This window comes from Ranitomeya variabilis, chromosome 4, assembly GCF_051348905.1.
Source record: "Ranitomeya variabilis isolate aRanVar5 chromosome 4, aRanVar5.hap1, whole genome shotgun sequence".
Lineage (NCBI taxonomy): Eukaryota > Metazoa > Chordata > Amphibia > Anura > Dendrobatidae > Ranitomeya > Ranitomeya variabilis.
Window position 1 is genome coordinate 290,136,953 of NC_135235.1, and position 288,358 is coordinate 290,425,310.

Here is a 288,358-nt window from a genome sequence, read left to right on the forward strand (position 1 = left end):
CCAAAGAAGAGCTGCTCTTTTTAGAGGGTCTCACTGGTGTGGGTAACTGAAGGAGATCCTGTGCTGGGGACCCCCTCTATTACATTCATATTCCCTGGGGGCGTCTAAAGCAGACAACCCCTTTCCCTGCTAGAACCTCCAAATTTCACCAAGGTCGGCACATTACGTGGGGTGGTCAAGCTCAACGTCCTCAGACGCATCAGTAATGGCGCTGATCGTGGCAGCGCAATATTCTTTTATGGAATCTTCTTTATGACATGTTTATGACCTCATAACAGTTTTCATGGATACTACAGGGGCTATTACCTCATTCATTATGAAGTCACCTGTTCTGAAATATTAACCCTTTCGCTACTGGCAATTCACTTCAATACAGAGGCAATTTTACTGCACTTTTTACCAAGCAGGTGCCTTATCATTATTGCGTCTTAGACAGCCTAAAGAAATAGAGGATAGAGATCATAAGTGAATGTTTGTTTTAAAGTGATATGAACTTTTTGAGGTTCTAAGATTCAGCTATAACTAGAACTTTATGCAAAAAAATAATATGGAATATATTTGTAAAATAATAAAATAGGAACTTACATTTCTAGAAATTTCCTAAAATACATCTATTTAAGGTACTGGCTATGCTATAAATGTGTGGGGCAGGCAGGGCCAGGATAAGGTATTTTGTTGCCCTATGCAGATGAAGCCGATAGTGGTCGGCGCTCATAACAAGTGAGAATTTCTGCTACACACAGGCGATCTGATCATCGCCATCGCCTGCGTGTAGCAGAGGCAATCAGAAGATCACAGCTTCTAGTCTCCCAGTGTTTTTAAAAATATTAAAAAAATATATAACAGTTCAAATCACCCCCCCATTCGCCCCATTCAAAATAAAACAATTTTAAAAAAACAACACATGGTATCGCTGCGTTCAGAATTGCCCGATCTATCAAGATATAAAAATAATTAATCTGATCGGTAAACGCGCAGTGAAAACAAAAGAAAAACCAACAGAATTATATTTTTTGGGTCGCCGCAACATTGCATTAAAATGCAATAACGGGCTATCAAAAGATCATATCTGCACCAAAACGGTATAATTAAAAACGTCAGCTCGGCATGCAAAAAAATAAGCCCTCACCCAACCTCACATCCCGAAAAATGGAGTCTTGGAAAATTACACAATTTTTTTTTGTTTAAAAAAACAAACACAAAACTTATTTTTCACCACTTAAATAAAAAAGAACCTAGACATCTTTGGTGTCTATGTACTCATAATGACCTGGAGAATCACAGTGGCAGGTCAGTTTAAGCAATTAGTGAACCTAGCAAAAAAGTCAAACAAAAAACGAGTGTGGGATTGCACTTTTTTTGCAATTTCACTGCACTTGGAATTTTTTTCCCATTTTTAGGTACACGACATGGTAAAACCAATGGTGTTGTTCAAAAGTACAGCTCGTCCCGCAAAAAATAAGCCATCACATGGCCATATTGACAGAAAAGTAAAAAAGTTATGGCTGTGGGAAGAAGGGGAGCGAAAAACAGAAATTAAAAACGAAAGAGGGCAAGGTGTCTAAGGGGTTAAATTATATAGTCACCGCTGCTTCTTCTCCTGTGTTCTGGAGGACTCCCTAGAACTCAAACTCATGTCTCCAGGCTGTTGCTCTACCAATGAGACAAAGTTTATAAGGATACACAGGAGAATTTGGTAATCTTGACCTCTATTGCAGGCACTGAACCCAAACAAAATATACATATCCATATAGATACATTGGATATATAACAATGTATTTCTATGGTCCCTGTATACTGAGATGAAGAAAAATATTTTTTTTGTTCCTATAAAAGTAGTAAAAATAATAATGAGCAATTATATTAGAACCCACAATCTCAACATTTTAGGCAGGAGCCTAAGCTACAGAGTCACAAGCTTTGGCTGGTGATGTCACTCGGAGGCAGATTACATAGAGATACATTGTACACAGAAAAGAATTTTTATGTATTTGCATTCTAGATGGAGAATACGATTTTTTCATCCTATAAAATTGCTAAAAAATAATAATGAAAAACACTTGATAATGAAACAAATATTGTCATGTTTATTATTTAAAAAGAAAACACATTAAAAATCACAAATCAACAAATAATATGGGCGTACTTGGTGTCCCTGTAATTGTAATGATGCGCGCAACACAGCGATCAGATTAATTACAAGGATCAGTAAATGACGTAAAAAGAAATTGCGCTACTGATATTTTTTTCTCTTTTAAACCCATAAAAGTTGTAATAAAACTGTAAGGCCGGCGTCACACTCAGCGTAAGACAATACGGTCCGTTTTTTATGGCCGTAAAAAACGGCCGTAATACGGAGAAATGTTCCCAAAATAGTGGTTCGTATGTCATCCGTGTGTGGCAGGGTGTGTCAGCGTATTTTGCGCATGGCATTCTCCGTATGTAATCCGTATGGCATCCGTACTGCGATATTTTCTCGCAGGCTTGCAAAACCGACATCTAATGGATTTATGTGCTCAAATGTTCGTTAAAACATATACAGTATATATATATATATATATATATATATATATATGTAATTGAGACACATATATATATATATATATATATATATATATATATATTCTGTATTTATATTTAATTCAGCGCGATATATGTGAAAAGCCGGTAATTCAATTACCAGCTTTTCATTTCTCCTTCCCAAACCCGACAGGATATGAGACATGGTTTACATACAGTAAACCATCTCATATCCCCTTTTTTTTGCATATTCCACACTACTAATGTTAGTAGTGTGTATGTGCAAAATTTCGGCGCTGTAGCTGCTAAAATAAAGGGTTAAATGGCGGAAAAAATTGGCGTGGGCTCCCGCGCAATTTTCTCCGCCAGAGTGGTAAAGCCAGTGACTGAGGGCAGATATTAATAGCCAGGAGAGGGTTCATGGTTATTGCCCCCCCCTGGCTACAAACATCTGCCCCCAGCCACCCCAGAAAAGGCACATCTGTAAGATGCGCCTATTCTGGCACTTGGCCACTCTCTTCCCACTCCCGTGTAGCGGTGGGATATGGGTAATGAAGGGTTAATGCCACCTTGCTATTGTAAGGTGACATTAAGCCAGATTAATAATGGAGAGGCGTCAATTCTGACACATATCCATTATTAATCCAATTGTATGAAAGGGTTAAAAAACACACACATTATTAAAAAGTATTTTAATGAAATAAACACACAGGTTGTTTTAATATTTTATTGCTCTCTCAATCCACCTGAAGACCCTCGCTTGGCAAAATAATAAACCAACAATATACATACCTTCTGATGAACTGTCATGTCCCACGAAGTAAATCCAGCTGAAGGGGTTAAATCATTTTACAGCCAGGAGCTGTGCTAAATCACTCACTCGTGCCTGTAAACCCCGGGTGCTGAAAGGAAAGCTGGGTGATCTGTACTTACATTGAGTCGCGGTGAGGCACCCTCTGCTGGATGAACTCATATGAACTCGAGCGTGGGAACTTTTCCAAGGCTCCAGTTCATGAGGACATCCAGCAGAGGGCGCCTCACCGCAACTCAAGGTAACTACAGATCACCCAGCTTTCCTTTCAGTACCGGGGTTTACAGGCACGAGCGAGTGCATTAGCACAGCTCCTGGCTGTAAAATGATTTAACCCCTTCAGATGGATTTACTTTGTGGGACGTGACAGATCATCGGAAGGTATGTATATTGTTGGTTTATTAGTTTTCAGAGCGAGGGTCTTCAGGTGGATTGAGAGAGCAATAAAATATTAAAACAACCTGTGTGTTTATTTCATTAAAATACTTTTTAATAATGTGTGTGTGTTATTTTAACCCTTTCATACAATTGGATTAATAATGGATAGGTGTCAGAATTGACGCCTCCCCATTATTAATCTGGATTAATGTCACCTTACAATAGCAAGGTGGCATTAACCCTTCATTACCCCATATCCCACCGCTACACGGGAGTGGGAAGAGAGTGGCCAAGTGGCAGAATAGGCGCATCTTCCAGATGTGCCTTTTCTGGGGTGGCTGGGGGCAGATGTTTGTAGCCAGGGGGGGCCAATAACCATGGACCCTCTCCTGGCTATTAATATCTGCCCTCAGTCACTGGCTTTACCACTCTGGTGGAGAAAATTGCGCGGGAGCCCACGCCAATTTTTTCTGCCATTTAACCCTTTATTTTAGCAGCTACAGCACCCAAATTTTGCACATACACACTACTAACATTAGTAGTGTGGAATACGCAAAAAAAAAGGGATATGAGATGGTTTACTGTATGTAAACCATGTCTCATATCATGTCGGGTTTGTGAAGGAGAAATGAAAAGCCGGCAACTGAATTACCGGCTTTTCACTAACACCGCTGCATATTTCTCACAAGTCACACTGCTGGTCCGTGTGGAATCCGTATTTTTCTCGCCCCCATAGACTTTCATTGGCGATTTTTTTTGCGCAATACGGTGACAAACGCAGCATGCTGCGATTTTCTACGGCCGTACAAGACCGTATATTACGGATGCGTAATATACGGCAGATATGAGCTGGGCCATAGAGATTCATTGGGCCGTGTGTAATGCGTATTTTACGGACGTATTTTATGCGCTCTTACGTCCGTAAAACTCGCTAGTGTGACGGCGGCCCAATGCTGAGGCCGTGTTCACACGTAGTGTAAATGCTATGTTTTTTTTCTGCAGGTGTCCACACAATGCAGTAACAATCTTCTCAGGTTACTTTGTGTTTTCTGCCTTTCTTTTATGCGTTTTCCCCCTTATTTGATGCAATTTTGGGGAAGATATGAAACAGAGGTTTTATCTTTTTTTTAATAGTACAGAAAAGCTTTTATTCAGTGTTTAAAAATGGAAGTGGTTTTTTTCATGCTTTCTTTTTTTACAAGAAGCCTATAGAGAAAAAATGCACCAAAATTGCAGCGTTCAGCAGGATTTTTTAGACCACAGAGAACGGAGATTTAATGGAATCACATCCACTTTGCTTGGAAATTTACACTCTATTCACATGTAGGGTAAATGCTGCGTATCTTCTGCTGCTTTTTTTGCGCAAAAATTCTGCTGGCCAATGTCCAATTAACTGTCCAAGCAAAGTGGATGTGATTTCATGAGAACTGCGCCCCCTTGTGGTGTGAAGACACAGCTGAACTGTGCGGTTTTGGTGCTTAAAACGCATGATAAAAAAAAACACTTGTAAAAAAAATTGCAGATACTTGATTAAGCGTTTCTGTACTATAAAAAAATACATTAAAAACGCAGCTTCACGTCTGCACCAGAAACGCATCAAATAAAGGGGAGAAGATTTTTATTGTGTATTTTGGTGCGGAATCTGCAGAAAACAAATCACACAGTATATCTGCAATGTGTGAACACGGCCTTACAGATACCAGAAACAGGATGTCGTATAGTGAAGCTACATAAGGATCAAAAAGTTCTGGCGGCTGCGACTGTGAATGAAGGAATAAAAAATAATTCACAGGTTCCAACTAGAGAGGAGCAAGACGCACAGATGACGTTGCACCAGTCCTGGTAATCAAAATCTGCGCCGGGGACACTGAAAGGTTAGAGATTCATGGCCTCCCGCCCAGCCAGCAAGTACCACTGTCCTGGACACTGGACTGGAGATCCGTGAATCCATTCGCTCATCTCTACCGCCAACTGTCCCGGATACAGCAGACAGTCCCTCTGCTGAGCCACTGTCAGTCAGTGCCAGGGACGCGGTTGTAGCTGCCACTGTATACTCAGAGCAGTGACTGAGTCCTCACTGGCTCCGCCCCTGTGGCTGCACGCCAAACTATGCCAGAAGGATTAAAGTTAATTTCCTGCCAGCAGCAGGGCTCTAAGTGCCGGGGTTGGGCATCTTTAGAACACTATGGGTATGTGCACGCGTTGCTTATTTGGCCCTACGGATCCGCAGCAGTTTTCCCTGACTTTACAGTACCATTTAAACCTGTGGAAAACAAAATCCGCAGTGCACATGCTGCGGAAAATTCCGCACGGAAACGCTAACTTTTATTTTCCGCAGCATGTCAATTCTTTGTGCGGATTTACACCTGCTCCTCAATAGGAATCCGCAGGTGTAAAACTGCAGGTGAAATCTGCACAAAAACTGCACTAAATCCGCGGGGCATTTTACCTGCGGATTTTGCAGAATCCGCTCGGAAAAATCCGCAATGGAATCCGCAACGTGTGCACATACCCTAAGCTGTCATAGAAAAAAAACCTGATAGCACTAGGAGTGTCACACAGATGTAAATGTATCCTCAACCTTGGATTATTAGCTGCTGCCTGTTGTGAATTCTGTTGTGGGTTCTGCTCTTGGGCTCCCTCCGGTGGTTATAAGTGGTAGTGCTGCTGTTTGTCCTTCACAGCAGTCATCAGGTGCTTCCACTTTGGACGGGGCTATTTAGTCTGGCTTCACCCTTTAGTGAGTGCCAGTTGTCCATTGTTTTTCTGGAGGATTCACATCTCTGCTTGGTTTCTCCTGCTGGATTGTCCAAATCATCAAAGATAAGTCCTGGCTTTGTTTTTGCAGTCCACATGCGGTGGACTTTATAGTTCAGTGAATTGCTATGTTTTTTCTTGTCCAGCTTTGTCTGTGTAAGGATTTATTCAGCCAAGTTGGAAGCTCTGGAGTCGCAGAGTTATCCCCCATGCCTTTAGTTAGGTGTGGAGATTTTTGTATTCTCTGTGGTGGATTTTTGTAGTATTTTAATACTGACCGCACAGTACTCTGTCCTGTCTTTTCTTTCTAGGTAGCGTGGCCTCCTTTGCTAAATTCTGTTTTCAGTCTGTGTTTGTAATTTCCCTCTCCTCTCACAGTCAATATTTGTGGGGGGCTGTCTTTCCTTTGGGGATTTTCTCTGAGGCAAGATAGTTTTCCTGTTTCTTTCTTTAGGGGTAATTAGTCCTCCGGCTGTGACGAGGTGTCGAGGGAGTGACAGGAACATCCCACGGCTACTTATAGTTGCGGTGTTAAGTTCAGGGTCTGCAGTCAGTATAGAGGCCACCTACTCCAGAGCTCGTCCATGCTGCTCCTAGGCCACCAGATCATAACAGCTGCCCACCTTTGACCTGATTAGTTTTATGATTTTGTCTATGATTACGTCCTTGACTATCCTCCTGACTATGAATTTTGTCGTTGCCTTAGTCCCTCTAGTTCTGACCCTCCCTGCTATACAAATACTCTGCTGCCAACTCGATCCACCGGCCAGGAGCTACTCTGTGGATGTAATTTTTGGACCTATGCAGTGGAGACTGGATCCCTGCACAGGGTGGAAAGAGTGATCCCCAAAGCTTTTTCTGGGACCTTATAAGAGGCTTGACTAGCTCAAAGACTGTCCGTGGAAGCTCTCTTAAAGGGTTGCCAGCTATACCCCATAGTAGATATGGTGTGGCGTGGTTTGATGGTCGTGTTGTGCACACTCTTCTTTCCGTGCACATGTGCTATTTTTTTCAAGTGCTCGTTAGTACCCTAGTAAATTTTCCCATGTCTGCTCATGGATCATTTTCTTAACCGCAAGAAGGTGTTTGTTCATTTTAAGTAGAAGGCAAATATACGTCAAAGAACTGAACATAGATCATTTTGCAACTTGAAGAAAACAGAGCTCTTAAACTGCTGCAAAATTACAGTAAGTGGAAATTTCTTAAGTTCGTAAAGATGGATAAAATGATAGATAGTCCATACCTAATAATTGCGCCATTTAAGAATAATTCGTTTTCTGAACGTAATCTATATTAACCCCTTCCCGACCTGTGACACAGCGTATGCGTCATGAAAGTCGGTGCCAATCCGACCTGTGACGCAGCATATGCTGTGTCACAGAATGATCGCGTCCCTGCAGATCGGGTGAAAGGGTTAACTCCAATTTCACCCGACCTGCAGGGACAGGGGGAGTGGTACTACAGCCCCCCCCCCCCCGTGGCTACGATCACTCTGATTTGGCTGTTGAAAGTGAAACAGCCAATCAGAGCAATCTGTAATATTTCACCTATGAAAATTGGTGAAATATTACAATCCAGCCATGGCCGATGCTGCAATAGCATCGGCCATGGCTGGAGACCCCGATCTGGCCCCCCCACGACTGACGGCGGCGATCTGCAGCCGCCGTCATTGTTCCCTACCCCTCCGTCCTGTCCTAAGCACCTTCCTCTCCCCTCTGCCCCTCCGCCCCTCCACCCCTCCCCCGTCCTCCACTCCCCCATCCTCCCCTCCGCCCCCCCCCCCGCTGTCCGATCGCACCCCCCCATACTTACCTAGTCCCAGTGTCCCTCCCGGTGTCCTCGGTCTTTTCGCATGGGCGCCGCCAATTTGGAAAATGGCGGGCGCATGCACAGTGCGCCCGCCGAATCTGCCGGCCGGCAGAATCGTTCCCTGTACATTTTGATCGCTGTGAATCTTGATAGGTTCTATCACAGCGATCAAAATAAAAAAATAGTAAATAACCCCCCCTTTATCACCCCCATAGGTAGGGACAATAATAAAATACAGAAAATATATTTATTTTTGTTTTTCCATTAGGGTTAGGGGTAGGGTTAGGGGTAGGGTTAGGGTTGCACTTAGGGTTAGGGTTGCACTTAGGGATAGGGTTGCACTTAGGGATAGGGTTGCTCTTAGGGTTAGGATTGCACTTAGGGCTAGGGTTGCACTTAGGGCTAGGGCTAGAATTAGGGTTAGGGTTAGAATTAGGGTTAGGGTTGCAATTAGGGTTAGGGTTACAATTAGGGTTAGGGTTGCACTTAGTGTTAGGGTTGCACTTAGTGTTAGGGTTGCACTTAGGGTTAGGGTTGCACTTAGGGTTAGGGTTGCTCTTAGGGTTAGGATTGCACTTAGGGCTAGGGTTGCACTTAGGGCTAGGGCTAGAATTAGGGTTAGGGTTAGAATTAGGGTTAGGGTTGCAATTAGGGTTAGGGTTACAATTAGGGTTAGGGTTACAATTAGGGTTAGGGTTAGAATTAGGGCTAGGGTTGGAATTAGGGTTAGAATTAGGCTATGTGCACACGGTACGGATTTGGCTGCGGTTCCGCAGCGGATTGGTCGCTGCGGATTCGTAGCAGTTTTCCATCACGTTTACAGTACCACGTAAACCTATGGAAAACCAAATCCGCTGTGCCCATGGTGCGGAAAATACAGCACGGAAACGCTGCATTGTATTTTCTGCAGCATGTCAATTCTTTGTGCGGATTCCGCAGCGTTTTACACCTGCTCCATAATAGGAATCCGCATGTGAAATCCACACAAAAAACACTGGAAATCCGCGGTAAATCCGCAGGTAAAGCGCAGTTCATTTTACCTGCAGAATTTTCAAAAACGGTGCGGAAAAATCCGCACACAAATGCGCAACGTGGGCACATAGCCTTAGGGTTAGGGTTGGAATTAGAGTTAGGGTTGGAATTAAGGTTAAGACTAGGGTTAGGGGTGTGTTGCGGTTAGGGTTGGGATTAGGGTTAGGGGTGTGTTGGGGTTAGTTTTGGAGTTAGAATTGAGGGGTTTCCACTGTTTAGGCACATCAGGGGGTCTCCAAACGCGACATGGCGCCACCATTGATTCCAGCCAATCTTGCGTTGAAAAAGTCAAATGGTGCTCTCTCCTTTCCGAGCCCCGACGTGTGCCCAAACAGTGGTTTGCCCCCACATATGGTGTACCAGCGTACTCAGAACAAACTGGACAACAACTTTTGTGGTCAAATTTCTCCTGTAACCCTTGGGAAAATAAAAAATTGCGGGCTAAAAAATTATTTTTGAGGAAAATATGATTTTTTATTTTCACGGCTCTGCATTATAAACTTCTGTGAAGCACTTGGGGGTTCAAAGTGCTCACCACACATCTAGATAAGTTCCTTTGGGGGTCTGTTATGATCTGGTGGCCTAAGAGCAGCATGGGACGTACTCTGGAGAAGGTGGTACCTGTACTGACCGCAGACCCTGAACCTAACACCGCAACTAGAAGTAGCCGTGGAATGTACCTAGCGCTCCCTAGACATCTCGACACAGCCGGAGGACTAATTACCCCTAGAGATAGAAAAGGGAAAACTATCTTGCCTCAGAGAAAATCCCCAAAGAACAGGCAGCCCCCCACAAATATTGACTGTGAGAGGAGAGGGAAAAAACATACACAGACTGAAATGAGAATTTAGCAAAGGAGGCCACTTCTAGCTAAATAGAAAGGAAGGACAGAGTACTATGCGGTCAGTATTAAAAACTAGAAAATATCCACCACAGAAAATACAAAAACTCCACAGCTAACTAAAGATATGGAGGGTATATCTGCATCTCCAGAGATACCAGCTTGGCTAAAAAAATCCTAATACAGACCAAGCTGGACAAGACAAAACATAGAAAGGAACTGAACAATAAGACCACAATATGTGGACAGCAAATCAAGGCCAGACTTATCTTTGTTGAAAAGAACTGCAAAGCAGAAGGAACCAGGCAGGGATGTGAATCCTCCAGGAACAATGGACAACTGGCACTGACTAAAGGGTGAAGCAAGACTAAATAGCCCTGTCCAAATTGCTAAAGGTGAAAACACCTGATAAATGCTGTGATTCAGAGACAGCAGCGCTACCACTTACAACCACCGGAGGGAGCCCAAGAAAAGAATTCACAACAGTACTCCCCCCTTGAGGAGGGGTCACCGAACCCTCACCAGAGCCCCCAGGCCGATCCGGACGAGCCAAATGAAAGGCACGAACCAAATCATCAGCATGAACATCAGAGGCAACAACCCAAGAATTATCCTCCTGGCCATAACCCTTCCATTTGACAAGATACTGAAGCCTCCGCCTCGAAAAACGAGAATCCAAAATCTTCTCAACCACATACTCCAACTCCCCATCAATCAACACCGGGGCAGGAGGATCAACAGAGGGAACAATGGGCACCACATATTTCCGCAACAAAGATCTATGAAAAACATTATGGATGGAAAAAGAGGCTGGAAGGGCCAAGCGAAAAGACACTGGATTGATAATCTCAGAAATCCTATAAGGGCCAATAAACCGAGGCTTAAACTTAGGGGAAGAAACCTTCATAGGGACATGACGGGAAGACAACCAGACCAAATCCCCAACCCGAAGCCGGGAACCAACACAGCGACGACGGTTAGCAAAACGCTGAGCCCCCTCCTGAGACAACACCAAATTGTCAACAACATGAGCCCAAATTTGCTGCAACCTGTCAACCACAGAGTCCACCCCAGGACAATCAGAAGGCTCAACCTGCCCTGAAGAAAAACGAGGATGAAAACCAGAGTTACAAAAGAAGGGTGAAACCAAGGTAGCAGAACTAGCCCGATTATTAAGGGCAAACTCGGCCAATGGCAAGAAAGCCACCCAATCATCCTGATCAGCAGACACAAAGCATCTCAAATAAGTTTCCAAAGTCTGATTAGTTCGCTCGGTTTGGCCATTTGTCTGAGGATGAAATGCGGAAGAAAAAGACAAATCAATGCCCAGCCTAGCACAAAAGGCCCGCCAAAACCTAGAAACAAACTGGGAACCTCTATCGGACACAATGTTCTCCGGAATGCCATGCAAACGAACCACATGCTGAAAAAAACAACGGAACCAAATCAGAAGAGGAAGGCAACTTAGGCAAAGGTACCAAATGAACCATCTTAGAAAACCGGTCACAAACCACCCAGATTACTGACATCCTCTGGGAAACTGGAAGATCCGAAATAAAATCCACAGAAATATGCGTCCAAGGCCTTTCAGGGACCAGCAAAGGCAAAAGCAACCCACTAGCGCGGGAACAGCAAGGTTTGACCCGCGCACAAGTCCCACAGGACTGCACAAAAGAACGCACATCCCGTGACAAAGAAGGCCACCAAAAGGACCTACCAACCAAATCTCTGGTACCAAAAATCCCAGGATGACCGGCCAACACAGAACAATGAACCTCCGAAATCACTTTACTAGTCCATCTGTCAGGAACAAACAATTTCCCCACTGGACAGCGGTCAGGTTTATCAGCCTGAAATTTGTGAAGAACCCGTCGTAAATCACCCCCTCCTTCAGAATACCGACCGGCTCAAGGACCCCAGGAGAATCAGGCAAAAAGCTCCTAGAGAGGGCATCAGCCTTAACTGTTATGGTTTCCAACTGTTATGGTTTCCAATGGCAAGGAAACATCAGAAGCATAGAATAAACGGACAAGCTCTCGGGTGATGGAAACTAGAGCTGACCGCGATGCTAAACCTACACACCACACTAGAAGTAGCCAGGGGGCATTCCTGCGTGTCTCTAGATGCCGCGCGCCAGCCGGAGAACTAACTATCCCTGGTAGAAGAAAACACAGTCCTGGCTTGCCTCCAAAGAATGTCCCCACAGGAGATAGCAGCCCCCCACATATAATAACGGTGAGAGCAGATGAAAAGACACACGTAGTATGAAAGCAGATTTAGCACAGAGAGGCCCGCTAACTAAATAGCAGAAAGATACAACAGAGGACTTCGCGGTCAGCTGCAAAACCCTTCAAAACACCATCCTGAAATTACCTTAACTCATGTGACAACTCATGCCACTGGAGTGGTAATTTCAGCCCAACAAGAGCTTCCAGCTGCAGAGATTCACATAAGTGCAAACTGGACAAAACATACAAAAATAGACTTAAGGACTAAAGTGTCCAACTTAGCTGAGCAGAAAACTGGGAGCAGGAACATGCAACAGAATCACTCTGGATACATTGATGGCCAGCATTAGAATGACTGAGGAGCAAGGTTAAATAGGATACTCCCACATCCTGATAGGAACAGGTGAACTGAGAAGGCAAAGCTTGCAGGACACCAGTACCACAAGAGACCACCGGGGGAGCCCACGAACCGAATCACAACAGTACCCCCCCCTTAAGGAGGGGGCACCGAACCCTCACAAGAACCACCAGGGCGATCTGGATGAGCCCTATGAAAGGCACGGACCAAATCAGAAGCATGAACATCAGAAGCTGTAACCCAAGAATTATCCTCTTGACCGTAGCCCTTCCATTTCACCAGATATTGAAGTCTCCGTCTGGAAACACGGGAGTCCAAGATTTTCTCCACCACGTACTCCAATTCATCGCCAAAAGCTCCCGATTACCGACGTCATAATTTCGCTCGGCGGGCGAAAATTTTCGAGAAAAGAACGCACAAGGTCTCATCACTGAACAATCTGAACTTTTCTGCGACAAAACCGCCCCCGCTCCGATCTCGGAAGCATCAACTTCCACCTGAAAAGGAAGAGAAACATCAGGCTGGCACAACACCGGAGCAGAAGAAAAACGGCGCTTAAGCTCCCGAAAGGCCTCCACAGCAGCAGGAGACCAATCTGCAACATCAGCACCCTTTTTAGTCAAATCAGTCAAAGGCCTGACAACGCTAGAAAAACCAGTTATGAATCGACGATAAAAGTTAGCAAAGCCCAAAAATTTCTGAAGGCCCTTAAGAGAAGTCGGTTGCGTCCAGTCACAAATAGCCCGAACCTTCACAGGATCCATCTCAATAGAAGAGGGGGAAAAAATGTATCCCAAAAAAGAAATCTTCTGAACCCCAAAAACACACTTTGAACGTTTAACAAACAGAGAATTGGTCCGCAAAACCTGAAAAACCCTCCTAACTTGTTGAACATGAGATTCCCAGTCATCCGAAAAAATCAAGATATCGTCCAAATACACAATCATAAATTTATCCAGATATTCACGGAAAATATTGTGCATAAAAGACTGAAAGACCGAAGGGGCATTTGACAGACCAAAAGGCATCACCAAATACTCAAAATGGCCCTCGGGCGTATTAAATGCGGTTTTCCACTCATCCCCCTGCTTAATTCGCACCAAATTATACGCACCGTGAAGATCAATCTTAGAGAACCACTTCGCCCCCTCAATGCGAGCAAATAAATCTGTCAGCAACGGCAAAGGATACTGATACTTGACTGTGATCTTATTCAAGAGTCTATAATCAATACAAGGTCTCAAAGAACCATCGCTTTTAGCTACGAAAAAGAACCCCGCTCCAAGAGGAGACGAAGAAGGACGAATATGTCCCTTTTCCAAGGACTCCCTAATATACTCTCGCATGGCAGCATGTTCAGGTACAGACAGATTGAATAGACGACCCTTAGGAAATTTACTGCCAGGGATCAAATCTATGGCGCAATCGCAATCTCTGTGAGGAGGAAGAGAATTAAGAGTAGATTCCTCAAAAACCTCACGATAATCAGACAAAAACTCAGGAATTTCAGAGGGAATAGATGAAGCAATGGAGACCAAAGATGTGTCCCCATGATTTCCCTGACATCCCCAGCTTAGTACAGACATTGTTTTCCAGTCAAGGACTGGGTTATGAGTTTGCAACCATGGCAATCCCAGCACCAACACATCATGTAGATTATACAGTACAAGGAAGCGAATCACCTCTTGATGGTCTGGAGTCATACGCATAGTCACTTGTGTCCAGTATTGTGGTTTATTACTAGCCAATGGTGTAGAATCAATACCCTTTAAAGGTATAGGAACTTCCAGAGGCTCTAGATCAAACCCACAGCGCCTGGCAAAGGACCAATCCATAAGACTCAAAGCGGCGCCAGAATCCACATACGCATCCGCAACAATAGAAGATAACGAACAAATTAGAGTTACAGACAAAATAAACTTGGACTGCAAAGTGCCAATAGCAGAGGATTTATCAACTTTCTTTGTTCGTTTAGAGCATGCTGATATAACATGAGTAGAATTTCCACAATAGAAGCACAAATGATTTTTGCGCCTATAAATCTGTCGTTCGCTTCTGGACAGAAAGCTATCACATTGCATACTCTGTGGTGCCTCTTCAGAAGACACCGCCAACTGGTGCACAGGTTTGCGTTCCCGTAAACGCCGATCAATCTGAATTGCCATTGTCATGGACTCATTCAGACCAGTAGGCGCAGGAAACCCCACCATGACGTCCTTTACAGCATCAGAGAGACCTTCTCTGAAAATTGCCGCCAGAGCGCACTCATTCCACTGAGTAAAAATTTTCGAAATTTTTGGCAATATATTTCGGCTTCATCTTGCCCCTGAGAGAGGGCTATTAGGGCTTTCTCAGCCTGAATCTCCAAATTTGGTTCCTCATAAAGCAACCCCAAAGCCAGAAAAAACGCATCCACATTGAGCAACGCAGGATCCCCTGGTGCCAATGAAAATGCCCAATTTTGGGGGTCACCCCGCAGTAAAGAAATAACAATTTTTACTTGCTGGGCAGGATCTCCAGCAGAATGAGATCTCAGCGAAAGAAACAATTTACAATTGTATTTAAAATTTAGAAAACAAGATCGATCTCCAGAAAAAAACTCCGGTATAGGAATTTTAGGTTCAGACCGAGGAGCATGTAACAAAAAATCTTGTATATTCTGAACTTTAAAGGCAAGATTATTCAAATTGGTAGCCAGACTCTGGGGATCCATATTTCAACAGATAAAGTCTGAGCCATTCAGGGGTTAAGAGGAGAGGAAAACAGGAGACTGCAATTAGAGCTGGAGTGCAACTTCAGAGGAAGGAAAAAAAAAAAAAAAAAGGTTTCACACAGTTCCTTTTCTCTCCTGCTTCAGCCTATAGATTAAACATTTGGGCTGGCCATACTGTTATGGTTTCCAACTGTTATGGTTTCCAATGGCAAGGAAACTTCAGAAGCATAGAATAAACGGACAAGCTCTCGGGTGATGGAAACTAGAGCTGACCGCGATGCTAAACCTACACACCACACTAGAAGTAGCCAGGGGGCATTCCTGCGTGTCTCTAGATGCCGCGCGCCAGCCGGAGAACTAACTACCCCTGGTAGAAGAAAACACAGTCCTGGCTTGCCTCCAGAGAATGTCCCCACAGGAGATAGCAGCCCCCCACATATAATAACGGTGAGAGCAGATGAAAAGACACACGTAGTATGAAAGCAGATTTAGCACAGAGAGGCCCGCTAACTAAATAGCAGAAAGATACAACAGAGGACTTCGCGGTCAGCTGCAAAACCCTTCAAAACACCATCCTGAAATTACCTTAACTCATGTGACAACTCATGCCACTGGAGTGGTAATTTCAGCCCAACAAGAGCTTCCAGCTGCAGAGATTCACATAAGTGCAAACTGGACAAAACATACAAAAATAGACTTAAGGACTAAAGTGTCCAACTTAGCTGAGCAGAAAACTGGGAACAGGAACATGCAACAGAATCACTCTGGATACATTGATGGCCAGCATTAGAATGACTGAGGAGCAAGGTTAAATAGGATACTCCCACATCCTGATAGGAACAGGTGAACTGAGAAGGCAAAGCTTGCAGGACACCAGCACCACAAGAGACCACCGGGGGAGCCCACAAACCGAATCACAACACTTAACATTCTTAGAACCTGGAAGATACGAGACTACAAAATCAAAACGGGAGAAAAACAGGGACCATCGGGCCTGTCTAGGATTCAGCCGTTTGGCAGACTCGAGATAAATCAGATTCTTATGATCGGTCAAGACCACAATACGGTGCTTGGCCCCCTCAAGCCAATGTCGCCACTCCTCAAATGCCCACTTCATAGCCAACAACTCACGATTGCCGACATCATAATTGCGCTCCGCAGGCGAAAACCTTCGAGAAAAGAAGGCACACGGTTTCATCAAGGAACCATCAGAATTCCTCTGAGACAAAACGGCCCCTGCCCCAATCTCAGAAGCGTCAACCTCAACCTGAAAAGGAAGAGAAACATCCGGCTGACGCAACACAGGGGCAGAAGTAAATCGGCGTTTAAGCTCCTGAAAGGCAGAAACAGCCGCAGAGAACCAATTCGTAACATCAGCGCCTTTCTTCGTCAAATCGGTCAGGGGTTTAACCACACTGGAGAAGTTGGCAATGAAACGGCGATAAAAATTAGCAAAGCCCAAAAATTTCTGAAGGCTCTTCACGGATGTGGGCTGTATCCAATCATGAATGGCTTGAACCTTAACCGGATCCATTTCTATAGATGAGGGAGAAAAAAAGAAGCCCAAGAAAGAAATCTTTTGAACTCCAAAGAGGCACTTAGACCCCTTCACAAACAAGGCATTATCACGAAGGATCTGAAATACCATCCTGACTTGTTTCACATGAGACTCCCAATCATCTGAAAAAATCAAAATATCATCCAAATATACAATCATGAATTTATCAAGATAATTCCGAAATATATCATGCATGAAGGACTGAAACACAGATGGAGCATTAGAGAGTCCGAATGGCATCACAAGGTATTCAAAATGGCCTTCGGGCGTATTAAACGCAGTTTTCCATTCGTCCCCCTGCTTAATACGAACCAGATTATATGCCCCTCGAAGGTCAATCTTAGTAAACCAACTAGCCCCCTTAATCCTAGCAAACAGATCAGAAAGCAAAGGCAAAGGGTATTGGAATTTGACCGTGATCTTATTCAAGAGGCGATAATCAATACAGGGTCTCATGGAGCCATCTTTTTTGGCAACAAAGAAAAAACCTGCTCCCAATGGTGAAGAAGATGGCCGAATATGCCCCTTCTCCAAGGACTCCTTCACATAGCTCCGCATGGCGGTATGTTCTGGCACAGATAGATTGAAAAGTCGGCCTTTAGGGAACTTACAGCCTGGAATCAAGTCAATAGCACAATCACAGTCCTTATGCGGTGGAAGGGAACTGGACTTGGGCTCATCGAATACATCCTGGAAATCTGACAAAAACTCAGGAATTTCAGAAGAGGGGGAGGAGTGTTATGATCCTGGTGGTAGGATCTCAAACTGACCTGACAAATATACCCTGAGTATATAGGACAAGTTCTGGGGATGTGGAAGCTATACTGACCGCAATCCTGATCCTATCCAAACACACTAAAGGCAGCTGTGGAACGTTATCTGAAAACCTAGACATCTCGTCACAGCCTGAGAAACTGACTACCCCTAGAAAGAAAGCAAAGACCTCACTTGCCTCAGAGAAATATACCCCAAAGTTTTAGATAGCCCCCCACAAATAATAACGGTGAGTCAAGGGGAAAACACAAACGAAGAGAAGAAACAGATTTAGCAAATGAGGCCCGCTAATACTAGATAGGCAGAAAATAGATAGGTGTCTGTGCAGTCAGTACAAAAACTATCAAAAGTAAACCACGCAGAGAATACAAGAACCCCCACACCGACTCACGATGTGAGGGGCGCACTCTGCACCCCAGAACTAACCAGCAAGCAAAAAATCACATAAAAGCAAGCTGGGCTGAACTCATAACATAATGAGAAACGTTTTCAAGGAAATAATGAGAAACTGAACAAGCAAACTTAGCTTCTCATAGCAGGAGACTGGTCACAAGGAATATTCAGGAGAGCAGAGGATCAGGACTGAGTACACCGACAGCAGGCGACAAGTAAAGGTCCAGGTGAGTTAAATAGGCCCAGCCTAGCAGGAGATGAAACAGCTGAGCACAGCCAAGACCAGCCATATCGCTAAAGGCCACCAGAGGGAGCCCAAGACCAAACTCACACAGTACCACTCATGACCACAGGAGGGAGCCTGTCATGAATCCCCAATGGCTAGGGATAGCACAGGATAAGCAAAGTATAATAAATATCGGACGAGCTCTAGGGTGATGGAACCTGGGCTGACCGCTGCCCTACGCCTGACAAACGCAACTAGAGATAGCCAGGGAGCGTGCCTACGTTGGTTCTAGACGCCACGCACCAGCCTAAGAGCTAACTAGTACTGCAGAGAAAACAAAGACCTCACTTGCCTCCAGAGGAATTAACCCCAAAGATATAGTTGCCCCCCACATGTATTGACGGTGAAATGAGAGGAAGGCACATACATAGAGATGATGTATATAGCTTTAGCAAATAGAGGCCCGCTGAAAACTAGAAAGCAGAATGACACAAAAGGGGACTGAGCGGTCAGCAAAAAACCCTAATCAAAAAAACCATCCTGAGATTACAAGAACCCATGTGCCAACTCATGGCACATGGGGAGAACCTCAGTCCACTAGAGCAACCAGCTAACAAAGAGACATTCTAAGCAAGCTGGACAAAAAACCAAACAACTGAAAATCAGCACTTAGCTTATCCTGAAAGATCTGGGAGCAGGTAGGCAGGAACCAAACAGAGCACATCTGAACACATTGATAGCCGGCAAGGGAAATGACAGAGAGGCCAGGTAAAATAGGAAACACCCAGCCTCTGATGGACAGATGGAAACCAAAGGCCGCAACCCACCAAAGTCACCCAGTACCAGCAGTAACCACCAGAGGGAGCCCGCAAACAGAATCCACAACAGGAGCCCGAGAACGGAATTCACAACAGTACCCCCCGCTTGAGGAGGGGTCACCGAACCCTCAACAGAGCTCCCAGGCCGATCAGGACGAGCCAAATGAAAGGCACAAACCAAATCGGCCGCATGGACATCGGAGGCGACAACCCAGGAATTATCCTCCTGACCATAACACTTCCATTTCACTAAGTACTGAAGCCTCCGTCTCGAAATACGAGAATCCAAGATCTTCTCCACCACATATTCCAACTCCCCCTCGACCAAGACCGGAGCAGGAGGATCAACAGAAGGGACCACAGGCACCACATATCTCCGCAACAATGACCTATGGAACACATTATGAATGGCAAACGATGTTGGGAGGTCCAAACGAAAAGACACAGGGTTGAGGATTTCCAAAATCTTATAAGGACCGATGAAACGAGGCTTGAACTTAGGAGAGGAAACCTTCATCGGGACATAACGAGAAGACAACCATACCAAATCCCCCACACGAAGTCGGGGACCCACACAGCGACGGCGGTTAGCAAAGCGCTGAGCCTTCTCTTGGGACAAAGTCAAATTGTCCACCACATGGTTCCAAATCTGCTGCAACCTATCCACCACAGAATCCACCCCAGGACAGTCAGAAGACTCAACCTGACCCGAGGAGAAACGAGGATGAAAACCAGAATTGCAAAAGAAAGGTGAAACCAAAGTAGCAGAACTAGCCCGATTATTGAGGGCGAACTCAGCCAATGGCAAAAAGGTCACCCTGGTCATCCTGATCATCCTGGTCAGCAGAAACAAAACATCTCAAATAAGTTTCCAAGGTCTGATTAGTTCGTTCGGTTTGACCATTCGTCTGAGGATGGAAGGCTGACGAAAAAGACAATTCAATGCCCATCTTACCACAAAAGGATCGCCAAAATCTGGACACAAACTGGGATCCTCTGTCGGACACAATATTCTCCGGAATACCATGTAAACGAACCACATTCTGAAAAAACAATGGCACCAAATCGGAGGAGGAAGGCAACTTAGGCAAGGGTACCAAATGGACCATTTTAGAAAAACGATCACAAACCACCCAGATGACAGACATCTTCTGAGAGACAGGAAGATCCGAAATAAAATCCATGGAAATATGCGTCCAAGGCCTCTTCGGGACAGGCAAAGGCAAAAGCAATCCACTGGCACGAGAACACGAAGGCTTGGCCGAGCACAAATCCCACAGGACTGCACAAAGGAACGCACATCCCGCGACAAGGAAGGCCACCAAAAGGATCTCGCCACCAAATCCCTGGTACCAAAAATCCCAGGATGACCCGCCAACACCGAAGAATGAACCTCGGAAATAACTCTACTGGTCCATCTGTCTGGGACAAACAGTCTCTCCGGTGGACAACGGTCAGGTCTATTGGCCTGAAACTCCTGCAACACCCGTCACAGATCAGGAGAGATAGCAGACAAAATCACCCCCTCTTTGAGAACACCAGTCGGTTCAGAAACTTCCGGGGAGTCAGGTACAAAACTCCTAGAAAGGGCATCAGCCTTCACGTTTTTCGAACCCGGAAGATATGAAACCACGAAATTGAAACGAGAGAAAAACAGCGACCATCGAGCCTGTCTCGGATTCAACCGTTTGGCAGACTCGAGATAAGTCAAATTCTTGTGATCCGTCAAGACCACCACACGATGCTTGGCTCCCTCAAGCCAATGTCGCCACTCCTCAAATGCCCACTTCATTGCCAACAACTCTCGATTACCAACATCATAATTCCGCTCGGCAGGCGAAAACTTTCTTGAAAAGAAAGCACATGGTCTCATCACAGAGCCATCAGAGCTTCTCTGCGACAAAACAGCCCCTGCTCCAATCTCTGAAGCATCAACCTCGACCTGAAAGGGAAGAGAGACATCGGGCTGGCGCAAGACAGGAGCCGAAGAAAACCGACGTTTCAACTCCTGAAAGGCCTCCACGGCCGCAGGAGACCAATTCGTCACATCAGAACCCTTCTTGGTCAAATCCGTCAAAGGCTTCACCACACTAGAAAAATTAGTGATGAAGCGACGGTAAAAATTAGCAAAACCCAAGAACTGAACACTCTTCACAGATGTAGGTTGAGTCCAGTCATGAATAGCCTGGACCTTGACTGGATCCATCTCAATAGTAAAAGGAGAAAAAATAAAGCCCAAAAAGGAAACCTTCTGGACTCCAAAGAGACATTTAGAGCCCTTCACAAACAAGGCATTGGCACGCAGGACCTGAAATACCATCCTGACCTGCTTCACATGAGACTCCCAATCATCAGAAAAGACCAAAATATCATCCAGGTACACAATCATAAATCTATCCAGGTACTCTCGGAAGATATCGTGCATGAAGGACTGAAACACAGAGGGGGCATTAGAAAGCCCAAAAGGCATCACCAAGTACTCAAAATGGCCTTCGGGCGTATTAAATGCTGTTTTCTATTCATCGCCCTGCTTTATGCGCACAAGATTATACGCTCCACGAAGATCTATCTTGGTGAACCAACTGGCCCCCCTAATCCGGGCAAACAGATCGGACAACAGTGGCAAGGGATACTGAAATTTGACCGTGATGTTATTTAGAAGGCGATAATCTATACAGGGTCTCAGAGAACCATCCTTCTTGGCCACAAAAAAGAACCCCGCACCCAAAGGGGACGAGGACGGGCGAATATGTCCCTTCTCCAAGGACTCCTTTATATAACTCTGCATAGCGGTATGTTCTGGTACAGACAAATTAAAAAGTTGTCCCCTAGGGAACTTACTACCAGGAATCAGATTTATGGCACAATCACAATCCCTATGAGGAGGTAGGGCACTGGATTTGGGCTCATCAAATACATCCTGGTAGTCCGACAAAAATTCAGGGACTTCAGAAGGAGTAGAAGAAGCAATTGACACCAAAGGAGCATCACCATGAATTCCCTGGCACCCGCAACTTGACACAGACATTGCTTTCCAATCCAGGACTGGATTATGAGCCTGCAGCCATGGCAGACCCAACACGACAACATCATGCAAATTATGTAGCACCAGAAAGTGAATTACCTCCTGATGTACAGGAGCCATGCACATGGTCAATTGAGTCCAGTACTGAGGTTTATTCTTGGCCAATGGTGTAGCATCAATTCCCTTTAGCGGAATAGGGAATTGTAAAGGCTCCAAGATAAAACCACAGCGCCTGGCAAATGACAAATCCATCAAATTCAGGGCAGCACCTGAATCCACAAAAGCCATAACTGGGTAGGATGACAGAGAGCAAATCAAAGTAACAGACAAAATGAATTTAGGTTGTACAGTACCAATGGTGACAAACTTGGCAACCCTTTTTGTGCGCTTAGAGCATGCTGAGATAACATGAGCAGAATCACCACAGTAAAAGCACAACCCATTCTGACGTCTGTGGTTTTGCCGATCAACTCTGGTCAGAATCCTGTCACATTGCATAGGCTCAGGTTTCTGCTCAGAAAATACCGCCAGAGGGTGCACAGGTTTGCGCTCCCGCAAACGCCGATCAATCTGAATGGCCAAAGACATTGACTCATTCAGACCCGTCGGCGTGGGAAACCCCACCATAACATCTTTAAGGGCTTCAGAAAGACCCTTTCTGAAAATCGCCGCCAGGGCGCACTCATTCCACTGAGTGAGCACTGACCACTTCCTAAACTTCTGACAATAAACCTCTGCTTCATCCCGACCCTGAGAGAGAGCCAGCAAAACCTTCTCTGCTTGGTCTACCAGATTTGGTTCCTCATAAAGCACTCCAAGCGCCAGAAAAACGCATCAACATTTAGCAGTGCCGGATCTCCTGGCGCCAAAGAGAATGCCCAATCTTGAGGGTCACCTCGCAACAAAGAAATAACAATTTTGACTTGCTGAACAGAGTCGCCAGATGAGCGAGGTCTCAGAGAAAGAAATAACTTACAATTATATTTAAAGTTCAAAAACCTAGATCTATCTCCGGAGAACAGCTCAGGAATAGGTATTTTAGGCTCTGACATAGGACTGCGGACTACATAATCCTGAATGCCCTGTACCCTTGCAGTGAGATGATCCACACTAGAAGACAGACTCTGAATGTCCATATTAGTAGCTGCATACAGAACCACCCAGAGATTAAGGGGAGGAGAGAGGCAAAAACACAGTGCAGAGGAAAAAAAAAAAAAATGACCTTAAGATTTCTCTTCTCCCTCTTTAGCTGCATTAACACTTTCGGCCTGCTGTACTGATGATCCTGGTGGTAGAATCTCAAACTGACCTGACAAATATACCCTGAGTATATAGGACAAGTTCTGGGGATGTGGAAGCTATACTGACCGCAATCCTGATCCTATCCAAACACACTAAAGGCAGCTGTGGAACGTTACCTGAAAACCTAGACGTCTCGTCACAGCCTGAGAAACTGACTACCCCTAGAAAGAAAGCAAAGACCTCACTTGCCTCAGAGAAATATACCCCAAAGTTTTAGATAGCCCCCCACAAATAATAACGGTGAGTCAAGGGGAAAACACAAACGTAGAGAAGAAACAGATTTAGCAAATGAGGCCCGCTAATACTAGATAGGCAGAAAATAGATAGGTGTCTGTGCGGTCAGTACAAAAACTATCAAAAGTAAACCACGCAGAGAATACAAGAACCCCCACACCGACTCACGATGTGAGGGGCGCACTCTGCACCCCAGAACTAACCAGCAAGCAAAAAATCACATAAAAGCAAGCTGGGCTGAACTCATAACATAATGAGAAACGTTTTCAAGGAAATAATGAGAAACTGAACAAGCAAACTTAGCTTCTCATAGCAGGAGACTGGTCACAAGGAATATTCAGGAGAGCAGAGGATCAGGACTGAGTACACCGACAGCAGGCGACAAGTAAAGGTCCAGGTGAGTTAAATAGGCCCAGCCTAGCAGGAGATGAAACAGCTGAGCCCAGCCAAGACCAGCCATATCGCTAAAGGCCACCAGAGGGAGCCCAAGACCAAACTCACACAGTACCACTCATGACCACAGGAGGGAGCCCGAGAACGGAATTCACAACAGAGGAGGTAATTGACATCACAGGAACGTCACCATGAACCCCCTGACAACCCCAACTAGTCACAGACATAGATTTCCAATCTAATACCGGATTATGCATCTGTAACCATGGGAAACCCAGCACAATAGCATCATGCAAATTATGCAACACCAAAAAACGACAATCTTCCTGATGGGCTGGCGCCATGCACATGGTCAGCTGTGTCCAAAACTGAGGTTTATTTTTAGCCAACGGTGTAGCATCAATGCCCCTCAAAGGAATAGGACTCTGCAAAGGCTGCAAGGGGAAACCACAACGTCTGGCAAATTCTAAGTCCATTAAATTTAGAGCGGCGCCTGAATCCACAAATGCCATGACAGAAAATGACGATAATGAGCAGATCAGGGTCACAGATAACAGAAATTTAGGTTGTACAGTACTGATGGTAACAGAACTAGCGATTCTCTTGGTACGCTTAGGGCAATCAGAAATAACATGAGCAGAATCGCCGCAGTAAAAACACAACCTATTCTGATGTCTGAATCCTTGTCGTTCAGCTCTAGACACAATCCTATCACACTGCATAGGCTCAGGACTCCGCTCGGAAGACAATGCCATAGTGTGCACAACTCTGCACTCGCGCAAGCGCCGATCAATCTGAATGGCCAGAGACATAGAATCATTCAGACCAGCAGGCGTGGGGAACCCCACCATAACATCTTTAACGGATTCAGAAAGACCCTTTCTGAAGATTGCCGCCAAGGCATCCTCATTCCATTTAGTCAGAACAGACCATTTTCTAAACTTCTGGCAATATGATTCTGCCGCTTCTTGACCCTGACACAGGGCCAACAAGGTCTTCTCAGCATGATCCACTGAATTAGGTTTGTCATACAATAACCCAAGCGCCTGAAAAAAGGTGTCTACATTAAGCAACGCTGGATTCCCAGGTTCCAGGGCAAATGCCCAATCTTGGGGGTCACCATGCAGCAGAGATATAATAATTTTAACCTGCTGGATGGGATCACCAGAGGAACGGGGTTTCAGAGCAAAAAGCAGTTTACAGTTATTTTTAAAGCTCAGAAATTTGGACCTATCCCCAAAAAACAAATCAGGAGTTGGAATTCTAGGCTCTAAAACTGGAGTCTGAACTATATAATCGGAAATACCCTGTACTCTAGCAGCAAGTTGATCCACATGAGAAACCAGTCCCTGAACATCCATACCAGCGCCAAACTCCTGAGCCACCCAGAGGCAAAGAGGGAAGAGAAAAAAAAACACAACAGACTACAGAAAAAAAAATGGCTCAGCACTTCCCTTCCCTTCTTCTGAGATGCGGTTAACTCATTGTTGGCCAGTTGTACTGTTGTGATCTGGTGGCCTAAGAGCAGCATGGGATGTACTCTGGAGAAGGTGGTACCTGTACTGACCGCAGACCCTGAACCTAACACCACAACTAGAAGTAGCTGTGGAATGTACCTAGCGCTCCCTAGACATCTCGACACAGCCGGAGGACTAATTACCCCTAGAGATAGAAAAGGGAAAACTATCTTGCCTCAGAGAAAATCCCCAAAGAACAGGCAGCCCCCCACAAATATTGACTGTGAGAGGAGAGGGAAAAAACATACACAGACTGAAATGAGAATTTAGCAAAGGAGGCCACTTCTAGCTAAATAGAAAGGAAGGACAGAGTACTATGCGGTCAGTATTAAAAACTAGAAAATATCCACCACAGAAAATACATAAACTCCACAGCTAACTAAAGATATGGAGGGTATATCTGCATCTCCAGAGATACCAGCTTGGCTAAAAAAATCCTAATTCAGACCAAGCTGGTGTGACGCCCGGGAGACCGAGGTACCCAGCACCAGATCAATGAGGTCCGTCTCTTGAGGGGGATGTCACTAGTGGCTTGACCCGGTGCTGTGGCCTCAGGCGATGCACAATGTAAGGGATATCATGAAGGAACAGACACTTACTTGATCAGCAGCAGGTCCTCTCAGCTGTGATGACCCCGATCCTGGATCGATGGCTATTGTCCAAATGAAAGACTGAGGCGCTGAAACGTTTAACCAGTTTACTTCAACAAAAAAGGGATTTGCAACCAATACTGTCACCGGAGTCTGTTTAAGAACTCTGAATTATTTTGACCCTGTCAGGATTTCCACCTCTTATTATGCGCAGTTTCCGTATGGCCCTGCTGCTGTATGTGAACTGGCTGCCGACCCAATCTGTCTCTTCTGTGCTCTGGTCCGACGGACAACCCGAGTCCTTTTTTGTCGGCTTACCCCCTCTGGGAGTACCGCTGAACTCTGTGTCTGTTGCTGCGTCTTACCCTAGTGATGCTGATATCATCTCACTTCCTTCCGGTTGCTGTATTATGTATAACGAATATAGCCACGGATCCGGTATCCGTCTCTGCGCCTATTCTGGGTAGAGGTTATTGCTACCCGGTTCTCACAATGTCCTTTTTCTCTATTCCTCTTTTCCTACTATGGATATTACGGGCCTATAATCCGTCATAGGGCTGTTAGGAGTTCAGTTATACAACCTCTCACTTTCAGCTCCTCAACCCAACTGCCAGTCTATTTCTCAGACCAGAATAGATCAAGGGGAGTCTCTGGAGCTCCCCCTTCTGGCCGGAGATGGTAGTGCAGTCTTGCTATTTTAATATTTGTATTTGGTGTCAATAACTATTTTTTTTGTGGCAAATACCCCTAGGGGCGCCACATTCCCCCTTAGTTAAGAACAATACTCCGGGACTGTGGGACGATATCATTTTGAAATAACAATTGATATGTACAGAGTCTTAAAAATTAAAAGTTACAAAAACCACTCAAAGAAACAAAAAAAATGGAATTCTGTAAAAAGTCACTTCAAGTAGCGTCCATTAATACAGTTTTATCCTTGAAGGTACTAGGAAGCAAAGTTCACAAAGCAGTCTTTCCGGGGCTTTGATTTAGTGTTTCCGGGCTGATAAAAGTTCAAGAATATGCAAGAAGTTCATACAGGTAAGTCTCTGTAGGTACTGGGCTTAAACGTTACAGAACGATAACAATGACTATAGTCTTATAGTTGGTAATCCACATACCTGGGTACTACGCTGGGATCTACGTAATAGTGGTGTCTCTTTATGTGGTGTACTACTGTCTACTGCGGATATAGTATCTGCCCTCTCTGCTATAAATAATTCCACCACTATGGGGTTGGTAAGTCCACCGTGAATGGGATCACTCTGATCAGGAATCTGTTCTTCCTGACCTCGAACCTCTTGTAGTACGGGGTCAGCCTCTTCCTGTCTTGGGACTTCTAATATTGGGTTCGGTGTTGGATAAAAGGCCACCATGGGAACCACTACTGCACCATGGTATGTTAGTAGGGTTTTGGGAAAGTCTCCTATACAGGTGTGATACATTTCCTCCTTTTTTTCCTTTACTGGTTGAACCTGTATAGGTTGAATAACTTCTGATTCTGGCTGGACAACTTCTGGCTCTTTCAACGTTTCCGGACATAATTTAAGATTGTCTCTTGACACTAGTACAGATGTTAAACCTCCGTTTTTGCTAATGAAACACATTTTAGGATTATCCATTCTTGTTGGTAAAACTGTGTAGGGTACGGCTTCCCATTGATTATCCAGTTTATTGGTTCGACGATTCCTCTTGAGTACTTGGTCACCCGGTCTTAACGGAGTTGCTAGAGCATTCTGGTTGAAGGTTCGCTCTTGTCTTTCTCTGGTTTGCTGGAGGCTTCTTTCCACACTCTCTTGCACTTGGTGATACTGCTTTTGCCATACGACATCCCAATTGGAGTCTTGAACTTCTGCGTCTGGTTTCAGAATTCCCATTTCTAGATCGATTGGCAATTGGCCGGGTCTTGCACGCATAAGATAAGCTGGGGTGCAGTTGGTAGAGCTCACCGGGACATGACTATACAGATCCACCAAGTCAGGCAATTTCTCTGGCCATTGATTCCTTTCCGTTTCAGGTAAGGTCTTTAGTAGGTCTATCACAATATGGTTCATCTTCTCACATAAGCCGTTTGTTTGCGGATGATAGGCCATCGTCCGGATCTTTTTGCAACCATACATATTACAGAATTCTCTGAAGATCTCTGATTCAAAGGCTGTACCCTGGTCAGTGAGAACCTGTTCCGGATATCCATGGGGTCTACAAAAGTACGTTTGGAACGCTTTGGCTGCTGTTTTTGCAGTCAGATCTTTTACAGGTACTACTACCAAGAAGCGCGAATAATGATCCACAATGGTCAAGGCATAGACGTAACCGGACCGGCTCGGTGTCAACTTCACGTGGTCCATGGCTACCAGTTCAAGTGGTTGTTTGGTGATTATGGGCTGCAGTGGTGCCATTTGGCTCTTTTGATCGTTCCTTCTGAGGTTGCACGGGCCACAGTTTCTACACCACTGTTCGATTGATTTTCTCATCCCGACCCAATAAAATCTTTCTCTCAGAAGTACTTCTAGCTTTTTCCAACCAAAGTGACCAGCACCATTGTGGTAAGCTTCGAGGACCATCCTCACATCTTGTTTAGGCACGATAATCTGCCAAACCAATTCATGTGTTTTCGGATTGGTGTATCTTCTACAGAGTTTCCCTTGGTACAGGAACATTTTGCCTCTCTCTTTCCAGAGTTGATGTGTCTCTTCTGGGGCATCCTCATCGGGATATGCACTTTGCTCAGTCAATAGTTCCTTCACTAGCTTCACAGCCGGATTGCTATCTTGGGTGTCAGCCCATCTATGGTGTGCTAACGGATTAAAATTCACTTCTTGTTGTTTCTGATAGGTATTTGACTGACGATGTTTTACCTTGGGCTGATGAAAGGCTGGTAGTTCAATTTCTTCAAGCTCCCCCGTTTCTTCTTCTACATCTCTCAAGTGTGGCATCCGGGATAGGGCATCAGCATTTCCATTCTTGCGACCTGCTCGATACTTGATCACGAAGTTGTAATTAGATAACCGGGCTATCCATCGCTGTTCTAACGCACCTAATTTAGCCGTGTCTAGGTGGGTCAACGGATCGTTGTCAGTATAGACAATAAATTCTGCACCGGTCAAATAGTGTTTGAAACGTTCAGTCACAGCCCAAACTACTGCCAGTAGCTCCAATTTGAAGGAGCTATAATTTTCAGAATTTCTTTCAGTAGGCCGGAGTTTTCTACTTGCAAAGGCGATGACTTTCTCCCGACCTTCTTGCTTTTGTGACAGCACCGCTCCCAATCCCACATTACTGGCATCGGTGTAGAGGATGAAAGGTTGATGGTAATCCGGGTACGCCAGAACTTCTTCTCCGGTTAGTGCCTTCTTTAGTTGTTCAAAGGAGTCTTCTCTTTCGTCGTTCCACTGAAAAGGAGGGTTTCGGTTTGAAGGTTTCTTTGTCTGCCCTGTCAAAGCATCTTGCAAGGGCGCTGCCAATTTGGTAAATCCTTTTATAAATCTACGATAGTAACCCACTAATCCCAAGAATTGCCTCACTTCTTTTGTGTTGGTAGGTCTTGGCCAATCCCTTATGGCAGTTATTTTCTCGGGATCCGGTGCTACTCCCTCCGAACTCACGATGTGCCCCAAGTATTGTACCTTTGGCTTGAGAAGGTGACATTTGGATGGTTTGATTTTCATACCATACTTGGATAAGGCTTCGAACACTTCTGCCAGGTCTGTTAAGTGCTGTTCGTAAGTCTTTGAGTAGACGATCACATCATCTAGGTACAGGAGGACGGTCTCGAAGTTCTTGTGTCCGAGGCAACATTCCATCAGTCGCTGGAAAGTACCGGATGCATTGCAGAGTCCGAACGGCATGCGATTAAATTCGCTTAGACCCATTGGTGTGGTGAATGCCGTTTTTTCTTTATCTCTCTCAGCCACAGGGACTTGCCAATACCCGCTTGTTAAGTCTAAGGTGGAAAAATAATTAGCAGATTTCAAAGCAGTCAAGGACTCTTCTATCCTAGGCAAGGGATAGGCGTCTTTATGGGTGATCTTATTAATCCGCCGGTAGTCTACGCACATTCTCATGGTTCCGTCCTTTTTTTGACAATCACCAGAGGGGCCGCCCAAGGGCTACAACTATCTCTTATTACCCCGGCCTGTTTCATCTCTCTCACCATGTCCTTCGCGCATTGATAGTGAGCGGGCGGTATGGGTCTATATCTTTCTTTTATCGGGGGATGGTCACCGGTGGGGATTGTATGTTCCACCCCTTCTATCCGTCCGAAGTCCAATGGGTGTTTACTGAAGACCTGTTCATATTCCGTCACTAATCTATACACCCCTTGTCTTTGATGGGTAGGTGTTGAATCTACACCCACGTCTAGCTGTTGGCACCAATCCTCCGATTCTCCATCTGAGCCGTTATTTTCCACCTGACAGGTCGATTCTAAGGGCTCAACGGTTGTGATGGCATTGTTGTCAACAGTATATAACTTTGCCACTGTAGCGTACCTTGGCAAAGTGACCTCTTCCTCTCCACAGTTCAAAAGTCGTACCGGCACCCGTCCCCGGTGTACCTCGACCACCCCTCGTGCCGTGAGTATAGTGGGCCTGCTGTCGGTGTACGCTGGTTCTATTAAGGCTTGATAGTCTCGTCCTTTAGTACCAATGGCTGCTCTACACCATACCAGCATTTCTGTTTTTGGTGGGATTACAATAGACGTAGGATCACTCACCCTCACACTGCCGATTTCTCCACCTGCAACTTCTATCTGTTGCCTTAACATTAATACTTTTATTTCCCTCTGGAGAACTCTCTGCTGGCAGGATCAGGCAGTTTCAGCAATTTGTTGTAAGACAGAAATAACTTCGGAAAAGCAGTTCTCTAACACATTCATTCCTATCAATACAGTTGGTTCACAGTTCTGTCGGTCAACATCAACGACAATTATACCCTGTTTCTTCAATTCTGCTTTACCAATCTTTATGGTCATCTCCCTGAATCCTAGTTTCGGTACCAACTTACCATTACTGGCCCATATATCTAGTTCAACATCAGAGGGTCCTTTATCAATATCTACCTCAGCCCAGTACCTCTTATAAAGGATATATGGTATAGATGAAATCTGGGAACCTGTATCCAGCAAAGCGTTGAGGGGAATTCCGTCCAGCACGATAGGGATGATGGGTCGTCCTCCGATGTACCTGTCGTGCCAGGGTGTTGGGCCTTGAAAATTCATTCCTGCGAAGCGGCCCGCATTCCCAGGGGATTCCCGTTTAAATCACAATTTCGTGCAAAGTGGCCTGGCTGCTGGCAATGGCGGCAAATGGGCTGTCCATCCGGTTGGTAGCGATCACGGGGTCGTCCTCTCCATGTCGGGTATCTCCGGGACCTCATCCATGGAACATCCTCTCTACGGTTTGCCAACTCCATCTTGGGTTCTCTCATCTCCTGCATGGTTTTAGCCATTGAAGCAACAACATCAGTTAAAGAGTCAAGCTTTTGCTGAAGGGCTTCATTAGTAAAGGGCCCCAGGGACTTAGCACTGGCACCGGACGTAGCTGATGTCACTGGCATTCCCCGTTGCTGAAGTGTATCTGCCATGGGTTGTGTGAGATCCTGATCCCGAGGTGCCTCTGCCAGCTGGAGACGTATAGCGCTCTCCTTTAATTGGGCAAATGTCAATTCAGGGTTCTTAAAAACAAGCATGCTTACATGCCCCCGGTGAGAAGGGGTGTAGAGTCCCTCAATAAATTGATCTCTTAGCAGTTTATCGGCTCCTGTGTTAAAAATGGGTTCAGCCAGTGTAAGTGATTTAAGGGCTTCCTGCAGGTTTAAGGCAAAATCTCTCACGCCCTCATTAGCTTTTTGTTTGCAATTAAAGAATCGTACTTTAGCTTTGCTGCTGGCAGTGGTTTCAAATGTAGCTTTTAATCCAGCAAATATACGTTCAACAGTACCTTTTAGATCAGTTGCCCATGCCGTGACTTCTCGCTTAGCATGGCCACTTAACTGCATCATCAGGAGACTAACACGCTGAGCTTCACCCACAGGGAACATATCAAAATGAGCCAGCATCTTTTCCCTGAAACCGTCAAGGGTATTAGGTTCACCTTCGTACATTGGAAGCCACGGGCCACCCGGTGTATATGGCATCAACACCGGCATGATGGGTGTCACTCCTTGCACTGCTGCGCTGCCAGGCTCTCTATTGACACTCTGTCTTTCAGCTGCATTAGCGTCGCCGGGTGCTGCGGCGTCTCCGTGCTGCGACATACTGTACCCCCTTAGTTAATCCAGACCCCTCCGGTCCCAGCTTCCGTCTAGATAATGTAGATTCGTTCCTCTGTGCAGCAGGATGACAATGACACGGCCCCTGCTGCCTCTAACTGCCGCACGCTCTGTGATGGTGGATTTTGAAGTTTTTCAGTTAGACTGGGGCTTGGGTAATGACGTAGCTCGATTAACAGTTTTGTGCCTAACGGTTATGAGATGATTACATCAGGGGATGGCGGCCATTTTTACCCCATTATAACCAATGGAGAAAAGTCACTTTCAATAGTTTTCAATGGGGAACGGGATTTTCTTTAACAAAGTCAATTTCCAAGATTTTTCATCCAAATTTTCACAGTTTCAGACTCCAATTATGGCACACAATACCCGGTGTACGGGCTGGCCCAATCCTGTTCGTGACGCCAGTTGTGACGCCCGGGAGACCGAGGTACCCAGCACCAGATCAATGAGGTCCATCTCTTGAGGGGGATGTCACTAGTGGCTTGACCCGGTGCTGTGGCCTCAGGCGATGCACAATGTAAGGGATATCATGAAGGAACAGACACTTACTTGATCAGCAGCAGGTCCTCTCAGCTGTGATGACCCCGATCCTGGATCGATGGCTATTGTCCAAATGAAAGACTGAGGCGCTGAAACGTTTAACCAGTTTACTTCAACAAAAAAGGGATTTGCAACCAATACTGTCACCGGAGTCTGTTTAAGAACTCTGAATTATTTTGACCCTGTCAGGATTTCCACCTCTTATTATGCGCAGTTTCCGTATGGCCCTGCTGCTGTATGTGAACTGGCTGCCGACCCAATCTGTCTCTTCTGTGCTCTGGTCCGACGGACAACCCGAGTCCTTTTTTGTCGGCTTACCCCCTCTGGGAGTACCGCTGAACTCTGTGTCTGTTGCTGCGTCTTACCCTAGTGAAGCTGATATCATCTCACTTCCTTCCGGTTGCTGTATTATGTATAACGAATATAGCCACGGATCCGGTATCCGTCTCTGCGCCTATTCTGGGTAGAGGTTATTGCTACCCGGTTCTCACAATGTCCTTTTTCTCTATTCCTCTTTTCCTACTATGGATATTACGGGCCTATAATCCGTCATAGGGCTGTTAGGAGTTCAGTTATACAACCTCTCACTTTCAGCTCCTCAACCCAACTGCCAGTCTATTTCTCAGACCAGAATAGATCAAGGGGAGTCTCTGGAGCTCCCCCTTCTGGCCGGAGATGGTAGTGCAGTCTTGCTATTTTAATATTTGTATTTGGTGTCAATAACTATTTTTTTTGTGGCAAATACCCCTAGGGGCGCCACACTGGACAAGACAAAACATAGAAAGGAACTGAACAATAAGACCACAATATGTGGACAGCAAATCAAGGCCAGACTTATCTTTGTTGAAAAGAACTGCAAAGCAGAAGGAACCAGGCAGGGATGTGAATCCTCCAGGAACAATGGACAACTGGTACTGACTAAAGGGTGAAGCAAGACTAAATAGCCCTGTCCAAAGGTCTAAAGGTGAAAACACCTGATAAATGCTGTGATTCAGAGACAGCAGCGCTACCACTTACAACCACCGGAGGGAGCCCAAGAGCAGAATTCACAACAGGGGTCTAGTTTCCAAAATGGGGTCACTTGTGGGGAGTTTTTACTGTTTAGGCACATCAGGGGCTTTGCAAACGCAACGTGACGCCTGCAGAGCATTCCATCAAAGTCTGCATTTCAAAACGTCACTACTTCCCTTCCGAACCCCGACGTGTGCCTAAACAGTGGTTTACCCCCACATGTGGGGTATCAGCGTACTCAGGAGAAATTGGACAACAACTTTTGGAGTCAAAATTTCTCCTGTTACCCTTGGGAAAATAAAAAACTGCGGGCTAAAAAATCATTTTCGAGAAAAGAAAAATTATTTTTTATTTTCATGACTCTGCGTTATAAACTTCTGTGAAGCACTTTGGGGTTCAAAGTGCTCACCACACATCTAGATTAGTTCCTTGGGAGGTCTAGTTTCCAAAATGGGGTCACTTGTGGGGGAGCTCCAATGTTTAGGCACACAGGGGCTCTCCAAACGCGACATGGTGTCCGCTAACGATGAAGATAATTTTTCATTCAAAAAGTCAAATGGCGCTCCTTCCCTTCCGAGCCTTACCATGTGCCCAAACAGTGGTTTACCCCCACATATGAGGTATCGGTGTACTCAGGAGAAATTTCGCAACAAATTTTAGGATCCATTTTATCCTGTTGCCCATGTGAAAATGAAAAAATTGAGGCTAAAATAATTTTTTTGTGAAAAAAAAGTACTTTTTCATTTTTACGGATCAATTTGTGAAGCACCTGGGGGATTAAAGTGCTCACTATGCATCTAGAAAAGTTCCCTGGGGCGTCTAGTTTCCAAAATGGGGTCACTTGTCGGGGAGATCCAATGTTTAGGCACACGGGAGCTCTCCAAACGCGACATGGTGTCCGCTAAAGATTGGAGCCAAATTTTCATTCAAAAAGTCAAATGGCGCTCCTTCCCTTCCGAGCCCTGCCGTGCGCCCAAACAGTGGTTTACCCCCACATATGAGGTATCAGCATACTCAGGACAAATTGGACAACAACTTTCGTGGTCCAGTTTCTCCTTTTACCCTTGGGAAAATAAAAAATATTGTTGCTAAAAGATCATTTTTGTGACTAAAAAGTTAAATGTTCATTTTTTCCTTCCATGTTACTTCTGCTACTGTGAAACACCTGAAGGGTTAACAAACTTCTTGAATGTGGTTTTGAGCACCTTGAGGGGTGTAGTTTTTAGAATGGTGTCACTTTTGGGTATTTACAGCCATATAGAACCCTCAAACTGACTTCAAATGTGAGGTGGTCCCTAAAAAAAATGGTTTTGTAAATTTTGTTGTAAAAATGAGAAATCACTGGTCAAATTTTAACCCTTATAACTTCCTAGCAAAAAAAAATTTTGTTTCCAAAATTGTGCTGATGTAAAGTAGACATGTGGGAAATGTTATTTATTAACTATTTTGTGCCACATAACTCTCTGATTTAACAGAATAAAAATTAAAATGTGAAAATTGCAAAATTTTCTAAATTTTTGCCAAATTTCCGTTTTTTTCACAAATAAACGCAGAAATTATCGACCTAAATTTACCACTAACATGAAGCCCAATATGTCAAGAAAAAACAGTCTCAGAATCGCTAGGATCCGTTGAAGCGTTCCTGAGTTATTACCTCATAAGGCCGGTTTCACACGTCAGTAGCTCCGGTACGTGAGGTGTCAGTTTTCTCACGTACCGGAGACACTGACACACCTAGACACATTAAAATCAATGTGTCTCTGCACATGTCATTGATTTTTTGCGGACCGTGTGTCCGTGTGCAAAACACGGAGACATGTCATTGTTCGTGGGAGCGCACGGATCACACGAACCCATTAAAGCCAATGGGTCCGTGTAAAACACGTACCGCACACGGATGCTGTCCGTGTGCAGTCCGTGTGCCGTGCAGGAGACAGCGCTACAGTTAGCGCTGTCCCTCCAGCGTGGTGCTCAAGCCGCCATTCATTTCTTCTCTCCAGCAGCGTTCGCTGGAGAGAAGATATGAAAAAAAAAATTTTTATTTTTTTTTGTGTTTAAAATAAAGATCCCTGTCACCAACCCCCTCCCACCACCTGTGCGCCCGCCCGCTGGAAATAAAATACTCACCCGGCTCCTCTCAGCGCCACAGCTTCTTCCTGTATGAGCGGTCACGTGTGTCACGGGAAGCCTAGGTAGGCAAGAGCTAATAACCCAGGGCCCTGCGATTTCCCTCAACTCTGGGAAACCCTGACTGACCCTCTCCCAGAGTTTACACTGATGGTGTGCATGTCTGGGCCTCCACCCTCACCCTGTCTCCTGTTTCAACCCTAGGCTGAAACCTCCACCCACCACCCAATGAAGAGACCACTAACCAATACCCACAGATAGCACAGACAAGGATAACGGAAAATATATACCACGCTGCAGTCACTCAGGAATACACAATAAGTGCACAGGGCAAAACAAATACAAATATAGGAAGGAGGAAAATATGACAAAGGGAAATATACACCACCAGACACGATACTCCTTTTCCTAGACCACCATTCCAGACCGAGATAACCAAGCACAAGACAGAAGCTATAATCGGCGACGCCCAATGTTCAGAAGAACGATTTAAAGGCAGTGGGCTTGACCCAGCTTCCAATCTGAGCACCAGCTAAATTAACCCCGGACCAGCTAGACAAAATCTAGCCGACGCCACTGAGCGCATAGTGGACAAAAGCGGAATTACCGCTGTCTGTCGAACGCCCTAGTATGAACAGCATCCGACATGACAGTACCCCGCCTTCTACGAGGGACCCCAGGGCCCTCACGACTTATAGGACCCGGCTTGTCCGGATGGCGGCGATGAAACATGCTGACCAGCCGATCCGCATGAATGTCCGAGGCTGGTACCCAAGACCTCTCCTCCGGCCCATAACCATGCCAGTGTACCAAGTACTGTAAGGTGCGGCGCACTACACGAGAGTCAACCACCTTGGAGACTTCAAATTCCAAATTACCATCCACCAAGACTGGAGGAGGCATAGGTGTCGCGTCCACAAGACCCACCATCTTTTTTAGCAACGATCTGTGGAACACGTTGTGTATCTTATACATCGTAGGAAGCTCCAATCGGTAAGCTACTGGGTTAATGACAGCGGTGACCTTAAATGGACCAATAAACCTAGGACCCAATTTAAGGGATGGTATTTTGAGTCTTATGTTTTTTGTGGATAACCACACCCAGTCATCCACACTCAGGTCCGGACCTGGCACACGCCTACTGTCAGCCACACGTTTGTACCTAGCACCCACGCTCAACAAGCGCTGCTTAACTCTCCTCCAGAATGATGACAGTTGTGCTCTTAACTGGTCTTCCTCCGGGACGCCGGAAGAGCCCCCCTGACTCAAAGTACAAAATTGAGGATGTAGCCCGTAAACACAAAAAAACGGAGACTCCCCAGAAGACTCCTGGCGGTGATTATTGATGGCAAACTCAGCCAAAGAAAGGAACGTCGACCACTCCTCCTGGTTATCAGAAACAAAGCAGCATAAGTACTGCTCCAAATTTTGGTTCATACGCTCGGTCTAACCATTCGACTGAGGATGAAACGCCGAAGAATGAGACAACTTGATCCCCAGTCGTGAGCAAAACGCTTTCCAAAATTTTGCCACAAACTGAGTACCTCTATCAGAAACGATGTCAGACGGAACCCCATGAAGTCTGACCACCTCCTGCACAAATACCTGAGCCAAAGTCTTAGCGTTAGGCAACGAAGGCAAAGACACAAAATGCAACATTTTTTGAGAACCGATCAACAATCACTAAAATGACCGTGTTCCCAGCTGAGGAAGGCAAGTCAGTGATAAAATCCATGGAGATCTCCGTCCAAGGCTTACTAGGTACCTCGAGAGGAAGTAGTGTGCCAACAGGACGGGACCGGGGCGTCTTAGCCCTAGCGCATGTGGTGCAAGCTGACACATATGAGACCACATCCTGTTGGATTTTGGGCCACCAAACCCGACGTGACACCAACTCCAAAGTACCCCTGACCCCTGGGTGGCCAGCCAGGGTAGCATCATGATGCTCCGCCAAAACTTTTAAGCGGAGATGAAGCAGTACAAACGATTTGTTGATGGGAAGCTCAGATGGTACCTCCTCCTGAGCATCGGCAATCTCAGCCTCAACCTCGGTCGAGAGAGCCGAAACCACAACACCCTTTTGGAGGATGGGTAACGGATCTTCCCGAGGTTCTCCCCCCGGAAAACACCCGGACAGAGCATCCGCCTTAGTGTTTTTAGACCCAGGTCTGTAAGTAACAACAAAGTTGAACCGCGTGAAAAACAATGCCCAGCGAGCCTGCCTGGGAGATAGACGCTTGGCAGACTCCAAATAAAGCAAATTCTTATGGTCGGTAATTACAGTAACCTGATGAACCGACCCCTCCAAGAAGTGTCGCCATTCCTCAAAGGCCAACTTGATTGCCAACAACTCCCTGTTGCCGATATCGTAGTTACGTTCGGCAGACGACAGTTTCTTGGAGAAATAGGCGCAAGGACGCAAATCGCTCAAGGATGAGCCTTGTGACAACACCGCCCGCACACCAACCTCAGACGCATCGACTTCCACAACAAAAGGTTTCGATACGTCTGGCTGCTCAAGAATGGGGGCCGAAACAAAACTGTTCTTAAGAAATTCAAATGCGCGTACAGCGGCCTCAGGCCAAACAGAGAAATTGGTACCCTTTTTAGTTATGTCTGTTAGCGGTTTAGCAATGATAGAAAAATCCTTGATAAACTTCCTACCTATAGTAGTTAGAAAACCCAAGGAACCCCTGAAATGCTTTTAGGTTATCAGGCCATTCCCAACGCAACACCGCTTGCAACTTAGCGGCGTCCATTTTAAACCCAGAAGCAGACACAATATAACCCTAGAAAGGCAACTCCTGAACCGAAAATACACATTTCCCAAGTTTTGCATAGAGCTTATTCTCACGGAAAAGCTGTAACACCTGCCTGACATGATCTAAATGAGTATCACGGTCGCAAGAATATATGAGAATGTCATCCAGGTATACAATAACGAATTTCCCTAAAACATGCGAGAACACATCATTTATGAAATGTTGGAACACTGCTGGTGTCAACCCAAATGGCATCACCAAATTTTCAAAATGACCCTCAGGGGTATTAAAAGCCGTCTTCCACTCATCACCTTGACGGACTCTTATGAGGTTATACGCCCCCCTGAGGTCAAGCTTGGTAAACCACTTAGCACCTGCCACCTGGTTGAACAAATCTGGTATCAGTGGCATAGGGTATGGATCATGAACCGTAATCTGGTTCAACTCCCTGAAATCCAGACAGGGGCGTAGTCCGCCATCTTTCTTCTTAACGAAGAAGAACCCCGCTGCCACAGGCGAGGATGAAGGCCTGATGTGCCCTTTGCTCAAACTGTCAGCAATGTAATCCTTTAACGCTTGTCTCTCTGGACCGGAGATGTTAAACTGTTATGATTTTCCCAATGGCAGGGAAATCAAAAATAACAAACGGACTAGCTCTCGGGTGATGGAAACTAAAGTGACCGTGACCTGAACCTGACACAACACTGGAAGTAGCCGGGGAGTGTTTCCTACGATGCCCTAGACACCACGCGCCAGCCGGAGATCTAACTACCCCTATCAGAGGAATATACAGGCCTGCCTTACCTCCAGAGATGAACCCCAAAAGGAGATAGCAGGCCCCCACAAATATTGACGGTGAGTCAAGAGGAAAAGACATACGTAGGATGAACAGCAGATTTAGCACAGTGAGGTCCGCTTACTAGATAGCAGAAGTACAGGAAAGAGTTACTTCACGGTCAACTTCAAAACACTACTCAAAAACACCATCCTGAAATTACTTTAAAACTCCAGTGACAACTCATGCCACTGGAGTGGCAATTTCAGTCCACGAGAGCTTCCAGCTGCAGAGAGTCACATTGCAGATAGCTGGACAAAAAATAACATTAACTAGGAACAAAATTCAACTTAGCTGAACTGGAACTTGAGGCAGGAGAATGCAACAGAATGCTACTGATACATTGTTGGCCGGCATCGGACCAGCAGCCAAGCAGCCTTAAATAGGAAACTCCCCTAATGGGTGTCAACAGGTGATCAAGGATAGAAGAAGGCAAATAAGTGGCAATACCATAAAACACCACCGGGGGAGCCCACAAACAGAATTCACAACAGTACCCCCCCCTTAAGGAGGGGGCACCGAACCCTCACCAGAACCACCAGGGCGATCTGGATGAGCACTATGGAATGCACGAACCAAATCAGGAGCATGAACATCAGATGCTGTCACCCAAGAATTATCCTCCTGACCATAGCCTTTCCACTTAACCAGATACTGAAGTTTCCGTCTGGAAACACGGGAGTCCAAGATCTTTTCTACCACATACTCCAACTCACCCTCAACCAGCACAGGAGCAGGAGGATCAGCAGACGGAACAACCGGCACCTCATACCTCCGCAATAATGACCGATGAAAAACATTATGAATAGTAAAAGATGCTGGGAGGTCCAAACGAAAGGACACAGGATTGAGAACCTCCAGAATCCTATAAGGGCCGATAAACCGAGGCTTAAACTTAGGAGACGAGACCTTCATAGGAACAAATCGAGAAGACAACCAAACCAGGTCCCCAACACAAAGACGAGGACCGACACGCCGATGACGATTAGTGAACTGTTGAGTCTTCTCCTGGGACAACTTCAGATTGTCCACAACCTGTCCCCAAATCTGATGCATTCTATCAACCACAGCATCTACTCCAGGACAATCCGAAGACTCCAATTGACCGGACGAAAAGCGAGGGTGAAACCCTGAATTACAAAAAAATGGAGAAACCAGTGGCAGAACTGGCCCGATTGTTAAGGGCAAACTCTGCCAATGGCAAAAAATCAAGCCAATCGTCCTGATCAGCGGACACAAAACACCTCAAGTAAGTCTCCAAGGTCTGATTAGTACGCTCAGTCTGGCCATTAGTCTGAGGATGGAATGCAGACGAAAACGACAAGTCGATGCCCATCCTGGCACAGAACGCCCGCCAAAATCTAGACACAAACTGAGTACCCCTGTCAGAAACTATATTCTCAGGAATACCATGCAAACGCACAACATTCTGAAAAAATAGAGGGACCAGCTCAGAGGAGGAGGGCAATTTGGGCAAAGGTACCAAGTGAACCATCTTGGAAAAACGGTCACACACCACCCAGATGACGGACATCCTTCGAGAAACAGGAAGGTCAGAAATAAAGTCCATAGAGATGTGCGTCCAAGGCCTCTTAGGAATAGGCAAGGGCAACAACAACCCGCTGGCCCGGGAACAGCAGGGCTTAGCCCGAGCACAAACATCACAAGACTGCACAAAAATACGTACATCTCGAGACAAGGAAGGCCACCAGAAGGACCTAGACACCAGATCCCTGGTGCCAAAAATTCCAGGATGACCTGCCAACGCAGAAGAGTGAACCTCCGAAATAACTCTACTGGTCCAGTCATCAGGGACAAACAGTCTACCAGGCGGACAGCGATCAGGCCTATCCACCTGAAACTCCTGCAAAGAGCGCCGCAGGTCTGGGGAGACAGCTGACAATATCACCCCATCCTTCAGGATGCCAGTAGGTTCGGAATCACCAGGCGAGTCAGGCTCAAAACTCCTAGAGAGGGCATCCGCCCTCACATTCTTAGACCCAGGCAGATATGAGACCACAAAGTTAAATCGAGAGAAAAACAACGACCAGCGCGCCTGTCTAGGATTCAGACGCCTGGCTGACTCAAGATAAATTAGATTTTTGTGGTCAGTCAAGACCACCACCTGGTGTCTAGCACCCTCAAGCCAATGACGCCACTCCTCAAATGCCCACTTCATGGCCAAGAGCTCCCGATTTCCAACATCATAATTTCGCTCAGCGGGCGAAAACTTTCGAGAGAAAAACGCACATGGTCTCATCACTGAGCAGTCAGGACCTTTCTGCGACAAAACTGCACCTGCTCCGATCTCGGAAGCATCTACTTCAACCTGGAACGGGAGCGAAACATCAGGCTGGCGCAACACAGGAGCAGAAGAAAAGCGGCGCTTAAGCTCCCGAAAGGCCTCCACAGCCGCAGAGGACCAATTAGCAACATCAGCACCCTTCTTGGTCAAATCAGTCAAAGGTTTAGCAATGGCAGAAAAACCCGCTATGAATCGGCGATAGAAATTAGCAAATCCCAAGAATTTCTGAAGACTCTTTAGAGAAGTAGGTTGTATCCAATCACAAATAGCCTGAACCTTAACAGGGTCCATCTCCATAGATGAAGGGGAAAAAATATATCCCAGAAAGGAAATTCTCTGAACCCCAAAAATACACTTTGAGCCCTTCACAAATAGAGAATTAGCTCGTAAAACCTGAAAAACTCTCCTGACCTGTTGAACATGAGATTCCCAGTCCTCCGAAAAAATCAAAATATCATCCAAATACACAATCATAAATTTATCCAGATATTCACGGAAAATATCGTGCATAAAGGACTGAAAAACGGAAGGGGCATTCGCGAGACCGAAAGGCATTACCAAATACTCAAAATGGCCTTCAGGCGTATTAAATGCGGTCTTCCACTCATCCCCCTGCTTAATCCGCACCAAATTATACGCACCACGTAGATCGATCTTAGTGAACCACTTCGCCCCCTTTATACGAGCAAAAAGATCAGTCAGTAAAGGTAACGGGTACTGGTATTTAACAGTAATCTTATTCAGAAGTCGATAGTCGATACAAGGTCTCAATTAACCATCCTTTTTACCCACAAAGAAAAACCCTGCCCCCAATGGAGACAAAGAGGGGCGAATATGACCCTTTTCCAAAGATTCTCTGATATACTCCCGCATAGCAGTATGTTCAGGTATAGACAAATTAAACAAGCGACCCTTAGGAAATTTACTACCGGGAATCAACTCAATAGCGCAGTCACACTCTCTGTGAGGGGGGAGAGAATCAGTTTTAGGCTCCTGAAAGACATCATAAAAATCTGACAGAAATGCTGGGATCTCAGAGGGAGTAGATGAAGAAATGGGAACCAAAGGTGCATCCCCATGAATCCCCCGACATCCCCAACTCAGCACAGACATTGATCTCCAGTCCAAGACTGGATTATGAATTTGTAACCATGGTAATCCAAGTACTAATACGTCATGTAGATTATATAACACAAGGAAACGAATAATCTCCTGATGGTCTGGGGAAAGATGCATAGTCACTTGTGTCCAATATTGTGGTTTATTGCTAGCCAAAGGTGTAGAATCAATACCCTTTAAGGGAATAGAAACCTCCAGAGGCTCTAAATCAAACCCACAACGCTTGGCAAAGGACCAATCCATGAGACTCAGAGCGGCGCCAGAATCCACATAAGCATCCACAGTAACAGATGATAAAGTACAAATCAATGTCACGGACAAAAGAAATTTAGACTGCAAGGTACCCATAGAAAAAGATTTATCAACCTTTTTATCAACCTTCTTTATGCGTTTAGAGCATGCTGATATAACATGAGCTGGATCTCCACAATAGAAGCACAACCCATTTTTGCGCCTGTAATTCTGTCGTTCGCCTCTAGACAATACACTATCGCATTGCATATGCTCTGGTGCCTTTTCAGAGGTCACTGCCAAATGATGCACAGGTTTTTGCTCAGAAGATACCGCCATATGGTGCACAGGTTTTTGCTCAGAAGATACCGCCATATGGTGCACAGGTTTTTGCTCAAAAGATACCGCCATATGGTGCACAGATTTTTGCTCAGAAGATACCGCCATATGGTGCACAGATTTGCGCTCCCGTAAACGCCGATCAATCTGGATAGCCAATTTCATGGCATCATTCAGACCTGTAGGCACAGGGAACCCCACCATGACATCCTTCACGGCATCAGAGAGACCTTCTCTGAAATTAGCTGCTAGAGCGCACTCATTCCATTTAGTAAGTACCGACCATTTACGAAACTTCTGGCAGTATATCTCAGCTTCATCTTGCCCTTGGGAAAGAGCTATCAAGGCTTTCTCAGCCAAAATCTCTAAATTAGGTTCTTCATAAAGCAACCCCAAAGCCAGAAAAAACGCATCTACATTTAATAACGCAGGATCCCCTGGCGACAATGCAAATGCCCAACTTTGTGGGTCACCCCGCAATAGAGAAATAACAATTTTAACCTGTTGCGCAGGATCACCAGCAGAGTGAGATTTCAGAGACAAAAACAATTTACAATTCTCTCTGAAATTCAAAAAACGGGATCTGTCTCCGGTAAAAAATTCAGGCATAGGGATCTTAGGTTCAGACATTGGAGCACGTATAACAAAATCTTGTAAGTTCTGGACCTTTGAAGCCAGGTTATTCAGACCTGCAACCAAACTCTGTGGATCCATGATTCAAACAGGTGTAACCAAAGCCATTCAAAGATTAAGAGGAGAGGAAAAAAAAAAAAGGCTGAAGACTGCAGTTTAAGCAAGGAGTACAAATAAGCACTAAGGTGCACTTTCCAAACACAGAAGGAAAAAAAAACCTTTTCATATCCTTTCCTGCTTTAGTGCATAGTTTTAACACATGGGGGCCGGCCAAACTGTTATGATTTTCCCAATGGCAGGGAAATCAAAAATAACAAACGGACTAGCTCTCGGGTGATGGAAACTAAAGTGACCGTGACCTGAACCTGACACAACACTGGAAGTAGCCGGGGAGTGTTTCCTACGATGCCCTAGACACCACGCGCCAGCCGGAGATCTAACTACCCCTATCAGAGGAATATACAGGCCTGCCTTACCTCCAGAGATGAACCCCAAAAGGAGATAGCAGGCCCCCACAAATATTGACGGTGAGTCAAGAGGAAAAGACATACGTAGGATGAACAGCAGATTTAGCACAGTGAGGTCCGCTTACTAGATAGCAGAAGTACAGGAAAGAGTTACTTCACGGTCAACTTCAAAACACTACTCAAAAACACCATCCTGAAATTACTTTAAAACTCCAGTGACAACTCATGCCACTGGAGTGGCAATTTCAGTCCACGAGAGCTTCCAGCTGCAGAGAGTCACATTGCAGATAGCTGGACAAAAAATAACATTAACTAGGAACAAAATTCAACTTAGCTGAACTGGAACTTGAGGCAGGAGAATGCAACAGAATGCTACTGATACATTGTTGGCCGGCATCGGACCAGCAGCCAAGCAGCCTTAAATAGGAAACTCCCCTAATGGGTGTCAACAGGTGATCAAGGATAGAAGAAGGCAAATAAGTGGCAATACCATAAAACACCACCGGGGGAGCCCACAAACAGAATTCACAACATTAAACATCCTTGCTTTAGGCAATTTGGCCCCTGGTTTAAACCTGATAGTACAGTCATAGGAGCGATGTGGCGGCAACTCTGAACAACCCTTCTCAGAGAACACATCCGCAAACTCCAGAAGTGACTCAGGAACGCTTGAAGTCACAGCAGACACACATGTGGCCAGGCAATTCTCCTGGCAGAATTCGCTCCACTGAATTATGTCCTGAGTTTTCCAATCGATAACCGGGTTGTGCATAGACAACCATGGGAAACCCAAAACCACCTGTGCAGGAAGATTCCTGAGCACCTTACATGTGTTATGAACTGGTGGTTTAGGAGCAACATGGGACGAGCTCTGGAGGAGGTGGTACCTGTACTAACCGCAGTTCCTGAGCTTATCACAACACTAGAAGTAGCCGTGGGATGTTCCTGTCACTCCCTAGACACCTCGTCACAGCCGAAGGACTAACTACCCCTAAAGATGGAAACAGGAAAGCTATCTTGCCTCAGAGAAAATCCCCAAAGGAAAGGCAGCCCCCCACAAATATTGACTGTGAGTGGAGAGGGAAATGACATACACAGAATGAAATCAGAATGTAGCAAAGGAGGCCACTCTAGCTAGATAGATAGAACAGGACAGAATACTGTGCGGTCAGTATAAAAAAAACTAGAAAAATCCACCACAGAGTTTACAAAAATCTCCACACCTGACTAAAGGTGTGGAGGGTAAATCTGCTTCCCAGAGCTTCCAGCTTAACTGAATAAATCCATATTGACAAGCTGGACAAGAAATAACATAGAAAGAGCTGAACGATTAAGTCCACAATATGTGGACAGCAAAAGAACAAGCAAGGACTTATCTTTGCTGAACTGGTCAGAATATCAGGGAAATCCAAGCAGAGATGTGAATCCAACCAGGAACCATTGACAACTGGCCCAGGCTGAAGGATAGAGCCAGGATAAATAGCCGAGCCAGAAAGACGATCAGTGGAAGCAGCTGCTGACTGCTAAATCCAAGGAGCAGCAGTTCCACTCAAAACCACTGGAGGGAGCCCAAGAGCAGAACTCACAAAAGTGCCACTTACAACCACCGGAGGGAGCCCAAGAGCGGAATTCACAACAGTACCCCCCCCTTGAGGAGGGGTCACCGAACCCTCACCAGAGCCCCCAGGCCGATCAGGGCGAGCCAAGTGAAAGGCACGAACCAAATTGGCGGCATGGACATCGGAGGCAACAACCCAAGAATTATCCTCCTGGCCATAACCCTTCCACTTGACAAGATACTGAAGCCTCCGCCTCGAAAAACGAGAATCCCAAATTTTCTCCACCACATATTCCAACTCCCCCTCAACCAACACCGGGGCAGGAGGATCAACCGAAGGAACAACGGGCACCACATATCTCCGCAACAAAGATCTATGGAAAACATTATGGATGGCAAAAGAGGCTGGAAGGGCCAGACGAAAAGACATCGGATTGATAATCTCAGAAATCTTATAAGGACCAATAAACCGAGGCTTGAATTTAGGGGAAGAAACCTTCATAGGAACATGACGAGAAGATAACTAGACTAAATCCCCCACCCGAAGCCGGGGACCAACACACCGACGGCGGTTAGCAAAACGTTGAGCCTTTTCCTGAGACAACGTCAAATTGTCTACCACATGAGTCCAAATCTGCTGTAACCTGTCCACCACAGAATCCACACCAGGACAATCAGAAGGCTCAACCTGCCCCGAAGAAAAACGAGGATGAAAACCAAAATTACAAAAGAAAGGCGAAACCAAAGTAGCCGAACTAGCCCGATTATTAAGGGCAAACTCGGCCAACGGCAAGAAAGCCACCCAATCATCCTGATCAGCAGACACAAAGCATCTCAAATAGGTTTCCAAGGTCTGATTAGTTCGCTCAGTTTGGCCATTTGTCTGAGGATGGAACGCCGAAGAAAAAGACAAATCAATGCCCATCCTAGCACAAAAGGCCCGCCAAAACCTAGAAACAAACTGGGAACCTCTGTCAGACACAATATTCTCCGGAATGCCATGCAAACGAACCACATGCTGAAAAAACAATGGAACCAAATCAGAGGAGGAAGGCAATTTAGGCAAAGGTACCAAATGGACCATTTTAGAGAACCAGTCACAAACCACCCAGATAACAGACATCTTCTGGGAAACAGGAAGATCCGAAATAAAATCCATGGAAATATGCGTCCAGGGCCTCTCAGGGACCGGCAAAGGCAAAAGCAACCCACTAGCGCGGGAACAGCAAGGCTTGGCCCGGGCACAAGTCCCACAGGACTGCACAAAAGAACGCACATCCCGCGACAAGGAAGGCCACCAAAAGGACCTATCAACCAAATCTCTGGTACCAAAAATCCCAGGATGACCAGCCAACACTGAAGAATGAACCTCAGAAATTACCTTACTAGTCCATCTATCAGGAACAAACAGCTTCCCCACTGGACAGCGGTCAGGTTTATCAGCCTGAAATTCCTGAAGCACCCGCCACAAATCAGGGGAGATGGCAGAAAGAATCACCCCTTCCTTAAGAATGCCAACCGGCTCAAGGACTCCTGGAGAATCAGGCAAAAAACTCCTAGAGAGGGCATCAGCCTTAACATTCTTAGATCCCGGAAGATACGAGACCACAAAATCAAAACGGGAGAAAAACAGGGACCATCGAGCCTGTCTAGGGTTCAGCCGCTTGGCCGACTGGCCGACTGGAGGTAAATCAGATTCTTATGATCGGTCAAGACCACAACGCGGTGCTTGGCTCCCTCAAGCCAATGTCGCCACTCCTCAAATGCCCACTTCATAGCCAACATCTCCCGATTGCCAACGTCATAATTGCGCTCCGCAGGCGAAAACTTTCTGGAAAAAAAGGCACACGGTTTCATCAAAGAACCATCAGAATTCCTCTGAGACAAAACGGCCCCTGCCCCAATCTCAGAAGTGTCAACCTCAACCTGAAAAGGAAGAGAAACATCCGGCTGACGCAACACAGGGGCAGAAGTAAATCGGCGTTTAAGCTCCTGAAAGGCCTCAACCGCCGCAGAGGACCAATTCGTCACATCAGCGCCTTTCTTCGTCAAATCGGTCAGGGGCTTAACCACACTGGAAAAGTTGGCAATGAAACGGCGATAAAAATTAGCAAAGCCCAAAAATTTCTGAAGGCTCTTCACCGATGTGGGTTGAATCCAGTCATGAATGGCTTGGACCTTAACAGGATCCATTTCTATCGACGAGGGAGAAAAAATAAAACCCAAAAAAGAGACCTTCTGAACTCCAAATAGGCACTTAGACCCCTTCACAAATAAAGCATTATCACGAAGGATCTGGAATACCATCCTGACCTGCTTCACATGAGACTCCAAATCATCGGAAAAAATCAAAATATCATCCAAATACACAATCATGAATTTATCAAGATAATTGCGGAAAATATCATGCATGAAGGACTGAAATACAGAAGGAGCATTAGAAAGCCTGAAAGGCATCACAAGGTATTCAAAATGGCCTTCCGGCGTATTAAATGCAGTTTTCCATTCGTCAACCTGTTTAATACGAACAAGATTATATGCCCCTCGAAGGTCAATCTTAGTAAACCAACTAGCCCCCTTAATCCGAGCAAACAAATCAGAAAGCAAAGGTAAAGGGTATTGGAATTTGACCGTGATCTTATTAAGAAGGCGATAATCAATACAGGGTCTCAAGGAGCCATCCTTCTTGGCAACAAAAAAGAATCCCGCTCCCAATGGTGACAAAGATGGCCGAATATGCCCCTTTTCCAAAGACTCCTTGACATAACTCCGCATGGCGGCATGCTCTGGCACAGACAGATTGAAAAGTCGGCCCTTAGGGAACTTACAGCCAGGAATCAAGTCAATAGCACAATCACAGTCCCTATGTGGAGGAAGGGAACTGGACTTGGGCTCATCAAATACATCCTGGAAATCCGACAAAAACTCAGGGACTTCAGAAGAGAGGGAAGAGGAAATTGACATCAAAGGAACGTCACAGTGTACCCCTTGACAACCCCAACTAGTCACAGACATAGATTTCCAATCCAGCACCGGATTATGTTCCTGTAACCATGGAAAACCCAGTACAACAACATCATGCAAGTTATGCAACACCAGAAAACGGCAATCTTCCTGATGTGCTGGAGCCATGCACATGGTCAGCTGAGTCCAATACTGAGGTTTATTCTTGGCCAACGGTGTAGCATCAATGCCCCTCAAAGGAATAGGGCTCTGCAAAGGCTGCAAAGAAAAACCACAGCGCCTGGCGAATTCCAAGTCCATTAAGTTCAGGGCAGCGCCTGAATCCACAAATGCCATGACAGAAAAGGACGATAATGAGCAAATCAGGGTCACAGATAAGAGAAATTTAGGCTGTACAGTACTGATGGTAACAGACCTAGCGACCCTCTTAGTACGCTTAGGGCAATCAGAAATAACATGAGCAGAATCACCACAGTAAAAACACAGCTTATTCTGACGTCTGAATGCCTGCCGTTCTGCTCTAGTCAAAATCCTATCACATTGCATAGGCTCAGGACTCCGCTCAGAGGACACTGCCATATGGTGCACAACTTTGCGCTCGCGCAGGCGCCGATCAATCTGAATGGCTAGAGACATAGATTCGCTCAAACCAGCGGGTGTGGGGAACCCCACCTGTTGTGAATTCCGCTCTTGGGCTCCCTCCGGTGGTTGTAAGTGGCACTTTTGTGAGTTCTGCTCTTGGGCTCCCTCCGGTGGTTTTGAGTGGAACTGCTGCTCCTTGGATTTAGCAGTCGCAGCTGCTTCCACTGATCGTCTTTCTGGCTCGGCTATTTATCCTGGCTCTATCCTTCAGCCTGGGCCAGTTGTCAATGGTTCCTGGTTGGATTCACATCTCTGCTTGGATTTCCCTGATATTCTGACCAGTTCAGCAAAGATAAGTCCTTGCTTGTTCTTTTGCAGTCCACATTTTGTGGACTTTATCGTTCAGCACTTTCTATGTTTTTTCTAGTCCAGCTTGTCAGTATGGATTTATTCAGTTAAGCTGGAAGCTCTGGGAAGCAGATTTACCCTCCACACCTTTAGTCAGGTGTGGAGATTTTTGTAAACTCTGTGGTGGATTTTTCTAGTTTTTTTTATACTGACCGCACAGTATTCTGTCCTGTTCTGTCTATATAGCTAGAGTGGCCTCCTTTGCTACATTCTGATTTCATTCTGCGTATGTCATTCCCCTCTCCACTCACAGTTAATATTTGTGGGGGGCTGCCTTTCCTTTGGGGATTTTCTCTGAGGCAAGATAGCTTTCCTGTTTCCATCTTTAGGGGTAGTAGTCCTCCGGCTGTGACGAGGTGTCTAGGGAGTGACAGGAACATCCCACGGCTACTTCTAGTGTTGTGATAAGCTCAGGAACTGTGGTTAGTACAGGTACCACCTCCTCCAGAGCTCGTCCCATGTTGCTCCTAAACCACCAGTTCATAACAGTACAACTGGCCTAGAATGAATTAAATGCATCTCAAAAGAAGGAAAAAAAAGTTCTGAGCCATTTTTTTTTGCAGTCTGTTTTGTCTTTTTTTTTTCCTCTTAATCTCTGGGTGGTTCAGGATTTTGGCGCTGGCATGGATGTTCAGGGTTTGTTTTCTCGTGTGGATCAACTTGCTGCAAGAGTACAGAGTATCCAAGATTATGTTGTCCAGACTCCGGCTTTAGAGCCTAAAATTCCTACTCCTGATTTGTTTTTTGGAGACAGATCTAAGTTTTTGAACTTTAAAAATAACTGCAAATTGTTTTTTGCTTTGAAACCCCGTTCCTCTGGTGATCCCATTCAGCAGGTTAAGATTGTCATCTCTCTGCTGCGTGGTGACCCTCAGGACTGGGCATTTTCCCTTGAATCAGGGAATCCGGCATTGCTTAATGTAGACGCATTTTTTCAAGCGCTCGGATTATTGCATGACGAACCTAATTCTGTGGATCATGCAGAAAAAACCTTGTTGGCCCTATGTCAGGGTCAGGAAGCGGCAGAATTATACTGCCAGAAATTTAGAAAATGGTCTGTGCTCACTAAATGGAATGAGGAGGCTCTGGCAGCAATTTTCAGAAAGGGTCTTTCTGAAGCCCTTAAAGATGTTATGGTGAGGTTCCCCACGCCCGCTGGTTTGAGCGAATCTATGTCTCTAGCCATTCAGATTGATCGGCGCCTGCGCGAGCGCAAAGTTGTGCACCATATGGCAGTGTCCTCTGAGCGGAGTCCTGAGCCTATGCAATGTGATAGGATTTTGACTAGAGCAGAATGGCAGGGATTCAGACGTCAGAATAAGCTGTGTTTTTACTGTGGTGATTCTGCTCATGTTATTTCTGATTGCCCTAAGCGTACTAAGAGGGTCGCTAGGTCTGTTACCATCAGTACTGTACAGCCTAAATTTCTCTTATCTGTGACCCTGATTTGCTCATTATCGTCCTTTTCTGTCATGGCATTTGTGGATTCAGGCGCTGCCCTGAACTTAATGGACTTGGAATTCGCCAGGCGCTGTGGTTTTTCCTTGCAGCCCTTGCGGAGCCCTATTCCTTTGAGAGGCATTGATGCTACACCATTGGCCAAGAATAAATCTCAGTATTGGACTCAGCTGACCATGTGTATGGCTCCAGCACATCAGGAAGATTGCCGTTTTCTGGTGTTGTATAACTTGCATGATGTTGTTGTACTGGGTTTTCCATGGTTACAGGAACATAATCCGGTGCTGGATTGGAAATCTATGTCTGTGACTAGTTGGGGTTGTCAAGGGGTACATTTTGACGTTCCTTTGATGTCAATTTCCTCTTCCCCCTCTTCTGAAGTCCCTGAGTTTTTGTCGGATTTCCAGGATGTATTTGACGAGCCCAAATCCAGTTCCCTTCCACCACATAGGGACTGTGAGTGTGCTATTAACTTGATTCCTGGCTGTAAGTTCCCTAAGGGCCGACTTTTCAATCTGTCTGTGCCAGAGCATGCCGCCATGCGGAGTTATGTCAAGGAGTCTTTGGAAAAGGGGCATATTCGGCCGTCTTCGTCACCATTGGGAGCGGGATTCGTTTTTGTTGCCAAGAAGGATGGCTCCTTGAGACCCTGTATTGATTATCGCCTTCTTAATAAGATCACGGTCAAATTCCAATACCCTTTACCTTTGCTTTCTGATTTGTTTGCTCGGATTAGGGGGCTAGTTGGTTTACTAAGATTGACCTTCGAGGGGCATATAATCTTGTTCGTATTAAACAGGGTGACGAATGGAAAACTGCATTTAATATGCCCAAAGGCCATTTTGAATACCTTGTGATGCCTTTCGGGCTTTCTAATGCTCCTTCTGTATTTCAGTCCTTCATGCATGATATTTTCCGCAATTATCTTGATAAATTCATGATTGTGTATTTGGATGATATTTTGATTTTTTCCAATGATTGGGAGTCTCATGTGAAGCAGGTCAGGATGGTATTCCAGATCCTTCGTGATAATGCTTTATTTGTGAAGGGGTCTAAGTGCCTATTTGGAGTTCAGAAGGTCTCTTTTTTGGGTTTTATTTTTTCTCCCTCGTCTATAGAAATGGATCCTGTTAAGGTCCAAGCCATTCATGACTGGATTCAACCCACATCGGTGAAGAGCCTTCAGAAATTTTTGGGCTTTGCTATTTTTATCGCCGTTTCATTGCCAACTTTTCCAGTGTGGTTAAGCCCCTGACCGATTTGACGAAGAAAGGCGCTGATGTGACGAATTGGTCCTCTGCGGCGGTTGAGGCCTTTCAGGAGCTTAAACGCCGATTTACTTCTGCCCCTGTGTTGCGTCAGCCGGATGTTTCTCTTCCTTTTCAGGTTGAGGTTGACGCTTCTGAGATTGGGGCAGGGGCCGTTTTGTCTCAGAGGAATTCTGATGGTTCTTTGATGAAACCGTGTGCCTTTTTTTCCCAGAAAGTTTTCGCCTGCGGAGCGCAATTATGACGTTGGCAATCGGGAGTTGTTGGCTATGAAGTGGGCATTTGAGGAGTGGCGACATTGGCTTGAGGGAGCCAAGCACCGCGTTGTGGTCTTGACCGATCATAAGAATCTGATTTACCTCCAGTCAGCCAAGCGGCTGAACCCTAGACAGGCTCGATGGTCCCTGTTTTTCTCCCGTTTTGATTTTGTGGTCTCGTATCTTCCGGGATCTAAGAATGTTAAGGCTGATGCCCTCTCTAGGAGTTTTTTGCCTGATTCTCCTGGAGTCCTTGAGCCGGTTGGCATTCTTAAGGAAGGGGTGATTCTTTCTGCCATCTCCCCTGATTTGCGGCGGGTGCTTCAGGCTGATAAACCTGACCGCTGTCCAGTGGGGAAGCTGTTTGTTCCTGATAGATGGACTAGTAAGGTAATTTCTGAGGTTCATTCTTCAGTGTTGGCTGGTCATCCAGGGATTTTTGGTACCAGAGATTTGGTTGCTAGGTCCTTTTGGTGGCCTTCCTTGTCGCGGGATGTGCGTTCTTTTGTGCAGTCCTGTGGGACTTGTGCCCGGGCCAAGCCTTGCTGTTCCCGCGCTAGTGGGTTGCTTTTGCCTTTGCCGGTCCCTGAGAGGCCCTGGACGCATATTTCCATGGATTTTATTTCGGATCTTCCTGTTTCCCAGAAGATGTCTGTTATCTGGGTGCAGGGCCGGACTGGGATTAAAATTCAGCCCTGGCATTTGAAGTTACACAGGCCCACTTGTCACATGGTGACTGTATAATATCTTTGTACACTTGTAGGCAGGGCCGGTTTTAGGCAAAGTGGGGCCCTAGGCAAAGTTTAAAATGGGTCCCCAAATGCTAACATATTGCACATCACACAGAAGCCTTTCTGTTGTATTTACGTGCGCTGAGTTCAGGCCGCTAAACGAGTTTGATCGACAATACTGAAGTTGTTCAACGCTTGTTTCCCGGCCTCTTTCCACCAGCTGAGGAATAATGATGAGACAGAACGATCACTAATAGATCACCATACAGTATCATGTTTTCAGCAGCACATCTACAGTTTACACTGGCAATGTGCTGCTAACAACAAGGCTTTTTGTTCCAGCAAAAACAATCCGAATATGCAGCATTTTACTTGTTTAGTAAAATACACCCCATAGTCCTCCATATATTATAATGTGCTCCATAGTCCTCCATATACAGGTCCTTCTCAAAAAATTAGCATATAGTGTTAAATTTCATTATTTACCATAATGTAATGATTACAATTAAACTTTCATATATTATAGATTCATTATCCACCAACTGAAATTTGTCAGGTCTTTTATTGTTTTAATACTGATGATTTTGGCATACAACTCCTGATAACCCAAAAAACCTGTCTCAATAAATTAGCATATCAAGAAAAGGTTCTCTAAATGACCTATTACCCTAATCTTCTGAATCAACTAATTAACTCTAAACACATGCAAAAGATACCTGAGGCTTTTAAAAACTCCCTGCCTGGTTCATTACTCAAAACCCCCATCATGGGTAAGACTAGCGACCTGACAGATGTCAAGAAGGCCATCATTGACACCCTCAAGCAAGAGGGTAAGACCCAGAAAGAAATTTCTCAACAAATAGGCTGTTCCCAGAGTGCTGTATCAAGGCACCTCAATGGTAAGTCTGTTGGAAGGAAACAATGTGGCAGAAAACGCTGTACAACGAGAAGAGGTGACCGGACCCTGAGAAAGATTGTGGAGAAGGACCGATTCCAGACCTTGGGGAACCTGAGGAAGCAGTGGACTGAGTCTGGTGTGGAAACATCCAGAGCCACCGTGCACAGGCGTGTGCAGGAAATGGGCTACAGGTGCCGCATTCCCCAGGTAAAGCCACTTTTGAACCATAAACAGCGGCAGAAGCGCCTGACCTGGGCTACAGAGAAGCAGCACTGAACTGTTGCTAAGTGGTCCCAAGTACTTTTTTCTGATGAAAGCAAATTTTGCATGTCATTCGGAAATCAAGGTGCCAGAGTCTGGAGGAAGACTGGGGAGAAGGAAATGCCAAAATGCCTGAAGTCCAGTGTCAAGTACCCACAGTCAGTGATGGTGTGGGGTGCCATGTCAGCTGCTGGTGTTGGTCCACTGTGTTTCATCAAGGGCAGGGTCAATGCAGCTAGCTATCAGGAGATTTTGGAGCACTTCATGCTTCCCTCGGCTGAAATGCTTTATGGAGATGAAGATTTCATTTTTCAGCACGACCTGGCACCTGCTCACAGTGCCAAAACCACTGGTAAATGGTTTACTGACCATGGTATTACTGTGCTCAATTGGCCTGCCAACTCTCCTGACCTGAACCCCATAGAGAATCTGTGGGATATTGTGAAGAGAAAGTTGAGAGACGCAAGACCCAACACTCTGGATGAGCTTAAGGCCGCTAGTGAAGCATCCTGGGCCTCCATAACATCTCAGCAGTGTCACAGGCTGATTGCCTCCATGGCACGCCGCATTGAAGCAGTCATTTCTGCCAAAGGATTCCCAACCAAGTATTGAGTGCATAACTGAACATTATTATTTGATGGTTTTTTTGTTTGGTATTAAAAAACACTTTTATTTGATTGGTCGGGTGAAATATGCTAATTTATTGAGACAGGTTTTTTGGGTTATCAGGAGTTGTATGCCAAAATCATCAGTATTAAAACAATAAAAGACCTGACAAATTTCAGTTGGTGGATAATGAATCTATAATATATGAAAGTTTAATTGTAATCATTACATTATGGTAAATAATGAAATTTAACACTATATGCTAATTTTTTGAGAAGGACCTGTAGTATAATACACTCCCTATAGTCCTCCATATATTAAAATACACTGCTCAGTCCTCCACATAGTATAATACACTCCTCATAGTCCTCCATATAGCATAATACAATCCTCATAGTCCTCCATATAGCATAATACAATCCTCATAGTGCTCCATATAGTATAATGCACCGCCACAGTCATCCATGTAGTACAATTCACTTCCCATAGTATAATGCACCCCATAGTTCTTCATATAGTATAACGTATTCCCCATAGTCCTCGATACAGTATAATGCAGCCCACATATAGTATAATGCAGCCACCCCAGAGTATAATGCAGCCACCCCAGAGTATAATGCAGCCACCCCACAGAGTATAATGCAGCCACCCCAGAGTATGTAACCCCCATAGAATATAATACAGCCCACCTCCCCATAATATATAATGTAGCCCCCCATAGAATATAATGCAGCCCCCCATAGTATATAACGCAGCCTCCGCCATAGAATATAATATACCCCCACAATAGTATATAACACAGCCACATAGTACATAACATGGCCTCCCCCATAGAATATAATATACTCCCCATAGTATATAGCAAAGCCCGCATATTATATAGCACAAACCGCATAGTATACAGCACAGCCTGCATACTATAGCACAGCTCGCGTAGTAGATAACACAGCCCACACAGCAGTATTCAGCACAGACCACACAGTAGTATACAGCACAGACCACACAGTAGTATACAGCACAGCCCACGTAGAAGTATACAGCACAGTCCACACAGTAGTATACAGCACAGCCCACAGAGTAATATATACAGCACAGCCCACAAAGTAATATATACAGCACAGCCCACAAAGTAATATATACAGCACAGCCCACAGAGAACTATATACAGCACAGCCCACAGAGAACTATATACAGCACAGCCCACAGAGAACTATATAAAGCACAGCCCAGAGTACTATATACAGCACAGCCCAGAGTACTATATAAAGCACAGCCCAGAGAGTACTATATACAGCACAGCCCAGAGAGTACTATATACAGCACAGCCCAGAGAGTACTATATACAGCACAGCCCACAGAGTACTATATACAGCACAGCCCACAGAGTACTATACACAGCACAGCCCACAGAGTACTATATACAGCACAGCCCACAGAGTACTATATACAGCACAGCCCACAGAGTACTATATACAGCACAGCCCACAGAGTACTATATACAGCACAGCCCACAGAGAACTATATACAGCACACAGTAGTATACAGCACAGAGCACAGCCCACAGAGAACTATATACAGCACAGAGCACAGCCCACAGAGAACTATATACAGCCCACAGTAGCATACAGCACAGAGCACAGCCCACAGATAACTATATACAGCCCACAGTAGTATACAGCACAGAGCACAGCCCACAGAGAACTATATACAGCACAGAGCACAGCCCACAGAGAACTATATACAGCCCACAGTAGCATACAGCACAGAGCACAGCCCACAGATAACTATATACAGCCCACAGTAGTATACAGCACAGAGCACAGCCCACAGAGAACTATATACAGCACAGAGCACAGCCCACAGAGAACTATATACAGCCCACAGTAGCATACAGCACAGAGCACAGCCCACAGATAACTATATACAGCCCACAGTAGTATACAGCACAGAGCACAGCCCACAGAGAGCTATATACAGCCCACAGTAGTATACAGCACAGAGCACAGCCCACAGAGAACTATATACAGCCCACAGCAGTATACAGCACAGAGCACAGCCCACAGAGAACTATATACAGCCCACAGCAGTATACAGCACAGAGCACAGCCCACAGAGAACTATATATAGCACAGAGCACACAGTAGTATACAGCACAGAGCACAGCCCACAGAGAGCTATATACAGCCCACAGCAGTATACAGCACAGAGCACAGCCCACAGAGAACTATATACAGCCCACAGCAGTATACAGCACAGAGCACAGCCCACAGAGAACTATATATAGCACAGAGCACACAGTAGTATACAGCACAGAGCACAGCCCACAGAGAGCTATATACAGCCCACAGCAGTATACAGCACAGAGCACAGCCCACAGAGAACTATATATAGCACAGAGCACACAGTAGTATACAGCACAGAGCACAGCCCACAGAGAGCTATATACAGCCCACAGCAGTATACAGCACAGAGCACAGCCCACAGAGAACTATATACAGCCCACAGTAGTATACCGCACAGAGCACAGCCCACAGAGAGCTATATACAACCCACAGTAGTATACAGCACAGAGCACAGCCCAGAGAACTATATACAGCCCACAGCAGTATACAGCACAGAGCACAGCCCACAGAGAACTATATACAGCCCACAGCAGTATACAGCACAGAGCACAGCCCACAGAGAACTATATACAGCCCACAGCAGTATACAGCACAGAGCACAGCCCACAGAGAACTATATATAGCACAGAGCACACAGTAGTATACGGCACAGAGCACAGCCCACAGAGAGCTATATACAGCCCACAGCAGTATACAGCACAGAGCACAGCCCACAGAGAACTATATATAGCACAGAGCACACAGTAGTATACAGCACAGAGCACAGCCCACAGAGAGCTATATACAGCCCACAGCAGTATACAGCACAGAGCACAGCCCACAGAGAACTATATACAGCCCACAGTAGTATACAGCACAGAGCACAGCCCACAGAGAGCTATATACAGCCCACAGTAGTATACAGCACAGAGCACAGCCCACAGAGAACTATATACAGCCCACAGCAGTATACAGCACAGAGCACAGCCCACAGAGAACTATATACAGCCCACAGCAGTATACAGCACAGAGCACAGCCCACAGAGAACTATATATAGCACAGAGCACACAGTAGTATACAGCACAGAGCACAGCCCACAGAGAGCTATATACAGCCCACAGCAGTATACAGCACAGAGCACAGCCCAGAGAACTATATACAGCCCACAGCAGTATACAGCACAGAGCACAGCCCACAGAGAGCTATATACAGCCCACAGTAGTATACAGCACAGAGCACAGCCCACAGAGAACTATATACAGCCCACAGCAGTATACAGCACAGAGCACAGCCCACAGAGAACTATATACAGCCCACAGCAGTATACAGCACAGAGCACAGCCCACAGAGAACTATATATAGCACAGAGCACACAGTAGTATACAGCACAGAGCACAGCCCACAGAGAGCTATATACAGCCCACAGCAGTATACAGCACAGAGCACAGCCCACAGAGAACTATATATAGCACAGAGCACACAGTAGTATACAGCACAGAGCACAGCCCAGAGAACTATATACAGCCCACAGTAGTATACAGCACAGAGCACAGCCCACAGAGAACTATATACAGCCCACAGTAGTATACAGCACAGAGCACAGCCCACAGAGAACTATATACAGCCCACAGCAGTATACAGCACAGAGCACAGCCCACAGAGAACTATATACAGCCCACAGCAGTATACAGCACAGAGCACAGCCCACAGAGAACTATATACAGCCCACATCTCTTCTCTTCCTCCCCTCACCTCCTCCGAGAATGGCCCCACAGTCCAGAAAAAAAAAAAACTCTCCTCACCTCTCCTCGTGCCCAGCGTTGCTTCCTGGTTCCTGCTCCTGTCTCAGCAGCTGCAGTCTGCCCGGGACACAGCAGGTGCGCGATGATATGACATCATCGCGCACCCGCAGTGTCAGAGGCAGAGCGGGGAATGATGGGAGAGGAGCGTCTGTAGACGCTCTCTCCTCCATCATTGCATTCAACTGTACCGGCGTCTATACGCCGGTATAGTTGAATGCGACGGCGGGGGCGGCGGATTGAGCGGCCCACCACTGGCACCGGCCCTTCTGGCATTTGCCAGAAGTGCCCTATGGCCAGTCCGGCCCTGTCTGGGTGGTTTGTGACCGGTTCTCTAAAATGGTCCATTTGGTACCTTTGCCTAAATTGCCTTCCTCCTCTGATTTGGTTCCATTGTTTTTTCAGCATGTGGTTCGTTTGCATGGCATTCCGGAGAATATTGTGTCTGACAGAGGTTCCCAGTTTGTTTCTAGGTTTTGGCGGGCCTTTTGTGCTAGGATGAGCATTGATTTGTCTTTTTCTTCGGCGTTCCATCCTCAGACAAATGGCCAAACTGAGCGAACTAATCAGACCTTGGAAACCTATTTGAGGTGCTTTGTGTCTGCTGATCAGGATGATTGGGTGGCTTTCTTGCCGTTGGCCGAGTTTGCCCTTAATAATCGGGCTAGTTCGGCTACTTTGGTTTCGCCTTTCTTTTGTAATTTTGGTTTTCATCCTCGTTTTTCTTCGGGGCAGGTTGAGCCTTCTGATTGTCCTGGTGTGGATTCTGTGGTGGACAGGTTACAGCAGATTTGGACTCATGTGGTAGACAATTTGACGTTGTCTCAGGAAAAGGCTCAACGTTTTGCTAACCGCCGTCGGTGTGTTGGTCCCCGGCTTCGGGTGGGGGATTTAGTCTGGTTATCTTCTCGTCATGCTCCTATGAAGGTTTCTTCCCCTAAGTTCAAGCCTCGGTTTATTGGTCCTTATAAGATTTCTGAGATTATCAATCCGATGTCTTTTCGTTTGGCCCTTCCAGCCTCTTTTGCCATCCATAATGTTTTCCATAGATCTTTGTTGCGGAGATATGTGGTGCCCGTTGTTCCCTCGGTTGATCCTCCTGCACCGGTGTTGGTTGAGGGGGAGTTGGAATATTTGGTGGAGAAAATTTTGGATTCTCGTTTTTGTCGTTTTTCGGAGGCTTCAGTATCTTGTCAAGTGGAAGGGTTATAATTCTTGGGTTGTTGCCTCCGATGTCCATGCCGCCAATTTGGTTCGTGCCTTTCACTTGGCTCGCCCTGATCGGCCTGGGGGCTCTGGTGAGGGTTCGGTGACCCCTCCTCAAGGGGGGGTACTGTTGTGAATTCCGCTCTTGGGCTCCCTCCGGTGGTTGTAAGTGGCACTTTTGTGAGTTCTGCTCTTGGGCTCCCTCCGGTGGTTTTGAGTGGAACTGCTGCTCCTTGGATTTAGCAGTCGCAGCTGCTTCCACTGAACGTCTTTCTGGCTCGGCTATTTATCCTGGCTCTATCCTTCAGCCTGGGCCAGTTGTCAATGGTTCCTGGTTGGATTCACATCTCTACTTGGATTTCCCTGACATTCTGACCAGTTCAGCAAAGATAAGTCCTTGCTTGTTCTTTTGCAGTCCACATTTTGTGGACTTAATCGTTCAGCACTTTGTATGTTTTTTCTAGTCCAGCTTGTCAGTATGGATTTATTCAGTTAAGCTGGAAGCTCTGGGAAGCAGATTTACCCTCCACACCTTTAGTCAGGTGTGGAGATTTTTGTAAACTCTGTGGTGGATTTTTCTAGTTTTTTTTATACTGACCGCACAGTATTCTGTCCTGTTCTATCTATATAGCTAGACTGGCCTCCTTTGCTACATTCTGATTTCATTCTGCGTATGTCATTCCCCTCTCCACTCACAGTCAATATTTGTGGGGGGAGCTCTGGAGGAGGTGGTACCTGTACTGTGCGGTCAGTATAAAAAAACTAGAAAAATCCACCACAGAGTTTACAAAAATCTCGGAATCCAGAGAAGCAGGAGCCTCGTACATCAGGAGGGCTTCTTTAACCCTTCCAGAAACCCCATGAATAAACTGACTCGGCAGTGCGGGATCATTCTACTGAGTGTCGACCGCCCAGCGGCGAAATTCAGAACAGAAATCCTCTGCAACACGCTCCCCCTGTCGAATAGTGCGTATCTTAGATTCTGCTAGAGCCATTCTGTCAGGATCATTGTAAATGTCTCCAAGAGCAGAAAAAAACTCTCCACTGAGTTAAATGCAGCAAAATCAGGAGGCAAAGAAAACGCCCATGCTTGAGGATCCCCGTTTAGTAATGACAACACCAGACCCACATGCTGAGCCTCATTACCTAAGGAGATCGGGCGCATACGAAAATAAAGTTTGCAAGCTTCACGAAAAGTAACAAATTTACTGCATTCCCCAGCAAACCTTTCAGGCAAAGGAAACTTAGGCTCAGCAACTCTACCTGCCGCTCCAGCTTGCACATTAGATACTACTAGTCCCTGTAGCTGCACTGCCCCCCTCAACTCAGTGACCTGTAGGGACAGCGCCCTCAACTGGCGGGTTACGGAAGTCATGGGATCCATGGAATTCAAATAATGTTGGCCGATTATAATGTTACGGGAAGCCTAGGTAGGCAAGAGCTAATAACCCAGGCCCCTGCTTTTTTCCCTCAACTCTGGGAAACCCTGACTGACCCTCTCCCAGAGTTTACACTGATGGTGTGCATGTCTGGGCCTCCACCCTCACCCTGTCTCCTGTTTCAACCCTAGGCTGAAACCTCCACCCACAACCCAGTGAAGAGACCACTAACCAATACCCACAGATAGCACAGACAAGGATAACGGAAAATATACACCACGCCGCAGTCACTCAGGAATACACAATAAGTGCACAGGGCAAAACAAATACAAATATAGGAAGGAGGAAAATATGACAAAGGGAAATATACACCACCAGACACGATACTCCTTTTCCTAGACCACCACTCCAGACCGAGATAACCAAGCACAAGACAGAAGCTATAATCGGCGACGCCCAATGTTCAGAAGAACGATTTAAAGGCAGTGGGCGTGACCCAGCTTCCAATCCGAGCACCAGCTAAATTAACCCCGGACCAGCTAGACAAAATCTAGCCGACGCCACTGAGCGCATAGTGGACAAAAGCGGAATTACCGCTGTCTGTCGAACGCCCTAGTATGAACAGCGTCCGACATGACAACGTGGTGCCGCTTATTACAGTGATGAATATGTGGCTCCACCTCCCATAGGGGTGGAGCCGCATATTCATCACTGTAATGAGCGGTACCTCGTGACCGCTCATACAGGAAGAAGCTGCGGCGCTGAGAGGAAGCAGCGAGGGAGCCGGGTGAGTATTTTATTTCCAGCGGGCGGGCGCACAGGGGGTGGGAGGGGGGTGGTGACAGGGATCTTTATTTTAAACACAAAAAAAAAAAGAAAAAAGATTTTTCATATCTTCTCTCCAGCGAACGCTGCTGGAGAGAAGAAATGAATGGCGGCTTCAGCACAAGATGCAGGGGACAGCACTTATCTCTAGCGCTTTCTCCTGCACGGTCCGTGTAGTACCCAGTCGGCACACGGGCGGCACACGGCTGCCGCACGTGTGCCACACTGAAGTGCCAGGTGAGCACACGGACACACGGACACGGATAACTCCGGTACCGATTTTTCCGGTACTGGAATTATCTTGACGTGTGGGACAGGCCTAAAGGGACACTGGTCAGAATTGCAAAAAATGGCCAGGTCATTAAGGTCAAAATAGGCTGGGTCATGAAGGGGTTAAATAACTAGAAAACTAGTGCGATGGGCTAGTGACCAGCAGCATCCTAACCTGGGGAACGGGAACCATTTTTTAAGACATTTTCTAATTTTATTTCCATATGCATCGTATTATCTCATGTGATTTCATTTCCCTGATAAGATTTATCGATTTAATATCTAGTTTGTTTTTTTTCCAGCTATATTCATAATGATAAAGCATTACTGTAAAAGTGGTGCTGCTGGGATAATCACATTATCTGCAAATCTGCGCAAGAAAAAGCTCTGTAGTCGCTTCGGGGCCTCCTATTTTTTTGTTTCTTTGGCGTAAAGACCTCTTGGGACGGAGAGGTCTATTTTCCATTTGGCCCCTCTTGGAAAATGTAAAGTGGAGACGATTTTACCCGAACCGCCCATGGTTTTTACAATTAAATTTACATGCGTTATATTATGGCCAGCACGGTGGCTCAGTGGTTGGCACTGCAGCCTTGCAGCGCTGGAGTCCAGGGTTCCAATCCCACCTTGGACAACATCTGCAAGGAGTTTGTATGTTCTCCCCGTGTTTGCGTGGGTTTCCTCTGGGCACTCCAGTTTCCTCCCAAATTCCAAAGACATACTGATAGGGAATTTAGATTGTGAGCCCCATCGGGGACAGTGTTGATAATGTGTGCAAAACTGTAATGCGCTGCGGAATATGTTAGCGCTATATAAAGATTATTATTATTATAGTTGAGTAAAAAAAATTGTGGCCCGTCTTTCATAGGCCAGCCTGATGAAGGCCTAAAGGAAATAGTCCAAAATGTATTTTTTTAACTCTTTTTTTTAACTTTTGGTTGAGTAGGAACCTATGGATCTGTTTGATATTTGCACCAGGAACTTTACTAGCTCATACACCAGCAATGTAAGTGGAAAGTCAGCCTAAATAAAGGGACTCTGTCAGCACAGAATGACTGCTCAAATCAAGCACAGGCACACGGAGCAGGACTGTAATAATGTCGCTAATCGAGTAATAATGTCTGTCACCCAGTAATAATGTCCGCTGTCCTGTAATAATCTCCCTCAGCCTGTAATAATGTCTCTTACCCAGTAATAATGTCCCCTGTCTTGTAATAATGTCCGCTGCCCTCTAATGATATCTCCAAGCTTGTAATAATGTCCACTGTTCTGTAATAATGTCCCTTGTCCTGTAATAATGTCCCCAAGCTTTTAATCGTGTCCTCTGTCCTGTAATAGTGTCTACTATCCTCTAATGATGTCCCCAAACTTGTAATAATGTCTCTTGTCCTGTAATAATGTCCCCCATCCTGTAATAATGGCCCCTGTCCTGTAATAATGTTCATTGTCTTGTATTAACATCCACTGTTCTGTAATAATGTCTCTTGTTCTGTAATAATGTCTCCCATCCTGTAATAATGTCCATCAGCCTGTAATAATGTCCCCATCCTGTAGTAATGTCCTCCATCCTGTATTATTGTCCCTTGTCCTGTAATAATGTCCCCCATCCTGTAATAATGTCCCCTGTCCTGTAATAATGTCCATTGTCCTATAATAATGTCCCCATCATGTAATAATGTCTCTTGTCTTGTAATAATGTCCCCATCTTGTAATAATGTCTCCCATCCTGTAATAATGTCCCTGTCATGTAATAATGTCCATCAGCCTGTAATAATGTCCCCATCCAGTAATAATGTCCCTGTCCTGTAATAATGTCCCTTGTCCTGTAATAATGTCCCCCATACTGTAATAGTATCCCCTGTCCTGTAATAGTGTCCCCTGTCCTGTAATAATGTCCACTGTCCTTTAATAATGTCCATCAGCCTGTAGTAATCTTCCCATCCTGGTCCCGTCTTAAAGAAATGTCCCCTTTTTGAAATAATGTCCCCCATCCTGTAATAATGTCCCCTGTCCTGTAATAATGTCCCCTGACCTGTATTAATGTCCCCCTACTGTGATAATGTCCCCCATCCTGTAATAATGTCCGTCAGCCTGTCATTATGTCCCCCATCCTGTAATAATGTCCCTTGTCCTGTAATAATGTCCCTTGTCCTGTAATAATTTCCCCATCCTGTAATAATGTCCCTGTCCTGTAATAATGTCTATCAGCCTGTAGTAATCTTCCCATCCTGGTCCCGTCTCATAGAAATGTCCCTTCTTGTAATAATGTCCCATTCTGCTACTCTTTACATACAAATAAAAAAAGTAATTATTCTCCCCTGACCTTGCTCCGTCGGCGAACAGTTCCATCTTCCTCCTCCATAGCCGGGGCGGCGCTTAGCAATGACGTCATGTGCGGCCATGACGGGACGCCGACGTCAGCTGCTGGCCTCTGATTGGCTAGTGGCTTGTGTCGCGGTGCAGAGAGGCGGTCTCTGCGCCACAATACCTTTCGATTGAATGCGTGATCGAGGGTGCACATTCAGCTGAAAAGAAGCGCTGATGGCGGCAGCCCCTCGCTCACTGGATGCAATTGTCTCAGGGACCCAAGGGCCACAGGACAAAGCCTCAGGGGCATCATGCGGCCCACAGGCCATGTGGTTTAGACCCCAGGCATAAAGCATATCATTTTCTTCTGGGGTTCATATTTTAATTCCTTGAACTTTACAAAATCCTAGCTTGTGTTTAGTGAGCGAAGATATTGTTTTCTGCATGAAGAGGTTGCTAGCAGCTGACAGCTGAGTCCTGACTGTGCTCCGCACTGAGCTCCGCACTGAGCTCCGCTGGTGTCTCATGGGCAGCTCACCTTTTACTTTTCCCTTTCTGCTGTCTATAACTGAAAGGTCTCTCCATGTTTGTGCAGGCAGCGTCTCTGACCCTTGCGCTGACTATGCAATATCATTTATTATGTGTGCTCCCATTGATTTCAGTCAAATAATACAAAATCTTAGAAAGGCCTGGTGGCTCAGTGGTTAGCACTGTACTATATGTATATGGGAGCATGATGGCTCAGGGGTTAGCATTGTACTATAAGTATGGCAGTATGGTGGCTCAGTGGTTAGCACTGTACTATATGTATATGGGAGCATCAGAGGCGTAGCTAGGGATTTGGTCCAGGGGGGGCGAAGCTTCTGAGTGGGTCCCTAACCAGTTAACCTTGATTACAACTCGGTGACGCACCCTAATAGTGGAGGAGAACCTCAGCAGATGACCGCGCTATTACTGAAGATAATCTCTATATAACGACCAACATGGATATTACCGCCATATGGTCAGTGGTAAATACCAGCCCTACAGAACATATAACAGATCACACCACAGTTACAGATGGTGACTTACCGTTGACGTTCTTTATGATGGAATCGTCACTTTTCCCATCTTTTCCATCTGGCCCAGACCGACATGACAACTTCTTCCGGCAAGGACTCAGCTGCAGGGAATACAACAAAGACACATTTCTCTTCTCACATTCCAGCCATCACCATCTATTCCCAACCTGCACAAACTCCTCATCCTGCTGATACCCCAACACTGAGCTGCTGCTGCCGTATGTGTCCCTATTACTGCCCCTGATACCCCAATACTGAGCCGCTGCTGCCGTATGTGTCCCTATTACTGCCCCTGATACCCCAATACTGAGCCGCTGCTGCCGTATGTGTCCCTATTACTGCCCCTGATACCCCAATACTGAGCTGCTGCCGTATGTGTCCCTATTACTGCCCCTGATACCCCAATACTGAGCCGCTGCTGCCGTATGTGTCCCTATTACTGCCCCTGATACCCCAATACTGAGCCTCTGCTGCCGTATGTGTCCCTATTACTGCACCTGATACCCCAATACTGAGCCGCTGCTGCCCTATGTGTCCCTATTACTGCCCCTGATACCCCAATACTGAGCTGCTGCCGTATGTGTCCCTATTACTGCACCTGATACCCCAATACTGAGCCGCTGCTGCCGTATGTGTCCTTATTACTGCACCTGATACCCCAATACTGAGCCACTGCTGCCGTATGTGTCCCTATTACTGCCCCTGATGCCCCAATACTGAGCTGCTGCTGCCGTATGTGTCCTTATTACTGCACCTGATAACCCATTACTGAGCCGCTGCTGCCGTATGTGACCCTATTACTGCCCCTGATACACCAATACTGAGCCGCTGCTGCCGTATGTGTCCCTATTACTGCACCTGATACCCCAATACTGAGCCGCTGCTGTCGTATGTGTCCCTATTACTGCTCCTGATACCCCAATACTGAGCCACTGCTGCCGTATGTGTCCCTATTACTGCCCCTGATACCCCAATACTGAGCCACTGCTGCCGTATGTGTCCCTATTACTGCCCCTGATACCCCAATACTGAGCCTCTGCTGCCGTATGTGACCCTATTACTGCACCTACTCTGTGGTTCTCTGTACCCTCTAAATTCTAAAGCACCCCTCTATAATATAGTAATGCCGGGTGCAAGTGCCGTAGAAAACAGAGCCCACATTTTGCCCCCTAGAAAATAATAATGCCCTCTGTGTGCCCCTTTGATAGTCACAGTAACCTGAGTTCCCCTATTACAATAACTGCCCACTTTACATTTAATAATGTCCTTAGTCTCCCCCCTGTACAGCTCCCCTATACACGGTAAAATGCCCCCTAACTGTATAGTACCACCCACACAGTATACTGACCCGTTAGTAGCCTTCAAACTGTTTGATGGCTCCAACACTGTAATCCCCACACTGTATGATGGCCCCATAGATAACCTCCATATAGTATAATGTGCCAGATAGTCCTCAATATAGCACAAGGCAGCACCCCCATAGGCAGACCCTGTAGTATAAGGCAGCACCCCCCATGGGCAGATCCGGTAGAATACGGCAGCACCCCCCAAAGGCAGACCCTGTAGAATAAGGCAGCACTCCCCCCATAGGCAGATCCTGTAGACTAAGGCAGCACTCCCCCATAGGCAGATCCTGTAGAATAAGGCAGCACTCCCCCCCCCATAGGCAGATCCTGTAGAATAAGGCAGCACTCCCCCCTATAGGCAGATCCTGTGTATAAGGCAGCACTCCCCCCATAGGCAGATACAGCAGAATAAGGCAGCACTCCCCCCTTATACTCAGATCCTGTATATAAGGCAGCACTCCCCCCCTATAGGCAAATCCTGTGTATAAGGCAGCACTCCCCCCCTTATAGGCAGATCCTGTATATAAGGCAGCACTCCCCCCCTATAGGCAGATCCTGTATATAAGGCAGCACTCCCCCCTATAGGCAGATCCTGTATAAAAGGCAGCACTCCCTCCCTATAGGCAGATACTGTAGAATAAGGCAGCACTCCCCCCATAGGCAGATCCTGTATATAAGGCAGCCCTCCCCCCCATAGGCAGATCCTGTGTATTAGGCAGCACTCCCCCTTATAGGCAGATACACCAGAATAAGGCAGCACTCCCTCCTTATACGCAGATCCTGTATATAAGGCAGCACTCCCCCCCCCCTATAGGCAGATCCTGTGTATAAGGCAGCACTCCCCCCCTTATAGGCAGATCCTGTATATAAGGCAGCACTCCCCCCTATAGGCAGATCCTGTATAAAAGGCAGCACTCCCCCCCTATAGGCAGATACTGTAGAATAAGGCAGCACTCCCCCCATAGGCAGATCCTGTATATAAGGCAGCACTCCCCCCCCCATAGGCAGATCCTGTGTATAAGGCAGCACTCCCCCCCCTGTAGGCAGATCCTGTATATAAGGCAGCATTCCCCCCTTATAGGCAGATCCTGTGTATAAGGCAGCACTCCCCCCTAAAGGCAGATCCTGTATATAAGGCAGCACTCCCCCCCATAGGCAGATCCTGTGTATAAGGCAGCACTCCCCCCCTATAGGCAGATCCTGTATATAAGGCAGCACTCCCCCCTATAGGCAGATCCTGTATATAAGGCAGCATTCCCCCTATAGGCAGATCCTGTGTATAAGGCAGCACTCCCCCCTATAGGCAGATCCTGTGTATAAGGCAGCACTCCCCCCTATAGGCAGATCCTGTATATAAGGCAGCACTCCCCCCCATAGGCAGATCCTGTATATAAGGCAGCACTCCCCCCTATAGGCAGATCCTGTATATAAGGCAGCACTCCCCCCCTATAGGCAGATCCTGTATATAAGGCAGCACTCCCCCCTATAGGCAGATCCTGTATATAAGGCAGCACTCCCCCCTATAGGCAGATCCTGTGTATAAGGCAGCACCCCCCCATAGGCAGATCCTGTATATAAGGCAGCACTCCCCCCCATAGGCAGATCCTGTATATAAGGCAGCACTCCCCCCCTATAGGCAGATCCTGTGTATAAGGCAGCACTCCCCTCTATAGGCAGATCCTGTATATAAGGCAGCACTCCCCCCTATAGGCAGCACTCCCCCCTATAGGCAGATCCTGTATATAAGGCAGCACTCCCCCCCTATAGGTAGATCCTGTGTATAAGGCAGCACTCCCCCCTATAGGCAGATCCTGTATATAAGGCAGCACTCCCCCCCTATAGGCAGATCCTGTATATAAGGCAGCACTCCCCCCCTATAGGCAGATCCTGTATATAAGGCAGCACTCCCCCCCTATAGGCAGATCCTGTATATAAGGCAGCACTCCCCCCTATAGGCAGATCCTGTGTATAAGGCAGCACTCCCCCCCTACAGGCAGATCCTGTGTATAAGGCAGCACTCCCCCCCTATAGGCAGCACTCCCCCCTATAGGCAGATCCTGTATATAAGGCAGCACTCCCCCCCTATAGGTAGATCCTGTGTATAAGGCAGCACTCCCCCCTATAGGCAGATCCTGTATATAAGGCAGCACTCCCCCCCATAGGCAGATCCTGTATATAAGGCAGCACTCCCCCCCTATAGGCAGATCCTGTATATAAGGCAGCACTCCCCCCCTATAGGCAGATCCTGTATATAAGGCAGCACTCCCCCCTATAGGCAGATCCTGTGTATAAGGCAGCACTCCCCCCCTACAGGCAGATACTGTGTATAAGGCAGCACTCCCCCCCTATAGGCAGATCCTGTATATAAGGCAGCACTCCCCCCTATAGGCAGATCCTGTGTATAAGGCAGCACTCCCCCCCCTACAGGCAGATCCTGTGTATAAGGCAGCACTCCCCCCCTATAGGCAGCACTCCCCCCTATAGGCAGATCCTGTATATAAGGCAGCACTCCCCCCTATAGGTAGATCCTGTGTATAAGGCAGCACTCCCCCCTATAGGCAGATCCTGTATATAAGGCAGCACTCCCCCCCTATAGGCAGATCCTGTATATACGGCAGCACTCCCCCCCTATAGGCAGATCCTGTATATAAGGCAGCACTCCCCCCCTATAGGAGGATCCTGTATATAAGGCAGCACTCCCCCCTATAGGCAGATCCTGTGTATAAGGCAGCACTCCCCCCCCTACAGGCAGATCCTGTGTATAAGGCAGCACTCCCCCCCTATAGGCAGATCCTGTATATAAGGCAGCACTCCCCCCTATAGGCAGATCCTGTGTATAAGGCAGCACTCCCCCCCCCCTACAGGCGCTCCCTGCTCCCACTCATCTGACAGCGGGCGCTGTGCGGTGACGTCATCGCGCCCGCTGTCAGACGGTGTGGGGGATGATGGGAGGAGCGCAGCGCTCCTTCCCTCATCACTGCAGTGAGCTGTATTGGATAGATGCCGATACAGCTCACCGTGCAATGACGGGCGGGGGGCCCACCGCTGGCACCGGCCCCCCCGCCTGCTCAGGGGCCCCATAGCGGCAGAGCAGGGGATCGATTCTCCCTGCTCTGCCGCAGAATGTAACTGTATTGGCGCGCTGCGAGCGCCGATACAGTTACAGTAGCGTAGCTCCGGGTGGGCCCCCTCAGAGCTACGCTACTGGGGAGCATGATGGCTCAGGGGTTAGCATTGTACTATATGTATGGCAGTATGGTGGCTCATTGGTTAGCACTGTACTATATGTATAGGGGAGCATGATGGCTCAGTGGTTAGCACTGTACTATATGTATGGCAGTATGGTGGCTCATTGGTTAGCACTGTACTATATGTATAGGGGAGCATGATGGCTCAGTGGTTAGCACTGTACTATATGTATGGCAGTATGGTGGCTCATTGGTTAGCACTGTACTATATGTATAGGGGAGCATGATGGCTCAGTGGTTAGCACTGTACTATATGTATGGCAGTATGGTGGCTCATTGGTTTGCACTGTACTATATGTATAGGGGAGCATGATGGCTCAGTGGTTAGCACTGTACCGTATGTGTAGGGGAGCATGATGGCTCAGGGGTTAGCATTGTACTATATGTATGGCAGTATGGTGGCTCAGTGGTTAGCGCTGCACTATATGTATAAGGGAGCATGATGGCTCAGGGGTTCGCATTGTACTATATGTATGGCAGTATGGTGGCTCATTGGTTAGCACTGTACTATATGTATAGGGGAGCATGATGGCTCAGTGGTTAGCACTGTACTATATGTATGGCAGTATGGTGGCTCATTGGTTAGCACTGTACTATATGTATAGGGGAGCATGATGGCTCAGTGGTTAGCACTGTACTATATGTATGGCAGTATGGTGGCTCATTGGTTAGCACTGTACTATATGTATAGGGGAGCATGATGGCTCAGTGGTTAGCACTGTACCGTATGTATAGGGGAGCATGATGGCTCAGGGGTTAGCATTTTACTATATGTATGGCAGTATGGTGGCTCAGTGGTTAGCACTTTACTATATGTATAGGGGACCATGATGGCTCAGGGGTTAGCATTGTACTATATGTATGGCAGTATGGTGGCTCAGTGCTTAGCACTGTACTATATGTTTATGGGAGCATGATGGTTCAGGGGTTAGCATTGTACTATATGTATGGCAGTATGGTGACTCAGTGGTTAGCACTGTACTATATGTATAGGGGAGCATGATGATGGCTAAGGGGTTAGCATTGTACTATATGGCAGTATGGTGGCTCAGTGGTTAGCACTGTACTATATGTATGGCAGTATGGTGGCTCAGTGGTTAGCGCTGTACTATATGTATATGGGAGCATGATGGCTCAGGGGTTAGCATTGTACTATATGTATGGCAGTATGGTGGCTCTGGTTACCACTGTACTATATGTATAGGGGAGCACCCTCTCTTACTCTCTAGGCTCCAGTCACTAGGCATTAAGGACACTGCTCTCTCCTGGTTCTCTTTCTACCTTTTTGACCACTCCTTCAGTGTTCTGTTCTCTGGCTCCACTTTGTCTCCTCTTCCTCTCACTGTCGGGTACATCAGGGCTCAGTCCTTGGCCCCCTTCTCTTCTCCCTCTACACGGCCTCAATTGGACAGACCATCATCAGATTTGGCTTTCAGTACCATCTTTATGCTGATGACACACAACTATACACGTCATCCCCTGGCCTTAGGCTATGTGCACATGTCAGGATTTCTAGCAGAAATTTTCCTGACAAAAAACGGACATTTCTGCCAGATATCCGCATGCGTTTTTTTTGCGTTTTTTTTTACCGCGATTTTGACGCATTTTTTTGTGCGTTTTTTCATGCGTTTTTTTCAAATGCATAGAATTGCGGGAAAAACGCAGAATATCCGCAAAATTAATGAACATGCTGCTTTTTTTACCGCGATGCGTTTTTTTTCACGGAAAAAAAACGCATCATGTGCACAAAACATGCAGAATGCATTCTAAATGATAGAATGCATAATGTATGCGTTTTTAATGAGTTTTTATAGTGTTTTTATCGCGAAAAAACCTGAATGTGTGCACATACCCTTACTCCTGCTGTACTACAGGACACCACTGACTGTCTGTCCGCAGTCTACGACATCATGTCTGCTCTCTATCTGAAACTCAACCTGTCCAAAACTGAACTTCTTCTGCTCCTGCCATCTACTAACCTCCCTAAATCTGACATTTCCCTCTCCATGGGTGGCACCATAATAGCACCCCGGCAGCAGGCGCGCTGTCTGGGTGTTATGTTTGACTCCGATCTCTCCTTCACCTCCCATATACAGTCTCTTGCCCGCTCGTGCCGCTTACACCTAAAGAACATCTCTAGAATCCACCCTTTTCTCAATATGGAAACAACAAAAACCCTCACTGTCGCCCTGATCCACTCCCGCCTGGACTACTGTAACGCTCTATTAATTGGCCTCCCCCTCACGCGACTTTTCCCTCTCCAGTCTATCCTTAATGCAGCAGCCAGGGTCGTCCATCTGACTAATCATTACTCGGACGCATCCGCTCTTCGCCAGTCGTTACACTGGCTGCCCATTCATTACAGGATACAATTCAAAGCACTTGTTCTCACCCACAAAGCTCTCCACAGTGCGGCCCCCTTACATCTCCTCCCTCATTTCTTTCTATCGGCCTAACCGACCGCTGCGCTCTGCAAATGACTTTCGACTAACCTCTGCACTAATCCGTACCTCCCACTCCCGACTCCAAGACTTCTCCCGTGCTGAGCCAATCCTCTGGAATGCACTACCCCAAGATATTAGGACCATCCACAATTTGCATAGTTTTAGGCGCTCGCTCAAAACACATTTGTTCAGAGCGGTGTATCACATTCCCTAATCAAAGTCATTTTATGTTTGTGTGTGTGTAAGGAGTTAAAAGTACAAGAAGAGTCTGGGGGCGGTTACCTTCTCGGCTCTGTGCCCGGAACCTTTGAGCTGTGCCGCAGGTTCCCTAGGGGAGAGACTTGTAGACTGGGACAGCAGGGAAGCAGCCAGAGAGCGAGAAAGGGACGCATGCAGGAGAGAGAGCAGCTTGCAGAGCAGCGTGCAGAGCAGGGTGCAGCTGCGCTCCAGAAGAGAGAGAGAAAGAGACTGCCCAGAAAGACTGCATCTTGTAGAGACTGCCCAGAAAGACTGCATCTTGTAGAGACTGCCCAGAAAGACTGCATCCAGTGAGTACTTAAAGCGGACTCTGCTGTGACTTTAGGGGGGCGCTTTGAGACCCGTTGAGAGACTACTACACCCTGGCCCCTGACTCCTGGTACAGAGACTTAACAGTGCAGAGCCCCTGTTTTCCTGGTACAGAGACTTAACAGTGCAGAGCCCCTTGTTTTCCTGGTACAGAGACAACCGTGCGGAGCCCTGATTTTCTGGCTGTGCTATAAAAGTTAAAGACTCAGAGCCTGTGCATACCACATTAACTCCCGAAACCCCAGGCAGCAGGCTCTCAGAGACTACTCTGCTCACGGACCACAGAGGGACGACAAGTGCCACTGATTCTCGGCGCCTACGTTGGAGAAGACAACCCTCCAAGCAAGTCCTCATGAGACTGATAAGTGTTCTTTTCTCAAGAAATCCTGCTTAATTCTGTTTTATTGTTTAACTCCCGTATTCTTGCATTGTTTTATTGCTAGTTATTTTCCATTGCTTCCTCCCTGCGAGGAGAACCTAATTCCTGTTATTAAACCCCTCAACTGTTGGTCTGTCTGTTTCGTGGTGACATACTCAGTACCTGCACGTTATTACATGTGTGTAGCCCATTCACTACTTCCATCTATCCCCCTCCTCCTGAAGATGGCTGGACCATCATTGTAAATACATCATTGTAAATACACACCTGTACTTTGTATCTCCCCCACCTCATTGTAGATTGTAAGCTCTCACGAGCAGGGTCGTCTTATTGTGCTTTCATTATTGTATTGTTAATGTTGTTACTTATGACTGTTGTGTTTGAAACTGTTTAACTGTAAAACGCTGCGGAATATGTTGGCGCTATATAAATAAACATTATTATTATTTATTATTATATGATGGCTCAGGGGTTAGCACTGTACTATATGTATGGCAGTATGGTGGCTCAGTGATTAGCACTGTAATATATGTATTGCAGTATGGTGGCTCATTGGTTAGCACTGTATTATATGTACGGCAGTATTGTGACTCAGTGGTTAGCATTGCACTATATGTATATGCAGCGCCCCAGAGTCCTAGTCGTTGCAGTAATGTCGCTCTTCCACCAGGGGGAGTGATATTACGTCTGATGGTACTAAAGGAGTTCACCTGACCAGGTATCACAGTCACACACTACACTTCACACTCCAGTCCACCAGGGGGAGCAAAGGGTTCTATGTATTAGGGCACTCCTCACACACGGGTAAAACTGGTGGGTTGGATAGGAAGAGAGAGAGAAGCAGACTGGGCTTGGACCCGATAACATCGAGTTGGAAGCTACCTGGGTGAGACCCAGAGAGGACCTGTCAGGCAGACAGGGGGAGAAGGAGGAACATCTGAGCTGCAGACAGAGGTCAAGCACGAGATAGAACGTTACGGAGCTGCGCCTGCACTTCATTGCGGCAGCATCCTAAGAAAGGACACGAAGCGAAGTATATTGTGGAGAGTGAGCAACGAAGTCACAGCACAAGGAGATAACACCGGGAGTTCTGCCCTGAGAACGGCAGCCTCCTTCTGAGGCGCGTAGCCGGTGGCCGGAACCGAGGGAGTAATTGACTCTACGTATTACTTCAGAGACCGGCAGGACAGTTAATTCCAAGTTAGCTACCCGACTTAAATACCTAAGAAGACATGGAGGCAAATTGTGGGAGAGGGGCGTCTCTAGGGTCCCTATACATAAGCTCCAGGCCTACCCCGTCATACGGGTTGTCCTATCCATACCATCTGGGGGACAGAGAGAGAGAACATCAGAAACATCCACGAAAGTTGTGAGAACTATCCCGTGGTGCTCAGCAGGGAGGTACTACAACACCCAGGCGCTAGTAGGAAGGCTACTGATTTCCACCTGGATAAGGGAACTCTGGATGTGCCTTCGGACCGGCCGGACTCTGCCAGCCCTGTGATCTGTACTCTGGACTGTGGACGCTGAAGTCTTCAGTAAAAGGTAAAGAGACTGCAACCTTGTGTCCTCGTTATTCACCGTGCATTACAACGTCCACCATCACCATGGCTAGTAATAATAGTCTACTGTCCCCATGGGGACAGAGATGGTAATGGATGTAAAAGTGCTGTAAAAATATAAAAGTGCTATATAAGCAATGCAAAATAATAATAAAGCGTCGGATCCCCAGCCATTGCCATAAAATGGGGTTGTCTTGATTTTGAATGACTCAGTTATAACTCTGTACTAATTATATAACCATATCACATAGATACCTGTACAAATGTTAGACGTCTACAAAATACCATTGATCCTGTCCCTTTTCGGTCTGGTTTGATTCCCATTGGCAGATTGCTGAGATGGTAAAATCTCCATCATTATGTTAGGGATGCGCTCAGCATCACCGCTGCTTATATGCCGCCTGAATTCATTATGAAAGAGCAGTAATCTGGAGCAGGACACCGTACAAACCATGTTATACGCCCATGTTATATGCCCGGTACGACTTACCCACTAAGCAGATTTACAGAGAAATGCAGACAGTCTACAAATGTGAACAACCTAATAAGGACGAGGAGGTAGATAACACCACAAATTAGCCAAAAAGGGAGAACGCCATAGAAAACAATAATGATCTTTATTAAGTACAAACACACAGAGGATAAAACACAATTAAAAAGGTAAAAAGGTGTAGAGACTGAAGAAAGTGGTAATTAGACAGCATATATCTGTGCCTTTCAAATAATGTGCTCAACAGCATATATAAATATAAAATAAAAAATGTGCAAAACTTAGGGTATGTTCACACTAAGTATTTTTCTGCAGCAAAACCTGCTCTCTTGGCAGGAAAGAAGCTGCTGGAAAAAAAGAAGGTTTTGCTTGGTTTTTCTACCTTTTTTGCTGCGTTTTTGTGTTCTTTTTTTTCTTGCTGTTTTGTCATGCTACAGTTGTCTTTTATGCATGCTGATAAAGTTTAGCGCCCCAAAAAAAATTAATGGTATTTAATTATGTTTTGGCACCAAATATGCTGCAAAACCTGATACCTGCATTTTTTGGTACGGATTTATAGCGTTTTTTCACCACCCATTACTTTTAATGGGTGAAAAACGCTGAAACAAAAAGGCATAAAAAACGCTGAAAGAAGTGACATGCTCTATAGTACAAAAAAAAAAACATGCAAAGCACAAAATACTGATGACAAAAAAAAAACAATGTGTGTGCATGAGATTTCTGAAATATCATAGACTTTGCTGGTACTGTAAAGCGCAGGCTGAAAATTTGCATAAAAAAAGGCATTAAAAAATGCTGAAAAAACGCCCAGTGTGAACATAGCCTAAGGCCTCTTTCACACGTCCAGATAATTCCGGTACCGGAGAAATCGGTACCGGAGTTATCCGTGTCCGTGTGCTCACGTGGCACATCCGTGTGGCACACGTGCGGCAGCCGTGTGCCGCCTGAGGACCACACGGACCGTGCAGGAGAGACAGCGCTACAGTAAGAGCTGTCCCCCCTGCGTGTGGTGCTGAAGGCGGCATTCATCTCTTCTCCCCCGCAGGAGAGAAGAGATGAAAGATCAAGTTTTTTTCTTTTTTGTTAAAAATAAAGTTTGCAGGTGACCCCCGCCTCCCATCCCCAGTGCGCCGACTGGCCCCACGCAGAGAAATACTCACCCAGCTCCAGTGATGTCTCCTCTCTCCTCTCAGCGCTGGCAGCTTGTCCTGTGTGAGCGGTCACGTGGGACCGCTCATTACAGTGGTGAATATGTGCATATTCATCACTGTAATGAGCGGTCCCACGTGACCGCTCACACAGAACAAGCTGCCAGCGCTGAGTGGAGACATCGCGGGAGCTGGGTGAGTATTTCTCTGCAAGGAGCGGGGCAGCGCACTGAGGATGGGAGGCGGGGGTCACCTGCAAACTTTATTTTTAACAAAAAAGAAAAAAAACTTGATCTTTCATCTCTTCTCTCCTGCGGGGATGAATGCCGCCTTCAGCACCACACGCGGGGGGACAGCGCTTACTGTAGCGCTGTCTCTCCTGCGGGCCGTACGTGCACATGGAGGAGAGTGCACACTGTTCTCCGTGTGCAGGACATATTGCTGTACATGCTGCCGGAGAAAAACGGACATGTCTCCGTGTTTTGCACACGGACACACGGTCCGTGAAAACACGGAGACATGTGCATAGACCCATTCATTTGAATGGGTCTACATGTGTCAGTGTCTCCGGTACGTGAGAAAACTGTCAGTACACGTACCGGAGACACTGACGTGTGAAAGAGGCCTAAGAGATATATTACAGCCCACATGATTCCAAGAAGTATCGTTTCTCCTTGCGGAGAGTGACATATTAAGCATGTCGAGATGAGGAGACTTAAAGGCCTACATGAAGAAATGGATACCAGGTGGCTCCGAACTGTATGAAAAACATGGCTGAAAGTTGTCACAGGACACAAAATATCTTGACCCCTAGTGGTATAATGTTAAACAGTATAAAAATTGCTACATGGAGTGGATGCAATGAAAAATAGGTATTAGAAAAGATGCTAGACTATCCCAGAAAGTGTCACATATTATATTTTATGAATAAAGTGCTAGTGCAATAAACATAATAGTGGCAAATTACTGGGGCCGTACAAGCAAAGGCACACAAATGACAGGTGCACCCAATGGACCGAGTAAATATATACGAAGAAAACACATTAGAAGGTAAGTAAACACATAATTAACACAGCTGACCCCCTGACGTGCGTTTCATATCAATGCTACCTAGGAAAGGTACATGAGTGTATATATACCCTTTCTTGGGAAGCATTGATATGAAAAGTGCTCAGAGGGTCTATTGAGCCACCTGGTATACATTTCTTCATGTGGGCTATAATATATCTTAGTTTTGCATATTTTATATTTATATATGCTATTGAGCACATTATTTGAAGGACACAGAAATCTGCTGTCTAGTTATCCCATTCATCAGCCTCTGCACCTTTTTAATTGTGTTTTATTGTCTGTGTGTTTTGTACTGAATATTGTTTTCCTATGGAGTTTTCTTTTATTTTTTTTGCTAGTTTACAAATGTAAACATCAGCATCTCAATATTGTATATTTAGAACCTATTTGTGGCTTTTTAACTTATTGTTATTGTTTTTGTAAAAAAAAGTCTCCATTTGCAAAATGGAGACTGCCAGTAAGCTGCTATTAACAGAAAAGCTATTCTTTAATGTTCCTTTTTACTACTGATTACTTTTGTTGCAAGACTGATTAGAACCCTGGTACCTCAAATAGCTCTGATCATTAAACGGGTTGTTACAGGATGAAGAAAAACAAACCAATGAAGGTGTAAAAAACAAAACAAAAAAAGAGCATTACCCACCTTTTCACACCCCCTTGGGAAAGAGTCAGACAGCTGTATAACTCGGATGAGGATTGCAATGCAATGCTTGGACTGGCCGGAAGCTCTCCCGACCCGAGTGTTACAGCTGTATAGTAATACATGCTGAGACACTCAGGTCGGGAGAACCAATGGCCAGTCCAAGCATTGCATTGCGATCCTTGTCTGAGTTATATGGCCGTTTGACTTTTCCTTTTAGGCCGGTGTCCCACTTGCAACTGCAGTGCCAGAAACTCGCCTCAATACCCAGCACTGCCGGCGGCAGTTCGGACCAGAGCGTTCCGCTGCATAGAAATACATGCAGCCGCACACTCCGGTCCTGCGAGAGACTTGCGCGAGTTTCTCACATTGCAGTTGCAAGTGGGACACCGGCCTTACACTCCAGCTCCATTGCCCCCCCCATGAAAACATGTGCTGTCACATTCGGGTGGGGAGAGCCGACGGCCAGTCCGAGCATTGGGTTCAGATCCTAGTCCGTCTCACCCTTCCTTTACACCCCAGATCATGTATGGGTGGGAATCGATAGCGGTATATCAAATGTGGCGCATCAGTACAAACTCATGCCATGTAATAATATTCACTTTATTTTCATAATCTTAAAGGATCCGAAAGGCAATTTCCCTCCAAGTTATTGCACGTATTACACTAGATATGTATGGGATAATCCTAGTATGGCCACTGGGGGTGCTGTTCCCTTGTGAATATTTTTTTAATGAAGGCCAAGCAGATCCAGTGGCAGCTCATACCTGTGTATATATACGGTGCCATGTCGAGAAGGGTTCTGTATGGGTTTAATGGCACATTATATATTAAAAAAAATAGCAGATCTATTTTTCCTTTAAGGCTAGATGTGGTCCTGATTAGTTGTGTACTGACTTGTGAAACAGATGAGGACCCTTTTACATAGATGTGCACTGTGTTGTGTGATACTAAAGACGACCAACATTTATCATTAACATTTCTGGAAGCTCATAGTATACCAGAGACTGACATAAAACCTATAACAATATAAATATATATATATGTATACCCTGTGTTATCTATACTGGTACACAGTGAGCACCCAGCCGGCATTAGACATCCACATACTGTATAAAGCTATCAGTTATTGTGCCGACATTGCGAAAAATAGATTTAGGTACTAGAATAAGATCTAACTACTATGTACAGAAGAATCCTATGTTATAGCGAAGACGTCCCTGCGATTAATGTCTTGTGATCCTATTATAATAAGGAGAAAAGGTAAACGTTTACCCTACAAGTATAGGGTATATATAACCTTTGTTCTTCTCATTGGTTAAGCAATGGCTTGGTGGCTTATATCTATAGGACTGGCCATACTTAGTACATTGGACGATTCCACCATGTTGAAAAGATATGATATCATCGGAGTTCGCCAATGAATGACAACATATATGGGAAGGAAGAATATTTCTCCCACCATAAAAAATACCAAGAACCAAGTTGTGTCCTATCGTGATAGTAACTTGTAAGAGATTAGGGAATCTACTTATTACCAATTTACGATGTATGGCCAGTCTACAATGTAATCGGGACTCGTGAAGCAGAGATCTGCAACCTCTGATGGGTCATTACAGAGCTTCGAGTTGAAGAGTAGCTGGACCTGCGGTTGTAGAAGAGTTGTCCAGCTTGTGGTTGTTGCGAAAGATACTATTTGGCACAAACTATAGTCTTTTATGTACGTCATTTCCTATAATTTCACAGTGATGATGTCCCCATTTCCTAGTCAATATCGCTATAGTCGGAACTGGTGTCGGTCGATCACATATGAATCCCTATTGTGTTCTTCACATAATCTCAAGGTCCCCTCTTCGTAGAAGGGTGCATGAAGGCGGGTTGCATAAGATTTTCTGTAATGTAGGCCACTAAGAGGCAAATGATGACCAGCATCACACATATAGACCCCCCTACAGCAGTCATGGCAATGACAATATCCTGCATCCCCACCGGCTCCACACTAAAGTCCACGCATTCTTCCATAGATGTCCTGTTAGCGAAGAGGGTCTGCAGGCAGATCCTATACCTGACATTGTCATGTACATTGGTTAAGAGGTAGTCCCTACAGTTCACACCTAGCTGGACGGTATCACACTGGAAACGAGTAAAAGTGCCATTCCAGGAGCAGTTTATCAGAAACCCTTTCAGGTCAGGAAGGTAGGGATCCAACGGCTGCCATTGTAGGAGGACACTGCTGTTTCTTAACACATTGGCTACCAAAGCCCTCCCTGACTTGTACAAAATGCATTCTCTTTGGTCACAGCGGAAGTCGCTATCCGTGGTCCTGAAACAGATGCTCTTCTTGTAGTTCTCCTGCCCCTCACCAAACACTTTGTAGGGGCAAACAGATTCATTTGGCAGAAAGTTGCTCTGCTTGCTTTGTCTAGTTATATTCATCGAGGTAGATCCCCTTTTATGGCGTGGAACGAGAGTAGATATTAAAGATGAAGACCCCAACCTAGAAGGAGAAGAAGTTGATGGTCTGCTTCTCAGGTCTGGACGTCCATGTATTTGTTGCCAACCGGCAAAAGCAGCCATGGGTCTCCATTGAAAAAGGCAAAGAAGCAGCAAAGACTGGAAGGTCCCGAAGTGTAAATTGATCATGGTGACTTGATGAAAAACCCAAGAATTCAATAAATAAGGTAGCCCCGGTAGTACAAGCCTTGGTTTCAACGTTCCTTTAAATGAAGGTCACTTTTCATAGACGATGCAGGAGTGAATTTCAATCTGGTATTCCTCTGCAGCTGAAGCTGTCTCTCCATCTCCTACGAGCTGTGGCATCTTCCCACGGCCATGAATGGGGGACAAAATCCAGCAGCTCTCTTGCCGGGTGCCAGTGTCATGTCACTCTGACGAGTCTCTTCGAATGTAGTGTCGCGGCCACGTTTTGGACATATTAACTTAAAATAGGTCTGCATATCCTCTCGATGTTGGTTACAAACAGCGTTTTTTTTCTGTGCAGCCTCCTCCTGTCGCCAATAGAAATACAGGAGCTCTTAACCCATGCCTATCCTGCCTGCAGCCCTCTACTATAGATCCACTGTACCGTGAGCCTGTCACTGGCCTCGGCGACCGTCTAAAAAACAGCTATTTATTTCTAATTAACCTATATGTAATCCAGACCAGGAAGAAGAGCTGCAGACAATCGATAGCTCCTTCCTTTGAAGACTCTAATGATGAAGTGCAATGTGATTGCAAAAAAAAAAAATCTGTCAAGGAGAATGGAGTCAAGAAGGAGAAGCCGAAGAAAGGAAAAGGAAAAGTAGGTTTAGGGAGAATATTATTGCTATTATTACTGTATACTGCATTATCAATCCAAGAGGATTTTCCTTCCATTTTTGTTAATAGAAGTGAGAATTAATTCCAACCCAAGTAAATATCTCATCCTGAGTATTCAATTTTTTTTATAACATATGTGTAGAGTATTTAATTCATTTTTTTAATATACATGTAGAGTACGTATTTATATACAAACGTTTTTCATTTTTTTTAATAAGCCGGTCTCGAATATGGCATGCTCTGTACTGTGCATCATTATTATATCAGAAAACAGACGTAGAGGGAATGACTAATTGCTCTCCCGATACATATGATTAAAATAAATGAACACAAAGATTTTCATTCCACCCCTAAGTGTGGATTTCACAGATCTTTGTAGATTGTTTTTACATAGGGTTGAGGGGGTGATGATCTCAGCGATAGTCATTGATTTCATTCAGTATTCTCGTGATAAGTTGTTTAAATGCTGGCAGGTTTCAGAGTGAACCTGTAAATCTTACTTCCACCACCCACACAGAGATTGACAGGATTGACTGCTTTACTTGTATAAGTTTGCACACAGGGGGAGCTGTCAATCAGTTTGCGTTGTTGGGGTTGTAGGACTCAAAGACGGGAAGAATGTAGTAAGACTTAGCTCCAGGATTCCAAAATAACACATAATGGTTCCTGCTGTATGTTCCCACTTCTAGTAGGAAGATCTGCTCTGAAGCATATAAAGACTGCTGTGAAATAGAATGTCATTATTACTCGTTGCCTCTTGCTCTGGCTCCAGCTCTGGGCTCTGCATCCTCATCCTGCCCACTCTCCTACATATCTGCCTGTAATGTCACAGTCTCAGACCTTATAGGCATGATCAGGTAGTGAAACACTGTTTCCTTGGGCTGCCTTCCTGCTGTGTCTGAACCTCTTAACAAATCCAACTCTGCTATATTACTAGGTAACTCTGGTAGACCACTGGGCTTCTTCTGCCTGGACTCTATGACTAACCTAGCTCTGCTCACTGCTGGCCAGTTCTGCCTTCACTCTGTAACTAACTCAGCTCTACTAACTGCTGACCAGTTCTCCCTGCCCTCTGTGACTAACCCAGCTCTGCTAACTGCAGGTCAGTTCTCCCTGCCGACTGTGACTAACCCAGCTCTGCTAACTGCTGGCCAGTTAAGCCTGCACTCTGTGACTAATTCAGCTCTGCTAACTGCTGGCCAGTTCTGCCTGCACTCTGTAACTAACCCAGCTCTGCTAACTGCTGCTGCTAACTGCTGGCCAGTTCTGCCTGCACTCTGTAACTAACCCAGCTCTGCTAACTGCTGACCAGTTCTGCCTGCCCACTGTGACTAACCCAGCTCAGCTAACTGCTGGCCAGTTCTGCCTGCCCACTGTGACTAACCCAGCTCTGCTAACTGCTGGCCAGTTCTGCCTGCACTCTGTAACTAACCCAGCTCTGCTAACTGCTGGCCAGTTCTGCCTGCACTCTGTAACTAACCCAGCTCTGCTAACTGCTGACCAGTTCTGCCTGCACTCTGTAACTAACCCAGCTCTGCTAACTGCTGCTGCTAACTGCTGGCCAGTTCTGCCTGCACTCTGTAACTAACCCAGCTCTGCTAACTGCTGACCAGTTCTGCCTGCCCACTGTGACTAACCCAGCTCTGCTAACTGCTGGCCAGTTCTGCCTGCCCACTGTGACTAACCCAGCTCTGCTAACTGCTGGCCAGTTCTGCCTGCACTCTGTGACTAATTCAGCTCTGCTAACTGCTGGCCAGTTCTGCCTGCAATCTGTGACTAATTCAGCTCTGCTAACTGCTGGCCAGTTCTGCCTACCCACTGTGACTAACCCAGCTCTGCTAACTGCTGGCCAGTTCTGCCTGCACTCTGTAACTAACCCAGCTCTGCTAACTGCTGGCCAGTTCTGCCTGCACTCTGTAACTAACCCAGCTCTGCTAACTGCTGACCAGTTCTGCCTGCACTCTGTAACTAACCCAGCTCTGCTAACTGCTGACCAGTTCTGCCTGCCCACTGTGACTAACCCAGCTCTGCTAACTGCTGGCCAGTTCTGCCTGCCCACTGTGAGTAACCCAGCTCTGCTAACTGCTGGCCAGTTCTGCCTGCACTCTGTGACTAATTCAGCTCTGCTAACTGCTGGCCAGTTCTGCCTGCAATCTGTGACTAATTCAGCTCTGCTAACTGCTGGCCAGTTCTGCCTACCCACTGTGACTAATCCAGCTCTGCTCACTGCTGACCAGTTCTGCCTGGACTCTGTGACAAATCCAGCTCTGCTCACTGCTGGTCAGTTATGCCTGCACAACTGTGACAAACCTAGCTCTGTTATATCACTGGCAAATCCTACCTAACCTATATATATATGTTCACAATTCATTTAGATCTGTAATTACCGGATCATTAATGCAGCTTGAAGCGACCACAATGTATTGACCTATTGATTAGTATGAGGAATGATCAATACAAACAATAAAAAACAATTCTGTTGTCGGTCTGCCTTGGAGCGATAAAACTCATTGATCACTGGTCAGCACTTTTTATACCACTGCTAAACGATAGAGATTGCTAGGGCATTAATATTAATATAGTTTGTGACATTGATGGAGAACCCTTGGTTGTGTGATATAGCAATAGAATCCAAGTACGAAAAAGAAAAAACAACAAATGCACTGGTAAAAGAAGCGAAATATTAGACCACTCTTTTGCAGATTTTTCTGGTCAGTGTGCAGAATACATAGAATATCGATAATGATTTTCAGTCCTAAAGTGAACATTTGGGTTTGGGTTCACTGGAGTACAAACAGCCAATGCTCTACCCCTGCCAGTAGGTCATTTACGTCATTCTTAACTCAAAGACGGGGAAAATAACCCACTCAAGATTCCCAAATACATATTTGCTTCAGCCAAGAGCTCTGTTAAGCCCTGTCATTATCTAACGGACCAAATTGATGGCTAATGATTACAATTGAGGATATAGGCACATGACTTTCAAACTGATATTGGATAAGGCTTCAGAGCAAAGCATCTCATAGAAAGTTTTTGCATTGATTCAGTTGTAGTCATACAAAAAGTTTATATTCTGAACCAATATTACTCATCTGTTCTGGTTTCAGTGCTGCATTGCGTTCTTTCTCTGGCTGGTCCTGTCTCTTGGGCATCAGGTTGCACTGGTGATCTGATGCACACTGATGACATTTCCTTCCTGGGTTATTTCAACCTGGCTCAGGCAGTGTTTTGACACCTGAGTATTCAGGTAGCTGGAATGACGTCAGTTACCTGTAGCCAATGCTTGTACAACTCTATCCTGGTTATCAATGTTCCAGCTCCGCTACATCAACAAATTAAACATTGACACATTCCTAGTGCCAGATGGCATTCATCCATGGATATTGAGCTCAGGAAGTGACAGGATTGCTATATCTCATCTTCTTAGACTCTCTTGCCAGAGGATTGGAGGATGGCAGATATGGTACAGATATTTAACCCCTTAGTCACAGAGCAAGTTTGGTACTTAATGACCAAGCCAATTTTTACAATTCTGACCACTGTCACTTTATGAGGTTATAACTCTGGACCGCTTCAACATATCCCACTGATTCTGAGACTGTTTTTTTCGTGACATATTGCACTTCAAGTTAGTGGTAAAATTTCTTCAATATAACTTGCATTTATTTATGAAAGAAAACGGAAATTTGGCAAAAATTTTGCAATTTTCAAACTTTTAATTTTTGTACCCTTACATCAGAGAGTGGTGTAACACAAAATAGTTAATAAGTAACATTTCCCACATGTCTACTTTACATCAGCACAATTTTGAAAACATCATTTTTTTAAGGGTTAAAAGTTGACCAGCCATTTCTCATTTTTCCAACAAAATTTACAAAACCATTTTTTTAGGGACCACCTCACATTTGAAGTGAGTTTAGGGGGTCAATATAACAGAAAATACCCCAAAGTGACCCCATTCTAAAAACTGCACTCCACAAGGTTCACAAAACCACATTCAAGAAGTTTATTAACCCTTCAGGTGCTTCACAAGAACTAAAGCAATGTGGAAGGAAAAATGAACATTTTACTTTGGAGCCACAATTTTTTTATTTTTGCAAGGGTATCAAGAGCAAATGGACCACAATATTTGTTGTGCAATTTTTCCTGAGTACACCGATACCCCATATGTGGGGAAAAGCCACCAGAGATCCACCTTTCTGACTAGTCCCCAACTTGCAAAGTAGGTTTTTCTCTGAAACCTCGCATTTCAGAGTTGAACAGACATGGCTGACACATGCTCGTGAGTCGGACTACATGTATCAGCTGTCAGGTTCCTTTTAAGCTGCATATCTGACTGTGTAAGGGCAAAGTATGATTTTTACAAAGTTTCGTGATTAGATTTTTGCTGATTGCATTCCAGTTTGACTGGTTGACCTACCATTCTGTCTCAAGATTGGGCCATGAAAGTTGACACTGCCAGGAGAAACCTTCCACTTCCTCAAGGTCTGCCAGGTTTGTGATGAAACTGTTCTTACAGTTATTATATTATTTATACCCTGTCATTTAATCATCCTGGATATAGCTGCAGATATGAACGTCCTCCTGGCACAACCTGGCAGAGAACAGCTACCAATGTATGCATGCTCTCGTAATAAAATACTAAGTGTTAAAGAAGGGTATGTGAAGGTGGAGGTCTCGTCATCATTAACCGCACTGCTACGCATTGCAGCGTCCTTGGCCATAGATTAGTGCCAAGTTAAGTCAGGAATATAGGTCATTATGTAACTGAAACATAATGTTATATCATCCAAAAGAAAGAATTTTTCAGAAGACAATAGGTTTGTTTGGCTATGCGGAAACTCAACAGAGCTGCAAAGCAAGAATCCTCTGAAGTAAGAAATCCTCTTATGAGGATCCTTGCCATATAATTGGAGAAAATAAGCTTCTTTGCAGAAATACTTTCATGTCTGCTTGTGTTTATTTGCAGTTCATGTCGATTTTTTAGAAAGGTGTTCATAGATTACATTGCACCTTCTCTACCAATTTTCCCTATATCAAACGCACATTCCCTTTGTCATTTCGATAAACGAGAATGTTTTGGTGAACGATCATGAGAAATGAGAAATCCGGTACATGTTAGTCCATATTGGCCAAAATGGTCGTTCAAAAATACGTCTCTAATGCCGCCGATCAGGACGAATAGTTTTTCTGGCAACGTTGTTTCATCACGGATAAAAGGTCTACAGGACAGATGTATTTCCAGACTATGTCACTGTATCATCGGGAGTCAAAAACGACTGTTAATTATATTTGATCAAATAAACATTAGTTATGGTTGAAATGTGTCCATTTCTATCGTCGTTCTTGTTTATGGGCTTTCGGAACAGTATTTAGTGAGCTAGCGCCTACAACGCTCTCTGCCGAGCATTACATTATGATTTCTGTTGGAATCCCTGAAAAACAGTATCCTGACGGAGGCAGTCACTATGGATTCTGTCTGGCTTCCGTTCTGGTAGTGGTCGTCTTTTCCAGACATGCCGAAAAATGTGGTCTGCCATGTTTTTGTGAATATCTGAAAAAAGATGAACACTGCCAGGTCAAAAGTCAAAGTGTCCAAAGTGACTTGGTTGAGTGGCTCCGTCAGGATCCTTTTTTAAGGGATTCCAACGGAAATCCTGATGTAGTGTTTGGCTGATAGCACTGTATGTACGTGAGCCTAACCTTAGCTGGTACTGTATTAGGCCTCCTTCACGTGTTTCCAGTACGTGTGGTATCTGTTTGGTTCACAGATACCACCCAAACCCGTTATAACTGACGGTGCTAAGCGCATGTCCATGTTTTACCCCGGACCGTGTGTCTGCAAAACACGCGGAGACATGTCCCAGTTGACAAGGGCCAAAACAAGTTCATGGGTCCGTGAAAAACACGTATAACACACGGATGGCATCCAGGTCTAACATCGCAAAGTATAGGAGAAGCTTTGTAATTTCTTTCTTTACCCGTACCGGAAAATCCATGATGATAAAAACGGACACACATTGATCCAAAACATCTATGACCTCGTTTTTCACATACATGTTTAAACACAGATTTGTGAAGGAGGTCTTATGTTGTGGACTTTCCACACGCAAATCTGGTTTTATCCCACACCCTAAAGACATACTGATAGGGAAGGTAGACTGTGAGCCCCAATGGGGACAGCGATGATGCTGTCTGTAAGTCGCTACAGAATTAATGGTGCTATAGAAGTCAGTACAATAAATAAATACCTTGTTAATGGACAAGAACTTCCGAGAATTTTTTTTTCTTTTATGTTTGGTGGAAAACTATCGTTTTCTTCACAAACATCCAAAGTGCTTCCATATCAAGGGGCGTTTGCGGTCTTGCACCTGTAGTGAATATCTGTGACTAGTTACTGGTACGTCTGGCGCTCTCTACGGTCAATAATGATGCAAAGATCAGGTTGCCATAGTTTCTTTTACAAGCACCGAGTCTGGATTACTCACCACTTCCTAGAAAAACGTACCCCTGCTTTTTTTCTGACTCAAACTTGGAGGGTTGTGAATCAGCTCGTGCCGTCCTCCGCGCGCGCCCCAGGCGAGTGTCTTCAGCGTAGGCTTATTTCGTTCAGCTGCCTCCAGTCTATATGCCATGGTACGTCTTGTTGAAACGTGAGAACGCCGGCACCTTCCTTCCCTCTAGGAATGATTCTTGCATCTCCTCCATGTTCGCCTCGCAGAGGGCTCATCTGTATGCTTTCCGCACAAGCCTGGCTCATCAGGAACGAACGGAGCTTTTCAGAATATATTAGCTCGCGAGAAGAGCATGCCGTGCAAGGATCCGTCATTCATTCCCGTCTATCGGGCCGTGCAATTAAGGCCTCATTCACAGTTCAGTCTTTCTTTTTCAGTCACAATGCATAGTTTTGTGAAAAAAAACGGATCCGGCAAATGTTTCTGCTGGATCCGTTTTTTTTCTCATAGACTTGTATTAGCAACAGATTGTGACGGATGGCCACACGTTTCATTCGTCGTGCGATGGATCCGTCGTAAAATTGCTGTCCGTTGGGCGCAGACAACGCACAGAGGACCTTTTTTTGTGTATGTTGGAAAATCGCCCAGCGACGGATCCTGCACTGTCCGTCATTGGTTATAATGGAAGCCTATTGGCGCAGGATCCATCACTGACCGTCAAAAGCAGGAATCCAGCGACGGATGCCGTCTTTTCAAACTGAGCATGCGCGTTAGAATTTCCCGTCAGGGAAATTCTCTCTTGCTCTCTCTCTCTTTTTTTACTATTGATGCTGCCTATGCAGCATCAATAGTAAAAAGATATGTTAAAAATAATAAAAACAATAAAAAATCCTGATATTCTTACTTTCCGGCGTCCCCCGCAGCCTTCCCGTGGCCTTCCCGAAGCTCGCGATGCTGCCGGCAGCTCCGGTTCCCAGTGATGCATTGCGAAATGACCCGATGACGTAGCGGTCTCGCGAGACCGCTACGTCATCACAGGTCATTGTCTCGCTATGCATCACTGGGAACGGAGCATCGTGAGCATCGGGAAGGCTGCAGGGGCTGTGCGGGACGCCGGAAGATAAGAATATCAGGATTTTTTATTTTTTTTAATTATTTTTAACATGAGTTGTGTTGTGTATGCGTTTTCGCAGCGAAAAATCGCGGCAAAGACGCATACACAACGTGTGCACATAGCCTTCTAGGATGCACTGGAACTGTCAAAAAAATGGCTCAAGTGCATCCGTTTTTTACAATCAGCACAGGATCCGTCTTTTCAACATTTTGACGGATTGTGACTGATTGTAAAAAACGGAGATGTGAAAGAGGCCTTATATTTACACAAGAAAAATACAAAATTGTAAAACAAAAAATCAGTTATTTACAAAACAATCGATACAACATGTAATTATGGAATCCAGAGCTTGTTTCTGGCTACCGTCCTCCTTTCCTTGTTAGTCAAGAACGGAATTCCTGCCTTGGGAAATGTGTATTCCCAGCCAAGTTACTAAATAATAGTAGTAAAAACAGTTTGTTTTTTTAAATGATTTCCACCATCGGCTGCATATTCTATGACTAACTCATCTTTTGCCTCACTTTTCCAAAATTGCCAAACATATGTCCCCAAAGCATGCTTTATAATTGCATATTTTGCAAAAAAAAACACTCCAGCTATTCTATTGTGACAGGCAGCAGAATGGAAATACGGAGCGGCTTATGTATTTCTATGTCATCAGAAAAAGATATTCCAGTGCTTGCTGCCTCAACATTGGTTCTTTCGGCACACAGCCATGGCGTGTGTGTATAATGTGCACTGCCAGTGTATACGTCCCTGATAGTGATAAGCGAGCGTGCTCGGATAAGGTATTATCTGGGCATGCTCAGGTGCTAAACGAGTGTCTTCGGCGTGTTAGAATAATATGTTTGAGTCCCCGAGGCTGTTCTACAGCTGAAACACATGCAGGGATTGACTAACAAACAGGAAATCCCCGCATGGGTTGCAGCTGTCGGACAGCCGCGAGACATGAAGCCACGGGGACTGGAACATATTTTTCGAGAACGCGGAATACAGTGAGCACATGAGCATGCTCAGATAACACCTTATCCGACCACGATAATAAACATTAATCGCAGAGAAAAACACAATGCTCCGAAGAGGTTTGAGCCTGGAAAGTAATTGCTTACAAACAGCATGACTAGGAAATCTTTCCATAGGGTCATTCCACATCAAGTGGACCAGTTTTAAAAATCGTCCCCACTCGACCTTCTCCGATTTTGCTGAAATTTTACAAGGATGTACATGTATGTTTGAAAAGAGGTTCTGTAAATTTTTAGGGCCAGGTCTCAAATACATTGGGCACTGTTGACCTTTCACTGGAGGTTCCACCAAGCCTGCGGCTTCAGCTAAGAGGATTTTGCAAACTTTGGCACATAGCCATTAGAGTTCTATACTGGCTATGATGCTGAAATTTGGCATACTAGCTCAACTTTTGCTGCTAAACACGATAAAATTATTACCGGCTATGACAAAACAATATTTCGGCCGCAATTTTGTGTCAAAGTAGCTTGAAAAACGCGTCGCATAAAATTTATGCCAAACTTTGCCCATATATAACTCAAGACCAAAAACCAATAGTAACTGGTGCTTTGCCCTGTACACCAAACATCTACATGACTTTGCATTGCTGCAATATCACGGTCAAAGCATATGTATTTGTGGAAATATTCACACCCACATATGATGAAAAACTTAAAAAAAACGAATTTTGCCTATTTTTAGGTCAAATTTCTCAAAAAGGGTACCCCTAAAATATATTAATTCTGATATCATTAGAAAGAGCACATTTTTCTCTACAAGGATCATTGTTTTCTTTTTTGGAGTCTCTCAGTTTAAGAAATGAAAAATGCCACTGAACATGGTGTTATTTATTAATACGCAATGAATGGTAACTGCACTATTCAAACCCTTGCGTTGGTCCATGGTGGTTATACCACAACCAATTCCCTAAGAATTGGTATTATAATCCTATTAAGAATTGTAATAATGCTGTCTATCGAGAATTGGCAGCCCCATTGTCTAGGAGCCATGGCCGATAGCCGTGCAAGGCGAGCCTCGGGCGGTCTCTTTATCGCAGGTTCCAAAGCCTGAGGGTGGGTGTCTTTGCCTAGGATCCCAAGCCTAATATTGGGTATCTTTTGTTGGTTCCCAAGCCATAATGTTCAGTCTAAGTGGTCTGGAATTGTTGCTGAATTTACAACATAATCGGTTCAGAGAAGCTGTATTGTCGGCCCATTGCTGTTGCAGCTGGTGCTGGAATTATTGCAATGATTGACTGCTCGGGAATCCAGCATGTATAATTTCTCACAGGCCAGTGAAAGAAGCTAGCTGGTCCATGAGGATGCATAAAATGTATTAATGCATCATGCTCGTCGACTGAAATTTCAGAAATATTTCCAATCCACCAGTTCCTATCGTAAATGCAGGCAATGTATTGCCCTGGCTGGAGGTTTGCAATTGGCACAAAAGGCATTTCTGATCTGACAGATCTATCTACATGGGCAATGAAAGATGATGGGTCATTTGACACCCTTGAAATGCGAATCTTTTGGTCATCAATTGGCACAAACTGGTGATTTTCTCTTGTTCCAGCAATTGTATGTCCATCTTTGAACCTTTCCTCTTGAACTACCCGTATTTCGTCAATTTTTTCTTTTGGAACAAAAAAAAACTTGATTCCATGCAGTTGCTCGTTGCAAAAGTTGAATAAATCCACCGGGGTCAGTATTTGGTTTTTAGTTGGGCGCTGAAGACTGGCACGAGCTGCCAACCTCTTTGCTGTCCCTCCAATCCCATCAGGGGGCGCTTCACCGCGACTGAAGGAAATGTAGGTCAATGACCTACATTTCATTCATTCGCCGGGGAATTACAAGCACGAGCACAGCTGCATTTGCAGGGCTCCTGCTTGTAAATTATTTTAATCCCTTCAGATGGATTACTTCGTGGGACGTGACGGGTCAGCAGAAGGTATGTATATTGTGCGTTTATTGTTTTGCCAAGCGAGGGTCTGCAAATGGATTGAGAGAGCAATAAAATATTACAACAACCGCTGTGTTTATTTCATTAAAATACTTTTAAATCATGTGTGTGTGTGTTTTTTAACCCTTTCATACAATTGGATTAATAATGGATAGGTGACATAATTAACGCCTCTCCATTATTAATCTGGCTTAATGTCACCTTACAATAGCAAGGTGGCATTAACCCTTCATTACCCCATATCCCACCGCTACACGGGAGTGCGAAGAGAGTGGCCAAGTGCCAGAATAGGCGCATCTTCCAGATGTGCCTTTTCTGGGGTGGCTGGGGGCAGATGTTTTTAGCCACGGGGGGCCAATAACCATGGACCCTCTCTAGGCTATTAATATCTGTCCTCAGTCACTGGCTTTACCACTCTGGCGGAGAAAATTGCGCGGGAGCCCACGCCAATTTTTTCCGCCATTTAACCCTTTATTTTAGCAGCTACAGCACCCAAATTTTGCATACACACACTACTAACATTAGTAGTGTGGAATATGCAAAAAAAATGGGGATATGAGATGGTTTACTGTATGTAAACCATGTCTCATACCCTGTCGGGTTTAGGCAGGAGAAATGAAAAGCCGGCAATTGAATTACCGACTTTTCACTAACACCGCTGCGTATTTCTCGCAAGTCACACTGCTGGTCCGTGTGGAATCCGTATTTTTCTCGCCCCAATAGACTTTCATTGGCGATTTTTTTTGCGCAATACGCTGACAAACGCAGCATGCTGCGATTTTGTACGGCCGTAGAACGCCGTATATTACGGATCCGTAATATACGGCTGATAGGACGAGACCCATTGAGAAGCATTGTGCCGTATGTTATGCGAGTTTTACGCACGTAGTTTCTGCGCTCTTACGTCCGTAAAACTCGCATGTGTGACGGCGGCCTAATTGTGGAGTATCTCAAAACTCTCATCTATGGGATTCGTCATATCCACTACCTCAGCGATGGATCTGCAGCCCAGTACAAAAATTTCAAAATTTTTCTCAACTTGTGCCACCACAATGCGGATTTCAATATCAGCGCTGAATGGAATTTTTTTGCTACCAGTCATGGAAAGTCGCCCTGTGATAGGATTGGAGGGACAGCAAAGAGGTTGGCTGCTCGTGCCAGTCTTCAGCGCCCAACTAAAAACCAAATACTGACCCCGGTGGATTTATTCAACTTTTGCAACGAGCAACTGCATGGAATCAAGTTTTTTTTTTGTTCCAAAAGAAAAAATTGACGAAATACGGGTAGTTCAAGAGGAAAGGTTCAAAGATGGACATACAATTGCTGGAACAAGAGAAAATCACCAGTTTGTGCCAATTGATGACCAAAAGATTTGCATTTCAAGGGTGTCAAATGACCCATCATCTTTCATTGCCTATGTAGATAGATCTGTCAGATCAGAAATGCCTTTTGTGCCCATTGCAAACCTCCAGCCAGGGCAATACATTGCCAGCATTTACCATAGGAACTGGTGGATTGGAAATATTTCTGAAATTTCAGTCGACGAGCATGATGCATTAATACATTTTATGCATCCTCATGGACCAGCTAGCTTCTTTCACTGGCCTGTGAGAAATGATACATGCTGGATTCCCGAGCAGTCAATCATTGCAATAATTCCAGCACCAGCTGCAACAGCAATGGGACGACAATACAGCTTCTCTGAACTGATTATGTTGCAAATTCAGCAACAATTCCAGACCACTTAGACTGAACATTATGGCTTGGGAACCAACAAAAGATACCCAATATTAGGCTTGGGATCCTAGGCAAAGACACCCACCCTCAGGCTTCGGAACCTGCGATAAAGAGACCGCCCGAGGCTCGCCTTGCACGGCTATCGGCCATGGCTCCTAGGCGATGGGGCTGCCAATTCTCGATAGACAGCATTATTACAATTCTTAATAGGATTATAATACCAATTCTTAGGGAATTGGTTGTGGTATAACCACCATGGACCAATGCAAGGGTTTGAATAGTGCAGTTACCATTCATTGCGTATTAATAAATAACACCATGTTCAGTGGCATTTTTCATTTCTTAAACGGAGAGACTCAAAAAAAAACCCCAATGATCCTTGTAGAGAATAATGTGCTCTTTCTAATGATATCAGAATTAATATATTTTAGGGGTACCCTTTTTGAGAAATTTGACCTAAAAATAGGCAAAATTCGTTTTTTTTAAGTTTTTCATCATATGTGGGTGTGAATATTTCCACAAATACATATGCTTTGACCGTGATATTGCAGCAATGCAAAGTCATGTAGATGTTTGGTGTACAGGGCAAAGCACCAGTTACTATTGGTTTTTGGTCTTGAGTTATATATGGGCAAAGTTTGGCATAAATTTTATGCGACGCGTTTTTCAAGCTACTTTGACACAAAATTGCGGCCGAAATATTGTTTTGTCATAGCCGGTAATAATTTTATCGTGTTTAGCAGCAAAAGTTGAGCTAGTATGCCAAATTTCAGCATCATAGCCAGTATAGAACTCTAATGGCTATGTGCCAAAGTTTGCAAAATCCTCTTAGCTGAAGCGGCAGGCTTGGTGGAGCCTCCAGTGAAAGGTCAACAGTGCCCAATGTATTTGAGACCTGGCCCTAAAAATTTACAGAACCTCTCTTCAAACATACATGTACATCCAATTTTCAGCAAAATCGGAGAAGGTCGAGTGGGGACCACTGGTCCACTTGACATGGAATGACCCCATAGGGAATCTGGAAAAACCTTATTAAATGCAGCCAAAATATATGTGGGGGCCCCAATTCCAACCTGTAAAATTACATTTGTTTTTTATAAAATATATACTAATGAGGAATACGTTAATTGGATAAAATAATTAGATTAAAGCTTAAATCATGCATTACAAAACATCATAATATGGGAGTTTCTGATAATTCTCTGTAAAAAATAAAATAAAATTGCAAAACATATTATATATAATATTATTAAAATGTATCTTTAGAGGTCTATGTAAAAATGCTGTATCTCAAAATATGGTTTTGTGTCACACAATTAGTTCATGTGACACAGTAGTATGTTGTATCATGAAAGTATATATACACCAAATAACATTTTGGCACAAAGAAATACCATTTTGTGGTTGAAAAGGTCATTCTATGATGCAGATCAGTAACTGATGGCGCTCAATAATTATGCCTTAAAGTGTTGATGTATTTTCAGGTTGGCTCTCTATAATAAGTTGTCATACATGTGTACATGAGAATTGACACAGTTTCTGTCCTTTATATGACATATATGCTACTTTTATACATCAGTTGTTTTCCATCTGCAGGTTCTCTCTCTAATTTTCCCATACAAATTGCAGAGACATGAGGGATTTTTGCGTCCCTGCCTCTGTTTAGCACACCCTCAGAAGCAGCATCGCTGAGAACATAAGACTACATTATTGAGCAGTATAGCTGTGAATCCAGCTCTGGGTGAGATGCAACACTTACTAGGAAGCAGCAGTATGTTGTGTGTCTCTGCTCTTCCCTCGACCTCTCTTGAGCAGGCAGTCTATCTTGTTTTGAGCAATACAAATTTTAGTTGTATTTCCTGAGTAAGTGATGAGTTCATTAAACAGAGTTTGAAAAGTGGCTCATAAGTGGAGAAAAAAAGCATATTTCTCCTATAACATATATTACTAAGTTTATCATATTTGATTATACTATTCATTTATGCAACGTTTGTAGAAAACAGAGTGATGTCAGAGACGCAAGGCAAAGCCACGGATGTTTTCATGATAACTTAGCAATGGGATTGTCTTAAGATAGATGTTGGTGACATGTACCGCCAATGTCTGAATGGCAGGAGTCCAAAAGCTGTCAGTGTTTAGTTTGATTAGGGACGACAATGTGAAGACAGGCCACAGATCTCCTGACCCAAACTCAAAAGCTTCATAGGCATAAGAGAACCACGACCAATCCTGACTTCATGGTCAGACCTTGGGTGTCATGATCTCAATGGCAAGAGAACATAGCATAAGCATATATAGGAACTAGCTCTTGGAAGATGGGAACTGAGCTGACCATGAACTAAACCTAACGCACAACTAGCAGTGGCCGGGTAGCATGCCTACGTTGATTCTAGATGCCCAGCCCAGCCGGAGGACTAAATAAAGCTAGCAGAGGAAAATATTAGTCCTAGCTCACCTCTAGAGAAATACCCCGAAAGGAGACAGAGGCCCCCCACATGTATTGGCGGTGAGTTGAGATGAAATAACAAACGTAGTATGAAAATAGGTTTAGCAAATTTGAGGTCCACTTACTACATAGCAGAAGACAGAAAGGACACTTTCATGGTCAGCTGAAAACCCTATCAAAAAACACCATCCAGAAATTACTTTAAAACTCTGGCATTAACTCATAACACCAGAGTGGCAATTCCCGTTCACAAGAGCTTTCCAGACACAGTAACGAAACTACAGCTGTGAACTGGAACAAAATGCAAAAACAAACATGGACAAGAGTCCAACTTATCTAGTAGTTGTCTAGGAGCAGGAACAAGCACAGAGAGGCTTCTGATAACATTGTTGACCGGCAAGCAACTAACAGAGCAGCAAGGTTATATAGCGACTCCCACATCTTGATGGGAACAGGTGAACAGAGAAGATGAAGACACCAGTTCAATTCCACCAGTAGCCACCGGGGGAGCCCAGAATCCAAATTCACAACAGTACCCCCCTCTCAAGGAGGGGGCACCGAACCCTCACCAGAACCACCAGGGCGATCAGGATGGGCCCTATGAAAGGCACGAACCAGATCGGAGGCATGAACATCAGATGCATTCACCCAAGAATTATCCTCCTGGCCGTATCCCTTCCACTTGACCAGATACTGGAGTCTCCGTCTGGAAACACGAGAGTCCAAGATTTTCTCCACAACGTACTCCAACTCACCCTCAACCAACACCGGAGCAGGAGGCTCAACGGAAGGCACAACCGGTACCTCATACCTGCGCAATAATGACCGATGAAAAACGTTATGAATAGAAAAGGATGCAGGGAGGTCCAAACGGAAGGAAACAGGGTTAAGAATCTCCAATATCTTATACGGGCCGATAAACCGAGGCTTAAACTTAGGAGAAGAGACCCTCATAGGGACAAAACGAGAAGACAACCACACCAAATCCCCAACAGAAAGCCGAGGACCAACACGACGGTGGCGGTTGGCAAAAAGCTGAGTCTTCTCCTGGGACAACCTCAAATTGTCCACCACCTGCCCCCAGATCTGATGCAATCTCTCCACCAGAGCATCCACTCCAGGACAATCCGAAGATTCCACCTGACCAGAGGAAAATCGAGGATGAAACCCCGAATTACAGAAAAACGGGGACACCAAAGTGGCAGAGCTGGCCCGATTATTGAGAGCGAACTCCGCCAATGGCAAAAAAGCAACCCAATCATCCTGGTCAGCAGACACAAAACACCTCAGATATGTCTCCAGGGTCTGATTAATCCGCTCGGTCTGGCCATTCGTCTGAGGATGGAAAGCGGACGAAAAAGATAAATCTATGCCCATCCTAGCACAGAATGCCCGCCAAAATCTAGACACGAATTGGGTCCCTCTGTCAGAAACGATATTCTCAGGAATACCATGCAAACGAACAACATTTTGAAAAAACAGAGGAACCAACTCGGAAGAAGAAGGTAACTTGGGCAGAGGAACCAAATGGACCATCTTAGAAAAACGGTCACACACCACCCAGATGACAGACATCTTCTGAGAAACAGGCAGATCTGAAATAAAATCCATCGAGATGTGCGTCCAAGGCCTCTTAGGAATAGGCAAGGGCAACAATAATCCACTAGCCCGAGAACAACAAGGCTTGGCCCGAGCACAAACGTCACAAGACTGCACAAAGCCTCGCACATCTCGTGACAGGGAAGGCCACCAGAAGGACCTTGCCACCAAATCCCTGGTACCAAAAATGCCAGGATGACCTGCCAACGCAGAAGAATGAACCTCAGAGATGACTCTACTGGTCCAATCATCAGGAACAAACAGTTTATCAGGTGGGCAACGATCAGGTCTCTCCGCCTGAAACTCCTGCAAGGCCCGCCGCAGGTCTGGAGAAACGGCTGACAATACCACTCCATCCTTAAGGATACCTGTGGGCTCAGAGTTACCAGGCGAGTCAGGCTCAAAACTCCTAGAAAGGGCATCCGCCTTAACATTCTTAGAACCCGGTAGGTATGACACCACAAAATTAAACCGAGAGAAAAATAATGACCAGCGCGCCTGTCTAGGATTCAGGCGCCTGGCGGTCTCAAGATAAATCAAATTTTTGTGGTCAGTCAATACCACCACCTGATGTCTGGCCCCCTCGAGCCAATGGCGCCACTCCTCAAAAGCCCACTTCATGGCCAAAAGCTCCCGATTCCCAACATCATAATTCCGCTCAGCGGGCGAAAATTTACGGGAAAAGAAGGCACAAGGCCTCATCACGGAGCAGTCAGAACTTTTCTGCGACAACACTGCCCCAGCTCCGATCTCAGAAGCGTCGACCTCAACCTGAAAAGGTAGAGCAACATCAGGCTGACGCAACACAGGGGCAGAGGAAAAACGGCGCTTAAGCTCCCGAAAGGCCTCCACAGCATCAGGGGACCAATCAGCAACATCAGCACCCTTCATAGTCAAATCGGTCAATGGCTTAGCAATATCCGAAAAACCAGCAATAAATCGACAATAAAAGTTAGCAAAGCCCAAAAATTTCTGAAGACTCTTAAGAGAAGAGGGCTGCGTCCAATCACAAATAGCTTGAACCTTGACAGGATCCATTTCAATGGAAGAGGGGGAAAAAATATATCCCAAAAAGGAAATCCTCTGTACCCCAAAAACACACTTAGAACCCTTCACACACAAAGAATTAGACCGCAAAACCTGAAAAACCCTCCTGACTTGCTGGACATGAGAGTCCCAGTCATCCGAAAAAATCAGAATATCATCCAGATACACAATCATAAATTTATCCAAATAATCGCGAAAAATATCATGCATAAAGGACTGGAAAACTGACGGAGCATTAGAAAGACCAAAAGGCATCACTAAATACTCAAAGTGGCCCTCGGGCGTATTAAATGCGGTTTTCCACTCATCCCCCTGCCTGATTCGCACCAAATTATACGCCCCACGAAGGTCAATCTTAGAGAACCACTTGGCCCCCTTTATGCGAGCAAACAAATCAGTCAGCAACGGCAATGGGTATTGATATTTAACAGTGATTTTATTCAAAAGCCGATAATCAATACATGGTCTCAAAGAGCCGTCTTTTTTTGACACAAAGAAAAAACCGGCTCCTAAGGGAGATGACGATGGACGAATATGTCCCTTTTCCAAGGACTCCTTTATATATTCTCGCATAGCAGCATGTTCAGGCACAGACAGATTAAATAAACGACCCTTTGGGTATTTACTACCCGGGATTAAATCTATGGCACAATCGCACTCTCGGTGCGGAGGTAACGAACCAAGCTTGGATTCTTCAAAGACGTCACGATAGTCAGACAGGAACTCAGGAATTTCAGAGGGAATGGATGATGAAATGGAAACCACAGGTACATCCCCATGAGCCCCCTTACATCCCCAGCTCAACACAGACATAGCTCTCCAGTCGAGGACTGGGTTGTGAGATTGCAGCCAAGGCAATCCTAGCACCAAATCATCATGTAGATTATACAGCACCAGAAAGCGAATAATCTCCTGGTGATCCGGATTAATACGCATAGTTACTTGTGTCCAGTATTGTGGTTTATTATTAGCCAATGGGGTGGAGTCAATCCCCTTCAGAGGAATAGAAGTCTCCAAAGGCTCTAAATCATACCCACAGCGTTTGGCAAAGGACCAATCCATAAGACTCAAAGCGGCGCCAGAGTCGACATAGGCGTCCGTGGTAATAGATGACAAAGAGCAAATCAGGGTCACAGATAGAATAAATTTAGACGGTAAGGTGCAAATGGAAACAGATTTACCAAGCTTTTTAGTGCGCTTAGAGCATGCTGATATAACATGAGTAGAATCACCACAATAGAAACACAACCCATTTTTCCGTCTAAAATTCTGCCGCTCGCTTCGGGACAGAATTCTATCACACTGCATACTCTCTGGCGACTTCTCAGTGGACACCGCCAGATGGTGCACTGGTTTGCGCTCCCGCAAACGCCTATCGATCTGAATAGCCATTGTCATGGACTCATTCAGACCCGCAGGCACAGGGAACCCCACCATAACATCCTTAATGGCATCAGAGAGACCCTCTCTGAAAGTCGCCGCCAGGGCGCACTCATTCCACTGAGTAAGCACAGACCATTTACGGAATCTTTGGCAGTAAATTTCCGCTTCATCTTGCCCCTGAGATAGGGACATCAAAGTTTTTTCTGCCTGAAGCTCCAAATGAGGTTCGTCATAAAGCAACCCCAAGGCCAGAAAAAACGCATCCACATTGAGCAACGCAGGATCCCCTGGTGTCAATGAAAAAGCCCAGTCTTGAGGGTCGCCCCGGAGCAAGGAAATCACAATCCTGACCTGCTGTGCAGGGTCTCCGGCAGAGCGAGATTTCAGAGACAAAAATAATTTGCAATTATTTCGAAAATTCTGAAACCCGGATCTATTCCCCGAGAAAAATTCCGGCAAAGGAATTCTCGGCTCAGATACAGGTGCATGACAAACAAAATCTTGCAAATTTTGTACCTTCGTGGCGAGATTATTCAAACCTGCAGTTACACTCTGAAGATCCATTACAAACAGGTGGACACAGAGCCATTCAAGGGTTAAGAGGAGGTAAGAAGCAGCTAGACAGCAATTAAGGGCTAGGCAGCCAAACTCTGAGGGGAAAAAAAAAAAAAAATTTCCCTTCAACACTTCTTTTTCTCCTGCTTCAGCCCAAACAATTAACACTTTGCGGGCCGGTCAAACTGTCGTGATCTCAATGGCAAGAGAACATAGCATAAGCATATATAGGAACTAGCTCTTGGAAGATGGGAACTGAGCTGACCATGAACTAAACCTAACGCACAACTAGCAGTGGCCGGGTAGCATGCCTACGTTGATTCTAGATGCCCAGCCCAGCCGGAGGACTAAATAAAGCTAGCAGAGGAAAATATTAGTCCTAGCTCACCTCTAGAGAAATACCCCGAAAGGAGACAGAGGCCCCCCACATGTATTGGCGGTGAGTTGAGATGAAATAACAAACGTAGTATGAAAATAGGTTTAGCAAATTTGAGGTCCACTTACTACATAGCAGAAGACAGAAAGGACACTTTCATGGTCAGCTGAAAACCCTATCAAAAAACACCATCCAGAAATTACTTTAAAACTCTGGCATTAACTCATAACACCAGAGTGGCAATTCCCGTTCACAAGAGCTTTCCAGACACAGTAACGAAACTACAGCTGTGAACTGGAACAAAATGCAAAAACAAACATGGACAAGAGTCCAACTTATCTAGTAGTTGTCTAGGAGCAGGAACAAGCACAGAGAGGCTTCTGATAACATTGTTGACCGGCAAGCAACTAACAGAGCAGCAAGGTTATATAGCGACTCCCACATCTTGATGGGAACAGGTGAACAGAGAAGATGAAGACACCAGTTCAATTCCACCAGTAGCCACCGGGGGAGCCCAGAATCCAAATTCACAACACTTGGGCCATGAATTTTGGATGTGTGAAACCAGGCTATGGCAATGCAGAATAAGTTGGCAATAATAAAGATTATTATTATTAATGCTTCATTTACCCTTATTGGATTTTGGATGCATCTGCATTTGTAAAGATCTGCATCTCTTCTTGGTTTTGGATCCACTGCCAACTAAAATACTGACTAAAAACACACAAGTCTGAATGAGGCCTAAAGCAAATGTGATGCAAAATAAATGATGGGATTTAAATGCAAATTGCGAAAGATGCCTTTATGTTTCTGTTTTCAGCTCATCAATCTTTTTTGACACCCTTGTACAGTCAATTGCTATGTTTTCTCTATGCATATACATCTTACATTTAGAACTACACACCTTGAAAACAAAAAAGTACAAGGTCATCGAAAACCAGCAAGAGTCAAGACCATCAGAAAGCATTAGATGTTAGTCATGTCTGCCTTTACGAGATGATATTTTAAAGGGCTTTATTGCCTCTAGCAGAAGTTGACGATCTTCACGTACGTTGCCAAATGTCACCGTACATAAAAATGGAGCGCCTCGGGGGAACATGCATCTGTTCGGTGATAGCAGCGATTGTTTTCAATATGAGCCATTTTATAGTCTTACAAAGTGACCCTCCCCGCTTATAAGAGGAGACAGGCAATCATTTCATTATATCGCGCTCTTAAATAGCACTATTGAGAATCTGAGTTAATGGCGCTGGAAATGAAAGATGACGCACTCTTTCAGCACCAAGCACAAGGGCATAGCAAATGGTTTTTTCCATGCGCCCATGTCATCACGTTCTCATTACTGTAATGCAACTCTCCGCTATTGTTAAAGGTATAAAAGCTCGGAAGCTGCCGTGATGGCAAATGTAGTCTGAGTAAGTGATATTTCCTTTACCCTATAGTTCCTGGACTAAGATGGGATGAGGTTCAGTGAAAAAAAAAGGAGAATAATGTTTCCATAAGAGACAATAAGGTCTAAATGTGCAGGGTAGTTTATCAGTATGGCTGTACAGATCAATTCAATGTATTCTGGCTGACGACAAAATCTCAAAGATGTTACCCAGCCTTTAAAACCTGATGGCTTATCCGTTGGATACTGTAACTAGTGATTTGTGAAGCTTGGATAAGGTGTTATCTGAGTAAACATGTATTCCCTTTAAAAATCTTATTAATATTAAATACTCTAAAAATACCAATTTCCCAGTGAAAAACAGAAAAACAGGATCTAGACTGTGCACCTATCCTCACATGAGACCCTACACTTAGCTGCGACTGCTGGGGAGCTAAGTGTTTTATTTGGGGCCATTATCCCCTCTTTGCTGCCCATAAAGCTTGAGATTGATATTAGACTGTGCATTATTGATATCTGTTACTATCAATTATCTATATTCTCATGGCACTAATTTTCAGCCATGTGCCCTTGGGCTATAATTTTGTACCTATTGTGTCATTAAGCTGAATATAGAGGGTATTTTTCCCTAGGCTTGGCAAGGCTGCTGTGTACAGTCCAGCATTTCTTTTTTGAACCTGATTATTAATATTATGATAACTTTATCTCCCCGTGGTATCATTGTTCTCTGTGCATCAATCTGCATTCTTTAATAAGATTTGTGACACCTATTTGGTGATCAATAGATAAGATGCTATGAGCAAATCTAGGTATATGTTTATAACAGTGCCTATTCGCAATATTTATGCAATTATTTGATATAGGACAATACATGGGGTTATATTCTGTGCACCTAGTTTGGTTTCTCTACACTGTACCTCATCTCTTTTTTGTGCTTATTGTTTTCCCACCTTTAGCGTATTAGCTGGTTACTAGGGTGAGCAGTGGATAGCCGCCGTTGAGTGGGGGCGCCAGAACCGTTTCTATCAGGGTGCCAACCTCCACTGCCAGGAAGGGATAGCAGCTAAGTGTAGGGTCTCATGTGAGGATAGGTGCACAGTCTAGATCCTGTTTTTTCTGTTTTTCACTGGGAAATTGGTATTTTTAGAGTATTTAATATTAAAAAGATTTTTAAAGGGAATACATGTTTACACAGTTTATAATTTTTCCCTACTTTGTATCGTAATTGTCTAAAGGTGTTATCTGAGCATGCTCGGGTGCTGAGTGTCTTCAGCATGCTCAAAAAATATGTTCGAGTCCCCGCGGCTGCATGTCTCACGGCTGTTCGACAGCCACAACACATGCATGGATTGCCTAACAAACAAACAATCCCTGCATGTGCAGCGCCCCAGAGTCCTGGTCGTTGCAGTACTGTGGCTCCGCCACTATGGGGAGCTATGGTGCGTCTGATGACACTGAAGGAGTTCATCTGATCAGGTATCACAGACACCAATACATTTCACAGCCGGGCCTCCGGGGGGAGCTAAGGGTTCTATTCACTAGGCCACTCCCCACCATAGTGGGTAAACTGGGGGTCAGGCAGGAAGTTAGAGGAGAAAGCTGACTGGGTTGGAACCAGGCAACACCTTGTGGCAGAGGGTGTTGTGGGGGAAGAGACAGTAGGGTCTCTGTCAGGGGTGGGATCCTGACAGAGGCTTGGCAACTTGAACGAACGTAACGGGACCGTGCCTGCTCCGGGTAGCGGCGGTGCCCAAGGAAGGATTAGAAGCGAGATAGATTGTGCTGAGTGAGAAACGAGATCAAGGCAAAAGGAGAAATACCAGTAGGAGTCGTGCTGTAAGACCGAAGCAACATCCTACTGAGGCGCACTACCGGTGGCCGGAACGCCGAGGGAGTATAATAACATTCAGCTTCAAGCAATACTCCAAACAGCGGCAGGACAGTCAGTCTAAGGCGGGCTGTGTAACTTAAATCACCTATGCAGTCTTGGGGGGCAACTTGTGGAGAGGGGCGACTCTAGGGTCCCGGAAGAGCTCCGAGCCTACCCGTCAAACGGGTGCCGTCCCAACCAGAACACCAGGGAGGGACGGAGGATTAGCAGAACATCATCTAATTGAGTTGTGAGGGAACTTAAGAAACAGACACAACAGTTGTGGGGACTTTCTGTAAGCACAGCAGGGAAGGACTGCAACACATAGCGCTAGCAGGAAGGCACAGATTTCCACCTGCTAGGAGAACTCTGGAGGTGCCATTGGACCGGCCGGACTTGCGCAGCCTGGTAATCCAGATTCTGGACTGAGGACCCAGAGATCTTCAGTAAAGAGGTAAAGAGACTGCAACCTGGTGTCCTCGTTATTTACTGCACCGCACCACTACAGCCTCACCACTACCTTCACCCGTCACATCATTCACTGTGCGCCCCTCGGCAGGGTCACGGACTGGGCCTAGCCACCGTGACAACCCCAGAGCAGAGACTCAGAGGCCCGGTACCGGGTACCCCTCGGCCCTGCGGCAGTGGGGGCGCTACAACTTGGCATCACGAACAGGATCTACTTAAGCCTGAAGAATCAGGTCATGTGTGCCTTGGGACTGTGATTTGTTGTGCTTGGACTGTACTTTATTACAAAGACTGTGCTGCGCCATTTACCGCCAAAATCCACCGCCATTATAGCGCTGAGGAGAGCGCAGGAGAAGAAGAGGGGCGTGGAGTGGGCGTAGGCAAGCTGGAGAGCGCGAACAACAATGGCCGCCCAGTCTAAATATTTCTGTGTCCTGAGGACGTGTCCGTCAACAGCTGAGGTCCGCCTCCTGATCTTGTTTGGAGGGTGGAGACCATGGAGACGGGGCCGCCCACGAAAGAGACCGCGGGAAGAGGACACTGGAGAAGGAGAAAAGATGGCGACACCGGGAACACCGCGTGGGACTGACCCGATCCAGCCTGAGGCTGCGCCACTCGACACAGCCCCAGATGCGCCAACGTTGCGGGGACTGACCCTCACGGAGCCACCGATGGGCCGACCCCCCTTGCCACCGTCTGAGGAGTGTGTAGCTGCAGCCGAGGCCCTCCGGATAGCACGCCGCTTGGAGGCTGATGCCCGCGTGCTCGCTCGGCTGGGCCAGCCCACGGAGGTCTGTTTGTCTCCGGTGTCCCCTGCTCCTCCCAACCCGGCCGCGGCTGAAAGTGCGCTGCAGACGCAGGGCCTGAAGATCATGCCAGAGGCCGAACACCTGCGGCGCTTGGTGGCTGCATGGCGAGACCGACCACAACCGGCAACCCAGGTTGATCTGACCAACGTCGCAGAGGTCCCACCGTCCCACTGGGGTGTAGTGGTCTCCTTCAACCCCCGATATGGAAGAGGGGTTATACAGGAGATCGGGGAGCCGCTACAAGTCCACGTGGACCGGGAGGAGGTAGAGCCCTGCGGAGGAAGGTTCGCTCGCGACCTGGAGCCAGGTGATGCTGTAACCTACACCAGGTGGAGGAGGGCAACAGGCGAAGCTGGCTGGATGGCGCGGGGCGTCCAGCGGTGCGTCGCACTCCAAGCCACTGCCGGGGCATCAGAGGATGAACCTCCTGCTGCAAAAGCCACAGAACCTGTCCCTGCGGAGCGGTGGGGAACCCGGACCCACCATGTACCTTGGGGGCGTCTAGGGTTAACTCTTAAGGGGATCCTTTTGTTGACCCGGGATCCCTATTGTTTTGTTTGTTTTTTCTAAGTTTTGCACAAGTTTCCAGTTGAAAAGAACTGCCGCAATCATGAACAGTGCATGATACAAACTTTTTGTACATAGTTTGCACCTTATTAAAGGTGCTCCCTACTGGTTTTACTTCAAAAAGGACTCTTTGTGAAGATACCACACTGGAACCTTTGCCGAGTACGGACTGGTAGCTTGAGAAGATATGCTACCTCATAGAGACTTGGTTCCCTCTTAAAGGGGATGTTCATTTGTTGCACTTAAATGGTGATATTGCTTTAAAGGCTAAGAGATAGCAATAATGTTTGATGAAAGAAAGTGGTGATAATGTTTATATGAGAAAGTTATATGTATCCAACTAGTTAATTGTAAAGAAATGCTGATGATGTTCTCCGAAAGAAAGTGAAAGCTAGAAGAAGGATGCAGTGGGCCCGTAGGGGTAGATGTGGTGTCCAGCATGCATGTTAGTGAGAAAGATAATGAGAAGATTTAATGTTCGATAAAAGAAACTGTTTTTGATAATGTTGATAGATAGTGGGGATAGAAGGTGAACCCTGAGTCCTCAGAGGAGTCATGTAAAAATGGCTCGGTGCTCTTAAACTGAAAGTAATGTTATGTTCTATACTGTGTATAGTAGTTGAAAAGGCAGTAGGCCCGGGCTGAACGGGGCGGTCCTGCATAGAAGGGAGAGGCAGTAGGTCTGGTGCCGTTAGGACAGGCGGTCCTGCAGATTTAAAGAAGGAGAATGGAAAAGTTAAATTGCCTTATAATGTGATTATAAGAAGGTCTTTAGTGGATGCAGAGTGTATGTCCTTAAAGGCAATGTTAAATTATTGTTCAACAATTTTGCACTTAGTAGAATACCCGGTTGGGTAAAAGGAAAGTTAATTATAGCGTGTTGCTATGATATTTAACCATGTTTGTAACGTTCAAGTGTCCTCACCTCCCATAAAGGGAAGCTCTGTTTAAGTATACTTATTGTTATTGCACTCGACAAAACTGTATGTCTTTTTGCTAACTTGTATTGTTGTTTTCTTCTCAGTCCCGGAGTACTGTGTTTAACCAGGGGGGAGTGCAGCGCCCCAGAGTCCTGGTCGTTGCAGTACTGTGGCTCCGCCACTATGGGGAGCTATGGTGCGTCTGATGGCACTGAAGGAGTTCATCTGATCAGGTATCACAGACACCAATACATTTCACAGCCGGGCCTCCGGGGGGAGCTAAGGGTTCTATTCACTAGACCACTCCCCACCATAGTGGGTAAACTGGGGGTCAGGCAGGAAGTTAGAGGAGAAAGCTGACTGGGTTGGAACCAGGCAACACCTTGTGGCAGAGGGTGTTGTGGGGGAAGAGACAGTAGGGTCTCTGTCAGGGGTGGGATCCTGACAGAGGCTTGGCAACTTGAACGAACGTAACGGGACCGTGCCTGCTCCGGGTAGCGGCGGTGCCCTAGGAAGGATTAGAAGCGAGATAGATTGTGCTGAGTGAGAAACGAGATCAAGCAAAAGGAGAAATACCAGTAGGGGTCGTGCTGTAAGACCGAAGCAACACCCTACTGAGGCGCACTACCGGTGGCCGGAACGCCGAGGGAGTATAATAACATTCAGCTTCAAGCAATACTCCAAACAGCGGCAGGACAGTCAGTCTAAGGCGGGCTGTCTAACTTAAATCACCTATGCAGTCTTGGGGGGCAACTTGTGGAGAGGGGCGACTCTAGGGTCCCGGAAGAGCTCCGAGCCTACCCGTCAAACGGGTGCCGTCCCAACCAGAACACCAGGGAGGGACGGAGGATTAGCAGAACATCATCTAATCGAGTTGTGAGGGAACTTAAGAAACAGACACAACTGTTGTGGGGACTTTCTGTAAGCACAGCAGGGAAGGACCGCAACACATAGCGCTAGCAGGAAGGCACAGATTTCCACCTGCTAGGAGAACTCTGGAGGTGCCATTGGACCGGCCGGACTTGCGCAGCCTGGTAATCCAGATTCTGGACTGAGGACCCAGAGATCTTCAGTAAAGAGACTGCAACCTGGTGTCCTCGTTATTTACTGCACCGCACCACTACAGCCTCACCACTACCTTCACCCGTCACATCATTCACTGTGCGCCCCTCGGCAGGGTCACGGACTGGGCCTAGCCACCGTGACAACCCCAGAGCAGAGACTCAGAGGCCCGGTACCGGGTACCCCTCGGCCCTGCGGCAGTGGGGGCGCTACACATGTGTTGCAGCTGTCTAACAGCCGCAAGACATACAGCGGTGGGGACCCAAACCCGAGCATGCTCAGATAACCTTATCCCAGCACGCTCGCTCATCATTACCTGTCACCTATACCGCCTTTTGGTACGCCCAGTGCCATGGCTTACAGTCCGGGTTATACATGCCCACACAATATAGTAGCCCAGTGGTTATCACTGCAGCCTTGCAGAGATGGGGTCTTGGGTTCAAATCCATCAGATAGTTTGCCATGAGTTTGTGTGTTCTCCCCGTGTTTGCGTGGGTTTCATCCAGGTTCTCCGGTTTCCTCCCACACTCCAAAGACATACTGATAGGGAATGTAGATTGTGAGCCTCAATGGGGACAGTGATGGTGAAGTTCTAAATCACTATGGTCGCTTAAAGGGGTTGTGCCACAAACAAAAGTATATTTTAATCAATAGATCCTGGAATAATAATGTTACATAATTGGATGTGTTTAAAAAAATGTTCCTGTCCCGAGATAATCTTATAAATGTGCCGCAGTGTAATGGGCGTGTTTGACCATGCAGGAACAGGTCGCATATACCACAGCTCCTGGGCAGGGGAAGAAGCAAAAGAATATACAGACATTACAGCACGGGATCACAGTTGTTTCTTTTTGTGAGTAAAACATTTCCCTACCTGTTTTTAAACAATATTTTAGCTCAAAAAAATTAATAATCGTCACAGGTAGAATAGCCGACCTCCGTGTGATTCCTCTAGACTCCAACAGTTAAACAGAAATCCCTCCCTGATCTGAAGAACACTACACATGTAAGGGCTTTTACACATGTCCTGATATTTCCGGTACTGGAAAAACCAGTGCCGGAGATAGCGGTGTCCGTGTGTTTAATACTCGTGGCAACCACGTGCCGCTTCAGTACCACACATACCTGAATATAGGAATCAGCAGTAGTGTTCCCTATGTTCCCCGGCCCGGGTGCTGAAGACAACTCATATCATAGTCCCCTGCTTGCGCTGCGACCAACGCAAGCAGGGGAGAATGTTGAGAGTTGTATTCATCTGATATCAGAGAAAGCAGGCGGCGGCTGATTGGAGTATTCATTAGCCTTCACCTGCGCTATAAATATTTAAAAAGATTGACGTGTGCTCCCCTGTATTTTTGATAACCAGCCAGGCAAAACTGACAGCTCCAGGCTGCAACCGTAAGCTGTCAGCTTTAGCAAGGCTGGCTATCAAGAATAGAGGGGTCCCCGCACCGTATTTTTTAATTATTTGAATAAATAATTTATAACAACAGTGTGGGGGGCCCCCATTTTTGACAATCAGCCAAGCTAAAGCAGACAGCTGTGGGCTGGTGTTCTCAGGCTGGTATGAGGCCATGAATATTGGGCCTCCCATATAAAAATTGCATCCCGCAGCCGCCTCAGAAATGGCATATCTATTACATGCACCAGTTTTGGCTCTTTGCCCAGCTCTTCCCACTTGCCCTGTAGTGGTGACAAGTGGGGTTCATAGTTGTGATGTTGATGTCACCTTTGTATTGTCTGGTGACATCAAGCCCACGGCTTAATGATAAAGAGGCCTCTATAAGACAATTATCCATTACTAATCCTATAGTTGTATGGTAAATAAAGACACAGCCAGAATAAAGTCCTTTATTTGAAATAAAAACAAAACACAATTTCCCTTTTTTATTTAAAAATAATAAACACGGTTATACTCACCTAACGCCCATTGCATTGAATACCTCATCTTCTGTAATAAAACAAAAATGAAAAAAAAAATATCCCTCCCCTGTCCATCATTCTGTCCCACGCCGCAATCCCTGTCTAGGGATAAACCGTTTTCAACCTGGACTGTGCCAAGATGCAACCGTCCAGGCTGAAAACCACTGAGGAATGATCTGCTTCGAGCGAAGCACAAGTGACCAGCGGTGACTCATCGAGGTTACCGCTGGTCAGTGAGGCATTCCCAGCTGGGCTGAACTGCGGTGACCTCAGCATCGTGAGGAAAAAGTCAGTGAAGTCACCACAGTTCAAGCTCAGTGAGTTCATCTGTGAACTCATTGAGCTTGACCAGCGGTGAACTTGATGAGTCACCGCTGGTCACTGATGCTGAGCTCAAAGCAGATCATTCCTCAGTGGTTTTCAGCCTGGATGGTCGCATCTTGGCACCATCCAGGTTGAAAACTGTTTATCCCCAGATAATGGATTACGGCGTGGGACAGAATGACGGACAGGTGAGGGATATTGTTGTTTTTTTATTTTTGTTTTATTACAGGAGACGAAGGATTCAATGGAATGGGCGTTAGATGAGTATAACTGTGTTTGTTATTTTTAAATAAAAAAGGATAAGTGGTTTGTTTCCATTTCCAATAAAAGACTTTATTCTGGCTGTGTATTTACCGTACAGCTATAGGATTAGTAATAGATAGGTGTCTTATAGATGCCTCTCCACTACTAAACCATGGGCTTGATGTCACTGGACAATACAAAGGTGACATCAACCCCATTAATATAGGCTGTTATTAGAGGCAGCAGGTGTAGGCTGATGGGAGAAGTAGTCCCATCAGTCGCCGCCTGCTCTCACTATTATCAAATACAACTCTCAACATTCTCCCCTGCTAGCGTTGATCGCAGCACGAGCAGGGGACAGTGATGTAAGCTGTCTTCACTTCAGCACCCAGTGCCAGGGAACAGCGCGAACTGTACCACTGATTCCCAGGCGCTGGTACGGGTCGCACTGATGACACACAGATGTCATCCATATGCCGTGTGCAGGAGGTTTCGTGGCCTGTGCTGCTGTTGAAAAGCAGGCATGTCAGCGTATTTTGCCCGCGGACTGTGGAAACACACTGACATGTGCACAGACCCATACTCACTTGAATGGGTCTATGTGAGTCACTGTCTCCGGTACGTGTGAAAACTATCACCACACATACCAGACACACTAAGGTCTAAAAGAGCCCTATGTGGATTTTTCGCAAGATACACAGTGGAAAATGTCTACCTTGTGTGGCCTCACTCTTTGAGTTTTAGGATTTCATATGGACATTAAAGGGAACCTGTCACCACGTTTTTGGAAGATGGGATAAAAATAGCGTTAAATAGGGGCAGAGGTGGGCGTTACATTAGAGTGTTTGTTATGCGTTTATTACCCACCTAAGTTGCCGAAATACCTTTGCAAAGTCTCCGTTTTCGCCTGTCAATCAGGCTAGTCTGGTCAGATGGGCGTTGTCTTCCCCCAGATCTTGTTTAGTTTTCCGTTGGTGGCGTAGTGGTGTGCGCATGCCCAAGGTCCCGAATCCTCTGCCAGGGGATTTCAAAGAGCGCGGTGTCCGTTATTGCATTGGTGATCGGTGGGCGCGGCCATCTTCCTTTGGCCGCGCGTGCGCAGAAGCGGCGCTCTGCTTGCCGCGGCGCTCTGCTGGCCGCGGCTTCAGGAAAATGGCCGCCGCGATATCCATCTGCGCACGCGCGGCATCCCACGGCCATTTTCCTGATGCCGCGGCCAGCAGAGCGCCGCTTCTGCGCACGCGCGGCCAAAGGAAGATGGCCGCGCCCACCGATCACCAATGCAATAACGGACACCGCGCTCTTTGAAATCCCCTGGCAGAGGATTCGGGACCTTGGGCATGCGCACACCACTACGCCACCAACGGAAAACTACGCAAAATCTGGGGGAAGACAACGCCCATCTGACCAGACTAGCCTGATTGACAGGCGAAAACGGAGACTTTGCAAAGGTATTTCGGCAACTTAGGTGGGTAATAAACGCATAACAAACACACTAATGTAACGCCCACCTCTGCCCCTATTTAACGCTATTTTTATCCCATCTTCCAAAAACATGGTGACAGGTTCCCTTTAATAGGGCAAGAGACACAAAAACATATTATTGGCCCATACTGTACCTCATAATTTTATACACCATATATTACCACATTGTGCAGGTTTCTTCCTTACAAACACTACTCTTGGAGGAGGTTCTAGCTCGTCAGGTTACAGCAGCAGGTAAACTTGTAGGGACTTCCATACAGTCTACACAGCATGGACCTTAATCCTCATACATAGTAGAAAGGCAGCAAGTATGCACTGCTTTTTTGGGATTCAAACTAGAATTGAGCAAGATTTTTAGGACCCTAGTCTGGCGTCCACATCCCCAGTCCAACATTCTTCTGATGCGCCCGACTTCATACCAGGCTGACTAATCAGAAGGGACAATCATGGATGGACAATATAAAGGAAGTTTATCCAAACCCTCGGCAAATCTGTACATTTCAACAAGCTCCCCCAATATGTGTAATTTTGGCGATAAATTAGGACCCGCTATTTCTCTCGTGTGCAAATGGAAGGGTTTTGCTTTGGTCCAATTAAGTACTTCATGGTCTGGGCAATGTCTTTTGGAATGGAGCAGACATGTTGCCCTAAGCAAAAGCTCAGCACTCGGCCTCCTATAATGTAATTTATATATAAAAAAGGAAAGAATAAGCCATCCCCCGACCATTAATCAGTGGGAAAGCCTCAATTATGGTTTCCTAAATACATAAACCACACACACAGCTGGAGAAGTGAGGAAACCTTAATGGCTTTAGTTGGTAATATAATGATCATATAAAAAAAGCTTTGTAGATTATTTGACACCGTCACATTCTTCATCTTGTTTTCCGACCACAATAAGTCCTCAGAGTCTGGATCGGTGTCGTACACCATAGTCTTCTTGGTTCCAGACCCTAAGAAAAGTCGTTGGAGATGAAGACCCCGGTAGGATCTGCACACAAGTATTAAAAAATATGTATAATCTTCATTTGCAGTCACAAAACAGAGAAAGGCATATTTCACGGAAATGTCGGGGCCACCAGTGCTTCTAATATTTACAGTCAAGGGCTATTCTCTGTTGGAGGACCAAAGCCATCACGGCACCAGACCGATTTTATATGGACGGCTTATTCTGGCCCTTGTGCCTTTCCTTCTGTAAAGTTCTGAGTCAAGGCACTTATTCTAGTCAGTAATATCCATCTCTTCTGTTTTTGGCATCTAGAGCGTCTGCTCCTTCATCTCGTGCTAGTTCCAGATCATCTGTGTTGTCTGGTTCTCCGCCATGTTCTTCCTACCAAATAAAAAAAAAAGTCTAAAGATTAGATAAAAATGGTAATGCGAAAAAACACAACGTAGGTCATAAATGTCAGATAGGTGGAGGTCCAACCTCTAGAGCCCTCCACCATATAAGAGGTCCCCATCCTTTAAAGGGGTTTCCAGTTGGAAGAAGTTATCCCTATCCAGTGGAGAGGAGATAACTTCTAGATGGAGGTGCAACTGCTGGAAGACCTCCACCAATTCTCATAAAGGGGCCCTTTTATCACAGTTATTGGGGACCCTTGCGTCATTCTTTCTCTATGGGACTGCCAAATAATCAGAGTTCAGCCCCATACAACGTGAATTGAGCACCGTTTTGACAGGGATAAAAGTTCCCCATTCTGGCCATCGGTGGATGTCCGAGTGAACGGAAGGTGGCTGCTTAGAAGAATAGATCACATGAAGAGATTGAAAAACCCTCTAAAGAAGATAAACAATAGCGTAGTTAAATTATAGCAGATGATCAGGACCGTCCAGTCTTATGGCTCTCACATTGGTTGTCACCCAACCGTTCCAAAATCCTGAATGGTAGATATGTCTGACTATGCATTCCCACAGCGCCCACCTCCTTAATACGACAAAGGCAGATATGGGTGACAAGGCCTATAGGAGCAGTAAGGGTAATCATATTTGTTGTCAACCAGGTTTCCTTGAAAAATAACTAATGTCTAAACTTAGAAGATCAAAACTCGAAGAGGCTGCTCCACCAGATTTGATGGTACAGACTGAATACAATATATAGATCACTTAGACCTGTTGAGGCTGGAAAAGTTTGAAAATCCATGTTAGAATGGCTCAATACCCTTTTGAAAACTTTCTTACCTGATATTAAAATAATTTATTGATTGGATATTTTTTTTAAGAGAACTTGTCACTTGCTCCCAAAAATGTAGTTAAATACCTTGGAAAAATCCTTGAGGTCCCCTGATTCTGAGGCTTTTTTCCATTTTGCGCTGCTTTGCTCTATTGCAGAGATATTCACATTTGTTGATTTTGGAACGCAGTATGTGAAATCTTTTTTTTGCAGTTCAACTGGGCGTTTCTTCAGGGTCTCCTAGAGGATGGGGGGGGTGCACTTTCACTCCTCCCTCCCAGATGCTGCCAATGGAGAGAAAGAGGAGTGAAAGTGCACACCCCCTCAGAAAAGGTCCAGTTGCTCTGCTAAGCGGAGATTTCACATAAATATTTACATTTGTTGCTTCTGGTGTAACAGAAGGAAGCAGCGCAAAATAGAAAATAAGACAGCAGAGTCAGAGGAAGTCAGGGATTTTTACAAGGTATTTAACTAAATTTTTGAAGCATATGACAGGTTCTCCTTAAGTTCACCAAGTTATCAGGTCTAAAATATCTATTTAATATTGTGTACAAATTGCATTGTGAAACCTGATGACAAAGCTCCAGGTTTCCTGCATACCAATACAGTCTGCATATATTAAATAGATCACTTAGACCTGATGAGGCTGGAAAATTACTTTGAAAATCCATGACAGAATGGCTTGCTAATACCTTTTTTGAAAATTTTCTCACCTGATATTAAAATGAACATTTTAAGGATGTGATTTTTTGTTTTTATAGAAAGCCATCTGTATAGGCATGCAGATCATAGGAAGCTGAATAAAATGATACCTTCATATCTGTGATTTGATGTTTTATTCCAGTGAAATCCACATTTTTCTCTATGTAAATGAGCTGTTAAGATCTATGGGCTGGACATAGAGCTACCTAAGACTCTGCCTCCAGAGCTTAATATAAATGAAAGGGAGCATTACCAGTGGGAGACATGTAGATCAGGAGAGCAGACTGTCAGTCATTACATGTCTCACACTGGTAACTCCACCTTTTATTTACAATAAGCTTTGGAGACAGATTCTGTGGGAGATCTATATCCGGCCCATAGATCTTAACAGCTCATTTACATATTATGAAAAACATAGATTTCTTTGGAATAAGACATTGGATAGCAGATATCAAGGTCTCATTTTATTCAACTTGCTATTTTATTTTCAACTTTCTATGACCTGCATGTCGGCTTAGGAGTATTGATACTACTAACATAATCCTTTTAATATGTTCAATATGCATCGTGAAATCTGATAATAAATACAAAAGCTCTAGGTCTCCTGCATAGTTAAAGGTTCAAATGCTAAAGTTTTGAGCGCATTCATCCACCACTAGAGGGAGCTCAGGAGTACTGTATACGGTCTACTATTGTGTTGCAGCAAGCTCCCTCTAGTGGTGGCTGCAGACAGACAAAAGTCTGAAGCTTTGCATTATAAAACCTGAGCCTCAACCTCTACAAAGATATATTAAAACTAATGAGTACCTAAAATGATAGGATGATAAAAAGCGGAGATTAACTTTAAGTCTCCGCTGTAAATTATAAAATTCTGCCAACTGTGAGCTACAACTCTAGCTTTAAAAATTGCTAAAAAATATATTGTTTTGTCACATTCTAAGCATGATAAATGACTTGGTTTGCTTGCACACATAATAACATATTTGGAATTGGCCATTTGCAGCATTGTTGAGTTACAATTACTTAACAGAACGGCGGCACAGCCAGGAGCGGGCAATTTGACATGCCTCAATAAATAAATGGCTCTATTGTTCCCTCTGTAGCAAAGACAGCCACAAAGTGGAATTTTAATCGCATTCCCCATCCACCCATAAATGTAATACTCAAAATCCGTGCGGTCAGATTCTGCCAAAAGTATATTTAGATGTACAGTGAGAAAATAGACGTCTGCGATGATCGGAACCTGTAAAAGCAGCATTTTATAGGCTTATAAAATTGAGCAACATTGAGGTTTCATCTTTAAAAGGAGTCAAAATGTAACCTCACCACATCCAACATAAGAGAAGAAAATGAGTTCTGACAGATCTGCACCCCTCACAGGATGGGAGCGAGGATCAACAATTTTACGGCTGCGCTCTCTTCAATTATCTGAACGCGTAATTAGAGGAAAATGAGTTTAGAGGAAAATGTCCTTGAGGACAACACAATATGATATGAATGGGAGAGAAAAAAAATGATGTGCTATCAAAATGCTTTGATAAAATGGTTTACTAGCACCAATTGTGCCATAAATATGCTGCCGATGTAGGCATTTAGACTAATAGGAGACTGGACCTGTCATTGTAATATGCTGCTATTACCTAGGTAAAAATATGTAGGTGGCAGAGATGCTTTAAAAATAGATGTGGCTTCATATAGATCTGTGAAAGGCAACTAGAGGCTCCACGGAGGCGGGTCTAGGTGTTCCCATTGGAGGCGGTGCCACAGATGTCCTGGCCCTTGAGGAGTATGATCATCATATAGCTTACAGGCTCCGCGGAGGCTGGTCCAGGTGTTCCCATTGGAGGCAGTGTCACAGATGTCCTGGCCCTTGAGGAGTATGATCATTATATAGCTTACGGGCTCCGCGGAGGCGGGTCTAGGTGTTCCCCATTGGAGGCGGTGCCACAGATGTCCTGGATCTTGAGGAGTATAATCATTATATAGCTTACAGGCTCCGCGGAGGTGGGTCTAGGTGTTCCCATTGGAGGCGGTGTCACAGATGTCCTGGCCCTTGAGAATGATCCTTATATAGCTTACAGGCTCCGCGGAGGCTGGTCCAGGTGTTCCCATTGGAGGCGGTGCCACAGATGTCCTGGCCCTTGAGGAGTATGATCATTATATAGCTTACGGGCTCCGCGGAGGCGGGTCTAGGTGTTCCCATTGGAGGCGGTGCCACAGATGTCCTGGCCCTTGAGGAGTATGATCATTATATAGCTTACAGGCTCCGCGGAGGCTGGTCCAGGTGTTCCCATTGGAGGCGGTGTCACAGATGTCCTGGCCCTTGAGTATGATCATTACATAGCTTACGGGCTCTGGGGAGGCGGGTCTAGGTGTTCCCATTAGAGGCAGTGCCACAGATGTCCTGGCCCTTGAGGAGTATGATCATTATATAGCTAACGGGCTCCGCGGAGGCTGGTCCAGGTGTTCCCATTGGAGGCGGTATCACAGATGTCCTGGCCCTTGAGGAGTATGATCATTATATAGCTTACAGGCTCCGCGGAGGCTGGTCCAGGTGTTCCCATTGGAGGCGGTGTCACAGATGTCCTGGCCCTTGAGTATGATCATTACATAGCTTACGGGCTCTGCGGAGGCGGGTCTAGGTGTTCCCATTAGAGGCAGTGCCACAGATGTCCTGGCCCTTGAGGAGTATGATCATTATATAGCTAACAGGCTCCGCGGAGGCTGGTCCAGGTGTTCCCATTGGAGGCGGTATCACAGATGTCCTGGCCCTTGAGGAGTATGATCATTATATAGCTTACAGGCTCCGCGGAGGCTGGTCCAGGTGTTCCCATTGGAGGCGGTGTCACAGATGTCCTGGCCCTTGAGGAGTATGATCATTATATAGCTTACAGGCTCCGCGGAGGCGGGTCTAGGTGTTCCCATTGGAGGCGGTGCCACAGATGTCCTGGCCCTTGAGGAGTATGATCATTATATAGCTTACAGGCTCCGCGGAGGCTGGTTCAGGTGTTTCCATTGGAGGCGGTGTCACAGATGTGCTGGCCCTTGAGGAGTATGATTATTATATAGCTTACAGGCTCCGCGGACGCGGGTCTAGGTGTTCTCATTGGAGGCGGTGCCACAGATGTCCTGGCCCTTGAGGAATATGATCATTAAAATCTTATAATTATATACCAGTATTATTTAGATAGTGTATAGCAATGTAATTACATTATTTTATTTGATCACTATAGCACAGGGGCTTAAGTAGAGCGGGTGCAAGGTTTGCAGTCACAGACGCAAATGCTGCTGACTCCCAACCCGCACCATAAGCATGCTTTCTCAAGAAGATAAATCAAAACAATCGGCAAGAAACTCCAGGTGATGCATGTGCAAGTCCCAATAGTATAAAAATCCCCAAAAAAGTCCGGGCACTTACAACTTCGGTAATGCTCATCTTTATTTAACTACTTAAATACAGCAGACGCGTTTCAGGGCATCCCAACATTTCATCAAGCTTGAAAACTTGGGATGGTCTGAAACGAGTCTGGTAATGCCCAACTTTATTTAAGAAGATAAATACATCGGACGCGTTTCAGGTCATCCAAAGCTTTCAAGCTTGATGAAATGATAGCATGGTCTGAAACGCTTCAAATAACGCCCATCTTTATTTAAAAAGTGAAATACATCAGACACATTTCAGATCTTTCCAAGCATTCAAGCATGACGAAATATTGGAATGGCTGGAAACGCATCAGATGGCGCCCATCTTTATTTAAAAAGTGAAATACATCAGACACATTTCAGATCATCCCAAGCTTTCAAGCTTGACAATCTGAAACGCGTCTGATGTATTTCATTTGTTAAGTAAAGATGAGCATTAGGGAACTTATGAATGCCGGGAACTTTTAGGGATTTTTGCCTTCTCAAGACAAGAAAAAGCCTTTGCCAGATACCTCTGCCAGTGGCTTATCTTCCCCAAGAACAATAGGACCAGGCAGTTCAAACCCAGCTGCCCAATCCTGATCTCCCCAGACATCTGCCATCAGGAGACCCCCAATATGGATTAGACGGTCATCTTGTCTTTAGAGCTGCGATATGTGATGTTTTTCCTGCGTTTGAGTAATTAGACTCAGACACTGTTAGCAATGTAAGGAGCAGTCCCGTAGCTGTGGACTAATTGGAACCTCAGCCCAATATGCGGCACATCACAAGACTGGTGTAACTGTCCCTAAACAATTGCATTATAAAAATGAATTACACACACAAAAAAATCCAGTTTTTGAGACCATATGGTTAAAATTTAGAAGCCGATGCATCTTCTCCGGAGCAAATGTTGTATTAAACCCTTCCAGAAATTGTGGTCTGCGCAGCTGTTTCCTCCGCGAGCACAGTATCAGCGCCGAGTCCTAATCTTCCTGGGCTTGGATGCGTGAAGGTAACTTGGCTCAGTAAACGTTTCCTGGCAAAATCCTTAATCAAATCCCTCCCGATTATCTGTAAGTGGTTCTGGAGAGGAACTAGATGGGGGTTTCTGCTTTGCTCTGCGAAGATCATACTGAATTCAATGAGGGTATTGGGAGAACAAAGCTTCCATTGTTCACGTCTGCACTAATGAGAGCGGCGCGCACATTATTTATAAGGAGAACTTTCCTGAAACGTTGCTCTTTACACGTAACGCGAAGCTTCCACTGATACTTCTGTGCAGTTTCGGAACTAGTGGGAACACTTCCGAAAATTATTTTGATGTAATACCAGTTGTTGTTCACTAGGGGCGCTCTTCTATTATCTAGCTATTGCCCTAGACCGCTCACTTCTGACTAGTCTGTTTCACTAAGTACGGTACTAGTGCGACACCTTAAATAATAGAAAAAAAATATCTCTTACCGCTTTGTGGTAAGGGTAAATGAGCACCGCGCTGATTTTCCACATCAAGTTTGTTGCATAGGAATTTTGGTTCAAATTTCACCCGATGCATTGAAAAAGGATGAAAATCTACAGCAAGTATTGACATGCTGAAGATTTAAAGGGAACCTGTCAGATGGTTTTTGCCACCTATTTTGAGAGCTGCAAAATGTAGATAAAGAGACCCTGATTCCAGCGATGTGTCACTTACTGGGCTGCTTGCTGTAGTTTTGATAAAATAACATTTTATGGAGGACTAGTAAACTTGCTGCAAGGTAGTCCTCCATATTCATGAGTTCTGTATAGCCCCGCCCTCATCACTGATTGGCAGCTTTCTACATTTTTTACGAAGGGGGGTGTTTTTATGTGTCCTTTTTAACCTTTCTTTTTTTCAAAAAAAATTGATAATGTACTGATTTTTCTCTAAATGCTGATGTGTTCTACTTTTGCATAAGTTGACATCTGTTAGGGAGCACATAAAATGGGTGAAATCTCAAGTATCATGGCATCCTAATTACCCATCCATGGTTTTACATTAGATTTTGATGCAGACTATTCATCATGATGCAGACTATTTTTTAGACAGTAGTTCTACCTTCCAAATTCTAATCGCTCATAGTTTTTCTGCATGTTACATTGTCAGGGCGCATCAGTGCCAAATCATTCCCCCCCCCCCCCCCCCCATTAGAACAAAGCTATTTATGCCGGATCCTACTCTGTACAAAGATTTTGCTTCCTTTGCTCTGTAACAGCGCGATTCCCTCTGCAGAGAAATCAGCACAGATGTGTTCTGTCATCTCCAAGAGGATGGAGAAACTGCTACGTGTTGTGTTGGGGAGCTGCGATGCATGATAATGTGCGCGCTGAATTCAACAACGACAATGACCCCCAAAGGATCAGAGGCTCCAAGTAATGCAGCAAAAAAAAAAAAAGATCAGGTTAGCCGAGGTGAGGAGCTCGTGATTGAAATTAAATCGACAGGGGAAATTATAAAAGCTCACGGACGATTGTAAAATTTGGAACATAGCAATGTAAAGTGCTAGGATAAAACTGAGCCAGCGCAAAGTGTCAGGAGCTCAGCTCTTCATCAGACACAAGCCCGGGTCCGGGTCCTGCAAGCCTCGAAATCAACAAGTACAATTATTGTTTTAATTATTAAAGGAGAAGCCTAAGCTTTTTTTTATTTTTATTTTTTTATAATTATTACAATATATCTAAAAAGAGATTTAAACAATTATGTAAAGCTCATTAATAACTTTTATCACCTACGCAAAAAAGACTAACAAAACCAGGGGGATGTTATGTCCCTCGTGTGAGCACTTCTCCATTCACGTCTATGGGAAACCAGCAGATAGGACCCACCGGTCCCATATCCCGTGGGTAGGTGATATATGTAATTTGTGGGTTAGATAAGGTATCCCCTACTTAAAAAACTCTGAAACCATTAAGTTTAATTTTCAAACAAAAAAAAAACCCAAAACATACTCAGTCATCAGAATGGCGCCGCTCTGTCATACTTAGTACTGTGTCCCCTGCTGGTCTCTTTCATCAACATCCAATTTGGGCATCACATGACAACTTTGAGACAATTGGCGCTCGTTGATTGGCTGCAGCATTCAAATTTTGTCTAAACAGGAAAAAACAACTATGGCTGCTTTTCATCAGCAGTGACGCCTCCCCTGGATATTGATGACATGAGACTGGCAGGGAACATGGTACCGAGTATGAAAGAAACAGAAACGGTCCAGGTGGTGAGTATAGTTTTTTTTCTACTTCTTACACCACTCTAGGATAATTAAAAGGGTTATCTGGGACTTTGAGGTTTTTTTGGCTAGGGGGCTAAGAACTTAGTGGCAGGTAGTTGCCAACTGCCTGCCTGTTTTGCCCTATGACGATCTCTCCCAGCTCAGGCGGCAAATCTCTGGCTTCATTTGACCTAATGACAACAGAGCAGTGCTTTCTCTTGAGGGAGGGGACAGTTTAAGCTTGATCTAGCAGCTTGGCAAAATATGTGGCCCTGGCGTCTTCACCATTAGCAGTAATCCGGAGAGCAGGGATAGCTAGGGCACCTGATAGCTTTACGGATAAAGAAGAAGCCTATAGCCCTGGGATATCAGACAATAAAGCCATGACAAGTTCTTAGCCCTGTAGGAAAAAAATACAATCTTGGATAACCCCTTTAAGATTAACTTATAAAGTGGAAGACTACCCGTTTACCTCCTGTAATAAAATCTCCATCATTTAGTGTCTCCATGATAGCAGACTACAAGCAATCCCGATGTTGCCCGATCCTGCAGTTACACATTTTTTATCTCTCCCTTACTTCTTATGTACATACGGTACATTTGGTAGGTTAGCAAAAAAATAAAATAGAACACCAGAGAAAGAATAAAGAATGATAAAGTCTACATTTGAAAAACACTTCTGTTTAAGACTCATTTTACCCTTCAATACCTATAGTGCTATTGCTGTGGCCTTGTTTTTCCCATCCTGTACACCCCAATAATAAGAGCGATTAGAATTCTTTTTCACAAATCTATAAAATTATGTCTGAATCATCAATTTTATTAAAGGATTATCTGGTCATTCACCACCTGGTTGATCAAAACCGATTTAGGTGAAGTGATTTATTGTCATTGCAGCCATTTTTCCTTTCCAATCAATTTATCGGGAAGTACAAAAAGTGAGACTGACCTGGGTCACTGAACACTTCACGTGTTTGAAACTCTGAGCTGTCGTGTTAGAAGATAAAGGGAAACACTGATTTTAACATGAAGTGGTCTTCTGTATACACATCAATATCTGCAGGCATCACCATATAGAATATTGTATAAGAGGCAGTTATTCCCGTTCTGACCTCCTCACCTTTATTATAGGATTTATATCATTTATAGATCCACAGAAGTAACTAAGTCAGAGAGATTTCCTGGTCATCAACACCCAAAGTGATAATATGCAGGTTTGAAGCATTAGGGGACATGGCAGTCTCCCTTTAATATTATTGTGTACCATCCCCTTTAATTCTACGGCTGCAGGGTATTTGGAGGATAGGATCATACAATTTCACCCAAAAATGTGATAATTTTTTGGGGTGTGTGTGACTGTATTAAGGTACAAGAAGTTAAAAAAAATAGTATATATATATATATATATATATATATATATATATATATATATATATATATATATATCTCATTAGTCCACTTTACAGGGAATCTGTCCGGACAAGTTTTGCTACAAAACCAGCAGTGGTGCGGCTCTATAGGTCGTAGTGTGAAAATGATACCATTCTTGTAGTACTCCGATGTGTCAGTGCTTTGTAGGCACATGTAAATAAGCCCAGGAGTGCATCGGGGGCGTGTCGATGTACACAGAGTATTGACACGCCCCTCATTGCACTTCCAGGCTAATTTACATGTACAGGGGTTGGACCAAATAATGGAAACACCTAACGTTTTGGCATGATAATCTTCGAACATGTGATAAGCATGCAAACCGTGACATATGGTAATTTTTGTAGTTGATTATTTGTGTTATGTGATATGTGTATGTAAATTAACTGTTTGTTTGGCATAATTGTAAGAACATTGATGAGAACCTGATACCAATGGTAGACCTCTCGGATTTTCAAACAGGCCAAATTGTTGGTGCTCGTATGGCAGGCGCTAGTGTAACAGAAAGTGCCCGAATGCCTGGCGTGTCAAGAGGTACTGTCTCCAAAGTAATGGCTGTGTTTGAAAGAGAAGGAAAAACGTCTGCAGCAAAGCACAGGTCCGGCCGAAAGTCAAAGTTGACTGAGAGAGATCGTCGGACTCTAAAGCGAATTGTGAGAGAGGATCACAAGACCACGGCTCCGAAAATCACTGCTGAGCTCAATGAACACCTACAGAACCCAGTTTCCACAAAAACTGTTCGTCGGGAGCTGCACAAATCTAGATTCCACAGAAGAGCTGCAATTAGAAAACCGCTGCTCTCAATGACAAATGTTTCCAAGCGTTTAGAGTGGTGTAGAAACCTCCAGAATTGGTCCCTCGAGCAGTGGAAACATGTGATATTCTCAGACGAATCATCGTTTACCCTATTTCCGCCCTCCGCCCGAGTGTACGTTTGGAGACAGCCGAAAGAAGCATTCCATCCAGACTGCCTTCTCCCTACAGTAAAACATGGCGGAGGTTATGTGGCGATCTGGGGTGCTATTTCGTGGAGATCCGCCAGGCCAATGATATCCCTTCATGGAAGAATTAACAGCCGAGATTATTTAGGCATTTTGGGCGACCAAGTGCATCCAATGGTTCAAACACTGTTCCCGGAGGGGAACGCCATCTTTCAGGATGATAATGCACAAATTCATACAGCTAGAATCGTTAAAGCATGGCACGAGGAACATTCTAATGAAGTTAAGCATCTCATCTGGCCCCCACAATCCCCAGACCTCAACATTATTGAGCATTTATGGTCGATTTTAGAGATTCAAGTTAGACGTGGATTTCCGCCGCCATCGTCGCTCAAAGAACTGAAGGGTGTTTAACTGCAAAATGGGCTAAAATTCCTTTGGAAACAATTCACACCTTGTATGAATCCATACCTCGGATAATTGAGGCTGTAATCGCTGCAAAAGGTGGACCTACACCATATTAAACTAACTTTTGTTGATGTTTACAGGTGTTTCCATTATTTGGTCCAACCCTTGTAGTTTTCATACAATCAAAAAAATTCTGCCATACGACTGGCCATAATAAGTGACACCAGTACAGAATTAGTAAGGTCAGTACATCCTCTGGGGCACATGTAGGAGAATTTCACATAAAAATTAGACTATCCTGCTGGAAATAAGAAGCACCGAAGCACAAAGGGATAAGAGATTTACTAAAACTAACGCATGGGAAAAGCGGAGAAGTTTAAAGCAATCAGAATGCAGTATTTATTTCCCAAAGGGCAAAAAAATTATATCTTTCATCTGATTGGTTAAATACAAATCCTGGTTCAAGAAATCTCCCACCCACTGTAAAATAATTACCAAGGGATTCACTCCCCTCCCCATATGCAACAGAAACAGAATGTTTTCTTACAAGATCATGCTCTTGTTCGTCCTGATATGGTTCTTCTGGTTCTTCTCTAGATCGCACTCTGGCATCAGCAGCCTGTAAGAACTAAATAATAAAAAAAAATAAGATTAAAAATCCAGTGGATTATGAAAAGTTTTTGTAAAAGATCATGGAATGTATGCAGGAAACAAGGAAATATTATAACTAAGCAGATACCTAGATACCCGCTGGCTAGTCCTAGTCATGACAATGCCACATTTAGACCTACTGAGTTGTCTTGTGTGTAATTGAGGAATAACACTGATTCTGGCCATGATATGACTTGTCTGCTTCATTTTACAGCAGTTTCCCCCTCTGCTGGCTCTAATTTTCAGTTATCTCTGAGCTAGTGGGTGGACACTAACTGCTATGATGTCTCCCATAAATAGCACAAGCAGATACATGGATTCCTGTTTTATTTTCTGTAAAACACAGACAGAAGAAGCAGCATGGAAGACATTTTACAGTAGTACTATATTGCGTGTCTGTGAATCCAGCACTGAAGTACTGAGCTGTGTATCTGTGAATCCAGCCCTGAAGTGAAATACAGTTTCTGAAAGCTGCAGCACAATCTGCCTAGTCTCTCACTGTGCAGAATACTCCTTATTCCTACTTTCCTCTCTGTAGACTTCAATATGCTCTGTAACTTGATACCTCACTGTTGTGGCAGTCTATCTTGTTTTGACAAAACAGATTTGAACATGTTTTTAGGAGTGGATAGTGAGTTCAAGAGGAAGAAATGTCACATAAGAAGTGGCTCATAAGTGGAGAAAGAGGATTTCCTTGATAAGATATATATCACAAAGTTTCTTATTTTCACTGCTAATAGTGATTTATGCAAAGATTCTTGACATAATGAACATTTCTTTATGAATTTTCTGCTTCATTTTGGTCCTTCAGTTATACTACGTGACCCACAGTTTCTATTCAGTGTATTTTCTCTATGCATCAATGAAACAATTTATGTGATTCTCATATGGATGCATAGGGACCGTCCTCTGGGCCACACTCTCTGATTCGGGGTCCAGGTCATGTGGTATAGCAAATTCTTTAATATTTGCAGAGAACTGTAATGCAATAAGGACTGTACTGAGCTTCAGCACATAAGTAAGGACCGCCCACTGGACTCATGCTGAGTAGGACCGCCCACTGGACTCATGCTGAGTAGGACCGCCCACTGGACTCATGCTGAGTGGGGCCGCCCACTGGACTCATGCTGAGTGGGGCCGCCCACTGGACTCATGCTGAGTGGGGCCGCCCACTGGACTCATGCTGAGTGGGGCCGCCCACTGGACTCATGCTGAGTGGGGCCGCCCACTGGACTCATGCTGAGTGGGGCCGCCCACTGGACTCATGCTGAGTGGGGCCGCCTACTGGACTCATGCTGAGTGGGGCCGCCACTGGACTCATCCGCATACAAACACCAGGGATTTAAATTAATAAAATACAAGTTATACCAAATCGATCTTTGCCTACAAACTTATACATCATTATGCTCAGCTTCACCTTCTCTATACCGTGCATATCATTCACAAGTTGTAGATAAAAAATGCATCATTTTTGCCACAATTTTCCACACCTATGGCAAATACACTTAGGTCCTACTGCAATATCGAAAAAAAATTGCAGCAAAAAAACAGCTCAGTTCTACTGCAAGTTTGCAATGTGTGAACGCAGCTTCAGTTCTAATGGAAGAAAAGAAAGTCTACTACCTCAAGACAAGGTGACACAAACCTCCATTATGCTTCATTTCATTCCCAAACTTTTCTACTGTAAGTTTAAGAAAGAAGCCCAGTAGACGTCACATAAACGCTCCTTTTATTTCGAGGAGACAGGAAATTGGTAGAAAAATCAGACATTAATAGATTCATTTGACACTCCAGGTGCGGGTTTATATTTGATCTCTGCAACATCTACGCACAAAAACACGTCAATGCCAGAACAAACACAACAGTTAATCCCTTTAGCGCCAGATTTACTTTCTTATCTATTTCCTCTAGGATAAAATGATTTAAATGGCAAAATCAGAAAGGAGCAATGTGACTCCGATGCCAATTACATGTCTGCTCGCTGACAGATGTGACTTGAATAGTCGCTGTATTTGACATAGTAAGTGGAGACTTAGGGTACCGTCACACAGTGCCATTTTCATCGCTACGACGGCACGATTCGTGACGTTGCAGCGTTGTATAAGTATCGCTCCAGCGTCGTATACTGCGGTCACACGTTGCAATACACGGCGCTGGAGCGATAATTTCATGACGTATTTGCGATGTAGAAGCCATTGGTTACTGTGCGCACATCGTATACAACCTGTGTCACACAATGCAATCATGCCGCCACAGCGGGACACTAGACGACGAAAGAAAGTTTCAAACGATCTGCTACGACGTACGATTCTCAGCGGGGATCCGGATCGCAGTAGCGTGTCAGACACAACGATATCGTAAATGCATCGCTGGAACGTCACGAATCGTGCCGTTGTAGCGATCAAAATTGCACTGTGTGACGGTACCCTTATAGTCAGTATACAATAGTATAAAAAGGACAGCACGGCAAATACATGTATACCGACATGTCTGTTGACAATTTACGGCATCTTTTAGACACATCACAGACATGGTAACATGGATCAGAAAAATAGGATTTTATTTGGGAAAAAATAAAAGCCTTTTTACCCCCAGAAACTGAGTTATTCTGGTCTGTAGGTTCTGTCTGGTATTTGGGCTCAGTCATATTCACTAGAGGTAGTAATATACATATTTTTGTGTACTCACCGTAAAATCCTTTTCTCCGAGCCACACATTGGGGGACACAGGACCGTGGGTGTATGCTGCTGCCACTAGGAGGCTGACACTAAGTAAATACAAAAGGTTAACTCCTCCTCTGCAGTATACACCGCCCACTGGCTCCTGATAGATCCAGTTTAGTGACCAAGCAGTAGGAGATTAACAAAAATTATTAACCGTAGGTACAACATGTCAAAACTATAACGCTCATCATAGGCAACAAGCCAAAGTAGGGTGGGTGCTGTGTCCCCCAATGAGTGCTTCGGAGAAAAGGATTTTACGGTGAGTACACAAAAATCCCTATTTCTCCATCGCCACATTGGGGGACACAGGACCGTGGGATGTCCCAAAGCAGTCCCTAGGTGGAAAATAACAACATAACAGTGTAAACGTACGGAACCTGCTGTCTAAAGGTGCACTATCGCTGCCTGCAGAATATGCCTACCCAGGCTTGCATCTGCAGATGCCTGAGTATGGACATTATAATGCTTTGAGATAGTGTGTAGGCTAGACCAAGTCGCAGCTTTGCAAACTTGCTCTGCAGACGCTTGATTCCGAATGGCCCAGGAAGCACCCACCGACCGAGTGGAGTGTGCCCTGATGCCCGCTGGGATAGGCTTGCCTCTGACGCGATAAGCCTCCTGAATAGTCGACCGAATCCATCTGGCGATTGTCGACTTAGAAGTGGCCAGTCCCTTCTGGTGTCCTGCCGGGAGCACGAACAGAGCTTCCGTCTGTCGAAAAGGTGCCGTCCTAGACACACACTTCCTGAGAGCTCTTACAAGATCCAGGGAGTGAAGAGCCTTCTCCATGCGGTGCACCGGAGCAGGACAAAACGAAGGAAGTACGATATCCTCGTTAAGGTGGAAGGAAGACACCACCTTTGGAAGAAAGGTAGGAGATGGTTGGAGGACCACCTTGTCTAGGTGGAAGAAACGGCGTCCAACAGGAAAGGGCAGCCAACTCCGAGACTCGTCTGATCGAAGTAATGGCGACCAGAAAAGCCACCTTCCATGAGAGGAGAGAAAGAGAGATGTCCTGCAACGGATCAAAGGGAGATTCCTGCAGGACGCCTAGGACCGGATTAAGGTCCCAAGCCTCTAGAGGTGCTCTATAGGGAGGCACGTGGGAGACTCCCTGAAAGAACGTTCTCACCTGAGGTTTTGAAGCAATTTTCCGCTGGAAAAGGACTGACAAGGCCGAGACCTGCCCTTTAAGGGAACTCGGATTGAAGGAATTCCAAGATGGTAGGGATGTTGAAAACCAACAGAGGGCGACCTCTACTTCTGCACCATTCAAAGAAGGTCTTCTTGGTCCGATGATAGATGCGCAATGACACCGACTTTTGGGCATTGATCAAGGTGGAAACTACTTCGCGGGAAAAACCTGCTTGAGTCAGAACCCAGGATTCAACGGCCAAGCCGTCAAACACAGGGCCCCTGAGTTCTGGTGGTAAATCGGACCCTGAGAAAGCAGATCCGGACGATCTGGTAGTCACCAAGGTACATCTGCGATGAGTTGGACCAGCTCTGCGTACCATGCCCGGCGAGGCCAATCCGGAGAGATGAGAATCACTGGCACGCCCTCTGCCCTGATCTTCCTGATGACTCTTGGAAGCAAGTGCAGGGGAGGAAACAGATAAGGAAGGCGAAACTGACTCCAAGGAAGGACCAGCGCGTCCACCCAGATTGCTCTCGGGTCCCGTGACCGGGCCACAAACTGAGGCACCTTGGCATTGAACCAGGAAGCCATCAAGTCTACGTCCAGAGTACCCCAACAAATGCAGATCTGTTGGAAAATGTCCTGATGGAGAGACCACTCTCCTGAGGCAAGACCTTGATGGCTGAGGAAGTCCGTGGCCCAATTTTCCACTCCTGGAATGTGAACAGCCGATATGACCGAGTGGTTGTTTTCGGCCCAGCGAAGAATGTGCTCTACCTCGCGCATTGCAGCTCTGCGGCGGGTGCCCCCCTGATGATTTATATAAGCCACAGCCGTGGCACTGTCCGACTGGATACGAATGGGGCGGCCTGCTAGGAGATGATGGAACTGCCTCAGGGACAGCCAAATTGCACGGATCTCCAGGATATTGATTGGAAGGCGAGACTCTTGATGAGTCCAGGTCCCATGTGCAGTGTGATGGCGAAAAACAGCTCCCCAGCCGAGGAGGCTGGCATCGGTAGTGACTACCAGCCAATGGACTGGGAGGAAGGACTTCCCTTGGAGAAGAGAGGTTTGGAGCGTCCACCATTGGAGTGCCTGCTTGACCCGAGGGGTCAGAGGACACGGTCAGTCGAGGGAAAAAGGACTCCCGTCCCATGCGTCCAGCAGTGCGTGCTGAAGGGGACAAAGATGCAGTTGCGCAAAGGGAATTGCCTCCATTGCGGCCACCATCTTCCCGAGAATCCTCATGCCGAAACGGATGGAACGGGGAGACGGATGACAGATCTTCCGGACCCCCCGTTGAAGAGCTAGGACCTTGTTCCGAGGGAGAAGCACCAACCCTCGGGAAGTGTCCAAAGTCATGCCCAGGAAGGAGATCCGATGAGCTGGGACAGGAGACGACTTTTTTAAAGTTGATCAACCAGCCCAGCCGAGAAAGAGTATCCAAGGAAATGCGGACGCACTCCTCGCAGGCTTGGAAGGATGGACCTTTGACCAGTAGGTCGTCTAGATACGGGAGCACGACTAGACCCTGAGCATGTAGACTGGCCATGACAGCTGGTGTAGAATGGCCATGACCGCTGCCATGACCTTTGTGAAAACTCTGGGGGCGGTGGCGAGGCCGAAAGGTAAGGCCGTGAACTGAAAATGTTCCCCGCGGACAGCGAAGCGAAGGAACCTTTGGTGAGGCGGAAAGATTGGGATGTGAAGATACGCATCCCCAATGTCGATGGAGGCTAAGAACTCTCCCTGCTCCATCGAGGGGATGACGGAACGGAGGGACTCCATCCTGAAATGTCGGACCTTGACAAATCTGTTTAAGAGCTTTAGGTCCAGGATGGGCCTGACTGTTCCTTCCTTTTTGGGGACCATGAACAGATTTGAATAAAAGCCTCGGAACCTTTCGTCCTCTGGGACAGGGACAATGACCACGTCTCGGCGGAGTGACTCGATGGCCTGGGAAAAAGCCAGAGCGCGTGTTCCCGCTTCGGGAGGCCGGGAAGCAAAGAAACGGGTTGGAGGGGGGGAGGAAAATTCGATCTTGTATCCGGAGGACACCAGATCTCTGACCCACTCGTCGTGAACGACTGCAAGCCAGGTATGACGAAACAAGAGAAGGCATCCGCCTACTCTGCTGGTGTCGTCCGGACGAGATTGCGAGTCATTTAGTAGAAGATCTTTGGGGTCTGGATCCCCTGGACCTAGACTGCATGGTGCGGCCCCTCCAGGAGTGGTTGGGCTTGTACGAGGCCTGTGGGCTTTTATCTCTGACGGCGCGACGCCCCGAACCAGGGGAACTGGCTGAGGAGGACCATGCGTAATTGCCACAAAAGGACCGAAAGCAAGCCTGTTTCTGTCGGTGGATCGGTTGTCTGAATCTCTGCTGGGGAAGGGAAATACTTTTCCCACCTGTAGCGTCCGAAATCAGTTGGTCCAGCTTTTCACCAAATAAGCGGCCACTGAGATATGGAAGGGACATTAGGGACTTTTTAGATGCAGAGTCCGCTCGCCAGTTTCTCAGACATAGTGCTCTTCTAATCGCCACAGCGTTTGAAGCTGTAAGTGCAGAGCAATTAGCCGCGTCCAGGGAAGCATTTAAGTAATCGCCAGCCAAAGAAATTTGGTTAGCTAACTCCGCTATGTCAGAGGGGAGATCACTGTTCTGTAAGGCCTTATGCAGAGAATCTGCCCAAAAAGTCATGGCTTTGGCTACCCAGGTAGCAGCAAAAGAGGGAAAAAGTGCGGAGCCTGATGCCTCAAATACTGAACGGGCGTCAACCAGGCGATCCGGGAGATCTTTGATGGAAGATCCGTCCGGCAAGGATAGAAGAGTTTTGGAGGACAAACGTGAAACAGGAAGATCCACAGGAGGGGATTCTGTCCATTGTTTGCGGAGGTCAGGAGAGAAAGGATATCTGGACTCCAGAGATCTCTGACCTGCAAAGCGTTTGTCCGGACGCTCCCTATGTCGCTGAACTATGTCCTGGAACTCCGGGTGATTGGCAAATACCCTATGAGGACGCTTGGTCTTTTTGAAGGACACCGAATTATCCGTATGGGAGGTCGCAGGTTCCTCGTCAACCTGCTGTGACTGGTTGACCGCCTCAATGAGACTATCTATAGTAGTCTGATAGCCTGGCGACTCTACATCAAGGGGTCCATCAGACTCAGGTTCAGAGTCCTGGTCGCTATAGGTGCCTGGAGAGCGAGAGCGGGAAGCAGAGCTAACGGACGCCAAGGCACCAGAAGGCCTGGGGGACGAGCTACGAACACGCTTCCTAGATGCCCGCTTGTGTCTAGAGAATTTTATTGGGCAGGCGGATTAGTGGTATGGCTCCTGGATGGATCCTGGCGGGACTCGATCACTTTAGTCAAGGAAGCCATAAATTGCGAGAGTGACAAAGCCCACTCAGGGGGACTGGTCACCGTGGCCTCGGTCGCAGTAGGGGGCCCCTGAGCGCATTTAGGATCGCAAGCATGACAGAGCGGAGCAGTATGCCCGCTTGGTAGCACAGCCTGACAGGAGGAGCAAGAAGTGAAAAACACTGTATGTGTTATAGAAGACTTTTTGGAGGTTTTAGGTAGAGACACGTTGAACCTTGATAACCTCCAAAGGAGCTGCAGGGATGCTGCGGCAGAAAAAATCTGTGGAGCACTTTGTGTGTGGCTGAAAATTAGCAGAGCACTTTATGTGCAGCTGTCTAGGTAGGCTATATGAAGGGGAGATCTGCGTTAGTGTGGCAGAGCACTAACCCAGGTCCTGTGCCCATGTGCCCCAGAGGAGTGCTGTTCCTGCATGCTTTATCGGCGTTAGGGAGGCAGAAGATGGCCGCCGAGATTAGGAGGGGGCTTCACGCAGTGTCCGAGAAGCGCCACACCGGTGGGCGTGGCCTGCGGGCGTGATGCTGCTGTGGGTGGCGTTTTTCCGGCCTGGTCTAAGGCCGAAGCTGGGGACTAAATTAGGAGAGTCCGGCCGCTGGGCCGGCGATGCGCTCGGGAGCCCCCACCCCCCGCCAAAAACTCACCGCTGAAGCTGGAGGATGGAGTCCTGGCCGGCGAAGGTAGTAAGAGGGGAGACGGTGCAGGAGCCTTCGATCCATCATCTCCTTTGCTGGGGAGGTGGAGAAGGACCATCCAGTGCCATGCAGCACCGCTGTTTAAACAGTGGTGGTGCAGAGGGGGGCATCCGGACGCCATGTCAAGGGGGCCTCTGTGTAACATAAGGGTTCGATCTGCAAGCCTGGCTGTGACGTCAGATGGCCAGAGCTCACTGCGCCTGCACCAGACAGTACTACACAGCGCAGGCGCCAGATTTCATGCAAAAACAGCGTGATGGGGGCGGCGCCCGGCGCCCCTGAAGACTTTAGTGACGGCAGTGTGGCGTTTCAAGCAGGGGGGTGAGGACCTGCCTCCCTGGCGAAAGACAGGTATTTTGGAGAAGTTATAAAAAGCTTTATTTTGGGAATACATGCACCAAAAACTAAAAGAGCCACCTTGTTAGACTGCAGCATTACTGCTGCACAAGGTGGCTCTTTTAGTTTATAACGGCTGGAGGGGGGTGACAGTGGCCCTTTAAGCATTTTATGTACTGATGGGTTCATCTAAAGTCTGTTCATGCAGAGCGATAGTGACAGCTCGTCATTGATGGACGGCGTTGGTCTGATTTCTCGGCACAGGTGTTCCAGCCATTTGGGGGGTGATGGAGTAGAAAAAATGCACCTTAGCATAAAGAAGAACCTTTTCTATTAATACGTACAGTTATATATAGTGTTGAGCGATACCGTCCGATACTTGAAAGTATCGGTATCGGAAAGTATCGGCCGATACCGGCAAAGTATCGGATCCAATCCGATACCGATACCCGATACCAATACAAGTCAATGGGACTCAGGTATCGGACGGTATTCCTGATGGTTCCCAGGGTCTGAAGGAGAGGAAACTCTCCTTCAGGCCCTGGGAACCATATTAATGTGTAAAAGAAAGAATTAAAATAAAAAATATCGCTATACTCACCTCTCCGACGCAGCCGGGACTTCAGCGAGGGAACCGGCAGCGTTGTTTGTTTAAAATTCGCGCTATTACTTGGTTACGTGAATTCCCGGCTTGTGATTGGTCAGGTCGGCCATGTTGCCGGGACGCGGACCAATCACAGCAAGCCGTGACGAAATTACGTCACGGCTTGCTGTGATTGGTCCGCGTCCCGGCAATATGGCCGCCCTGACCAATCACAAGCCGTGACATCACGGGAGGCTGGACACGCGCTCATTTTAAAATGGGCGCGTGTCCAGCCTCCCGTGACGTCACGGCTTGTGATTGGTTGCGCCGCGGTCAACCAATCACAAGCCGGGAGGCTGGACGCGCTCATTTTAAAATGGGCGCGTGTCCAGCCTCCCGTGACGTCACGGCTTGTGATTGGTTGCGCCGCGGTCAACCAATCACAAGCCGGGAGGCTGGACGCGCTCATTTTAAAATGGGCGCGTGTCCAGCCTCCCGTGACGTCACGGCTTGTGATTGGTCAGGGCGGCCATATTGCCGGGACGCGGACCAATCACAGCAAGCCGTGACGTAATTTCGTCACGGCTTGCTGTGATTGGTCCGCGTCCCGGCAACGTGGCCGACCTGACCAATCACAAGCCGGGAATTCACGTAACCAAGTAATAGCGTGAATTTTAAACAAACAACGCTGCCGGTTCCCTCGCTGAAGTCCCGGCTGCGTCGGAGAGGTGAGTATAGCGATATTTTTTATTTTAATTCTCTCTTTTACACATTTTAACATTAATGTTGTTGCGATACCCGATACCCGATACCACAAGAGTATCGGAATCCCGGTATCGGAATTCCGATACAGCAAGTATCGGCCGATACCCGATACTTGCAGCATCGGAATGCTCAACACTAGTTATATATACACATACTCGGCTGATGACTGCATTTATTCTTCTAGGTGCACACAGTATCGTGCTGCTCCAGCTGTGAACATAATTGCATTTGGAAGAAATGTTCATTTGTGGGATTCGCCGCTGATGTACAGTTGATCTTAGGATCACTATACTTTAATCGGACACATTTTTTCTTTCCAAAAACATACAAAAAAACAAACTATGGCATGATACTAAGTCACAAGTGAAAAGTGCAATATATAATTTCCAAAAAGTAACACGTTGCCAAAGATTGGATACAGTCCCCTCCAGTAAATAGAAGACGATGCTCCCTTTATGGACACCTTTACATAGGATCTTACCACCATTTTCGCCTCTGGCTTCATATACACTGCATTTTTCCCCACTTCTCCTTTTTCCTCAAATTCCGGTCTGTCAATTTCAGCTTCTTCAAATTCGTCTTCACCTTGATTGTTGGGATCTTTGGCTGGATCGGCTGCATCCTCCAAAACCTACAGGGATATATGGTTAAATGGAGAGAATTCGAGACAGCCACTTAACATTTGAGTTTAGGGTCCCGTATAGTGGCAGCACACCATGTACAAGCTACCCGAACCCAACCCTAAGGCTAGGACTACATAGGAACCTTTTGCATTGCTACTCATGAAATACGCAAGGTGTAGATCAATAGTTAAATCAATCACTATGAAAATGTACAACTCTACCATGCATACTTTTAAATAAATTACCTGCAAAAACAGTCAAAAACCCAAATTATGGACATGTCCATCAGAAAAGATCCCATGTAGTGGCTGTTACCTTAATCTAATGGTATCTTACTTGTGGCCTAAATATTCTGTAAGATGGTAGGACACACTTTTAGGAACAAAATAATGGAGCGCTATCCATACAGTAATGCAAAATAGCTGCCTATGGGAGGTACAGAAAAAGCCGAACACTCTCTTGGTGGCCCAGAGCTTCCCGAAGCCATACTCGCTGGCTACCGGAGCTTCATCATGTCAAAGGGTCATCCATTTGGAAAAATCCCATTACAATCCAACGTACTGAATATTTTTTCCCCCAATTGGCAATGGTAGGGCAACGTTGGCGTTGCCCAAAGAACACCTGAAATTGGTTGAATATGAAAAAATTGTACAGTTCAATGACAGCTGGGATATACAGGACATGAATGTTAGCCGGTGGGAGGCTTCGTGCACACGGTCAGCAACTCCAAATAAGAAGGAAGATGTGAGAGTGTATTAGTCCTAATCTCTGGGACAATCTAAGATAGTGATCTACAGGGATTCAAGCGTCCTGCGGCGGCGTGCTACCGGTCACATATCGGCTGCATGTCAATGAGCTGGGAATAAGCAGTGCACAATTGCTGTGGCTGTGAAGCCGAGCGCTGAATGGTAATGCCTTTCCTTACCGGCGTATCCTGCCCTACGTGCAGTTTCTGGGCCTCCTCTCTGTCAATCACTCCGGCATCTGCAAGAAGGTGATTCAATTATTAATCTCGTATCTTTTTTTTTTCATTCTGTACAATGAACATACACAGTGCGAGACAGCGACACGTAGCCCCCACATCACTCCAAGACAGTAACACAACTAGATATTATCACATTGACTACTAGAATTAAAGAAAATCCCAGTAAATGCAAATTCCCCCATCGTCCTTTGCTAAGAAATATTTCTGTAAAAGGTTAGGAGACAAACAGTGTGCCTGCAATTAGAAAAGCAAATATCGCCGGTTATGCAGCAATACAGGTAAGAGGGTGAATTCCTTTGTAACTAGATAGGCTTATACAACCAAGACATGACTAGATAGAATATTTAAAAGGGGTATTCCCATGCCCACATGATAGGTGATAAAGATCACTAAATATTGAGGTCAGGTGTTGCCCACCTGTCAACACTTTAAAAAGGACTAGTCACCTGCTAAAAAAAAATACCTTGTAAGAATCCCTGAGCTCCCCTTATTCTGCCGCTTTTTTCCGTTTTGTGCTGCATCGCTCCCTTGCAGAGATATTCGCATTTGTTTCTTCTGCGCAGTATGTGATATCTTTGCTTACAGTTCAACTGGGCGTTTCTTCAGAGTCTTCTCTGTGGGCGTGCACTTTCACCCCTCCCTCCCACAGACTGCCAATCACAGCACAGCAACTGATAGACTACTGATCTTTGATTGGCAGCATTTAGGAGAGAGGGGTGAAAGCACACAACCGCAAAAAAGACTGTGAAGAAATATTCAGTTGGACTGCAAGCAGATATTTCACATACAGCGCTACAGAAGAAACAAATGTGAATATCTCTGTTTTTTTTATTGGAAAACCCTTTCAAGGGATGAAAAAACGACAAGGGCTTACTTAAAGTACTTCAATCCAAAACTTGATGTAATTTTAGTAATGTGCAAAGAGCCAGCACATAATGTCCTTTTTCACAAACTGGGTCAAAAATGGTCAAGATTTACGTAAATTTGCATTCAAGATCCAGGACGGTTGACATTTCTAAACGGGAATATTTATTTACAGGTTTTCCCCAGAGTCCTGAAAAGGAAATCGGCATATTTGTACAGTGATAAACTCTCCTGACGTCTATCGGTATAACTAGTAAGATTAGCTATTCATGATCCTAGGAAACCTTGGTGACAAATACTGTTGGAGCAACAACGGTGACCATATTGGATGTCACCCAACCTCCATTAAAGAACGATTGATAAAAGACTGAGTCAGTGAGGGGGATCATATGCGAGGGTCGATATGTGTCCCCCAGGATGCGAATGGAGTCTTATTAAATCCACTGGAGTGCCTCGGATTCACAGCAGGATGCCTGTGAATCACAAGGCAAAATAAAAAAGCGTGGATTGGGTCCAAGTAGTAATCCAGTCAGATTCTTAGCAAAACCCGTTAAGGGTTTTTTTTTTTGAGTGAACTGCAGGATACTAGTGGGTGCGGTTCACTCTCTCCAACCGGGTTTTGGAAGTTGCTCTATCATCACGATTCCATTTACATCTGTCAGTTTTTGACTTGGGTGTGTCAGTTTGGAGTTTGCAAGCTGCAGAGCAGGAGGCTCTGTGCAACCCAGGCCTGTGTGGAGCTAACACAGAGCCAGGGAACTCAAGGCCGCTGATGCACCCAAAAGACACAGCGGTACCATTGTCCACGGCTACAGGTTTTGAGTTCTGGATTTTGTTTATGGAAACCCGGCTGCGATCTGCAGGATATCACTCTTGCATGCGAGTCTTCAAATAAAGACATTGCTTATGTTGGACATTTCTGTGGTCCCTGCCTGTCTGTCGCACTGCACCAACCCCGCTGCACTACAATACCCAGTGATGAAACCACAGTTGTTGATGCACCATTCCCTCTACAGGTGGCACAACAGTTTCATCAATGATGGGGGGGCCAATAAGTCTAAAAGAGCTGTAAGCAAGTTGGAATACATGTCTTTATTTCTATGTGCATGTAGCTCCTTCAAAGAAAAGTCCAGCACTACTTTTACATGGCCAGTCCGCTCCTCCATTACTGCGAAATCAGGGTTTTAATTGCTATGCAAATGAGACTGAAGAGCTATGGTAGATCTGAAGCCTCTGTCACTCCAGCTCTATTTCCCACCCAGCATTGCCTCCCTATAATTGATTGATGGCTCCTTTGCCTTAAGTCACACAGAATGTGTCAGTCACATATGAGAAGATAGAGCTTGGAAGTGAATAGAGCTGGAGTGACAGAGGCTTCAGATCTACTTTAGCTCTTCAGCCTCATTTGCATATTAACACAAATGCTGATTTCTCAATGATGGAGAAACGCATTGGTTCTGTAAAGGTATTGCTGGACTTTTGTTTGAAACAGTTACTACAGGTGCATATAAATATCTTGGGAGGTGAAATCCTGTTGACATATTCCCTTTAAAATTAAAGGTCATGTCCCTGTAGTGAACCAATGACGAAGAGGCATTTGTAAGGTGCCCTAAGCCGTGCAGTCAGGTCTGGGTTATGGGTTTGCTTTTAATTAAATGGATAGGATGAATGACTTGGTTGGGTGGTTTGTAGATACTGATGGCATAGCAATACATACTGTATATACATACAAATGGCATAAAGCAACTTGTAGGTTCAAAAATATAAACTTTTTTAGTAGGAGAACTGTGGTAGGCTCCATTTGTAATTCTTAGATGCGAGCTAACATATGGAAGGTTAGTAAGCAATCTTTAATGAAGAGCTTTGTGAAGGAGGGTACAAGCCTAGCACCCTGCTGAACCTGGCCTAGATTCAGTGCACGGATCAAAAATGTACAATGGTGAAGGTTTAATGAGAGATCATTAGTAGAGCTACAGCACCCTGATGTGCGGCGTCTCATTAAAAGATGTAAGAAGGATCCCCACTGGTGGAACCCCCTGGCCAGAGCCTGCACCCTTTGATTGCGGTAAATTAACATTTTAGAGGTTTGACAACAAATGATCACACAAAGCACCAAACAACTTTTACAGGGATCCTAAGTAAGTGTATTCCAATATAAGTACAAGAAAAATCACCCCATAGTAAAGGACTTGTGACCAACCAGAGTGTGGACCTCTACCCTATAGTAAAGGACTTGTGACCAACTGGAGTGGGGACCATCACCGTATAGTAAAGGACTTGTGACCAACCGGAGTGGGGATCCCCACAGAATAGTAAAGGACTTGTGACCAACCGGAGCGGGGACCCTCACCATATAGTAAAGGACATGTGACCAACCGGAGTGGGGATCCCCACAGAATAGTAAAGGACATGTAACCAACCAGAGTGGTGATCCCCACCGTATAGTAAAGGACTTGTGACCAACCGGAGTGGGGATTCCCACAGAATAGTAAAGGACTTGTAACCAACCGAAGCGGGGACTCTCACCATATAGTAAAGGACTTGTGACCAACCGGAGCAGGGACCCTCACCGTATAGTAAAGGAGGGACACCCTCCTTATAGTAAAGGACATGTGGCCAACCAGAGCAGGGGGCCTCCTCCTTATAGTAAAGCACGTGTGACCAACCTAAGCGGGGACCCACACCCTAAAGTAAAGGACTTGTGAGCAAGCAGAGCAGGGACCCCCACCTTATAGTGAAGACCTTGTGACCAACCAGAGCGGGGACCCTCAACCCATAGTGGAGGATTTGTGACCAGCGCAAGGACCGCTCTCTCTACAGGTTTAATAACTACTACATAGTCAAAAGTCGGGTTCAGAGAGACATATTTCACAGTCCATATAAGGACCGCAATGCCCACCAAAAAAATATATCTCCATCTTCTCCATTCTGTGAGGCTGCAGAAATCGGATAGACATGTAAAAGACATGTAGAGGAAATAAGCAGTTCTGGAGCTGAGCCGATACATGGAAGGAGGTGAATGCAGCAGCACCCTGGATACACACAGAGCTCACATCCAGCCTGTATTACTGTGAGAGACATTCCCACAAGAGAAAAATCTGAAACTTGGATCAGATTGCAAACTGGACATCAGAAAGTCTGAAAATGAGTGAAGGAATGAAGGTTGCAGCCTGAAATTTATTAACTAAATGTAATCACTAACATATGTAAAAATATTTGTTTCCATGTTAGAGGTATCCTTAGCGTTAACTCAACTCCCTAAAGATTTATAACGTATGGTTACAAGGACAAAACAAAAAGCAAAGACTGTTCCGGTCAATGATGTATGATTTGAGTAAAGCAATATACTGCAATACATGTAATGCAAAAGAATACCAAGACCGAAAGAGCAATCAATAAGTGTAAAGTGCATAGTGCTCATCAGGAAAAGCATCAACATAGATTATAATGTGCTCACAAATGTGAAGAATGGGGGCAGCCGGGCACACTATAGAAGACAGCATAGCAATAACCAGAACGACCATTGAGAAGGAAACAGAAGAGAGTCTACACGTTTCACCACGTATCGTGGCTTCCTCAGGGGTAAAGCTTGTGTCTTGTATACATTCCCTTAATTAATAACCTAAACAATTTGTATAAAATGTTAAATATATGATACCAAATCCCGACTTGTGGTTGCTCATAGATAATAATGGGTTCCATTGCGTTTTTCCGTTACCCTGACTTGTGTGTAAATCATCACTCACCCATCTGCAGCTCATCATCTGCTTCCATTTTGTGGTCGCTCTCTTGTGGTAACGCAGGTTCCCTCTTCCCAGTTGGAACATTAACATGATGGGTGACAGATTTCGCGAGAGCATTACCAATCCGGTTTTTGTTGTCTGCTTCGGTTATACGGGCGTTCACTTTGTTAACTATGTCCTGCCAGCTGTAAAAAAAAAAAATTACAAATCATCAGCAATCATTATTAAAGGCAGTCTGTCACCCAGATTTTTGCCATGTTATCTGAGAGCATCATGTTGTAGGGGAAGAGACCCCGATTCCAGGGATATATTATTTACTGGGCTACTTGCTGCAGTTTTGATTGAACACACTGTTTTCTCTGTTGTAGATCTAGCAGTTCTCTGAATTCTGAGCTCTGTATAATCCCACCCACACCACTGATTGGCAGCTTTCTGCCTATGCACAGAAAGCTGCCAATCAGTGGTGGGGGTGTGGTTACACAAAGCTTATGAAGGACTAGATGGCACGAGACAACTAGTCACCATAACTGGTGGAAGTGCAGCTTTCCTGGTCTTCTATATGAACAGCACAGGACTGACAGGAGGCACAACAAGCTCTCCAGTCCTGACATGCCCGTTTTGGAACTCTGCTTTACACTGTTCCTCTGGAAATATATTCCGAAACTGACAATTGAACTGTTTTCACTCTCCTCGTCAATGCGGACGTGTCCCTACACACCCGGTGTTTTTGCCTCTATCCTCTTGCCAACATTAACATGACTTTCCATACGACACGATGAGGTCAGATGGGTTACACCAATCCATTATACTGCCATTATTTGCGGTAAAGGAATAATTTAGTGGCGAAACCTCTGAAAACAGCTTAATTAGGGAGGGAAGAAATTGCATGCCCCGAGCACTTCTCAATCCTAAGGACGCAATAATAGCTTTCATTGTCACCCCCACTGTGTCAATTAAAACAAAGAAAACTTCATTAGGGATTTTGGCACAAATTTTCAATCACGAACGCCAGGACTCGCTTTAGCAAGTCTTCTGGGGGAAAGACGTCGCCTCCGGATTTGCTCAGGAAGCATAATTAAAAGATACAAGACCTCAATGTTTCCAAGAGAACATAAGAATACTCTTATTGATCACATAGGGGTTGTTCGGCGGTAACCCATCTCCCCTGACTCCTCCTTACACAGGAGCACTCGATCGGCCAAGCGCTCCTGTGTTCTCTACAAGAAAGCCACCGCCAGACATATCTGGCAGTGGCTTCTCACTATGGAGAAAAAAAAAAACGGCCATTGGAAAACCAATCGTTCTATCCCCCAACAACATTAGTGGTGGCAAACTAGAGAGATCCCCTTAAAAATTAGGCAACTGGCCAATCCCCTGATATTGGAGGGATTCAGCTGACTTTAGTCTAATGTGAGTGGGTGCCTTAAGGCAAGCTTAGATATCATTTTTAAATGGACCCTACAAATATGAGCCCCCTATTTTAATGTTCTGAAGTGTGCTGAGTGCTGTGAAACCCAGTGATCGAATGAGAAGGAACCGGTCAGCAGGTGTTTAATTCCCCTGCAGTGCCACCGCTGGTGGAATGATGCATTAGTCTACGTTCACATTAGCGTTCGGCGCCGCAGCGTCGGGCACCGCGTCGCCGCATGCGTCATGCGCCCCTATATTTAACATGGGGGCGCATGGACATGCGTTGTGCTGCGTTTTGCGACGCATGCGTTTTTTTGGCTGCAAGCGTTGGGCGCAGGAAACGCAGCAAGTTGCATTTTTTTTGCGTCCAACTTTCGGCAAAAAAGGACGCATGCGTCGCAAAACGCAGCGTTTTAGCGTGCGTTTTGTTGCGTTTTTGTTTGCGTTGTGCGTTGCGTCGCCGACGCTGCGGCGCACAACGCAAATGTGAACGTAGCCTTACACCGCTCCTATTTAAAAAGGGTTAGGGATTATCCTAACAAACATTTATGACCTAGCCTAACAATAAGGTATAAATGTATGATCACTTGGAGTTTGACCGCCTGGGCCCCCACTAATTACAAGAATGCTTGAATGAAGCGGTAGTGCGCATGCGTGATTGGTATTCCATTCGCTGTCTATTGGGAGCCTTGGTCACGGATGAGTACTACATCCATGAACCGCTAAAAGTGAATGGTCACACATAAGCACTAACAATTGGGGTTAATCGTTGTGTCATCCTGCAGATAGGGCAGAGGGGAGAGGCTCCTGCTGCAGACAGTTGTCTTACAGCCAGACACAGGATAGTGTACAGGGCAGAGGAGAGAGGCTCCTGCTGCAGACAGTTGTCTTACAGCCAGACACAGGATAGTGTACAGGGCAGAGTGGAGAGGCTCCTGCTGCAGCCAGTTGTCTTACAGCCATACACACAGGATAGTGGACAGGGCAGAGGCTCCTGCTGCAGCCAGTTGTCTTACAGCCAGACACAGGATAGTGGACAGGGCAGAGGGGAGAGGCTCCTGCTGCAGACAGTTGTCTTACATCCAGACACAGGATAGTGGATAGGGCAGAGGAGAGAGGCTCCTGCTGCAGACAGTTGTCTTACAGCCAGACACAGGATAGTGGACAGGGCAGAGGCTCCTGCTGCAGCCAGTTGTCTTACAGCCAGACACAGGATAGTGGACAGGGCAGAAGGGAGAGGCTCCTGCTGCAGACAGTTGTCTTACATGCAGACACAGGATAGTGTACAGGGCAAGAGGAGAAAGGCTCCTGCTGCAGCCAGTTGTCTTACAGCCAGACACAGGATAGTGGACAGGGCAGAGGCTCCTGCTGCAGCCCGTTGTCTTACAGCCAGACACAGGATAGTGGACAGGGCAGAGGGGAGAGGCTCCTGCTGCAGACAGTTGTCTTACAGCCAGACAGAGGATAGTGTACAGGGTAGAGGAGAGAGGTTCCTGCTGCAGCCCGTTGTCTTACAGCCAGACACAGGATAGTGGACAGGGCAGACGGGAGAGGCTCCTGCTGCAGACAGTTGTCTTACAGCCAGACACAGGATAGTGTACAGGGCAGAGGAGAGAGGCTCCTGCTGCAGCCAGTTGTCTTACAGCCAGACACAGGATAGTGTACAGGGGAGAGGCTCCTGCTGCAGCCAGTTGTCTTACAGCCAGACACAGGATAGTGTACAGGGGAGAGGCTCCTGCTGCAGCCAGTTGTCTTACAGCCAGACACAGGATAGTGGACAGGGCAGAAGGGAGAGGCTCCTGCTGCAGACAGTTGTCTTACATGCAGACACAGGATAGTGTACAGGGCAAGAGGAGAAAGGCTCCTGCTGCAGCCAGTTGTCTTACAGCCAGACACAGGATAGTGGACAGGGCAGAGGCTCCTGCTGCAGCCCGTTGTCTTACAGCCAGACACAGGATAGTGGACAGGGCAGAGGGGAGAGGCTCCTGCTGCAGACAGTTGTCTTACAGCCAGACAGAGGATAGTGTACAGGGTAGAGGAGAGAGGTTCCTGCTGCAGCCCGTTGTCTTACAGCCAGACACAGGATAGTGGACAGGGCAGACGGGAGAGGCTCCTGCTGCAGACAGTTGTCTTACAGCCAGACACAGGATAGTGTACAGGGCAGAGGAGAGAGGCTCCTGCTGCAGCCAGTTGTCTTACAGCCAGACACAGGATAGTGTACAGGGGAGAGGCTCCTGCTGCAGCCAGTTGTCTTACAGCCAGACACAGGATAGTGTACAGGGCAGAGGGGAGAGGCTCCGGCTGTAGCCAGCTGTCTTACAGCCAGACACAGGATAGTGTACAGGGCTAAATGGCTAAGCTCCTGAGACACGCACAAAATTTCTTTACTTTACTTTATTTCTTGGGGGTAATAGGTGGGATTTTGCAGCTGGAAAAAAGTTTTTTTTTTCCGAAACTGGAAAATCCCTTTAAAAAAAATTGTGGAATTGGAAACTAAACCAACATTGGGTGTAGTTTTATAGTTTTACACTGAACCCTATTATTCCTGATTATTTATGGCTCACAAAGATCTATACAATCGGCACGTTTGAGAAAATACTGAATTATTTCTGACATTTGGGCGCCTGTAAAAATGGCTCTTTTCCTGTGCAGCCGAGAACTGAAATGCACAATGACCACGTCCTTTACCTGTACATGCTGCTTATCCGGAACCTGCGGGTGGTTTTTGACGCAGGGTTCCCGGCTGCGTATCACAAATCACGACATGTGCGGTCACCTTTAAAGACTCAGCTGTAAAACCTAAACTCATTTCAGTCCATGATGGAGCAGAGGGGATTAACCAGCGTGAAGATCTGAGCCGCCGCAATAAGGATAAAGGATTAGAGGCGGAATGAAAAGACTCAGCACTCAACCACGCACCTGTGAATGGAGACTGGTTTATTAGCAGCCACGGCACTGGCGGTGGGGGACTTTTTATCTACAACTCCCGGGGGGCCAGGACCAACTTTATTTTGCAGCTTTTGGTCACGTGGTATCACTTTTTGGTTTTCGATCTGTAATATACAAGCCTCTAATTAATAAGACCAAACCTAGCGTTGCGTATATTATATATTCCATACATACAGTTTGTCATAAAAAAATTAAATTAAAAGTAAATTAAAGTGAACCGGTCAGCTCTCTGTACATGGAAGAAAAACTATTCTTCTGCTCGGACGTGAATGTGAAGGCCAAAACCCAAACCAAAATCTCAATTCGCAGACACGTGTTTCAGATTGTTGCCCCTCTTCAGTGCAATGCAAGATTTCTGATTAGTCTGCATGAGAGGCTTCTGACTGGGGTCTAAAGGGTATCCTTTCTCTTCATGGAAAGTGACATGCTTGAAATGTCAATGCAAAGAGCCTTATAGGCCATATCAAAGCTACTATGTAAGACAACACCCAGAAACAAGTGTCTGCAAACTGAGATTCTAGTTTGACTTTTTTCCAAAATCATGTGGCAAGGCTCGTTAAAGAGTCGCTATAGACTTTTAGGATTCTAAAGTTCTAGTCCTGCTCCTCTCTGAAGAGGTAATTTGCATATTAAATTTCCCAGGGAAGCATTGCACAGCCTATAAGTCTCCTTACACTGGCATGTCAAACATGTGATGATCCACAAGGAGAAACGTTACCCCTTAGGTCTCATTTTTATCCAAGCATATTCATCAATGTTGATATTAGTCCATAACCAAATGAAGTTGGATTCTGACAAAGAATCTCAAATTAATTGGAAAGTGGAAATAATAAAAAATTAATCTTGAAAATTGGTAATATCTCCATTTACCTCAACGAAAAATAGTAGTTTGAGATTCAACATCCTGATTGTTGACTGAACCTTTTTTTTCCTTTCATAAATTCATGTAATTTTATAAAAAAAAATATATATAATTTTTTGTATTTTGCCTTTGGGACTAATTAAAAGTTTTGCAACACTTTCCTTCTACAGCCTCTGTGTTGCTCTGTGTATTGCTGGCTGCAGAATAAGAAAACTGAGAATCTGTCAGCGAGTTTCTAAATCTTTTATCTGTCTTTTTTATGATTTATGATAACAGACCACATCAAAGTTTAATGTGCCAAGAAACAAAGAGCCCGTTAAAAGCAAAACGGTGCAATTTTTTTTTTTATGAAACTCAATTGCAAAAGTGATTTTGAACCCCAAATATTTGCATGTAAGTGACAAACAAAACTAATAATAATTTGTTCCCAGAGATGGACAAACGCCTTATTAGGACACAGAAAAAAACTAAAAATTTGTGTACCTCTTTGCCAGCCGGGAGACTGTTAACTGTCCTGGTAAATCTGGAAACATGGCTGTCATTCTGCATGGCTGGCTTTATGGGAGCTAGATGTACAGAGGGACTTTGATTTAAGGAGCTCTCTTGTCCTCCAGGTTGGACATGTGACAGCTGCTTCCCGCGTCCTCCCGGGAGGACATCTTCTGAGATCTTTTTGCTTCCCTGTGAGATCTGAGGCACCTGTGGATTTTGGTCTTTGAAATCCTTAAAAAAAGAAAAATGAGTCGGATGGCCAAAGGTCATAAAAAAAAAAAAAAAAGTTCCGGAAAAGCATATACAACTTTCACATCCAGCCTCACACTCACAAGTGTTTGTAGAAGAGAAGACAGACTTGGCTTTAGCTTTAGGCCAGACTGAATACAACGCAGCTTAGCTCATAAAATATTAAAACCATAAAAGACATAACAAGAGCTGTCACCCAGGAACAGAAAATGCCAAGAACGGGAGGCCTGCATTATGATACAACTGCCAAAACCTATTAAAAGGCTCGGGAGATGTCGGTGAAAAATAAAAGGTTCACTGGTAAAAATAAAATAATAAAAAAGGCCAATGTAAGACACATAGAGTGTTCTGCCTTCTTGTAGAAGCAGGTCTTCTATTAATATTAATATCACTTAAAACATTTACAACGTAACACACATCACCTTGTAACAAAGGATTCATTCTGCCATGACGAGGTTTGGTAAAACTAATGTCAAAACCCCAAGATAGAAACATAATAAGCAAATAAATAAACAGCAACAGTGCATAAAAATAACATAAAGTGCTTAGTTAACATCATTTTGATTGATAAAAAAAGTAAAAAGCCATCCCACCGTGTCAAGGTGACCCTATTCGGGACAGTTCTAACCTCTAGTATTAAAACCTCACCATGTGTCAAGTGACTTAAAGGGGGGATAAGGGCTGAGAAGGACTAAGACCTGACTAATACACACCCAGCCATGGGGAACTACATGAATGTAATGCCCAGCTCAAGGGAAAAGGAGACCACATCATTATTTGCATAGAGTCCAAAAAAACTGAAACAAAAACAAAAAGAGATGAAGAACTGGAATATAAATTGGTGTGCATGCAGCATGTAGGCGAACTTTCACACCGGCCACTAAACAGACAAAACCCAAAATCTATATATATAATCATCTAAGGGGCACTTCCGTCTGTTTGTCTGTCTTTCTGTCTGTCACGGAAATCCCACATCGCTGATTGGTCGTGGCCTGCCGGCCGCGACCAATCAGCGACGGGCACAGTGTGGCCGCGAATTCGCCCCTTCCTACTCTGTCAGTGCCCCCTCCATACTCCCCTCTAGTCAGCGCTCACACAGGGTTAATGGCTGCGTTACAGAGCGTTATGCCGCGGTGTAACGCAGTCGTTAACGCTGCTATTAACAGGCAGCAACTTTTTACTATTGATGCTGCCTATGCTGCATCAATAGTAAAAAGATCTAATGTTAAAAATAATAAAATAAAAAATCATTATATTCTCACCTCCGTCGCCTTTACCGCTGCTCCTCGCGACGTTCCGGTCCATGCATTGCGGTCTCGCGAGATGATGACGTAGCGGTGTCGCGAGACTGCTACGTCATCATCTCGCGAGACCGCAATGCATTCTTGGGACCGGAGCGTCGCAAGGAGCATTGGTAAACGCCTGGGCTGGAAGGTGAGTATATAACTATTTTTTACTTAAATTTTTTTTTTAACAGGGATATGGTGCCCACATTGCTATATACTACGTGGGCTGTGTTAGATACTGCATGGGCTGTGTTATATACTACGTCTCTGTGCTGTGGTATATATTACGTGGGCTGTGTTAGATACTACATCTCTGTGCTCTATACTACGTGGCATGTGTTATATACTGCATGGGCTGTGTTATATACTACGTGGCTGTGCAATATATTATGTGGCTGTGCAATATATTACGTGGCTGAGCAATATATTACGTGGCTTGGAAATATACTACGTGGGCTGTGTTATACACAGTCTCTGTGCTATATACTACGTGGCTGTGGTATATATTACGTGGCTGGGCAATATACTACATCGCTGTGCTCTATACTACGTGGCCTGTGTTATATACTGCATGGGCTGTGTTATATACTATGTCTCTGTGTTATATACTACGTGGCTGTGCTAATACTGCATGGCTGTGCTATATACTGCGTGGCTGTGCTATATACTACGTGCGCTATGTTATATACTATGTGGGCTGTGTTATATACTACGTTGGCTGTGTTATATACTACGTGGGCTGTGTTATATACTACGTGGGCTGTGCTATATTTCTCTGCTGTATCTGTGTATCATGAATCGTGGTATGTGTTAAAGAGGGGGGCCCACTGAGACTCTTTTGCCGGGGGCCGTCAAAAACCTAGAGCAGGCCCTGGCTTCACTGATTGGTCACGCCCGGCCACGAACAATCAGCGACAAGCGCAGTCCGGCCGCGAATTGGCGCGGAATTTGAACCACGCTTCGCCAATTGGTTGCGCCCGGCCGGCCGAATCCTGTGTATAAATTGCATTATTCTGAAAACTTCATAAATAAACTACATACATATTCTAGAATACCCGATGGGTTAGAATCGGGCCACCATCTAGTAAAAATATAATAAGCAAATACCCTGCAGTAAATAAATAACAATAGTGCATGAAAATAATATAGGGTATATTCCAGTTCATTTTTTAGGTTTTTGTTTCATTTTGTTTGCACCTAGTTTAGGCTACGTTCACACTAGCGTTGTGCGCCGCTGCGTCGGCGACGCAACGCACAACACACGCAAAAACGCGTCAAAACGCACGCAAAAACGCTGCGTTTTGCGACGCATGCGTCGGTTTTTGCCGAAAATCGGACGCAAGAAAAATGCAACTTGTTGCGTTTTCTTGGTCCGACGCTTGCGGCAAAAAAGATGCATGTGTCGCACAACGCAACAAAAAAAAACGCATGCGTCCCCATGTTAAGTATAGGGGCGCATGACGCATGCGTCGCCGCTGCGTCGCCGACGCAAACCCGACGCACATTAGCTTAACGCTAATGTGAACGTAGCCTTATATAAATATGTGGCCTTCCATTTTTTTTAAGCTGAATATTACATTCATGTCCATTATTCGGGTCTCAGTCCTTATTCACATGTACGTCACTTGACAAATGTTAAAGGTTTTAATACTGGAGGTTAGGACCATCCCGAATAGGGTTACCGTGATGTGGTGGGATGGCTTTTATTATAATTTTTTTTTTTAATCAAAATTATGTTAACTAAACACCCTATATTATTTCCATGCGCTATTGCTATTTCTTTATTTACTGCAGGGTATTTGCTTAAAATGCTTTTATCTTGGGTTTTGTCTGTTTAGTGGCCAGGGTAAACAAGCACCTACACGCTGCATGCATACCACATTTTATCCCAGTTAATTTCTTTAGGTTTTTAACACTAATGTCAGAAGGAAGCACAATGCATTTATTTAAATGGTTATTCCTCTTTAAAAACAAACAACAAATTATCCCCTATCCACAGAACGCTAAGGGAATAACTCTTTAAAGGCATTGTCCAAGCTTGGGGGCTCAACCCTGTAGTTACTCTATGGGACTGGAGACTTGTGAATCCTCACAGGGTGCACAATGCACGCAGTCAGGATTCTCCAGCACCGTGAGTGGGAGGTCATGTGAAGTATGCGATCTGCACACTTCCGCCCACATTCCAACTAGACACGTCTTGTCTCACTCAATTCACTTGTATTGAGAAAGGCTGCACACATCTAGTCTGCATGTATACAAATTACATACTTTCAGTATGCACCCCCTGCTTCCAGCCCCAAAGAATCCTTACAGTGTCCAGTGTGCGCACTGTGAGTATTCATGAGTCTGCAGTCACAGAGTAACTGCAGACTTGAGTCCCGAATCTGGACAACCTCTTTAACATTACATATATTGATTTGTAGCACTAGAATGGATAATAAAACCCTATTAGGGAACTCCAATGTAACCGAGATGTCTCCTTCTCAGAACTTCATCTATAATCAGAGCAGAGAATGTTACAAGAAGCCTCTGCAGGGGTCGGGATGTCCATGCATTTTACAACGGAACCCGCGTCATGTTGTAATTTCCCCTGCAGTGAAATAAAAGCTTATCGGTCACTAGATTTTACAATACAATCTGAACACAATATTAGCTACTGTTCATTTCTTAGACCTGATGAGGCTGGTGTACTGAAAATCCATGTCAGAATGGCGGTCTAATCCTTTTTTAAAAAGTTTTCCAGCCTGATTTTAAAGTAAGGACTCAGAAAACCAATATCAAAATGACTGTATAATTACGATTTTAAGCTATGTAAGTTACTCCAGCCTCATCAGGTTATAGATCTGTTTAATAATGTATATGGTTTGCATTGTAAAATCTGGTGACAAATCCTTTTTAAACACCTAGTGGTGGTTTGATTTCTGCTTATTGATTTGGGTTCTAGCAGTGAGAGGTGAGGAGGAGGTTCGGCCATGTAAACGTGAGAATAGAGAGAAAACTTTCCTTCATATTTTGTCCCAGAGTTTCTTACTAGACAAATATCACATTTCTTATGTTGTATACAGTACAGACCAAAAGTTTGGACACACCTTCTCATTTAAAGATTTTTCTGTATTTTCATGACTATGGAAATTGTACATTCACACTGAAGGCATCAAAACTATGAATTAACACATGTGGAATTATATACTTAGGAAAAAAGTGTGAAACAACTGAAATTATGTCTTATATTCTACGTTCTTCAAAGTAGCCACCTTTTGCTTTGATGACTGCTTTGCACACTCTTGGCATTCTCTTGATGAGCTTCAAGAGGTAGTCACCGGGAATGGTTTTCACTTCACAGGTGTGCCCTGTCAGGTTTAATAAGTGAGATTTCTTGCCTTATAAATGGTGTTGGGACCATCAGTTGTATTGTGCAGAAGTCTGGTGGATACGCAGCTGATAGTCCTACTGAATAGACTGTTAGACTTTGTATTATGGCAAGAAAAAAGCAGCTAAGTAAAGAAAAACGAGTGACCATCATTACTTTAAGAAATGAAGGTCAGTCAGCCCGAAAAATTGGGAAAACATTGAAAGTGTCCCCAAGTGCAGTAGCAAAAACCATCAAGCGCTACAAAGAAATTGGCTCACATGAGGACCGTCCCAGGAAAGGAAGACCGAGAGTCACCTCTGCTTCTGAGGATAGGTTTATCCGAGTCACCAGCCTCAGAAATCGCAGGTTAACAGCAGCTCAGATTAGAGACCAGGTCAATGCCACACAGAGTTCTAGCAGCAGACACATCTCTACAACAACTGTTAAGAGGAGACTTTGTGCAGCAGGCCTTCATGGTAAAATAGCTGCTAGGAAACCACTGCTAAGGACAGGCAACAAGCAGAAGAGACTTGTTTGGGCAAAAGAACACAAGGAATGGACATTAGACCAGTGGAAATCTGTGCTTTGGTCTGATGAGTCCAAATTAGAGATCTTTGGTTCCAACTAGCGTGTCTTTGTGCGATACAGAAAAGGTAAACAGATGGACTCTACATGCCTGGTTCCCACCGTGAAGCATGGAGGAGGAGGTGTGATGGTGTGGGGGTGCTTTGCTGGTGACACTGCTGGGGATTTATTCAAAATTGAAGGCATACTGAACCAGCATGGCTACCACAGCATCTTGCAGTGGCATGCTATTCCATCCGGTTTGCGTTTAGTTGGACCATCATTTATTTTTCAACAGGACAATGACCCCAAACACACCTCCAGGCTGTGTTAGGGCCATTTGACCAAGGAGGAGAGTGATGGGGTGCTACGCCAGATGACCTGGCCTCCACAGTCACCAGACCTGAACCCAATCGAGATGGTTTGGGGTGAGCTGGACCGCAGAGTGAAGGCAAAAGGGCCAACAAGTGCTAAGCATCTCTGGGAACTCCTTCAAGATTGTTGAAAGACCATTCCTGGTGACTACCTCTTGAAGCTCATCAAGAGAATGCCAAGAGTGTGCGAAGCAGTCATCAAAGCAAAAGGTGGCTACTTGGAAGAACCTAGAATATAAGACATAATTTCAGTTGTTTCACACTTTTTTGTTAAGTATATAATTCCACATGTGTTAATTCATAGTTTTGATGCCTTCAATGTGAATGTACAATTTTCATAGTCATGAAAATAGAGAAAAATCTTTAAAATGAGAAGGTGTGTCCAAACTTTTGGTCTGTACTGTACATTGGTGCATGCCGCAGTGTGCAGCTGGATAGAAACAGATGTCGGCTCTGCCTGATGATGACTGTACAGCTCTTTTTGATACATTTAGTTTCACGTTACCTTCTTATTAGCAGCCAGGAATTGCTGGTGTTGTGTGTCAGTGCCCGAGTCTTTGAAGCTTGGCATTTTCTTCAATGCATCCTTCAATTGGCGGAATTCCTCCATCTGAGCCTAGGAAAAGCCAATCCGAATAGTAGATGAGCAGATGAACAGCAGGTACAGACCGCTTTTTTTTTTTATAAAAAGACTTGGTGCAAAAAAGGGACCGGGAGCTGCTGTTACAATGTGTTATGCACCTCAAGTATCTAAACTGCCTCAGCACAAAGGCTCATCACGGTCGGCGGAGAGCTATTGAGACCGATGCAAAAGGAATAATGGAGCAATTGCCCAAAGCAACTAAATTACTTCAATTATTGTAAAAAAAAAAAACACTTTGAAAAAAAAAATGAGAGCTGAAATCTGATGATGTGCATCTATATCCTGATACGAATGGTTTGCATTAGTCGTGCTAAATCCTCCTTTTGTATATTATGTCTCTTCACATCAAACTTCTACTTAAAGGAGAAAAAAAAAATAAAGGAAAACAAGAAAATGTCATTATAAATAAATTCCTAAATATTTTTAATTAGCAAACTACATTTGTTTTGTGATCGATATAGAATTACAATAGCCGTCGTCTTGTTACGCTGATAGAAAACATGAGAGATGGCCGCTGGCATCATCACGATAGAGGTCGTCAGGTGGATAAAGGTTTCCTGTACCTTTAAGAATTCAGTAGCTGTAGGATTTAACTCCTATAATGTGCTCTATATTAGAAAGTGAAAAAACCCTAAGCAAGAAGTGACATCCTGTCAGTTGTGTCAATCACAGATTACAATGGATTGGAAATCACTTGTAAAAGCTTTTATACGATATAGTGTGAGTAATCTCCGAACAATCAAAGCAGGGATGAATAGTTAAACAATGGGAGGAAGGATTAGTAACAGATTGTTACCCAGTTGCAGCCTGGATTTTGCTATAGCACGACTTCTCATTTTCAATAGCCGATCTTTTCCACTTACTGAATATTGAAGAACAACTGTCCTGGTGGGATGGAGGTGCCATTGCACCCAGGTGCCCTGTAAGGATGGCCGTATAATTGACGACTAGCCACATGGTTACAATGCTGATAGAAAGGGTAGATATATTCAGATTTTTTTTTTAATGTGGATTATTAGGCGGAACCGCCTTAAAATGCACAGCAGAGTACTCAAGTATTTGGGTATGTGCACACGGCGTTTCTATAGGAATTTTTGGAGCAAAAACTCTCTACAAATCCTCCTCAAAAACTTGTAGTTTCCATTCCATTCCAAAAAAGACATCATATGCACCCACCCTTTAAGGATTTGAGGTTTTTTATTTGGATTTTGATGTGGATCCACTTTCAAATCTACATAAAAAATTCAGGAGGAACCTCCCCTTACCAGACACTGAATATCCCTAATTAATTATGGCAGATTTCACACCTACGACTCGTCAGCAAGTTTTTGATAGCCACCAGCTTTCCTAGCAGTGGCAACAGGCAGGCAATACATATAATAACAGATTTAAATGAATTGTTTATTAGGGAACTCAATAAAGATTCCAGAACAGGCAAAAATATCATGTCTCACTCTGGAGGACCCCCCACACCCATGAATTATGCAGAGAGCTCATTAAAGGGGTTTTCCACTTCCAGTACTGGAACATGAAGGGTGAGCACTATTGGGTTTGTTATTCTATATGTCTGCAAGTGTTGCTTAAAGTGGAAACCCCCTTTAATTTCAGTGGACACCGTGTAATTCTTCATTTTTCCTGCGAGGGCACTGCAGGGAAATTTAATACGTTTCCTCATTAGATAACAGTTGATTTCTGGGGTTCCCAGGAGTCGGAAAATCTGTGATCAGACTTATTGCAGGGATTAGGCTATTAAAAATTTACAGGCCAAAGTCTCCTATGTCTGGTGCTACTTAAAGAACTCTAGAAGGTCAGCTGTATGTGCACCGGGCATGATTGATGGCGTAAATTGTGAGTTATCGTGCACAGGGGGTGTCTGCACTGCAGGAGATAGATGAAATCCATTTAAAAGCCATGCAGCGCTGTAAATAATGCATCCCCCATAATAAGTATGTGAGAAGGGTATAGAAACAGTTAGGATCAATACTAATAAATATGTAGCAGCGCACAGCCAGACAAACACACTACGGATACAATTCAGGCTGCTGTACGGTAGGATTCAGATAAAGGCAATGCGACTCTACGTCCCCATTGGAGCTTCACTGGCTACATAAGTAGCATGTTCATTCCCAAGTTTAATAAGAATTATAAAACTGGAAAAGATTGGAGTTCAAACTGTAGAAGGAATCAAGTATTGCTAAACTAAGAATATATTCAGCATTTTATTGCAGCCACCACTAGAGGGAGCTTACTGCATACTCTATCTATACATCCCAACAGTAAAACTGTATGCAGAAAGCTCCCTCTAGTGGCGGCTGCAGGCAGCTAGATCTTTATCATTGACCTCAATTATTAAGGGGGAATTTGGAGCTTTGTGTCAAAAAAATGAAAATCCGGCAGCTATAAAACAATTATTTGTGCATAATTTAAAGCAAAAGAGAATGAAATGTTGAACATTCCCTTTTAGGAAGAGAATAGGGAACATGAGATTTCTTCTTGGCAGTTCCTCGCTGCTACATTAGTGTACCAGGAATCTGAGGAATCGGCTCCCACCACAAGAATGCAAACATTACTCCCAGCTTCAGCCGAGGCAGCGGAAATCAGGTCTTTACGAACAGATCTGTGTAAATTTAACACTTGGAGTTTTTTTTTTAAAGGGAACCTGTCATCTGAATTTGGTGGGACCTTTTTTCGGTCCAATGGGTGGTGTTTTCGGGTGTTTTATTCACCCCTTCCTTTCCCGCTGGCTGCACGCTGGCCGCAATATCGACTTTTAGTTGATTTGCTGTCCTCCATAGAACACACCTGCGCACGCGCAGTATGCTTTGCCCAACTGCGGGCAAAGCCGAAAAGCATTAGTGCGCATGCGCCGGCGCACTATGTCCCGGAACACAGCGAAATACTTCCGGGACGTAGTGCACCAGCTCATGCGCACTAATGCTTTTCGGCTTTGCCCGCAGTTGGGCAAAGCATACTGCGTGTGCGCAAGGCAAGATTGCCTTGCGCAGGCATGTACTACGGAGGACAGCGAATCAACTTCAAGCCAATATTGCAGCCAGCGTGCGGCCAGCGGGAAAGGAAGGGGTGAATAAAACACCTGAAAACACCGCCCATCGGACCGAAAAAAGGTCCCACCAAATTCAGGTGACAGGTTCCCTTTAAGACCATTTGATACACCCTGTCCTAAACAGGAGATGATGGGCGTGACTGCGCCTGATTTAGTAATAGGCACGGTGCACTACACGTAAAAGTATAAAAGCCTTATACGTGTGCAAGAATAATACGTAGGAAGTATGATCTATGTGGGTGAGCGTTCATCAGTATATTGCACCTGTGCAACCTCCACCATATAGCGTCATGGCTTCTGCACACTGTGTGAATTTGCCCTTATAATACAAAGTAGGACTTTTATATGCAATTTATTAAAAGAAACATCCTGGAATTTCCTAAAGACAAAAAAATAAAACCTACGGCTGCCATGAGATTGTGTTGGGGACATTTTTGGACTTCCGGAATAATAAATCTGTTGGAAACTTTCTGGATGACTTCAGGGGTAACATTTCTCCTTAGGCTACTTTCACACTAGCGTTAACTGCAATACGTCGCAAATGCGTCGTTTTGCCGAAAATACGCATCCAGCAAAAGTTCTTGCTGGATACGTTTTTTCGTCATAGACTAACATTAGCGACGCATTTGCGATGCACTTGCGACGCATTGCAAAACGTCGCGTACGTTTTGCGACGCTTGGGCGTGTGGTAGCGGACCGTCGGGAGAAAAAAACGTTACATGTAACGTTTTTTGCTCCCGACGGTCCGCTTTTTCCGACCGCGCATGCGCGGCCGGAACTCCGCCCCCACCTCCCCGCACTTCCCCGCACCTCACAATGGGGCAGCGGATGCGTGGGAAAAGTGCATCCGCTGCCCCCGTTGTGCGACGGAGACCACGCTAGCGTCGGGAACGTCGGCCCGACGCACAGCAACGGGTCTTTCCCGACGCTAGTGTGAAAGTAGCCTTATGGAGAGTGACATACCAGCTGGCTTGTCAAGGTAAGGAGGCTTATTCGCCGTGCAATGCTCCTCTGGAAAATTAAATATGCAAATTGCCTCTTCTGAGAAAATGAGGACTTAACTCTATAGCGCCACCTGTTGGGAAATAGCGATCCTACAAGTCACAATCAACCCTTTAACGAGTCGTGCAATATGACTTAGGATAAAAGCCAAATCAGTATCTCAATTCGCAGACACGGTGTTTCGGGCTGTTGGCCCTTGTCAGTTCTCATGCTTCGCACTGACGAGGGCTAACAGCCCGAAACACCGTGTCTGCGAATTGAGATACTGATTTGGCTTTTATCCTAAGTCATATTGCACGACTCGTTAAAGGGTTGATTGTGACTTGTAGGATCGCTACTTCCAACAGGTGGCGTTATAGAGTTAAGTCCTCTTTTTCTCAGAAGAGGCAATTTGCATAATGGATGACTTCAGACATTTTTCTCGCCAATTTAGAAAAAAATGAAAAATTTACAAAAATGGCGCGATGATGGATGATAAAATTCCACTTTAGTCTCTAGTGGACGCAACCTGTTTTCTGCAAGACACTTCCAAAAATAACTCTATACCAGTTAGTGGGATTGCGAGACGATTCCATAATGAGGAATTTTCCGTTGTTTCCTTTAATGGCACACCAGACACAGAAGATGCATAAAATATATCCCAGCAATTCCTTTTATAATCTCCATTTTTTTCTTTGATCTTTTTTTTTTTCATTTTGCAATTAGAGCGGAGAAACATATGAAGGAGTCTTCTGTAGGTGTCCCAGAAGACTACCTGCCCTTCATCCTCCTCCTCACGTCATCCTGAGTCTAATTCCAAAGCCTTCTATCCACATCATGAAAAAAGTTATCCCACCTAACCATAGGATAAGTAATGCATATATGATTGCTTGGACCCCCACAATCACTAGAAGGGGTCTGGTGTCACTCATATGAATGGAGCGGTAGCGTGATGATGAATTATGCGATAATGTGCATGCACGTGCTCTAACGCTCCCATATGGACACGGTGCCCCTCTCGCAATCATTGGGGGCTGCAGATCTTACATTAATAGGTGATAAATGTTGTTCAAGCGGTAACCCTTTTAATCTGATAACAACGAGGGGTTGTAGATTTAGGCCACTCGGTCCTTGGCTTTAAAAGGGGTTTTCCAGTGTAGACAACAGGAACCAGAGATTGGCTGCAGCGGTGATATGAGTTGTCAACTGATATCTCTTTTCCTCCGCCAGGAACCAAAGATTGTCTGCAGCGGTGAAACGAGTTGTCAACTGATATCTTTTTTCCTCTGCCAGGAACCAGAGATTGGCTGCAGCGGTGATACGAGTTGTCAACTGATATCTCTTTTCCTCCGCCAGGAACCAGAGATTGGCTGCAGCGGTGATACGAGTTGTCAACTGATATCTCTTTTCCTCCGCCAGGAAGAAGTGCCAAGTAACAGCAGTGGTCCAGTAAGTGAGAATCTGTTTTAGGGCTCATACTCACCTGCGAGAAACTCGGATGAGTTTCGCACGTCAATATCCGCCACTGCACCCGGCACTCAGGAGCGGAGCGTGCGGCTGCATGTATTGCTATGCGGCCGCACGCTCTGATCTGAGTGCCGGGTGCAGCGCCGGGTATTGACATGCGAGACTCATCCGAGTTTCTCGTATGTGAGTATGAGCCCTAAAGACCAGAATGGTCACATTTTATAAAATAAGTTAAAGTAGGGGACAACCCCTTTAAGTGACCCATCTCAGCTAATCAGCCAAGATGGATGCAGTCTTTTACATCTCCTAAGATAATCACCAGTCTGACATTTCTTTTTTAATTTCACCATCTGTGAGCTTTCAGTAATGTATGTACAGTGCGTGCATTAAACTACTTTCCGGTCTCCGTCTTCTGCCATTTCCAGCGCTGCTCCGCTCTCCTGCATCATATGACGGCAGCTCTGTTTTTCCAGCTCGCAGAGCCTTCCACTACTTCCTCTCTTAATATAAGCCTATGAGAGCCTTGTCCTGAGCCTCATAGACTTACATGGAGAAAGTGGCTTCAGATCCACATAAAAACGAAGTGTAAGTCACAAATGAGGACACATGGCAGTGGAGAGGATCGGAGCAGCGCTGGAAACGGCAGAAGACAGCGATGGGATAAGTATTTTTAATGTGCAAACGGAATATTTATTAAGGATAGCCAAATTTAAAAAAAATGCTGGAACAGAATCCTGTATATTACAGAACATTCTCTTTAAGATTTATTTGTTTTTCCCCGATCCCGTGATGTCGTCATGCCAGATGCCTTCATCTGCCAAACATAGCCTTCAATGAAGGATCGGTGTTATGACCCCAATGGCGAGGGTCTCAGAGGAACGTGGAAGTCTGCAGAATACAAAAATCCAGCTCATAGGGCAGTGGTAACTGGGTTGACCATATATCTACTCCTAACGCCAACACTAGAAGTAGCCGGGGATCATTCCTACGTTGATTCTAGATGACACGCGCCAGCCGGAGAATCTAGCTACCCCTAGTAGTGGAAAACAAAGACCTTTCTTGCCTCCAGAGAAGGGGACCCCAAAGCTGGATAGAAGCCCCCCACAAATAATGACGGTGAGGTAAGAGGAAATGACAAACACAGAAATGAACCAGGTCCAGCACAGAGAGGCCCGCTTACCGACAGCAGAACAAAGAAAGGTAACCCACACGGTCAACAAAAACCCTATCAAAATCCACACAGGAAATTCAAGAACCCCCGAACCGTCTAACGGTCCGGGGGGAGAACACCAGCCCCCTAGAGCTTCCAGCAAAGGTCAGGATATAGATTTGGAACAAGCTGGACAAAAATACAAAACCAAAACAAATAGCAAAAAGCAAAAGGCAGACTTAGCTGAGATAACTGGAACCAGGATCAGTAGACAAGAGCACAGCAGACTAGCTCTGATAACTACGTTGCCAGGCATAGAACTGAAGGTCCAGGGAGCTTATATAGCAACACCCCTAACTAACGACCCAGGTGCGGATAAAAGGAATGACAGAAAAACCAGAGTCAAAAAACTAGTAACCACTAGAGGGAGCAAAAAGCAAATTCACAACAGTACCCCCCCCTTAGTGAGGGGTCACCGAACCCTCACCACGACCACCAGGGCGATCAGGATGAGCGGCATGAAAGGCACGAACTAAATCGGCCGCATGAACATCAGAGGCGACCACCCAGGAATTATCCTCCTGACCATAGCCCTTCCACTTGACCAGGTACTGAAGCCTCCGCCTGGAGAGGCGAGAATCCAAGATCTTCTCCACCACGTACTCCAACTCGCCCTCAACCAACACCGGAGCAGGAGGCTCAGCAGAAGGAACTACAGGCACAATGTACCGCCGCAACAAGGACCTATGAAATACATTGTGAATAGCAAACGACACAGGAAGATCCAGACGAAAAGATACAGGATTAAGGATTTCCAATATCTTGTAAGGCCCAATAAAACGAGGTTTAAATTTGGGAGAGGAGACCTTCATAGGAACAAAGCGGGAAGAAAGCCACACCAAATCCCCAACGCGTAGTCGGGGACCCACACCGCGGCGGCGGTTGGCAAAGCGCTGAGCCTTCTCCTGTGACAACTTCAAGTTGTCCACCACATGATTCCAGATCTGCTGCAACCTATCCACCACAGAATCCACCCCAGGACAGTCAGAAGGCTCCACATGACCCGAAGAAAAGCGAGGATGGAAACCAGAGTTGCAGAAAAAAGGCGAAACCAAGGTGGCGGAACTAGCCCGATTATTAAGGGCAAACTCAGCCAACGGCAAGAATGTCACCCAATCGTCCTGATCAGCAGAGACAAAACACCTCAAATAAGCCTCCAAAGTCTGATTAGTTCGCTCCGTCTGTCCATTAGTCTGAGGATGGAAAGCAGACGAAAACGACAAATCAATGCCCATCCTACTACAAAAGGATCGCCAGAACCTGGAAACGAACTGGGATCCTCTGTCTGACACAATATTCTCAGGGATGCCGTGCAAACGAACCACGTTCTGGAAAAACACAGGAACCAGATCGGAAGAGGAAGGCAGCTTAGGCAAAGGAACCAAATGGACCATCTTGGAGAAGCGATCACATATCACCCAGATAACGGACATGCCCTGAGATAGCGGAAGATCAGAAATGAAATCCATGGAGATATGTGTCCAAGGTCTCTTCGGGACAGGCAAGGGCAAGAGCAAACCGCTGGCACGAGAACAGCAAGGCTTAGCTCGAGCACAAGTCCCACAGGACTGCACAAATGACCGCACATCCTTAGACAAGGAAGGCCACCAAAAGGACCTGGCCACCAGATCTCTGGTGCCAAAAATTCCCGGGTGACCTGCCAACACCGAGGAATGAACCTCGGAAATGACTCTGCTGGTCCACTTATCCGGGACAAACAGTCTGTCAGGTGGACAAGACTCAGGCCTATCAGCCTGAAATCTCTGCAACACACGTCGCAGATCCGGAGAAATAGCTGACAAGATAACTCCATCTTTAAGAATACCAACAGGATCAGCGACTCCAGGAGCATCAGGCACAAAGCTCCTAGAAAGAGCATCGGCCTTCACATTCTTTGAACCTGGTAAATACGAGACAACAAAATCAAAGCGGGAGAAAAACAATGACCAGCGGGCCTGTCTCGGATTAAGGCGTTTAGCAGACTCGAGATACATCAGATTTTTGTGATCAGTCAAGACCACCACACGATGCTTAGCACCCTCGAGCCAATGACGCCACTCCTCAAATGCCCACTTCATGGCCAACAACTCCCGATTGCCCACATCATAATTTCGCTCGGCAGGCGAAAACTTCCTAGAGAAAAAGGCACAAGGTTTCATAACAGAGCAACCAGGGCCTCTCTGCGACAAAACGGCCCCTGCCCCAATCTCCGAAGCATCCACCTCAACCTGAAAGGGAAGTGAGACGTCAGGCTGGCACAAAACAGGCGCCGAAGTAAACCGGCGTTTCAACTCCTGGAAAGCCTCCACGGCAGCAGGAGCCCAGTTAGCTACATCGGAGCCCTTCTTGGTCATATCCGTCAAAGGTTTCACAATGCTAGAAAAATTAGCGATAAAACGACGGTAGAAGTTAGCGAAGCCCAAGAACTTCTGAAGACTCTTAACTGACGAGGGCTGAGTCCAATCAAGAATAGCTCGGACCTTGACTGGGTCCATCTCCACAGCAGAAGGGGAAAAAATGAACCCCAAAAAGGGAACCTTCTGTACACCAAAGAGACACTTTGAGCCCTTGACAAACAAAGAATTTTCACGCAAAATTTTAAAGACCAACCTGACCTGCTCCACATGCGAATCCCAATTATCAGAAAAAACCAAAATATCATCCAGATAAACAATCAAAAATTTATCCAGATACTTCCGGAAAATGTCATGCATAAAGGACTGAAAAACTGAAGGCGCATTGGAGAGCCCAAAAGGCATCACCAAGTACTCAAAATGACCTTCGGGCGTATTGAATGCGGTTTTCCATTCATCACCTTGCTTAATGCGCACAAGGTTGTACGCACCACGAAGGTCTATCTTGGTGAACCACTTGGCACCCTTAATCCGGGCAAACAAGTCAGACAACAGCGGTAAAGGATACTGAAATTTGACAGTGATCTTATTCAAAAGCCGATAATCAATACAAGGTCTCAAAGATCCGTCCTTTTTTGCCACAAAAAAGAATCCCGCACCAAGAGGGGAAGAAGACGGACGAATATGTCCTTTTTCCAGAGACTCCTTGATATATGAACGCATAGCGGTATGTTCAGGTACCGACAGATTAAACAGTCTTCCCTTAGGAAATTTACTGCCTGGGATCAAATCTATAGCACAGTCACAGTCCCTATGAGGAGGCAGTGCACTGGACTCAGACTCACTGAAGACATCCTGATAATCAGACAAATACTCCGGAACTTCCGAAGGCGTAGAAGAAGCAATAGACACAGGCAGGGAATCCTCATGAATACCACGACAGCCCCAACTTGAGACTGACATAGCCTTCCAGTCCAGGACTGGATTATGGGTCTGTAACCATGGCAGCCCTAAAACAACCAAATCATGCATTTTATGTAAAACCAGGAAACGTATCACCTCGCGGTGTTCAGGAGTCATGCACATGGTAACCTGAGTCCAATACTGCGGTTTATTTGCTGCCAATGGTGTAGCATCAATACCCCTAAGAGGAATAGGATTTTCTAATGGTTCAAGAGTAAATCCACAGCGCTTAGCAAATGAGAGATCCATGAGACTCAGGGCAGCACCTGAATCTACAAACGCCATGACAGGATAAGATGACAGTGAGCAAATCAAAGTTACAGACAGAATAAATTTAGGTTGCAAATTACCAACGGTGACAGGACTAACAACCTTAGCTATACGTTTAGAGCATGCTGAGATAACATGTGTAGAATCACCACAGTAGTAGCACAAGCCATTCCGGCGTCTATGAATTTTCCGCTCATTTCTAGTCAGGATTCTATCACATTGCATTAAATCAGGTGTCTGTTCAGACAACACCATGAGGGAATTTGCGGTTTTTCTATCACATTGCACCGAATCAGGTGTCTGTTCAGACAACACCATGAGGGAATTTGCGGTTTTGCGCTCCCGCAACCGCCGGTCAATTTGAATAGCCAGTGCCATAGTATCATTCAGACCTGTGGGAATGGGAAAACCCACCATAACATTCTTAATGGCTTCAGAAAGGCCATTTCTAAAATTAGCGGCCAGTGCACACTCGTTCCAATGTGTCAGCACGGACCATTTCCGAAATTTTTGGCAATACACTTCAGCCTCGTCCTGCCCCTGAGACATAGCCAGCAAGGCCTTTTCTGCCTGAATCTCAAGATTGGGTTCCTCATAAAGTAAACCGAGCGCCAGAAAAAACGCATCAAGATCAGCCAATGCCGGATCTCCTGGCGCCAGCGAAAAAGCCCAATCCTGAGGGTCGCCCCGTAAGAACGAAATCACAATTTTAACTTGCTGAGCAGAATCTCCAGATGAACAGGGTCTCAGGGACAAAAACAATTTACAATTATTCACGAAATTCCTAAACTTAAACCTGTCTCCGGAAAACAGTTCAGGAATCGGTATTTTAGGTTCTTGTTGTGAATTTGGATTCTGGGCTCCCCCGGTGGCCGCTTGTGGAATTGGACTTGTCATCCTCTTTCCTGTTTCACCTGGTTCCATCAGTAGTGGGTGTCGCTATTTAAGCTCATTTCTCTGGTGGTTTCTTGCCGGTCAACAATGTTATCTGATGCCTCTCAGTGCTTGTTCCTGCTTCTAGACAACTACTAGATAAGTTGGACTTTTGTCCATGTTTCGTTTTGCCTATTTGTTCCAGTTCACAGCTGAAGTTTTGTTACTGTGTCTGGAAAGCTCTCGTTGATCAGGGATTGCTACTCTGGCGTTATGAGTTAATGCCAGAGTTTAAGGTAATCTCTGGATGGTGTTTTGTTAGTGTTTTTCTGCTGACCATGAAAGTATACTATCTGTCTTCTGCTATCTAGTAAGCGGACCTCAAATTTGCTAAGACTATTTTCCTGCTGCGTTTGTTGTTTCATCTGAACTCACCGTCATTATATGTGGGGGGCTACTGTCTTCTTTGGAATATTTCTCTAGAGGTGAGCCAGGTCTTATATTTCCCTCTGCTAGCTATTTAGGTCTTAGGCCAGAGCTGGGCATCTAGCGATAAATAGGAAATGCTACCTGGCTATTTCTAGTTGCGCGGCAGGCTTAGTTCATGGTCAGTATAGTTCCATCTTCCGAGAGCTTGTCCCTCTATAGGCTTGCTATGATCTCTGCCTGCAGAGATCATGACAGTTTGACCGGCCCATAAAGTGTTAAAGACCCAGGTTGAGAACGGAGAGTTATAAGAAGTCTGCTGGAAATTTTTTTTTTTTTCCCTCCAGTCTGCCTTGCTGCAGTCTTTTTTCTCTCTCTCCTCCTAATCTCTGTATGGCTCTGTGTGCACCTGACAATAATGGATCTCCAGAGTGTAACTGCGGGTTTGAATAATCTCATCACGAAAGTACAAAATTTACAAGATTTTGTGGTACATGCTCCGGTATCTGACCCGAGAATTCCTTTGCCGGAGTTCTTCACAGGGAATAGAGCTAGCTTCCAGAATTTCCGAAATAATTGTAAGCTTTATTTGTCCCTGAAGTCTCGTTCAGCTGGAGACCCTGCTCAGCAGGTTAGGATTGTGATTTCCTTGCTCAGGGGTGACCCTCAAGATTGGGCCTTCTCATTGCCAGCAGGGGATCCTGCGTTACGCGATGTGGATGCGTTTTTTCTGGCCTTGGGCTTGCTTTATGAGGAACCTCATTTGGAACTTCAGGCAGAAAAAACTTTGATGGCACTATCTCAGGGGCAAGACGAAGCTGAAGTTTTCTGCCAAAAATTCCGTAAATGGTCTGTGCTTACTCAGTGGAATGAGTGCGCCTTGGCGGCAACTTTCAGAGAAGGTCTCTCTGATGCCGTTAAGGATGTTATGGTGGGGTTCCCTGTGCCTGCAGGTCTGAATGAGTCCATGACAATGGCTATTCAGATTGATAGGCGTCTGCGGGAGCGCAAACCGGTGCACCATCTGGCGGTGTCTATGGAAAAGACGCCAGAAAGTATGCAGTGTGATAGAATTCTGTCCAGGAGCGAGCGACAGAATTTTAGACGGAAGAATGGATTGTGTTTCTATTGTGGGGATTCTACTCATGTTATATCAGCATGCTCTAGGCGTACAAAGAAGCTTGATAAGTCTGTTTCCATTGGCACCATTCAGTCTAAGTTTATTTTGTCTGTAACCCTGATTTGCTCTTTGTCATCCATTGCCACGGACGCCTATGTTGACTCTGGCGCCGCTCTGAGTCTTATGGATTGGTCCTTTGCCAATCGTTGTGGTTTTGATTTAGAGCCTTTGGAGACTCTTATTCCTCTGAAGGGGATTGACTCCACCCCATTGGCTAATAATAAACCACAATACTGGACACAAGTAACCATGCGTATCAATCCGGATCACCAGGAGATTATTCGTTTCCTGGTGCTGTATAATTTACATGACGATTTGGTACTGGGATTGCCATGGTTGCAGTCTCACAACCCAGTCTTGGACTGGAGAGCAATGTCTGTGTTGAGCTGGGGATGTAAGGGTATTCATGGGGACTTACCTTTGGTTTCTATTTCGTCGTCCATTCCCTCTGAAGTCCCTGAGTTCCTCTCTGATTATCAAGACGTCTTTGACGAACCCAAGCTTGGGTCGTTACCTCCGCACCGTGAGTGCGATTGTGCCATAGATTTGATACCGGGTTGTAAATATCCAAAGGGTCGTTTGTTTAATCTGTCTGTGCCGGAACATGCTGCTATGCGGGAATATATAAAGGAGTCTTTGGAAAAGGGACATATTCGTCCATCTTCTTCTCCCTTGGGAGCTGGGTTTTTCTTTGTCTCAAAAAAAGACGGCTCTTTGAGACCATGTATTGATTATCGGCTTCTGAATAAGATCACTGTTAAGTATCAATACCCATTGCCATTGCTTACTGATTTGTTTGCTCGTATAGAGGGTGCTAAGTGGTTCTCTAAAATTGATCTTCGTGGGGCGTATAATTTGGTGCGGATCAGGCAGGGGGATGAGTGGAAGACCGCATTTAATACGCCCGAGGGCCACTTTGAGTATTTGGTCATGCCTTTTGGTCTTTCTAATGCCCCTTCAGTTTTCCAGTCTTTTATGCATGATATTTTCCGCGATTTTCTGGATAAATTTATGATAATATATCTGGATGATATTCTGATTTTTTCTGATGACTGGGACTCTCATGTCCAGCAGGTCAGGAGAGTTTTTCAGGTTCTGCGGTCTAATTCTTTATGTGTGAAGGGGTCTAAGTGCGTTTTTGGGGTCCAGAAAATTTCCTTTTTGGGGTATATTTTTTCTCCCTCTTCCATTGAGATGGATCCCGTCAAGGTGCAAGCTATTTGTGACTGGACTCAGCCCTCCTCTCTTAAGGGTCTTCAGAGATTTTTGGGCTTTGCCAACTTTTACCGCCGATTTATTGCTGGTTTTTCGGATGTCGTTAAACCACTGACTGATTTGACCAGACAAGGCGCTGATGTTGCTAATTGGTCCCCTCATGCTGTAGAGGCCTTTCAGGAGCTTAAGCGCCGTTTTGTCTCTGCCCCTGTGTTGCGTCAGCCTGATGTGAATCTGCCTTTTCAGGTTGAGGTTGACGCTTCGGAGATCGGAGCTGGGGCAGTGTTGTCGCAGAAAGGTTCCGACTGCTCCGTCATTAGGCCTTGTGCCTTCTTTTCTCGCAAATTTTCGCCCGCAGAGCGGAATTATGATGTTGGGAATCGGGAGCTTTTGGCCATGAAGTGGGCGTTTGAGGAGTGGCGCCATTGGCTCGAGGGGGCTAGGCATCAGGTGGTGGTATTGACTGACCACAAAAATTTGATTTATCTTGAGACTGCCAGACGCCTGAATCCTAGACAGGCGCGCTGGTCTTTATTTTTTTCTCGCTTTAATTTTGTGGTGTCATACCTACCGGGTTCTAAGAATGTTAAGGCAGATGCCCTTTCTAGGAGTTTTGACCCGGACTCTCCTGGTAATTCTGAACCCACAGGTATCCTTAGGGAGGGAGTAATTTTGTCGGCCGTTTCTCCTGATCTGCGGCGGTCCTTGCAAGAGTTTCAGGCGGATAGACCGGATCGTTGTCCGCCTGATAGACTGTTTGTTCCGGATGATTGGACCAGCAGAGTCATCTCTGAGGTACATTCTTCTGCATTGGCAGGTCATCCCGGAATTTTTGGTACCAGGGATTTGGTGGCAAGATCCTTCTGGTGGCCTTCCCTGTCACGAGATGTGCGAGTCTTTGTGCAGTCATGTGACGTTTGTGCTCGGGCCAAGTCTTGTAGTTCTCGGGCTAGCGGACTGCTGTTGCCCTTGCCTATTCCTAAGAGGCCTTGGACACACATCTCGATGGATTTTATTTCAGATCTGCCTGTTTCCCAGAAGATGTCTGTCATCTGGGTGGTCTGTGACCGTTTCTCTAAAATGGTCCATTTGGTTCCTCTGCCCAAGTTGCCTTCTTCTTCTGAGTTGGTTCCTCTGTTTTTTCAGAATGTTGTCCGATTGCACGGTATTCCTGAGAATATTGTTTCTGACAGAGGTACCCAATTTGTGTCTAGATTTTGGCGGGCATTCTGTGCTAGGATGGGCATAGATTTGTCTTTTTCATCTGCTTTTCACCCTCAGACTAATGGCCAGACCGAGCGGACTAATCAGACCCTGGAGACATATCTGAGGTGTTTTGTCTCTGCTGACCAGGATGATTGGGTTGCTTTTTTGCCATTGGCAGAGTTCGCCCTCAATAATCGGGCCAGCTCTTCCACCTTGGTGTCCCCGTTTTTCTGTAATTCGGGGTTTCACCCTCGATTTTCCTCCGGTCAGGTGGAATCCTCGGATTGTCCTGGAGTGGATGCGGTGGTGGAGAGATTGCATCACATCTGGGGGCAGGTTATGGACAATTTGAAGTTGTCCCAGGAGAAGACTCAGCGTTTTGCCAACCGTCATCGTCGTGTTGGTTCTCGGCTTTGTGTTGGAGATTTGGTGTGGTTGTCTTCTCGTTTTGTCCCTATGAGGGTCTCTTCTCCTAAGTTTAAACCTCGGTTCATCGGCCCTTATAGAATATTGGAGATTCTTAATCCTGTTTCTTTCCGTTTGGACCTCCCTGCGTCCTTTTCCATTCATAACGTTTTTCATCGGTCGTTATTGCGCAGGTATGAGGTACCTGTTGTACCTTCAGTTGAGCCTCCTGCTCCGGTGTTGGTTGAGGGTGAGTTGGAGTACGTTGTGGAGAAAATTTTGGACTCTCGTGTTTCCAGACGGAGACTCCAGTATCTGGTCAACTGGAAGGGTTACGGCCAGGAGGATAATTCTTGGGTCAATGCATCTGATGTTCATGCTTCTGATCTTGTTCGTGCCTTCCATAGGGCTCATCCTGGTCGCCCTGGTGGATCTGGTGAGGGTTCGGTGCCCCCTCCTTGAGGGGGGGGTACTGTTGTGAATTTGGATTCTGGGCTCCCCCGGTGGCCGCTTGTGGAATTGGACTTGTCATCCTCTTTCCTGTTTCACCTGGTTCCATCAGTAGTGGGTGTCGCTATTTAAGCTCATTTCTCTGGTGGTTTCTTGCCGGTCAACAATGTTATCTGATGCCTCTCAGTGCTTGTTCCTGCTTCTAGACAACTACTAGATAAGTTGGACTTTTGTCCATGTTTCGTTTTGCCTATTTGTTCCAGTTCACAGCTGAAGTTTTGTTACTGTGTCTGGAAAGCTCTCGTTGATCAGGGATTGCTACTCTGGCGTTATGAGTTAATGCCAGAGTTTAAGGTAATCTCTGGATGGTGTTTTGTTAGTGTTTTTCTGCTGACCATGAAAGTATACTATCTGTCTTCTGCTATCTAGTAAGCGGACCTCAAATTTGCTAAGACTATTTTCCTGCTGCGTTTGTTGTTTCATCTGAACTCACCGTCATTATATGTGGGGGGCTACTGTCTTCTTTGGAATATTTCTCTAGAGGTGAGCCAGGTCTTATATTTCCCTCTGCTAGCTATTTAGGTCTTAGGCCAGAGCTGGGCATCTAGCGATAAATAGGAAATGCTACCTGGCTATTTCTAGTTGCGCGGCAGGCTTAGTTCATGGTCAGTATAGTTCCATCTTCCGAGAGCTTGTCCCTCTATAGGCTTGCTATGATCTCTGCCTGCAGAGATCATGACAGGTTCTGACCTAGGATTTCTGATAACATAGTCTTGTATGCCCTGCACACGAGTAGCCAGCTGGTCCACACTTGTAATCAAGGTCTGGACATTCATGTCTGCAGCAAGCATAGCCACTCTGAGGTAAAGGGGAAGGAGAAAAAAAAAAACTCAGAATCTTCTTTCTTATAATCCCTCTTCTGCAATGCATTAAACATTTAATACTGGCCTGGCAAACTGTTATGACCCCAATGGCGAGGGTCTCAGAGGAACGTGGAAGTCTGCAGAATACAAAAATCCAGCTCATAGGGCAGTGGTAACTGGGTTGACCATATATCTACTCCTAACGCCAACACTAGAAGTAGCCGGGGATCATTCCTACGTTGATTCTAGATGACACGCGCCAGCCGGAGAATCTAGCTACCCCTAGTAGTGGAAAACAAAGACCTTTCTTGCCTCCAGAGAAGGGGACCCCAAAGCTGGATAGAAGCCCCCCACAAATAATGACGGTGAGGTAAGAGGAAATGACAAACACAGAAATGAACCAGGTCCAGCACAGAGAGGCCCGCTTACCGACAGCAGAACAAAGAAAGGTAACCCACACGGTCAACAAAAACCCTATCAAAATCCACACAGGAAATTCAAGAACCCCCGAACCGTCTAACGGTCCGGGGGGAGAACACCAGCCCCCTAGAGCTTCCAGCAAAGGTCAGGATATAGATTTGGAACAAGCTGGATAAAAATACAAAACCAAAACAAATAGCAAAAAGCAAAAGGCAGACTTAGCTGAGATAACTGGAACCAGGATCAGTAGACAAGAGCACAGCAGACTAGCTCTGATAACTACGTTGCCAGGCATAGAACTGAAGGTCCAGGGAGCTTATATAGCAACACCCCTAACTAACGACCCAGGTGCGGATAAAAGGAATGACAGAAAAACCAGAGTCAAAAAACTAGTAACCACTAGAGGGAGCAAAAAGCAAATTCACAACAGATCGGCAATAACTTCAGGTCTCCGTGAAGCTGAAAATATAAATGTATTATGCAAATATCCTTCCTGCGTCCTAATTAAATAATAGAAACCTAGAAACCTCTCGGCCGCCGCCGAGCCGGCCCGGTGCCAGCTTTTCATTTACCTAAATGGCTCCCAGACAATCAATAACCACATTGTAGAATGGAAAATCGATTCGCTCCTTCCATTTCATCACCACGTGGAAGGTAAGTTGTTATCAGAACACAAACGACAAGTTATAAAACACTTAATAAGACAAATGTAATTTCATAAAAGAGCAGGTGACAATTAGTGGTGCCCCTTGATCAGGCCGGGCACAGGCGGTCTTGCTACAAACTGCAATCAATTCACTGCTGTGTAATTATGGTTGGCGTATAGATTGATACAGATTCCATTCGGAAGGACCAGTCTGTTCTCCTGACGTCTTTGTCTTCACTTATATACCCCATAAAAAAAAGAAAAAATTCTTAGAAGCCTGCATTGTACCATCCCTCTCGGACTATTCCTCTTGCCAAGTACTTAGGTTGCTATACAATTGCACCCTGCTCGCATTGATCGACAAGGGGTAGGTTAAGACCCAATTTTTAACTTATTTTTACATTTCCCAGAGGAACACCCGGAAATCCAAGTTTTTACTAAGAGACACTTTATGAGAGCTGCTACGAAGGCCAATAAGGTGTGAGCAGTGGGGTCCAACTCTCGAGACCCCGGTCCAGCAACCACTTCAGCAGTGCTTGGCCACCAAACCAGAGTCCTGAAAACATCCTCCTGCCTGAAGCCTCCACTGATTACCAGGCCCGGTGAGACTAGTGACATGGCCAGTGGACCATGGTCCTGGGAATCTTTTTTGTTCAAATGTTACGCTGTCATCAACCATTTTCACTAGATTTATTTCTCAGAAGCACTAGGTCACAATAAATACGGATGCAACCTAAAGCTCCAAAAGAGAGATTTTGGCTGTCTTAAAGGGTAATTCCAGCCTTAAAAGGAATCTGTCAGGAGTTTTTCACTATTTAATCTGAGAGCAGCATAATGTAGGGGCAGAGACCCTGATTCCAGTGATGTATCACTTACTGGGCTGAGTGTTATAGTATTCAATAAAATTAGTGTTTTATCAGCAGGAGATTATCACTACAGGACTAGCTGTCTCATGCCTCCTAGTCCTCTTGCTCTGTGTAAAGGTGCACCGAGCGCCTGGGCTTGATTTGAGCAGTCATTTTGTGCTGTCGGCTCTCATCTAAGATCATAGGAAGATGGGAGAAGAGTCTGACTCAGCGTATACTTAAGGGTCAATGCTTTGTAATGCACCCCGCATACAGTGCCAATTCTGCTGCATTCTCACACTAGTGGATACAGATCATACAGAACACAAAACTAAAATAATCAGACATTTGGGAGTAGAAAACGCCTCCGATATGTGGAGCACAGCTCTTCTTTCTCCAGGACCACAGACTGCATGAAAGTAATAGTTCTCAACAAAGTATTAAAAATTAGTGGTTCATTTCTTCAGTGACCCTTATGTGCTTTGACTGCAGGTCCTTACAGTTTTATATTAGGAAGCAGAAGTCGCCCTACGTTTCCTAGTTACAGCACCATATATTAATGCTTCTGCTCCTCGTGGGCGGGGTTACCTGTGCACCGAGGAGCTGTGTGTGGACATCCTGATGAGCCCTTCTTAGTAACTTACTCTCCTCCCGCAGTTTTGATATAGTGTCTGCAAATAAATTAAAAAATACAGGAATAATGAGACCTATTATCCAAGCCAGGTACAGCGAAGAAAAAAAAACCAAAGCAATTGATTGCCAGAAATATATATTCTTTGCAAAATGAACTTCTGGAGCAGATGAACCTTTCATTGCCCCAGCTGCTTCAGAACCTCATAACAGTAGAGGTCATTAATTAAAACTTGAGTAAAGGATGAGCGCTGAAATTTTCTATCACAACCAATCAGGCTGCTGCTTTCAGTGCCAAAAATTAAAGCTGGAATCTGATTGGTTATGATTCCCCATAGTCATAATAAATCAACCTCAATTACTTAGAAGCATGACAATTCTGATTTCCTTTTCTCAAAGAGGTTCTGCAGCAGTTGTGTGGTATGTTATAAAGGTGTAGTACACCAACTGTAAGTTATTAATATTGTCAGCAGGTGATATATATATATATATACACACACACACACACATGAACACAGTAGTGTGCAAAAGTTTTAGGCAAGCATTGAAAAAAGAAACCGAAGTGTAAAAAATTTATTTGTTATCAATTCACAAAATGCAAAGTGAATAAACAAAAGAGAAATCCAAATCAATCAATATTTGGGGTGAGCGCCTTTTGTCATCAATTCTTCTCGGCACACTTGCACAAAGTCAGGGATTTTGTAGGATTATAGTCAATTATACCAGACAGATGATCATGAATCATTTTTAGGCCGGTTTCACACGTCAGTGGCTCCGGTACGTGAGGTGACAGTTTCCTCCCGTACCGGAGACACTGACACACGTAGACCCATAAAAATCAATGCATCTGTTCAGATGTCATTGATTTTGTGCGGACCGTGTGCGGACCGTGTCTCCGTGTGCCAAACACGGAGACATGTCAGTGTTCGTGGGAGCGCACGGATTACACGGACCCAATAGAGTCAATGGGTCCGCGTAAAACACGGACCTCACACGGACATTCTCCGTCTGGGGTCCGTGTGGCGTGCCGGAGACAGCGCTACAGTAAGCGCTGTCCCCCCCACATGGTGCTGAAGCCGGTATTCATATGTTCCCTGTAGCAGCGTTTGCTATAGAGAAAATATGAATGATAGTGTTTAAACTAAAGATCCATGTGTCCGCCGCCCCCCCACCCCCTGTGCGCCCCCCCCGCTGGTCAGAAAATACTTATCCGGGTCCCCCGTCGGCTGTCGCTCCTTCCTGGTCTGGCCGCGCCTCCTACTGTATGCGGCCGATTACACTCATGAATATGTGGCTCCACCTCCAATAGGGGCGGAGCCGCCTATTCATGAGTGTAAATGAGCGGCCCCACGTGACCGCATACAGTAAGGCGGACACATGGATCTTTATTTTAAACACTATTCTTCATATTTTCCCTGCAGCAAACGTTGCTGCAGGGATGATATGAATCGCAGCTTCAGCACCATGCAGAGTGGGTACCACACGCTCCGTGTGGTACCCACTCGCCATACGGGCGGCACACGTGTGCCGCAGGTATGGCCTCCGTGAGTTCCCAGGCACACGGACACGGATAACTCCGGTACCGATTTATTCCGGTACCGGAATTATCTGGACGTGTGGGACAGCCCTTATATGTAGGTTGAAACTTGAGATCTTTAACTTAAACAGAAACAAGAGTGTAGGAGGCTTAAGGGCTGACCCACACGTCCAGATAATTCCGGTACCGGAATGGTGCTGAAGCTGCGATTCATATCCTCTCTGCAGTAACGTTTGCTGCAGGGAAAATATGAAGAATAGTGTTTAAAATAAAGATCCATGTGTCCGCCGCCCCCCCACCCCCTGTGCGCCCCCCCGCTGGTCAGAAAATACTTATCCGGGTCCCCCGTCGGCTGTCGCTCCTTCCTGGTCTGGCCGCGCCTCCTACTGTATGCGGTCACGTGGGGCCGCTCATTTACACTCATGAATAGGCGGCTCCGCCCCTATTGGAGGTGGAGCCACATATTCATGAGTGTAATCGGCCGCATACAGTAGAGAAGCCGCGGCCAGACCAGGAAGGAGCGACTGCCGACGGGGGATCCGGGTGAGTATTTGCTGACCAGCGGGGGGGGCGCACAGGGGGTGGGAGGGCGGCGGACACATGGATCTTTATTTTAAACACTATTCTTCATATTTTCTCTATAGCAAACGCTGCTACAGGGAAGATATGAATACCGGCTTCAGCACCATGTGGGGGGGACAGCGCTTACTGTAGCGCTGTCTCCGGCACGCCACACGGACCCCAGACGGAGAATGTCCGTGTGAGGTGCGTGTTTTACGCGGACCCATTGACTCTATTGGGTCCGTGTAAAACGTGCGCTCCCACGAACACTGACATGTCTCCGTGTTTGGCACACGGAGACACGGTCCGCACACGGTCCGCACAAAATCAATGACATCTGAACAGATGCATTGATTTTTATGGGTCTACGTGTGTCAGTGTCTCCGGTACGGGAGGAAACTGTCACCTCACGTACCGGAGCCACTGACGTGTGAAACCGGCCTAAAACTGGGTGAGGAACAGCCAAACCACAAAGGGTGAGGTTGTGGAAGACAGGGTCATACTCAATGGCTGAGTGAGCACAGCATAAGGATACCCAATCTAGTCACTAGACACATGTACAGGTCAGTCATGGAGGATCCTGCTCACCTTGCAGCCCAACAATCTCATTCTCCTTTTCCCTCTGCAGTTTGGTCAGTTTCTGGTTTTGCAGCTCCACGGTTTTGCTATGCTGCAGCTTTAGATTGCTTTGCTCCACCTGTAAGTCAGACAGCTGCTTCTTCATCTCTTCATTCTGATTCTAGAAGGAAAAAAAATACATAAAATAATAAATATAATACATGGCTAAAAAAGATACTTGCTCAGTGGCGCCCCCTATTTTACAGGTATATCTGCACTTGTTTGAATGCCTGGACAGATATGATCTGCACAGGGACAGAATGACTGTCCTGTCCCGTGCACGTTGTCAGCAGCACATCCCCGCTTTTACATGAGCAGACGTGCTGCCGACAACGATGATTAAATGGCCAAGCGCTTTGCTTATTAGCGGTGTCATCGCGACATATTCACGGGGGGCCAATGTCAAAGTGCGTACTCACAGTATCAGATTCTGTACCCCCCTCCCCATTTCCAGGAAGAATAACAGAAGAACAGCAAGAGACATAATTGTAAAAAAAAAAAAAAAAAATGATACAAAAGAAAGACTATAAAACAGAGCCAACAGAAGCTGGAAGCAGACAGTAGGCTCCAGAAAAGTTCTATCTTGCCAGATATATTTAGAATATAATAAAGAAGATGTATAAAAGAAAAGTTACAAAAAATTTCCCAAGAGCTAAAAGAAAAATGCAACTACACACACGGGAAAAAAATGTTCAAATACTTTCAGAAAAGGGCGCACTATACTTTCCATAATAAAACAACAACATAAAAACCCGACATTCCACATACCCACAAGACTGGCAGAAATCGTTCAGAAAATGAATCTTTACAAGAACGCGGAACAGAGATGCGCCCAATAGAAGGGAAACATCACATCCACAAATACATCAATATGTGCCGGGCTTTGCTTTTAATAACATACTATTTTTGCTGCAGCCATGGTCTATTATGGGCCGGGGACGCCACTTTTGAATCCTTTGTCGTACGGAAAATTACAATGGACTGAGTAATTACTTGGACACTAAAGGCAAAAAAAAGCTGCCATTTAAAAAAAAAATGGAAAAGTAATAGAGAGATCAGACAATTAGAGACTGAAAATAAAAGCTGACATTTTCCTTCTGATTTAACATGACACGTTATTTAAAAGCTCCGCTGTGGGGGGGGGGGGTACAAGACTAGAGGTCTCGCCTTTAGTGAGCACTGTCTGTAGAGGAAGCTCAGGCAGTCAGCGCTGTCAATCACCAGTGACGTGTGGCAACTGGAAAAACAGTCATGCTTAGTAATTTTGGAATATTCCCCACTTTTTGCCCAGTTATAAGATTTTTTTGGGGGGCACACTCCCTTAATTCTGCATCTATTCAGATTTGGAGCTCTGACTGCTGAGAAAATCTGTTAAGAAATTAATTTACACAGAATTTTGATTTAGTTATCATTGTATGGTCTTTACTAAAGGGTTTTTATGTCTTTCAGGATCCTCAGGGGCGTGTCTTTAGGCTGCTCTGCTTAATTACCCTGTGAGACACGCCCTCTTATTAAAGACAATAATTAGTACTGAATAAAAAGGGACATATCTGAGGAACCGTACGGAGGATTTCAAAAGCAAAAAAAGTAGTAGGAATAAAACTTAAGAAAGAACTGGCCACTTTTGACCTTGTGACTGAGGACCTGTTCTGCTAATATTTTATTCCCACTGATCTCTTTTTTGTGTGTTTGTCTTAATGTTTCAGAGATAATGTTTTTTTCATTTTGTGCTAAATTTTACCAGTTTTGTTTTTACTAAGGGGGCATGGTTCACAGAGTAATAAGGCAGAGCAGCCTGAAGACGCGCCCAGGAGGATCCTATGACAATACATAGGTAAATGCCATAAACATTAGCACTAAATAAAGAGGTACATACTTCTGGAACCGTATGAAGGATTTAAAAAAAAAAAAAAAAACCCAGAATAAAACAAGAACAAAATATATATTGTACAGTGTCAATCCGCTGAATCCATGCTCTATGGATTTTTAATTAGGGTTGGTTAAAGCCTTAAATTAATTAAAAGCTTCATTAATAAAGAAGCTGAAAAAGTGCAGTGTTCTTCATAAACCTTTTATGTTCTGCCTGCGTATAAAGACATAACAGTAAGCAAGAGACGTGCCAGCACAGAGCACATAACCATGGAGGGTCATTTCATTCCCCTTTTTAAATTACCTCCTACAATCCTTCTGGATGATGAAATTATAGAGTTTAATGAACTTGGAAAAATAGGTCTGGTTATATTTCTAAAAGAGCGCCCCCTTGTTCTTAGGCCATAACTGGTATTGTAACTTTAATTTTCAGTAGATCATGGGACTGAGCTGCAATACTGGCCACAAAGCAGCCTAGGTTATCCATGACACTGTTAATTGGAGGGAAAAAAGCCTTTCACGTTATAACAACGCTGGAAAACCACTTTATAGGGAATCAATAATTAGATTCCTACCCAAACCTCGGGCAGCATGAATCGGATCCTGGCTGTGTGATTGAGGAGAAATGCCAAAATATTTCAGCAAAAACATAGTTTACTGATACGGCTGAGGACCACAGCCAGAGACGAGACTAGTCTGTCCCAGGCCGGCTTCTCCCAGCACCTCTCCAGGTCTCTCCCATGTGTGTACCTGTCAATCAAGTTAAGTGGGGCAGGGAGAAGCTGGCTGAGTGCTGCACTGGACTGGTCTTCTCTGAAACGCCAGAAGCCACATACAATCTACAATAGTGCAGCTGGGTCTCATTCATGCTGCCCGTGGGCCGGCCATGAATCTAATCTATATATATAATTGTCTAAGGGGTACTTCCGTCTTTCTGTCTGCAACTTCTGTCACGGAAATCCAGCGTTGCTGATTGGTCTCGCCAGCTGCCTGTCATGGCTGCCGCGACCAATCAGCGACGGGCACAGTCCGATTAGTCCCTCCCTACTCCCCTGCAGTCAGTGCCCGGTGCCCGCATACTCCCCTCCGGCCACCGCTAACACAGGGTTAATGCCAGCGGTAACGGACCACGTTATGCCGCGGGTAACTCACTCCGTTACCGCTACTATTAACCCTGTGTGTCCCCAACGCCTATCCAGCATCAATAGTAAAAAAATGTAATGTTAAAAATAATAAAAAAACAAAAACCTGCTATTCTCACCCTCCGTAGTCCGCCAAGCAGCACGCGGCTGCCGCCATCTTCCGTTCCCAGAGATGCATTGTGAAATTACCCAGAAGACTTAGCGGTCTCGCGCGTGCATAGCCGGAGCTTCGCTGGATCGCAGGGGGTGAGTATATAACTATTTTTTATTTTAATTATATTTTTTAACAGTGCGAAATACTGCGTGGGCAGTGTTAGATACTGTGTGACTGCTATATACTACATTGGCTGTGTGATATACTGCATGGGCTGCGTTATATACTACATGGCCAGTGTTATATACTGCGTGGGCGGTGTTATATACTACGTGGCTGTGCTGTATACTATGTGGGCTGTGTTCTATACTGCGTGGGCTGTGTGATACTGTGTGGGCTGTGTGATATACTGTGTGGGCTGTGTGATATACTGCATGGGCTGTGTGATATACTGCGTGGGCTGTGTGATATACTGCGTGGGCTGTGTTATATAACGCGTAGCTGCTATATACTACATGGGCAGTGTTATATACTGCGTGGGCTGTGTGATATACTGCGTGGCTGCTATATACTACGTGGCCAATGTTAGATACTGCGCGGGCTGTGTGATAAACTGCATGGGCTGTGCTATATACCGTATTTTCCGGCGTATAAGACGACTTTTTAACCCCTAAAAATTGTCCCAAAAGTCGGGGTTCGTCTTATACGCCAGGTACGGCATGTGCAGGGAGCGATCCTGGATGTTACCAGGGTCTGAAGGAGAGGAGACTCTCCTTCAGGCCCTGGGATCCATATTCATGTAAAAAATAAAGAATAAAAATAAAAAATATGTATATACTCACCCCTCCGAGAAGCCTGGCTGTCACCGCTGCAAGCGTCTGCCTCCGTTCCTAAGAATTGCAGAGCGTGAAGGACCTTCGATGACGTCACAGTCAGGTGACCGGTCACATGAGCGGTCACGGACCAATCACAGGACTGCGACGTCATCGAGGGTCCTTCATGCTCTGCAATTCCTAGGAACGGAGGCAGACGCTTGCAGCAGTGACAGCCAGGCTTCTCGGAGGGGTGAGTATATCCATATTTTTTATTTTTATTCTTTATTTTTAACATGAATATGGATCCCAGGGCCTGAAGGAGAGTCTCCTCTCCTTCAGACCCTGGGAACCACACGTCGTATAAGATGACTGGGCGTATAAGATGACCCCCGTCTTATACAGCGGGCATATCCCAAATTCCATATTTTATATGGAAAAGTTGGGGGTCGTCTTATACGCCCAGTCGTCTTATACACCAGAAAATACGGTACTACGTGCCCTGTGTTATATACTGTGTGGCCTGTGTTATATACTACGTCGCCTGTGTTATATACTGCGTGGCTGCTATATACTGCGTGGGCTGTGTTATATAGTACGTGGGCTGTGTTATATACTGCGTGGCCACTGTTATATACTGTGTGGCTGCTATATACTACGTGGCCAGTGTTATATACTGCGTGGGCTGTGCTATATACTACGTGCCCTGTGTTACATACTGCATGGCCTGTGTTATATACTACGACGCCTGTGTTATATACTGTGTGGCTGCTATATACTGCGTGGGCTGTGTTATATACTGCGCGGCCACTGTTATATACTGCGTGGCCTGTATTAACGCATCGGGTATTCTACAGTATGTATGTATATAGCAGCCACATAGTATATAGCACAGGCCACGTACTATTTGCTATATACTACATGGCTCCTATATACTACGTGGCCTGTGCTATATACTATGTGGCTGCTATATACATACATACATACATACTCTATACCATCTAGTGACTAATAACTCAGGAATGTTGACTTTAATATTAGAGCGTGGACTTCATAGAACTGGAAATACTCTGTTGGGTGTCCCGTGACCAGGGGCTCCTTCCCTGTCTCTAAAGCTAGGGACATCTTAGCTTGCCTTGTTCCCCTGATTACTTCTGATGGTGAAGATGTCAGGGCCACGTACCTTGCCATAGCTCCTGAATCCACCCTCAGTCTGTACCCTTCCCCCATCCAAGGAAGAGGGGATTAGTAGTGTACCATAATACACCAACCAGACTAACAAGGTAATGCAAATCGGGATAAAGGAAAATACCAATAATACAAATATACTCACACATATAACAGAGGAATGCACCGGGGAGTGGAGGATGGGGTTAAACCAAAGTAGGAGAAGAAAGGGAATTATTACACACTGAAAATCTAGCAACCGTCACAGATAAATCCACCAAACGCCTTCTCCAATAATAACAACCAACAACCTTCAGCCATGTTGCATAAGCTAGCTCTGACAATGAGTGCTAGCCAGGACCCAGATTAGGAGATGGGAGTGGTTAACAGTGCACAGTTGAGCCTTAACGCTCCACGAGCTCTCAACAGAGCAGATTAGCCCCGTCACTGCTAAAAGAAATTTACACCGTTTAATGTGAAGGTGAAGTGCTTCTAATCAGTGGATGAGTAGGAGAAATCAGACGCTGCGTGCTTCTGGCTCCTCTGTGTCGCAGTAAACCCGTGCCACTCGGTTAGTCATTCTTACCTTGAGAATCTTGTGTTGTGAGCTGAGAGCCCCATAGCGATTCATAGAATCTTGCTGAAAAGCAGAAGAATAAAATTGGTAGAAAATATAAAAGACAACAGTTAATGGCAAATTTGGCACAAAGAAGTCTAAACTTCCTCAGGGCAATTATGAATTTCTTGAAGCGACTTATTTCCAAACCTTCAACATCCAGATGTAAAACCTGCAGTCTCACACCCACATCCTGCAGCTTCACACAATCTCCGAAACCCCGCATACATGTCACATCCGGCGCACCCAGACAGAAATTCGTCCAGACCACCCTGGTCCATTTTTACCTTTTCTTTGTTCAGGGCCTCCTGAGCTTCTAGTTTATAGACTAAATAATCTGTACAGAGAAAAAAAAGAACAGGATCCTTCAGATCAAAGTTCATAAAAACTCTGCTGCAAAAATAAAACGGCGAGACTATCCATATATAGAATGCTTTACAAAGAGTCGACTTCTGCTGATCGTTTATGAGAACACTTGCAATAATTCACACAAAGGAAACAGCTACAAAGATTGCACTTATAGTGATAATATAAATAATGAGCTTCCTGTCTAAGCTTCTCCAAAGGTTACATGTAAAATGACCCTGAAAGGAAAAATACCTAGAAATAAAAGCATAAATTAGAAAGAAAACTAGTTTTCCTCACTGTTTGAGAGTCTGCAGCATCTTTTCTTGATCCTGAAACAGTCAATCTTGTAGAAATCCTACAGAGGAAATCACTTAATCTCCTACTGATTAGCTCTATCTTCTGCTGACCAATTGAAGCCCCAGTCTAGGGATGGAGGTTAGCTATTTTACTGCAGACAGTACACAGAAAGTGGCAGCTAGTTGACTTACAGCCAGACACAGAGTACAGCAGAAAGACTTCTGCTGCAGCTAGTTGTCTAAGGCTACTTTCACACTAGCGTTAACTGCAATACGTCGCAAATGCGTCGTTTTGCCGAAAATACGCATCCAGCAAAAGTTCTTGCTGGATACGTTTTTTCGTCATAGACTAACATTAGCGACGCATTTGCGACGCATTGCCAAACGTTGCGTCCGTTTTGCGACGCTTGGGCGTGTGGTAGCGGACCGTCGGGAGAAAAAAACGTTACATGTAACATTTTTTGCTCCCGACGGTCCGCTTTTTCCGACCGCGCATGCGCGGCCGGAACTCCGCCCCCACCTCCCCGCACTTCCCCGCACCTCACAATGGGGCAGCGGATGCGTGGGAAAAATGCATCCGCTGCCCCCGTTGTGCGGCGGAGACCACGCTAGCGTCGGGAACCTCGGCCCGACGCACAGCGACGGGTTGTTCCCGACGCTAGTGTGAAAGTAGCCTTACAGTCAAACAGGGCACAGCAGGAAGACTTGTCCTGCAGCAGGTTGTCTTATAGTCAGAAACATAACAGTACATAGCAGGAAGACTTCTGCTGCAGCTAGTTATCTTACAGCCAAACACAGACAGTACACAGCAGGAAGACTTCTGCTGAGCCTAATTGTCTTACAGCCAAATAGGACACAGGAGGAAGACTTGTCCTGCAGCTAGTCGTCTTATAGTAAGAAACATAGCAGGCACAACAGGAAGACTTTCGCGGCAACTAGATGTTTCACAGCCAGACACAGAGAGGGCACAACAGGATGACTTCTGCTGCAGTTAGTTATCTTACAGCCAGAAACAAACAGGATACAGCAGGAAGACTTCTGCTGCAGCCAGTTGACTTACAGCCAAACACAGACAGGATACAGCAGGAAGACTTCTGCTGCAGCTAGTTATCTTACAGCCAAACACAGACAGTACACAGCAGGAAGACTTCTGCTGCCGCTAGTTATCTTACAGCCAAACACAGACAGTACACAGCAGGAAGACTTCTGCTGCAGCTAGTTTTCTTACAGCCAAACACAGACAGTACACAGCAGGAAGACTTCTACTGCAGCTAGTTGTCTTACATCCAAATAGGGCACAGGAGGAAGACTTGTCCTGCAGCTAGTTGTCTTATAGTAAAAAACATAGCAGGCACAACAGGAAGACTTCTGCTGCAGCTAGATGTTTCATAGCCAGACACAGAGAGGGCACACCAGGAAGACTTCTGCTGCAGCTAGTTATCTTACAGCCAAACACAGACAGTACACAGCAGGAAGGCTTCTGCTGCAGCTAGTTGTTTTACAGCCAAACAAATAGGGCACAGCAGAAAGACTTGTCCTGCAGCTAGTTGTCTTATAGTCAGAAACATAGCAGGCACAACAGGAAGACATCTGCTGCTGCAGCTAGTTGACACAGCCAAACACAGACAGTACACATCAGTGAGACTTCTGCTGCAGCTAGCTGTTTCACAGACACAGACAGTGCACAATAGGAAGACTTCTGCTGCAGCTAGTTATCTTACAGCCAAACGCAGACAGTGCTACTTGACTTACAGGAAAACCAACCAGTTGAAACAAAGGGTCTTGATAACAGGAAAAACAAAAAGAAAAACACAGAACCCTAAAAAATATCTTTTAATATTAATGATTAAAAGTACACACAACCAAAAAATACTTTCCTAAAAATAGGGAAAGTTGAGGGTCTATACTGTAAATGTCAATAATGTACAGACTGAACAAATGACGATTGATCAACCACATCTCATGAACAGCACACAGGTGTGTAATCATAATAATGTAAACTTATCTCCCGGGGACTAGTGCCCCATCCCGGGGAGTAGTAGCCCATCCCGACGCGTTTCCCCAAGTAGCCGGTCCAAAGGGGTTCATCAGGGGAATGCCTACGATAAGCAACAGGCAGCTTGTGATGAAAACATCTGTGTGCTGTTTATGAGACGTCTGAGACCTCCTATGGCTGGGATAAAGACCCTGACAACGTGGCTGTGGCTTAATTTATATTAATGCTTTATCTATATGGTCATTCCTTGTACCTAGATTGGATTACTCTGCCTGTCTTATCCAATGGGACTTGTGGTTTATTTTGTGACCACTTTTGGCAGAAATTATGAGCGGGGCAATCTTTTTGTATTTGTATTTTTGTATTGATGTCATGTTTGAATGCCCTAACTCGATGGTGACCTTGTTTAAGAGGAGGTCTATGACATTTATTGGGTCTCGCTTGTTAGCTATTTAGACCGCTAGCAATTTTTCATTTTTCATTTTTTTAATAGTTTACCCAAGTATTTACCCTCTATCAGACATATCTTGCCCTGATGGGCTGATATTGATCCTATTCAGATTTATACATTAATAAAAGAATTGTGGATATAAATGTGGCGTATAGGGACAACATCATAAGATATCCTAGTCCAGTTTTGCTATTTAGCATTTGATATTAGATATGTGTGCACCTTTTCATGCTTTGAAATGTCACTTTGAGCCACCAGTGCAAAGGACAGGTTAATCATATATGTATGTACTATTTTTAGTTTTTGAAGAAAAATTTGATTATCACCTAATAATAGTCCATTGAACTACACTAAGAGTTATATAGTTCTGCCTCTAACCACAAATATCTATATTTTGTATAGGATCAAGTTATTTGCACTAACAGCATTTTATTTATATCTCAAGGTGTTTGGTGATGGTGGTGGCTTTTTGAGAGGGACTCCTGTTGAGGGTCCCGAGGGTCAGCCGACGGTGAGCGGGGGAGCCATATCGTTCCCAGGGTGCCAACCTCTGGCTGTCAGGAAGGGACGTTTTAGGGAAAGGCACATTCTATCTCCCGTTGTTGTGAATTCTGTTCTTGGGCTCCCTCCGGTGGTTGTTGGTGGTAGTGCAGTTGTCTCTGGGTTGTAATCCAGGGCAGGTGTTTCTGCTGATTGCAGCTCTACTAGGTATTTAGGTGTGCAGGATCCTTTAGTCCTTGCCAGTTGTCCATTGTTCTTGGAGGGATTGCATCTCTGTCTGGCTCCTCATGCCCTGCTGTCAATTCAGCTAAGATAAGTGTCTGGTTTGTTGTCTCTGCAGCACACATGCAGTGTGCTTTACAATTCAGTGCAATTCATTGTGTTTTTGTCCAGCTTAGACTTTGTTTGGATTTTTCAGTCATGCTGGATTCTCTGGAGATGCAGATATACATTCTATGTCTTTAGTTAGATGTAGAATATTTGTATTATCTGCTGTGGATATTTTTAGGGTTTTAATACTGACCGCTTAGAATTCTGTCCTATCCTTTCTATTTAGCTAGAAGTGCCTCTTTTGCTAAATCCTGTTTTCTGCCTGCGTGTGTCTTTCCTCTTATACTCACAGTCAATATTTGTGGGGGGCTGCCTATCCTTTGGGGTTCTGCTCTGAGGCAAGATAGAATTCCCATTTCCATCTATAGGGGTATTTAGTCCTCCGGCTGTGTCGAGGTGTCTAGGACGTGTTAGGTACACCCCACGGCTACTTCTAGTTGCGGTGTCAGTTTAGGGTTTGCGGTCAGTACAGGTTCCACCTACTCCTGAGAAAGTCTCATGCGGCTCCAAGGTCACCAGATCATAACACCCGTAGTCCATTCCTTGTATATTTAATAATCTGTGGTTGGCCTTGTCCTTCTCTCTCTTGTCTCTGTGCTTGGTATTGTACTCCCACAGTATGCCGCTGTGCAAGCCTTGTCCTTGTCTCTGTGCTTGGTATTGTAGTCCCACAGTATGCCGCTGTGCAAGCCTTGTCCTTGTCTCTGTGCTTGGTACTGTACTCCCACAGTATGCCGCTGTGTAAGCCTTGTCCTTGTCTCAGTGCTTGGTATTGTACTCCCACAGTATGCCGCTGTGCAAGCCTTGTCCTTGTCTCTGGGCTTCGTATTGTACTCCCACAGTATGCCGCAGTGCAAGCCTTGTCCTTGTCTCTGTGCTTGGTATTGTACTCCCTCAGTATGCCGCTGTGCAAGCCTTGCCCTTGTCTCTGGGCTTGGTATTGTACTCCCACAATATGCCGCTGTGCAAGCCTTGTCCTTGTCTCTGTGCTTGGTATTGTACTCCCACAGTATGCCGCTGTGCAAGCCTTGTCCTTGTCTCTGGGCTTCGTATTGTACTCCCACAGTATGCCGCAGTGCAAGCCTTGTCCTTGTCTCTGTGCTTGGTATTGTACTCCCTCAGTATGCCGCTGTGCAAGCCTTGCCCTTGTCTCTGGGCTTGGTATTGTACTCCCACAATATACAATCACAACATGATTGCAGATCTGACTGGGGTATTTAGGTGTGCAGGATTCATTAGTCCTTGCCAGTTGTCAATTGTTGTTGGGAGGTGTAGGACCTCTGCCTGGTTCCTCCTGCCTTTCTGCCAAATCAGCAAAGATAAGTGTCTGGTTCTTTTTCCCTGTGGCACACATGTTGTGTGCTTCACAATTCAGTGCTATTCTTTGTGTTTTCTTGTCCAGCTTAGTATTTTCTCAGTCTTGCTGGATTCTCTGGAGTGGCAGATATACATTCCATGTCTTTAGTTAGATTGTGGAACTTTTTGTATTACCTGCTGTGGATATTTTTGGAAGGGTTTTAATACTGACCGCCTAGTTATCTGTCCTATCCTTTCCTATTTAGCTAGAGTGGCCTCTTCTGCTAAATCCTGTTTTCTACCTGCGTGTGTCTATTCTTCTCCTACTCACAGTCATTATTTGTGGGGGGCTGCCTATCCTTTGGGGGTCTGCTCTGAGGCAAGATAGCATTCCCATTTCCATCTATAGGGGTATTTAGTCCTCCGGCTGTGTCGAGGTGTCTAGGGAGTGTTAGGCACACCCCACGGCTACTTCTAGTTGCGGTGTTAGTTCAGGATTGCGGTCAGTACAGATTCCACCGTCTCCAGAGAAAGTTTCATGCGGCTCCAAGGTCACCAGATCATAACAGTACAACTGGCCCATAATGAGTTAAATGCATCTCAGAAGAAGGGAAGAAAAGTGTTGAGCCATTTTTTTTTTTCTGCAGTCTGTTTTGTCTTTTTTTCCCTCTTTATTTATGAGTGGCTGAGGAGTCTTGTGCCAGCATGGATGTTCAGGAATTAGCTTCTCGTGTAGACCAGCTTGCTGCTAGGGTACAGGGTATTTCTGATTTTATTGTTCAGACTCCAGCTTTAGAACCGAAGATTCCTACTCCTGATTTGTTTTTTGGTGATAGGTCCAAATTTTGGGGGTTTAAAAATAATTGTAAATTGTTTTTTGCTCTGAGACCGCGATTCTCCGGTGATTCCATTCAGCAGGTTAAAATTGTCATCTCCCTGCTGCGTGGTGATCCACAGGATTGGGCATTTTCCCTGGAATCTGGGAATCCGGCCTTGCTTAATGTAGATTCCTTTTTTCAGGCTTTAGGTTTATTATATGATGAACCTAATTCTGTGGATCAAGCGGAGAAAACCTTGTTGGCCCTGTCTCAGGGTCAAGAGGCGGCAGAATTGTATTGTCAGAAATTTAGAAAATGGTCTGTGTTGACTAAATGGAATGATGATGCTTTGGCGGGAATTTTCAGAAAGGGTCTTTCTGAATCCGTTAAAGATGTTATGGTGGGGTTTCCCACGCCTTCCGGTCTGAGTGATTTTATGTCTCTGGCCATTCAGATTGATCGGCGCTTGCAGGAGCGTAGAACTGTGCGCGCTGTGGCATCGTCCTCAGAGTCAATTCCTGAGCCAATGCAGTGTGATAGGATTTTGTCTAGAATGGAACGACAAGGATTCAGACATCAGAATGGGTTGTGTTATTATTGTGGCGACGCTTCTCATGTCATTTCAGTCTGCCCTAAGCGGACAAAGAGGATCGCTACCATTATTACTGTACAACCTAAATTTCTGTTATCGGTGCCCTTGATTTGCTCATTGTCATCATTCTCTGTCATGGCGTTTGTGGATTCAGGCGCCGCCTTGAACTTAATGGATTTTGAGTTTGCCAGGCGTTGTGGTTTTCCCTTGCAGCCTTTGCAGAACCCTATTCCTTTAAGGGGGATTGATGCTACACCTTTGGCTAAAAATAAGCCTCAGTTTTGGACACAGGTGACCATGCACATGACGCCAGCCCATCAGGAAGATTGTCGATTTCTGGTGTTGCATAATTTGCATGATGTTATCGTGCTGGGTTTCCCGTGGTTGCAGGTACATAATCCTGTATTGGATTGGAAATCTATGTCTGTGACTAGTTGGGGTTGTCAGGGGGTTCATAATGATGTTCCTTTGATGTCAATCTCCTCTCCTTCCTCTTCTGAAATTCCAGAGTTTTTGTCTGATTTTCAGGATGTATTCGATGAGCCCAAGTCCAGTTCCCTTCCACCGCACAGGGACTGTGATTGTGCTATTGACTTGATTCCAGGCAGTAAGTTTCCTAAGGGTCGACTTTTCAACCTGTCTGTGCCTGAACATACCGCCATGCGGAGTTATGTTAAGGAGTCTTTGGAGAAAGGGCATATTCGGCCATCTTCTTCACCGTTAGGAGCAGGTTTTTTTTTTGTTGCTAAGAAGGATGGCTCCTTGAGACCTTGTATTGATTATCGCCTCTTAAATAAGATCACGGTCAAGTTTCAATACCCTTTACCTTTGCTTTCTGACTTGTTTGCTAGGATTAAGGGGGCTAGTTGGTTTACTAAGATTGACCTTCGGGGGGCATATAATCTTGTTCGTATTAAACAGGGTGATGAATGGAAAACTGCGTTTAATACGCCCGAAGGCCATTTTGAATACCTTGTGATGCCATTCGGGCTCACTAACGCTCCATCTGTTTTTCAATCCTTCATGCATGATATCTTCCGGACTTATATTGATAAATTCTTGATTGTATATTTGGACGATATTTTGATTTTTTCCGATGATTGGAAGTCTCATGTGGAACAGGTCAGGATGGTATTTCAGATCCTTCGTGACAATGCTTTGTTTGTGAAGGGGTCTAAGTGTCTCTTTGGGGTGCAGAAGGTTTCTTTTTTGGGCTTTATTTTTTCTCCCTCATCTATGGAGATGGATCCGGTTAAGGTTCAGGCCATTCATGATTGGATTCAACCCACATCCATGAAGAGCCTTCAGAAATTTTTGGGTTTTGCAAATTTTTATCGCCGTTTCATTGCTAACTTCTCCAGCGTGGTTAAACCCTTGACAGATTTGACGAAAAAAGGCGCTGATGTGGCGAATTGGTCCTCTGCGGCTGTCTCTGCCTTTCAGGAGCTTAAACGCCGATTTACTTCTGCTCCGGTGTTGCGCCAACCAGATGTTTCTCTTCCGTTTCAGGTTGAGATTGATGCTTCTGAGATTGGGGCAGGGGCCGTTTTGTCTCAGAGGGATTCTGTTGGTTCTTTGATGAAACCGTGTGCCTTCTTCTCCCACAAGTTTTCGCCTGCTGAACGCAAATGATGTCGGCAATCGGGAGTTGTTGGCTATGAAGTGGGCGTTTGAGGAGTGGCGACATTGGCTTGAGGGAGCTAAGCACCGTATTGTGGTCCTTACCGATCATAAGAATTTGATTTACCTCGAGTCTGCCAAACGGCTGAGTCCTAGACAGGCTCGATGGTCCTTGTTTTTTTCCCGTTTTGATTTCGTGGTTTCGTATCTTCCGGGTTCTAAGAATATTAAGGCTGATGCCCTTTCTAGGAGTTTTTTGCCTGATTCTCCTGAGGCCCTTGAACCGGTCGGCATTCTGAAAGAAGGGGTGGTCCTTTCTGCCATTTCCCCTGATTTACGGCGGGTTCTTCAGGAATTTCAGGCTGATAGACCTGACCGCTGTCCTGTGGGGAAATTGTTTGTTCCTGACAGATGGACTAGTAGAGTGATTTCTGAGGTTCACTGTTCTGTGTTGGCTGGTCATCCTGGTATTTTTGGTACCAGAGATTTGGTTGGTAGGTCCTTTTGGTGGCCTTCGTTGTCACGTGATGTGCGTTCTTTTGTGCAGTCCTGTGGGACTTGTGCGCGGGCCAAGCCTTGTTGTTCCCATGCTAGTGGGTTACTTTTGCCATTGCCGGTTCCTGAGAAACCCCTGGACGCATATTTCAATGGATTTTATTTCTGATCTTCCGGTTTCCCAGAGGATGTCGGTTATCTGGGTTGTTTGTGACCGGTTTTCTAAGATGGTTCATTTGGTGCCTTTGCCTAAATTGCCTTCCTCTTCAGAGTTGGTTCCGTTGTTTTTTCAGCATGTGGTTCGTTTGCATGGTATTCCGGAGAATATTGTGTCCGACAGAGGTTCCCAGTTTGTTTCTAGGTTTTGGCAGGCCTTTTGTGCTAGGCTGGGCATTGATTTGTCTTTTTCTTCTGCATTCCATCCTCAGACAAATGGCAAGACCGAGCGAACTAATCAGACTTTGGAGACTTATTTGAGATGCTTTGTGTCTGCCGATCAGGATGATTGGGTGGCCTTTTTGCCATTGGCCGAGTTTGCCCTTAATAATCGGGCTAGTTCGGCTACTTTGGTTTCGCCTTTTTTTTGTAATTTTGGTTTTCATCCTCATTTTTCTTCTGGGCAGGTTGAGCCTTCTGACTGTCCTGGTGTGGATTCTGTGGTTGACAGGTTGCAGCAGATTTGGGCTCATGTGGTGGACAATTTGGTGTTGTCTCAGGAGGAGGCTCAACGTTTTGCTAACCGTCGTCGGTGTGTTGGTTCCCGGCTTCGGGTTGGGGATTTGGTTTGGTTGTCTTCCCGTCATGTTCCTATGAAGGTCTCTTCCACTAAGTTTAAGCCTCGGTTTATTGGTCCTTATAGGATTTCTGAGATTATTAATCCGGTGTCTTTTCGATTGGCGCTTCCGGCCTCTTTTGCTATCCATAATGTCTTCCATAGAGCTTTATTGCGGAAATATGTGGTGCCCGTTGTTCCCTCTGTTGATCCTCCGGCCCCCGTGTTGGTTGATGGGGAGTTGGAGTATGTGGTTGAGAAGATTTTGGATTCTCGTTTTATGAGGTGGAGGCTTCAGTACCTTGTCAAATGGAAGGGTTATGGCCAGGAGGATAATTCTTGGGTTTTTGCTTCTGATGTCCATGCTGCTGATTTGGTTCATGCTTTTCATCTGGCTCGTCCTTCTCGGCCTGGGGGCTCTGGTGAGGGTTCGGTGACCCCTCCTCAAGGGGGTGGTACTGTTGTGAATTCTGCTTTTGGGCTCCCTCCGGTGGTTGTAGGTGGTAATGCAGTTGCCCCTGAGTTGCAGCCCTGGTCAGGTGTATCTGCTGATTGCAGATCTGACTGGGGTATTTAGGCGTGCAGGATTCATTAGTCCTTGCCAGTTGTCAATTGTTGTTGGGAGGTGTAGGACCTCTGCCTGGTTCCTCCTGCCTTTCTGCCAAATCAGCAAAGATAAGTGTCTGGTTCTTTTTCCCTGTGGCACACATGTTGTGTGCTTCACAATTCAGTGCTATTCTTTGTGTTTTCTTGTCCAGCTTAGTATTTTCTCAGTCTTGCTGGATTCTCTGGAGTGGCAGATATACATTCCATGTCTTTAGTTAGATTGTGGAACTTTTTGTATTATCTGCTGTGGATATTTTTGGAAGGGTTTTAATACTGACCACCTAGTTATCTGTCCTATCCTTTCCTATTTAGCTAGAGTGGCCTCTTCTGCTAAATCCTGTTTTCTACCTGCGTGTGTCTATTCTTCTCCTACTCACAGTCATTATTTGTGGGGGCCTGCCTATCCTTTGGGGGTCTGCTCTGAGGCAAGATAGCATTCCCATTTCCATCTATAGGGGTATTTAGTCCTCCGGCTGTGTCGAGGTGTCTAGGGAGTGTTAGGCACACCCCACGGCTACTTCTAGTTGCGGTGTTAGTTCAGGATTGCGGTCAGTACAGGTTCCACCGTCTCCAGAGAAAGTTTCATGCGGCTCCAAGGTCACCAGATCATAACACTTGTCCTTGTCTCTGTGCTTGGTATTGTAGTCCCAGAGTATGTCGCTGTGCAAGCCTTGTCCTTGTCTCAGTGCTTGGTACTGTACTCCCACAGTATGCCGCTGTGCAAGCCTTGTCCTTGTGTCTGTGCTTGGTATTGTACTCCCATAGTATGCCACTGTGCAAGCCTTGTCCTTGTCTCTGTGCTTGGTATTGTACTCCCACAGTATGCCGCTGTGCAAGCCTTGTCCTTGTGTCTGTGCTTGGTATTGTACTCCCACAGTATGCCACTGTGCAAGCCTTGTCCTTGTCTCTGTGCTTGGTTTTGTACTCCCACAGTATGCCACTGTGCAAGCCTTGTCCTTGTCTCTGTGCTTGGTATTGTACTGCCACAGTATTCCACTGTGCAAGCCTTGTCCTTGTCTCTGTGCTTGGTATTGTACTCCCACAGTATGCCGCTATGCAAGCCTTGTCCTTGTCTCTGTGCTTGGTATTGTACTCCCACAGTATGCCACTGTGCAAGCCTTGTCCTTGTCTCTGTGCTTGGTATTGTACTCCCACAGTATGCCACTGTGCAATCCTTGTCCTTGTCTCTGTGCTTGGTACTGTACTCCCACAGTATGTCGCTGTGCAAGCCTTGTCCTTGTGTCTGTGCTTGGTATTGTACTCCCACAGTATGCCGCTGTGCAAGCCCTGTCCTTGTTTCTGTGCTTGGTATTGTACTCCCACAGTATGCCGCTGTGCAAGCCTTGTCCTTGTCTCTGTGCTTGGTATTGTACTCCCACAGTATGCCGCTGTGCAAGCCTTGTCCTTGTCTCTGTGCTTGGTATTGTAGTCCCACAGTATGCCGCTGTGCAAGCCTTGTCCTTGTGTCTGTGCTTGGTATTGTACTCCCACAGTATGCTGCTGTGCAAGCCTTGTCCTTGTCTCTGTGCTTGGTATTGTAGTCCCACAGTATGCCGCTGTGCAAGCCTTGTCCTTGTCTCTGTGCTTGGTATTGTAGTCCCACAGTATGTCGCTGTGCAAGCCTTGTCCTTGTCTCTGTGCTTGGTACTTTACTCCCACAGTATGCCGCTGTGCAAGCCTTGTCCTTGTGTCTGTGCTTGGTATTGTACTCCCACAGTATGCCGCTGTGCAAGCCTTGTCCTTGTCTCTGTGCTTGGTACTGTACTCCCACAGTATGCCGCTGTGCAAGCCTTGTCCTTGTGTCTGTGCTTGGTATTGTACTCCCACAGTATGCCGCTGTGCAAGCCTTGTCCTTGCGTCTGTGCTTGGTATTGTACTCCCACAGTATGCCGCTGTGCAAGCCTTGTCCTTGCGTCTGTGCTTGGTATTGTACTCCCACAGTATGCCGCTGTGCAAGCCTTGTCCTTGTCTCTGTGCTTGGTATTGTACTCCCACAGTATGCCGCTGTGCAAGCCTTGTCCTTGTCTCTGTGCTTGGTATTGTACTCCCACAGTATGCCACTGTGCAAGCCTTGTCCTTGTCTCTGTGCTTGGTATTGTACTCCCACAGTATGCCGCTGTGCAAGCCTTGTCCTTGTCTCTGTGCTTGGTACTGTACTCCCACAGTATGCCGCTGTGCAAGCCTTGTCCTTGTCTCTGTGCTTGGTACTGTACTCCCACAGTATGCCGCTGTGCAAGCCTTGTCCTTGTCTCTGTGCTTGGTATTGTACTCCCACAGTATGCCGCTGTGCAAGCCTTGTCCTTGTGTCTGTGCTTGGTATTGTACTCCCATAGTATGCCGCTGTGCAAGCCTTGTCCTTGTGTCTGTGCTTGGTATTGTACTCCCACAGTATGCCGCTGTGCAAGCCTTGTCCTTGTCTCTGTGCTTGGTATTGTACTCCCACAGTATGCCGCTGTGCAAGCCTTGTCCTTGTCTCTGTGCTTGGTATCGTACTCCCACAGTATGCCGCTGTGCAAGCCTTGTCCTTGTCTCTGTGCTTGGTATTGTACTCCCACAGTATGCCGCTGTGCAAGCCTTCTCCTTGTCTCTGTGCTTGGTATTGTACTCCCACAGTATGCCGCTGTGCAAGCCTTGTCCTTGTCTCTGTGCTTGGTATTGTGCTCCCACAGTATGCCGCTGTGCAAGCCTTTTCCTTGTCTCTGTGCTTGGTATTGCACTCCCACAGTATGCCGCTGTGCAAGCCTTGTCCTTGTCTCTGTGCTTGGTACTGTACTCCCACAGTATGCCGCTGTGCAAGCCTTGTCCTTGTCTCTGTGCTTGGTATTGTACTCCCACAGTATGCCGCTGTGCAAGCCTTGTCCTTGCGTCTGTGCTTGGTATTGTGCTCCCACAGTATGCCGCTGTGCAAGCCTTGTCCTTGTCTCTGTGCTTGGTATTGTACTCCCACAGTATGCCGCTGTGCAAGCCTTGTCCTTGTCTCTGTGCTTGGTATTGTACTCCCACAGTATGCCACTGTGCAAGCCTTGTCCTTGTCTCTGTGCTTGGTATTGTAGTCCCACAGTATGTCGCTGTGCAAGCCTTGTCCTTGTCTCTGTGCTTGGTACTGTACTCCCACAGTATGCCGCTGTGCAAGCCTTGTCCTTGTCTCTGTGCTTGGTACTGTACTCCCACAGTATGCCGCTGTGCAAGCCTTGTCCTTGTCTCTGTGCTTGGTATTGTACTCCCACAGTATGCCGCTGTGCAAGCCTTGTCCTTGTCTCTGTGCTTGGTATTGTAGTCCCACAGTATGTCGCTGTGCAAGCCTTGTCCTTGTCTCTGTGCTTGGTACTGTACTCCCACAGTATGCCGCTGTGCAAGCCTTGTCCTTGTCTCTGTTCTTGGTATTGTAGTCCCACAGTATGCCGCTGTGCAAGCCTTGTCCTTGCTTGGTATTGTAGTCCCACTGCATCTTTAAGAAGTTTTTTCGGCACCAATCAGTCTGTACATTATTGACATTTACAGTATAGACCCTAAACTTTCCCTATTTTTAGGAAAGTATTTTTTGGTTTTGTGTACTTTTAATCATTAATATTAAAAGATATTTTTTAGGGTTCTGTGTTTTTCTTTTTTTTGCTAGTTGACTTACAGCCAGAAACAGACAGGATACAGCAGGAAGAATTCTGCCGCAGATAGTTATCTTACAGCCAAATACAGACAGCACACAGCAGGAAGACTTCTGCTGCAGCTAGTTGTTTTACAGTCAGACACAGACAGTATACAGCAGGAAGACTTCTGCCGCAGCTAGTTGTCTTACAGCCAAACACAAAAAGAGAGCCCTGTGGGCAAAATTGGTGCTGTTTCTGCATCAAAAAAATTAAGTTGTCAATAGGTACAATATTAAACCTAGCGATTTGGTTGTATTTTTAGACAAACATTTGCATCCATATACAGACTGGGTGATGGGGTATCAAAAAGTTCAATTAGTCATTTAAAGAAGCATTCCTCCCATTAAAGTTTTTATTCTTTTAATATACAGCACTGTGTACTTACAACTGCTCATTTTGCCTTTCTACCCAGATTCTCTTTTCCATTAGGTCTATGACATCACATGATTAAAAACCGACTAGCTGAATCCTTCTAATCTCCATGTAGAAGTAGGAAGTCTCTTTTCCCTGCATGAATCCTCATTAGAACTACAATTCTATATCACTACAAAGTTCCTGGCACAGGGAGGAGTGTAGCAGCTGGGTCAGGAGATGAAGAGGAGGTGGAGCTGGGCAGCCAGGGACTTTGCAGTGACCTGGAATTGTAGTTCTAATGATGACTCATGGAGGAAAAGAGACTTTTTCTGTTTCTACATGAAGGTTAGGTTAGGACTGATCGGTTTGCAAAAATAAAATTTCGGTGATTTCAGCTGTGAAGGCTGCAGAATGGTCAATGCTGCTCTGAAATATAACACAGGCTGTAATTAAGTATCAGTACACTCATCTTTGCATTCAGATTCATTCTATATGACAAAAGATTATCAAAACGTAAAATACAACTAAAATAATAACAACACTAACTGCGGAATAAGAATCTACTGATCATAGAATTCTGATGATGACGACTTGTTACATGCTGGGATCGCCTACTGATCCCTACTGTGCAAATACAGAAAACATAGCCCTAGCCCAATAGTGAGGATGCAGCTGTTACTTTGTATTACAGGAACATCCAGAACCCTGCAGTGCGGCTACCAAGTCCCCGCTTTGGTATTTCGATGTAAGGAGACCTGGTTGGCTTTGCTCATCTAAGCTACAATCCAGAAAAGGAATAGAACATGAGGAAAGCAGAAGGAAAGGATTTCTACATCAAACATGAAGGGCGAGGCACTGATAAGTTCATGCTTTCTCTTTTCATCTTATCATAAATAAATATATATATTATCTAGTGGCTGAGGAAGAACTTAAGCAAATTACCACCTTTTACTTGTGTCTTCACCATGTCTGACATGGAAAAACACTAGTGAAGTCTGCCCTTTTGTGACATGGGATCAATGGGTCTTAGGATAAAGCTAGATTGGGCAGCACCGACACAGTCATGATGAGCCCAAAAACCAAAACTGCGTTAGTACCGCCCCATCTAAGGCCCCTTTCACACATCAGTTTTTTGCCATCAAGGACAATCCATCGAATTTTGAAAAAAACTGATCCGTCGCTGATTGTGAAAAACTGATGCGACGGATCCATTTTTTCGCCTGATCCGACTAGCTGATCCAGCTAATCAGATATTAAAAAAAAAACAAATCAGAGCATGCTCAGTTAAAAAAAAACAGAATCCGTCGACGGATTCCATCATTTGACGGATCCGGCGCCATAGGCTTCCATTCTAGCAAACGGCGACGGATCCGTCGCTGTCCGTTTTTTCGACGGACACAAAAAACTTTACTATGTCCGTTGTCTCCGGCCGCTGGACAAACAATTTTCAACAGATCCGGCGAACGACGGATGAAACGTGAGGCAATCCATCGCTAATACAAATCTATGATCAAAAAAGGATCCAGCGGCATCAGACGCCGGATGTGTTTTTTTCAAAATTCAACGGATTGCGACTGATGGCAAAAAACTGATGTGTGAAAGGGGCCTTATCCTTAAAAATCCACCCCGCCCAAAAAAAAAAAAATATGTAGGGAAACAAAAAAGGATTTAGCATCACCAGAGCACCTCGCAAAACGACACATCAGACACCACGGTAAATGTATATCAAAGTCAACGACAATGAATCCTTGGAGAGAAAAGAAGTGGCACTCAGCATCCATAAAATATTCCTTTATTTTCTGTGTAATTAAAAAAGAAGAGAGGGGAACCTGGATGCGCTGTGGACAACGGTGACACGTAGAAGCGTTGTTATACACGAAACAACCATTGTCCACATCGTATCCAGCCTCCTCTCATAAAAAAATATTTTATGGATGGTGAGTGCCACTTGTTTACTCTCCAAGAATTGGTGAGCAAGAGTTTTCAGGTTGCACCTCTGCACAGAAAGTTATGCAGTTTTGTAACAGTTAACGCTTCGGCAGAAGAGGAGCGGCCTGTGTGATCATGGAGTCAAGTATGCAGAGGATATTTCGGGTGCCAGAAGATAAAACAAAACCTGCTGTTCTTCAGAAACAAGGGGACAGGGTACGGACCTTCTTTTGTCTTCTTGTGCTCACTCTTCTCCTTCTGTAAAGAACGTTCCAGCCTGGAGCGATGCTCGTACACCACTGGGGACCAAGAAGAAAACAAATTAGTGTTATATTATGAGAGAATTCTACAAGACCGATATACCAGCAAGATGCGTGTCCTACTATGCCAGCCAAGCCACAGTATGCCAAGTAGGTGGGCAAGAGATCCTGGAGTCTCCATAATCAGCTATTTAGTATGGAGCCTTGGTGAAATTGTATCTTTAGTTTTTTTTTTTTATGTCCTTTCCACAATTATGGAATCTTTTGTACTGGCGTTTTCTGAGCATTTTTTTTCCTAATTCCAGCAAAGAGCATTTTTTTAAGCTAAAATGCTTAAAAAAACATTCAAAAAAGATGCCGCGGATATCTTGTAATGTAAAGCGTAGAGCATCTTCGGAGTGGAGGACGCCTGAAGAATAGTCCAATCACTTCTGTTAACTGCTTGAAAACCTGAAATACTGAACATATGAACAGCAGGTAATCTTTACATAAAAGTGAATATGTTCATTCCTTTGATAGCTTTCAGAATGCTTTTGCTGTTGGATTTCCAAGCAGATCTGCTCCTAGTCCTTCCAATAAAAATATGTCATAAGAACATACCCTTATGGGGGCAGCCACCTTTTGTTCCACACTGTACACAAAAAAGCTAAGCTGTACCTGAAAACTAAGACAAAAAATAACTACCGTAATTTCACTTCTATGCAAAAGAGTAGTGAGCCTGCTCTGTCACATATGCAGAGGTTACTGTGCAGGGATGGAGGAGGTGGTGAGCTCTCTCCATCACCTACAGTGTTTTCCTGAAAATAAGACCTACCTAATACTAAGCCCTATCATGATTTTACTGGATTTTTTTTGCATATGCTTGAAATATAAGCTCTACTCAAAAAAATAAGCCCTAATTACAGTGAAAGCCAGTGTGGGGAATGTAAACTGGGCTATTGCCCAGGGCCCCCACTCTTTGGAGCCCTCAGCATTTCTAATCCGAGGTTAAAACTGCTTAAGGACCTTTGATGACATCAAGGTCATGCGACCATGATTTCACTAAAGGTCTTTTAACTGTGGGAGTCTACTGTAGAGGAATTGAGAAAGATACAGACATATATATATATATATATATATATATATATATATATATATATATATATACAGTGTATGTATATACATGTGTATGTGCCGTGTGTGTATATACATGTGTATGGACAGTGTGTGTATGTGCATATACTCTACATGTGTATGTATGTGCAGTTTGTGCATATGAACGTGTATGTATGTGCAGTTTGTGTATAAATTCAAATATGTATGTGCAGTGTGTATATATTCACATGTGTATGTATGTGCAGTGTGTGTATATACATGTGTATGTATGTGCAGTGTGTGTATATACAGTACATGTGTATGTATGTGCAGTGTGTGTATATATTCACATGTCTATGTATGTGCATTGTGTGTATATACATGTGTATGTATGTGCAGTGTGTGTATATTCACATGTGTATGTATGTGCAGTGTGTATATATACGTGTGTATATATGTGCAGTGTGTGTAAATTCACGTGTATGTGCAGTGTGTGTATATTCACATGTGTATATGTGCAGTGTGTGTATATACTGTACATGTGAAGTGTCTGTATATACATGTGTATGTATGTGCAGTGTGTATATAAATGTGTATGTATGTGCAGTGTGTGTATATTCACATGTGTATGTATGTGCAGTATGTATATACACATGTATGTATGTGGAGTGTGTGTATATACGTGTATGTATGTGCAGTGTGTGTATATTCACATGTGTATGTATGTGCAGTGTGTGTATATACTGTACATGTGAAGTGTCTGTATATACATGTGTATGTATGTGCAGTGTGTATATAAATGTGTATGTATGTGCAGTGTGTGTATATTCACATGTGTATGTATGTGCAGTATGTATATACACGTGTATGTATGTGGAGTGTGTGTATATACGTGTATGTATGTGCAGTGTGTGTATATTCACATGTGTATGTATGTGCAGTGTGTGTATATACTGTACATGTGAAGTGTCTGTATATACATGTGTATGTATGTGCAGTGTGTATATAAATGTGTATGTATGTGCAGTGTGTGTATATTCACATGTGTATGTATGTGCAGTATGTATATACACGTGTATGTATGTGGAGTGTGTGTATATACGTGTATGTATGTGCAGTGTGTGTATATTCACATGTGTATGTATGTGCAGTGTGTGTATATACTGTACATGTGAAGTGTCTGTATATACATGTGTATGTATGTGCAGTGTGTATATAAATGTGTATGTATGTGCAGTGTGTGTATATTCACATGTGTATGTATGTGCAGTATGTATATACACGTGTATGTATGTGGAGTGTGTGTATATACACGTGTATGTATGTGCAGTGTGTGTATATACACGTGTATGTATGTGCAGTGTGTGTATATACACGTGTATGTATGTGCAGTGTGTGTATATAAACGTGTATGTATGTGCAGTGTGTGTATATACATGTGTATGTATGTGCAGTGTGTGTATATGCATGTGTATGTATGTGCAGTGTGTGTATATACATGTGTATGTATGTGCAGTGTGTGTATATACATGTGTATGTATGTGCAGTGTGTGTATATGCATGTGTATGTATGTGCAGTGTGTGTATATACATGTGTATGTATGTGCAGTGTGTGTATATACATGTGTATGTATGTGCAGTGTGTGTATATGCATGTGTATGTATGTGCAGTGTGTGTATATACATGTGTATGTATGTGCAGTGTGTGTATATACATGTGTATGTATGTGCAGTGTGTGTATATATACACATGTGTATGTATCTGTAATGTGTGTGTATGTATATACACACACGTGTATGAGCAGTGTGTGTGATTTCATGATTATATTTAAATAAATGGTGATTTTGTGTTCAAAAGGAATTGTAGTTTGTTGTTCATGGCAAAAAAAAACAAGACATCCTCAGAAAATAAACCCTAACCCATCTTTCGTAGCAAGAAATAATGAGGCCCGGTCCCATTTTCAGGGAAACACGGTATTAGATCTTATTATGACACATCTCTTCTACAGCTGGAGAAGGTACAGTATGTTTAATATGACATATGATGACCCCCGGCAAACACCACACAAGCTGAATAGTCTGCTGCTGATGGTTTCCCTTTCCATCGACTAAAGGCAGATCTGCCAATTCTCAGGAAGCAATATATAAATATGGTCATTAATTATATGTGAGGATTAGACCAAACAGCGCTGCTTTATGTGTAAAGTTACCCAAACATCACGGAAAGTTCTGAAAAAGTTAAATCGTGACGCGATTAGTCACAGATCATATGATAGTTATTGTATCCAGCCATGTCTGATGCTAACGGGTAAACGCACTGTGCAAATCAAGACCATATGACTATAATTCCAGGAATGATAAATTACCGTCTTTCAAAATAACAGTGAGCTGAGAGCTAAAAGCCTGAGCTGTAGGAACAATGCACCACAGAGCGATACTAGTCATTTCCTGTGGTTTTATCAGTGAATGTCGGACCTTTATTTTTTTTTTTTACCGCCAGATGCAAATTGCATGATTAGGCCAAAAATATCTTACTGATAGTTTTTTTTATCTATCCATACAAGCAAGTGAAATGACCAAGACAAAAAGTGAAATGTTCTTTTCAGACCTCACATAGAAGTGAATGGAGAAAGCACTTTGCTCCCACCTCACCACCGACATTGGCACGAGATGTGGCTCCATTCTCCCGATAATTGGACGTCCCAAAAGGTGAGACTTGTATCAATCAGACTTTCATGGAATATCCAGTGGATGCGTATTAAAATGTCCAAAAAAGCGAATGCCCCTTTAAACAGGTAGCCTTGTCACAAACACAACCTCATTGGCCATTGGTCCAATTTCCAACACAAAGTAGGCACCAAATTTGAGCTAAAGTTTCAGGGGTACAAAATTTCAGGAGCATGTAATGAATGGGTAATGGAAAACATTTGTACAAAAATTAGTAACTTTTTAAAAAGTCTTAATTAATGAATCAGCCAAAAACATCAACATCACTCTTGAAAATCCCAAAAGGACAGGAGTTTTAAAGAAAAATCAAAATAAAGTTTAATACAGTCATGAGGGTCCCTATTTCTAATGAACCTTGTCCTCGGTGGGGATCACTATCTGCAGTCGAAGACAAAAGTCTTGAAATTGACCCAAATTTTGTTTTTTGCAAAGTTTGTTGCTTCAGTGTTTTTAGATCTTTCTGTCAGAAGTTTCTATGGTTCGAAGGCAAAATTGTCAGTGAGCCCACTCAATAGATGAAACACCCCCACACATGAATGGTCTCAGGATTCTTTACTGTTGGTATAAGGACAGAACTCATGGTGGCGCTCACCTTTTCTTCTCCCAACAGTCATTCTTCCTGATGTCCGAAACAGTCTGACAGGGCCTTCATCAGAGAAAATAATTTTGCAGGTAGTGCAGGGAATGGACTCCAGAGAACTTGGGGAAAAGTTAATCTCTCTGCTGATGAAGCCCCCTTCAAACTGTTTCTGGAAGAATGGTTCTCCGGAGAAGTAGTGGTGAGCGCTACCATGAGTTCTGTGTCTGCCAACAGTAAATTATCCTGAGACTATTCATGTGTGGGGGCTTTTCATCCATGGAGGGGGTTGACTCACAGTTTTGCCTTGGAACACGGCCATGAATGAAGAATTGGATCTCAACATTCTCCAAGAGCAACTTCTCCCAACAATCCAGAAGCAATTTGGCCATGGACAATGCTTCCTCTAGCATGATGGAGACCATGTCACTAGGTAAAAGTGATAACTAAGTGGCTCAGTAAATAAAACAATTACATTTTGGGTCCATGGTTAGGAAACTGCCCAAATCTCCATTCCGTTGAGAACCTGTGGTCAATCCTCAAAAAGCGGGAGGACAAATAAAAAACACAAATTGCGATAAACTCTAAGCACAGATTAAACAAGAACGGACGGTCATCTGTCAGGATTTGGCCCAGATGCTGGTATCCAGCTACCAAGGAGAAGGGCAGAAGTCTGGAGAAATAAGGGACAACTCTGTAAATATTGAGTCTTTGCATAAACTTCATGTATTTGTCAATAAAAGTTTAAAAACATATGAAATGCTGACAATTGCATTATAGTAACCGTATAAATATCCAACTAAAGGATCTAAAAACACTGAAGCAGCAAACTGTGAAAACCAAAACCTGTGTCAGTCTCAAAACTTTTGGCCATGATTGTACTTTTCCTATTTTAAAACCATGTCTCAATCTCATAGAAACATAATTAAATTCTTTTTTTTTTTTAGTTTGGGAGGAAAGCTATGGAAATAAGGGAGGAACACACAAACTCCATGCAGATGTTGCTTTTGAGCTGATTCAGCTGTGGTGTTAACCACTGAGCCTTAAAAGGGTTATCCGGGCTTGACACAAAAGTCTGCAATCATTCTATGTGATTGCAGGTTTCTGAATCGTGACAACATGCATTAAGCGCACAGTCAGAATTTTACTGGTATTGCCGATGCAAGAGAGCGGTCATGTGACCACAAGTAGGCAATTTGCATTTTTGCTGTCACGTGCAGACTAGACGTGCTTGGCCTCTCTTAATAGAAGTGCATTGAATAAAGCTGGACAAGTCTAGTCGGCACAAGACCACAGGTATGCTCACTTGCATCGGCAATGCCAGGGAACCTAGAAATCATGTACATCGCACAATGTCACAATTCAGATGATGGCTGTCACATAGAGCGACTGCAGACTTTTGTATCAAGCCTTGACAACCCCTTTAAAGATAGAATAGGTTACCTAGAAAAATACATTTATCTATTTAGAAACACTTATATTGGTTAAAAGAGTAACCGATGCACAAATATTTATGTCATAAATTAATAGTTCACATGAAAATTAGAAACTTTATAATCTTATCACATACATCTGCTTCTTTCCCCTCCTGGACTGATCTTACACTCTCAATTGATGGGTAAAATCTGTATTCAGTGAAAACATTACTGACATAGGAGATGACAGTTGGTGCTCATAAAGTTCTATGGAGGAGCTGGAGGCGGACGCAGACATCCTGCTGCAAGTTCTCTTAGCAGAACTTGGCATTTAGCAGAACCATATAAGAATAAAGAACATACTGTAGAGTCCAAGTTAGGTTTTTTTCACATCTAACAGGGCTTTAAAGAGGACATTGTTCTGAATTTTTTTTACTTAAAACCCTCAAATTGTCCCTGATCCGCTGAGTTTGGAACAGTTTTTTTTCTCTGTGCCCCTCCGTTCTAAAGTTATGCTCCCCGGTAATAAAAATGCAAAGTTTCCCTTTAACTAACTGGGCGTGTACTACAGAACTTCTGTGTGTGGGCGTTTGCTTTTTCCACTCTGATGCTGGCCAATCAAAACTTGGCCGCGCCCACTGAGAAGTTCCGTGGTTTACGCCCAGTTAGTTAAAAGGAAGCTTTGCATCTTTATTACCAGGGGGTATAACTTTGGAACGGAGGGGCGCAAAAGGAAGAGAAAAACTGTTTCAGAATCAGTTGATCAGCGGCAATTGGAGGAGAGACTCAGTTTAAATAACAAAATAATAGTGGACGGTCGTCTATAACTTCCAGATAGGAGAGTGATAGGGAAAGCTATTTTCTTCATCTACTGGACGAAGAGTTGGACGAAGATTCTGCACTCAGGAATCTGGTAAAGTATAAATAAATTACATGTTTTTTCTTTACTAAGGAAGAGAGATGCCTAAAAAAATGGGGTTTCCCTAATTGGATAAATTAAATAAAACCATGATTGTCTGGAAAGACGCTGGAACCACAAGTGTCAGCACACCTACACTTCAAAGGAACGCACCACGAGCCTCATTACAGGACAATCCGATAATTAAACCCTCGACTCAGGTCTATAAATATAGAAACATTTTTTGCTTCCAAATTTTAATGTTGTAATTAATAAAACAGTCAAATCTTCGCCCCTGGAGGAAAAACAGTTACATTGCAGAACCCGACTTGTTGCGTGTGTCCATAAAATATAGGAAAGAATTTATACGGCTCATTAATAGAGAACCGACCATGATCAGCCTCAAGATCCAAGTAAATGATGGGTGTATGGTAACCCTTCCATGGCTGGTCGACATTTGTAGTCCTGCGCTGGAATCTAAAGTAATAAACAGGAGCATGCCATCTCCTCATAATATTATCTAAGAGTCTGGAAGACCTAAACAGATAAGTTAACATGGAAAATGTTAATTGTAATGGAAGCACTATTGGAAGTAATGAGTTATTCACATTTAAAGGGGATTGTTCATGATTTTTTTTACATTTAAACTAAGTACATCCTCTAATTTTCACTGCTCCATTGACTCTGGAACAGTTTTTCTTTTTCTTCCATGCCCCTCCGTTCCAAAGTTATGCCCCTGGTAATAATGAAGCTATTTTTCCCCCTCTTCACAGAACTTCTCTGTGGGCGTTTGCTTTTTCCTCTTCTGATTCTGGCCAATCAAAACAAAGCCGCACCCACAAAAAAAGTACTGAGGTATACGCCCAGTTAATTGAAGGGAAACAATGCTTCTTTATTACCAAGGGGCATAACTTTGGAATGGAGGGGCACAGAAGAAAAAGAAAAACTGTTCCAGAATCAGTGGGAAAAAGTTATCATACTATTCTCACCTTATTCAGTAGAGGAACCATCTCAGTCACTAGGTCCTAAAAACGACTGCTGCATTTGCATTGCCTATAGATACAAGGTGTCACCCATTCCCATACTGAATAGTTTACAGGTATTTCACATAAACTGTATTGGAATAACAGTGGCTGGACTCGGATCAGACACGGAGGTGGAGCTGCTCCCATAGAGTCAGTACAGTTTGCCTATACAAATCAATGAAGGTAAGAGATCGGCTCCATCGTTCTCTACATGGTTTCTACTGAAAGAAAATCATCAAATAAGGGAGGGCCGTGCTCAGCAGAGCAAATTGGGATATCTTTTTTTTTTCTTGAAAACACAACCTGCTTCTTTAAGAAGGTGAGAAATAGGCAAACACGTAGACAGCTTCAGTTTCGGAGCCCCTGTTATAAAATGATGGCGTTTGGGAAAAAAATATAATGATGATAATGGGAGTCCCTTCATCTCGAGAATAAAACGGATCATGTCAGGAGCACGGGGCAGCACAGTAGCTCAATGGTTAGCACTGTACGGTGGCTTAGTGGTTAGCACTGTATGATGGCTCAGTGGTTAGCACTGCACGGTGGCCATGGATTACCAATAAAAATGCACCTCTCATTTCCAAATAATGACCAAGTCTTCTAAGCAGGGAGTAGCTCTATTAATAATTCGCTGATCATATTCAGGATACAACAAGCTTCCTCCAGGTTATCTCCTTATCCTTGTACACATGCCAGGCAGCTCCAAATATATGATACTTGGATTTGTTTTCCCCCTAGGCAGGAGTGGATCGGTTGTACTGGTTAGGGCAGGCTCAGGATTTCTCCCTTGCAAAATACATGACAATATATTATCATAGTGATCCTTATTAAAAGACATTCATCCATAACCGAGATCACAACAAACTTCCCTGCAGAGCGAAGAGCAAGTGAAGAATGTGAACATGAAGGTGCAGTAATCCCCTTCCCTCAATGTGCAGTCTGCCCTCCCATATGTCATGGTAGAGGCAACAAGAACCGGACACATTGGACTTGACCCAATCCAATATTTCCCCTGGGGGATAAGCGGCTCTGGAAACGTTGGACAATGTTTTATGAAATATTTGAAAAACATGACTGCGATGTTCCAGAAACAGCATTACTCCTAGGCTTCATTCACACATGCATGTGACAAGTCCTAGAGAGGTCCGTTTTTTTTCCTCAGACAGCACACAGACCCATAAGACGGATCCATGTGTTTCCAATCTGTGAGCATGTCCTATCCTCTTCTGGTTCACGGATCAGACTCAGCCATCAAAGGGGTTATCCAGGACAATTTTATTTTTTTACTATGGGCCTAAGAACTAACAGGCTATTAGTTGATAACTTCCTGCCTGTTGTACCCGGCGCCGATCTGTCTGTTGTGCATGGCGCCAACACAGAGCAGTCACAGACTGCTCCTGGTGGCGATTGAGTGGCTTCTGCTGACAAATCAACAGGCAGTGGCTTCTCCTCCGCTCTGTTGACAGGGCAGAATTGGTGATGTCATGCTGATTGACAGCTGGCTCCCCGCTGTTTAACTGCAGGGAGCTGGCTATCAATCAGCATGACATCGGCAGTCACACCCAGTCCTCAGAGCAGCCCAGAAGAGCCGCTCTGTTGGCATGCAGCAGCTGATTCGCCGGCAGGAGCGGTCGGTCACCACTCTGAGCCGGTATCGGGTAGGACAGGCAAGCCTTTGCCTCGGCTAGTGAAAAAAAATATAACAGTCCTAAAACGCATGTACAATGATACAGTGGACTTAGTCCGTAGCTGGCCAATAGTGAGTGCTGCCTGAACTCAGCCCACGTGTCTTTCCGTGAACCCACAGTGTTGGTGCCAGCGCGCACACAGTAGCAGTCTCCACTTTTTTATATAAAGTAGTGAGTAAGAAGCCGGATGAAAAATGGACAGGTCAGTTCTTTTAACCGCTTCACATCTTTGGAAACCAGAAGAAATTACCAGAAGCTCAAAAGACTGAACATATGCTCAGCAGGTCCGGACGTTGTGTCAGGGGTAGACGTATCATTAATGCAACCTGTGCAGACGCACAGGGGCCCAAGCGGTAAGAAGGGCCCATTTCCATTTCCATAGCAGGTGGGATTGTGCATTATGATGACTTACTGGTCTGCAGAGGGCCCATATATTGTTCTTCTCCAGGGGCCCCGTTCTGCGTGTGTCCGCCAACACACTGTGGTCCATCTACAGACCATGAAGAAAGGTCATATGAACCCGGCTAAAGAATAAGTTGTACAGGTGAGGGAACGGCCATCAAACAATTTTCCAATGCATTCGTTCCAGTGCCCCAAAGGACACCGGAGAGATAAAATCCTCGCAGCAAAATTTCAACCAGCAGATAAAAATACTTCTAGCAAAACAATCGGCGTCAGAGCTTCCTGGTGTCAATTTCAAAGTCTGGCTTATAGTACAGTCTGCCCGCATGGACTGGACCCGATGAGATCTCCTCCCAGCTGTCTCTTACAAGTGTAACAGAGAAAATAGGTGCACCGGCGCCACCTGACAAATCCCTGCCATGTAGTAACTACCAGGGAGGTCTACTATTCCAGGCTGTCCATCCATAAGAGATGTCCTTACAGTAGTGTTAATATCAGGAAGAGACTCTACCAAACACCGACCATGTCTGGTGAGCAATGGCGAGAATCAATCACCTGACTGGCCAGGAGGCCAAGAGCTCGACTCCCATAATCCTAAACTGATGACCTGCCTGAAGAATTTGCTATCAGTTTTCTAGACCTGAAAACACACTTTTATGTCCAACTGATCCCAACTGCCAAAGAGGGGAGTTTAACCAATAGGGTGGGGGTTTAACATGTCTCACTGCTCCCAGGGCAAAGGGGGGGAGGCTCCTGCTGCAGCAAGTTATCTTAAAGGCAGAGACATGACGGTGAGAAAAAAAAAGGAAATCTAAACAAAAAGAAAATATATATATTTTTTAGATTGAAGTGTAATAGGACAGAAAATAGGAGCAATACAATATCAAATATTGGGGGCACAGGATTTTCTCTCTCTTTTTATACATCCTAAAATCTTGTTTGCTTTTGCGGCTGCCTCCTGACATTGAGCAGTGCTGCTCAGCTTACTTGTAACCAGAATACCCAAGTCCTTCTCTTGATCTGTAGTCCTGAGTATACTCCATTTTAATGTATATTCAGCAATAGGATTACTCCGTCCCAGGTGCATTACTCTACATTTATCTACATTAAATCTCATTTGCCAAGTGTTTGCCCATTCGGTCATCTTATTCAGATCGTTTTGCAATATTGTAGTGTCAAGGTCAAATTTTAGAGTCCTACGTAGTGTAAGATTGCACTTACTGAGTGTATTGGGGGACACTCATTTGGCAGCGGATTATTGTAGTCAGGCACGGGTTTTCACTTTAACAGTCCATGTGGTTTATTATGGAGTCATAAGCCACAGAAATATGAACAACAAGCAAACAGTCTTTACATCAATCTTCACATCATAGTATACGGCTTTGAAACTAAACACGCCGAATCTCTGTGTCCAGTTATTGTGGGTGACTGCACGCCATACAGTTTATTACTGTCCATGGAGCACAAAAGGCACCAACATACGACATTACGGTTGCAGTCTCTAATCATGCTGGACTTTACTCCAGTGACTGCGTGAGTGACTGCACGGTTCCCCATATGCTGGGCTACCTTCCAGGAGCTCCTGCTCCATATGCTGACTCCTGTCAGTACTCTCTCAGGGAAGCTGCCGAACTGGGATCACCGTCCCGGGCAATGCCTTGCTCACCAGGCCACCTGACAGTCCAGATCCTCAGACGGGCTGTAGCTTCCACAAACGCATTGCCATTACGGACTCTGCACACGTGTCCTCTCTGTGCTTTTCAGGACGTCCATCCCCATCTGGGACTGTCCAACACACAGGCCCCCAGGTCCAAGGCCACCCCCATGTGCTCTTCAGGGATCTAGTCCTACTCCCAGGACCTCCCAACACAGAGACCCTCCAGGACCTGGCACACAGACCACTCAGGTCCATCCATCTTTCTCCCATGTGACCCACATGGTCACATTATATACTTGTAGCCACTCCCATAGGTGGGAGGTGTGTGTGGCTAGTTCAACCATTACAACTACAGATATGCCTCCATGCATATCCTGAGGAGCACATGCAGCGCCACCTAGCTGTAACAGGGGTCACTGCATCACAGTAGTTTGGTGTTGTCAGCAAAGACTGATACTTTACTCTCAATGCCATCCACAAGGTCATTAATAAAGAGGTTAAAAAGAATCGGTCCTAGCAGATTCCTGTGGTCCACCACTGCTCCCAGTACAGATCCCTGCGGTCCACAACTGCTCCCAGTACAGATCCCTGCGGTCCACAACTGCTGCCAGTACAGATCCCTGCGGACCCCATTGCTCCCAGTACAGATCCCTGCGGTCTCTCTAAAATAGTTCAGCTGTATATTTGGTATACAGTGGGGCAAAAAAGTATTTAGTCAGTCAGCAATAGTGCAAGTTCCACCACTTAAAAAGATGGGAGGCGTCTGTAATTTACATCATAGGTAGACCTCAACTATGGGAGACAAACTGAGAAAAAAAAATCCAGAAAATCACATTGTCTGTTTTTTTATCATTTTATTTGCATATTATGGTGGAAAATAAGTATTTGGTCAGAAACAAAAATTCATCTCAATACTTTGTAATATATCCTTTGTTGGCAATGACAGAGGTCAAACATTTTCTGTAAGTATTCACAAGGTTGCCACACACTGTTGTTGGTATGTTGGCCCATTCCTCCATGCAGATCTCCTCTAGAGCAGTGATGTTTTGGGCCTGTTGCTGGGCAACATGGACTTTCAACTCCCTCCAAAGGTTTTCTATAGGGTTGAGATCTGGAGACTGGCTAGGCCACTCCAGGACCTTGAAATGCTTCTTACGAAGCCACTCCTTCATTGCCCTGGCGGTGTGCTTTGGATCATTGTCATGTTGAAAGACCCAGCCACGTTTCATCTTCAATGCCCTTGCTGATGGAAGGAGGTTTGCACTCAAAATCTCACGATACATGGCCCCATTCATTCTTTCATGTACCCGGATCAGTCGTCCTGGCCCCTTTGCAGAGAAACAGCCCCAAAGCATGATGTTTCCACCACCATGCTTTACAGTAGGTATGGTGTTTGATGGATGCAACTCAGTATTCTTTTTCCTCCAAACACGACAAGTTGTGTTTCTACCAAACAGTTCCAGTTTGGTTTCATCAGACCATAGGACATTCTCCCAAAACTCCTCTGGATCATCCAAATGCTCTCTAGCAAACTTCAGACGGGCCCGGACATGTACTGGCTTAAGCAGTGGGACACGTCTGGCACTGCAGGATCTGAGTCCATGGTGGCGTAGTGTGTTACTTATGGTAGGCCTTGTTACATTGGTCCCAGCTCTCTGCAGTTCATTCACAAGGTCCCCCCGCGTGGTTCTGGGATTTTTGCTCACCGTTCTTGTGATCATTCTGACCCCACGGGGTGGGATTTTGCGTGGAGCCCCAGATCGAGGGAGATTATCAGTGGTCTTGTATGTCTTCCATTTTCTAATTATTGCTCCCACTGTTGATTTCTTCACTCCAAGCTGGTTGGCTATTGCAGATTCAGTCTTCCCAGCCTGGTGCAGGGCTACAATTTTGTTTCTGGTGTCCTTTGACAGCTCTTTGGTCTTCACCATAGTGGAGTTTGGAGTCAGACTGTTTGAGGGTGTGCACAGGTGTCTTTTTATACTGATAACAAGTTTAAACAGGTGCCATTACTACAGGTAATGAGTGGAGGAAAGAGGAGACTCTTAAAGAAGAAGTTACAGGTCTGTGAGAGCCAGAAATCTTGATTGTTTGTTTCTGACCAAATACTTATTTTCCACCATAATATGCAAATAAAATGATAAAAAAAACAGACAATGTGATTTTCTGGATTTTTATTTCTCAGTTTTTCTCCCATAGTTGAGGTCTACCTATGATGTAAATTACAGACGCCTCTCATCTTTTTAAGTGGTGGAACTTGCACTATTGCTGACTGACTAAATACTTTTTTGCCCCACTGTATATGGATTTCACGTACTACCTGAGCAAAGTTTAATTTCATCAGTAATCTGATTGCATGTTTCAGCTTGTACTTATGACTTCAGAGCCCGGCACTCAGCACAAACCGCCATCTCAATTTTAAAGATGTTGGCAATTTTCTGAGTAAATAAGTAGATTCCAAATTGGAACAGACTTTGCCCCCGACAAAAGAGTGTTGGTTTAGTGAGATGAAGCAATTGCAAAAATAAAAGAGAGATAAACAAAATCGAGCAATGACGTGAGACAAGTATTATTTGTAAGCCTAAAATGGAAAAGTCGTGGAGTTATGGAACCACAGGATGGATATGATGAAAAAAATGGAAACAAAAAACATATCCATTCATTCAGTATCTAGTATGCGAGTGTTCTGCCGCGATGACTGCACTTGGACACAGAAATCATGAAGATCCGCTGCTGGCAGCTCCTTTGTCATCATCAACCAATGACGTCCCAGATGTGCTCGATTGGAGACAAGTCTGGAGACCCTGCAGCCACTGTTCTGGGACACATTGGAGAAATGGCCACATCACTGGTTTCAATGTAACGCCGAGCTGCTAGTGACCTGGAATGAAGACTAGAGGGGTCCGGCTACTGTTCATTATGCCACCCTACATCATAATCCTGGGTGTCAAAGGAATGGATTAAGAGGAAAACATTTGTAAAGAAAGCATGAGACTTTTTCGTCTCTTTGAAGTATAAAAGGGATATTCCGGCATATATAGCCTAAAGTCTAACGGGTATTGCCTATTAATGCCATTTTGGTGGTGGTCCAAGCTCGGGTATTTGGGAGGTTTCTATGAACAATAGCACTCTGATCGTGAAATTATCATAGAGGCAAAGGAAGGGTTAAACAAAAACCACAACTGAATCCAAGAAACGATTACTAGAAAGGCAAAAGGATCTGACACGTCTCACACAGAAAATGAAGGAAGCAATAATTTACAGCACACAAATGCCCATGCAATTACACAGAGGCGACAGAAGACATGCCAACAAGACACCGGCGAGACCAGCCAAGATGGGAAAGGTCATGTCCTCCTCCTTCCTTCAGCAGTGACAATCCAGCCCACAGCTCGGCAAGAGCACAGGAACCAAGGCCCATCGTCCATCATGTCAGAGCCTCATACACATAGACGCAGGAACAAGACCCTAAATCCAATGCACATCAGATATGGAATTTGATTTTGTTCTGACGGACTTTGTAACACTTTTATCTTTTTTTTTTCCGAACTCTTCTGTGCCGGTTTATGACCACATGAAAGTTGAGCTGAACTTTGATGTGGTCACAATTGAGCCAAGAGATCAGAAAAAGACAGATAAAAGTGTTACAAACTTCAGGATGAAAGGAGCTCAATGATGGATTCTCAATTAACTCAATCTACAGCTGGCAATGTGCAAGGAAACCTTGAGGCTATGGGCACATGTTGAGCATTTGCAGCAGATTTTTTTTCTGTGCCAAAAACCAAAGTATTGCCAGGAAAAATGGTGCGTAAAATACATGCGGGTTTTTCACCACATTCATTTAACTGAATGAAAAAATACTGCAGAAATTGACATGATGCAGATAAAAAAAATTAAAAATCCGCAAGGAAGAAAAATATGCAATATGTGCGTGAGATTGCGGAAAAATAATGCAATATGTCTTAATGAAACCCAATTGCAAAATTTTTTTTTAGCTGAAAATACATGGATTTATTTAATAAATATATATTTTTTTTATTAAATTAAATCCTTTTTTTGCTAAAAATAATTTTTGCAATATATATGTATTTTTTTATTGTATATTTATATTAATTATATTCATATATTTTTTATATATTATTGTTATTATATATATATATATGCCACGAGGGTCTCAACAGCCTTAATCATGAGCCAGATTTCCACCTTCAGAATAGACCTTTGCATTGAAGTTTCTTTCAGATAAATTATTAGGCTAGGTTCCCATTGCATTAATGGGATAGCGCTAACGGACAGCGTTGCACGGCGAAATTAACGCCGTGCACCGCGTCCGTTAGCGCTCCCATTGCCGGCAATGTTAGAGCGCATCACTAGCGCGTGTCATTTTCGGCACGCGCTAGCGATGTGCCGGTCTTTCGTAGCGCGCCTCGGACGCTGCTTGCAGCGTCCGCGGCGCCAGAGGTCCGTTCCCCGCTCTTGCAGATCGGGGATCTGCGAGAGCGGGGACGTTAACGCGACCCCTGAACGCGGCCCCAAAAAAGACATTGCGTTAGCGCAATCCGCTAGCGCTCGCGCTAAACGGATTGCACTAACGCAATCTGAACCAAGCCCCCCAAACCTCCATAATTTCCCTTTAAAGCACAGACGAGTCTCCTTCCGGCCTCGAGGGAATCAAACGACTCTAGAATTTTGTATTCCCGGATCGTACTCGCTGTGAGATGTAAAATTTCCCCTATTGAAACATTCATGTTGAACGAGTGATTCCGGCTGCAGAGGAGCCGCTGTTTATTGAGCAGCAAAAAATAACTGATCCTTGTCTGGGGTATATTTCTTGTACTGGAGCCCCCCTAAAAATGCATCACGCATACAACCCATCATGCAGCTTTCATAATTGAGCCCGGGTTTGTGTGTCTGCCTCCAGACCCACATGTTAGGCTATAGGTTGAACTCAATGCACTTATGTCTACCTTCAACCTTAAAACTATGAAAGTTTTACGCCTCTTATTAACTAGTCTTTTTTCGGAGGCTTCCCCCATGCTTACTTTGATCAGTACAATCAGGGCCGGACTGGGACTAAAATTCAGCCCTGGCATTTGAAGTTACACAGGCCCACTTGTCACATGGTGACTGTATAATATCTTTGTACACCTGTACTCAGGGCTGGTTTTAGGCAAAATGGGGCCCTAGGCAAAATGGGGCCCCAAATGCTAACATATTGCACATCACACAAAAGCATTTCGGTTGTATTTACAAACGCTGAGTTCAGGCCGCTAAATGAGTTTGATCGACAATACTGAAGTTGTTCAAAGCTTGTTTCCCGGCCCCTTTCCACCAGCTGAGGAATAATGATGGGACAGAACCATCACTAATAGATCACTAACAGATCACCATACAGTATCATGTTATCAGCAGCACATCTACAGTTTACACCGGCGATGTGCTGCCGAGAACAATGATTTTTTTTCCAGGAAAAACAATCTGAATATGCAGCATTTTACTTGTTTAGTAAAATACACCCCATAGTCCTCCATATATTATAATGTGCACCACAGTCCTCCATATAGTATAATACACTCCCTATAGTGCTCCATGTATTAAAATTCACTGTTCAGTCCTCCATATAGCATAATACACTCCTCATAGTCCTCCATATAGCATAATACACTCCTCATAGTGCTCCATATAGTATAATGCACCGCCATAGTCATCCATGTAGTACAATTCACTTCCCATAGTATAATGCACCCCATAGTTCTTCATATAGTATAACGTATTCCCCATAGTCCTCAATACAGTATAATGCAGCCCACATATAGTATAATGCAGCCACCACCCTACAGAATATAATGCAGCCATCCCAGAGTATAATGCAGCCAACCCAGAGTATAATGCAGCCACCCCATAGAATATAATTCAGCCCCCCCATAGTATATAACACAGCCTCCCCCATAGAATATAATATACCCCCACAATAGTATATAACACAGCCACATAGTATATAATATACCCCCCATAGTATATAGCAAAGCCCGCATAGTATATAGCACATCCCGCATACAGTAGTATGTAGCAAAGCCCGCATAGTATATAGCACAACCCGCATAGTATTTAGCACAACCCGCATAGTATATAGCACAACCTGCATAGCAGATAACACAGCCCACGTAGTAGTATAAAGCACAGCCCAAACAGTAGTGTACAGCACAGCCCACACAGTAGTATACAGCACAGTCCACGTAGTAGTATACAGCACAGCCCACGTAGTAATATACAGTACAGGCCACATAGCAGTATACAGCACAGCCCACATAGTAGTATACAGCACAGCCCACATAGTAGTATACAGCACAGCCCACATAGTAGTATACAGCACAGCCCACATCTCCCCTCCCCCCCCCATGAATGGCCCCACAGTCCAGTAAAAAAAACAAAAAACAAACCACACTCCTCACCTCTCCTCGTGCCCGCGCTGCTCCCTGCTCCTGTCTAGGCGGCTGTCGCTGCACTGCCTGGGACACAGTGAGTGCGCGCGCACCCGCAGTGTCAGAGGCAGAGCGGGGAATGATGGGAGAGGGAGCGTCAGCGGACGCTCTCTCCTCCATCATTGCATTCAACTGTACCGGCGTCATAGATGCCGGTATAGTTGAATGCGGCGGCGCTGCTGGTGGGGGGGAAGGGTGAGTTGGCACGCAGCGGCCCACTACTGGCACCGGCCCTTCTGGCATTTGCCAGAACTGCCCGATGGCCAGTCCGGCCCTGAGTACAATACACACTTACTAGAGCAGAAATGAACACGTGACAGCCCACACGTATCCCAGGATGTAACAATGCAAACTTCTATTCATTTTATGGAGGCAGCTGAGGATCTGAGGAGCAATTGAGGAGCAGGTGGATCTGATCCACGCAGTTTGTAAATTAATATAATTCTACGAGCCTCCTACAGTCCACGAAACATCGAAGTGCAAAGATCAGCAGAGGCGTAAGGAACATCTTACATAAATCCCGTAAGGCAGTGGTATAAACAAGGCCACCAAGACAAAAGAAAGAACTTCTAAGTCTGAAGCCAAATGTCTCGTGTGACTTCTGTACCCAGACTTGACTCAACTCGAATCTTAATGCCTTTACTATATTTTATATCAGCATCTAATTAAAACTTTTACGCTTTTGACTTTCAGCTGTCAACATCTTGGAACAGAAGGCACATCATTTGTTCAACCTCACCTTGAGGTCTTAAGAGGGCACCATCGATGGGCGACGCAAGTCCCTACAGATCCTGATCCATAAGAAAAAGGAAAAAACACAAAGGTTCCGAGAATCTCTGGTGTGATCCCTTCTGCAAAGGACCAACATCATTAGCAAAACCGATGGGAATTGACCATTGATCATGGAAAGGAAAACTCAAGGTCCTCCAGCCCAAGGGGTAAAAGTTACCATTGGAACCAAACCCAACACACCCAATAATTCTTTGTCCCGTCTCCCCAAAATTGGCCTCCGGAGAAAAGTCTGAACCTATAAAACATATTAAACAGTCAGCTAACTAGTCTGGCCAAAATTTGAGGATTCTGCCGACGTTCGCCCATTGTGCACAGTCATCTTCTAAATCCGATGCAAACACCTTGTGTCGATGTGGATGTTGCAGCAAATACAAAGTAATAATAATTTACAACTATCTAGAACACGTCTCGTGCTGCCAAGTTTAATTAGACACATTTTTACAGCAGGATCAGGGATTTGACGCTTAACAACAAGCCAAGAGGAACTATTCAATAATATTAATTAAAATGTTGCTACGCTGAAAGGAAACAAGCCGGGTGCGAAGACGAGCGTGTGTTCCGGAATTCTTTTATATTTATTATTTATAATTAATAAATATCGCACACAAAACTAAATGAATGAAACGAATCTTGTTCTTACAGCACAAAGCGCCAAAATCACATGCATCCATTATCGGAATCAATAGGCGATACGTTGCCTTTGTCACCGACTTTCAATAAACGTATACATTACAAAATACCCCCAAAAATGGAGAAGGGAACATTGCCTTATATAAACAATGTAACCTCCATCTAGTGCAAAACATTCCGTGCCAGAGAATTCTCCGCGCTTAGAGTATGAATTGTTGGAACATGTTCCTACGTTTGTGATCTGAGAGTCCTTAAAAATAACAAATGTAAATGCTGGTGTACTACTAGAAAGCTGAACAAACAGTACTAGCAGACAATACCCTGCGCTAATCTCAGCCACAGCCTTTGTAACCGTTCTTTCATGACCCAAGCCTATAGCAATCTGACAGCCGCTGAACTGTGCACTGGCGCCCTGTGTGGGTGGGAGCAGAGCACAAACACCCCACGCGTGCTCAATGACCCATCCGCCTGGGAGGAACACATCCCCTCCCTACTGATAGAGTGAGATCCACTTTGTGGAGCAAAGCAAGATAGGAACAAAGAACTGATCAACGCTGATAAAACACTATAGTTTACAGATACAGAAATCAGTGTCAGAAATCTGAATTTCAGACGATGATCATTTTTTATTCATTTATTGGTGATGCACTTCTAGTTTAAAACTTTGGGAACTTTACAGTGAGATTAAAAGTTTGCATTGGTGGTATCCCGTGAACTGTGACCTGCAGAAACACTTGGGGGGCCCTACTGACTGACCATATAGGTCAGCCTTCCAATATTACACACCTGTCCCTGGTCTGGGCTCTGCTCCCTTCACCCTGGTCCGCTATGCTTTCTTGTGCTCCACATTGAACTTTGCAAGTAGCTTAGCGTTCTCCCATGTGATCATCTGTATAGGCCTATATAAGGTCTACCAAAACACACACCTGTGTCCTGGTATTAAGTCTCCTAGTTTGTTGGTGTACCATGACCTGTTTGCGGTTTCCAGTACCTCTGCTGCCTGTCTGCAGTCTCCAGGAAGTCTATGGTCTGCCTGTAGTTTCTAGTGCCTCACTACCTATTTGTGGGTTCAAATACCTCTGCTGCCTGTCTGCGGTCTCTAGGACGTCTCCTGTCTGCCTGCAGTTTTCAGTATCTTCGCTACCTGTCTGTGGTCTTCTGGATGTCTTTGGTCTGCCTGCGGCTACCAGCACCTCTGCTGCCCATTTGTGGTCTCCAGGACGTCTCCTATCTGCCTGAGACTTCCAGTACTTTTGCTCCCTGCTTCCCACATGCGTCATCTGCCTGCTGCACCAATGCCCATGTGCCAACCGGACCTTGGGCTTTGAGAATCCACCTCGCCTAGTGTTTCTGACACCCAAGAGTCTTGGGTGAAATATCAGGCAGAGTTCTGGGATAACAGAGAAGGGACGGCAGCTGTCTGCTGAGTGAGTGTTTAGCCGCAGATACCCAAAACCTATGGGCGCCTTTCAAAGTTAGTTGAGGTCATTTAGTTTATCATTCTTAGGAACTTTAACAGATTAATTTAATTTTCCACATGAAAACGTAGTCACTGTAGACACACACACACACACACACACACTTTCTGTTTGGTTTACCATGTGTGGCTCAGAAGAAAATCTCTCTTATCTAGAAACTGTCAGCATTCTGCAACATTCTCTTGCAGTGGAGCCTTCTATGAAGGTCACCTCTTTTATCCAAACCATATTTTCAAGTGGCTAAGGCTGCTTTTACACTTACCGTGATTTTGTGGGCTGTTTTTGCAGCCTCAATAGATTTCTATGGGGCCGCAAAAACAGACCACAATAATTTCAGGGTGCGCTGTACACCGTATGGCCGTGAGGGCGGTATTTAAGGCTGTGAAAAAATATCGAGCTCGCTCAAGATTTTTCACGGCTTACGGACACGGCCCCCCATTGTAAATCAATGGGGCCGCAAAAACAACGGAAGGTTGTTTTTGCGGTGCACTGTGACTTCCGTTTTTTTTTCTCAATACTTTTGCTATAGTATTGGGAACCTGAAACACGGCGATCCGCAAGTTTTTTCACTGTCCGATATTGCGGCAGACCTTGAAAATTGTGGCGATACAGCCCGAAATAACGGGCCGCAAAAAACCCGGTAAGTGTAAAAGCAGCCTAATTTTAAGCTCCATCATCTATTATGCACACTGGCCATCTCCTTGGAGAAGACCTCCCTCCGTTTCAGTATATTTTTTAATTACTATTCTGAATGGTCGTTCAACAGAGGTTTCACTGTACAGGCTATTATATTATATTTTCCTGGTATAGGTTCCCTTAAGGGGTTATTAACAAAAATAAACACATTATCCCCTATCCACGAAACTGCAGTGGCGGTAAAACGTGCGTCGAGGTGCCAGCATCAGTGCAGAGTTCTCTTCTATCATGGCCATGGGTAATAGATTATTATTCATCTGACCTCACGAACCAGCATCTGTGACTACTTAGGTCCTATTTCTTATGGTGCATCTGTGCGCTTTATTTTTTGACTGCATATTATGAGTCAACAGATATATATGTGGAAGTCATGTTATTGGTTGAATTTTTGGTTAAATAGAGGCACCAATATTTACTACTCTGATCTATGAGAATGCAATTGCCTGCTGAATAGTTTCTGTCACCACTTTTTTCCTGTTTTTGATAACTGAACAGTATTTTATGTACTTTTATTACTATGTGTTTAAGAATTAAATAAATTAAGTATTCTATATTATCTACTTGATCGTCTGCTCCTTCATGGTCGTGTTGCCGTGCACAAACTGTATGAATCACACCTATGCTCAGTCTGACTACTTTTCACACACATTTCCTCAACTGAAGCACACAAGGTCAAGTTGAAAATGACTACCAAACTCATGAGCAGCCATAACAATAAAACCATCGACTTAGGTCAGCCTCGTGCCAAATATCCTCCCAGTGTGATAATGTGTATGAAAGGGGTGTGAGGCCTTTCTTTAGTAACTAGCTAAGCCTGCCCCCTTCTACTTAGATGACCAAGCCATGACACACAAGGGGTCTGGCTTAACATGTTGTGAGAGGGGAATCTCCCTCATCTACCAAAGCCAATTACTCACCTAGAGCTGCTGATGTCAGTGCTGCCCTGTAGTCCTGGCAGCTCTAGGGAAGTACTGACATCTGAACATCAGTGAAAACGTTAAGTATTAGTAAGTTCTATTACTTTCAATTTTTGATTCAAAATGAGTACCTCCTCCAATTTCCACTGATTTTGGAACAGTTTTTCTTTTTCTTCTGAGGCTATTGATTCCGAAGTTATGCCCTCCAGTAATAAAAATGCACATGTTCCCTTCAACTAACTGGGCGTATACCACAAAGCTTCTTTGTGGGCGTTTGCTTTTTCCCTTCTGATGCCGGCCAATCAAAACACGGCCACTCCCACAGAAGTTCTGTAGTGTTTGTCCAGTTGATTAAAGGGAACATTTTGCCATTATTACTGGGGGCATAATTTTGGAACAGAGGGGAGCAGAAGCAAAAGAAAAACTGTTCCAGAATCAGTGGAGCAGTGGCAATTGGAGGAATTACTCAGTTTAAAAGAAAAAAAATAGAGTGAAAGGTCCCCTTTAAGTTGAGGTGTAAGATTCAGCCTTTATAAATTGGAATGTTCCACCCAGCACATCCCGCGGAATTGAGATTTGGGGATTTCAGAGGCCGAGTCAACACCTTTGTTATGTCCTTTATGCCATTTCAAGCGCACAAGACCATCTACATACAACTCATTCCAGACCTGTCCACATCCCCCTGTACGATTTATACCTGGGTCCTTAGGAGAGAAAAAAAAAATGCATTAAAACCATTTCCATCGATCTATTAAATTATGTTCATGACTCCTGCCTGTAACAATTAATGAGCCGCGAATGCAACTCAATAATTCCTCAGGAATAAACGCCTTTCCTGGAGAGACTCGCACCGTTCCTATGGATTAATACCAAAAGATGTGATACCCACAGCAACCGGAAGATTTAAAATAAAATAAACAAAAATACTTTTTCTCAAATATTTCCAAAAGAGGTAACAGAAAACGGCTCAGTAAGAATTCTAAAAAAAAAAAAAAAATCCCCAGAAATGTTTTCTTTTCCACGAAGAATACAAATATTGTCTAACATCTATGTCAGAAGAGCCGACTAGAATGTGAAGAAGAGATTCCAGACAGGGAAGGAGCAGAAAAAGCGAGAAGTCCAGCCTTATTAGGGGATGTGCACACAGTTGGGGGTTTTTTTCCAGAAGTTTTTGGAGCAGAAACTCATGAAAATACTGCTCGAAAACTTGGAGTTTCTGTTCAGTTTCTTCTCGGAAAACGTTGCAAGAAGACTCAGCGTGCACATACCATTAAGGGGAATGTCTTATAATTTAGGGTAATTAATTAGATGTAAGTCTGTAGAAGAGAAATAAGTTACGGTATTTCAGTTTATTAAAAGGGGTTGTCTGGATTTTAAAAAAAAATGCAGCAAAATTTTTTTATAAATAATAGTGCCATTTATGCAAACGACACCGCTGAATGCAAGGATTGGCTGCGGCAATCACAACACCAAAAAAACTAAATAAATAAAAAAAACAGAAAAAAGCTGGATCCATTTTTTTTTACAATGAAGTCTATGGTAAATGGATCACAATGGATGGTCATTTGTTTAGTCAGATCCATTAACAGATCCGTTTTTCTTTTTTAGCACCCCGCCTGCTCAGAACACCAGAGATCTTCAGAGACACCTAAAAATAACAGATCCAAAGCAAAAAACTAATACAGAATAAAAAACAAATTTTCTGGTTTTAATTGGAGCCGTCTTTTTAAAAAAATCTGATAAAAAAATCGATATTTTGTTTTCCATTTTGCATCGTTTTTATTGGATCCGTTTTTACTAGACGTGTCTCTGAAGATCTCCAGTACTCTGTGCATGTGCGGTGCTAAAAAAAGAAAATTTGGATCTGTTAATGGATGATAAAATAAATGATCCATTTCCATAGACTTCAATGTAAAAAAAAAAAAAGATCCAGTTGCTGTCTTTTTTTTAAGTCCAGTTAATGTTGGAAAGAAGGCAAATATATTATGACTAGTGATGAGTGAACAGGTGCTGGGATAAGGTGTTATCTGAGCATGCTCCGGTGCTAACCTAGTGACTTCGGCGTACTCGAATAATATGTTCACTCATCACTAATTATGACACTTCCTTTTCTGTTCAAAGAATGCATCCTGCACCTGGAAATTCTATTTCCATATTTATGAGCCTGAAACAAAACGAACTCTTGGATCTGTGAACAGAGGCGTAGAGATGGCAGATGGTAACGTCTAACGGATGGTGGCGCCCCAATGCTGGAGAACCTCTGTTTCCATGTGCTTGTAGTAGAGTATAATAGTGGCTGTAACTTTTCCAATTATTGCAAAACTACAACTAAGGCCATGTTCACACAATCAGTATTTTACATCAGTATTTGTAGCCAAAACCAGGAGAGGAACAATCAGAGGAAAAGTATAGTAGAAACACATCACCACTTCTGCATTTATCACCCACTCCTGGTTTTGGCTTACAATTACTGATGTAAAATACTGACCGAATACTGAATATGGCTTAAAGGGAACCCATCAGCAGGATTGTGCACAGTAACCTACACACAGTGTCAAGTTGGCGCCATTATACTGATTAGAATGATACCTTGGCTGATGAAATCCATCTTGTGGTTCTTGTTTAATCTTTATTTGTAGTTTTCAGTTAATGAGATTCTCGGGCCCTGGGGCGGCCAGTGGGGGGTCTGCATGTGGTGCACTGATTACCTATGCATACTGATGGCTTATGATGACCTGCCCCCTGTGGCGCCATTTTGATGAAGTTTCATTTTTTTTCTAACCCCACAATAGTATATGCAGTATGTAAAATAGGGCGCAGGTTAGAGAGGGATCAGTGACCTGTCATAAGCCCATTAACATGCACATGTAAACAGAGCACCACATAAAGCCCCGCCCACCACAGACCACCACATATTGCCCCGCCCACAGGCCGCCCCAACCACCAGAATCTCATTAACTGAAAACTACAAATAAAGATTAAACAAGAACCACAAGACGGATTTCATAAACCAATGTATCATTGTAATCAGTATAACAGCGCCGACCAGACACTGTCTATAGTTTACTGAGCACAATCCTGCTGACAGGTTCCCTTTAAGGATGCCAGGACACATTGGTTGTAACAGGTTGGACGCCGCTCCATCTGCTTTGGTATTACGCTTGAGGGTCCTAAATAGCTTGGCATCTCCCCCATTCCGCGGTGTCGCTTTCTCTCGCTCTCATTCAGCTATTTATAAGAAGTCCAGACCTAGAAACAAAACGCGTAGTGAAATAAGAGGGTGCCAAGTGTCCCTGCTGCCAGGACGCTCCTAGGAACAACTCTCACCCCCTTCCCTGAGAACTTTGTAACTCCACACTTGGCAGGCGGCAGAGGAGGGGGGCGGCATATGGCGGCATTTATCTAGGAAGTAGATTGCTTGCTAATTCAATTAAAAGCTTTGGCTTTGCCCCTTCAGAAAGTACCAAACAGCGAAGCCCCCTGACTCCCTCCCCATGCCAGGGGCCGGATGCCCAGCTCCTGCTTACCTTGCAGCTGGGCAGACAGGCTTTCTTGCTGCTGCTTGTATTTCACCACCTGGGCTTCTGTGGTCCTGGCTTTGTCCTGGATGTAGTTGTATAGGTAGACCCCACTGCCCAGCCCCATCAGTGCCAGCAGGCAGAAGCCAGTGTGGAGGAGACTCTTCTGCCTCCTGCTGCACACTCCAGTGCCCATGATCCAGGAACACAGGTCCTCCTAGACTGACTGTGGCATGGGCACCTAATGCAAAAAGGCAGGAGCCCCCCCTTTGCTTCCTTTACCAATGTGTGTGGCTCTTCTTCAAGTCATCAGCAGGTCCTGATGTGTGCATAGTATCCGCAGAGTGTCAGCTCCCCTAAATAATCAGCAGCAGCACAGCCCCCTGCTCCTGGGAACTTCAGGGGGCACAGGATGGCTGCAGGGATCCCATGTTTCCTGGAAGAAGCAGATCTAAGAATCCCAGGATCCTGATCTCTTGCAAACTTGCAACATTTTCAAAGAGGAAGCTGCACTCCCTGCAGAGAGTGACAGGGGAAGCGTCCAATGCTAGACACAGGAGCCACTGCTTCTCCAGGGAAGGAGGGGGCTGCTCTTCTTAAAGGTCCATGCCTCACATTACTACCAGGGGACTTAACCCTTAAGTCAGGGAGTTGTACAGTCACCAGCAGACCTGGCAGATGCACTGCAGCTAGTCTCTCTCCAGCAGAGGATGTGTGATACTATGTATCAGCACAAGATGATATTTATGAAACTCTGTAATCATCTGTCAATATTTACGCTTTGGAGTTCTCAAACAGGAATTGTGATACAAAGAATTCAGAAATTGGGAAGCATTTTAATTTCTAGGGCTCGCTCACGTCGGACGAGGGCTACGCGATGTTTTATCAGATAAAACTGGGACTGGTGTTATTCTGGGGCAATGGCGATCAGTGTGTTTATTTTTACACATATCGATTTGGGATGCTGAGATTTTCAGGGCAAATCGGATGGCAAGTACCTGGTCAAGTCTATGGGTGCGGGGAGATCATCGGGCTGCACTCGGATGACATCCAAGTGCATCCCGAGTAACAGATTGGCGAAAATGGAGACATTTTGTTTTCCATATTCTCCCATTCGAGAGAATTGGATTGTGCAGAGCTTGATCCGAGTGGCATTTACAAAATAGATCGGCGCTCATCGTAGCATCAATTAAATAGAAAGTGGGTGAAAAAAATGTACAGTGGTTTGCAAAAATGTTGCCCCCCTCCCCCTTGGCATTTTCCTACCCATCAACCTGGAATTTCACCGTTTTTCTAGGGATTGCATCAATTCATGTAAAAAACATGCCTACAACTGTGAACATTTGGTTTTCTTGTTATTGTGAAGCAAGCAACAAGTAGAACAAAATAGCTGTATACTTCAGTGTGCATAACTATTCACCCCCCTAAAGTCAGTACTTTGTACAGCCTCCTTTTGCGGCAATTACAGCTGCAAGTCCCTTTGGATAAGTTTCTATGAGCTTTCCACATCGTACCACTGGGATTTTTACCCATTCCTCAAGGCAAAACTGCTCCAGTTCCTTCAGCTTAGATGGTTTCCTCTGGTGAACATCAATCTTCAAGTCTGACCACAGATTCTCAATTGGAAGAATAACCTCTGGGCTTTGACTAGGCCACTGCAAAACATTTACACATTTCCCTTTGCACCACTCGAGTGTTGCTTTAGCAGTATGCTTTGGGCCATTGTCTTGTTGGAAGATGAAGCTCTGTCCCAGTCTCAAATCACTGACAGACTGAAGCAGGTGTTGTTCAAGAATATCCCAATATTTCGCACCATCTATCTTCCCCTCAGCTTGGACAATTGTCCCTGTCCCTGCTGCTGAAAAAGATCCCCACTGTATGATGCTGCCACCACCATGCTTCACTATGAGGATGATGTTCTTGGTGCGATAAGCTGTGTTTGTTTGGCACCAGACATAGTGTTTACCTTGGTAGTCAAAGTTCAATACAGCACCTTCCTCTATACATTTTTTAAGAGTCTCACACATGTTTTTTTGGCAAATTCTAAACAAGCCTTACAATTTTTGTGTGTAAATAAAGTTAATAAAGGCTTTTTTCTGCTCACTCTTCCATAATGGCCACCTCTATGGAGTGTACGGCTTATTGTGGTTGTATGGACAGACACTATAGTCTCTGCTTGGGAACTCTGCAGCACCTTCAGGGTTAGCTTTCGTCCCTGTTCTGCCTCTCTGATTATGCCCTCCATATACATTATACAGGTGATACTGCGACAGTTGTACATACGGTGGGGAAAATAAGTATTTGATGCACTGACGATTTTGCAAGTTTTCCATCCTACAAAGAACGGAGAGGTTTATAATTTTTACCGTAGGTACACTTCACCTGTGAGAGTCAGAATGTAAATATAAAAACCAGAATATCACACTGTATGATTTTTACATAATTAATTTGCATTTTATTATATGAAATAAGTATTTGATCACCTACCAACCAGCAAGAATTTTGGCTCTCACAGACCTGTTAGTTTTTCCTTAAGAAGCCTCCTACTCTGCACTCATTACCTGTATTAATTGCACCAGTTTGAACTCGTTACCTGTATAAAAAACACCTGTCCACACAATCAATCACATTCCAACCTCTCCACCATGGCCAAGACCAAATAGCTGTCTAAGGACACCAGGAACAAAATTGTGACCTGCACAAGGTTGGGATGGGCTACAGGACAATAGGCAAGCAGCTTGGTGAGAAGGTAACAACTGTTGGCGCAATTGTTAGAAAATGGGAAAAAAACAAGATGACTGCAATTTTTCTTGCTCTGGGGCTCCATGCAAGATTTCGCTTCGTGGGGTAAGGATGATTCTGAGAAAGGTCAGGAATCAGCCCAGAACTGCATGGGAGGACCTGGTCAATGACCTGAAGAGAGCTGGGACCACAGTGTCAACTATTACCGTTAGTAACAGACTACACGGTCATGGATTAAAATCCTGCATGGCACGCAAGGTCCCCCGGCTCACACCAGCACATGTCCAGGCCCGTTTGAAGTTCTCAAATGACCATCTGGATGATCTAGAGGAGGCATGGGAGAAGGTCATGTGGTCAGATGAGACCAAAATAGAACTTTTTGGTATCAACTTCACTCGCCATGTTTGGAGGAAGTAGAAGGATGAGCACAGCCCCAAGAACACCGTCCCAACCATGATGCTTGGTGGGGAAACAGAATACCTTGGGGGTACTTTTCTGCAAAGGGGACAGGACGACTGCACAGTATTGAAACATAGATGGATGGTGTCGTGTATCGTGAGATTTTGGCCAACAACCTCCTTCCCGTAAGAACATTGAAGATGGATTGTTGCTCTGTTTTCCTGCATGACAATAACCCGAAACACACAGCCAGGGCAACTAAGGAGTGCCTCCGTAAGAAGCATTTCCAGGTCCTGGAGTAGACTAGCCAGTCTCCAGACCTGAACCCCACATAGAATCTTTGGAGGGAGCTGAAACTCAATTCTGAAACCTGAAAGATCTGGAGATCTGTATGGAGGAGGGGGCCAAAATCCCTGCTGCAGTGTGTGCAGACCTGGTCAAGAACTACAGGAAACGTCTGACCTCTGTAATTGCAAAGAAAGGTTTCTGTACCAAATATTAAGTTCTGTTTTTCTATTGCAGCGCCCCACTGCCGCAGGGCCGAGGGGTACCCGGTACCGGGCCTCTGGGTCTCTGCTCTTGGGTTGTCACGGTGGCTAGACCCGGTCCGTGACCCTGCTGAGGGGCGCCCAATGAAAGGTGTGGATGGTGGTGGTGGTGCAGTGCAGTAAATAACGAGGACACCAGATTGCAGTCTCTTTACCTCTTTACTGAAGGCTTCAGGGTCCTCAATCCGGAATACGGTTAACTGGGCTGCGCAAGCCTGGTCGGTCCGATGGCACCTCCAGAGTTCCCTTTGCAGGTGGAAATCTGTGCCTACCTGCTAGCGCTTGTGTGTTGTAGTCCTTCCCTGCTGAGCACCACGGGATAGTCCTCACAACTGTTGTGTCTGTTTCTCGTGTTCCCTCACAACTCGATTCTGATGTTCTTCCACGTCCCCCAGATCTTATGGTTAGGACGCACCCGTATGACGGGGAGGCTCGGAGCTGTTCCGGGACTCTAGCGTCGCCCCACTCCTGTTGTTACCCCCCTGTGTCTTCCTAGGTCAATTGGGTGAGACAGCCCACCTATAACTGACTGTCCTGCCGTAGGTTTGAAGTTTAGCTTGGAGCTCTATACTTCCTCGGCGTTCCGGCCACCGGTTATGCGCCTCAATAGGATGTTGCCTCGTCTTACAGCACGACTCCTACTGGTATTCTCCTTGTTGCGTTGATCTCGTTTCTCACTCAGCACAATAAACCTCGCTTCTTGTCCTTTCTTGGGGAACCGCCGCTATATCGTGCAGGCGCGGTCCCGTAACGTTCTCTCTGGTTGCTAGGCCTCTGTCAGGATCCCACCCCTGACAGGGACCCCTCTGAATCTTCCCCTACAACACCCTCTGCCACAAGGTGTTGCCTGGTTCCAACCCAGTCAGCTTTCTCTCTAACTTCCTGCCTAACCCCCAGTTTTACCAGACTGTGAGGAGTGGCCTAATGAATAGTACCCTTAGCTCCCCCTGGAGGCCAGACTGTGAAATGTATTGGTGTCTGTGATACCTGGTCAGATGAACTCCTTCAGTGCCATCAGACGTACCATAGCCCCCCTTAGCGGCGGAGCCACAGTACTGCAACGACCAGGACTCTGGGGCGCTGCACTCCCCCCCCCCGGTTAAATCCAGTACTCCTGGACTGGGAAGAAAACAACAATACATGTCAGCAAAAAGACATACAATTTTTGAAAATGCAAGTACAAGTAAACTTTTTAACAGAGCTTCCCTTTATGGGAGGTGAGGACACTTGAACGTTACAAACATGGTTAAATATTTTAAATAACATACTATAAATAACTTTTCTTACCCAACCGGGTATTCTACTAAATGCAAAATCTTTGAACAATAATTTAACTTCGCCTTTAAGGACGTACTCGCTGAATCCACTAAAGACCTTCTTATAACACATTATAAGGCTATTCAACGTTTATGCATTCTCCTTCTTCAAATCTGCAGGACCGCCTGTCCTAACTGCTCCAGACCTACTGCCTCTCCTTTCTGTTACAGGACCGCCCCTTTCCGCCCGGGCCTACTGTCTTTCTACTACTATACACAGTATAGAACATATCATTTATCTTTCAGTTTAGGATTACTGAGCCATCTCTGTATGGCTCCTAAGAGGACTCACCACTAACCCCGACGGGTTCACATCCTGTCCTCGTTTTTTTTTTAGCACATTATTAAACATTTTCTATTACATAAAACATTAAACTTCCTTCATTACTTTCTTACTGACATGTATGCAGGACGCTATGTCTACCCCTACGGGTCTGCTGCATCTTTCTTCTAGCTTTCACCTTTACAGGACTTTATTTCAGAGCACATTACCAACATTTCTTACAATCAACTAGTTAGTTACATTTAACTTCTTCTTTCAAGACATTATTGCCATTTAACCATCTTAAGGCAACACTGTTCGTAAGTGCAATATGTGGACATCCCCTTTAAGAGGGGACCAAGTCTCTATGAGGTAGTGCAACTTCTCAAGCTGCAAGTCTGTTCGCAGTAAGGACTCCGGTGCTGGTTCCCAAACCAGTATCTTCTCAAAGAGTCCTTTCCTTATATAAAACCAGTAGAGAGCACCTTTAAGAAGGTGCAAACTATTTACAAAATCAGTTTTTGAATCATTCACCGTCCATGATTCGGCAGTCTCTTGATAATGGAAGCAACAAGTAGAAAACAAACAAAAGGCAATAGGGATCCCGGGTCAACAAAGGGATCCCTTTAAGAGTTAACCCTGGACGGGTTTTAGCAGCAAAACAGCAGAGAAAAACAATGAACTATTTACAATCAGTGAAGCAGTTTTGCTTACTCAGTTTTCTTGTAGTGTAGGGGGTGGTCTCCTTCCAGGCCTCACCCGGCCAACGGGTCACGTTGGTTCAGCAAGGGCCGGTCCTGGCTCCAGCAACAACAGGATCCCTCTGCGGGATGCCCTCCTTACTCGTGGGCAAGCGCGACCCAGGGGCACACGGTGAGCCGGACTTCCGGAGGTTCCACGGGGACAGGTTCCATCACCTTCTCTGCAGGTGGCTCGTCCTCAGATGCCCTGGTAGCAGCCTGGAGTGCGACACACCGCTGGACGCCCCGAGCCATCCAGCCCATTTCACCAGCTTCCCTCCTCCACCGGGTATAGGTCACTGCGTCGCCAGGTTCCAGGTCGCAATCGTACCTTCCCCCGCAGGGCTCCACTTCCTCTCGATCAACACGGACCTGTAGTGGCTCCCCAATCTCCTGGATAACTCCCCTTCCCTTCCGGGAGCTAAAGGACACCACAACACCCCAGTGTGACGGTGGAGTCTCCGCGACGCTTGTCAGATCGACCTGGGCCGCAGGTTGGGGTCTGTTCCGCCAAGCTGTCATCAAGCGTCGCAGGTGTTCTGCCTCTGGTAGGATCCTCAAGCCCTGTGCCTGCAGCTCACACTCCGCCGCGGTCGGGATGAAAGAAGCGGGGGACACCGGAGACAGGCGGACCTCCGTAGGTTGGCCCAGCCAAGCGATCACACGAGCATCGGCTTCCAGGCGACAGGCTATCTGCCGGGCCTCGGCTGCAGCCACACACTCCTCGGACGGCGGCCATGGGGGTCGGCCCATCGGTAGCTCCGCAAGGGTCAGTCCCCGCAACGATGGCGGGTCCGGGGCTGTGTTGGGTTGTGCAGCCTCTCGCTGAGTCGGGTCATTCCCACGCGGTGCTCCCAGCGTCGCCATCTTCGCTTCCTCTCCAGTGTCCTCTTCCCGCGGTCTCTTTCGTGGGCGGCCCCGTCTCCATGGTCTCCACCCTCCAAAGAGAATGAGGAGGTGGACCTCGGCTGCTGACGGACACGTCCTCAGAACGCAGAAATATTTAGACTGGGCGGCCATTGTCTTTCGCGCTCTTCAGCTGGTCCACGCCTACTCCACGCCCCTCTTCTTCTCCTGCGCTCTCCTCAGCGCTGTAATGGCGGCGGATTTTGGCGGCAAGTGGCACAGCACAGTCTTTGCAATAAGTCACAGTCCAAGTATAATAAATCACAGTTCCAAGGCACACATGACCCGATTCCTCAGGCTTAAGTAGATCCTGTTCGTGACGCCAAGTTTGCAGCGCCCCCACTGCCGCAGGGCCGAGGGGTACCCGGTACCGGGCCTCTGCTCTGGGGTTGTCACGGTGGCTAGACCCGGTCCGTGACCCTGCTGAGGGGCGCCCAATGAAAGGTGTGGATGGTGGTGGTGGTGCGGTGCAGTAAATAACGAGGACACCCGGAATACGGTTAACTGGGCTGCGCAAGGCTGGTCGGTCCGATGGCACCTCCAGAGTTCCCTTTGCAGGTGGAAATCTGCCTACCTGCTAGCGCTTGTGTGTTGTAGTCCTTCCCTGCTGAGCACCACGGGATAGTCCTCACAACTGTTGTGTCTGTTTCTCGCGTTCCCTCACAACTCGATTCTGATGTTCTTCCACGTCCCCCAGATCTTATGGTTAGGACACACCCGTATGACGGGGAGGCTCGGAGCTGTTCCGGGACTCTAGCGTCGCCCCACTCCTGTTGTTACCCCCCTGTGTCTTCCTAGGTCAATTGGGTGAGACAGCCCGCCTCTAACTGACTGTCCTGCTGTAGGTTTGAAGTTTGGCTTGGAGCTCTATACTTCCTCAGCATTCCGGCCACCGGTTATGCGCCTCAATAGGATGTTGCCTCATCTTACAGCACGACTCCTACTGGTATTCTCCTTGTTGCGTTGATCTCGTTTCTCACTCAGCACAATAAACCTCGCTTCTTGTCCTTTCTTGGGGTACCGCCGCTATATCGTGCAGGCGCGGTCCCGTAACGTTCTCTCTGGTTGCTAGGCCTCTGTCAGGATCCCACCCCTGACAGGGACCCCTCTGAATCTTCCCCTACAACACCCTCTGCCACAAGGTGTTGCCTGGTTCCAACCCAGTCAGCTTTCTCTCTAACTTCCTGCCTAACCCCCAGTTTTACCAGACTGTGAGGAGTGGCCTAATGAATAGTACCCTTAGCTCCCCCTGGAGGCCAGACTGTGAAATGTATTGGTGTCTGTGATACCTGGTCAGATGAACTCCTTCAGTGCCATCAGACCTACCATAGCCCCCCTTAGCGGCGGAGCCACAGTACTGCAACGACCAGGACTCTGGGGCGCTGCACTATTGTATCAAAAACTTATTTCATGCAATAAAATGTAAATGAATTATGTAAAAATCATACAATGTGATTTTCTTTTTTTTCTTTTTTTCTTTTTAGATTTTGTCTCTCACAGGTGAAGTGTATCCATGCTAAAAATTATAGACTTCTCCATTCATTGAAGGTCGTAAAACTTTCAAATTCGGCAGTGTATCCAATACTTATTATCCCCACTGTACATTATGTAGGTGATACTGCGACTGCTCTGTATATGCAATATATAGGTGATACTGCAATTATACACAGCAGTCGCAGTATCATCTATATATTGTATGTACAGCAGTCATAGTATCACCTGTATAATGTATATACACCTGTGTAATAAATATACATTATGTAGGTGATACTGTACTTCGACTGCTGTGTATAATCGCAGTTTCACCTATAATGTATATAAAGCAGTTGGAGTATCACATATACAATGTATATACAGCAGTCTATATACAGTGGGTATGGAAAGTATTCAGACAACTTTTTCACTCTTTGTTTCATTGCAGCCATTTGCAATGAAACAAAGACTGAAAAATGTAAAGTGGTCTGAATACTTTCCGTACCCACTGTACACTATACAGGTGACACTATGACTGCGGTGCATGCAATATATAGGTGATACTTCCACAGCTGTGTATACATTAAGAGGCTTGTGATATCGGGTGGGTTGCTGGAGAGTCTCCCTGTGACTTAATGAGCAAGGACTTACCTGAAGACTTTTTGGCCAGTTAGTAAATGCTGCTGCCTAACTGCCATTGTGGTTCAAGTAAATAGTTAATGAGAACTGTGCCTTATGTTTCTCTATCTACTGCCAAACATAGGCAGATGCCTGTATGTGAGACTTGATCCCTACACTAGACTTGGTTGAAGTCCAGTTGGAGGGTCTCCTGGTGCCGCCGTTGGGCGTATTCCCACGGTAAAGACATAATCAGCTCAGACAGTGGTGCATCTCTTGGAAGAGGTAGGTCCAGTGCGGACTTCTCCTTCACATAGAAATCTGGGTAATATGTCAGGAGTCGAAATGCTGAGTAAAGCTTGACAGGTTGGAGGCCAAAGTCTCCCGAGAAAATGTTTCAGGAGTCCCTAAAGACAACCATCAACTGAGAAACTTCAATAAAATTTGAGCTTCTCTTTTAAACTTGGCGTTATTTCCTAGTTCCTTGCTCTGCTGTACGTCTTCCAGGGTGATTATTGGGGAACCCCTCGCCTACCCCTTGTTGTGGGAACTCAACAAGAGTATCTACTCCATACTTCCATTGCCTGGGGTTGCCTCACTTTTAAAGTTGAATGGCAGATGATTGTGACATATTATTAATGTCCAACTGATGGGAATCTATTTGAAGGCTGCATGGTTGGTCCTTGGAAAAAACGCCAACCACAAGGCTTCAAGAAGAAGGTTCGCCGAGGTCCGTGAATGGTGGCCACCTGGTGCTAGCAGCACCAGATTGTGCTTTCCTGAGGACCGAGTGACTGTAGAGGCAAATTTAGCTTTCTGAATCTACAGTATCACTGTAGACAGAATTGTTCCAATCTCATTTTGGATTGTCACAGATGTTTGGGACAGATGTTAATATTTCAATGATTTAGACTGGTAATAAATCATAACATATGGGGAATTGGAAATATTAAACCATTATAAAAATTTTCAGGATTAGAAGTCTTTAATAAATGCCTCAGTGCTTCGACTGCCACTTCCAAATGGCAGTAATAAAGACACGTTTGCCATCTGCACCGTATGGAGAAAGTATTCTACGTCAAAATATTTTCTTTTGTTTATAGTTAGTACATTGCTTTCAAGTCAGCAATTTATCAGTCAATTGCAAATAATGCAAAAGAAAAAAGTTAAATTTGTTATAACACTAAAAAGGAAAATATGAATACTTAAGCACATGGGGTAAGCAACAGTGAATCAGAAGAACTAGATTACATGTCTGACATGTCAATGGCTGCTCACTTGCCCCAGTCCCACACGCCCGGTGCCTCGGGGTGATCCTCGACTCTGCCCTCTCTTTCAAGCCACATATCCAAGCCCTTGCCTCCTCCTGCCGCCTCAAACTCAAAAACATTTCCCGGATCCGCGCATTCCTTGACCGCGACACCGCAAAAACACTAGTGCATGCCCTTATCATCTCCCGCCTCGACTACTGCAACCTCCTACTCTCTGGACTCCCCTCTAGCACTCTGGCACCACTCCAATCCATCCTACACTCTGCTGCTCGACTAATCTACCTGTCTCCCCGCTATTTCCCAGCCTCTCCCCTATGCCAAGCCTTTCACTGGCTTCCTATCGCCCAGAGACTCCAGTTCAAAACCCTCACAATGACCTACAAAGCCATCCACAACCTATCTCCTCCATACATCTGTGACATGATCTCCCGGTACTTACCAATACGCAACCTCCGATCCTCTCAAGACCTCCTTCTCTACTCCCCTCTCATCTCTTCTTCCCACAACCGCATCCAAGACTTCTCCCGTGCTTCCCCCATACTCTGGAACTCTCTACCCCAGCACATCAGACTCTCTCCTACCATAGAAACATTCAAAAAGAACCTGAAGACTCACCTCTTCCGAGAAGCCTACAGCCTGCAGTGATCCTGAACCTACTGAACCGCCGCACAACCAGCTCTACCCTCTCCTAGTGTATCATCACCCATCCCCTGCAGACTGTGAGCCCTCGCGGGCAGGGTCCTCCCTCCTTATGTACCCGTGTGCCTTGTTTTTGCTCATGTATAATGTATTTGTCTATATTTGCCCCGTATTTCACATGTAAAGCGCCATGGAATAAATGGCGCTATAAAAATGAATAATAATAATAAATAATAATAATAATTTCTAATTGGAGGTATTTGCTATTATTATTATTATTATTATTATTACACCTACTACATCCTGGGATAGGATCTGGGAGATGGGAATACCTCTTTAAATTATCCTGCCTACAGGAAATAAAGATTTACTAGATTTCCAATAACAGTGCTATATAACATTTTAAAATAATAATATTACAATATAACAGACAAATAACACCAGCATATACAGTAGCAATAATACCGCCATAAAGAAACCTCCCATCTATATTTTTTATTAAATGTGTGTATATGTGTAGTGCAGTTTGGGTGCATTAATATATTGATCTCCTGCCGCCGTCTCCAAGATCAAGCGCTGTTCTGCTCCGTTTTTCAGTGACATCACCACTTTCCCGAGTCTCTAGATCACACTGTGCTCTGTGTGACCCAGAAGTGGCTTTTAGAGCTGATCCCCATCACTGTAAAAAAAAAACTGATATCGGTCCAGAAAAGTGGGACAAGTGTCATGCGATTTTCTTGTGCGTATATTGCAATTTTTATTACCTAGCATGTGAATGATATAAAATTTACATGCGAATGCGATCCTATTGTAATGTGATTTGAACATGAGCTTTTACGTAAAGTAATTCTCTGTCATTTACTCATCATTTTCCAAGGAAATATTATTCTATATATACAGTATATATAGATTAGATAGATAGATAGATACAGAAAGATAGATATTAATATGTGAGTGAGATATATAATTAGTGCTTTGCATGTATAGTTTACTTTAGATGTATTCTCTTAATAATTAAATTATTTTCCGAAAAAATGGTGTGGGATCCCCTGAAATTTAGTAACCAGCAGAGGGAAAGCGGATAGCTGGGGCAGATGTTTATAGTCTTGAAAGGGGGCAATACCCAAGGAGCTTCCCAGGCTATTAATATCAGCTCACAGCTGTATACTTAGCATTTACCGGTTATTAAAATGGGGGACCCCCAAAAAATAATGACACAATGTCCCTCTATAATTAATAACCAGTAAAGGCTAGGCAGACAGCTGTGGGCTGATAATAATAGCCTAGGAAGGGGCCATGGATATTGACCCCGTCCCTCAGCTTTCAGTCACCTCATTAATGGTGCATAAGATGCTCCAAGTCTGACACTTAGCCTTGCTCTTCCCACTTGCCCTGGTGAGGTGGCAAGTGGGGTGATAGTATTGTGGTTGATGTCACCTTTGTATTATCAGGTTATGTCAAGCCCAGTGGTTAGTAATTGAGAGGCATTTATAAGGCACCCCCATCACTAACACCATAGTCAAACTGTCTTTTATTTACTCTAAATTAACCAAAAACACTTATACTCACCTTACACCCAATTAATTGAAGCTAATGTCCCTTGTAAAAGAATTGTAATAATAAACAACTATATTCCTCACCTATTCGACTATCACCCCACTTGTCAGTGCACCAGGTCAAGTGGGAAGAGCAAGGCTAAGTGCCAGAACTGGCGCATCTTATGGATGTGCCATTTCTGGGGCTGCTGAAAGCTGATGTTTTTAGTCAGGGGTGAGGCCAATCCATGGCCCCTTCCTAGGCTATTAATATCAGCACACAGCTGTCTTCCTAGCCTTTGCTGGTTGTTAATTTTTTATGGGGGGTCACCCATTTTGATAATCAGTAAAGGCTAAATTTACAGCTGTGACCTGATATTAATAGCTTGGGAAGCTCCATGGGTATTACCCCCTTCCCAGGCTATAAACATCGGTCCCCAGCTGTCCGCTTTCACTCTGCTGGTTAATAAAATTTCAGGGGACCCCACACAAGTTTTTTCAGGAAATAATTTATTTAGTAATAAAATACATGTACATTATACTACACAAGCACTGTAATAATTATATATGTCACTGACATCTTTATATCTCTCCATTCTATGCATATATCTATTCTATCTAATCTATTCTGTCGGGTACTGCTGTGATTTTACTGTAAGCGGCAGATAAAATGTTGGATTTTCATGGACATGTGTGTTTACAAATCGGACAGCACTCACATGGTTCGAGTGCCGTGTGATTTTTTAATCACACCCATTAACTTGCATTGCCGTGTCTCGTCCGGGACACGAGGACAATCGTACAATGCTGCAATTTTTTTTCTCAGCCCGATCTGAGCTGAGAAAAAAATTGCAGATGAGCCGGGACTCATAGATTAACATTTGTCCGAGTGCAATCCGATTTTTCATGGGACTGCTCTTGTCCGTGTTTTTCGCAAATGAGTAAGTCTGTGGAGTGTCCAAATGAGGCACCATTGGCTTACATTGTAAAAGCCACTTCCGGCTCATGCATAGAGTGAGCCGACTAGTCAGAATTGTGGTATCGTCACTGAGAAAGAAAGCAGAATGCCGCTGAATCCCACAGAAAGTGGCCATACAGTCACCATATAATAGTAATATCAGTCCTAGTACAAACATTTTAGTTAAAGAAGCCTCTCATCTATATTTTTTTAATTAAATATGTGTATGGTGTGTAGTGTGAATGTATTAATATACGGTACTCATTTACCACCAATTTCTGTGATATCCAGCTCCGTTCTGCTTCCTTTCTCAGTGACGTTACCACAATTCTGACTAGCCGGCTCACAGACCCTATACAGTATGTGTGTACTGTGAAGGTTCTCACCAGTGACGTCTCGCTGATTGTTATCATTCATTTTCCCTTTTCTTTTTCATTCGGCCCAGACCGATATGACTTCCTTCTTCTATCTATAACTCGTCCAAGCAAAATGTAACACACAGAGAAATATATTTATTACTGCTTTTCCAGGATCGTCCTCACATTCCACCTTACACATACCATATTGACATTAATAATGCCCCACTCTATGCCCTGTACAGTAATAGTACCCTCATTTGTGCCCCATACAATAACAGTGTCGCCTCTATGCCCCTACACAGTAATAATGTTCCCTCTGCAATTACTCATAGTAATAATGCTACACTGTTCCTTCTTATAATACTTTTCTCTGTGCCTCCTATCGGCTGGAGGTGATACATCAGAGGCGATAATTAAGGGGTGTTTGTCGCAACTTTTGTCCATATAATTTTTTTGCTTTGTTCATCATGATTTTTTTCAGTTTACTTTTATCTTCTTCTTCATGGGGGTGCCTGGTTTTGCAGCTCAAAGTCATGGTCTTATGAAAGCTATTTGAGAACATAAAAGGATAAATGTATTGAAGGGGACATTACGGTATATTATATATCTTCACCCGAGCCATTCAGTTTGCAGCCCTAGGCACATGCCCAATAGGCCTTCCCTGCATCCTGATACCTGTGGTCCTACATCAGCAGAATAGCACTTACTGACTGCATCATAGAGATTTATTGTTTGGAGACCTATTATAATTAAAATATTTCTATTGATTTATGGCCATGGAGGTAGTTAATGTACCATAATGACTTAATGTCTGGAAACCACTTAACAAACTGCAGGAAGCCATAGAGGTCACTTACTATAAGTGGTCCAGTGCAGCGCTGATACAACAGCTTCTAAAAGAAAATATATCATAGAGCTAGGCCTGTATCTGGCCCCCTACCCAAGGTTCAGAGCCTAGGGCAGCAATTATTGGGGGCAGCATGGACTTTGGACAAAAAAAATAAAAATAAACACCTGGAAAATGGGTCAGTCACAAACCAGCACAACACTGGCTCCAGTTGTTAGTACAATCATTCAATCAAATGACAATTGAAGGATGGGGCAATGGGTGCTTCCGCTATTAGGCCAGTTATTGTGCGCTTCACAGTGAACATGAAGTATATACTCATCCGATATATATTTACTTTGGTATGATCACTGCAAAGCTCCACAATAATAAAAGGAAAACTAGCTGCCACCATCAATCGTTTATTATAGGCCGACTGGACGCCTGTTACTGGTAATGTGGGACCTCACGAGGCTTCAGAGGTGCGGTTTATAGAACAAAAGGAACAGAGCTATTAAATTTTATATATTTAATCCAACAATTTGGCAGTGTTTATAAAAATGTTTAAAAGATATTACAAAAGGGACAAGACAATGCAGTATATACAGGCACATAAAATAAAAGAGTAAACAAAAGAAATTTACTAGATCTGTTGTCATAGGAATGTTGCAGATCTTGCGAAGGTGAGCACTCCGATTAGGAAATGGTGTAGTCCTACAGTGAGCTGTATCTCCCAGTACTGAACAGTGGCTCTGTCAGAATATGCCTTTACCAGGTACCAGCCACTCCCCTGGTGACCTCATATTGGGGCCCATAAATGAGATATGGCTCAGGTACCAAAAATGATGAGATCCCTAATCTTAAGGATGTCTGCCCCAATACTTTAATAGGCGCTATGTGTGGTGGGCACTATTTTGGGGGAAATTATCTGCAGGATTATATTATTTTTTTGCACTTTTATTTGGAGGTACTATAATTTTTATGTAGCGAAGTATGTATAGTAACTGAGCACTGAGCAGCACAGCTGGCACTGCCATGGGAGTAAAAGAAGAAGGGAACAACAGGCAACACGTCTTCAGCAGTCCTGTATTTTGAGACACTTGCTAGCAGAGCCAGGACACTTTTTGAGTCAGCACTACACTTTGGGGGGCAGAAACAGGTTTACGGTTGTCTCATACAAAGAATTTATGGATGAAACCTTCCTTTTTCCGTGGCCATTTGCTGTGGTTTTTATTACCTGAAAATGCCTCATTCATATATTACATGAAAGTGAAATAATATGGTGCCGACACTTTTTGTTTGTTCATTTTTGTCCGTCCTTTTGTCCGTTTTTTTTTGGAGGGGGTTGCATTTTTTTTCAAAATGCTTAATGCTGTAGGTATGTCATTTTTTGGAGTGTTTTTCCCATAGGCTGGCTAATAGGTCTTGAAATAAAAAAAAGTTTGAAAATGTAATGAATCCATTTAATGACTGTCAGACTGCTCTCCTTATCTATGTGTCTTACACTGGTAATGCCCACTTACCTATAAAATAATCTCTGGAGGCAGATTTTAGGGGAAATCTATGTCCGCCTCATAGATCTTAACAGCTCCTTTACACATTAAGAAAAACATGGATTTTTCAGGATTAAGATGTTGGATCGCAGATATCAAGTTATCATTTTATTCAGCATTCTATTACCTACATGCCCATACAGACGGCTTAGGAGGTAGTGAAAGTTTCCCTTTAAAACCCCATGATAATTGGGGAACCTCTAGGAGATTTTGCATTGGTTCCCACAAGTTTCAAGTTACACAACTGTTCCCAGTGTTATAAAATTCCAACTAAAAACATAAAAAAAACCATACAATTTATAAAATAAATCTTAACAGAATACTAATACAGCCAATCTATTTAACAAGAAATATGTTCACCACTCAGAAGGAATGTAGAAGAAAATGAGATGTCTTGTGATTCGTTTATGCTTCTATATTCCCGTCAGGCGCCAACTAGTCAATATGTAGTCAAATAAATGAGAAAAATTGGAATTATTGAATGCTTATTCATTGATGGCAGCTTTACCCCTGCTGGTTATATTATATCGATGGACATTTATATATATATATATATATATATATATATATATATATATATATATATATATATATAAACAAAAAGTACAGAAGGCTAAAGAGGACTGTCAGCTCTCCTGAGTTGTCTGCTTTAGGATGCAGGTGGATTTTTCAAGTCATGACCATTCTGCAGCATCTCTTTTTAGAACTCTTACAAATTTACAAATAAATTGACAACTGGGAGTTATGAATTGGGGCTTCGTCCGTCAGCGCTCTCACACAAGCCAATCAGTGCTGACATTACCAGATCGTGTAAGACACACCCCTTTGTCAAAGGGAATAGTTCCACCTAGTTATCAACATGGCGGCCCTCTGTATCTGCAGCTCGCAATCAGAAGAGAATGCAGCTAGGGTATATGATACATTCTGGATTCTGTTTTTTAGTCGGCTTGCCTAAAGTAAGACTAAGTTTATAAACATTGAATTTGCATGTGAACTAATTAATTCCTGAGTCGGACTCGTAAGCACTTAGTGCCTCCATGTTGCACAGTGTTATTCCATTTTTGCCTCCATATCAAAGATGTCCAAAAGTTTAGACTGGACTCAAAGCAGTCGTTGATTATCAACGCTATACCAACGCAGTCAATTTTTTGGTTTTGCCAGACAGGAGGACCAGGGAATTGCTCTGTCTTTGCGACCGAGAGAAATCAAGGTGCAGAAACTTCAGGTTGCTTGTAGGTAAAAAAAAATTAATTCAAACTGATAAAAACTATGTACACACTGCGTTTCGGCTGTTTGCTGCCTTCTTCAGGAATATTTTTTGTGGGTTTGCACTTTTGTTTTTTATCCTCTTCATCCAATAGCCATAATTTATTTATTTTCCATTAACATAGTCGTATGGGTCTTGTTTGTTAGCTTTTAGGATGAGTTGTAGTTTTTAATGCTACCCTTCATTTTTCCATGCAGCGTACTGAAAAACGGGAAAAAAATTAAAGTCAGGTGAAATGGTGAAAAAGAAACACAATTCCTCCTTTGTTTTTATTTTGTTTTCACAGTGTTTATTATGTCGTAAAAAATGACCTGGCATCGTGATTCTGCAGGTCAGTGGAGAAGATGAATCTCTGACTTCGATCCATCGGCCAGGTCAATAATCTGCCACTGCTGGACAAGAGGCCTGCAAATCTCCTTACTGCCTGGCAATCCCGGCTCTTCTTGATTAGCGACAGCTTCATTTTGCTTCTTTCTCTTCACTAGTGATGGATGCATCCAGCTAATCAAGATACACCCACCCCTTCTCCATGATGGATGTATACGTCATGGTGTGGGAAGGGATTGAAGGGATTGTCCAGGCTTTGGGTTCATGTCTGCAGAAGCTCCATGTGACTGCAGACTTGTGAATTCTCACAGTGTGTGCACTTTCAGGATTCTCTGGCGCCGAGAGGGGGAGAGTATGTAAGTATGCATAAATGTGGTAAGGTGCCAACTAGACATGCATGGCTTTGCTTAGTATAAGTGAATTGACTGACGCTCAGCACGTCTAATCGGAATGTGGCCGATAGTGTGCAAATCGCATACTTGCTGTCACAAGACCGCCCACTCCCAGTGCCGGCACTGGAGAATCCTGACAGTGTGCACTGTGAGGATTCACAAGTCTGCGGTCACATAGAGTGACCAAAGATTATATCCACAAGCCTACAGATAACATTGACCTTCAAGGAATAGTTATGCCTCTTGAAATCAGACCTGAAGCTACCTATAAACCTTACAGTTGATAACTAAAGGTACCGTCACACTCAGCGACGCTGCGGCGATCTAGACAACGAGCCGACCTAAACTAGATCGCTGTAGAGACGTCAAACACCGCAACTCCAGAACGATGCAGGAGCGATCCAGTGACGTAACGGCGACTCACTTATCGTTCTCGCTGGTTGATAGCTCCATGTCTGGCATTGCTGGCGTCGTTGCTTTTGATGTCAAACATGACGATACACGCCGACCTAGCGACGAAATAACGTTCTGGACTTCTAGCTCCAACCAGCGATATCACAGCGGGATCCAGATCGCTGCTGCGTGTCAAACTCAAAGAGATCGCTATCCAGGACGCTGCAACGTCACGGATTGTTGTCGTTCTCGTTGCAAAGTTGCTGAGTGTGACGGTACCTTAACTCTGCCAAATCCAAATCCCTGATACAGCTCAGAACCAGAATGGCAACAAGGATAGTACTGTTCTTGGGGGGGGAAAAAGGCAGCCTTTATTTTGCCAATCCCAATCAAAGTTTTTAAACGGGTTTTCCCATAATAGTAAGTAATTGCATATCGCAAGACTATTTTGTCACTTAATGATGGAGTCTAAACTCAAGGACCTGAAAATGAAACATGTCTTGCAAGGAGCAGACACCAGAGGCCGAACACCCTGTGGATATGGCATCACTTACTAAGACGGGAATATCACTTTAAGGATCTCGCCAGATTCCAAACCTAATTGCCGATATGAGCCACAGTCTCCATCGAAGGGTAAGTTTTCATCTTTTTAGTTCAGGTCAACCTGAAAGCTAAAACCTACACATGGTCATGGGTGTTACTCTTATGTTTGGGCTTCAGTTTGTACTAGTTTTTCAAGTGGAATGTCTACAATCTGTGAACTTGTAAAACTTTTCCTCTAAAAAAAAACCCAACGAGTTTTACTCCTTCTTCTAACTCTTGGAAAATGTCGTTCCTCATTGTGGAGATCCAACACCATGCATACCAGGATGGGGATGAGGGGACTATGCATACCAGGATGGGGATGAGGGGACCATGCATTACCAGGATAGGGATGAGGGGACCATGCATTACCAGGATAAGTATGAGGGGACCATGCATTACCAGGATGGGAATGAGGGGACCATGCATTACCAGGATAAGGATGAGGGGACCATGCATTACCAGGATGGGGATGAGGGGGCCTTGCATTACCAGGATAAGTATGAGGGGACCATGCATTACCAGGATGGGAATGAGGGGACCATGCATTACCAGGATAAGGATGAGGGGACCATGCATTACCAGGATGGGGGGGACGAGGGGGCCTTGCATTACCAGGATGGGGATGAGGGGACCATGCATTACCAGGATGGGGATGAGGGGACCATGCATTACCAGGATGGGGATGAGGGGACCATGCATACCAGGATGGGGATGAGGGGACCATGCATTACCAGCATAAGGATGAGGGGACCATGCATTACCAGGATGGGGATGAGGGGACCATGCATTACCAGGACAAGGATGAGGGGACCATGCATTACCTAGGATGGGGATGAGGGGACCATGCATTACCAGGATGGGGATGAGGGGGCCATGCATTACCAGGATGGGGATGAGGGGACCATGCATTACCAGGATGGGGATGAGGGGACCATGCATTACCAGGATGGGGATGAGGGGACCATGCATTACCAGGATGGGGATGAGGGACCATGCATTACCAGGATGGGGATGACGGAACCATGCATTACCAGGATGGGGATGAGGGGACCATGCATTACCAGGATGGGGAAGAGGGGACCATGCATACCAGGATGGGGATGAGGGGACCATGCATTACCAGCATAAGGATGAGGGGACCATGCATTACCAGGATAGGGATGAGGGGACCATGCATTACCAGGATAAGGATGAGGGGACCATGCATTACCAGGATGGGGATGAGGGGACCATGCATTACCAGGATGGGGATGAGGGGGCCATGCATTACCAGGATGGGGATGAGGGGACCATGCATTACCAGCATAAGGATGAGGGGACCATGCATTACCAGGATGGGGATGAGGGGACCATGCATTACCAGGATAAGGATGAGGGGACCATGCATTACCAGGATGGGGATGAGGGGACCATGCATTATCAGGATGGGGATGAGGGAACCATGCATTACCAGGATGGGGATGAGGGGACCATGCATTACCAGGATGGGGATGAGGGGACCATGCATACCAGGATGGGGATGAGGGGACCATGCATTACCAGGATGGGGATGAGGGGACCATGCATTACCAGGATGAGGATGAGGGGACCATGCATACCAGGATGGGGATGAGGGGACCATGCATTACCAGGATGGCAATGAGGGGACCATGCATTACCAGGATGGGGATGAGGGGACCATGCATTACCAGGATGGGGATGAGGGACCATGCATTACCAGGATGGGGATGAGCTGACCATGCATTAACAGGATGGGGATGAGGGGACCATGCATTACCAGGATGGGGATGAGGGGACCATGCATTACCAGGATGGGGATGAGGGGACCATGCATTACCAGGATGGGGATGAGGGGACCATGCATTACCAGGATGGGGATGAGGGGACCATGCATTACCAGGATGGGGATGAGGGACCATGCATTACCAGGATGGGATGAGCGGACCATGCATTACCAGGATGGGGATGAGGGGGCCATGCATTACCAGGATGGGGATGAGGGGACCATGCATTACCAGGATGGGGATGAGGGGGCCTGTTGTGAATTAGACTTTTTGGCTCCCTCTTGTGGTTACTAGTGATATGACTCTGGGATTGTCTTTCCTCAGTTTGGCACCCACCTGGGTCGTTAGTCCAGGGGCGTTGTTATATAAACTTCCTAGATCCTTAGTCCAGTGCCTGGCATCGTTGTAATCAGATCCTTTCTGTTTGCTCCTGTCTGCTGTCCTGGTTCGTGCAAAATTAAGCTAAGTCCTGCTTCTTTGTTTTTTGGTTATTTACTTTGCTCTTATTTTTGTCCAGCTTGTACTAAATGTGATTCCTGTCTTTGCTGGAAGCTCTAGGGGGCTGGTGTTCTCCCCCCGGGCCGTTAGACGGTTCGGGGGTTCTTGAATATCCAGCGTGGATATTTTGATAGGGTTTTTGCTGACCATATAAGTCATCTTTCTATATTCTGCTATTAGCTAGTGGGCCTCTCTTTGCTAAATACCTAGCTCATTCTTACGTTTGTCTTTTCCTCTTACCTCACCGTTATTATTTGTTGGGGGCTTGTATCCAACTTTTGGGGTCTTTTCTCTGGAGGCAAGAAAGGTCTTTCTTTTCCCTTCTAGGGTTAGTTAGTTCTCCGGCTGGCGCGAGACGTCTAGAACCAACGTAGGCACGTTCCCCGGCTGCTGCTATTTGTGGTGCTAGGATTAGATATATGGTCAGCTCAGTTACCACTGCCCTATGAGCTGGTTTTTTGTGTTTGCAGACTTAGTAATTATTTCTGAGACCCTCTGCCATTGGGGTCATAACAGTATGCCAGGCCAACATTGAATGTTTAATGCATTGCAGAAGTGGGATAATAAGAAAGGAAATTCTGAGGTTTTTTTTTTTGTTTTTTTTCCCTCTCTTCCTCCCCTTTACCTCTGAGTGGCTTGTGCTTGCTGCAGACATGAATGTCCAGACCTTGATTACAAGTGTAGACCAGCTTGCTGCTCGTGTGCAGGGCATACAAGATTTTGTTACCAGTAGTCCTATGTCTGAACCTAAAATACCTATTCCTGAACTGTTTTCTGGAGACCGATTTAAGTTTAGGAATTTCAGGAATAATTGTAAATTGTTTCTATCTCTGAGACCCCGTTCATCTGGAGATTCAGCTCAGCAAGTTAAAATTGTTATCTCTTTTTTACGGGGCGACCCTCAGGATTGGGCTTTCTCGCTAGCGCCAGGAGATCCGGCATTGGCAAATATTGATGCGTTTTTTCTGGCGCTCGGATTGCTTTACGAGGAACCCAATCTTGAAGTTCAGGCAGAAAAAGCCTTGTTGGCTATTTCTCAGGGCCAGGATGAAGCTGAAGTGTATTGCCAAAAATTTCGGAAATGGTCCGTGCTTACTCAGTGGAATGAGTGTGCTCTGGCCGCAAATTTCAGAAATGGCCTTTCTGAAGCCATTAAGAATGTGATGGTGGGTTTCCCCATTCCTACAAATCTGAATGATTCCATGGCGCTGGCTATTCAAATTGACCGGCGTTTGCGGGAGCGCAAAACCGCTAATCCTCTGGTGGTGTTGTCTGAACAAACACCTGATTTAATGCAATGTGATAGAATTCAGACTAGAAATGAGCGGAAAAATCATAGACGTCAGAATGGGTTGTGTTTTTACTGTGGTGATTCTACACATGTTATATCAGCATGCTCTAAACGCCTAACAAGGGTTGTTAGTCCTGTCGCCATTGGTAATTTGCAACCTAAATTTATTTTGCCTGTAACTTTAATTTGCTCATTGTCCTCTTACCCTGTTATGGCGTTTGTGGATTCAGGTGCTGCCCTGAGTCTTATGGATCTGTCATTCGCCAAGCGCTGTGGTTTTGTTCTTGAGCCGTTGGTAAATCCTATCCCTCTTAGAGGTATTGATGCTACGCCATTGGCGGAAAATAAACCGCAGTTTTGGACGCAGGTAACCATGTGCATGACTCCTGAACATCGGGAGGTGATTCGTTTTCTTGTTCTGCATAAAATGCATGATTTGGTCGTTTTGGGTCTGCCATGGTTACAGACCCACAATCCAGTCTTGGATTGGAAGGCTATGTCTGTGTCAAGTCGGGGCTGTCAGGGAATTCATGTTGATTCCCCGCCGGTGTCTATTGCTTCCTCTACTCCTTCAGAAGTTCCTGAGTATTTGTCTGATTATCAGGATGTATTCAGCGAGTCCAGGTCCAGTGCTCTGCCTCCTCATAGGGACTGTGACTGCGCCATAGATTTGATTCCAGGTAGTAAATTTCCTAAGGGAAGACTATTTAATCTGTCTGTACCTGAGCATGCCGCAATGCGTTCGTATATCAAGGAGTCTCTGGAGAAGGGGCATATCCGTCCATCCTCTTCCCCTCTTGGTGCGGGATTCTTTTTTGTGGCCAAGAAGGACGGATCTTTGAGACCTTGTATTGACTATCGGCTTCTGAATAAAATCACTGTTAAATATCAGTATCCTTTGCCTCTGTTGTCAGACTTGTTTGCCCGGATTAAAGGTGCCAAGTGGTTCACCAAGATAGATCTTCGTGGTGCGTACAACCTTGTGCGCATTAAGCAAGGAGATGAATGGAAGACAGCATTTAATACGCCCGAAGGTCATTTTGAGTACTTGGTGATGCCTTTTGGGCTCTCTAATGCTCCCTCAGTGTTTCAGTCCTTTATGCATGATATTTTCCGGAAGTATCTGGATACATTTATGATTGTTTATCTGGATGATATTCTGGTTTTCTCTGAAGATTGGGACTCACATGTGGAGCAGGTCAGGATGGTGTTTCAGGTTTTGCGTGAGAATGCTTTGTTTGTTAAGGGCTCAAAGTGTCTCTTTGGAGTACAGAAGGTTCCCTTTTTGGGGTTTATTTTTTCCCCTTCTGCTGTGGAGATGGACCCAGTCAAGGTCCGAGCTATTCATGATTGGACTCAACCCACGTCAGTTAAGAGTCTTCAGAAGTTCTTGGCTTTTGCTAACTTCTACCGTCGTTTTATCGATAATTTTTCTAGCGTTGTTAAACCTTTGACGGATATGACCAAGAAAGGTTCTGATGTTGCTAACTGGGCTCCTGCAGCCGTGGAGGCGTTCCAAGAGTTGAAGCGCCGGTTTACTTCGGTGCCTGTTTTGTGCCAGCCTGATGTCTCACTTCCCTTTCAGGTCGAAGTGGATGCTTCTGAGATTGGGGCAGGGGCCGTTTTGTCGCAGAGAGGCCCTGGTTGCTCGGTAATGAGACCATGTGCTTTCTTCTCTAGGAAGTTTTCGCCTGCTGAGCGGAATTATGATGTTGGCAATCGGGAGTTGCTGGCCATGAAGTGGGCATTTGAGGAGTGGCGTCATTGGCTCGAGGGTGCTAAGCATCGTGTGGTGGTCTTGACTGATCACAAAAATTTGATGTATCTCGAGTCTGCTAAACGCCTGAATCCTAGACAGGCCCGCTGGTCATTGTTTTTCTCCCGTTTTGACTTTGTGGTCTCGTATTTACCAGGTTCAAAGAATGTGAAGGCTGATGCTCTTTCAAGGAGCTTTGTGCCTGACTCTCCTGGAGTCGCAGAACCAGTTGGTATTCTTAAAGAGGGAGTTATCTTGTCGGCCATTTCTCCTGATTTGCGACGTGTGTTGCAGAGATTTCAGGCTGGTAGACCTGACTCTTGTCCACCTGACAGACTGTTTGTTCCTGATAAGTGGACCAGCAGAGTCATTTCCGAGGTTCATTCCTCGGTGTTGGCAGGGCATCCGGGAATTTTTGGCACCAGAGATCTGGTGGCTAGGTCCTTTTGGTGGCCTTCCTTGTCACGGGATGTGCGGTCATTTGTGCAGTCCTGTGGGACTTGTGCTCGAGCTAAGCCTTGCTGTTCTCGTGCCAGCGGGTTGCTCTTGCCCTTGCCTGTCCCGAAGAGGCCTTGGACACACATTTCCATGGATTTCATTTCACATCTCCCGGTGTCTCAGGGCATGTCTGTCATCTGGGTGGTATGTGATCGCTTTTCTAAAATGGTCCATTTGGTGCCTTTGCCTAAGCTGCCTTCCTCTTCCGATCTGGTTCCTGTGTTCTTTCAGAATGTGGTTTGTTTGCACGGCATTCCTGAGAATATTGTGTCTGACAGAGGATCCCAGTTTGTTTCCAGGTTCTGGCGATCCTTTTGTGCTAGGATGGGCATTGATTTGTCGTTTTCGTCTGCCTTTCATCCTCAGACTAATGGACAAACGGAGCGAACTAATCAGACTCTGGAGGCTTATTTGAGGTGTTTTGTTTCGGCAGATCAGGATGATTGGGTGACCTTCTTGCCGTTGGCTGAGTTTGCCCTTAATAATCGGGCTAGTTCCGCTACTTTGGTTTCGCCATTTTTCTGCAACTCTGGTTTCCATCCTCGTTTTTCCTCGGGACATGTGGAGCCTTCTGACTGTCTTGGGGTAGATTCTGTGGTGGATAGGTTGCAGCAGATCTGGAATCATGTGGTGGACAACTTAAAGTTGTCACAGGAGAAGGCTCAGCGTTTTGCCAACCGCCGCCGCGGTGTGGGTCCCCGACTTCGTGTTGGGGATTTGGTATGGCTGTCTTCTCGATTTGTTCCTATGAAGGTCTCCTCTCCTAAATTTAAGCCTCGCTTCATCGGTCCTTACAAGATATTGGAAATCCTTAATCCTGCGTCCTTTCGCTTGGATCTTCCGGTGTCGTTTGCCATTCACAACGTGTTCCATAGGTCTTTGTTGCGGCGGTACGTTGTGCCTGTGGTTCCTTCTGTTGAGCCTCCTGCTCCGGTGTTGGTTGAGGGCGAGTTGGAGTACGTGGTGGAGAAGATCTTGGATTCTCGTCTCTCCAGACGGAGGCTTCAGTATCTGGTCAAGTGGAAGGGCTATGGTCAGGAGGATAATTCCTGGGTGGTTGCTTCTGATGTTCATGCGGCCGATTTAGTTCGTGCCTTTCACGCTGCTCATCCTGATCGCCCTGGTGGTCTTGGTGAGGGTTCGGTGACCCCTCCTTAAGGGGGGGGTACTGTTGTGAATTAGACTTTTTGGCTCCCTCTTGTGGTTACTAGTGATATGACTCTGGGATTGTCTTTCCTCAGTTTGGCACCCACCTGGGTCGTTAGTCCAGGGGCGTTGTTATATAAACTTCCTGGATCCTTAGTCCAGTGCCTGGCATCGTTGTAATCAGATCCTTTCTGTTTGCTCCTGTCTGCTGTCCTGGTTCGTGCAAAATTAAGCTAAGTCCTGCTTCTTTGTTTTTTGGTTATTTACTTTGCTCTTATTTTTGTCCAGCTTGTACTAAATGTGATTCCTGTCTTTGCTGGAAGCTCTAGGGGGCTGGTGTTCTCCCCCCGGGCCGTTAGACGGTTCGGGGGTTCTTGAATATCCAGCGTGGATATTTTGATAGGGTTTTTGCTGACCATATAAGTCATCTTTCTATATTCTGCTATTAGCTAGTGGGCCTCTCTTTGCTAAATACCTAGCTCATTCTTACGTTTGTCTTTTCCTCTTACCTCACCGTTATTATTTGTTGGGGGCTTGTATCCAACTTTTGGGGTCTTTTCTCTGGAGGCAAGAAAGGTCTTTCTTTTCCCTTCTAGGGTTAGTTAGTTCTCCGGCTGGCGCGAGACGTCTAGAACCAACGTAGGCACGTTCCCCGGCTGCTGCTATTTGTGGTGCTAGGATTAGATATATGGTCAGCTCAGTTACCACTGCCCTATGAGCTGGTTTTTTGTGTTTGCAGACTTAGTAATTATTTCTGAGACCCTCTGCCATTGGGGTCATAACAGGGGCCTTGCATAAAAAAGATAGGAATGGGGATGGGCGCCATGCATACCAGGATTCAAAAGGTGTACAGAAAAAAAATGGTATCACTAAAACTTTGTCCTTCAAAGAATGCGGCCCCCAAAATTCAAATTTTTTCTATATGCGGACCATATACCCAGCTGAATCTGAGACCCCTGATTTAGATTCTTACTTAGAGCTCATGTAGTACTATGTTACTTTTTGTACATTTTTGCAGTCCCATGAAAATTGCAGCCTCAAGCTGCAGGACAGTGTCGGTATAGAGGCAAAAGTAAATAAACACTTAGATGAACCCAAACTTGCCGAAATCCATTTATCCTCATGTTCGGAATACAGTTTATAAGAAGCAGATGACAGGCATAGTCATTACCAATCTTAGCACATCCCACTTGTCTGACAGGGTTAACCTAAACAAATGGAGGCTGCCGCTTCCCAGCTTGTCATCATCCACCCTGATAAATATGCTGTGCTGAAAATATGAGCTGTCATATTCAGATGTGAATCAATATAGGAAGAGAAGGAAAACTCCCCACCGACCGTCACACAAAGCCGCACTCTGCTTCTGTGAAGACCGACGTGATCAATCATTTATTACCATTACGGGCAATGTATTTTAGTCAACCTACCTAGATTTTAAGTCTTCCCTCCCCCGTATCACTACCCTTGAGTCATTTCTCTGCATTTTGCAAGGCTTGTTTTTAAATGAGAACCCCATCCTCATCTTTGCAACCCAAAGGTAAAGGGGATTGGGTAAACCAGAGCTTCAATCCATCCCTTGTAGGGCGCCATAATAATCACATGGCACTTAGTGGTATGCGCACATTTCCATCAGTTTTTCCGCATATACGGCATAGAACACGTGAATAGACCTTTACGTGGGGGTGACGCCAGACGGCGTCTTTTCACACGTGAGGCATTTTGGATTCATTAGCTTAACACCCGATTTCCAACTGGTCTCAACAAACGTAATGAATTGATGTATCACTATTAGTGTCAAATGTATTTGCATATCATGTTTTTAAATTCTAGCATGTTTTTTACTTTTTCAATTGGAATCATGTTTGCATATTTGTATTTCTTTTTGCTAATGTGTTAATTATTACGGTTTTTGTATTTGAAGGACCTTTGACCAATCAGGTGATCTGTTTTTCTATTTTTCATTGGTCAATAGTGTCCATATATTGTGTATTGGACTGTTTGTATATAGCTTTGACAAAGATCTTTAGTGATCGAAACGTGTTGCTCTTTTCCCTTGGTGCTTTTGGAGAGCGTATTTCCACTGCTTTTAATCGGCATAATAAAGTATCAAGCCTCATTACCCTATAGGCACCAAATAGCTGGTACCAAAGTTCCCTCCTCTCAGTATGGCCAAACACAATGCTATACAACACCTTATAAGCACAAACATAAAACTCCCACAAAATAATGTATTCTAGAATACATATCATATAAACACCCAAATAAAAGCCTCCAAATGCTGCCATACTTGCGTAAAGGGAATCTGTTATGTTGTACATGTATCCGTGGACAACATGATATAGAGGAAGAGAAATCCCTCTATATCATTGTTTTCAGCCTATATAATTAAAGGCTAAGTTTTAATTACTTTTCATTTTGTGCTAGAGAACATTCCTTTTGGGTAAATATATTTTTATTAAAGAGAAGAGAATTTTACAAGAAAAACAGTAGTTGAAAACTACGACAATGATCAAAGTACTTTTTCTTATAATATACAATTCGAGAAGAGTAACACAAAAAACACTCGTTCACAAACCTTGCATAAATCTTACATAAAAGAAAAAAAAAAAAAAACGGTAACTTTAACATATAAGCATACAACTCCTTGCCCCCGCAACAGGCGAGGACTTTCATCACCGTGAATAAAAGAAAGCATACCTAAAATCAGTTCGCCCATGTCCCCTAGAGCGAGACATGCACGCAAATAGTAACATTATAAAAGTAACTGGTAAATCATGGTACAGACCTATCACACCGAGCTGGTGGAAGGTGAACAGCTCACCCAGGGGGGAGATAGAAAGAGGAGGAAATAGAGGGGGGAGCCCACGTAGGTGGGGCTCAAGAAAAGAAATATAAAATGAGAACACGAAAAGAAAAGAAGAGTAACTTAGTAATCGACTGTAGAATAGACAGGTGTATTCAGGTAAACAGGTCAGGGAAACGAGCAGAATCTTTAAATAGAATCCATTCAGTCCAGATACCTAAAAAGGAGACCCTTGTCTCTGAAAGGTCTGCATCAATTTCCTCCATCCTAAAGATGGTTTCAAATTCTGAAAACCACTCCACAACATCGGGGGGAACCGGGTCTCGCCATCGGCGGGGGATCACCGTCCTAGCAGCCGCTAGGCATAATTTAAGGATGTCCTTTTTTTGGGATCCCACCGAACCGGGAATCATGGAGAGCAATGCCATCTCCGGAGTACCGGTGATGTGCTTGCCTGTGATCAAACCATAATTTCGGAACACTTGGTCCCAGAATGTTCTAATCAAGGGGCAGCCCCACCAGATATGCAAAAGGGAGCCAATGCCATTTCCACACCTCCAGCAGCAGTTTGAAATTGAGGGAGAAAATTTGTGTAACCTGTCAGGTGTGAGGTACCACCTATATTGCAGTTTATACCCCTTCTCCGAGGCCTCACTGGAACTCGGGAGTTTATGGTTCATCAGGAAGCAACGCTCCCATTCCTCATCCAACAAAGTCCGCCCTAAATCCTTCTCCCAAGCAGACTGGAAATAGAGCCTTGCGTCAGAGTCAGGTGTTGAAAAAATTGAGTAGAGGGAAGAGATTCCCCTGCTCGGGGCGTCTCCACCGGCAAACAACAGTTCCAAGGGAGAGAGTCTACAGTTCGAACCCCTTGGCAAATTCAAAGAGGCCAGGAAGGACCGGACCTGCAAGTACTCCCACCAAAGAAGTTTAGTGGAGGGAGATTGGGTTTGGAGGGAACAGAGGGTGGGAATCTCGCCACGCTGTAAGATATCACCAACCCGTATGTCATCCTCGTATTTCCATCCCATGAAGGCTTTCCTGTGAATGCCCGGAGGAAATGCCGGGTTGCAAAAAATAGGTGTAAAGAAGGCTGGCCCCAAGAGGAGCGGACCCCTTCACACCACTGCAGTGCCATGCCCTCATAGCCTCTGAGGTTAGGAAGGAAAATCTCCCCTGTTGAAGAGCATATTGCTTTGGGATCCACTGAAGATAATGAAGAGGCAAATCGGACCATTCTTGTTCCAACTCTACCCATTTTTTAAATTTAATTTTATATTTCCAGTCCAAGAGGCGAACTAATATGGCCGCCCTGCAATAGTTTCGGAGGTTGGGTAGACCCACCCCACCAAACTGGCGTGGCCTAGATAAAACCTTGTAACTCACCCTCGGTGTTTTCCCCTTCCAAATAAAACGGGAAATCAAGGACTGTATTTTAATAAAAAACGATTTATGTGGCCAAATGGGAATCGCCTGAAAGATATAAAGAAATCTCGGCAGGATATCCATCTTAACCACCTGAATCCTACCGAGCCACGACAGCCTCAATGGGCCGTAAGACTCCAGAAGGGATCCCACCCTGTTCAAAATGACCTGATGGTTCAAAGAAAATAATTGAAGAGGATCCGAGGTGAGGTTCACCCCGAGATATGAAATCTGATCCTGTTGCCATCTAAAGGGGAAGGCCCGCTTCAAGGAAGCCACCACGGAAGAAGATAGAGAAATGTTTAGGACCTCAGTTTTGGAGTAATTAATCTTGAAGTTACTTAAATCCCCGAAGGATTCAAACTCCTTCATAAGCACTGGAAAAGAGACGACTGGGTTAGAGACGAAGAGGAGGATGTCGTCGGCAAATAGGGCCGTTTTATGGTTAGAGTTTCCAATCTGAATCCCTGAGATACTGTCATTAACTCGGATAGCCTTAGCCAAATGCTCAATAACTAAAACATATAATAGGGGCGACAACGGGCAGCCTTGTCTAGTACCGTTCTGAATATAAAAACAATCGGACAAAGATCCATTGACTCTAACACGAGCTGAGGGTTTTGAATATAATGACATAATTTTCCCCAGGAAATTGGATTGTAAGCCAATATGGGTCAGGGTCTCCCGTAGAAAGTCCCAATGGACTCTATCAAAGGCCTTTTCCGCGTCAATCGACAGAAGACAAAGAGGGGACTTTTGCATCTTGGTCCTCTAAATAAGGAGAAGAGACCTGATAATGCTGTCCCGCGCCTCCCAGCCCTTGACAAAGCCCACCTGATCAAGGTCGATAATAGATGGGAGAAGTCCCGACAATCTGTCAGCCAATACCTTGGCAAATAATTTTACATCGACGTTGATCAGGGAGATTGGCCTATAACTCCCGGCCAGCAGGGGATCTTTATTAGGCTTTGGCAGAACAGAAATATGAGCCTCTAGCGACTGGGGGTAAAGCTATTCTCCTCAGAAATCGCATTAAAGGTGAGGACCATTTGGGGAAGCAAGTCAGATAGAAGGGATTTATAGAATAAGGGAGTGAACCCATCCGGCCCAGGACATTTAGAGGTGGACGCGGATTTAACAGCTTCTGACAGCTCCTCAGGGGTTACGTCCTTTTCCAGGACCGCCAAATCCGCCTCAGGGAGGGACGGGACCTTGATCCTATTCATATAAGATTTAATTTTATTTTTCAACGTGGTGGGATCCAAGTCAGCGTACCTGCCCCTAATGTTGTACAGGGATTTATAGAACTTTTGAAAGACCTCTAGGATCTCCTCATTACTATGGACCAGTTGGCCCTTATCATTTTTGAGTGATGAGATAAGGGTGGGACCCGATCTGGGATGAAGCAGTCGTGCTAGAGGGCGCCCACAAACATTAGCTCTTTTGTAGAAAAACCCTTTAGTTCTTTCCTTGTCACCCATAAACCGTCTATCCAGCAGGCCTTTAAGTTCAAGCCTTTTTGTAGTGAGCTCGACCAAAGTCTCAGAGGACCTAGAATTCTTATGCCTGCTTTCCAGGGTCTGAATTTGTGACAGCAAAGCGTCTATTTCCTCAGTCTGAAGTTTTTTGATTCTAGCCCCATGTTTGATTAAGGTGCCTCTCATGATGCACTTCAGTGCTTCCCATTTAATTGCCTGAGGTGTGGGATCTGACGCATGAGTATGGGCGAACGCTGCAATGTCAGATTTCAAATCACTCAAACAGGTGGTGTCTCGTAAAAGGTTGCCATTCAATTTCCATGAGAATTTTTTCATAGCCAGCCCGGGTATCTCCAAGGATAGAAAAATAGGGCAATGATCCAATTGAACCATATTACCAATCTTGGCATCAGGCCTCCAAGATAAGACCCCCCTGCTGACCAGAAAAAGGTCAATTCTGCTGTAGGAGTTATGTGGAGTAGAATAGAAAGTATAATCCTTACCTCTAGGATTGAGGATTCTCCAAACATCTATCAGATGTAGTTTAAGTAAGAATTTTTGTAGGGCTCTCACCTTTCTCGATGGGACCGCCCCCGACCAGAGGAGGTATCTAGTTTGGGATCAAAGACAAAGTTAAAATCACCACCTATCACAACCTGGCCCTCTGCAAATGAAGACAGTTTCAACAATAGAGACTTGCAGACCTTAGGCTGTTCCCGGTTCGGGAGATACCAGTTAACTAGGGTCAGGATCCGTTCAGCAACTTTAACTTTCATAAAAATATAGCGTCCCCCTTCATCTATGATCTTGTCTATCAATATGATATTTAAATTCTTACAAAAGGCTATTGAGACACCTTTTGTCCTCGATTCGGGGTTGGAACTATGGGACCATCTATCATAAAGTTTACCCCCGACAACTGGTATCCGGTCAGCTCTAAAATGAGTTTCTTGAAGAAAAAGTATCTGAACCCCTAGCTTGTGCATATCTGAAAGTACGTGGCTTCGTTTTTGGGGAGTATTGAATCCCCGTACATTTAGGGAACCAAATTTTAAGGAACCCATTTTTCAATAGAACGTCGAGTACCCAACCGTTAGGCCCCAAAAAAGGGTTATCCTGCCACCTGAGAGATGAGAGCAGAAAACAAGACGCAGCAAATTAGAAGAAAAAGAAGAGAAAAAGAGTAGGCAAATATAGAAGAAAAAAGGAATGTAGCAGTAAATTGTACCCCTGAGGGAACTGAAAATTAAAAACTCTTACTTAACCCCTTCATGACCTTGCCGTTTTTTGCAATTCTGACCAGCGTCCCTTTATGAGGTAATAACTCAGGAACGCTTCAACGGATCCTAGCGATTCTGAGATTGTTTTTTCGTGACATATTGGGCTTCATGTTAGTGGTAAATTTAGGTCGATAATTTCTGAGTTTATTTGTGAAAAAAACGGAAATTTGGCAAAAATTTTGAAAATTTCGCAATTTTCACATTTTGAATTTTTATTCTGTTAAACCAGAGAGTTATGTGACACAAAATAGTTAATAAATAACATTTCCCACATGTCTACTTTACATCAGCACAATTTTGGAAACAAATTTTTTTTTTGCTAGGAAGTTATAAGGGTTAAAATTTGACCAGTGATTTCTCATTTTTACAACAAAATTTACAAAACCATTTTTTTTAGGGACCACCTCACATTTGAAGTCAGTTTGAGGGTTCTATATGGCTGAAAATACCCAAAAGTGACACCATTCTAAAAACTGCACCCCTCAAGGTGCTCAAAACCACATTCAAGAAGTTTATTAACCCTTCAGGTGTTTCACAGCAGCAGAAGCAACATGGAAGTAAAAAATGAACATTTAACTTTTTAGTCACAAAAATGATATTTTAGCGAAAATTTTTTTATTTTCCCAAGGGTAAAAGGAGAAACTGGACCACGGACGTTGTTGTCCAATTTGTCCTGAGTACGCTGATACCTCATATGTGGGGGTAAACCACTGTTTGGGCGCACGGCAGGGCTCGGAAGGGAAGGAGCGCCATTTGACTTTTTCAATGAAAAATTGGCTCCAATCTTTAGCGGACACCATGTCGCGTTTGGAGAGCCCCCGTGTGCCTAAACATTGGAGCTCCCCCACAAGTGACCCCATTTTGGAAACTAGACCCCCCAAGGAACTTATCTAGAAGCATAGTGAGCACTTTAAACCCCCAGGTGCTTCACAAATTGATCCGTAAAAATGAAAAAGTACTTTTTTTTCACAAAAAAATTATTTTAGCTTCAATTTTTTCATTTTCACATGGGCAACAGGATAAAATGGATCCTAAATTTTGTTGGGCAATTTCTCCTTAGTACACCAATACCTCACATGTGGGGGTAAACCACTGTTTGGGCACATGGTAAGGCTCGGAAGGGAAGGAGCGCCATTTGACTTTTTGAATGAAAAATTATCTCCATCGTTAGCGGACACCATGTCGCGTTTGGAAAGCCCCTGTGTGCCTAAACATTGGAGCTCCTCCACAAGTGACCCCATTTTGGAAACTAGACCCCCCAAGGAACTCATCTAGAGGCATAGTGAGCACTTTAAACCCCCAGGTGCTTCACAAATTGATCCGCAAAAATGAAAAAGTACTTTTTTTTCACACAAAATTTCTTTTAGCCTCAATTCTTTCATTTTCACATGGGCAACAGGATAAAATGGATCGTAAAATTTGTTGGGCAATTTCTCCTGAGTATGCCGATACCTCATATGTGGGGGTAAACCACTGTTTGGGTGCACGGCAAGGCTCGGAAGGGGAGGCGTGCCATTTGACTTTTTGAATGGAAAATTAGCTCCAATCGTTAGCGGACACCATGTCGCGTTTGGAGAGCCCCTGTGTGCCTAAACATTGGAGCTCCCCTACAAGTGACCCCATTTTGGAAACTAGACCCCCCAAGGAACTTATCTAGATGCATAGTGAGCACTTATAACCCCCAGGTGCTTCACAGAAGTTTATAACGCAGAGCCATGAAAATAAAAAAATAATTTTTCTTTCCTCAAAAATGATTTTTAGCCCAGAATTTTTTATTTTCCCAAGGGTAATAGGAGAAATTGGACCCCAAATGTTGTTGTCCAGTTTGTCCTGAGTACGATGATACCCCATATGTGGGGGTAAACCACTGTTTGGGCGCACGGCAGGGCTCGGAAGGGAAGGCACGCCATTTGGCTTTTTGAATGGAAAATTAGCTCCAATCATTAGCGGACACCATGTCGCGTTTGGAGAGCCCCTGTGTGCCTAAACATTGGAGCTCCCGCACAAGTGACCCCATTTTGGAAACTAGACCTCCCAAGGAACTAATCTAGATGTGTGGTGAGCACTTTGAACCCCCAAGTGCTTCACAGAAGTTTATAACGCAGAGCCGTGAAAATAAAGTGTTTCCTTTCCTCAAAAATATTTTTTTAGCCCAGAATTTTTTATTTTTGCAAGAGTAACAGGAGAAATTGGACACCAAAAGTTGTTGTCCAGTTTCTCCTGAGTACGCTGATACCCCATATGTGGGGGTAAACCACTGTTTGGGTACATGCCGGGGCTCGGAAGGGAAGTAGTGACGTTTTGGAATGCAGACTTTGATGGAATGGTCTGCGGGCATCATGTTACGTTTGCAGAGCCCCTGATATGCCTAAACAGTAGAAACCCCCCACAAGTGACCCCATTTTGGAAACTAGACCCCCCAAGGAACTTATCTAGATGTGTGGTGAGCACGTTCAACCCCCAAGTGCTTCACAGAAGTTTACAACGCAGAGCCGTGAAAATAAAAAATCATTTTTCTTTCCTCAAAAAAGATGTTTTAGCAAGCAATTTTTTATTTTCACAAGGGTAACAGGAGAATTTGGACCCCAATATTTGTTGCCCAGTTTGTTGTGAGTACGCTGATACCCCATATGTGGGGGTAAACCACTGTTTGGGCACACGTCAGGGCTCGGAAGGGAAGTAGTGACATTTGAAATGCAGACTTTGATGGAATGGTCTGCGGGCGTCACATTGCATTTGCAGAGCCCCTGATGTGCCTAAACAGTAGAAACACCCCACAAGTGACCCCATTTTGGAAACTAGACCCCCGAAGGAACTTATCTAGATGTGTGGTGAGCACTTTCAACCCCCAAGTGCTTCACAGAAGTTTATAACGCAGAGCCGTGAAAATAAAAAATAATTGTTCTTTCCTCAAAAATTATGTTTTAGCAAGTAATTTTTTATTTTTGCAAGGGTAACAGGAGAAATTGGACCCCAACAGTTGTTGCCCAGTTTGTCCTGAGTACGCTGGTACCCCAAATGTGGGGGTAAACCACTGTTTGGGCGCACGTCGGGGCTTGGAAGGGCGGGAGCACCATTTGACTTTTTGAACGCAAGATTGGCTGGAATCAATGGTGGCGCCATGTTGCGTTTGGAGACCCCTGATGTGCCTAAACAGTGGAAACCCCTCAATTCTAACTTCAACACTAACCCCAACACACCCCTAATCCTAATCCCAACTGTAGCCATAACCCTAATCACAACCCTAACCCCAACACACCCCTAACCACAACCCTAACCGCAACACAACCGTAACCCTAATTCCAACCCTAATCCTAACCCTAATCCCAACAGTAACCCTAATCCCAACCCTAACCACAACTGTAACCCCAACACACCCCTAACCCTATCCGTAACCCTAACCACAAGCCTATTCTTAACCCTATTTCCAACCCTAGCCCTAATTCCAACCCTAACCCTAAGGGTATGTGCCCACGTTGCGGATTCGTGTGAGATTTTTCCGCACGATTTTTGAAAAATCTGCAGGTAAAAGGCACTGCGTTTTGCCTGCGGATTTACAGCAGATTTCCAGTGTTTTTTTGTGCGGATTTCACCTGCAGATTCCTATTGAGGAACAGGTGTAAAACGCTGCGGAATCCGCACAAAGAATTGACATGCTGCGGAAAATACAATGCAGCGTTTCTGCACGGAATTTTCCGCACCATGGGCACAGCAGATTTGGTTTTCCTTAGGTGTACATGGTACTGTAAACCTGATGGAAAACTGCTTCGAATTCGCAGCGGCCAATCCGCTGCGGATCCGCGGCCAATCCGCGGCCAATCCGCTGCAGATCCGCGGCCAATCCGCTGCGGATCCGCAGCCAATCCGCTGCAGATCCGCGGCCAATCCGCTGCGGATCCGCTGCCAATCCGCTGCGGATCCGCTGCCAATCCGCTGCAGATCCGCGGCCAATCCGCGGCCGATCCGCTGCGGATCCGCGGCCAATCCGCTGCGGATCCGCGGCCAATCCGCTGCGGATCCGCGGCCAATCCGCTGCGGATCCGCTGCGGATCCGCGGCCGATCCGCTGCGGATCCGCGGCCGATCCGCAGCCGATCCGCTGCGGATCCGCTGCGGATCCGCGGCCGATCCGCTGCGGATCCGCGGCCGAGCCGCTCTGTGTGCACATGCCATAACCCTACCCCTAACCCTAACCCTACCCGTAACCCTAACCCTACCCCTAACCCTACCCCTAGTTCTAACCCTAACCCTAGTGGAAAAAGAAAAAAAAATATTTTCTTTATTTTATTATTGTCCCTACCTATAGGGGTGATAAAGGGGGGGGGGTTATTTATTATTTTTTTATTTTGATCGCTGTGGTAGAACCTACCACAGCGATCAAAATGTACCTGTAATGAATCTGCCAGCCTGCAGATTCGGCGGGCGTACTGAGCATGCGCCCGCCATCTTGGAAGATGGCGGCGCCCAGGGAGAAGACGGACCGACTTCGGGAGGATCGGTAAGTATGAGGGGGTGGTGGGGGGGTGGATCGGAGCACAGGGGGGGGGATCGGAGGACGGGGGGAGCGGACAGGAGCACGGGGGAGCAGGCAGGAGGACGGGGGAGCGGGCAGGAGGACGGAGAGGACCGGGCCACATAACGGACGACTGGGGAGGAGATCGGGGGCGGTGGGGGGGGCCAGTACATGATTTCCAGCCATGGCAGATGCTATTGCAGCATCGGCCATGGCTGGATTGCAATATTTCACCATTTTCATAGGTGAAATATTGCAAATTGCTCTGATTGGCTGTTGCACTTTCAACAGCCAATCAGAGCGATCGTAGCCACGTGGGGGCAAAGCCACCCCCCCTAGGCTGAAGTACAACTCCCCCTCTCCCTGCAGATCGGGTAAAATAGGAATTAACCCTTTCACCCGATCTGCAGGGATGCGATCATTCCATGACGCCGCATAGGCGTCATGGGTCGGGAAGGGGTTAAGATATGGGGTATAGTTGTTTCACGAATATCACGGTTTGGACCAACCGTATAACCCCTTAATGGGTCCTGTCCTTTCCACTGAAGAAAGGAAGAAAGTCAAAACAATATATAACAAAATAAATCATATACCGACAGATTCGATAAACAATATAACTGTATAACACACCATGTTCCCCGGCGAACTTCCCTGAGACAAAAAAAATACACAAAATTACCCAGTACAACCGAACCACCAGAGGGGGAGGGAAAGGGAGAAGAAAAAAGGGGGGGGGAAGGGGTAATCAAAGGAGAGGAGAGGGAGGGGGAAGAATAAGAAGGGGGAAGGAAGAGAATGGAATAGTGGAGAGTGAAGGGAAAATGACCAAGGGAAAAAAGCAAAGCATATATCATCAACACGGCCATTACTGCCTAAAGCTAGACCAAAGACCTAAGGGTCTGCAACCGACTGAACCAAAAATACTGGACGCTTGCATATCAACCGTCTTCAGATACATCATTACAGTTCTGTCCTCTACCACGAGATCTAGTGCGGCCTCTTCCACGGTTGCGACGCGCCCTCTTTCGGCCCTGTGGAATAGGGCCCATATCCTGACCAACGGGATAAGGCCAGTCAGGGAATTGTAGGCCCGGATCCTCGAGGTTCAGAAGGGAGAGAAATGAACGATGCTCCCTGGGGTGAGATAAGGACACCATCTGGGTTCCCCGCCGAACCTGAAGGCGGAACGGATATCCCCAAGAATAGGGGATCTTGCTCTGGCGTAGGAGGATAAGTAGAGGTCACAGAGCTCTCCTCTTTTGGAGGGTTCTCCGTGACAGATCCGAGAGGAACTGTAATTGGCAATCTTGGAAACGGATCAACTGGGTCTTTCTGGAACAGTTGAGGATTTCTTCCTTCACTTGGTACCTATGAAAACGACAAATCACGTCTCTAGGCAGACCTCCATCCTCAGGGGGAGGACCCAGCAACCTATGAGCTCTGTCAAATTCAATACCCAACTCTGGGGCAGTGTTCCTAACGGAGTTGAACAAAGCTTGAAGAGTCGCAGTTAGGTCACTGGCTTGGACTGATTCCGGTAGACCCCTCACTCTCAGATTTTGCCTTCTCTCCCGATTCTCCAAGTCCTCCATATGGTCTAGAAAGCTCTCAAAGGTGGACGTCTGGGCTGACAGTTTATCCTCAAGGGCTAGGATCTTGCTGGAGAGATTTTCCACAGTAGTGTCAGTAAGTGTGACTCTGCCCCCTAGAGCTGAGACGTCCCCTCTCAGGGCCATTGTTTCAGCTTTAAAGGAGTTCTCCACCCTGGAGATAAAGCCCTCAAGTTCCTCTTTAGTTGGAACGTTGCTAATACGGGCCTTAAAAGCTTCCCACATGTCTGGGTCAGGGCTATCTTGTGGCCGCATATTTGGTAAAATAGGGGAACCACTGGGGCCTCCACTGATGGTCGGCTCCACTCGTCGCTCACCCCCTGTGGCTTCTGTGGGGTGATTTAGTAGAGGGGGGAGATAACCTGCTCCACAGCCCGGTTTCTGAATAGAGAGTTGCTGAAGCACCCCCTCTGCAGGTGTAAGTGGCCGAGGTGACAGGCTAGGAGGCAGCCGAGTCTCCTGCAGCACAGGCCACTCAGTTTGGGAGGGGTAGAGATCAGCTCTCTCTGTCCAGGACCTCACCGCTTCTCCCTCTGTTTGTACAGTCTCATGATCCGAGCCCCCACCATCCTCCCTCTCCCCTGCGGTACCTTCATCTGAGACCCCCTGCAGGGGGGCCTCTCCTGAGTAAACAGTCTGGTGACAGATGCTCTGGAAACCTCAGTGCAGGCCTGCCGTGTCTCCTTCTCTCTCTGTTTGTTTGTTTTTTTGCCTCATGTGTAGTGCTGCAGGGCTTGGGGGAGGGATCAGCCATCTTAGGATCAGTGCAGCTCCAAGGTCCCTTCCCAGAGCTTCTTAAAAAGCGAGATATACTTGCAGAGAACTCCACAGGGGGTCCAGAAGGGGTGTTGGGGCGTGCAGGCTTCCGTTTAGCAGGCATAGACTCCGGTAAAGTCAGTTTCTGGGCTGTTGCAGGGCTTTATTCGGCTGGGGAAGCAGGAGCTCAGGGATTAGCAGCCTTCCTCCATTATGGCCAGGACACGCCCCCGAGAACATTCCTTTTGGACCATTGTTCTATATCCTCCCTCCTGTTTCTGCTGGAAAAAGGTTGCTCTTTGCCGATTTACCCCAGAACCAATACATCATGAATGATGACTGGTGGCCGATCAATTATAAAATATATTAACGTCTTATTAACTTCTTACACATAATCCTTATTTTGATAGGACAGACCCATTACGTACAAATTCACAGTCAAACCTAAATAATTTGTTTACCACCATTGTAATGAGTAAGTGTCCATCATTACAAGCAATATCTGCACTAAAGAGATAGCTTCCTGCTGGCAGGCGTCTTGGCAAGAGACCCGCTGTCATTGATCCTGCTCTCTATCGCTCAGCACCCTCACTACTTGGTCATCGCCATATCTAATAGTCACAATTCATCTATAAGTCCATGATCTCAAGCATTTGTTAACAGTGAATGATGGATGGAATGAAATATTTCCGTACGGATCATTTTTTGCTTTCCCCTTTAGTTTTGGTTGCTCTTCGTTTTTTGTGTGCGGCATGCTTCTCGTTACAGTGCAAAGCAATTAAAATGACACAGATTGTCATATCAAAGTCCAGAGCTGATTATTTAATGTTCTCCATCGAAAGCAAACATCCTGTTTAGCGAGAGCGCTCCCTTTCAACGGAAAACCATTACAGCAATCGTATCCGTTGTGTTGTGAATAAGCGGGGGAATGACAACACAGCTGCCTGAGCAATTTTTCGAGAAGAGGTCACATTACTTGTGCCCCATTTACTGACAGGTTAACAATGCTCGGTGCAATTCAACAGATCTGTGAAACCAGCAAAACTCACATTTTTTGTTTCCCCTTGAATGGCAGGCAATGTCCGACAAGAAGGGCAACATTTTTGAACTTTTTTTTTAGCTCTAATCCCATCATAAAGGATGAGTGGTCAACCAAGGGTTACATTTTGGAGTCTCATATGTTCCTGAGATCCCTGAATCGGACACTTCTTAGAACATCACAGCTGCAGAGATGACAACTAGCCTACAGCTTGGCCTCGCGCCATGGAACCATGAAGCTCAGAAGTATTAATTGTTTACGGAACTCAATTGGGGTCCCACCATTCCAGAAAGACGCTCACTGGGAAAATAGTTCCTAGAAACCACTTCTGCTACGAGCAATGTTTCTTGGCATGATTGCGCTCATCGACAATTGCCTCGGGTCTCAAAATACAGAATGTGAATATCCTCCTAAGGTTTTTCTGCCAAAACCATACTTGCAACATCTCCTGGTAAGCTTCTAGAAAAATAGAAGGACCTTGCTGTCTCCCGAAAGTGTTGGTAAATCTACCAAGGTCAATTGTTATGATCCCAATGGCAGAGGATCTCTGATATTCCGGCAAGATAGAAAAAAATATAAATACTGCTCTAGGGAGGTGGAAACTGGGCTAACCGCATACCTGATCCTGACACAAACAACTAAAAGTAGCCGGTGAACGTGCCTACGTTGGTTCTAGACGTCTCGAGCCAGCCGGAGAACTGACTACCCCTAGAGGGAAAAAATAAGACCTCGCTTGCCTCCAGAGAAATTGAACCCCAAAGATATAGAAAGCCCCCAACAAATAATAATGGTGAGGCAAGAGGAAAACACAAACGTAGAGATGAACTAGATTCAGCAAAGTGAGGCCCAATAGTCTAGATAGCAGAAAATAGATAGTGGACTATGCGGTTAGCAGAAAACCCTACAAAACATCCACGCTGAACATTCAAGAACCCCCACACCGACTGACGGTGTGGAGGGAGAATATCAGCCCCCTAGAGCTTCCAGCGAGTCAAGAATCAAATGTAAAGCAAGCTGGACAAAAACACTGAATAATGCAAACGATCCAAATTGTACAAAACAGACTTAGCTTTTCTTGCATGAGGCAGACTGAAAGGAATCCGGAGGAGACCACATAGGTCTGGATACAACGATGCCAGGCAAGAGACTGAGTCCAGAGGAGACTCAAATAGGAAACACCCGCTGCTTAACGACACAGCTGGAGCACAGGCCTGCAACAAGACATACCTAACACAATACCGTTAGTGACCACCAGAGGGAGCCCAGAAACACAGTTCACAACAGTCAATAGAAACCTCCTTAGACCTTTCAGTACTTCCAGAAGACACTATGATGCTAGCATCATCGTCAGACAAAGTTCTGGCTTCCACATATTTTGGGATGCTGAGGGGATATGCATATAGACAAAACTTTTTACCAGAGAGCTTTGTGTACCACAAGCTTTTCCCTTTAGGAAGAACTGCAGCTAAAGTTGGGAAGTATGGCGAAAACAACGCGGTGACGTTTAGACATTCTTTCCTTACAAGTTAATTCAATGATTCATGTATGGACATTGTCACGCATCCATTCTTCAGAATTATTTAGTATTGGACCTTAATAGCCTGCTGTACAGGAATCTATTGTATTTCTTTATGTCTCCAAGTTTTCTCTTTTTGATTCCCTGAAATACTTCTAACAGAAAAAACTAACAACATGTTCTATCAGACTTTACATTCTCAGAGGTATAAGGAAGCATTTGTTGCGCCCCAGTAGAATTATTCCTTAAACATGGAGCTCTATAGAGGATGTCTCTCCTATATAAGGCAACAGGAGCAAGCTTGTAGTACCATTCACAGTCACTACACAATGCACGGAGCTATCAGTTTTGCTGTGCCGCGGATCCTTCAAACAACTGATTGACGAAAGTCAGCTCCGCACTGATCTGAAAACATCGGCATCGGCAAACTCATTGTTGGGAAAGATGTCGATCGAAAAGGCCGATTTTGCATGGCCGATCGTATTGTTGATGTGGAAGCCAAGGGCTAAGTGTACGGTTTTTAAATCTTGGAGACATCACCTGCTCCTGATTGACAAAACTCAGCCTGTATGTTGGCGCATGCACTGTGACAGTACCGGTGCTCATACATTGTGGATGGTTGGGTTCTCCTCCTTGGCTCCTTTCTATAGCCGTGGCTTCCTACACTTATACACCCAGATGTTTATCGAGCAAGCAGCTTCAGAGAGGAGCCAGGCACGAGAACGAGCCCACCCACCCTGTGTGCGCACCGTTACTGACACTGTGTGCATTCCGCTGGGCTCAAGCAGTGTCAGTGTGCATCTGCAAACACATGGGCTGTCAATTAAAAGAGGAGGAAATCCTCAAAATGCAAATAGAAGAGGGAGTAATGGTGCACTGACCCCTTGGTGTTATGGACCTGGTGGTTAGGAGCACCCGAAATGACCTGATGGTTAAAATGGAAAACCTGGGACAAGCTCTGAGGAAGTGGTAACTCTACTGACCGCAATCCCTAATCCTATCACACACACTAGAAATAGCCGTGGAGCGTACCTAACTCTCCCTAGACGCCTCTTCACAGCCTAAGAGCTAACTACCCCTAAAGATAGAAATAGCAGCCTACCTTGCCTCAGAGAAATTCCCCAAAGTAAAGGTAGCCCCCCACAAATACTGACTGTGAATTAAGAGGAAAGTATCAAACACAGGAATGAAACAGATTTTAGCAAAGGAGGCCGAATCTTCTCTAGAAAGACAGAGGATAGGAAAGGGAACTATGCGGTCAGTATTAAAAACTACAAAAACCACGCAGAGTGTGCAAAAAGACCTCCACACCGACTCACGGTGTGGAGGTGCAGCTCTGCACCCCCAGAGCTTCCAGCTAGCAAGGAAATATCATAATAGCAAGCTGGACTGGAAACATAACATGTACTGAGAAATATATTCAAAAACCAATGAACAGCAAATGAACTAGCGAGGACTTAGCTTCTGCTGGAGTAGGCAGGTCATCTGAGAAATCCAAGAGAGATCTGAACCAGTACTGAGACATTGACAGCTGGCATGAACTAACGACCTGGGCAGAGTTAAATAGGGAAGCCAGCAGCAGCAATAAACGAGGGCAGCTGAGAAAGCCAAGCTCAAAGATCAGCAGTTCCACTCAAAGCCACCAGAGGGTGTCTAAGGACAGAACTCACCAAAGTACCATTCACGACCACAGGAGGGAGCCCGAGAACGTAATTCACAACAGTACCCCCCCTTGAGGAGGGGTCACCGAACCCTCACCAGAGCCCCCCGGCCGATCAGGACGAGCCAAATGAAAGGCATGAACCAAATCGGCAGCATGGACATCGGAGGCAACAACCCAGGAATTATCCTCCTGACCATAGCCCTTCCATTTAACCAGGTACTGAAGCTTCCGTCTCGAAATACGAGGATCTAAAATCTTCTCCACCACATACTCCAACTCCCCCTTAACCAACACCGGAGCAGGAGGGTAAACGGAAGGAACCATAGGCGCCACATATCTCCGCAACAACGACCTATGGAACACATTATGGATGGCAAAAGAAGCTGGAAGGGCCAAACGAAACGACACAGGATTGATAATTTCAGAAATCTTATAAGGACCAATGAAACGAGGCTTGAACTTAGGAGAAGAAACCTTCATAGGAACATAACGAGAAGACAACCAAACCAAATCCCCAACAGGAAGTCGGGGACCAACACAGCGACGGCGGTTAGCAAAATGTTGCGCCTTCTCCTGAGACGTCAAATTGTCCACCACGTGAGTCCAAATCTGCTGCAACCTGTCCACTACAGAATCCACACCAGGACAGTCAGAAGGCTCAACCTGCCCCGAAGAAAAACGAGGATGAAAACCAGAATTACAAAAAAAAGGCAAAACCAAAGTAGCAGAACTAGCCCGATTATTAAGGGCGAACTCGGCCAATGGCAAGAAGGTCACCCAATCATCCTGATCAGCAGAGACAAAGCATCTCAGATAGGTCTCCAAGGTCTGATTAGTACGTTCGGTTTGGCCATTTGTCTGAGGATGGGACGCTGAAGAAAAAGACAAATCAATGCCCACCTTAGCACAAAAGGACCGCCAAAACCTAGAAACAAACTGGGAACCTCTGTCCGACACAATGTTCTCCGGAATGCCATGCAAACGAACCACATGCTGAAAAAATAATGGAACCAAATCAGAGGAGGAAGGCAATTTAGGCAAGGGTACCAAATGGACCATCTTAGAAAACCGATCACAAACCACCCAGATGACAGACATCCCTTGAGAGACAGGAAGATCAGAAATAAAATCCATGGAAATATGCGTCCAGGGCCTCTTCGGGACAGGCAAAGGCAAAAGCAACCCACTGGCACGAGAACAGCAAGGTTTGGCCCGAGCACAAGTCCCACAGGACTGCACAAAAGAACGCACATCCCGTGACAAGGAAGGCCACCAAAAGGACCTAGCAACCAAATCTCTGGTACCAAAAATCCCAGGATGACCAGCCAATACTGAACAATGAACCTCAGAAATAACCCTACTAGTCCATCTATCAGGGACAAAACAGTTTCTCCACTGGACAGCGGTCAGGTCTATCAGCCTGAAACTCCTGCAGCACCCGCCGCAAATCAGGGGAGATGGCAGACAAAATCACCCCCTCTTTAAGAATACCAGCCGGCTCAGAGACTCCTGGAGAATCAGGCAAAAAACTCCTAGAAAGGGCATCAGCCTTCACATTCTTAGATCCCGGAAGGTATGAGACCACAAAATCGAAACGGGAGAAAAACAGTGACCATCGAGCCTGTCTAGGATTCAACCGCTTGGCGGACTTGAGGTAAGTCAGATTCTTGTGATCAGTCAGGACCACCACGCGATGTTTGGATCCCTCAAGCCAATGTCGCCACTCCTCGAATGCCCAATTCATAGCCAACAACTCCCGATTGCCGACATCATAATTACGCTCAGCAGGCGAAAACTTTCTAGAAAAGAAAGCACACGGCTTCATCAAAGAGCCATCAGAACTTCTCTGAGACAAAACAGCCCCTGCCCCAATCTCAGAAGCATCAACCTCGACCTGAAAAGGGAGCAAAACATCTGGCTGACGCAACACAGGGGCCGAAGTAAAACGACGTTTAAGCTCCTGAAAAGCCTCAACGGCCGCAGGGGACCAGTTCTCCACATCAGCGCCTTTCTTCGTCAAATCAGTCAAAGGCTTAACCACACTAGAAAAATTAGCGATGAAGCGACGGTAAAAATTAGCAAAGCCCAGGAACTTCTGAAGACTCTTCACAGATGTAGGTTGAGTCCAATCATAAATGGCCTGAACTTTAACAGGGTCCATCTCGATAGTAGAAGGAGAAAAAATGAAGCCCAAAAAGGAAACCTTCTGAACTCCAAAGAGGCATTTAGACCCCTTCACAAACAACGCATTAGCACGAAGGACCTGGAACACCATCCTGACCTGCCTCACATGGGACTCCCAATCATCCGAAAAGACCAAAATATCATCCAAATATACAATCATGAACCTATCCAGATACTTCCGGAAGATGTCGTGCATAAAGGACTGAAACACAGATGGGGCATTAGAAAGCCCGAATGGCATCACCAGGTACTCAAAATGGCCCTCGGGCGTATTAAATGCTGTTTTCCATTCATCGCCCTGTTTAATACGCACAAGATTATACGCCCATCGAAGGTCAATCTTGGTAAACCAACTAGCCCCCTTAATCCGAGCAAACAAATCAGACAACAGAGGCAAAAGGTACTGAAATTTGACCGTGATTTTATTGAGAAGGCGGTAATCTATACAGGGTCTCAGAGAGCCATCCTTCTTGGCCACAAAAAAGAACCCTGCTCCCAACGGTGACGAAGACGGGCGAATATGTCCTTTCTCCAAGGACTCCTTTACATAACTCCGCATAGCGGCATGTCCTGGCACAGAAAAATTAAACAGTCGGCCCTTAGGGAACTTACTACCAGGAATCAAATTAATAGCGCAATCACAGTCCCTATGAGGAGGTAGGGCACTGGACTTGGGCTCATCAAATACATCCTGGTAATCCGACAAAAACTCAGGAACTTCAGAAGGAGTGGAAGAAGAAATTGACATCAAAGGAACATCACTATGTATCCCTTGACAACCCCAACTAGATACAGACATTGATTTCCAATCCAGTACTGGATTATGAACCTGTAACCATGGCAAACCCAACACGACAACATCATGCAAATTATGCAACACCAAAAAGCGAATATTTTCCTGATGTGCGGGGGCCATGCACATGGTCAGCTGAGTCCAGTACTGAGGTTTATTCTTGGCCAATGGCGTAGCGTCAATCCCCCTTAAGGGAATAGGAATCTGCAAAGGCTCCAAGAAAAAACCACAGCGCCTAGCAAACTCCAAGTCCATCAAATTCAGAGCAGCGCCCGAATCCACAAATGCCATAACAGAGTAGGACGACAATGAGCAAATCAGAGTAACAGATAAGAGAAATTTAGGCTGCACAGTACTAATGGTGACAGACCTAGCGAACCTCTTAGTGCGCTTAGGACAATCAGAGATAGTATGAGAAGAGTCACCACAGTAAAAACACAGCCCATTCTGACGTCTGTGTTCTTGCCGTTCAGCTCTGGTCAAAGTCCTATCACATTGCATAGGCTCAGGCCTCTGCTCAGAGGACACCGCCAAATGGTGCACAACTTTGCGCTCGCGCAAACGCCGATCAATCTGAATGGCCAAAGACATTGATTCATTCAGACCAGCAGGCGTGGGGAACCCCACCATAACATCCTTAAGGGCTTCAGAAAGACCCTTTCTGAAAATTGCTGCCAAGGCACACTCATTCCATTGTGTAAGCACAGACCACTTTCTAAACTTCTGGCAATATACTTCTGCTTCATCCTGACCCTGACATAGAGTCAGCAAGATCTTTTCTGCATGATCCACATAATTAGGTTCGTCATAAAGCAATCCAAGCGCTAGAAAAAATGCATCTACATTAAGCAATGCAGGATTTCCTGGCTCAAGGGAGAATGCCCAGTCTTGCGGGTCACCACGCAACAAAGAAATAACAATCTTTACTTGCTGAATGGGGTCACCAGAGGAGCGGGGTTTCAGAGCAAGAAACAGTCTGCAATTATTTTTGAAATTCAAAAATTTAGATCTATCCCCAGAAAACAAATCAGGAATTGGAATTCTAGGCTCTAACATTGGATTCTGAACTACATAATCTTGAATACTCTACCCTGACCGCGAGTTGATCCACACAAGAGGACATACCCTGAATATCCATATCTACACCTGAGTTCTGAACCACCCAGGGGTTAAGGGGAAAAGAAAGACAAAACAAGCAGCAAGAAAAAAAAAATTGACTCAGAACTTCTCTTTTCCCTCTTTTGAGATGCATTAACACTTTGTAGGCCAGCTGTACTGTTATGGACCTGGTGGTTAGGAGCACCCGAAATGACCTGATGGTTAAAATGGAAAACCTGGGACAAGCTCTGAGGAAGTGGTAACTCTACTGACCGCAATCCCTAATCCTATCACACACACTAGAAATAGCCGTGGAGCGTACCTAACTCTCCCTAGACGCCTCTTCACAGCCTAAGAGCTAACTACCCCTAAAGATAGAAATAGCAGCCTACCTTGCCTCAGAGAAATTCCCCAAAGTAAAGGTAGCCCCCCACAAATATTGACTGTGAATTAAGAGGAAAGTAACAAACACAGGAATGAAACAGATTTTAGCAAAGGAGGCCGAATCTTCTCTAGAAAGACAGAGGATAGGAAAGGAAACTATGCGGTCAGTATTAAAAACTACAAAAACCACACAGAGTGTACAAAAAGACCTCCACACCGACTCACGGTGTGGAGGTGCAGCTCTGCACCCCCAGAGCTTCCAGCTAGCAAGGAAATATCATAATAGCAAGCTGGACTGGAAACATAACATGTACTGAGAAATATATTCAAAAACCAATGAACAGCAAATGAACTAGCGAGGACTTAGCTTCTGCTGGAGTAGACAGGTCATCTGAGAAATCCAAGAGAGATCTGAACCAGTACTGAGACATTGACAGCTGGCATGAACTAACGACCTGGGCAGAGTTAAATAGGGAAGCCAGCAGCAGCAATAAACGAGGGCAGCTGAGAAAGCCAAGCTCAAAGATCAGCAGTTCCACTCAAAGCCACCAGAGGGTGTCTAAGGACAGAACTCACCAAAGTACCATTCACGACCACAGGAGGGAGCCCGAGAACGGAATTCACAACACCTTGGCTACTCCAGGGATGCACCAAAACCTCACATTTGCATGTGAATTAAAAGTCATTTTTTCAGGCACTGTACCAGTAAAGTGTACTGTTATTGTAGGATTTTTATAGGGGCAATGCCCTTATATCACTGTACAGCGAGTGTAATATGCATGTTGGTGGTAACAGACTGCTTTCGATAAATCTCATCCATTTTGTTTCCTACACATGGCTCAGACAATGTAATCAATCAGGAGGATAAGCAGAGATTATAGGGCCTGGGGTACATAGGGCGCTGATTCAGGCTGTAATCCTGTCTACAGCTTGTTGACTCCACTATGTCCTGAGGGGAACTTATGCTGTTTAATGCAATTACCCGGACTGAAGAACGGCCTCGTCCATGCGGTGATGAATGTCCTTTCAGCTTTGATAAACCATAACCACGTTCAACAAATAGACATCACGTACAGTAAAGTGACACCTTGGCTGTGAAGTAGGACGAAAACATATTATCTATAAATGGAAAAGTCTATGGTTTAACCTCTTCCCTGCCTCCAAATTAAAAAATATATATACTCGTATATACAGTAGAAGACACCTGTAAACAATAGAAAAACGTTAATTTTATTGCTACATCGGCATTGATCTGAATTAATAAAACATCATATTATTTATTCCAAATGGTAAACGACATATAAAAAAATAAATGCCGAAAAAGCATTTGATTACTTTTTATCCAATTTTTGGGAGTAAAGAAACAGAGTCGTATGTACCCCCCAAAATGGTACCAATAAAAATTACAGCTCACCCCACGAAAAACAAACCCCGTCCAATCTCATTGACAGTGTCAGATTTTGGTGAAACAAACCCATTGTTTTCAAAATATAATAAAGCACACAAAAACAATATAATTTGATATCATCACACTGTACTGACTCATAGATAACAAATGTAATAGTTACTTTTATTGAGCAGTAAGCAGAAAAAACTACAATAGTGGCGTAGTTATTTTTATTTTTTCAATTCCACCCCACACTCCAATTTTATTTTCCATTTTCCAATACAACGCATTGTAAATAAATTGCACCAATAAAAAAAAAATAACAACTTGCATCATAAAAATGGGTAAATCAACAATGAAGTTACTGTACAAGGTCTTCAAATCGAGGAACATTTCACTAGCAACGAAGACACGGCTCGTAGATAATCTGGTCTTTTCTGTGGAAACCTAACTATGCGAAACCGGGACGATAAAGAAACAAGACAGAAGAAGAATCAACGCCTTCGAGATGTGGTGCTGGAGAAGGATGTTATCAATACCATGGATGGCAAGAAGAACAAACAAATCAGTTTTGGAACAAATCAAGCCAGACATGTCACTGGAAGCAAAGATCACCAAGCGACAACTTGTCTACTTTGGACATCATGCGAAGAGAGCAATCACTGAAGAAGAACATCATGGTCGTAAGAATAGAAGGAACAAGGAGAAGAGGAAGACCAGGAACCTGATGGCTTGATACTATCAAGATAATGGCAGAGAAGACCCTGGTGGACCTATCTAGGCTTGCCCAATATCGATCTTCCGACAGACCATTCATTCCTCCATCAAGTCACCATTGCTCGAGACCGAGCCATAGGCCGTTTAATAATAATAATCATAAAAATAACCTCTGATATGGAGATGTCAATGGAAAAATTAAAAGGTACGACTTTTGGAAGGTGAGGACTGGGATGAAAAAACTAAAGCAATAAAAAAAAAAGGTCCTCAAGAGGTTAGATATTAAGATACTGTGGGGCAGATTTATAAAAAGTGTCTAAAAGAAACAAGGACCTTGTTCCCCATTGCAAGTAATCAGTCTTTTAAGGGGGAAAAGGATAGTTTTCTCATTAAACCGTTTCATGCATCTGCCCTGATTGTAATTTTTATTGTTACAGGTAATATGTAATTTACTTTACCTACACTATACACACTGTATTATACACATTGACAGCTTAGGTCTTATGAGGGGAAAATAGCAGCAAATCACATTAAACTTTGCATAAAGTTTTCAAACTTGTAGCGCCATCACAGGATAAATTGAGCGTTACACAGTGTCCACACCATTCACATCAATGGTTTGTCCATGTAATAAAGGACAGTTATTGCAGGACGATAAATGTTTCACACTCTTCACTCTGCTCAAGAAATAAGGATCCTGGATATGGATGTAAATGCATTAAATCAGTATTTCTTGGTAGGATATATGCTAATTAGTTTATTAAAGATGACACCTCCTTTGAAGAGGATCTGTCACCAAATAAAAAGTGACCATTTTTTACTACTATTATTTGATTCCTGTTTCTCCTCTGAGTATTTTTATTTTTATTTTTAAATCCTCCATATCGTTCCAGAGATGTGGACCTTTTCATTTAGTGTTATTTTTTAATCTTTACCAGGGGGGCGTGTCTCATAGGTCATTAATGCAGACGAGCCTAAAGACACGCCCCAGAGGATCCAGTGAGCCACGCCTCCTGGCTAAAGACCAGGAAAATGATCACTAAATAAAAAGACCCATATCTACGGAACTGTACGTCAGATTGTAAAAAGGAAAAAAGTGGAATACTCAGGAGACCATTGTGAATAAAATAAGAGGGAAAACTGACTATTTTTGACCTTTTGACAAGCCCTCTTTAAAAGGGTTGTTTCACAGCAAGAACACCTGTATATATAGCCTGTGAGGGCTAAAGAAAAGGCAGACAGATTCTGTTTAAAAAAGCCTTCTCAGGTTCGGAAGTTAACTCTCATTCGTGGGATAGATGATAACTTTCCAATCAGTGGGGGTCTGACTGCAGAGACCCTCGATGATCCTGAGAAGTGGAGCTCTAAAGAGACCTGTGTAAATAAAGCGGTAGTCAATCATGTGCATCACCACTCCATTAATTCTCATAGTAGTGCCGAAGACCATCTGAGCTTCAGCAGCCACATGTAGAATGAATGGAGTGACATTGCGCATGATCTATCTATGCTCCATTCACGTGGGGCTTTCAGGATTGGTGGGGGTCCCTGAGGTCGGGAATAATTGTTGGGGGTCGCGTTAAATTTTTAAAAGATTATTTCGGCAGCTCCATAACCTTCTTTTTTTCTTTCTGCCTAGTGTCATCACAGATCACAGTCTTACGGCTTCTTAAGTTAATTTTTCCTGCAATTATTAAGGTGACTTTTTCATGTATCATTATATATGACATTTCCAATTGTTACCTTTCCTTTTATTTGAGCTGATATATATCGCTTTGGGGTTTAACAGATGTTTTTTACAATTAGGATAATTGTGTTTTGATACATTGCAGAATTAATACTCGGTATTGAACTTATGGTTGAACGAAGAATCACAACCAAAACAAACAAAAGAAAAAATTAAGTAAAAATGTATTTTCATAAGCTGTGCGCAATTAACAAATATTCCTATGCCATGAATATTCAGCTCCGGCCCAGACTGAGCAGATCACATTTGTATTACTCACGAGCTGTGTTCCATTGCCTACATTTGCCATCTGTCTGCATTACCAGTACATTTGTTTAATTTTTTTATGTTCATAGAGTGGGAAGATTGACCCAGAATGGGCTTTGAACTGTAAATCAGGTAAAGAATAATTAGCATTGCACGTGCCTTGAGTGTTTTCCTAAAATGTTATGAATTTTACAAAAAAAAAAAAGTACCTATGGAGTGGGCTGAAATATCACTCATGCTGAGCACTCTCATTCTTCCAAGGACATATGCACTTGTCCTTCCTGAAATGAGGAGGCCGAGAGCAAAAACAATGCAAACTTGGGGGAGAATTTAAAGGGATTGTTCAGCAAGTAACATTGCTTTTTTTTTTCCAAAATGTTCAGAATGGGTTAAAAAAAAGCAATTCTCAACAGTCCCCTTCTGCTCCAGTTCTGACGTTGCACCGTCCACTCCGACCCTGCTGCGGCAATGACATCTCAACACAGGGATGTGACCAATCACTAACCCCACTGCTGACCTGCTGCAGACAGTGATTGGCTGCAGCTGTCACATATCCCTGAGTCAGGAAGTTATCACTGCAGCGGGAATTAGAGATCATTAGTTGAGCGCCTTCTAAATGGAAGCAGCGGTGGATCAATGAGGCGAATATTGCTTTTTTTTTTTGCAACTTTTTTAACCAATTGTGAGCGTTTTGTAAAATGTTTTTAATCCCCAGACAACCCCTTTAAATCCTTTCCTTGCTCCCAAGGTTAAAACCACTATCCATTCTCCTTACTGAAGAGTCATTATGAGCATCCAATGGGGTATTCTAAAGTCAGGTTATAAAATTTATGTTTTCTCTGTTCCTGTGCAGCCATAATTCTCTGTTCCTGTGCAGCCATGCTTCAGAAAGTAGAGGGATGTTAGATACTAGTGAGTGATGTCACAAGCTTTTGCCAACTCAAATGTGTTACATACCTGTTCCGGGTCTGGGCTGTGCTCCCTTCACCCCTGTCCGCTAAACTTTCTTTTACTTCATGTACCTGGTCTTTGCAAGTAGCCTGACGTGCTTCCATATGATCATCTACCTAGCCCTATATAAGGCCCACCAAGACACTCACCTGTGTCTTCGCATTAAGTGTTTTATTTTGTCTGTGCATGATGGCCTGTTCTGATCTACCAGCATCTCTGCTTCCTGTTTCTGGTCTTCCAGGATCTCTGCTATGTGTTCCTAGACTTCCAGGACCTCTGCTATCTGTTAATGGTCTCCAGGATGTCTTCTGTCTGCCTGCAGCTCCCAGTACTTCTGCTACATTTTTCTGGTCATCCAGGACCTCTGCTGCCTGCCTGAGGTCTCCAGGAAGTCTTCTGTCTGTCTTCGGCTTCCAGAACCTCTGCTATCTGTCTACGGTCTTCAAGACAACTCCTGTCTGCCCATGGCTTCAAGTACCTTTGCTATCTGCTTCCTGGTCTCCTGTTTGCCTTCGGCTACCAGTGCCTCTGCTGTGTATGGTCTCCGGGATGTCTCCTGTCTGCCTGTGGCTTCCAGGATCTATGCTGCCTGTTTTCAGCCTCCAGGACCTTTACTAACTGTTTCCCGCATGCTTCAACTGCCTGCTGCACCTTTGCCCGTGTCCCATGTGCCCACTTGGACATTAGGCTTTGAGGATATACATCACCTGGAGCCTAACAAAATAATTTACATAGACTATCAACAAAGTATGTTAGGCACTGTTCACAGCACGTTAATGGCCTTCATTTGACTCTTACAGTACTGTGCAAAAGTTTTAGGCAAGTGTGGGAAAAAGTGCTCCAAAGTAAGAATGTTTTCAAAAAGAGAATGTTAATAGTTTATCTTTATTAATTAAAAAAATGCCAAGTGAAATAACAAACATAAATCGAATAAATAATCTAGACAGACTAGATGATGTTGAGATTAAGGCTCTGTTGGAAAGGTAAGCATTCTAATATTATTTTTTGTAATGATGCAGATCTGGAGATTAGTTAGGGAAAAATTGTAGGATGCAACCTCCGATTCCTAATATTTATATGCTCAATCTGAAGAGTCTACCTCCTACCAATCTTCTGCATTGTCTCCCTCATTCTTCTCCACTTCTCCAAAAAAATCAGCCATTTTAAGTAATTTAAAAATAATAATTTTTCCCCTTCTTGACTAAATGTAATATTGTATAATTACTACTAATTAACTTATTCAGATAATGAGTTGTAGGAGGGATGTTTCTTGGTGTATATGGTCCCCCTGGTTATACCGCTCACTGAGCAGCACCGAGGATTGCAGAAGATTCAGAGGTGATGACTGCTCGGCTTTATAACCTTCAGGCAGTCAACCTGTGCTTACTGAGGAGCAGATATTAATCGCTCCAGAGGCATAGGGAATGAGGGGCAGCGAGCTCAGCATGTCTCGGGTAGAAAACTGAATCTGCTGATTCGAAAGTCACAAGTAATTAATCTTAGGGGACAAGATGTCTGCGCTAGAAAGCAGGCGTAACGAATTCTCCTTCCAGATAATGATCGCGTTATCGTTCCAACAAACAAGTCTTTAAAAAAAGGGAATGAAATGACATCAATATAGCAGGTATACAAAGTTCTAGGATTCTACTAATATTGATGACCCTGATTACGGATTGTTTTCACCCATAAACTCTTAAAAGCTGTCAACTTTGTAAATAATGTCTGCCAATGGAGCTGAATTTTAAAGTATCAAGTGCAATATATTATTGAAATTAGCTTTTAATGATCACTATCACTTGCCATAAATCTGTATTATTTGTTTTTACTTTGTGTAAATGCCGCTGTTCTCCTGAATCCGGCGTTGTTTTTCTTTTGTCCCTGCGCCTCTCCATTCCTGAGATATGGCCCACACTTTTTTGTGTGGATATCTAGTCTTGTTATCAAAGTGGGCGTGTTTTTTAACTCTTCTTCATGGGCGTTTTCTTAAGGACCACACCCAGTTGGCTACAAAGACTAGATTTGTATACAGAGAAGAAGAGGCCATATCTCTGGAATGGAGAGGAGCAGGAACAAAAGAAAAACTGTGCCGGATTCAGGAGAACAGCGGCATTTACACCAAATTACATATTGATGGCAAGTGACAGGTCCTCTTTACAGAATAACACTGCTTGTAAAACCCCATAGCTAATAATAAAAATTCCATCTTTTTCCCTTTACTTCTTTGATCTCCTCTCTATCTACAGCCTTTTATTTTGTAGCATTTTGTTCCACAACTGTGTGAACAGTCCATGTTTGATAGATGTGGGACCCCTCATTTAGACCCTCGTGCAAAATTAGACTATATTCGCAGCATCTACCTATTTTGACAAGATCAGCCAACACGCTAATGTCTATGGGGGCACCAACCGACTGATAGTCCGGGAAGATGTTGAGTGTTCAAGTCTGATTTTGGACAGTCAGGCACTTTGTTCTTCCCGAGATATGTTGCCGGTAGAAATGTCAGTCAGCCTCATCGAGAACACAGGAGCGCTTGGCCAAGTGAGTGCTCCTGTGTATGGGAAAGATGACCAAGATGGCTGTCAGCTGGACAATCAGCTAAAGCATTTTTCGGCCAATGAATCTGTAAGGGTATGGGGACCTTTAGAGGTACAATATTAGTTCATTAGTTCCTATGACTAAGGGCACCATGGTGCGCCAGAAACGCGTCAGGCAGAGAGGGCCTCTCTCTCTCTTCTTTTATCCCTTTTAAAATGTTCTAATAAATTTTGGATATTTTACTTACACTGGATGGATGTGCTGGATATTCCCTTCCTTTCTTTCTACTTCAGCTGAAATCACCAGCAGGTACGGCACCCACCAGCTACATTTATTTGCAACGGCTTACAGATGCATGTCTCGGCGTGTCAAGCTCCAACCCTTCCCTCTTCCCCCTCCTTTCTTTCTTGAATGTAAGTGACAAACGCTATTATTTGTTGAGGGCTTTTTGGGGGGTCAAGAGGCTGCAGGAAGAGGCATCAGATATACTCATCACTTTGATTAATTATTCTTCTTACGGTGTAAGTAATTGTGAGTCACCTGGCATTTCAGCTTGGAAAGCTAAAGGTCGCACACTTTCACTGCTTGGATTGATTGCACATAAGGTCAGCCGTCAAAGATTTACTGCTATGAAAAAAAGCTGCAGGGATCCAACAAGATTGTTCCAAGGTGTGAAAGTCATCTTCCATATTATTTGCAAACGTTCAGCCCTTCAGAAAACATCCTCAGCCATAAGTGATCATTAGTCCTGGTAACATCTGCTTAATGTGGTGTGCCGAAAACTCACAGAAGATTACAGGAGCGCAGAATCCTCCCGAGACTGAAGTGCCAGTCATTAATTAGTCACCATGACATTTGGTTTCATGGGATAAAATGTGACGTGGGTTACGTCTTTATCAGTGCAAACATGGAATATATGGGAATATATGAAAGATTTGGATTTGTCGTATTAGCGCCATCGTGTTCCTCAGATGTTAGTCACTACCAGTGACTTACAGGGTTGATTAGGGTCATCTCAGGAACATTCATGGGGTAAGATCGGAAAATACTGTTCATTACCCCGATAGTCGACTTGACTAGTGAACACCAAATAATTGGCGCGTGTGAATGAAAGGCAAGCCAGGTCTCGACATATGTAGACTGATCAGAACACCTTAAGGAAACCAAGTCCAACAAGAGATGAACATTCAATGTTGTGCTTCAAACGGATCTGGTCTTCGAATGGAATCATGGTCAATTTGACAGAAAATGGGGTCAACAAGCCAAGTAGGACCTCTCAGCATTTTTCATGCAATATAAAACTCTCTGGCAGTCTAATGACAAGTTTTTTAATTATATGATGGTTTAAGGAAGTTAAGACGTTAATTTTACATTTTTTCTCAGTGCAGAAGTATTATCGGATCAATGCTAAATTCAGATTGATGGGGTCCCATCCTTGGATAAGCCATGGAAGGTAGGAGTGTAGGGTATTCCACCAGGATATACTAGTCCACTATGTGATTGAACTGGATGCTGTTCAGCTCACCTGGTGAGGTGGATCCATGAAGTCTCAGGTCCAGGTGGGCACATGGAACCTAGACGTTGGTTCAACACGCAAAAAGGCATGTGAGGAGCGAGGACTTGGCACACTTGAAACCATAGGAACATGATAGAGACAGGGCAAGTCCAAAGCAGCACCCGGGGAAGCAGAGGAACCACAGGCACAGCAATGAATATTCAATATGAGTTTGACAACAGTATATCTCTTACTGCAATCTAGGGGTAAATCCAGGAGGAAGATTCCAGAAGTTTGACCAATAGTGCAGAGGGTATGCAGTGTCGCAAAGGAATAGCCATGTGACTGCACAATAATAGCTGATCGTGGAGCACACCAAACTAATTAAAATCTCAATCCTAAGACACAGGTGTAGGACTAAGTAGTCCTTAAATAGACCTGGGAAGATGATGTCATTGAGCCACGCCGGTCTACTTGCAAAACCTGATGTGGAGCACAAAAGATGGCAGCGGACTCAGGGGAAGAAAGCACAACCTGGGATACTCGGTACAGGTGTGTAACAGAGGCATTTATGTCTTATATTTTAGTCCCTTGTTTGAGAATAAAAGACCTGGTTTTCCCTAGAAAGTAACATTTCGACCTTCTTGTGGGGGCACTACTACATATGTTCCTCACCACTCACCCTATTTTACATGAATCCTGGGTATGACCGCATCTATGGATAAAGTATTGCAACCATTCAATATACAAATGCTTTATGCATATATGCTGTATATCCAGGGTTCATGTAAATTGGGGTGAGTAGGGAGGATGAGGAACGTTCGTGTAGTAGTGTCCCCTCAGGAATGTCGCAATAGTTTCACTTTCTTTGCACCAGTTTTGATCATCTTCCTTTTCCTTTGTTACTTACACCATACTTTTCAGTCCTGTCATGACCAAGGGCTAATTGTCCTGTTCCACCTCCTGGTTTTGCATGATTCCGGCTCCCTCGCTGATAATTGACAGGACTGGTTTGCCTGGAGGGAGCACTGTCTGCAGAGAAAGCTCACCAGTGGAGGGAGGCATGGCGTGCCAACGCGGTGGGCAGATTGGGGCACTGAGCCACTTGACCATGCCAAGGGACCTAATTAAAATGATTGATAAAATTTCAGTTTCTGTAGATAGGAGGCAGCGATTAGATCAGTAAAGGTGCCATATTTATAGGGCCTCTATCCTCTACACAACTTAGTGCTTACTTTATACTGTCATTTTGGGCTGGCAACATCTCTTTAAAGATGTATAAATTGAGTGGACTTCTCGGGTCCTTTTGTGGACATTATAAGGCAACATCCTGGCATAGGAGGAGTCCAGGTTGGTGATACGACTTATAAAACTAATCTTTTTGCAGATGATTCATTAATTAATCTTACTAAGCCATTCATGTCCCTACCTTATCTATTTTAGGCGCTGACTGTAGTTGTATCGCGATTTACAATGTCCCAAGTTCCTTACAGTAAAACTCTGGGTAAAGTTCATATGTTGATTGAGATAAACGTTCAGCTCTGTGACTCTTTTTGATCTCATCCATATCTTAGCATTACACTATCCAATGATATACTGTACATAAGAGCTATGAAATGAACTATCTCAGACTATGTAGAGCTGACAAAGACTATCTTGAGAAGTGGAATTTTCCACCTCTATCCTGGGTTGGGTGTTTCCATACTGTGGAGATGGTAGTCGTGGCAGGAACATAATATTTTTTTCATACACTCCCCATACTTTTTATCGTTAGAGACCTTAGACCTTTGCAGATGGAAGTCCTTAGATTTATCTGGAATAAATAGGTGACCATGAATCTTGCAGAATATGTTGCTTATCCAGAAGAGGTTAGGACGATTTTTGGCTCCAAAAATATCAAATCTCAGAGCAGATAGAGTAGCTCATCGTATATTAAAGAGGTTGTCTATGCTTGAGGTTTAATACTTGTGAATCCTCACACTGCGTGCTGTCGGGATTCTCCGGTGCCGCCTCTGGGAGTGGGGGGCGCATGACCGCAAATATGTGATTTCCATAGATGCAGTCACATGCTGGCTAGACATGCACGGCCTTACTCAGTACAAGTGAATTGAACGAGGCTGGACAAGTGTAGTCAGAATGTGGCTGGAAGTGTTACAAAACACATACTTTCGGTCACATGACCGCCCGCTTTCGGCACCATCACCAGACAACAGTGTGTACTGTCAGAAGCAGGTGCGTCACCACAAGTATATGATTTGCATACATGTGGTCATCTGTAGACTAGACTTGTGTGGTCTCACTCAATGCAAGAGATTTGGAGACACCGGGCAAGTCTAGTTGGAATATGACCAGAAGTATGGAAATCACATTGGAGAATCCTGACAGCGTGCAGTGTGCACAATGTGAGGATTTACAAGTCTGCAGTCACATAGAGGGAGGGTGTTTGGAGCTGACTCAGGAGAAGATACGGGCTGTTTTACAGAGCAGCGGCCATCTCCAAAAACGATTGATGCTGTTAACCTATCAAGTTCCACTGTCAGTTACTGACAGCGATATTTAAGTGCCGTAATCTGGCTCATACATTTGGCACTCATCCACGTGATAGCACGGAGCTGATGGGTTGCTGTGACTGTCGGGTGGCCCCCTTTTGTCCAGATGAAAATAAATAAAGAAGAAAAAATTGGTATCACAACATCCCAATTACACCAATCAGTAAAGGCTGTAAAATGGCAAAAAGATTCAATGCCAGAATTGGTGTATTTGGTTGCCAAAATACCGCAAGAAATGCAATAATAAGTGATCAAAACATAGTAGGTACCACAAAATTGTATAAAGAAAAACACCAACTCATCAGGCAAAAAACCCAAACACTTACACAGCGTCAATAAAGGAAAAATTAAAAAATGTTATGGGTCTTGAAAATTGGCAGCACAACTATATATTTTTTAGAAAGTTCTGACTTATTTAAAGCCACTAATATCGTACAAAACTACAAATATTTAGTATCTCCATAACCATACTGATGTGGAGAATAAAAAAAATGAAAATTAAACCCAAAAGAACAATGGCAGAATTAGTTGTTTTTTTACCATTTCACCACGTTTGGATTTTTAGTTCCAGTTTCCTCCCACACTCCAAAGACATACCGATTTAGTTTATGAGCCCCAATTGGGACAGTGATGATGTCTGTGGTGCTATATATAGCTATTATTGGTGCTATATAAGTGAATAACATGTATGCGCATCATATATTGTTCGAAGAATGTATATTCTTTTTTTATCATATCTATTCACAACTTCAAGACTGTCCCAAAGGAAATCAAGACGTCAGAAAATCTCTCTATTCCGTTGCAGTTCCTTCTCGGTGGTCTGGAATGTAAGTCCCAATATATTCACTGCTATCTGGTTCCTTTTTATAGATCATTAGGTAGCATTGTGAGAAGAATACAGTTTACAAAACCTCAAGACAACTGCTGAGAAAACTCATCTTAACGAGAGCCCTGCAGGCGATGTCTGTGCTGACATAAGTGGGTATGAAAATGATCCAGGCTAAAATGAGAGTGAGCATGGCCACCGTGATATCTCTTCCCATGTAATACTGGTGAATGGGTTTCTCCACCATGAAAGAAAGTAAAACCAGGAAACCATTGTAGGCAAACATCAAGTCAAACTATCAACGGCCTGGACTAACAGCTCACATAAATAGACCAGAAACTAACATCAAGAGAGGCCACCTTTATCGAAAGGAGCTGTGAAGACCTCACATACATTGTGCGAACCAAGACCTGACCCAAGAAGGTGAAAACTAAAATAATCCAACTCCCCGAGGGTATTAACCAGAAGAACCATGACTTGTAGGACAGGGAGCAGAACAGAAGCTGTATGGATTTCATAAGTTCTCCGATGTACAAAAAGATTGAGACCACAACAGACCCAGCAAAATAATATAACACTGCGGGCCACTTGCAGCCATGTGCAAAGGGGTATGGCGGTGCTGGAATAGGATCCAAAATCACCCTCTTGATAAGTCCCATGAACCCCAGCAGAGCGATAATAAAATAGTTTCCACACGACAAGTAGAGGTAAGTTGGATGTTCACAGCTTTTGCTCCCTGACTTGGACCATTGACCATCAGGGCAAGATGTACATTCTGGAAGAAGTAAAGTTTAGTCATCTTACTACGATGAGGGTGATACAAAAATGAAATATAACGTTTGGCAAATTTTCTCTATTGACACATGAGACCATCAGTCACTCTGTGGCTAATTATTGTGGGATCTCTCATTATGGAGAAGGTGGATTGTCCTACCTCCTTCTCGTATTCTTAGCTTCGACTTACTATAGCCATCTATTGGAGGCAGAAAACATATAAGCCAACGTCTGACCCATTATTGACACCCATCTACAGACAGATCTGTTGGGGTTCATGCCGATTATCGGTGCAGAACTGGGTTTATCTGGCAGAATCATGTGCTCTTCATTCAGCATTGGGGATGACTGACTCTTGGACCAGATTCCGCATTTACTTAATTGCCCTTCATAACTGTGGGATTACATATGTTGATACCGAGTTATTTTGCACAGATTTTGGTATGGAAAATATTTGTTTTCCTAATTGCCAAACCGTAACAAAAATGTCTAGAAAATCAGGCACATTTTTTTTGCAATGGGAAAACCACATTGGCTATTAAATCACTTATACAAGCGGTTTAACGACAGATGAGCGAGGATAATTCTAATGCAAACTGCAAATATGATGCAGAAACCCAAGGTTTCTGGAGCAAATACATGTCATATTTTTCATCCTCTGTGTGAACATATCCTTAAGTGGGCTATAAGGCTAATCTATGCAAGAAAAAGGGGCCCATATACTATTCCTGCATTCGGACACTCCGGAGTCCGTCCTTGGATCAGTTCACTGAATAAACTCACTTTATTCAGCCTTGTGATTAAATTGTGGATTATAGTCTGGAAATAAAGTTGATTGCACTGCTTTTACCGCATGATTTACAACTTTCGACCGATCATCCATGTCTGCCTGAGGCTTCATATGATGTGCAGCGTGCGCAGACCCAATAGGCACTCCAAATGCTGCCATATGTTGTCTTCATATGCTTCTATTGGAGAATACCCCTGCATTAGTGCATCCAACTGAGCATGCCATGATTCCACTAGAAGTCGACATGCCGGCATACGGATGTAAAATATGGCCCCTTAGATGTCTATGAGGTTTTTTCTATTCCAGGGCTACAGATTGGAGCACATGGCCACCTAAATTAGCCATTTTATTGTATATGTAATAAGATAGTGACGTCAAAATTAGGAAAGAAGAAAAGAAAAAGATACAGTAGAAATCACATAGGTTCACTCAGGACATGTAACACTCAAAGTAGAGGTTTTGAAATCTTCGATCACGTTGAATTGACCCTCCGAGCAGATGGTCTCTGGAGCCTGTGAATCCAAAATACTATCCATAAAGAGTAATGTCAATCTTAACAACTATTCCCAACATTTTTTACTGTATTTTGTATTTCAATTAATTATAGATCATAAATTATACTGTTATTTGTATTCACTAGATGGTGGCCTGATTCTAACGCATGGGGTATTCTAGAATATGTATGTAGTTTACAGCTACGTAGTATATAGCACAGCCACGTAGTATATTGCCCAGCCACGTAGTATATTGCACAGCCACGTAGTATATTGCACAGCCACATATATAGTCCAGCCACGTAG

The 288,358-nt window shown here is 45.0% G+C and overlaps 2 protein-coding genes across 3 annotated transcripts; both read right to left on the reverse strand.

Annotated features, from left to right (window-relative positions):
* Positions 1-80,201: 80,201 nt before the first annotated feature.
* FNDC10 (fibronectin type III domain containing 10) lies at positions 80,202-82,875 on the reverse strand. The gene has a single exon (XM_077257468.1). It carries the CDS (start codon positions 82,393-82,395, stop codon positions 81,592-81,594), a length of 804 nt encoding a protein of 267 aa, XP_077113583.1. The 5' UTR covers positions 82,396-82,875; the 3' UTR covers positions 80,202-81,591.
* A 31,721-nt stretch (positions 82,876-114,596) lies between these two features.
* LOC143764525 (uncharacterized) lies at positions 114,597-225,637 on the reverse strand. 2 transcript variants are annotated; one of them, XM_077250153.1, is made up of 15 exons: positions 224,931-225,451; positions 198,910-198,984; positions 182,925-182,974; positions 182,608-182,661; positions 176,908-177,058; positions 174,180-174,262; positions 154,616-154,726; positions 148,277-148,516; positions 146,902-147,035; positions 142,576-142,757; positions 137,906-137,964; positions 136,839-136,988; positions 126,630-126,710; positions 124,255-124,292; positions 114,597-115,134 (listed from the first exon to the last, which is right to left on the reverse strand). In XM_077250153.1, exons 1-14 carry the CDS (start codon positions 225,115-225,117, stop codon positions 124,272-124,274), a joined length of 1,578 nt encoding a protein of 525 aa, XP_077106268.1. In that variant the 5' UTR covers positions 225,118-225,451; the 3' UTR covers positions 114,597-115,134; positions 124,255-124,271. The 2 variants fall into 2 exon arrangements, with proteins under 2 accessions (XP_077106268.1, XP_077106267.1); XM_077250152.1 differs by lacking the exon at positions 124,255-124,292 and having other exon boundaries at positions 224,931-225,637.
* Between the last annotated feature and the right edge of the window lie 62,721 nt (positions 225,638-288,358).

What these genes read in the sequence shown, in the direction of transcription:
- LOC143764525 (XM_077250152.1), bottom strand. Translation starts at nt 225,117, where the DNA reads ATGGGCACTGGAGTGTGCAGCAGGAGGCAGAAGAGTCTCCTCCACACT. An exon ending in TCCTGGCTGCTAATAAGAAG is followed by an intron (nt 148,517 to 154,615) that starts GTAACGTGAAAC and finishes TCTTTTTTTAAG; the next exon opens with GATTTCAAAGACCAAAATCC. An exon ending in AAACCAGTCTCCATTCACAG is followed by an intron (nt 142,758 to 146,901) that starts GTGCGTGGTTGA and finishes TTTTTTTTACAG; the next exon opens with CTGGCAGGACATAGTTAACA.
- FNDC10 (XM_077257468.1), bottom strand. Translation starts at nt 82,395, where the DNA reads ATGATCAATTTACACTTCGGGACCTTCCAGTCTTTGCTGCTTCTTTGC.